The 214,194-nt window shown below is 34.3% G+C and overlaps 1 long non-coding RNA gene across 1 annotated transcript; it reads left to right on the forward strand.

Moving 5' to 3' along the window:
- On the forward strand, positions 8,443 to 136,925 carry LOC110262063. The gene is made up of 3 exons (XR_002346585.1): positions 8,443 to 9,290; positions 112,199 to 112,278; positions 136,616 to 136,925. It is a non-coding gene; the product is annotated as an uncharacterized LOC110262063 (long non-coding RNA).

Below are 214,194 nucleotides of genomic sequence, written 5' to 3' on the forward strand. Positions count from 1 at the left end.
CAATGAAAGTAATGTGAATTTTTAACACAAATTTTAATTATATTATATAGTTGGACTCATATGAAGTTATTTACTTTAGTACAGTTTAAAAATAAAAATTGCTCTTTTTCCCCTTTATTTGTTTTTTATTACTTGAAACTCCTTTTGAGGTCAACAATGCCATAATTTCCTATTTGTTTATTTTAAAACAAAAAAAGTAATGATAGTAAAAAAAAAATCCAGAATAATTCATATTGCATAATAACACTGATCATCTTATACTATTATCTTTTAATGTAAAGCTTATTTTGTACTTTTCAAAGTGAAAATTTGGCTTTCTTCTTCCTTCTTCAGATTACTTCTGATTGAAAAAAAACATTATGCTGGGAAGATCACCGAGATATCAAGAATTACAGTTTCAGTTCCATTGCTGACTTCTGGGAGATCAGAAAAGCCTGTTAGCATATGTATGCTTCAGTTTTTTCTGTTTCTTCTTTCTAAATGAGGTATTTAAAACATTGTGCCACTGGGGTGTTGCGATAATTTTTTCCAAAGCATTTTAGTCTTAAATCTGAAATTTTTTATAGACAAGAAAATGGTTTTGTATAACCATAGCTTTAATGTTTCTTTTTTTCTAGGAGAAATTACCAAATTATTATTCTTTCATCAGGAACTAAATATATTCTTTTACATTTCCAAAGCATGGTCCCTGTGGACAAGGACAATTGAACATAGTTAAAAAGGAAGCAGCTTTTAATTTATTTGCGGCTGGCAACCACAAGAATGGATTCTTCTCTTATTTATTTTTATTTAATCTATGAGGCTGATGGCTCCCTAGTGAGAGAATAATATGAATTCGGCAATCAGGACATTATTTTAACACCCCTTACATGCCATATTAAGTTTCAGCATAGCATTCCCTTGTGTCAGGCAGATGACAGAATGAATAAAAGTTTTCTGTAGCATGATTTTTGAATATTTGTTCATTTTGTAGATACATCAGAGGCTCCAGGTTGACCTGAAAAACAATGCAACCTGTCAGATTTTGTGTGTTGCAGGGAAGTTAAATGCTGTTACCTGGCTCTGTGTTGGATGCAGAATTATACAGATATATTTACTGCATGTCATGACATCAGATAATAACAAAAGAACTTTCAAATATGTTTCTAATATAATCAACTCAGGTGGACAGTAAATATAATGAAAAGACAATGTTTCTGATTCTTACCTTGCTTTCTCCTCATTGATATTATGCTTATTTCATTTATGATGAGTTAATTTAGGCATATTTTAGCAAATTAATGGTATTGCTCAATTAGCATTTGGTGTATCAATGTCATGTGCCTTTTAAAATTTAAAAAAAAATTTAACAATTTTTATGTTTTCCATTATAGATGATTTACAGTTTGTTCTGTAAATTTCTACTGTACAGCAAAGTGACCAGTCACACATACATATATACATTCTTTTTCTCACATTGTCCTCCATCATGCTCCATCATAAGTGACTAATTTATTTCTCAGTGCTATACAGCAGGATCTCATTGCTTTTCCATTCCAAAGGCAATAGTTTATATCCATTAACCCCAGATTCCCAGTCCATCCCACTCCCTCTCCCTCCCCTCTTGTGCTTTTTTCAACTGTACTGTCTATGAATGAATTACATCTTTCCAGACAACTTAGCAAAATAGGTTATTAGTATTTATCTATTATGAGATTGGGTGATAAAAATGGCTAATTACAGGGCAATCTGATAGTATTGATGACAATGCAAACTATTATCTTGTTACTAATCCAAGATATAGAGTCAGTAAGTAAGTTTCAAAATAATTATGATGGTCCATTTTTGATGCATATGTCATTTTTATTTATGCTTGATTGCATTAAATTTTAAATGAATTCAGCCAAAAATGATTTTGTACAAGATAAGGATTTTTTGGCCATGACAGACACTGAGATATTGTATTTGAGTTTTTGCAAAAGTGATTATTGTCTTAAAAAAGTCTAAGATTTAAAAATATCACCTGAATTTTTCAATGCAGATAGTATAATAAATATTGTGATGTTAGTAAAAGAAAAAAGTATAAAACCCTAAAAATCTGATTAGAGTGTATTAATAATTTCACGTAAGAAAAAGAGAGGTTAATTATATTCCATCAAATACTTTCCATTACTTAGAATCCTAGTTTAGGAATATTTTGTTAAATTAATAGCTTTGGATTTAGGGGGTTTGTTTGTTTGTTTCATTTTTACGGCTGTACCAGAGGCATATGGAAGTTCCTGGGCTAGGGGTTGAATCAAAGCTACACCTGCAGGTCTATACCACAGCCACAGCTATGCTGGATTTGATCTGCGAACTACACCACAGCTTGTAGGATGCTCGATCCTTAACCCACTGAGTGAGGCCAGGGATCAAACCTATATCCTTACAGACACTATATTGGGTTCTTAACCTGCTGAGCTACAGTGGGAACTCTGGATTTAGTTTTATTAAGCTAAATTACTTGTATAATAGCCACTTTACATAAAAGGAAATATGTAGTAGTATTTGGAATAAAACTTTTCACAAAGCTTAAAAATTATTTAAGACAAATCACACTGAAAGAAGGATGCAAATGGAGAAGATGAAAGGTATCTAGCCAGGTTATCTGTTGGTTGGTAAACAGAAGGGAGAGTTGCTACTAATATTTTATCTGAGTGGGACTTCATGAAATGAGTACAGCTGAAATAACTTGGCAAGTGTAATAAAACCTAGCACCTGATTCTGATTTTACCATGTTAAAATCAACTTTCACATTTTAACCATTTGTAAAGGCACTTTTAAGAGACTCACAGTTAGCTAGTTATTTATTTATTGATGATTTATTGAATGATTTTTTAATTGCAGATTGCATTATTTTGTTTTTGTTTTGTCTTTTGTGTTTTTAGGGCCGCATCCGTGGCATATGGAGATTCCCAGGCTAGAGGTCTAATCAGAGCTATTGCTGCCGGCCTACACCAGAGCCCCAGAATGCCAGATCTGAGCCGCATCTGCAGCCTACACCACTGCTCATGGAAACACCAGATCCTTAACCCACTGAGCGAGGCCAGGGATCGAACCCACAACTTCATGGTTCCTAGGCGGATTCGGATTCATTTCTGCTGCGCCACGTCGGAACTCTGCTATTTATTTCTATAGTCTGTTTTTAAGATGTCTCTTGTGACCAGTAAATGCAATACTGATTTGTGAAGCTGTTTTAAAATATGTGTTTATTAGATGTCATCTTTGGTCTAAACAGCAATTAAATTGAGTTGAGCAAATAGTTAATGATCAAGCTGCCATGATTTTATGGGCCTCCATTTACTGCAGAAACCGAATTTAAATAAATTTTGGGAGATGCTGAATTCATTTATAGAAATGTAAAATTAGACTTCAGAAGTCTGTCTCTATTTTACTAGTTTGAACTTTTACTGTAATAGAAATTTATATTTCTTAAAATAATTGCTTTTTGTATATGAAAAAGGAATTTTAGTGAATAATTTCTTAAATCAGAAAATAGTAACTTTCTGCAATAAAAATGTCATCATAAGTAATCAGACATGGGTTTAAATGCAGTCATATTAACATATATAATTTTGATACCCAAACCTTATCAATCTGTAACTTCAAAACAGAATTTCACTGACTTTCAGGTCAAAGCTATCATTCCATTTAGCAGCTGAAAAATCCAGTCTTTTTTCCAGATACATATACTTTTTGAAAAATATTTAGGAAATCTCTGGGACAGTGTTTCTCAAATTCAGTGTGCATCTACATCACCCAAAGAGCTAAGTTGCTGATCCATCCTCAGAGTTTCAGTTTGATAAATCTGGATGAAGTCTCAAGAATTCTCATTTCTTGAGCACAAGTTCCAAGTTGATGCTCATTCTCCTCTTTCAGGACCCACACTTTGAAAACCATTACCTTAAGCAATGCATCTAAATTCTATGACCTATTTTGTCTCTTCATCATTACGTTAGCATACCAGCTGACTATATAATATTCTAAATTCAGTTCCTTTCTTATTTGCTTCCCAGAAAGAGGGCACTTCAATCTCCAACTGTTTTCCCTGGGCTGATGTTGCTTTAGTTAGTACCACTTTGTCCTACTTATTACTCTATTTTCTTTATGTTCCTCAACACAGCCAAGGTCCTCTCCAAACCCACTTTAAACCCAAAGCTTCATTGACAAGGGAAAATGCCTTCCTATTTAATTCATTGTTTACTTGACAGTCAGGGACTAATTAAATTCCCCATGGATAAATTCTCTCTCTCTTGTGTGTGTGTTTAAGTGCACTAAGGTTCAGGTGTTCTACACACACACACACACACACACACACCCCTTTTGAAGTTACTCTTTCCCCAGTGGCACTGCTGGATCTCAGTCTCTCCATGCTTCTTGCCATCCAACACCAACACAGATTTTCTTTTTCTTTTCAGACATAGCCTCGACATCAATCATTGTCCACCTGAGTTCTTTTGCAAGAAGTAACTTGTCCTCATGTAAATCATCTGAGGCCAATAGATACAGTACATTAGAAGGAATCAGCCACCAAATTCATATTACCAGTTGCCACTTTACCCTAGTGCTGCCACTGTTGCATTTTAAAATAATCACTGTCATTTCTAGCAGTTTCACAAAAATCATGACTTGTTCAAAATACAATTTATTGCAGAAAGGCAAACTAGTAAAACATTGTATTTCAGAGTCTATTTTATAGGTGAGAGTCTTAAGTGTAAGAGAAAGTGAAATTAATAAAGTGAAATATTGCTAACATATTTTTCCCAGGTTATAATGCATCCTACCGCCAAAGTTACTTGGTTGTGATTGTGATGATGATGTAAACAATCACTCTAGTTCTGAATAGTGTGAGATGGACTGATGCTAAATTTAGAGAATTGGTAGGCACTTTAGTAGACTGCAATATTTATGCCCTCCAAGTGATCAACAGGTTCAGTGTAAACCCATGCATGTGTGGTCGATTAATTCTTAAAGGAGCTAAGAATATACAATAGAGAAAAGGATAGTTTCTTCAATAAATGCTACTAAGAAACCTGGACAGCCATTTGCAAAAGAATTAAATCTGGCCACTATCAGCACAGCAAAAAAAGTACAAAAAATGTACTTCAGGAATAAAGGAAATTAACCATAAATTAGGTCTGAGGTTGAGAAGAAATGATAATTAAAACATATTTTACAAATGTGCATGCAAATACAAATAAATATTAAGTTATAAAGCAATAATAAGATGTCTAATTTTTGGGCTTTAAAAAAAAACACCTAAAAAATAGATAGAATTAAAATGATAGCCAACCATAACCATAGCCTACATTAGAAGATGAGTATTAGATTTAATGTGTTTTAAGGTGCTGTTTTGGAGAGGAGTGTTATGATAGTAATTAAATATAAAATCTATTTATCATTATTAGAAATTGTGTTTGGCTTCCTGTAACAGAAATCCAAAAATGACTGCCTTAAACAGTTTAGGAATGTATTTTCTATCATATAAAATAAGAGAAAAGGCAGGCAGTCTACAGCAGAGAGGACTGCTCCATATTGCTTTAGATATCCAGACTCTCTGCCCTATGTTTTGCATTGGGTTGGAAATCAGTTACTGTACTTCTCCCGTGGTGGCCAATTTCTCCCATTGCCAGGCACCAAGACAAAGACATAGGTAGTAAGAATGTGTCAAAGGCGAATGGTCTCACGGATAACTCAGAAAGCTTTCACAGAAAGCCCAAACCAAAATTTCCACCTATATTATACTGGCTGTATACTTAATCACGTTTGCTGAAACTTCATAGGAAATTGAAGAGTAGAGCTTTCAAACACCCCCCAACTAGATGAAGTTACTTTTAGAAACAGAGATTGAAAAAAAAAAAATATATTGGTTAGAAATTAGCAGTCTTGGAGTTCCCGTCGTGGCTCAGTGGTTAAGGAATCCAACTAGGAACCATGAGGTTGCGGGTTCGGTCCCTGCCCTTGCTCAGTGGGTTAACGATCCAGCGTTGCCATGAGCTGTGGTGTAGGTTGCAGACGCGGCTTGGATCCAGCGTTGCTGTGGCTCTGGCGTAGGCCGGGAGCTACAGCTCCAATTTGACCCCTAGCCTAGGAACCTCCATATGCCGCGGGAGCGGCCCAATAAATAGCAAAAAGACAAAAAAAAAAAAAAAGAAATTAGCAGTCTTTGTGTCTGGCAAATATAGTAAACTATCTAGACCTGTCATGAAGATATAAACTAGAATTGACAACTTCCAAATCAGTAGAGAGATGGAAAGTTACCATTTGTTGAAAACTCCATGTTTTCCTCAATGAAATATTGGAAGCTTTGTCAAAAAATCAATTAACCATAAATGTAAGGGTTTGTTTCTGGAATATCAATTCTGTTCTATAGATTCATATATTTATATTTATATAATACTTGTATATTTAGGCCAGCACCACACAGTCTTGATTTCCATAGCTTAGTAGAAAGCTTGAAATAAAAGAATATAAATCATCCAACTTCTTTTTTTTTCCCAAGATTGTTTTGACTTTTCTGGGTCCTTTATCTCCCATATATATTTTAGTATTGGACTGTTAATTTTGGTAAAGATATCTGCAATGATTTTGAGAGGAATTGCATTGAATTATTTTGGGGAGAATTGCCATCTTAATAATATTGTCTTCCAATCCATGAAAATGGATTCTCCTTTCCTTTAGATCTGCCCCCTGCCCCACTCCTCAACAATGTTTTTAGTTTTCAGTGTAAAAATTGTCACTTCTTTTGTGGTATATTTTCTTGTATACTGAAACCTTGCTAGGCTTGTTTATTAGTCTTAGTGTGTGCATGCACCTGTGTGTACATTCCTTTGATATCCTGCATAATCATAACATCCATGAATAAATACATGTTTATTATGTACATTTTATATATATATATTATGTACATTTTATATATATATATATATATGGATATGTATTGCACTGGTAGAATCTCCAGTACAATACAGAATTAGAAGTAAAATTTGACATATTGCCTTATTCTCAGGGAGAAAATTTATTATTTCATGGTTGACTGGGATGTGGCATGTAGGATTTTTGTTGATTTTTTTATAGGTTGAAGGGTTTTTTTTGTTCCTAGTTTGTTGAGATCATTGCCCCTCCCCCCATTAAAAAATTAAGTATATGTATAGTTCTGCTTTTCTGACTCTATTCTCACTGATATAAGCAGATGACTCTTTTTTACTTTTTTGTCTTTAAGAATGAGTAAAACTTTCCAAGAACCACCCTAACCAGCGTACTTTTCCTAGTAATGTCTCAGGATATTATTTACAATTCCTCAAAATCCACTCTGTGGAATAGGATAAGTTTGGTCTGAACACAGTTTTCTGGAGTAAAGATGAATTCCTATTACCAGAGTGACTCTGAGATCCAGGAGTCGCCTCTTAAACATTCTGTCTGTCTGCTTATTTGCCGTCCTTATTTTTGGTTTTAGCCTAAGTCTAGCTTCATTTTGCAATTAAAAGATCATTGCCAGTGACAATTATGGCTCATGCTTCCTTTTTCTTATTTAATTTGTAAGAAAGGGGAAAAGGAAAAACAAGGAAAGAGAAATTGAGTTAATATCTCTTTAATAAATAGCTTTGCTACCTAAACTATTACAGAAGCGGATTCAACTTGCCTGGAGCACATCAAGCCAAATGCTGAGAAACTGGGGTTTGTAGCCAAAAGAGTATATTGCAAGTAGGCCAAGGGCAGAGATGGAAGAAAAATCTGAAATCCACCTCTCCATAGGCAGGGAGCTGGGGTATTGGTGGGATAATGAATAAAAAAGGATGGTTTGAGGCATGGGGAGCATGGGGAAAGGTGACTAGAAAAACATGTGATTCAATCATCCGGCGCAGGCATTAACTGAGCTGCAGGCCTCTGAAAGTTCAAAAGGTCACCAAACAGGACCCTCGCACATGCTCAGTTGAAGGGTCAGTGGTCCTATGCAGTCTTGACCAGCTTAACTCATACTAGACACAGCTGACTCTCAGCTCAGCTTAACTAAACTCAGATGATTTCTTGTTCCTGGAAAACAACTCAGGCAAACATCTCATCATTTAAGTTCTGTGCTGCTTGGAGGACACGCAAGTCTTAAAGCGACCTTGACTAGTGAAGGCAAGTGAAATGGATTTTGACTAATCGTTACTCCCAGTTTCAAAACTATTTTAAATGGATTGTTATTTTCAAACATTAATCTTGACACTCACTTGAATATAGAAATAATTGGGCGCAGTGGAAACAAATCTTGTTAGTATCGATGAGGATGCATGTTTGATCCCTGGGCTTGCTCAGTGTTTCAGGGATCTGGCATTGCCATGAGCTGTGGTGTAATAGGTCAGAGACCACTCGGATCGGCATTGCTGTGGCTATAGCATAGGCCAGTAGCTGTAGCTCCGATTCAACCCCTAGCCTGGGAACTTCCATATACCTCAGGTGTGACCCTAAAAAGCCAAAAAAATACAAAAATTTAAAAAAATAATTGGGTGGGATAAAGGGCCGGAAATCTAGGGTGTTCCTGATGTTATGTCTTTCCAGTAAAGTATGAGGTAAAATTGTGGAGAATTAAGGCTGCATACATGGAGGAAGGGAGAGGAAACTGAGTAAAGCTATGGCTTGGAGATAGATATTTTGATAAGTAAAAGAAAGAATGAACCTGCTAAATTGTTGTCAAGTTCTTTGAAAATGTTCTAATATCCTGATAGAAGTTTTCAAACTAATATCCACAATTTCATTGATTTTAAGGGAATATTCTGACCTAGAATTTTTATTCATTTCAGTTTTAGGATCAATAGTACAGACTGCTTGTTGAAAATAGTTGCTATGAGTAATGTGGTGTTGAACATGATAAAGTTCCTCAAACTGCTAGATTCTATCAAGTTTTGTGCCCTAAGGCTAAGGGCCAAAACCTTAAATTATTTTCAGAATTTGATCAGCATCAGTATAGGGCAGGAAGTACTGATGTGATGTGACCTCGGTGTTCTTGTCCTTTTAAAGAACTGTAATTGCCACAGAAACTTCTGCTTGTAGTAGAATTGGAAGTACATACAGTGATCTGAACTAGAGGGAATGGTAAATGCTGCAGTAAAAAACTGAAATTATAGTGGGAGTTAACAACGGACACTTTAAATCAGAGATTAAATATGGCACATTTTTTTAAAAATTAAGCATTCTTTCTATGTAGGAATTGAGAAGAAATTAATCTTTGAAAGGCCCAAGAATCTGCGTCACCTTGACCATCTGTGTGCTGCTTCCTTCAATCAAGGGTGAGGAAATATTTCTTGTCAGAATTTCAAATTCTGTTCCCTAGTCACTTAGCAACATTTTGGATTTTTATCATAATTGAGCATGAGCCAGCCAGATTTGTTAGATTGTTGAAATAGTTTGAAGACTGGTTATGGATAAGATGTCAGTTGGCTAGGGATCATTTCAGTTTCAGTAGGTTTGCCAAAAGTAGAATTTTGACATTCATAAGGAAAATCATTTATAATCTTTTTTTTAAGACCTCACATTTGTGAATTACCACTTAAGCACAGATACAGTTTGTGAAATCATGTTAAATGAAAAACTGTGCTGTTATCTGATTGTGTGAATGCTTTAAGAGACTATCTGAATGGAAGATTGAGATTTTTCTTTTTCTTTTTTTGTTTTGAATTGAGATTAACATGACTATAGAAAAGGTGTATCTCAAATATTCCACACTGCAATGATATAGGAATCAGCATGTGTTTTGCTGCATTTAGCCATGTTAATCCCCTTTCATAGACATTTTGCTATAAAATAAGGTGAATTTCCTCACTGTTGAACTCTCGTTCCTACTTATATCCCTTCCTTTCTGAGACGTCCACTCCCCACCCCAAATGCATGTCACTCTGGAAGAAACACTAATGCTATCTCTCTTCTCTCTCCTACTTTCACAAATACAGAGAGCTCTGAAATGGTCCCATGTTTCCTGGGACTGTATCACTTCAAAGGACAAGGTGGTTGCATTTTAAAATTTTGCTTTAGTTCTGTCACTATTATTAGGAAACTATTGCAATGGGGGTAAAACTTCATAAACAGTTTTTACTGAGTTAATATATCTTATAATTTTAAATGTCATAGATCTGGATTCTTTGAGAATTTGCTATTCTTTATTCAAAAAAATTTTCTTCACCTTATATTCAAAATATTATTGTGTTTTCTTTTTAGTCTTTGAAAATAGTATTTTTATTTTCATGAGTTACTGCCTGCACAAAAATTAAAAGAGGATACGGAAACCAGATTGAAAGTTGGATAATGGAAAGTAGACCAGTCTTCCTCTTTAGCTATGGGCCTCTATCCCTTATTAGCCTAATTATATATATATTTCACAGTTTTAGCAATATTAAACATCATTACATGTCATGGACTTTTGGAATAGTTTTCAAATTTCTAAATCCACCAATTCTTTAACTAAGTTTTCTTAAAGGTTTTTAGAGCCCCCAATACACATACTAATCTCTTCAACATTGTCAGCCGTAAAAATGAGACTCTTTAAATTCAAGGTTTTAGAACTCATCCTCACGCCTATTTCAATTTTTATTTAATTTGATCTAGACTTTAGAAACATATTACTCTATTACCATCTTTAGTCCTAAGGAAAACAACATGATAAAATGGAAAAAAATTATAATTTCTAGTTATGTGTATTTTAAATCATAGAGTCTTTACTTTTTAATTGCCTTTAAATATTACTTAGTTTGTCTTTTCCCTGTAAAATGTAGATAATGAAGCTTAAAAGTTACATATAGGATTAAATGAGATTTTTTGATTTATGGATGGTGTATTTTTTTGTCTGCTCATTCTAGGAAAGATGTCAGGTGGCTTATAATTCTATATAAAGTGTCTAGATAAATTAGAGTGAAAAGAAGAGTGAAAAACCAGGTTGCAGGGGAGTGGAGCTGGGATACTTTAAACATCACTAGGTACCATGATCCTTTAGCTTGGAACAGATGAAAGCATGGTATGATAATGACATCATGAATAAACAATCTTAATCATGTCTTTATAATTGACCCAATTAAAAATCTCATTTGATTATTTCTTACAAAAATCTTCAGTAGTAGCAGATGTCATCATTTAAAAGAATAGTTAGAGAACTCATTTTTCAAGGGACAAAAAAAATGCAGTTTGTATCTTGTACAAGTTTTTACTTTCTATAGGGAAAAGAAAGAAGGAATATTTTCTCTGTCCTTTTGGACACTCAATTCTCTGTGCATTTTTTCTTTTACATTTATATAAGTACATATTTATTTATTTATTCTTTTGTTTTGTTTTTGTTTTTAAATAATGATTTTTATTTTTTTCCATTATAGCTGGTTTACAGTGTTCTGTCAGTTTTCTGCTGTACAACATGGTGACCCAGTTACACATACATGTATAAATTCTTTTTTCTCACATTATCATGCTTCATCATAAGTGACCAGACATAATTCCCAGTGCTACACAGCAGAATCTCATTGCTAATCCATTCCAAAGGCAATAGTCTACATTTATTAACCCCAAACACCCCATCCATCCCACTCCCTCCCTCTACCCCTTGGCAACCACAAGTCTATTCTCCAAGTCCATGAGTTTCTTTTCTGTGGAAGGGTTCATTTGTGCCATATATTAGATTCCAGATATAAGTGATATCATATGGTATTTGTCTTTTTCTTTATGACTTACTTCATTCAGTATGAGAGTCTCTAGTTGCGTTCATGTTGCTGCAAATGGCATTATTTTGTTCTTTTTTATGGCTGGGTAGTATTCCGTTGTGTATATATGCCACGTATTCTTAATCCAATCATCTGTTGATGGACATTTGGGTTGTTTCCATGTCTTTGCTGTTGTGAATAGTGCTGCAGTGAACATGCAGGTGCATGTGTCTTTTTCAAGAAAAGTTTTGTCCGGTTATATGCCTAGGAGTGGGATTTCTGGGTCATATGGTAGTTCTAGTTTTCTAAGGTACCTCCATAGTGTTCTCCATAATGGTTGTACCAGCTTACATTCCTACCAAAAGCGCAAGAGGTTTCCCTTTTCTCCACACCCCCTCCGGCATGGACTTATTAATGATCTCCATATATTTCCTTCTGTGTCATCCCTTCTCTAAGGCAAAGTTTCATTCAGCTATTGTATCCAGCTTAAAGCCCATGATCTTTAGTAGATGTGTAATCTTTTCTCTTAAGTCTGATATAGTTAGTCTTAATTTTTAAAAGAAAAGGCATTTGCTCTTAGCATGCTCAGTATAAAATGATGACATGGACCAGGGGGTAGCAAACTTTCTTTGTAAAGGACAAGATGGTATGCATTTTCAGCTTTGCATACCATACTGTCTCTGTTACAAATTTTCAGCTGTCAGTGAAGGGTGAAAACAACCAAATATAAAAACAGATGGCCATGGCTGTGTTCCAATAAAATTTTACTTACACAAACAGGAAAACTGGATTTGGCCTGTGGGTCATTGTTTTCTCGCCCCAGCATATGCATAAAATAAGCATGAACTTCTCATTTGGAGAAAAGGAGAATGATAGATACATAGCAATTCTAAGTCTAGAGCAATAATCAAATTTTACTGTCTGTAAATTATAAAGTAAAAGTTCTTTGGCTAGATCACCTGGTAGTCCTTAATGCTCTGGGGAGCTCTTCTTTGACTGTCTTCTTCTTTGGTCATATCTCAAGTGAACGTTGTCAAGAATGTTCTTTTTAGGGACTACACAATATCATAGCCAGCATCCTGGTGATACAGCTGGTATGTGTGTGTATGAATTATGGAAAGAGGGATGGAAAGGTGTTGCTCTTGGAGTTGAACAATTACTATCTTTTGCAAGTCTAGATTGGTTCTCTGTCAAAGTAATTATCTGAAAACTTAGGTTTCAGACTATATGTAAATGAGCAAAGCTAGAGATGTTGCCTAGATAGCGTTCAAGTCTGAAAACTGTGATCTTTTTAAACTGATTGTACTCCATCCACTCTCCTCCATTCTAGCCTCTCCTCTAATCCAAAATTGTAGCAACTATTTGGACGTCATCTGGTAAAAAAAAAAAAAAAAAAAAAAAAGGCTTGGGTGATATGGCACCATGTTATTCCCATCTTTGACTCCTTGCTTGTATCTTTAGCTGCCAAGTTAACTGTTTTATTCTTCTCGGGCTACCACTAAGAAATCCTCTATCACAGAGTTCCCGCCATGGCTCAGCAGAAACAAATCTGACTAGCAACCATCAGGACGCAGGTTTGATCCTTTGCCTCACTCCGTGGGTTAAGGATCTGGTGTTGCCATGAGCTCTGGTGTAGGTTGCAGACGTGGCTCGGATCTGGCGTTGCTGTGGCTGTGGCGTAGGCTAGAGGCTAGGGCTCCAATTTGACCCCTAGCCTGGGAACATCCATATACTGCAGGTGTAGCCCTAAAAAGAAAAAAAAAAAGAAAAAAGAAATCCTCTATCACATAGGCACACTGAGGGCCATGGGAATAGAGCCTGCAGTGTGGATCCTGGCCAGAGTGATGTTTTCACTTAAAAATCAGGGGTTTTGTTTTGTTTTGCTTTGTGGTTGTATACAATAATAATAATAATAATACTGTCACAGTATTACATTCTTGGTGGGTGTGGCTGGATCTAGGATGTATTTTAAAATACCAAAAGACAGATATATAACATATGGTTTATATAATATAATCATTATTTCTATTAACTAAGATTTTCTGACTGTTAGCTTAAAAGCATATTCACTAACAGATACTGGTTAAGAGTTGTTCTGTGTTATTAGTTGCACAGATGTGTTTTCTTGAACAAACAGTCAGCTGAAAGTAGGTTAACATCATTGTTTTTTGTTTGTTTGTTTTTAAGGGCTGCACCTATGGTATCTGGAAGTTCTTGGCTAAGGGTCAAATCAGAGCTGCAGCTGCCAGCCTACACACCACAGCTACCAGCAATGCCAGATTGGAGCCACATTTGTGACTTATACCACAACTTGTAGCAATGTTGGATCCTTTTACCCACTGAGGTAAAAGGGATTGAACTCACATCCTCATGGACACTGTGTTGGGTTCTTAACTTGCTGAGCCACAATGGGAACTCCTCTTCTGCTTTTAATAGAAAAAAAGATGCCTTGCTACTATAGGTATTGGAATAGAATGTGTTTCTTCTTTTGGCCTTAGGTGAGCTTAGTATCAGAAAGAGTCTTGATTCTACTTAGATAATTGCTTTATTTTCTTTTGTTCCAGTTTATAAAAGAATGAGCAATTGATACTCTAAAGTTCCTTTTGCAACACAAGATGGCTATAAGTTTTTAAGTTCATGGTAATCCAATACCATCTCAACCTAAAAAAATCTGCATAAAGTATGCATGTAGAGAGAATGTCAATTTGGGCAATATTATTTTACAACAATTCTGGGTGTACTTTTGAGTAATACATACAAAGCAATGAGCTGTTTTATTAGAATGTAGTATTTATAAATTAATGACATATTTTAAAATATGTAGTAAGATTTATTTTGGTTTAGGAATAGTTGATCTATAGCCCTTTGTACCAATTGTTAGAAAATAAGTTGTTAGTTTTCTTTTCAGATTGCATCTACTTATAGAAACAGAATTCTTTATTATTACTCAAAAGTTAGCCAGACTTTGGGGTTAAGGACACAGTCCTCCAGACTGCCAAAGTCTACCCAAGATAGAAGTTCAGGAATTTCCTGAAACAACCCTCAGTTTCAATAATTTTCTAGAAGGTCTCACAGAACTCTGAAAATTATTGTACTCATGGAAAAGGATACATTAAAATCAGTTAAGGGAAGAGATGCATAGACATCTTTATCATCAGGATGGATTCCCATCAGTATTTGTAAGTGATAATAAATACAGAGTCAAGAAGCTGACTCTCACTGAGCTTCAGTGTCCAAAGTTTTTATAGAGGCTTCATTTCTGAGGAAGGCTTGACTGAGTAACTGCCCACATGGTTGAACTCAGTCTCTAGCCTCCTCAATCCCCAGAGGTGAGATGATGTCACAAAACCCAGATCAGCCATCCAATAGCATATGGTTGGTCACTCTGGCACGACCAGCTTCTATCCTAAGACTGTCACATGGGGCTAGCCTAGTCATCACAGCAGCATAAAATATCATGTATGATGTGAGGAGCCCACCATGGGGGGAAAAAAAAAAAGACACTCCTATTACTGGGGAAATTCCAAACATTTAGAGGTTACCTCTTAGGATTCAGGGGAAAAGCTTGACTTTACTGCTATACAGTTATCAGTATGTAATTACCTGCGTGTTAATGACTATAGATTGATCAGTTACCTATAACAGAAGAGCATTATACAAATTATGCAAAAGATGGTTAATAAATATTTTTTAAGGAAAAATAAAAACCTGTTTATACCTCTTGAAATTTCCATCTGTTCAATCTAAGAAATATTCCTATCAGGGAGTTCCTGTTGTGGCTCAGTGGTTAACGAATCTGACTAGCTACCATGAGGTTTCGGGTTCGATCCCTGGCCTTGCTCAGTGGGTTAAGGATCCGACATTGCCATGAGCTGTGATATAGGTTGCAGACGCTGCTCGGATCCTGCATTGCTGCGGCTCTGGCATAGGCCGGTAGCTACAGCTCCAATTGGCCCCCTAGCCTGGGAACCTCCATATGCCGCAGGAGCGGCCCAAGAAATGGTAAAAAGATAAATAAATAAATAAATAATAAAATAAAATAAAACTTGAAAAAAAAAAAGAAATATTCCTCTCAAATCTGAATCTGCGCTATAGTATATGCTGCAGTTTCTGAGTGTTAACAATAACCATGGCCTTTTTTGAGCTTGGGCGGATTAGGCAATAAATGTTATTTCTAGCCACATAGACAAGGGCTAGAAAAGGTCAATACGGAAGATCAAAATTGTTGTTCCTGGGGGAGTTCATAGGAAAATATAACCAGTAATCTTTGGAAAAACAATAACTAAAGCTATCCTGCTCTTCAGTCATAGTATTCAACTAGTAATTCCAGGTTACCCGCTGACCAGGAAAATGGCTGGTTTTCTATTTGATTGGAATATTCAGAAAAGAAGCATGTCAGTGCTTTATGAGGAGGAGAGGGTCACCATTTTGGATTTGGTCCAGTTTGTGGGAGATATGTGTGAAAACCATGACATCAATAAGTCAGAGCTTGCTTGCCTTTCTCAGGATACTTTAATGGGTTTAAGCTTTTAAAGAAACCGAATGCTAAATTTATTAGTAGCCCAAGCTCAAACTGTTCTTTGAAAACTACAATTGAATGGTTTCTAAACGTAGGGTAAGAGACCCTTTCTGGAATCAGTGGAGATCTGCACCTCCGTGGTTTCATTTACCAGATTTGTGCTTTGACTAGCTGATGTTTCAGCATCTGTACTCTGTGCCAAGACTAATTGCCTAGCTCAAGTTCCCAGTTCCCATGAATGTTCTTCTTCAAAGAGAATTTATAAATACACTTCAAATTTAATATATGAAGCTAGAAAGTATTTCAAATATCCCAAAACTTAGAAGCAGTTACACTTATTAGAGATTATAAAGACACCAACATTTTGCAACATTTATTTAAAATCTTTTTTCTATTAAAGATAAAATTAATACCCACATAAACATCTTTTTTCCCTTTCTTTCTCACAAAATGTAAAACTATTGTGATTTGGTAATACCATTCCTGTGTGTATTTTTACATTTTACTAAAACTAAATTTGGTCACCCCTCATTATACATGGTGTGAGTATTTGCAAATTTGTCTACACACTAAAGTGTACTTTAATGCCAAAATCAATACTCAAGTCACTTTCTTGGTTACTTACTGACTTGCACAGAGGCACAAACATTTTGAATTGCCTGATGCACTTTGTTCAACTCAGGTTGAACAGGGTGACACTCTGCCATACTGTAAACAAGTGTCATTTTAGTAGTTTGTGATACTTTTTAAAAAAAAGTTTGTTTTTTTCATTTCTGGAAGTGTGCCATTTAAAATAGCTCCCAGCATAGTACTGAGTTGCTGTCCAGTGTTACCAAGTGCAAGAAGACCATTATGTGGCTTATAGAAAAAATATGTATGTTTGATAGCTTTCACAGGCATGGGTTATAGTCCTGTGGACCATAAACCCAGAGTCAAAAATATGGTATATCAAGAAAAGGAAAGAGGAAATTTGCTGATTATACATGAGACCACTTTGGAAATTTCTTAGGTAACATCTACTGTGTGTTATGAAGCCACAGAAAAGGTAGAAACGTGGCTAAATTTATGGATTCATGAGATGGCAACCAGTTTTTAAAAAGCAGAGTGGACAGCATTGTTGCAAGGCTGAAAGCTAAAGAAATTTATGATCACATTACTCAGAGTCAGAAAAATGATAAGTCCTTGTTGACTAGTGCTGGCTGGCTCCCATGTTTCAAAAGGCAATACAGCATAAAGAATGTTAAACTGGGAGGTAAGGCAATTTCTGCAGAACAAATAGTACTTCTGTGAACATCATTTTACATAGTTCCTTATACACACGATTGGGAGTTTTTCTACAATAAACATAAATGGACTTTCCAGGCCAAAGTGTACATCTTCCACTTAAGAAGTTATATTAATCACTCATTTCCATCATAATGATGTGTAACAAATCACTGCAGAATTCAGTGCCATAAGGACAGCAGACATGTATTTTTTCACTCATGTGTCTGCAAACTGGGTGCTCTTTAGTTGATCTAGGTTATATTTGCCAGGGCTTTGCCCTGAGCTGAGTGTTGAGTCAAAGTCCTCCCCACATTTCTTTTTTTTCCTTGGATCAACAGCTACCTTATACATATTCTCGTTGTAATACAAGGAAAGACCTTAGAGATCAAGCGTATTCGTTGGTTTTTTTTTCTTTCTTCTTTTGCATTTTATACTTTATTATCTCATGTCATCTTTACAATGTCACTCATATATGTACTGCGGTTGAACGTGAGTTGTCTAGAGCCACCTAACAAAACAAGGATTTGAACCCAAGGCCTTTCAGTTACCAAACTGTAGTCTTTTCCTACTGCACTAGATGACAGCCTATACTAGTTAGCAGCAGGATTTGGGGATAAAAACAATACCTTCAAAATTTTTAAAAATTTTATCTTATTCTCAAAAAGGTTACAAAGCTCTGTAGAGGATAACAAAATTGCAAATAATTATGACAACAGCAAGTGGAAAATGAAGTTAACATTCATTTTTAACACATTACGGAATCTGCAATTCTTCTGAATGTGGAAGGTAATATAGCTACTTAATCCTACTCATTTCCCTTTAACAGATTATTAAACATATTTGAAGTCTCTGCTCACATGACACTTGCTAGCCTCTCACTGACAATAGCAAATCACTGGACAAGCCCAATAGCAAGGTCATGGTGAAACATGCTCCTTTTGTAAAGGTTGGAAAGGAAGGAGGAGTAAATATTTGCTGAACAATAATCTAATTTATCACTTCAGTCCCATGTTTCTATTCAAATGAATGTGAATAATATCAATCTACATTCTCAATATATAATTAATAATAGCAAGACATGCAAATTCGTTTTGCCTGTGTCTGTGCCGATAATAAATATCAGCAGTATTTTAATTTTCACTCATATTTTGTTATTAGATGATACCACATTATTTCAGTTTGCACATTTCATGTGAAGTGTGAGAGTGAGAGGGCCTCCTTGGCAGCATTCTGAGAGTCCCCTATCTGGTATCTGGATAGCAGATGAAGCGGAATGTTAATTTTAGGTGTGGCAGAATTTCAAAGAAGGCTTATCACTTAGCCATGATAAGTCAGGGACCTATGAGGAAAGTGGTCATATGTGACAGGAAAATCTCAGCAAAATTTAAATGGAATATTTCTGGGCTTATTGAAGAAAGAGAGGGGTCATGTGCTAAAGAAGCTGTAGGATCCAGCTCATGTTACCAGCAGGAACTGTGAGAATCTGCCTGAGAACTTGAGAATAGATCTTGAAAGGCCTGGATTGAATAGCAAAATAAATAATTTTTTTAAAAAGCTAGATAAAGGAGAGATAAAGGGAGGAGAGTTTGTTTATTTGTAAGCCCAGTTGGGTTATGTTGTGATTTTCCCCAAATTCTGAGATTGTTCATAGGGGAGCTCTTTCTTGTGACATAGGATTTAAATCCTAGAAAGGAGGCTATTCTAATCCACTGCTTGGATAGATTTTGGAGATTTTATAAAAGTAATAGCATACATGAAATGATGCCATAACTGCTGTGATAAGACTATAGGGGAGGAATTCCCAGCATGGTGCAATGGGTTAAGAATACGACTGCAGTGGCTCATGTCACTCTGGAAGTGTGGGTTCGATCTCCAGCCTGGCACAGTGGGTTAAAGGATCTGACATTGCTGCAGCTGTATCTCGGATTCAATCCCTGGCCTGGGAACTTCCATAGGCCACAGGCATGGCCAAAAAAAACAAACAAAAAAGGAGAATCTAGTATTTATAGGAGCAAATATATGGGCAGCCAGCAAGGATATCCATACCTATATCTACACATCTACATCCATATCTATCTATATCTACCTATACAACTGCATTTGTATGTATTTCCCTATATTTTTATATCTATATGCATGTATATACATATGTTCTTAATCTCATGTAGAAGTATACATATATAGATGTATATGTAGGCACATATGCAGAGAATGCTAACCTCAACTTTCAGATCATTCTTGCTTGATTTTTCCTTACCTATAGAATATATATGTTTGGCATATTTATCCCCTACATATGTGTTCTATAGAGAGAGATAAGATCAAGGATGGATGGAATAGAATACCCTGATTTTTTAAGGTTATTGGAAACAAGATCTGAGTTGATACTGATATATAGGAAATTAGTATAATTATAGTTCCATGTTAGGCTTGGGGTATTTGGAAGTCTTGTAATGCATGGAGTTCTAACAAGATAAGAATCCCACTAAACTTAAAGCCTTGGCTTCCATCTGTTTGTGTAGGACTTTTCATGGTGGTAGGCCATCAGGAACAGAAGGAGTTATCACTGTCAAAGGTAATTGACTCAGGTCATCATGAGAGATAAGATGCTACCTCTTAATTGAGCCAGGGAGGAATATTGTTGGTACTCAGGTGATCCACTGGGTCCTCTTCTGATAGTGTCCTATTTTAGTGGTCATTCTCGGTTAGGTACACAAGAAAATCGCCTTTATTTTGGGTTCGAATACATGCATACATCCACATACATGAACATACTCATACACATATATTTTTTCCACCATTTCCATGTGAGGGATTTAATGTTATCCTAATGATTTATAGATCAAAGGTTGTCATATATAAATCTTGTAATAACTCACTAAATTTACTGTGGACTTTTGGATATCTGATCTTGTAATAATAAAGAAATGGGACTATACCTATTATGACTGGCATTGTTATGTCTGATCTCTTGGGAGTGAGGGATATGCCCTGAAAGACACCTGCAACAAGGTGCTTAGCAGTTCTCAGTACTGATAATACAGTTTGGATGGACTTCAGTGCAGGTTAACTTTCACAGTTCCCTGTATTCTCCTGATTAGTTCTGTGTCATAAAACATATTATTGGGTTAAGTATGAAGAGCAATGAATTTCCATCAGATCTAGGACACTAATTCTAGAAATGGTTAAGTGCCTAGAGAAAAGAAGGTCATGGGTGACCACTGAAAATAGTATTGGCCCCCAGTTTGGACTGAGGAGTAGTTTATAAACATGCTAATAATCAATGTTACTGAGTTCAATTTCTTAGTTGTTTTCTTCAATATTTTTACTTCAGATGAAAATATTCCTCTGTGAAGGCCAGGCAGACTTCTATTTGTCAACAAACTGCAATTAGCTTTTGAATACATAACTACAATGTTTAGTTCTTCCATGAGATACATAGAATTAATGTATTTTAAATTTTCACAAAATGAAATGTATGTGTTTAAACGAAATAAATACTTCTTGCAGAGGAAAATGCATGCAATAAGTCAAACTAAATCATAGCTAGGGCTCCAAATCAAAATAACAAGAAAAAGATCCTTATTTGAGAAGAGGAGCAGGCTAAGAGAGATTAGGGAAGTCGAAAGAAATTTAATGGGACAGTGTATTTTGCCAAAGAGCTTGCACAGGTGGCCCCTATTATCTGTGGGTTCTGCATGATTCAACCAACTGCAGATCAAAAATGTTTGGGAAACAAACAAACAAACAAAAAACTTCCAGAAAGTTCCAAAAGCAAAACTTGAGTTTGCCACTCACTGGAACCTATGTACGTAGCATTTGCATTGTATTAGGTATTACAAGTGCTCTAGAGATGGTTTAAAGTACATGGGAAGATGTGCATACAAATACTATGACATTTTATATAAGGGACTTGAGCATTCGCAGACTTTGGTATCCGCATGTGTCGTGGAACCAATCCCTAGCAGTTACAGAGGAGCAAATCTACTCCTAAATTTCTGAAGAGGATGAGGTAGATACTTTATAACTCAGATCTTTTGTAGGAACATTCTATTTTAATCCTCTTGTGATTACTTAAAATGAAGAATACAAATATATATTTAGACCTACATTTTTCTAATTACCTGTATAAAGATTGAAACAGTTTTACATCAAAAACTTAGTACAATTTTCTCTCCTTCTTTTCTTCTTCACTTAATTTTCCTATTAAAAATATAATCTCAATTTTAGATGCAAAATAGTTTTATTAATATTAACTGAATTTTTCTCAAAGAAGTTACTTTGATATTTATATTAAAATTTAAGAACTATCATTTTAGAATTGATTCTGTGTTTTATGATTTTTAAAATATATACATTTTTGTTAATCATCACTGATTTGGTACCTTATTTCTACATTCTTTTATTTTATTTTTTTTTGAGTTTTTGGGGCCACATGTGTGGCATATTGAAGTTCCCAGGCTAGGGGTTGAATTGGTTGAATTGAATCCACAGCAGTGCAGGATCTGAGCCATGTCTGCCACCTACACTGCAGCTCACAGCAATGACTGACCACTAAATGAAGCCAGGTATTGAACCAGCATCCTTATGGATACTAGTTGGGTTTTTAACCTACTGAACCACAATGGGAACTCCCGATTTCTCTATTCTTGAATTGTTTATCTTACTTAAAGAGGTATACCTTTGAGCATTTTTCTCACACCTGCAAGTCTGTATGAAAAGTTTATTTTTAAAAATATGGATATGTGTAAATATATTTTCCTGTAATTTAATTGGAAGAACAATTTGCTGAAGATAGGATTTTGAGTTTCAACCTTTTTCACACAAAGCTCTGTAGAGGCACTAGTCAACAATCTTGGCTTTGAAGGCAGATATGGGCTTAATCTTGATTCTGCCATGCACAAACTGTAACTTTGGAAAATGTGTCCTACCTTTGAGTAACAGTTATTCCCAGAGATAAGAGAGACAAAGGATTATGAAGGTTGTTTTTATCATTATACACTTTAAAAAAATTATGACTCTCATACTTGTTGAGAAGAATGAAGGCAAAGTACTTTTTTGGTTTTTTTTGTTGTTGTTGTTGTTGTTGCTCTGGTTTTCATAGGCTATATTTTAAACCACGAGGATGTGAGTTCAATATATATGGCTTAAAAATATTTGATTCTTCCAGCAAGTGATTGCTACCCACCTCTGTTTCCTAGAATGAATGAAGATTTTTCCTAATTTCAATATTAAATTGCGATTTCAATAGAACTGTTAGATGGTATAAGATGAACATCTTTGCACAAATTTCCATTATACTCAGAATGTCACTTACAAAACTATCAGAATGAATGGTGGTATTTTTAGAAAGTGTCCTTGTGAAATACCTTTGTGCCAGGGAACTCATATACCTATGATAATTTTAGTTGAAGTAGAAGTCAGTAAGTAATTTCAACTACCAGCGAATTCACCCCAAAAGTTAAAATATGAGCTAATTAGCCTGTGGGGCTGAGCTCTAGATTATTGGGAAAGGATCTGTAGGATACAGACTAAAAGCAGTGAGATCCTACCGGTATAGCAGGGGAACTTTTGGTAGAACATAATGGAAAATGATATGAGAAAAATAATGTGTATGTATATATGTATGACTGGGTCACTTTTCTGTACAGCAGAAATTGACAGAACATTGTAAATAAACCACACTTTAATAAAAAAATTTTAAAAAGGAAGGGTTATCTCTCTGATACAGGTAAGAGCTTTGATTGAGTATGTTGATAGTGTTACAGCTAAATAAGTTCAAGCATAGTTAATAATGATGATTTTGTTTATAAATATGTTTATTTAAAATCAGGATTTATTCACACTTCCTCTTGTATGAAGTGCTTGTGTTTATCCTTTACCCATTTTTGAACTGGATTTATTATCTTTTGATTGATTGATTGGGGTTCTGAAAATTGATCTCAAATGGCAAGTATATTTTCCCAGACTGTTGCATATCCATTAACTTTTTTTTTAATGGAATTTTTTCTGTCCAGAGGTTTTAAATTTTCTCATAGCTCAGTTTACCTGTTATTTCCTTTTTGGTATATTCTTTCTTTTTCTTCATTAGGAAAGACTTTTCTACTTCAAGGTCATAAAGTTGTTTTACTTTACTTTTATTTGTTATAAAGTGTTGTTAATTCACATTAAGGTCTTTGATCCATTAGAATTTACTTTTAGTAGTAATTCTAGTTTTATTTGTTTTTTACTCCTATGGAAAGTCAATTTTTAAAAACATGATGTTCTTACATGTTTTCTCACAAATGATCCCAACCTTTCCTATATCAAATATCCATGGATACACAGGTTTGTAAAGTAAAGAATTCAACCTTAACTAAAGAGAGGTAAAGGAATAGTGATGGATGAGGAGCCTTTTTAGACATTATGCTTGGGAAGGATCTTTCTAATAAATTGATATTTAATTAGAGTTCTGAATAAAATCAGGGAAGAAGGTCATTCCATCTGGAAGAATAAGCAAAATCAAAGACTTTGAGGCAAAAAGGAGTCTTTTAATACTGGAGACACACAGGGCGGCTAGTGGGCTGAAGCCAGGTAAGTAAGTGGAGTGGAAGTGAACAAGATGGCATTCCTGTTGTGGCTCAGCGGGTTAAAAACACAACTAGTGTCCCTGAGGACTTGGGTTTGATCCCTGACCTTGCTCAGTGGGTTAAATATCCAGTTTTGCCTTAAGCTGCAGGGTAGGCTGCAGAGGTAGCTTGGATCTGGCATTGCTGTGGCTATGGTGTAGGCCAGTAGCTACAGCTCCAGTTTAGCCCCTAGCCTGGGAACTTCCATATTCCTCAGGAGCAGCCCTAAAAAGAAAAAGAAAAGTGAGTAAAAGATGAGTAGGAGTAGGGACTTTGTGGTGGAGGGTTAAAACTCAATGTAGCTTAACTATCATAAGATAACATTGGGGATTATTAAATGGGAGATGGGTGTGATCTGCATATTGTTTTAAAAAGAAGACATCTGAAACAGATGACAGGAAAAGAAGACATACAAACAAGTTCATTTTTATATGTGGGAATAAATTATTACAAATAAAAATATTTTATTTTTAATTAAATTATAAATATTTTCTTGGTATTTCTTAGCTTTTCCTAACCCATTTCTTTTTATCAATACATTCATTCTTTAACTTACTCATATATGTATTAAAACAATTGAGCTCTATTCTGGTCTTGCACTCTGCTGAATGCTAGAAAATCAATAAAAAGCAAGAGGTATGATTTACATGGAGAAAATGACAGGTTGTGATAGTAACAAAGAAAAGAACTATAGTGATGCATTTTCAAGGAAAGTTTTTTCTGGATATATGCCCAAGAGTGGGATTGCTGGGTAATATGGTAGTTCTGTGTATAATTAGCACTGGGAACTATGTCTTGTCACTTATGATGGTGCATGATAATGTGAGAAAAAAAAGAATGTATACATGTGTGTGTTAACTGGGTCACCATCCTGTAAAGTAGAAAATTGACAGAACACTGTAAACAAGCTATCATGGAAAAAAAATAAAAATCATTATATAAAGTAAAAAAAAAAAAAAAAAAACTTAAAAAAAAATACTATAGTGATGCAAATCAACAAATGGTATGGATCAAATACCCAAAGAAAGAATAGGTTACTAGATTTCTATTTTTATCAATTTCTATTTGTTCTACTCCACCTTCTTCATTTTCTCATTCTGGATGGACCTTTAACTTTCTTCCATTCAGTCTTAGGCCATCTATATTCCCAAGGCATTTTTGCCCCTATTTTGCATTTCCTGCTTTGTCTACTTCAATCTGTTTGGGATTGATCCAGCTGTTTTAGGGGGTTTGGGAGCATTATTAAAGGGACTTAACTGTGTGTTTACAGTTTATTAGAGAGAAAGTGTTAATTTGCTTCTTAGCATTTTTAATTAGCTCTGGAAACCTCTAAGCATCTTTGCAGTAATTCCAGGGAAAGCAGGGTTTGTAGTGAGTATAATGATCTTCTAACTACCTTTTCAGACTTTCTAGCCTGATCTGACTCCTATAGTAAAAGTAGAATCTTTTAAAAAAAATCAGATCATTTCTGACTGTTTGCTTTTACACGTTTATTCTATTCCAATCAAGAGATTATCCTCTTGATAGTAAGAATTATATCACCCTAACAGATGCCATCATCAATATGATCTTTGAGATTTGGTTTTGTTGCAAAAGTGATTGCTGTTTTTTATAATGATTTTTATTTTTTCCCTTATAGCTGATTTACAGTGTTCTGTCAGTTTTCTACTGCATAGCAAGATAACCCAGTTACCCATACATGTATACATTCTTTTTTTCTCATATTATCATGCTCCATCACAAGTAACCAGATATAATTCCCAATGCTGTACAGCAGGATCCCATTGTTTATCCATTCCAAAGGCAATAGTTTGCATCTATTAACCCCAAATTTCCAGTGCATCCCAGCCACTTCCCCTCCCTCTTGGCAAATCACAAAGTCTGTTCTCCATATCCATGACTTTCTTTTCTGTGGAAAGGTTCAATTATGCCCTATATTAGATTCCAGATATAAGTGAAATCATATGGTATTTGTCTTTTTCTTTCTGACTTACTTCACTCTAGTTTCATCCATATTGCCGCAAATGGCATTATTTTGTTCTTTTTTATGGCCGAGTAGTATTCCATTGTGTGTATATATCACATCTTCTTAATCCATTCATCTGCTGATGGGCATTTAGGTTGTTTCCATGTCTTGGCTATTGTGAATAGTGCTGCAATGAACATATGGGTGCATGGGTCTTTTTCAAGGAAACTTTTGTCCGGATATATGCCAAAGAGTGGGATTGCTGGGTCATGTGGTACTTCTATGTATAGTTTTCTCCATTGACTCTTACATTGTCTGTGGATTTGTCCTAAATGGCTTTTATTATGTTCTCCATAGTGGTTGTACCAAGTTACATTACCACCAACAGCGTAGAAGGGTTCCCTTTTCTCTACACCCCCTCCAACGTTTGTTATTTGTGGATGTATTAATGATGGCCATTCTGACTGGTATGAGGTGGTACCTCATAGTAGTTTTTTGCATTCCTCTAATAATCAGGGATGTTGAGCATTTTTTCATGTGCCTGTTGGCCATCTGTGTATCTTCCTTGAAGAAATGTCTATTCAGGTTTTTTGCCCATTTTTCAATTGGGACATTGACTTTTTTGCTGTTGAGTTATATAAGTCGTTTGTATATTTTAGAGATTAAGCCCTTGTCAGTTGTATCATTTGAAACTATGTTCTCCCATTATGTAAGTTGTCTTTTTGTTTTCTTTTTGGTTTCCTTTGCTATGCAAAAGCTTGTCCGTTTGAGTAGGTTCTATTGGTTTATTTTTGCTTTTATTTCTGTTGCTTTGGGACACTGACCTGAGAAAACATTTATCAGGTTGATATCAGAGAATGTTTTGCCTATGTTCTCTTCCAGGAGTTTGATGGTGTCTTTAAGTATTTAAGCCATTTTGAGTTTATATTTGTGCATGCTGTGAAAGTGTGTTCCAGTTTCATTGATTCACCTGCAGCTGCCCAGGTTTCCCAGCAACACTTACTGAAAAGACTGTCTTTTACCCATTTTTATATTCTTGCCTCCTTTGTTGAAGTTTAATTGACTGTAGGAATCTGGGTTTATTTCTGGGTTCTCTATTCTGTTCCATTGGTCTGTATGTCTGTTTTGGTACCAGTACCACACTGTCTTGATAACTGTGGCTTTGTAATAGTGCCTGAACTCTGTGAGAGTTATGCCTCCTGCTTGATTTTTGTTCTTCAGGATTGCTTTGGCAATTCTGGGTCTTTTGTGCTTCCATATACATTTTTGGATTTTCTGTGGTAGTTCTGTGAAAAAACGTCATGGGTGATTTGATAGAGATTGCATTGAATCTGTAGATTACTTTGGGTAGTATGGCCATGTTTACAATATTAGTTTTTCCAACCCAGGAGCATGGATTATCTTTACATTTCTTTGAATCCTCTTTAATTTCCTTGATTAATGTTTTATACTTCTTGGCATATAAGTCTTTCACCTCCTTGGTCAGGTGTATTCCCAGATATTTGATTTTTTGGGGTGCAATTTTAAAAGGTGTTGTATTTTTGTATTCCTTTTCTAATAGTTCACTGTTAGTATGCAGAAATGTCACTGACATCTGAATATTAATCTTATATCCTGCTACTTTGCTGAATTTGTTGATACGTTCAAGTAGTTTTGGGTTGAGACCTTAGGGTTTTCTATATATAGTATCATGTCATCTGCATACAGTGACAGTTTTACCTCTTCTCTTCCAATTTGGATGCTTTTTGTTTCTTTTGTTTGTCTGATTGCTGTGGCTAGGACTTCCAGTACATGTTGAATAACAGTGGTGAGAGTGGGCATCCTTGTCTTGTTCCAGATTTTAGTGGAAAGGCTTTCAGGTTTTCTCCATTGACTCTTACATTGTCTGTGGATTTGTCCTAAATGGCTTTTATTATGTAAGGTATATTCTCTATATACTCACTTTGATAAATGTTTTTGTCATGAATGGATGTTGGACTTTGTCAAATGTTTTTTCTGCATGTATTGGGATGATCATGTGGTTTTTTATTTTCTTTTGTTAATGTGGTGTATGACATTGATTGATTCGCTTATGTTGAACCATCCTTGTGAAACTGAGATGAATCCCACTTGGTCGTGGGGTATGATCTTTTTTTATAGGTTGTTGGATTCAGTTGGCTAAAATTTTGTTGAGAATTTTTGCATCTATATTCATTGGAGATATTGGCCTATAGTTTTCTTTGTTCATGTTATCTTTGTCTAGTTTTGGTATTAGGATGATGGTGGCATCATAGAATGTCTTTGGGAGTGTTCCTTCTTCTTCAACCTTTTGGAAAATTTAAGGAGGATGGGTATAAATTCCTCTTTGTATGTTGGTAGAATTCACTTGTGAAGCCATCTAATCCTATAGGGAGTGTTTTTATTACGTATTCAGTTTCTTTTCTAGTAATCAGACTGTTCATTTGATCTATTTCTTCTTGATTCAGTTTTTGGCAGGCTGTAAGTTTCTAGAAAGTTGTCCATTTCTTCTATGTTGTCAAATTTGTTGGAGTACAATTGTTCATAGTATTCTCTGTTTTTTGGTTTTTTTTTTTGTTGTTGTTGTTTTTTTGTATTTCTGCAGTATCCATTGTAATTTCTCCTTTTTCATTTCTTATTTTGTTTATTTGGATTTCTTCTCTCCTCTGCTTGGTGAGTCTGGCCAGTGATTTGTCAATTTTGTTTACCTTTTTAAAGAACCAGCTCTTGGTTTAATTGATAAAAGTGATTATTTTTGAAATGCAGAAGATTATTCATTAGGTGGGTTATACATTCTCAATAGTATATGAGCTTATTCTCTGCGCATTTGAGTAATAGAATTTTACAGTAAAGTTTTCATTAACTAAGTTATATTTAAAATATAATGTCTAATTTATAGTTTTCTTTGATATATTTATCACATTATATGAAAATTGTTAAAAGTGTATAATTGTAATTATTTTACCTGCTCAAAATGAACATACGCCAAAAATTTTATTTCGCTTATTTACAAAGAAGAGAACTGGTAATGTATTACATACCAATGTTACTGAACTCAGATTTGGCTGCTGGCACATTGCCTTTCAAAAGGCAGTACTTAAGAGGTAAGTATTAGTAGAAAGGAAAGTTACTTTAATCAGAAAAGCTGGCAACCAGGGGAGAAGGCAGAGCCATGTCCCCAGACCAACTCCAAAGATTTTGCTCAGCTTTGAAAAAATTTTGAAGGGAAAACGGGACATAACCTCAGTTAAATAATCATTGAAGCAGGAGGTCAAGCTCTGCATCATTTTCCTTTGCATGTAGGTTGGCTGACTCCTCATGATCTTTCTTTAGGTTCTATCTGTTCACACGGTTTGTTCATGATATTACTGAAGGGGAAACTAGGGAAGAGATCTAGTCATCTGCTAATTACTTATTCTTCATTTTTAGTTCTTTGTTCTACAGAAAGAATCAACATTTAGGCAAAGTGCTGTGTGATCAATGGATTTGAAAGTTGAACTTGGGCCTGAGATGAGTTAGAGCATGGGACTCCATGCAGAAAGCTCTTTCCTGGGAGTTCCCGTCGTGGCGCAGTGGTTAACGAATCCGACTAGGAACCATTAGGTTGCGGGTTCGGTCCCTGCCCTTGCTCAGTGGGTTAACGATCCAGCGTTGCCGTGAGCTGTGGTGTAGGTTGCAGACGCGGCTCGGATCCCGCGTTGCTGTGGCTCTGGCGTAGGCTGGCAGCTACAGCTCCAATTAGACCCCTAGCCTGGGAACCTCCATATGCCGCAGAAGCGGCCCAAAGAAATAGCAAAAAAAAAAAAAAAAAAAAAAAGAAAGCTCTTTCCTGTCAAAAGCTGCTTACACAGTTGATACCAACAAGAATTTGGAGAACAAAAACATATATTAGCAATCGGGAATTTTGAAATAAATTTACAAGAAGGTGCAGAATGGATAGCCACAGGGCAATAATCAGTTGCATTATCCAGGACACAATTAATTGGAAGTTCTATAATCAATAATACTTTGCACTTTTATCAATTTGCTGCATTATAGAGTTATAAAATAGCTTAATACAGTGAAATGGTCTGTACAGTACATCTACTAGTCTTATTTTACACATTTCAAAGTCCTTCACAAGCCATGCATCTCCAACTTGTGACGATAATAATCCCAAAGAAATGTGACTCTTAAACACAAAATGAGGCTGGTTACATTAAGTTTGCACTGATAATTACATAGGTATAAAAGAATGATAAGTTACTATTTAGATCTCCTTAAGTTTGCTTTGTAAAATCTAGAGCTGTACAGTATTGAACTATTTCTGAGACCACAAAGTTAAATTTTTAGAGGGAATCCAAGATTGGACTGTCAAAAACCTACATTATTTGATATCCTGGGGCTAGGAAACTTAAATCCAAAAGAATAATAGGCTATTTCATGAATTTAAAAAGAAAGGAAGGAAGGGAGGATAGTTCCTGGAAACCCTGCCTCAGCGTACTGGTATGGACTGAGTATCATCCCAATATCAACCCAAATCCCACATCCAGGTGTCTAATCTTTGATAAGTCAACAGTTTAAAGGATTTGGTCCAATTATTTTCCACAAGGAAATATTTTTCTTATTTGAGAGGAACTAGTCCACAAAAGAAGTGAAATAAATTGCTCATGTAACGATGTATTTATAACCCACTATTATACATTTTAGTTAACAGGAAAACATAGAACACAAAAATTAGTTAAGGGCCTCAGATTTTGCCAGTCAGATTTGCATTTAATCAGAGTTGTTAGATGTGGGTCAGCAAGTATTAAGTGCAATAATAATGCAGGTAAAATGCAACTACACTGGCTAGCATAGATATTTGTATCTTATAACACTTTAGTTCAGGATTGAACATATCATTGTGTAGCAGAAGTCAATACAGGGGAAACATAGAGGCTTCTAGAGAGCAGTTGAACATTGATGGTGGTATAATGTCCCAAACCATTCTTAACATAGTGGAAAATATCTTTAAATATCTACCTATACTAAAAATTTAGTAAGAATGACTATTTCTTTTTCAAGCTTTTTTTTTTTAAATGAGTGTAATTATTTTATCCATCAATATAAAGAAAGGGATAAAGCTAGCACTTAATTCCCTAGAAGTGGTTTTTGAAGCACTTTGGAAAGAATCTTGAGGTTAAAAAATGGTCTTTCCATGCCAGCTTAATCTACCATATTGAGTAAAGTCTAACCTGAACATATTTTAGAGGAGGTAAATAAAATTACCACATAGTAATAAAAAATTCCATCAGTATTTCCACTAAATACTCACATGCTCTGTAAACTTATCTTCCTCCGCTCTGCCCCTGCAAATTGCCAGATTCCCTCATTAGAAAGTCTATGAGGGTTGACCAGTTCTTTAAAGATGTCAATTTTTAAGTCAATTAAATTTTGGAAAATATATAGTAAAAACGATGATTTTGGTTTAAGAGTTAATGTTCTTATACGATTCCTGCTGACACAGTTTCAGAACAGGACCTAATTCTTTATTAAAGCCACTTTTAAATAAAACAATAAAATCATAACAAACTGTGATGTGTTCACCTTGATAATGTCTGTGGAAGGAAGATGGAATGAATCATCCTTTTTATCACAAAGCAGTTTAAAATCATTAATGGTTCAAAACTCAGCTTTATTCTGTATTTTTCTAATTTAACATGTGATAACATGTAGGGAAATAACTTCTGCTTAGACACTACAGTTAAGCTAAATATTTAAAGGACTAAGACAGAACATTTGAATTATTTTCACACTATAATGATATTCTGATTTTTACAGTTATAAATTATGTTTTTATTTTTTTAACAGACCTCTTAGAAAGCAGTAACTCAGATTCAATTTTTCTTTCATAACGGTCCAATTTCAAAAGAAATTTCACACTCTTAAAAGGAGCTACTTGCCATTCTTAAACTAGTATACACTATTATCTTTATCATTATTTCCATCATCATCATCATCATTACCACCATTTTTTGGTCTTGAGACTATAGCCGGCCCTATGTATCCACAGGTTCTGCATCCAGGGATGCAACCAATTGTGTGTTGAAAATATTAAAAATTTAAAAATCCAGAAAGTTCCCAAAAGCAAAACTTGTGTTTGCTGCTCTTTGACAATTATCTATGTAGTATTCATGTTGTAATTACAACTATCTATAGAGAATTTACATTGTGTTAGGTATTCTAAATAATCCAGAGATGATTTAAAATACAGGAGCATGTTTATAGGTTACAAACACAAATACTATGACATTTTATATAGGGGGCTTGAGCATTGTAAATTTTGTTATCCTCAGGGGCTTATGGACCCATCCCCCAAGGATACCAAGAGTTAACTTATTTCCTTCCTATCTAACTATAGGAAATTCTCTTAAATTTCATACACAACTTCTGATTCCAAGAAACAAAATATGAATCATGGGCACTTTGTATCACACTTTATATAATGGGTCTATATACAAAATCTTTTTAATAGGTGGTTTTATATACATATATATGTGTATATATGTAATATTTTAATCTTTTATTGAATTTATACTGACAGTTTTAAGTGTTGAAGAATATACTTTTCTATCAAATAATCTTCATCATGGCATTAGAATTCTACATGGTTTCAAATTCTCCCACAACAAATATGATATTTTATAAAATGAATGTATTTATGAAAACTAAATTAACTTTTAGAAATATGATATTTCAAATACTCTTTGAAGCTCACTAATTACATGTCTATTGGAATGAATCTAGAGTGATCAAAGAAATTTTAAACCAATGTTTGTTCTTTAAGAATTTATATTTTTATGTAAAGAAAAAGAACTACTTGTAATGAGGAACACCTATAAGCTTCTTGGTTAAGTTAGAAATATTTTAAGATTATTAAGGCTTTATAATAATTAATCATGTAAAAATGTTAATGTAACTTTTAAATAGTTGCAAAAATATACCTCTCTTAAGTACCTAACTTAAAATCATAAACTTATTTAGGCATTGATAGAAACATTTTATCAAGGCACAATAGTTTTAAAAAATTGATATATGCTATGATCTATTTTAAAATCTAAATTCATATCATTCATATCTGTGATGATATAGATAAATTTTTTTATTTATATATTTTTTGCTTTTTAGGGCCGTACCCACAGCATATGGAATTTCCCAGGCCAGAGGTCAAATCTGATCTGTAGCTGCTGGCCTGTGGCACAGCAGTGCCAGATCTGAGCCACATCTACGACCTATACCACAGCTTACAGCGACGCCAGATCTTTTTAACCCACTGAGCGGGGCCAGGGATCAAACCCACGTCCTCATGGATACTAGTTGGATTCTTTTCCACTGAGCCACAATGGGAACTCCTCGGTGATGATATAGTTTATATTTTTCAAAATATATATATATATATTTCAAAAAATATATATATATATTTTTTGTCTTTTCTAGGGCCACTCCTGTGGCATATGGAGGTTCCCAGGCTAGGGGTCTATTCAGAGCTGTAGCTCCTGGCCTGCGCCATCAAGATCTGAGCCACATCTGTGACCTACAGCACAGCTCACAGCAATGCCGGATCCTTAACCCACTGAGCAAGGCCAGGGATCGAACCCGCAACCTCATGGTCCCTAGTCAGATTTGTTAACCATTGAACCACGACGGGAACTCCAAAAACTTTAAAAACTTTTTGTTTTTAAAAAAGTGTTTGTGTGTGTAAATATACACACAGACATCTTGGAAATTCCAAATTCCAAAGTATACTAATTCTGAAACTGAGTTTTAATAATTAAAACTGTTAGGAAGAATTAAATTTAAATGATTATAGTATGGCATGTGACTTAATCTTTATTTTACATAAGCAACCTCTCAAATTCAAGAAATATTGGGGCAAAACAGGAAAACCAGTTTGATTATAGAACTCAAGCCTCAACTACTACACGATGATATTATTGTAACATTAACATACTTATCCCTTTCATGGGCCTTCAGGAAACTATGTCAGTATACTCGAGAAAAATGATATAACAAGGAGTTCCGGTCATGGAGCAGCAGAAATGAATTTGACTAGGAACCATGAGGTTGCTGGTTCGATCCCTGGCCTTGCTCAGTGGGTTAAGGATCTGGTGTATCCATGAGCAGTGGCGTAGGTCGCAGATGCGGCTCAGATCTGGTGTTGCTGTGGCTGTGGTGTAGGCCAGCCGCTACAGCTTTTCTCTGATTTGACCCCTAGCCTGGGAACCTCCATATGCCCTGGGTGTGGCCCTAAAAAGACAAAAAGATTAAAAAAAAAATACAATGAAAGCTACTCATTAAAGGCTTAATTTGCTGAGATAGTTGTAATAGTTTTCAATCTTAGCTGTCCTATGTCAATAACCTGTGTGTCTTTTTTAGAAACCTCAAGTGGCTCTTGCCTAGCTGGAGTGCTAGAGATTGATTAAGATAAGGATATTGTTAGACTAAACCACATGGTAATGAGGGTTATTTCTGCCTTTTAATTTCTTTTCTAAATAGATAGCCAACTAGAAATCAGTCCTGGTGGTAAGCTTTCTGTTTGCACTCACTCTTTCAAGTTGATCTTTAAACTATAGACAGACTGTAGCACAGTTAGATGTGCTGGCTCCACATTGTGGGTTCTCATCTAAGATTTTCCTTTTACCAACTGAACATCCCTGGAAAACTTACTTCTCTAAACCTTAATTTTCTAAACTGTAAATGCAAAATGATAATGATGATTCCTTATAAATTTGTTATGAAGATTAAATAACTCATGCACTTAAAATTGTCAGTTCAGAGCCTGGCATATGTTGGTACTCAATTAGCATTATCATTACTTTTATTATAATCTGATTCTCTTCTTATTGGTTGTTATATGAAGTTGGTAATACAAATTCACACTCATACTTTTCTAGTTATTTTTGAACAAAATGATGAGCATGTGGAAATATCATTATCTAATGTCAAAAAAATTCTCTCTAGAGTCTGAGAGTCACATTTGGGAGATCACTGTCAAAATTAAAGGTATAATCGATGGTCAGGGACAAGAGAATATTTATTAAAAATTATATTAACCCCCATAGAGAACATTTCTTGAATATATTACTTCCATTCTGACTTTATTTTCAGAAGTTTGTATTTCTAGAAAAACACAATAAATCGATTGTTTTCACTGACTTGATGGTTATAGCTATCCAAGCCTATGTCAAAGTAACTTGGCTAAACCTACATAGTTCTGCTCAAATGGCACAGTCAAGATAATATCTCAGAGACTATTATTTTAGTGTTTTATATAAATATAGAAGAACCAGCTTATGAATGAAAGAAAACAAGAAAAAGAAATACTGAGAAATTCTATCTTAAAATATATCCAGGGACAGAGACTAGTATTTACCTGGATTGACTACTAGTATCTTGTAGCTTAAGTTCCTTGTTTGCAGATAGACTGGAACCAGGGATATTAGAATCTGTCCATATTCTACAAGTAAGCATATTTCCTTGTGTGTACAATTTTCTATCTTATTTTATACTGAATATGGAAAGATACAGTGTCTTGTGACATTTGTAACCCAACATTACAATTTGTCTCTCATTTCCAAAAAGGGTGACCAGTCTTGAGCATTTGTTAGAATAAAGTCATACAATATATATCTATTTGTCTTTTTAGGGCTGCACCCATGGCATGTGGAAGTTCCCAGGCTAAGAGTTGAATAGGAGCTACAGCTGCTAGCCTACTCCACAGCCATGGCAATGCCTGTAACCTACACCACAACTCACAGCAATGCTGGATCCTTAACCCACTGAAGGGGCCCAGGGATTTAAAATTACATCCTCATGGATACCAGTCAGGTTCATTACTACTGAGCCACAATGGGAGCTCCCTAAAATCATATTCTTCCTTTTTTGTTCCTCACCAATTCTGTGTAAGTATGAAGACAAAATGGAAACTAGCTGTGGCGTGTCCTATGACAAATATGTAAATTTAATAATGATAATTGTGAAAAGTGTCATCGTCTAAGACTTTAACTTATGACAATAACAGTTCCTTTCATCTAAGAGTAACAGCAAATACAGGAGGTCAGTTTCTGACTGGCTAGTATTTAACTAAGAACACAGTGTAGTCTTTGTGGTAGGCTGAATAATGGTCCTCCAAAAAGGCCTGCGTCTTCATCTCTGAGACTTATGGATGTTACTTTGCATGAAAAATGGGACTTTTTAGATGTGATTAAGATCTTGAGAGGGGGAGTTTATTCTAGGTTATCTGAGTGGGGATCCAATATAATTGCAAGAGTCCTTATAAGGGAAAGAAGAAACAGGAGAATAAGTGGAAGAGATGTGATGATGGGAGCAGAGGTTGGAATGATGCAGTTATATCTGGAAGGAGGCCTTGAGCCAAGTAAATTTGGCAGCATATAGAAGCTGGAAAAGGCAAGGAAACCAGTTCTCCTGTAGATTCTCCACATGGAATATTAGCTGTGTTGACAGTTTACTTTTAGCCTAGAGAGACCCATTTTGGACTTCTGACCTCTAGAATATGTGGTAATAAATTTAAGTTGTTTTAGGTCACTAAATTTGTGGTAATTTGTTATAATAGCAAAAGTAAACTAATATAGTGTTCTTGATAGAACCATAATGTTTTTCATTCAGTGAGTAGTTGAATTGTGTCTGTCCCTGGATTTAACATAGCCTTTGCTCTACTAAGAAATATAGATGTCTTAACAGTCATATTTTTGAGTTACGTTTATTTCTCATCCTTTCTCATTTTCTATTTGATAATTCAAGGTATTTTTTAAAAATTAACACAGTATTTATCACTTAGTACTGATGAGATGTAATAAGAGTCATCACTTTCCCAGTTGATGAAAATCAGAATTATTTACATGTGCTTTCTGTTTTACATTTTACTAAAGCAAAGCCACTGCTAATTTAGGAGCCTGGGATTAGCATCACAGAAGGTGTCACTGACTCTTTAGGCTCTGCTCTTTATAAATTTACTTCTTCCACACTGTCTTTACTTTGTGATTTGCCAGAAATACAGTGTAGAATAAGATATGGTGAGGTCATGGTAATAGCAACTTACATTATTTGCTTCCAGTGTTCCTCCCTGCTCCAGTTTTAAATTCTGTATTAAAAGGAACTGAAAGAGGTATGCATAAAACATGGCCATTGTACAAATTATAGAGCAATTACTTTTGTTAAATTATGCAGGCATTTGAAGAAGGTTGAACATGAAAGAAGGTAACCAACAGGAAAGGCAAGTTGGCTGTGTCCTCTGGAGTCTCATTGATGTCATTACCTTATTGAACTCCCCATAGGAGGGATTCTGGTCATAAGCATTACCAGATGAATTAATTGGGCTGTTGTATAATTTCTCTAAAAGAGAACTTTTGAGGAGCAATCTCTACTGGACTACTGCTGGATTCTATAGAACTTATCTCGAAGCTGAGGTTTACTTTACATAACAGAAACACTGACTTTACTCGAATTTTATTTTTCTTTCTTTCTTTCTTTCTCCTTCCCTCCCACCCTCCTTTCCTTCCTTCCCTCCTTCCTTTCTTTTTTCTTTTTTTTTTTGTTTTTTTTGCACTTTTTTTGTTGTTCTTGTTGTTTTGTTTTGCTTTTTAGGGCCATACCTGTGACATGTGTAAATTCCTAGGCTAGGAGTAGAATCAGAGCTGATCTGCTGGCCTGCACTACAGTCACAGCAACACCAGATCTGAGCTGCCTCTGTGACTTATACCACCACTCACAGCAATGCCAGATCCTTTACCCAATGAGCAAGGCCAGGGATTGAACCCACATCCTCATGGATACTAGTTGGGATTGGTTTCCGCTGAGCCACAAAGGGAATTCCTTATGTTTCTTGGAGATGACAAAAAATGAAAAATGCTGAAGACTAAGCAAATAATAGAGCCAATCCTCCCTCAACTAACCTTTAGATGTGCACATGGATCAAACATCTCAAACTGCTAAATTGAGAATGGATTGTCAGCTCAGATGTAAATGCATACTTAGCAGCCTCAAACAACTGATTTTAAAACATAAACACAGATCTTTGTTACCAGAGTTGTACAGAAAAAAATACCAGTCTAGTTTCAGTCAAATTTGGTGGCTTGAGATACTTCTGTTTTTCAAAGTGACTTTGTCTCAGCACTTTTATGATAATTCTATATTTTAGCTCTCAGAGCAATTTTATTTCCTTTATTTGCTATTTCTTTGAAGGGAACACATGGTAGTTACTATAGGCCAACTGTAACTTTCTTTTGGGATCACTAAGATAATAAAGTAATGAATCCAGTAATTTGTCATCATCTAGTGTTTAAAGCCAGCAGAAGTTGGCTTGACTACCAGATGAAATTTCATCTCAGATATGTTTTTCCTTCAGGAATGACTCAGGGAAGATTTTCATACCAAGTAAATAAGGTAGCATCTAAAAAGTAAGCTGCTGGTGTTAGGTTTGATGTATCCAGTTACTGGAAACCCCTCGACATCTTTCCAAACTGTTCTCTCTCATCCCCACTGCCATGACATAATTCAGGCCTCATTATTTCTTGTCTGGATGAATGCAACAACTTCCTAATTGTCACTCACTGCCATCAATCTTGTCCCTCCTCCTCTAATTTGCCTTTATTGTGATCACCAGTGATCTTTCTACTCACTGGTGAGTATGCAACAGCATCACTTTGTTGCTTAAAATTCTGCAGTACCTCCCACAGCATTTAAGGTAAGAGTGCCGACTTTTGGTCAAGTTAAACCATCCCTAGCTCACAAAGTAACCCTAATGGATCATTCTCTGACCTCAGTAATGCTGTTCTTAAAGCTCTTTAACTATGTTCAGTGTTTGGAAAATACCATGCTCTCTGTCTCTGTCTCTCTTTTTTTTTTTTTTTTTTTTTTTTTAAACTTCACACTTGCATCACCCACTATCTGGAATGTCCTTTCCATCCAAGCCCTCCAGATTCATCTTTGATATCACTTCTCCCTTATTTTCAACTTTTATTTCCTCTAAGGTTTACTTTTCTTATCATAGAATTTTTCACAATGTATTGCATTGGCCTATTTAATTACCTCTCTACCTATTTAGTTTGACTGTGTGATCTTTGCTACAGTTTTATCTTCAGTCTCAAAAAAGTATGAGGCTCATTTTATTTATTTTGGGATTGATAAAAATATACATACAAAACTTCTGGAAATATGTCAAAACCTCCTATATATCACATATCTGTACTGATAACAGAGACAATGTAAACATTCCGCTTCCTCCTGTTCTTAACAAAGTGGAACTTAGGGTTGTTAGGAGAGATTAGACTCAGAAAGAAAAACACACCCCAATATTTCAGTAGCTTATATAATAATAAGTTTTTTTTCTAGTCCATAGTCTCAGTTGAGTGTACTCAAGATAGAGGCATGGGTTTTCTTCATGTGCTGACTTGGGAACTAATGCTCCTTATGTTTGGTGATGGTGTCCTCCCCTAGGAACACATAAATATTTGCATGCAGCTAGTGGAAGGAAAAAGATGATAAACTGTGTTTTAGATTTTGATGTGCCAGAATTTGACTTCACTACAAATCTCATTCCATTGGAAATAATTCCGTACCTAACTGTAAAGGAGGCTGGTAAAATTCCGTGTATGGCTAGAATTCTAGATCGATTTCTGCAGATGACATAGCTGTCTCTCATAAGAGGACCAACAGTACAATATGTTTGCTCAAAGCCCAGGATTCCTCTAATGGTTCTTAGAATTCACACATTTGTATTTTGTAAATGCTGACCCTCACTTGTTGGCCACCTATCTAATCTTGTTCTGAAAGTTTACGTCATGTTTATTTATCAGTCACCTTGAATTCTCTCTCTTGTCCCCTTTACCTGTGTATGAATAAGGACTCATCTTCCAACTCATCATTAAACAATGTGTTACATGGTACAAAATTTTTATGAAATGGTGGCTATAATAGAAAGAAATTAGAGCATAGAACAAGAACCAGTTTGAAGGAGCACTGCCATTACTTTTACCAAAATTTTGGGGGCATATCCATCTTTACTGGTGGTTAATTATCTAGGTCCCTACCTCCTTTTTCTGGTCCTGTGAAAAACTTACCAAGCACTTTCTTCATCCCCAAATCCATTTATCCATTCAGAACTCTTCAAGGCAGCAAACCAGAAAACATAGACATAAAGCTTCAAAATCCTTTCCTCTAATATGTAAATCAATCCAGTCCTCTTGAGATTGTTGTATAATGAGACAAAATCCTCCCCATTACAGAATGCTGAGTGGTTGTAGTTAGTAATTTTTTTAATACCAGTTACTTTTCCACACTTTTTTCTTTAGCTTTATTTTTTATTAAAGTATAGTTGATTTATAGTATTGTGTCAATTTCTGCTGTACAGCATAGTGACCCAGTCATATATATGTGTGTGTGTGTGTGTGTGTGTGTGTGTGTGTGTGTACTTGTTTTTCCCCACTTTCTCACTTTTCTTACAGTGCTGGGAGTTTATTGTGAACCTTTGTAGAGATTTGAGTTAGAAGTGGCATTTGCTCCACTGGCCATGCTGTTTTCCTAGTCTACTGTTTTTCCAATTCTGAGATAAGTAATGAACTCAATAAGTCAGTCAGATGCTTGAGAAGCATTAGTCAGCAGTTTGATCTGAGTGATTTGCACTTCTACTTGATTTTCTTTATATTATAAAAAAAGATTTAAACTGGTTTAATTGGCTGCTAATCTGAATGGTACGTCTGTATTTTTTCCAAGTTCTCATCTATTTCAGAATTCGGGAATCCCTCCTGAGCTGTACTTATGTATTTACTTTCCAGCTAGTGCAACATTCTCCAGGATAGACCTCTGTAGCTTTTTGAGGGAAAGGCTTGATTTGCCGAGAAAAACATACAGAATGAGAAATAGAAATGTAACGAAGTTGTGGAGAGGGGAAAAAAAAAAAGGTAACTAAAATAAAATTGTGAGCTGTTTTCCTCACAATTATATCTGGCAGGCATGGAGGATTCATGGTCCATCTATATATTTGACACATTCAGATAAAAGACTTCAAGACTGCACAACACAGGCTTTTTCTGTCATTTAATTTAATAATATTTGAGATTTCTGTGAGCTCCAGGAATGGATTATCATAGACATCTTTACCTCTTTGATCATCAAGATTAATTGTGCCATTCTTATAAGTCGTCCTATATGGCAGTAGAGAGAACACTTCATTGAGAGCATAAAGGTAGAAAAACACATGTTAGGAGTATTGTATACATTCAGAAAACAAGAGTCTACTGAAAACAGTAGAAGAGAACCTGAGCCATAGTCATGGATGCTTTCAGAAAAATTGTGTTTTAAGTTATTCTCTCATGTGCCCTTTTACCATCTTTTATCACATTCCTTTGCTTCTCTGCTTATGTCTGGAAGTATCTGTATATGTGCACATGTGTGCATGTGTACATATATGGATTTCTGAGCCTTTAGAGCTGCTGTATCAGTTACTAATATTCTATAATTTTAAGCATTCGGTTTTGCTAGACAATCTGCTGCGATACAGTGGTGCAAATGTAGGCCTCTTTTCCCCTCTAATTTAGTCTGTTTTTCCATACTTTTTTTCAAAAATTATATCTGTCATTTCCTTTATCCCAGCAGACTTCTTAATGTCCTCTTGCCTGTTTTCTTCTCCTTTTCTCTGTCTATCCACACCCTCTCAATTTTTCTTCTTGAGAGAGGGCAGATGATCAATATTAAGGTTTGCACAAAATACATAGTTGATTCAGTGATCATAGCCCTCACAGTATTTTTTTCTTTAATGTTTTCTGACTCTTTGGTCCAGTGGTAGATATAAAATATGATTTTAGTAACATCAGAATAAAGATGCCTATGTTCAAAAGTCCATAATTACATTTTTATTGCTATGTATCCATAAATGTGTGGAAACAAATATCTAATAACAGAGGCCAATATTTTAAACTTAATATTTATAATAATTTCATCTTAAGATAACTTTTATTTTTGCAATAAGTCAGTACTAAAGTATATCATGTAAAAGTCATTTATGAGGTTAACAACTAATTATTTCATTGTTTTAATGTGGCACTTTTAACAATGTTATAAATAATTAGCTGCTTTTTTGTAAAATAAACTATTGAAAAAGGAAATTAACTTTTTCTTTACAAAATGTTATAAACAAATATTGTACTCTTAGGATACTCCAAAGAGAATATTAAAAATCATTTTTTTTAAAAAAAGGCATACATAACAATATGTAAACATGAAGATTAAAATATTTTAGGTGTTACTAGGGAACAACACAATTTTCTTTTTAACACATGTGCAACAGATAAAGAATGGTAAAGGGCCATGATACCTTATATATGCCTGTTCTAGCAATGTAAATTTTGTGGATTTCAGGATTCTGAGTATGAGTGTTGTGTGTGAGGGTAGGGTAGCTGCTACATATGTGAGTGTGGTGGATAATATGGTTTGTGTTGTGTGTTATATGTGTGAGTATGTGGTATGTTGTGTGTGTGCTAGGTTTATATGTGGATGGTGTTAATGTGGTTAATGGTGTTAATGTGCCACTGCACTAACATGGGCATGCTGTGTTAGTGTGTACACACACACATATCCTTTATAGACTTTGCATCCTGTAGTTTACTTTATATCCTTGGCTATTTGTCACTTTTGATCAAGCATTACCATGTTACAATCATGTCTGTGATGGAAAGAAAATAATTACAGTCAAAGAAATGTTTGAATATTGGAGATAAAGATGAAATGTATATAGCACATTATAGCCTTCCTTTTGCATGGTAGAAGGGGGTTTATCTATGTCTCAATATCCCTTCATGGCCCAAGCCATTCTTCCCCCTGGATGCACTGTATTCACTTATTCCATCCTGTTCAGGCATCTCTCTCCTATGTCTAGTTTTCCCCACAATCAAGACTGCACACTATACTAACAGATGAGAATGGAACACTGAGGAATTGCAAGACATTTAATATTTACAAGCACAAAATTAATACGATCCCCTAAAGTACTGAATGAGTGATATACCATGCAGATAGGAGTGAAAGTGAGGCAAAAGACAGGTAGATAAAAATCATTAAAGACAAAAGTGAGTTGTGCTGATATCAGAAAGAATGTACTTCCACACCATTTTCAAAAATAAACATGAATAAGTTAAGTTACGTAATGCTTTCTGCAGATGACTTAATGAAATAGCTGGGTTAAAGTAACAACAGATTGAATTTTACAATGAGCTAATTATTAGTGGGAGAAAATAACAGCTGTGCAGAACAACTTTCATAAAATTTCCTCCTCAAAAGAGAAAAGAAGAATGATGATCGAAAAATAATTAGGAGACACATTTAAGTTAATAAATATGACTTGTTTAACAGTGTTGACACCAAGTGACTAAGGTAACCATACATAATTTGTTCTCATTTTTCAGTTCATATTGCCTTCTCTGTATTAATGAAAGTTGATACAAAGGTGAATCATAGTAGAATTATGATTGTTGGCTTATTCAATCAATTTTAAGTGATAATTATTAAAACTTTAAAAATTCTAAACTTAAGAAAAAGCTTTTTATCTGTTGGGGAGGGAAGTTATCCTCTAGAATCCAGTTATGACTTTTGCCAAAGAATCCACCACAGGTTAGCTCTAGTCATAAATATATTTTTATTTCTGCTAGAACGATGACTCCTAAGACAGTGGATATCAAATTGGAATCATTTGTGCTATAACCTCAAATGGTAAGAAATATTAATCTGCATGAACAGGAGAAGAGAGCCATTTAGTGGAGAAAGAACTCTGAGAGCAGGTGAATCATCTCTACTCCACTCCCACAAATCTCTTAATGTGGAAGATATACCTTCTAGTAGTATTTCTAAACTCTGCCACTCTGAGTACAAATTAGCTCCCATTTACAATATCTCATTCTTGATACTCTGCATTATAGACTTCCCACTGCTCACACATGATTTCTCATTGTAGTTAGATGGTGTCAGGTGATCAGAATTGGCAATGGCTTGGTAAGTGGAAGTGATGTGTTATTTCAGGGCCAAAGTCTTTAATTAATAGAGGGAAAGATTTCCACACTGACTCTTTCTTCCACATACACAGGGAGAACTACTCTCTCTAGAACACAGAGTGTCTACAGAGTGGTGGAGACTTCAGTAACCAGGATCTCTGAGTTGCTACAGAGAGCAGTTGCCCTGGAGAGTTGCTTAGAGCCTCAGCCAACTTTGCTTAAGCTAAGAATAAACTTTGATTACATTAACTCTTAAGATTTTAGGGTTGTTTACTATCTCAGCTCATCTTCTAGGTTATTCTAACTCGAATATTCTAAATCTCCCATATTGACTAGCTGGAACTCCAGATATTTTTCTAGGAATTCCTAGCATCCTAGAGTTTTATACATCTTTTGTATCCATTCTGATTGTATTTAACTACATTTGATGACCTGGGTATCCTCCAAGGCATATTCTGCAGCTTCTGCCCTTCTGCAAATCTTAAAAATGAGATTTCTCAATCTATTCATCCCCAGCTGTTGGTCTGGGTTTGTCAAGCACTCTGACACCTGTGGTTCAGGCAGAGAGTTTGAGATCAGGTGCCACTACTTCTTCTGCCACACAAAAATAGAGCAATGAATCTGGCAAGGTTAATACCATATGGTCTAAGATTTTATGGATTAAACCAGAAGAGACCTCAAAGAAAGCTATTTTTGGTCCCTTTCCTCATACATACTGGCTCTAATACAGCTGTAGATTTCAGCTGATTTACTAGGTACTAGCTGGCCCCCTGAAATGGGAAAGGATAGTCTCTTCCATCCCCAAATATCAGTTGAGGAATATCAATTGGCTGTGCCATACATTTTGCAGCTAGCAGTGGAAACAACTCTTTCAATTCACACTAAGAGCTATTTCCCCAAACCACTTTTTTTTTTTTTGAGTCCTATGGTATTTAATTCTCACTGTGCTTGGCATCACCGTAATCTATACAAACTTATCCTCAAATTTGTCTCAGAGTATCTCCAGAATCTCACCTGTGTGTAGAAAAGTTTCACTCAAGTTCTTTAGCTGCTGTTTGTGGGCTGCCTATGATAATCTGCTGTACCAATACTACCTTTCTTGGAGCTCTTAATAAGAATAATGTTCCTCTGGGTACTAGTTTGATAACCATCTTCATTATATCATTTGCCAGATTGTATGTAATAAAAAAATAACTCTTTCATATCTACTATTCACCTGTCTTCCAGAACATGAAGTGTAATTATTGTTCCTAAGGTATCACATAATTTTGGTGATCAGAACTTTCGTGAGTCTGGCTCCAGGCCAATATCCTATGTACAATCTTTCAGCTTGACCAAAGGTAATTACAGAGAGAGCCTGACAGGTGTCATGCGGGAGAACTGCCTTTCCCACAGCCACACTTGAAACATAGCAAATACATTGCTGTCTCTAGAGCAAATTACAGTCAAGGGCTCAGGCTCCGTCTTACTTTGGCCAAGTATGCTCGTGTGTATGTATGCATTTCTACCTCAAACACCTCATTTGAAGCCTCCTTCACCTGGAAGCCTTGACTAAGGCACTGATATATCAGCAACCCTTCCTACATCTCCTTATTGGATGGTCTTCAGCAATTTTTCTTCACTCTGACTTAGGCCTCTGCCTCTCCAGGTCCATTAAATATCAGGAAGCTTGTTTTTTCCTTTTGTGGCTTGATGATTTTCTTTTGTATTATATTTATGTTCTCGTCTTTTTGGTTTCTGTGAATCTATTGTATGTTTTTGATTTGTGGTTACCCTGTTTTTCAAGTATGTTAACCCTTCCTATCTCTACTGCCTTAGACTATTTGGTAATCATATAGACTCAAACATACTCAAGAGAAAAAAAAAAATCTAGAGTTTCATACTCTCCTCCCTCACATTTTATGGTTTTCATGCTCCCTTTTATATCTTCATCTTCATCCTTTTGTTGTTGCTTGAGGTTATGATCACTTTCACAGAAATTTTTTCATTGCATCTTCTTTTTCATCTGTGTACTGATTTCTTTAGCTGATTTACTTTCTAATTGTGATTTTCTCTTTCCTATAGATTCTTACTTCTTTTCTATGTAGAGAAGACCTTTCAATATTTCCACTAGAGTAGGTTTAGTGTTGCTGTATTTTAGTTTTTGCTTGTCTAAGAAATTCTGTATGTATTCTTAATATTAAGTGATAATTTTGCTGGGTAGAGTGTCCTAGGTTGAAAATGTTTTGCTTTCAGAACTTTGAGTATATCTTGTAACCCTTCTGTTCTGCACCATTTCTTTGTTTTTCTCTTGCTTCTTTTAGAATCCTCTCTTTGTCTAACTTTTTCTTTCTTTATTATAATATGTCTTGGTATACGTCTTCTTGAGTTCACCTTCTTTAAGACCCTCTATGCTACCCGTACACAATATCTGTTTCCTTCTTTAGATTTGACAAGATTTCAGCCATAATTTCTTCAAAATGCATTTTTCAAAAATATATTTTTTATTCTAAAAATAATTTTTAATCCCCCCTCTATTTTCCCTCTGTAATCCATATTATTTGTAGATTGGCATGTTTTATATTATCCCATAGATCTCTTATATTACTTTTATATTTTTTTCACTTACCTTTCTGTCTCCTGTCCTGATTGGGTTATTTCAGTTCTATCTTCCAGGTCACTTACTAATACCTCTGCATTATGCATTCTGCTGTTCTTTGGCTTTAGTTCTACTTTTGTCTCAACAAATGAAAAATTTTATAATTTTTCTTGGTTTCCCTTTATGGTTTCTAATTCCTTTTTACAGTACTCTGCATTTATACTGATAGCCTTTCTTACTTCCTTCAATATTTTCATTATCTCCTTTTTGAATTCAGTGTCTATTAGACTGAAAACATCAGTTTCATTGTTCTTTCAGGGGAATTCTCATGATCATTTAACTGGGAGTGATTCCTCTACTTCTTTTTATTTATATTTTTCTTATTCTGTGAGTTTAAGAGAAACAATTTTCTCTTTTGGTCTTGGAGGGCTAATTATATGTGGCAGTATCCCTGTATAGTTCATGTGGGTTCAATATTTTCAGTTCAAGGGCTCTTTTTAGTATGTCATCTTTTTCCTCAGCAAGTGATGACTTGTTATCCCCTTGACAGTAGATGTGCAGATGTGGTGGCTGCTGCCTAGTCCTGGGGTTTTTGGTGACAGTGGCAGCTCATGTGTTCCCCCTGAGCATGTGATGGAAGTGGAGTCAACTGGTAACAACTCCTGGAGTACAGGAGGGCTCTGGCAGCTCCCAACCACTCCTGAAGCTTGATGGCAACCCATGACTGCTCCTGTATCATGGCGGTGGCTTGTGACTGCTCCTGAAACCCAGGAGGGCAGAGGTGGTGGCTCATGACCACTTCTGGAGTCTGGGAGGGCAGCAGTCACGACCACTCCTGGAGCTTGCGTAGGCATTGTCCTGCTGCCTGAGAGTGTGCTTATGCAACAATACTGTAATGACAGGTCCCATCCCTTGTGCACAGCCAAACAATGGTACCTGACCTCTAAGGTGCCCTAGGCTTCCTCTACATACACCTTCAGATATGGTCACACTAGACTCCAGTCCCTTCAGGCTGTTTCTGTGCAGCCAACCCCAGCCTTTCCCCTAACCCCTCCATATGGGTCTGATCTGTAAAGCCCAAACTTCAGTACCCAGCCCTCACCCACACTGGTAGATGTGCATCTCAGCTCTCCCTCTGTCTCAGCTGATCTCCCCATCAAGAGTACCAGAGTACTTACCAGGGTATAGGAGGCTTTCTTCTTTCATAGCTCAATCCTAGGGGTACAGATTCTGTCCCAGTTCCTTTCTCACTTTCCTTTCTCTTTTTTCTTTTGTTCTGTCTGATTATGCAGAGTTTTTCTTGCACCTTCAGCAGTTTGAAGTATTCTTCCAGTGTTCAGTAGATTTCTGTGAGAATCATCCCATATGTAGGTGTGTTTTTGATTTATTTGGGGGAGGTGGTGAGCTACATGTCCTACTACTCTGCCACATTGATCGTTCCTCTGATTTCTGTTCTAGGGGATTTCGAGCCTGAATGGAGTAGGAGAAAAAAAGCCTCTGGTTCATGTTCTACTGACATGGAAACTAAGATTAATATAGTTGGAACTAGCATGACCCTAGAAAGTAACCCCTGTTCAGAAGATTTACTGATAGATTTTTTTTTTTCACTAGTATGGCAATTAGGATTTTATGTCTGATGATAAGTGGGGTGGTAATAATCCTTTGGATATAGTGGCATCACAGTTCCAAGGCTTTAACCTGTAGTTAATTGGAATAGTTTACAGGTGCAAGATGAAGTGTAAGGAAATGCTATGAACATGGTAAATAAGAGATATTGGAACAATGATAATCGTAACACTGGATCAGGATGGCTGCTATTGTAAATACTGGAAGTTTTAGAAAAATTAAGAAGTGGGCCCAGGGCAGCCAGTTCTCAACTCTAAAGTTCTAATCAAAGCCCTTCAACTATTCAGTTGCAGCTTTTATTAGATCTTTAGATCTAATTGTAAAGTTGGAAGAGCTACAAAGGAGACTAAATTTATATTTTCAAGATCTGAGGTAGGAAAAATTGGATACATGGACTTGAAAATCTAGTACCAAATGCTTCCTTTAAACCAATGGGAAGGAAGAAAAAGGAAGTAAGACTAAGTTAGGGAGAGTAAAGAAGAAAATCCTGAAATTGACCTTTTCCACTCCAGCCAATATGCTAATTAGGAACAGCATTGCAAGAAGAAGGAATTTAGAGGTTAGTGCTATCATAAAATACTTAAAGGTATAGTGGAGGCAGTCCTATTGCTGTTTAATCAGGCCAAAAAAACTAGATGGATATTGGAAAATGGAAGTAGATTGCCATAAACATAAGCCCCAGCTGCAGCAGCTACATGGAATTTGGTATTTTTATCAGAGTAGATAAAACACAAAACTTCCAGTTCTTGATAGGTATACCACCATTTATGTGGCAAGTAATTTCTTCTCTAATACCATCAGTAGAGAAGATCAAGCACAATCTGCCTTTGTATGTCAATGATAGCAATGTATAGTTAATATTATTCATAGATAATTTGCTCATATATTACCTAGCAAAGGATGGGGATAAGACTGAGTGCTAAATAAAGTAACTGTTTTCTTATTTTCTTTTTTTTTAATTTTTAATTTTTATTTTTTACAGAATAAAATACATACATTTAAACACAATTACATTCACACAGATTATTATATCATGGATCTTAAGAAAAAGATTAAGTGACTCCCACTGGAGAAGTGGAATGGAAAATATGCTGAGACAAATAGGAAATTTATTCTCTACTTTATCCCATTTTTATGGCTTTTATCTTTACTACTTAGTTTTATCTATTTTATTTTCCTTTTTAAATACAAAATTTTTAAATTATTTCATGATGTCATGAAGGGTTCTGGTTTGTTATTTCTTAAATGGAAAGTTTTCCATTAACAATTGTGGATTTCCACAAAACTTCCATAGTTAGAGCCATATATGAAACCTTTAGTAAAACTGAATTTTAATTAACTTTAAGAACTTTTGTGTTTTGCTTCAAAGATTTCTTCAGAGATTTCATTCTCATTCAGAAGCACTTTTCCTGTCAGAATTAATCAAAGACCTTTATATATATTTAAAACTCCATCTATCACTGTGATAAAACTGTCCTTTTTAAAACACCTATCTCTGCCAAAGATACGCTTGTGTTGGTAGATTAAAATGTTTTCTTCATCAGTTACACTTAGCACATTAGTGCAGTATCATATTAATTAATTAACTACAATATATTTATTTATTGTTATGTTTATTATTTTTAGCAACAATTAATGTATTGAGGTTTTCCAGGTTTATTTCCCAATGATTTCAAGCCTAAAACCAGTTTTACAATAAGCTACACCCTAAACTCTACATCTTTTTTAAAAGTTTGTTCTTGGTTGAAATGAACATCAATGTACCTTAGGAAGAAACAAAAAGCAAAATAGTTTAGCCTAAAGTTGTGAATGGACAGCAACGCATGGTAGATAGAAGAGAATTGTGAACTTTAAAATATCTGTGTTAAACTCTTGACCCTGATTTCTTGGGGAAATTACTTGAACTCTAGGAAAGTTGGCTTTCTAATCTATAAAAAAGATACGCCTATATCATAAATTACTCACATGGAATTTTAAAAAGACATGGAATGTATAACAAATTGAAAAATTCTTCAGACACCCAGCTTTAAATTTGCCCATGGCAATTTATTTTTTATTAAAAAAATTTTTTAGGTATTAATTGGCTTTAACTACCATCATTTTTTTATTATTTGTAATACCAAATGTGTCTAATGCCAATGTGGGAAAAAATTATAGGTGATATGTTTATGTCAATATAAGTAGTTGCTTATCCAGTTGACTCTGTCTCTTCCTTGACTAAAAAGAACTCTAATCTTCCTTGGGTAAAATATGATAATTAATAGTATTTATTTTCTCACATTAACCTGAGGCCATAGAAGGCCATTATAATGCAGTTATGGCCAATGCACTTCAAGAAGTTGCAGGGTTAGACTTCCAGGAAAGTGGAAATCCTTTATAAAAAGAAATGCAGCTTGTTTGCTCTATCTTTGTTTGGTATTTACCCTTTCCCTTTTTTCTCTTGTCTTTTTTGACATGGTAACTGGACACCTGGAAGGGTGACTGACATGTTGTGAACATTGGAATGAAAGTCACAACCAAAGGTGACAGAGTGGGACAATGGAAGGAGCATGGGTGCCTGGTGACATGGCTGTGGCTTCCACACCAATGTGTATTGTCTACCCATGGCCTTCTTGTTGTGTTAAGACAAATAAACTCATTTTTTCTAAGTCATTGTTTGTAATGTTTTCTGCTATTTGTGGCTGACATACCTTAATTAATAATAATGTTTATATAGTATAGCATCTGACTAGGTAATAACAATCATTGACCCTCTGAGAATAAGCATGTATAGGAAACTATTCTTTAAGGCAATTTATGGAAAGTTTATTAAATTTGTCCTTTAAGAACAAATGCATTTCAATTTGATTTTAGTTACATAAATAGATGTATTAAAAGAGTAATTTTGCTAATTTATAAACCATATACATATGTAAATGCATCAAGGGATATGGAGTTGTAAGGAAAAAAAGTCAAATTTGAATGTAAAAGTAAGTAAATCAATCTTATTTCTTTTCTGCCTTAACCCATCTTTACTTATTGCTTCTACTGTCTTTCCTTTCATGATCATCATTTCTATAAATTATGTTGTTTTTCACTATATATTATTTGAACATATCCCTTCACGATGAATAGGAATATATTCATTGATGAATATTAACATAAAATGGATTTTCACTTTATGCATTCATATTAATATATGCTAATATATACATAAAATACAACATTTTGTGCTCTTATTACAGTATATATTTTCTCTTATTTATTGGTACTAGTGCTTTATACTCCAGGGGAATGAATCTTTTTTAGGTAAAAATTTCTTCTATTGGGTGGAATGTGAAAAACAGATTTCTTTTTTTTTTTATTTTTTTATTTTTTATTTTTTTTGTCTTTTTGTTGTTGTTGTTGTTGCTATCTCTTGGGCCGCTTCCGCGGCATATGGAGGTTCCCAGGCTAGGGGTTGAATCGGAGCTGTAGCCACTGGCCTACGCCAGAGCCACAGCAACGCGGGATCCAAGCCGCGTATGCAACCTACACCACAGCTCTCGGCAACGCCGGATCGTTAACCCACTGAGCAAGGGCAGGGACCGAACCCGCAACCTCATGGTTCCTAGTCGGATTCGTTAACCACTGCGCCACAACGGGAACTCCGAAAAACAGATTTCTAATAACTGACAGTTAGAGTCAAATGATCCAAGTGTGGGACATTTCTGGTGTTTCAAACACTTGGTTTTAATAATTCTCCCATGGATGGTAAATTGACCTAATTCAGGGCAATTAGAAACTGTCCTTAGGAGTTTTAATACTGAAAGGCGGGATTTTCTCCTGTGCAATGTTGCTAGTATTTGATTCCAGAAATAAAACCTAGAACATGGTTTTATTTCTAGTTAGAAAACTGAATTTAAAATAGAAGATTGAGAACCCGAAAAATGTACAGATCACAAACAAAAACAGCAAGGGAGGCTTGACAATGTTCATCTCTATCTCTTAAGTGGTAGCTGCCACTAGACTATTTTGAAATAGTCAATTCCAAATTTACTTCAATTGGGTTTTTGTTGCTTCAGACAAAAACCAACTCTCCTTTCTTTACTTGGAATTGTTTCTTTTTTAGTTGTCTTTGATATCTTTCTTGGCTTTATGAGGATGAAATTGCTCTCAGTTTTACATGGGAAACATAACCTCTACATAAATATAAAAAGAAAAAAATTCCTCTCTACATGCACATAAGAAGCATTTTTATCCTGTCTTGAAGGAATGGTTTTCACTTAGGGAATAGACCATTTAGAAATCTCTCTACCCAGGATTACCAAAGTGTGTCTCTAAATGATTCTTTATGTAACTCTAAAATCAGTGAAGGCTCTTGGACAAGAGACTGGAATTGCTGTACTAGTCTCATTAATTTTATCATTTAAACTATCTTCATGTCCATTTTTATCATCAGATTTAAAAATCACCAGAAGTAACCTATGTATTTTATAAAAAAACAAAACACCTCTAATCGACCCAACAAGCTTACATGGTTTGAAGAATGATGAAACTAAAGAACAAGCAATATAAATTATAGCCACAGTGTCATATTGCTAGTAAGAAAGCAGCAGAGCACAAAACTGAACCCAGGGCAGTCCAATTTCAAGACTGAGCCTTTTCAGGTCACCCAAAAAATGAGAGATGAAGAGGGAATGACTCTGATTCTGTATCTCTGACACAGAATATTCACTTGGCAAACTGACTATGTTTCAAGACTAGTCTTTCAGTTTCCTTAGAGCATAATCTCTTAATAGTTCAACTAGTTTGTTCATCTGGTTTTTATGCAGTTTATAATCTTGTTGAACTTTCTTCATCAATTTCCCCCATTAAGTTACTCATAGTATCAGCTTACTCTGAAGGCATAAAATCCCACTGGCTTTATAAAACTATAAAGCAATGTTTTGATTCAGTTTTGATGTTGACTCACATGAGTTTTATCCTTGGTGTTTATTAATATTTTGAATAATTCAGCAAATGTACTTTTAAATGTGGGGTTCTTCTGAAGTATAATTACTTGATGTTATATATGTATATATCTTGTTATGTATCATTAGTCAGAACAGGCAGGCTTTAAATTTTTCCTGATAAATGAAATTTTGAACAGTGATATTCAGGCAATAGTAAGTGCTGATCATATAATAACCTTATGAGGTAACTGTAGGAAAATCACTCTTTCTGAGGTATTATGATAGATGTTGACAGGAAAATGATCATGAGCCAATGAAATGCAAGGTTCATCACAGTGCCCTTTTGAGCTTGACAAGAAGAGGACATGCTTTATAGTAGAGGAGACAATAAAAATTGGGTATTGGCAATATGACATAGAAAGGTGAAATATGAATCCGTCTTTGCTATAGCAAAAATGAAAAAATATTGACACCTTTCAGAGAGGAAAGTTAGCTTGAGTTCACTTTAGCACTTCAGTTAAGGCAAATCATACATGTGGAATTTGATACAGTTTCTTAACTTTTAGGACACTATAAAAAGTATTAACATGAAATATCATGATCTTGACTTACTAATTTTTATTTTGATGGTATTGCTACAATTATAAAGTTCATTAATATCTTAGACAGTGATAAAACCTATGTGATTTCATAAGCTCAAACTATAGTGAATTTGCTCAAATAGATGCTTTAGTAAATTGAAATAGTCAAATGTCCATTGATTGCTTAGTCCTAGAAATATATCTTTCAAAGAGATTAAATTTTGTCAGGATGTCTCAACTTTTCTATGATTAAACTCCATTTAAAAATGTTTTCTTGGAGTTCCCATTGGGGAGCAGCAGAAACAAATCTGACTATGAACCATGAGGTCGAGAGTTCGATCCCTGCCTTGCTCAGTGGGTTAAGGATCTGGCTTTGCCATGAGCTGTGGTGTAGGTCACGGACTTGCCTCGGATCCTGTGTCGCTGTCGCTGTGGCATAGGCTAGCAACTGTAGCTCCAATTTGACCCCTAGCCTAGGAACTTCCAAATCTTACGGGTGCAGCCCTAAAAAGCCAAAAAAAAAGAAAAACAACTTTTTTCTGGAGTTCCCGTCATGGCTCAGTGGTTAATGAACCTTACTAGTAACCATGAGGTTGTGGGTTCCATCCCTGGCCTTGCTCAGTGTGTTCAGGATCTGGCCTTGCCATGAGCTGTGGTGTAAGGATTCCCCATTGCTGTTGCTGTGGCGTAGGCCATCAGCTGCAGCTCTAATTTGACCCCTAGCCTGGGAACCTCCATATGCCATGAGTGTGGCTCTAAAAAGACCAAAAAAAAAAAAAAAAAAAAAAAAGTTTTCTAGGGAAAACAATTATTTTAATTATTTTGATAAAGATGATTTTTTTTTCTTTAACATATTTTTGGTTAAATAATACACAGGCATGCTCTCGCTTTCATTCTGTGGTTGGTTTGGCAGATAAATCAGGTTCTACTTTTACTATTGTCAGTGAAATTTTACTGCTTTGCCTTACCATTTAGCTTAATTTTATTAATTAGGATTAAAGTTTCCAGAGATTTTTTTCCCCTTATTGATATAGATGTGCTAAATTAGAAATCAGTAAGTTAAGGGAAATGAATGGACTGAGATATTACTGTGACTTTTTGGAAGGACATATAGAAGTGGCAGTGTTGAATAAGTTTCACTATACCTTTTCATTAGAACTGATCATCATTCATTTGGTAATCCATAACATTGTAATCTGGTCTAGGCAGCCACTGTTTTGGATTTGTGAAGGTCATTTTATAATGTATTATCAACTTATATCTTCAGATGTGAAGGGAGACATAAAAAGGAAAAGAATAATCACAATTTTCCTTATGTGTCAAAGACATTTACATTTCAATATTAGACCATTTTTACAGATAGTGCCCCATCAGTATTAACTCTGAGATGTTTTATTTGACTTTTAAACTGTGCCCCCCTGCTGGGTTAACTGTCCCTCCTACCAAGAATGGGGCTGATCCCAAGAGGCCCAGCTGTCCCATCAGAATTACACCCCTGGCTGGATTCTTGGTCACTGTTCTCAATACCACTGTGGTCAACTAGTTGTCTGAGTTGAGACAGAATTGCACCTTGTCTGTGTACTTGGTGAGGCATTTGACTCTAGGAACCCTTCTACAAAAACTCTGAGCAACGGTCATCCAGAACCCAGACCACTCCCAGGCACTGACCTGGAGAATGAGGTGGCCACTACCAGTCTTCTGGTGTTACTCAAGTGCCCATTAGGGAAGATGTGCTTGACTGTCCCTTGTTGTGCCCCCACCTGAACTCAACTGCAGAGTTTCAAATCTGCCCTTTATCTTGCAATAAACAATTTATCGCATAAATACTTGATCATTGCACTGAGAAATATTATAGAGGGATATATACTATATAATCTCTTTGAAGATATTTTAATATTCATTCTTCCTTTAAGTGGGACAAAAACCATCTTACCTACACAGTTATCCAATTAAACTCTGCTAAAATAGTTCCTCTTCATGAGAGACTCACTTCTGTATTTAAGCCAAAAAAATGTATTAGTAAATTTGAGAAAAAAAAAATTTTTTTCCAGGGCTACTAGCTTAAGGTAAGGCTGGATCTAGGCACCCAAATAAATTTTTAGTGTTGTTCTTTTACTTTCTCTAGTTCTTGGTTCTACCCTCTGTGTTTACTTCATTCTTCTTCATGTGAGGAGGAAAAACAGCTGCAGGCACCTGCTACCTCCATTCTCAATCTACCAACCCAGGGGAAACAGCTTTTCATTCTCTCTTTTTTTCTGAATTATAATTGACTTACAATGTTGTATTAGTTTCAGGTGTACAACGTAGTGATTCAATATTTTTATACATTACAAAATAATCACCACAATTAAGCCTAATTACTGTCACTGTCAAATTTATTACAATGTTGACAATATTCCCTATGCTGTGTATTATGTCCCCATGACACATTTGTTCTGTAATAAGAAGTCTGAACTTTTTAATCTCCTTCACCTATTTCAGTCATCCTCCCACCCCTTCCCTCTGACAACCACCAGTTTGTTCTCTGTATCTATTAGAAGACTTCCTTCTTGTTTGTATATGAAAGAATATCTATATAACACATTAGTGAGTTGAATGAGCAGTGATAAAATAAATATAGCCATTCTTTCAAGAAAAGGTAGAATCAAAGGGAGGATTTTTGTGTTGTTATTGGATTTTTTACCTTTTGAAAGAACTGAAGTTGTTTATAATCTGAATAAAAATAGCAAGCTGAATTGTAGAAGCTGATGTTACTTACATATATTCAAGACTACTAAAGGTCAGGGGTATCTTGTCTTCTGTGTTATCTGTCTGGACAAGTATCTTTGGAGATGCCTTCAAGACCCTATCTATGAGATTCTTTTAGGTCTAGCACAACATTGTACATGTTTTTGCTTGTTCCTGCATGCTCAGCAATCATGCTGCTGCTCTTCTGTCATACCAAAGCACCAAGGATCTCAGTAATGCTATCTTATAAACATACCAAAAAGCATCTTCTGTTTCTGGAATATTCATGCTTCCCTGGTTCTCTACCTAGGAAGTGGGGTTACCTTCCTTTATTTTGACAGTATGTAGAAAATAGCTTTCTGCTTGAATAAGGACAAAATATTGGGAGAAAGACATGAGGAAAATTGTTAACATTTTAAAATATTCTCTAGAAAACAGTCCCTCTTCTTAAGACACTACTATGATCCACATGGCAGAGTACACAATGCTTTTCATGACCTGGCTTCTGCCTACCTATTCAGCCTTGTCTTTCCTTCTGAAAGGACCCATTTAATTAGATTGATCCCACCTAAGTAATCTAGGATGATCTCCCTATTCTCAAGATCTTTAACCTAATCCAATATACAAAGTCTCCTCTGTATGAAATAACACATTTATTCTGAGGATTAGGATGTGGTTATCCTGAGGTAAGGGTTGGTACTATTCTGCAAATAATCTAAGTTCAGAGTATTGGTTTGCAAAAATCTTTTTAAAATTTCATCAGTTCTTATCAACTTTGTGTGCATATGTGTGTATCATAAACATATTGGGTTCAACCTAGGAATGCAAATGTAGTATGACATGAGAAAATCTATAATTGTAATGCATCATTTGATAAAGGAAATATACATAAATAATAATCTTAACTATCACAGAATTTTTAAAACCTTTCAAAAATCAATAATCATTTTTAAAAGAATGCCTTGTAAAACCAAGAATAGAAAGGAATTTTATTTTATATTGCATATTTATCAAACAACTTGTTACAGACACACCACACACTGCTGGTGCTCTGCCTACATTCCTGTGATTAAAACCGTAATGTCTACCAGAAATCGGGGTAGACAGTTCTGCAATGGTTTTGACTTTTTTATGCTCTTGTAGTATCATGCTTGAAGCACATGCCTGATGTCTTAATTTTCTGCTCAGGCTTCCTCTAAAATCACAGATGCTAGTGAGAATGTGTGCAGCAATTGTGCTGGTGCAGACTGATGACAGAATTAACACCCCTGGGGTGATCCATGACCAAAAGGAGATGAGGGTCAGACAACTACTGAGGGCATTCTGGAAGTTTCTGGAGGTCCTAGCAAAACTGAGTCTCATTGCCCACACTGGTGACCTCAAAAGTTAACCTGTATTTTGATTTAACTCCCTGTTTTACTCTCCACAGTCTCTTATTCTAGTTTCCTGGGGTCACCTCTCAAATGAAACAGCTGCAGAAGTCCTTGTCCTATGCTCTGCTTTTTAGGATCCAAGCTAAGATAACAAGCCAACAAGGTGCCTCTGAATCAGTCAAGGGTCAGTAGGAGAATAAACTCAACTATCTCTGTGATAACTCTATAGAGGACATTTTAAAAAGGTGAAATAGTCACAAACTTGTATAAAGCATTGAAAAGAGAAAAAATAAGCCAACAAACCAACCAAAAAATACCAAAAAAACCCCCCAAAAAACCCCAAAACATGGTGAAACAACACAGAGAGAGCCACTCCTAAGGCTAAGACTTGACAGACAAAGGGAAGGGATGGTTTTATTTGAGACAAAGATCTTGAGCCATCAAATGAAACTTAGACCCAAGGTGGCATCTGTGGGAACTGCCACCCCTGAGAGATGGCTCCCTGGTAGAAGCTGGAATTACAGAGGAGAAGCAGTTGTTCCCAGAGACACAATACAAACCAGAGATAAAGTTGTGTGTGTCCCTAGATTCTCTTAGTATTTAATCTCATCTCATCTCAGTGTCTCACTTTGGCTCAAGGAAGATAATAGCCAGTTGGCAGAGATGCCTGTGAAATGAAGTTTTCAGAGATTCCTGTGCATGGAGCAGAAAAGAAGAGCAACCAGCAAATTGATCTGAGAGCAAACAAGCAAATTGGACTTAGTCAAGCAAATAAGAGGTTAAGAGTGGGAAAGAAAGAATTAGTCTCATTTCAGATGATTTGAGTATCTATGTAGAAAATCCAAGGGAATTTGTAGATGAAAACAGCTGTTACAATTACTGAGCACATAGAAGTTTTGCCAATTAGAAGAACACAGTAAGAAAAGGAAGGATATTTTTTTATAAATTTACAGGGAATACAACAAAGAAAAGAGTCCATATGCAAGATAAATAGTAAAAAAAAAAACCCTATAGATTAATATAGCAAAGTTCTATAAGTACTCAATGGGAAAAAACTGCAGAATATTATTGAAGCATAATTATGCTAGGTAATAATATTTAACTTAGCATAACAATATTTTGTGTATATCTCAGCAAAGAATCTATTTCAAAAGTAAAAAAAGAAGTCTTTTAGTGCCACTGGTAGGAATAGATATTTGGGAAGAACTGGACAATAAATCCAACTCAGAAAGTTTTTTTTTCCCCCCACATTATTGCTGTTGGAGGGTCTAGAAAATATTAATCAACAGGATTCTCAGTGGGTAGTTTGGTAAGGAGAGGAGAACTCATTAGAAGTATAGGGTATAGGAATCGTTATTAAGTCTAGGACATGATTTTGAACATGGTTACAGAACTAAGATTATAGATGCATAGACAGATATTTCTTGTTGAATCTTATTTAATGTATCAGTATAAATGAATTTTAGTAATTTGTTGACTTCTGAAAATATTTAAACTTTTATCTTAATTATTGATTTGGAATGAAAAAATGCTTTTATTCTCTTACGTGGATTTTTTATTTTGGAACACAATTATAAGTACTACTCATAAAGCCAGTTAGAAAGATTACTGCAATTTTTTTTTGGTGGAATGTTGAGTTTTGTTTTTGTAAGTCTAAAAGTTGGTTAGGAGTTCCTGTCATGGCTCAGCAGAAACGAATCTGACTAGCGTCCTTGAGGACGCAGGTTCAATCCCCAGCCTTGCTTAGTGGGTTAAGGATCCAGTGTTGCCATGAGCTGTGGTGTAGGTTGTAGATGCGGCTTGGATCTGACATTGCTATGGCTGTGGTGGGCCAGCAGCTACAGCTTCCATTCGACCCCTAGCCTGGGAACCTCCATATGCTGCAGGTGCAACCCTAAAAAGACAAATAATAATAATAATAATAATAATAATAAAAGTTGGTCAAAGTGGACTAAAAGTAGTTAAAGGCACACACACAGTAGAGAAAGAGAGTCAGAAACTGAGAGAAACCTCGGGTTATCACTCTAGGATGTCAGAATAAAGAAACTAGAAGCAAGGAAAGAAGGAAAGAGGGGGAGAAAAGGAAAATAGAGAAAAGACAAACATGAAGGAAAAAGTGATGTCATGCAAACGTTTTTCTTTGCATGTATGTATGTGTGTATGTATGTATGTATGTATTTGCTTTTTAGGGCTGTACCCCAGGGTATATGAAAATTCCCAGGCTAGAGATCAAATCTGAGCTACAGCTGCCAGCCTACTCCATAGGCACAGCAACTCTGGATCCAAGCCGCATCTGTGACCTACACCACAGCTCATGGCAACACCGGATCCTTAACCCATTAAACAAGGTCAGGGATTGAACCCTGACAGATACCCTCACAGATACTAGTTGGGTTCGCTACTGCTTTGCCACAATGGGAACTCCAGGCAAAGTTTTTTCTGGTCCTTATAAAGTATAATCGTGCTCAAAGGCCATGCATTCTACCACAGTGAAAAATCTTACTGCATTGGAAAATCTTGTCTACTCCTAAAACTTCCCTCTACTAATTTATCTCCTCCTGTGAAGGAATTCAAAGCACAGTTCTTTAGTTGTGGATGATGGATGATGAAGTGCTTTCTATTCCTCAGTGAATGCATAAATTTCCTTCAGGTGGAAAAATTAAAAAAAAATAGATATTTCTGTTTTCCTCTTAAAAAGTTAAATGGTGACTGACTTGCCAAAGATTACTGAGAATGTGAGTAAATTTCCAGAGAGTGAAGCCAGAGTTACAATGTAGGAAGCATGAGACAATGAAGACCTGCTCAAAGGTGAAACAGAGTACCAAAATAGCAAGAGTGATCTTGGGAGAAAATTTTATATTACAGTAAGATTAGCTAAAGGGGATGAGTTAGAGAAGAAAAAAAAAAAAAAAGGTGGACACCACACCATCACGATTTCAGCTTTTAGATTCCTAGGACCTAGTAACCCTGGCTTTCTGATTGATAGAATATTTTAGATTCAATATACTGGATACTCACATACATTCTACAGATGTTTATTGAGCAGCACACTCTGTTCTGGGGCACAGGGAGTACACTGATGAAATAGAAAAGATAAGTTCTCATAGGCTTCAATTTAGCAACAGGCTTTATTCTTAAATAATAGAGAGGCAGTATAACATAGTAGTTAAGATAGATCCAACTTTGAATACCAAAGCTGTCATTTATTAGTTTTGTGACCTTAAGCAAGTTACCTGACTTCTCTAAGCCCTGTCTACTTATTTTTGAAACAGGTATAATAATATTTAGCTCACAGAGTTGTTATAAGTATTAACATTGAGTGATAAGTATGTAGCACCTCACACAGTGCCTAGAGCTTAATATTCATCAAATGTTAGCTTATTATTATTAAAATTTTCATTATCATGATTCAGTGCCTATTGTGATGACTTAACTGTATTGAACAATCCAAAAACAAATACAAAGGTAATAAGCTCTACTTGCATTTGTTGAGGGTGTGTGGAGGGAGGAAGGTACAGGAATATACGCTTTTGATTTCCAAGAGGAATGAAGGTTCTAGAATTTTTTTAAACAACTAGTCAAGTGACACCTTTTGTATAAATTTAACCAAATAGGAATTATAAGCCGGATATGTGAATATATTTCTCATTTTTAGCAGCTGGATGTTTCATGAGGTAATGAAATATCAATATATTCTTGCATTTTGGCTTAGAGAATTAACAAATAATTTGAGTTATAATTTTGAATTGCTGAAATATAATAAATAGTTGTGGTTGAATGTAAGTTTAGAATTATCCTGAATTCATTCAAATTCAGTAGTAACATAGTCACAGATTTGCTTTTATTATGGCTATTATTATTAATGAGACTTTAAAATATATAGGAACTATGACAACATATGAGATACAGTATGATTTGACTTAATTGAAGATACTGACAAATTTAAAATATTCAAATGGAAAGTAAACTTTAGGTGTAAAATTGCATTTACTATTTTCTATCCATGAGATAAAAATATGTACTTTCAAAGGACTAACTTGAAATATAGGGCACTAATTTCTCCCTCCCTAATGAGACTAGTGCCTCAGGGTAAGTATAGAAGCCTAAAACTCTGTTATCTACAGATAAATTACACTAACTACTTCCTTTAGACCTTTCATTTGATGTCATTCCATTTCTCCAATAGAATGCCTTATCTTCAAATTTTTCTTTTAGTTTATTTTTAAATTTTTGAATATTTATGTCTTGTTTAATGAGCAAATGCAAATATTTTAATAAATTAGTTAATTCCCAAAAGGTCATATCTATTTTCCAGAAATTTCACCATATGTGTGTATGTGTACAATTTAAATTAAATGTTTTTTTTATTACTCAAATGAATTTATCACATCTGTAGTTGTATAATGATCATAACAATCTGATTTCACAGGAATTTCCATCCCATAGCCCAAGCATATTCCCCCACCCCCCAAACTGTCTCCTCCGGAGACCATAAGTTTTTCAATGTCTGTGATAAATGTTTTAAGATTAGTTTTTTTCTTTAAAATAAGAATGGAGGACATTTTTAAAAAATAAATAAAAGAAAGGATTTATTTCCATCTGCCCCATTGCTGCTAAATATTTCAAAGCAGTTGCATGACATATTCTCTGTGAACCCCTGGGATAAGATGATAGAAGCAGTGTTGATTCAAGTACAGTTATTTTCATCATCAAATCAAGTCTTTCAAATTTAATTAATTCATTTAGTATGTGAGATGATACGCTATTTTAGATATGCATGTGGGGGAGTTCAGAACGGAGGGCATATTGTAACACAAATGATTCTTTGTCTTCCTTTGGAAATTTTTCCTCAAATAACCTCATTACAATGTCAACAATCGGGGAGTAAGTTTGGGTGCTTCCAAAGTATAAAATTTCTCTGCAGAGTATGGAGAAGTTCACACCTGGGGAGAGGTATAAATGAATGAAGCAGGGTGGTTAAGTTAATAATTCATTAAAGGAAACACAAGGAATATCCAGTTTTTGACTGTAACAAGAATGTTATAAAATATATTAAGACAATTTATTGTAATGCACCTAATTTATTTAGTTAATACATATTATGAACTTGTATGAGGTAATATAAAAAGAGAGAAGAGACTGGAAAGTAAATGCAACTGAATATATTTCTGGTAAGAAAGATCAGTGTATCCAAAACTTCTTGTATTCCCAATTCAGCTGAAGTAGGTATAATAATCTGTGACTTGGAGTTCCCATCATGGCACAGAGGAAACAAATCCCACTAGGAGTCTTGAGGTTGTGGGTTTGATCCCTGGACTTGCTCAGTGGGCTAAGGATCCAGCATTGCAGTGAATTGTGGTGTAGGTCGCAGACGCGGCTCAGATCCTGCGTTGCTTTGGCTATGGCGTAGGCTGGCAGCTGTAGCTCCAGTTTGACCCCTAGCTTGGGACCCTCCATATGCCATGGGTGTGGCCTTAAAAAGCAAAAAAAAAAAAATAATGATAATAATAATAATAATCTGTGACTCACTGTAGTTCAGGCATTGGAGACCTGATAACATCTTGGACTAGAATGGAGTCAGTGGAGATCATGAAAAGTAGAATTACTTAGAACTATATTTTAAAAGGGAAAAACCCCTCTTCATCAGAAGGTTAATAGAAAATATATATAAAAAACTCATGTTTGCATAATGTTCAGTTTTCCAGAGTTTATATATATATATGTATATATATTTTTTTTTTTTGGTTTTTTTTTTTTGCTATTTCTTTGGGCCGCTCCCGCGGAATATGGAGGTTCCCAGGCTAGGGGTCGAATCGTAGCTGTAGCCACCAGCCTACGCCAGAGCCACAGCAACGCAGGATCCGAGCCGTGTCTGCAACCTACACCACAGCTCACGGCAACGCCGGATCGTTAACCCACTGAGCAAGGGCAGGGACCGAACCCGCAACCTCATGGTTCCTAGTCGGATTCGTTAACCACTGCGCCGCGACGGGAACTCCATCAATGATAATCTTAATTACAGATAAATGTGAGATCTAACTTAAAGATCTAACTTCCAACCCCACTTCTTGATGATGGTCAACATTTCCTAACTACACAAAATTTCCACAGTAACTTTGAGCTTTCTGAAATTCTTAAAAATTTTGTGGCAGGTCAAATCTTGGGTTTTTATAAATGAAGGAAGACTGTGGAGAATGACCTTTCATCTGAACAACCTCCAGGAAATGGGAAGGATATTTTAAAAGGAAGTAATCAACCCAAATTTTTCCAATAGTAACCAAATACATATCAAAAAAAAAGATCAGGGCTCACCAATATGTTTTTTTTTTTTTTTTTTTTTTTTTGTCTTGTTGTTGTTGTTGCTATTTCTTGGGCCGCTCCCGCAGCATATGGAGGTTCCCAGGCTAGGGGTTGAATCGGAGCTGTAGCCACCGGCCTACGCCAGAGCCACAGCAACGCGGGATCCGAGCCGCGTCTGCAACCTACACCACAGCTCACGGCAACGCCGGATTGTTAACCCACTGAGCAAGGGCAGGGACCGAACCCGCAACCTCATGGTTCCTAGTCGGATTCGTTAACCACTGTGCCACGACGGGAACTCCTATATATATATACATATATATATACACACACACATACGTATATATATACCTCTTTTGTTCTGTATAACCATCATTTGAGACTTTCATTACTACTACTTTCTTTTTACATATGAAGGCTAAATAGCTATATAATATCTTCAGGAAAGTTTTTTATAACCTTATACTTTTTGATATCAAGTATCAATCTGATATCAAAATTGATATCAAAATGATATCAATTTATTTAACACTCTGTTTATGTTTTCATGCATTTATTCCTTCATTCAAAAATATCTTTTATGCACCACTCTCTATACTATGTGCTAAATACACAAAGTCAGTGGTAGATAAAAGAAGATCACTATTTAGGAATGTGAGATAGATATCTAAATAAACATAATGAAGTATTATAGATCCTTTGGTATAAACAAATATAGATTATAGTATGGGCAACATGTTATGATGGTTAGAGTTAATCTGAAGAAAAAAGAATGTTAGCTTTTGAAAGACATGATTTACTGGTAGTGTGAAATTAAAGAGGACCTCTGATGTATAGAATTAAACATTTTCAAATGAAGAAAGAGTTCTCATTTTGAATAGGGAATAAATCAGGTTGTGTCTTTGTCACCTGAAATGAGGTCTTGTTATTGATCTTTGTTTGATTTCCATTATGGAATGAAGACTATAAGAAGTTGTTTTAAAAGTGAATTTTACCAGAGTTCTCTTGTAACACAGAAGGTTAAGGATCCAGCATTATTACTACAACAGTTTGGATCACTGCTGTGGCACAGGTTCAATTCCTGGCCCAGGAATTTCCACATGCCATTGGTGCAGCCAAAAAAGAAAAAAAAATGAATTTAACTAATCATTGGGGTGTCTATTTTGGTGCTGTTTCAGCAAACAGTCTGGGTGTTACCTGCATCACGAGTAACAGAGGAAAATAATGGATGATTCAGGACATAAATGTATAAAAGTCCAATGCCGTAAATGCAGAAATGTATGTGTGTGGGGGAAAGTATTTGTGCTTGTGTACATGCATGTCTGTATGTATATATGTTTGTGTGCTGTCTGTCTTTTTATTGGACCTTAGTAAGGATGTGGGAGAGTTCAATAAAGAAGTCTGTAGTTAAATATAAGAAAAACTACAGAACTTTACATCAGAATATATATCTGGAACTCATTACACTTTCTGGATCTTAGTTTCCTCTTTCTGTGATCTCTGTGGTGATAAAATTACCCAAAGCCCTACTAGTACAAAGTCAAATAACTAAACATAACATGAGACTTGTCACTGTTTTTCATATATTAGTCTGTTTTCTCTAATTCTTAACATTTACTTTTTTGTTAATGGAAGCTCTTGTGAATAATTCATTCTAAAAAAAATTCAAGAAATGTTTAAGAAAAAAAAAGCATTATATATAATTAGTTTTAGCATAATCAGCCTAGGTTATAAACTCAAAATTGAATATTGTTTTTATTTATTTATTTCATTTTATTTTAATTTTTAATTAAGGTGTACTTGATTTACAATGTTCCTTCAACTTCTGCTGTACATCAAAGTGACCCAGCCACCCATACACAGGCATTCTTTTCTTTTTTTTCATTTTCCATCATGTTCTAACCCAAGAGACCAAACACAGTTCCCAATGCTATACAACAGGACGCCATCACCCATCTGTTCTAAATGTAATGGTCTGCATCTACCTACCCCAAACTCCCCTGTCCATTCCCTACTACCCCCCTCCCCGTCAAACACAAGTCTGCCCTCCATGTCCATGATCTGTTTCTTCTTTGTAGATAAATCATTGTGCCATATTTCAGACTCCACATACAAGTGATGTCATATGGTGTTTATCTTTCTCTTTCTGACTTCACTTATGAGAATATATAGTTCTATCTATGTTGCTGAAAAATGGCATTATTTTTGTCCTTTTATGGCTGAGTAGTATTCCATCTTATACGTGTACCATATCTTTTTAATCCATTCATCTGTCAATGGGCATTTGGGTTGTTTCCATGTCTTGGCTATTGTGAATAGTGCTGTAGTGAACATTTTGTCTGGATATATGGCTAGGAGTGGGATCTATATTTACTTTTCTAAGTGTTTTCCATAGTGGTTGTACTTGAATATTACTTTTAAACTATCTCATTCTTGGATAAATAACTTAGCTTATCTATTTCTTGGTTTTATCTTCAAAACATAGCTACACATTAATTTCTTACTATGTGCTAAGGATTACTCTAGGAAATTTACCTTTATCAATTAAATTACTTCTTAAAATTTTCCTAATAATAGATATCATTATCATTCTCACTTTATTAATGAGAAATTAAGACAGAGGTTTAGGAATTTGACCAGGGTTACAAACTATTTTATGGTGAAACTCTAGTGAAAGAAAACTAATAAAATGTAGACGTTAGTAACAGTAGCATATGTCATTTACACACTATTCAAGTTCCTTTTTTTAAATGAAATGAAAATTTCCTCAATGGTGAAAAATTTCTATTCATCATTTACCAGTGATATAAGATAATTTGGCATATATATATATATATATATATATATAATCAATGTAAGAGCTTCTTATAAAAATAAAAGTAGATAAACATTACATTGCATGACTGGCTCTATTACTTATTTTCAAACATGTCTTCCAGACAGTTTAAAAATTTGGTTTGTTGTGTTATAATTAAACATAATTGCTCATATATAGATGCAAAACAGACATGTAACTCCTGGACAGATAATTAAAGTTAAGATATTCTTCTTGAGGGTGGCCCCTAAATTATAATTATGATGATTTAATTGAGCATCAAATATACTCATGATGCTCATAAAACATGAAGCAGGTGTGCAGCTGTTTTTCCTTTGTAATGCATGCCCACTCAAATCCCATCCTTTGTACCACTGCTTCAGTGATTAAAAATCTGTTATTTTGTTGTTTTTTTTTTAACTGCTTTTCTTGTGTACTCCAGTTTACACCTGTGACCGATCTTTTTAATTATGGGACACACTGTGGTTGACATAAAAATTGGTTCCATATGACAATATCTATTACATCCCCATGAAAAATTCCTGGCAAATGGTATTACCACAGATGCCAGGCAACATGGATAGTTAAAGTTGTCTATTCTTTGCTTTCAATTATGGAAATTCATATTAGGCAAGGGAATCATTTTGGGAGACAATAACTGAGCTTTGATAAAAGGAAATCCTTAAGTTATTAAAATGCTTTGTTCATTCAATTCCAATTTCCATAAAATAAAATGCTTCTGTGTGGTGGAATTTGTTTCTTGTTTGTTAAAATGAGGAATTGCTGGACATAGGAGTCAAATTATGGGAACATAGGTGAACATCTAAAGTTTCAGAACTACCAAAAATGAAATCTATTGCAACCCACGTGGCATTTTCTTTTCTAGTTAGAGGATTATTCCAGGTAGATATTTAGATCAATGGGAATACAAGTGGGTCTTTGTTTGCTTGATGGATTATAGATGTTTGTTTTATCTTTAGAGGACTACTTTATTCCTTGTAGTAATTATGCTAGAATTCTCCTCTATATGGTACAATGAATAGTTTTAATTGAAAAACCAATATAGAGAATGGTCTTAAGTAAAATTATAAATGAACTTGCACAAAATCATTTTTCATGTACTTTCAAGGTCAAGAATAACATGTATGGCTGATGCAATTAGAGATCCTCATACTAAGTGAAGTAAGTCAGAAAGAGAAAGACAAATACCATATGGCATTACTTATATGTGGAATCTAAAATATAGCACAAATAAACCAATCTTCAAAACAGAAACAGACTCACAGACATAGAGAACAGACATGTGGTTGAAAAAGGGAGGAAGGAGGGAGTAGGATGGACTGGGAGTTTGGGGTTAATAGATGCAAACAGTTACATTTAGACTGGATAAGCAATGAGGTCCTACTCTATAACACAGGGACCTATAGCTAGTCTCTTGGGATAGACCATGATGGAAGATAATATAAGAAAGGAAATGTATGTATATGTATGACTGGGTCACTTTGGTGTACAGCAGAAAATAGCACAACATTATAAATCAACTATAATTTTTAAAAAGTCACGTAGTGTACATAGCTGAATGCTATTAATACATCATTAATAATGTAGGAGTTACATACCTGGGACACAAGAGGCTTTTGTTATTCCATGGTATATTTATTTATTTTATTTATTTATTTTTGTCTTTTGTCTTTTTAGGGCCATACCTGTGTCATATGGAGGTCCCCGGGCTAGGGGTTGAATTGGAGCTACAGCTGCTGGCCTACACCACAGCCACAGCAATACAGGATCCAAGCCATGTCTGCGACCTACACCACAGCTCCTGGCAATGCCATATCCTTAACCCAGTGAGCAAGGTCAGGGATCGACCCCGTGTCCTCACGGATACTCGTCAAGTTTGTTAACCACTGAGCCATGATGGGAACTCCTCATGGTATATTTAAAGTGAAGGTGATATAAAAGGAAAATAGAATAATTCCTTAATATGATCTACAATTTCTGTGCACTAAAAAGCCATATACTTTTAATAGTGAGGTTTAGATTTTACAAGTTTATATAACTAAATTTTAAAAGAATTAAAATTCTACATCCTATATATTTTTATTTCTAGACCAGAGTCCATTCCAACTGTGAAGATGTTGGGAGAAACATTATTTTTTCATTTGGCACAGATATTTTTATGTGTAATCTCCAGTTATCTGAGCATTTCCTGAAACATCTGGACACTTGGAAGCTTAATGAAGATGGGCCAAAAGCCAGCAGGGGTAGTATAATTATATAATGCACTTCATTTTGTGAAGTTATTGCATATGAATTTATGCACACATATCTCAGATTCTATGCTCAAACCAAACATACTCAAGATCTGAACAGTTAAATTGTGTTTGTGCAAACTCTTTAAATTATAATTTATCTCAAATACTTAATTAAGGTAAATTGTAAAATTGGAATAAAAACATTGGAATGAAAAAGACAGCTCATTAACTGATGTTATATTCAAGCCAATATAATTTTTAAATGTGTGATTATTATTCTCTTAACCATAACTTGAACATGAATGGTGTCTCATTAAATCTTATAGGATGCGTCCTTCAGTGAATAGTAGCAATCTACATTAAGTTAATTAGAACAGTGTTTTCTAATTAAAGAAAAAGAACACTTAATTTCCTTTATGCACTACACTGGACTTCAACTGTTATTCTTGGATACCTGAAAAATTTTCTTTGTAGAATGAATAGGACCCTCATTTACCAAAAATGGGAACATGGAGAAGCAAGTTTGCAAAGAGAGACATAGTAAATGTCACCAACTTTAAGGGTATAAAATTTTACACAACTTGCAAGGTAACAATTCAATCTGCCCCAGTGTGCAGATGGTGACAGAAGATATGAGACTCCTGAAACAAAAACAAAAGAGTCATTACCCACAGCAAAAGCAGTAAGCAGGGTCAGTTAATATTATCTTTGCTCTCTGACCCCCAGTTCTGGCTGAGCAACACAGAGAGACTATGACGGGAACTCCAACATTTTTATTGTTAAAATAATCAGCTAATATGATTTAAAGACAAAATATTTTTATATGTTTAGCTCTGTTTATAAAGTGTCTCTCATAGCTTCTCTTACATAGGTATCCAGTATCTATTCATTGACTAAATTAATAAATCTATGTACTTTTAGTTTTTTTCTTTTATTAAATTGATAAACTCATGGTTATCCACGTCAAGGATAAAGGACAATACTGTGGATAAACCAATTTTATGTTATACAAATAATTTTCTGTTTACTTACAGATTACTTATTAATATGACATTAAATAGTTTTCTTTGTGGATTTTTTTTTTTTTTTTTGCTTTGTGTATTTTCAAGTAACATTTGCCTATTTTAAGCAAGCATCTCCAGTTGGTTTTTGTATCAACTGTTGTATATATATATGGATATAATTGAAAAGTTTTCTTTATGGATTGATAAGTTGCAGCCATCAATGTAATGTTATTGTAATTAATAAAATTTGGAGATTTTAGAAGGCGTTTTCTCTTTCCCAAATTGTTAACCATGCCCCACTGATTTGTTGGGTCAGTGCTTTTTATTGCTTTGGGGATAAGGCAGATATAGTCTAGGAAACAGAAGTTAGTTCAAATTCACAATGGTTTTTAAAAACTCAAAGGCATAGTATTGGCTTGAAACCAATCTCAACCCACCGAAGTAGAAAGTAGTTTTACTTTGAAATCTGAAACATCTTGGAGTAGAATATCAAGCCAGAGCATGGACATCTAGAGCAGAGAATGTATCAATGATAATCTTTTTTTTTTTTTTTTTTTTTTGTCTTTTTTTTTACTATTTCTTTGGGCCGCTCCCGCGGCATATGGAGGTTCCCAGGCTAGGGGTCAAGTCGGAGCTGTAGCCACTGTCCTACTCCAGAGCCACAGCAACGCAGGATCCGAGCCGCGTCTGCAACCTATACCACAGCTCACCGCAACGCTGGATCGTTAACCCACTGAGCAAGGGCAGGGACCGAACCCGCAACCTCATGGTTCCTAGTCGGATTCGTTAACCACTGCGCCGCGACGGGAACTCCATCAATGATAATCTTAATTACAGATAAATGTGAGATCTAACTTAAAGATCTAACTTCCAACCCCATCAGGGAAAAAAGTCAGATCCTTACCTGTGCCGGGGAGGTGACTGAAGAATTTCAAAAATTGTTAATGAGTCCAAACTTGTTCTCCTTGCTGTACAGTAGGCCAATAAATTGGGAGATACAGTGTTGGGGCAAGGAATAATGACTTTATTGGAAAGCCAGCAGACCAAGAAGATGGTGGACTAATGTCCCAGAAAATCATCTTATCCAAACTCAGAATTCAAACTTCTTTTATACTAAAAGGGAAGGGAGTGTGGTCAGTTGTTGCAAATTTGTTGGTTTGGAATCTCTTGTTCTTGCAGCTATCCATGTAGGTTACATCAGGATGTTCCTGTAAACCTTTAACATGAGAAATGTCATTCTCCATTCTCTGTTATGAAACATTTTATCATTATGTGAATGGAAAAGTGTTATACCTTAAAGGTTGGAGCCTTGAGAATGGGTTGTCCTGTATATTTCAGGCTCTAGGCAACATTCTTAACTTGAAGTAAAAGCAATAGAATGCAAAGATTAAAAGAATTAGGTCCAATATGATGTCAGATTTGTTGTTCCCCATTACAAGATGAGATAGTTGTAAGGCTTACTCCTTTTTTATTATGTATGAATTGGAAAGCTGGGAATAAAATCTCTAAGGTAGTTTGGGGAATTTTGAAACAAAGGTGGTTTCTATCCTTTTACCCACTGGAAATTCTTTGACCAGGATAATTGGAAGAGTGCCCAGAACAACAAAGCATCTTCTCAATAAATAGAATTTAAAAGATGGCTTGAGATAGCTCTTCTGAGAGGCAGAACCTCTAGAGCCCTCCTTTGTCCCCACATCCACATAAACTGAGATGATATGAACATCCAAACAGTCCAATGGGCCCCAAAGGGCTGAGAGGCCAGTGGACTAGAAAAGATTAAGGATTTGAATGTGAAGGTTACAGAGTAAGTGGATCTTTTATTTAGAGGTCTTGTGTTGAACATAAATAATAACAACAGCAGATGTTGTATATGTCATAGAATGTGTGGGTTCGACCCCAGACTGAGACAGTGGGATAAAAGGATCCAGTGCTGCGACAACTGTGGCATAGGATCACAGGTGTGGTTCAGATTCAATCCCTGGCCCAGGAACTTCCATATGCCATGGGTGCAGCCATAAAATTAAAAAAAAAAATTATCATGCCAGAGGAAAGATTTTAGCCCTCATTGCATAGGAATTTGTGGGACATGGGGTAATGGTTCAAATTGAATGGAAAGGATTTGGGGCTCAGTGGTATTATAGTATGATCATCAGTTAGTGATTTTAGGTTTCAAGCAATATAAATGTAAAAGAAATAGTCTCTGACTAGTTTTAAGCCTGGAAAAGTGGGTTAGAAAACCAAATTCAGAAAGAGCACATGTGGAGCTGGTATTAGTGATAATGAGTGCTATTCATGTTGATTCCTTTAAAATCATGGCACTGATTGCTACTGAGTTTTTCTTATTTATTTTCATCTATTGTTCTTTCCACTTAATAGAAAATGAACACCATTGGTTAGGAATCTTAATGGATTGTTTATTGCTGCATCTGTGGCATCTAAAACAGTGGGTGTATTATATGTTGAATCGATACTTGAATATTTGATATGTTGAATGAAAGGATGAATGGATGAATGAAATCATTTTGCCAGGAGAATGTGCTATTTGTCTTTTATGTGTCCTGTCTAAGAGGATATATTCTTTACAAGAAAGATGAAGGCAAGATATTATAGGTAAGACAAATCCATTATGATATTAAAAATTTTAAGTAGTTTAAAGAAAAAAAGTGATCTACCCTTTAGTAAACTGAGTAAAACCATAAGTGCTTTGAGTGTTTATGTTTACTACTGTCTTGAATATATAATTATAAAGGTTGTTTTGTATGTGTATACATATATATACACACACAAAACAATAATACATACATATTATATTCAGGATAGTAAGGTGAAATATGATAAACATGAAATACTTTTTACTTACACTAATAAGAACTTAGCTCCAATTCTTTCTACCTTCTTGCTAAACCAAAATTGCCCAAGTAACAATTTATAAACATGACTCCTATCTTTCTCTACATCCCATCTCATGATGAATTTCATGAGATTCAATTGAATTGAATCATGAGATTCAACTTCAATTTCCCCATACTTTCATTTTAACAATTCCGTGTTAAAATTCTCAGAACAAGGTGGATTTTGAGTTACCATCCCCTATATATTCTGCTGGCTTTTTTCTTCCCCTGTAACTCATTTTAAAACTTTTTTTTGTTGTTGGTAGCCTTTTAGTAAAAGCTAATGACTTTTGGTTTTCTTCTTTTACAGAAGAGATATAATGACTGTTAATTGGGCATTATATTTTCAGAGTGTGTGTTCAAAGTCACACCCAGCATACTTTAACAGAACATCTTGATGTTTTTCCCATCCTTTGATTAAATACAGAAAACTATCAAAAAAAAAAGAAAGAAAGAAGAAAAAATCCAACTACTCTAATCCCATTCTTTCATTCCTTGAGACTGTCCCAGATGGGTTTTCAAATTCAATCCGCATTGATTTGATTGGGGCATCCTTCAGTGCCTGAAGAGTGAAAAGAGATATTATAAATGCTCTAAGAGCCTTTTTCATGCATCATATGTTGAATGTAAATGACACTTGACTTTCTCAAATTGACGACTTAGGGATCATTTTCAAAGACTTACTTTTAAAAATACTTTTACCAAATCCCTTAACAGACACTTTCCTCACGCTAGTGATAAAAAATTGGGAAAATGTAGAGGTGCATGGATTTCTGTTCTCTGAATAGATAGATACATAGTATCACTTTCAGCTACATGCTTAGGAAGCTCTAGAGCAATGCTGTTGAATAGATTTTCTACAATGATGTGTATATTCGATATCTGAACTATCTAATCTGATAGCATTGAGCTGTGTGTAGCTAAACACCTGAATTTTTTGGGAGGGGGCTGTGTAAATTATATTAAGTTTTTAAATAGTCGCATATACAGAAGAAAGGGTGGGGGAAAAACTGTAATTGTAATGTATACATGTAAGGATAACCTGACCCCCTTGCTGTACAGTGGGAAAATAAAAAAAAATAAACAAATAAATTAAAAAAAAAGAATAAATAGTCACATATATAGTATGGTGATCAGAATCACCAAAGCACATATTAAAAATGAGGAATTTCATAGTCCACTCCAGACCAGCATTATCAGAATCTATATTTTAACAGCATCTCCATGTGGCCCATATGCACTTTACTGTTTAAGAAGTACTGGTCAAACAATGGCTCTCAAGTTTAAGCATCATCAGAATCATATGAAGAGTTGTTGAAACAGAAGTTGCTGGGCTCTATTTATAGACATCAGATTCAATATGTTTTTGGGGTTTTTTTTGGTTTTAGTTTTTATTGTTTGTTTTTGTTTTGTTTTGTTTTTTGTTATTTTGTTTTTTTGTTTTGTTTTTTTTTAGGGCCACATCCATGACATGTGGAAATTACCAGGTTAGGGGTTGTATCAGAGCTACAGCTGCAGCTGCCTGCCTACCCCACAGCCATAGCAATGCTGGATCCAAGCCGCATTTGCGACCTAGAGGTTGAATCAGAGCTACAGCTACTGGCCTGCACCAAGCCACAGCAAAAAGCCAGATCCGAGCTACATCTGTGACCTACATCACAGCTCATGGCAACGCCAGATCCTTAACCCAGTGAGTGAGGCCAGGGATCGAATCCGCATCCTCATGGTTACTAGTTGGATTCTTTTCCACATTGCCACAATGAGAACTCCTGATTCAGCAGTTACAGAGTCCAAGTCCATAGATTATGCTTATATTGCTGGCCTGGAGATCACATTTTGATTATCGTTAAGGCTTTAGTTTTCTATCAATCCAATAAGATCAGTGCTGGGCTGTTTAGCTTCTTGTTAAAAAAACAATTTTAGGCCTTAAAGTTGTTTCAGATTCATTAGGTTTAGGATGGGACTTAGGAAATCTGTATTTTTGATAAAATATGTTTTAATGACATACAGGTAGATTTGGGAACCAAGAATCATAAAGATTCTTTTCTAGCAACAGTGCTTTTCAGTGCTGGATTTCAGAAGTGTCTCATATCAAATCCTTTTGGTTAGAGAGGAAAGAAAATATGACTTCCATATGTTAAGAGAATAGGCTGTCATTTGGAAAGGCTTCCCTATAGAGGCTAATGATCCTTCTGTCTTCAAAGAGTCCATAATTTTAAATATGTGCTCTTCAGAACGGTTACTTCATATAAATATTTTGAGTTCTATGAATGACTAACTCAAAATACTCGAGTCTGAAAATTTAGGCATAAATTGTTGCTTAGCAAATGCCTGTTCTGCTGAATCACTAAAATAACTGAAACATATAGTATCACAAATTGGGGGAAAACAGACGATTATAAAAGATATCAGAGTTCCCATGGTGGCTCAGTGGTTAACGAATCTGACTAGGAACCATGAGGTTGCAGGTTTGAACCCTGGCCTTGCTCAGTGGGCTAAGGATCCTGCATTGCCATGAGCTGTGGTGTAGGTTGCAGACACGGCTCAGATCCCACATTGCTGTGGCTGTGGCGTAGGCCTGCAGCTATAGCTCCGATTAGAATCCTAGCCTGGGAACCTCCATATGCTGCGGGTGTAGCCCTAGAAAAGATAAATAAATGAATAAATAAATAAAATAAAAAATAAAAAAGTAAAAGATACATGCTCTGTGTGAAATTAGGTGACTTAACCTGTTAGTGCCTCAAAAATCTTTGTCTGTAAAATAAGTATAATATTAGAACATTAGGTTTAATGTAGTTAAACGAGATAATACATTTTAAAGGTTTAGACCAATTACTTTTATTGTTATCATCATGATCGTTTTTATTACCACTGATTTAGCCAATTATGCCAGTTACAAAGACCTTATCTATTTGTTATGTTTTGATATATATTGGGAGTGATTTTTTAAAAATGAGTTGAGGAACCAAAATACCCTTTGTCCACTAAGTCTAGCATTATTTGGTCCAAACTAAGGCATAAACAAGAAGTCCATAGTGCCAAGATCACAGGGAGCAAGGACAGCCTGCTCTCTTGACTTCTTTCTCCATTTATGGTTCAGTGAGTTGCCTTTTAGGATTGTTTCAGATCTCTGGCCTACTAGAAAAATTTATTTATGCGTGGATGGCTGCTTAGAGGAACTTAGAAGCAATCTGATTGGTGCAGACCAGAAGTATTCTGAGTTATTACCAGAGAAGGGTGCCTGGTAGCAACATGCTTCTAGGCTTACTGTGCAACACCTCATGCCACAATGCTGAAGAAGCTTCTTGTAGTTTCTGGGAACTGTATTTTTTTTGTTTGTTTGTTTTACTTAACCTCTATGAGCATTAGTTTCCTTCTCTATAAAGATAATATCAGTACCTATATACTTGATCTGAGAAATGAAAGTCAAACTCTATAAATCAATTAGAGAAGTACCTGGAATATAACAAACAAAATTAACTGAATTGAATTAACTGACTTCAAATAACTGAAACAGAATTAACAATATTTATACTTTTTAAAACCTAGCAAGCTTCAGCAGTAGGAAAATGGTAAGATCTTTGTTATTTCTTTCTTAACTTGGCTGCATATTGGAAGGGGTTCTCCAAAACCACAGTTCCCTGAAGATTCTGAAAGTAATAGGCACTTGGAGTTTCTACCCAAACTTCCATTCTTAGTCACACAAATTCTACATAAATCAGAAATGGCAGCAGTGCTACACTGCCTCTTTTGCTCTTGTATTAGGGTTTTAACTATGTTAACTAAAATGGGATTGAATATCTTAGGTTGATGGAATCATTTGGGGGGTGGGGTTGCAGAAAGTGGTTTTAAACATTCTTCATGCCAGGGTAACAATGTGGAGAAAGTTTTATTTTCCCAGTAGCTTGAGTTTCCTCCATTCTTTCACTCCCATTCTCTTTACTAAGATCTGAGAGTTTTTATTTTCATTTTTTTTAAATTTTTATTTTTCAAGAAGCTTCTTCGAGTTGCACATATGGTGGCAGACAATGAGATTCATCAAGCATATACTTAAGTGTAATAGATGGTTCTTAGACTGATTCTAAGAGGGGTAGGAGGAGTAATTCCTGGACTTGGGGGTTTTATTAAAAATAAAGATTGTGGGTTAATAGTGGTGGTCTTAAAGATAAAAAAATAGAGATACACATAGAGTGGAGTGGCTGGCACTAAAATGAAGAAATTTGTGGGAAGGACAGTTTTTTTTGAAAGGAGATATGTGGATACATTGTTTCTTGGCATGTGATAAAATTCTCATCCCCATTTCTTTGTTAAAAATTAAATTTAAGCTAACCTCATAAGTACCTCCTAGAGCTAGAACGACTGAATTGGGGAGGTAGATTTGCCACATGTTGGGCTTTTTTAGATAGGAAATTATGTAATAAATATCTTTCAATGTCCATTTCTTGATTTTTAATGATTTCAGCAGAAACACTATATTTTTAGGAATTTCTCTTGATAACTCCTAGGCAAATGTGGAAAGCTCATGGTTCCAAAAGCAATGAAAATGTTCATTTTTATATGAAATATTAGTCACCGAATATTGAACTATCACATTCTAAGACATACAATCTTGTGTACTAACTTTATGTAATAGGTAAAATAATGGGGAATTTTTAAAAGTCCCAAAGTCTAGACTACATCCCAAAGGATCAAGTTAGATTTTCTGGGTGTTAGAAGGAGTTAGGTTTTTTTTTTAAAGCTCACTTGGTGATTCCAGTATGCAAAAATATTCAATATCACAGTGAAGCATTTTGTCACTGTCCATGGTTTTCAAAGAAGCTGAATATTTTGAAAGATTTCTAGGCAATAAAATTTATATGTCTCTTATTTGAACTTAATATCAGCCAAATTAGTCAAAAGCACAATTTTTCTTTAGTTGTACCAAGAAACTGATTTGAGAAACTGTTAAAGTGTTACTTTTCCTGCCGTTTACCTCCAAATAAATTAATCCAGAAGAAATCTATGATATATGAAATAACTGTTAAGTAAAAATCTACCAATTCAAATATTGAGAAATTTATACGTAAAATTTACATTATGATTTTTAATAAAAACTTTTCTCATATATTTATATTCAGAATCAGTTCTATTTAGTACAGTTTTATATTTTAAGAAGAGACACTTTATTGATTATAGTTATCTTTCATGGAGATATATAATCTACTTAATTTTTCTATAGCATTGATGATTGGAAATACAGGGACCATCAACATATCAGGTACTTATGGTACATCTGGAAGGAACAACCAGCCTCTGAAAATAACTTCTCAGTTATGAATTTTGCACATCATAATGAGCTGTAATTTTAGTGAAATGGAGATGTTTATTTTATTTTCACAAAATATAAGCTGAGTATGTGTGTATGTGAGAAAAGTTGTCTATCATCAATTATCTATTTATTTAATTTATTTATGAATGGTAATTATGCAGCCTTCCTGTGAATTGTACTTGAGTGCCCATGAAGAGCGCCTATCCTACATACACATAAACCTCTTCTTGTACTTCATCTCATCCCCTTCAGGCCTTCTAGTTCTCAATTTTGGTGGCACATTGGATGAGTTTTAACAAATACTGATGCCCAGGTCCCTTTCTCAGGGATTCATACTTAACTGGTCTGCCAGTAAGTCTGGGCATCAGGATTTTTAATATCTCCTAGATGATTGTATTGGGGTGCTAACTTGAGAACCACAGAAGAAGGCCAAAGATACTGCATTAACTATCAAACACTCAAGAAAATAAAAGCTTCTGGCAAGTGGATATCTTAAATTTCATACCTAAAGTATGTCTTCTTCGAGATAGTCTTCCCTGAGATTCCAAATAAGAGAGATTTTTCCAACAAAGTAGAAGGTTAAGACATTTTTTTCTTATAGCACTATAAAAATAGTTTAAAGTAGTTTTTAAAAATAACAAAGTACAAATGGGTATTACAAATAAGACTCCTATATAGAATAGTGTGTAAATATACATAGGTGTATATTTATATACACATATCTACATACTTGTTACATATATATGTGTACATGTATGCAATTATATGCACACATAAATATATATGCATATATATGTGTGTGTGTATATATAGGTACATACACCTGTGTATATATGTTTGTGTGTACACACATACAATAATACCCCCAGACACTATACTGAGCTTTTCAAATACTTGGCTCAGATAGAAATGATTTAAAAACAGGAAGACTTTACAATGTTGTGCTTGAAGCCTCTTAATTTGAAAAATATTAAGTTTTTATATTTATTTATTCTGTGAGTCTATCTAGTTAAGACCTCATCATACAAAAAAAAGAGAGAAGCTGCTGGAATGAAGACGTGGGTGGATAAGGGGAATTACTGAATGCAAGCTCATGTGTCAAAACTCAGGATGTTGTAAGTTTAGTCTTCTGAAGCCTAAAATAAATATGAATTGGTGTAGGTTTCCATTCATTTGTTACTAAGAAAAATAAAAGTCCTTCGGGTATGGGCAATTGATTTTGCTTATGATTATTCCTACACATTTTATGTTTTCTTCTGGAAATCCTAATAGTCACATATTGAACTTAGAATTATTTTCTATTTCCCTCTTTTTCTCCTTTCTCATCTTTTTTTTCTTTAATATCCTTAGTTTTATTTTCTTGCAGAATCTATCAATTTACCTTTCAATCCTTTTGTGCTTTGTTTAAGTTCTGACATACTTATTTCTCTTTTCCAAAGAAATATAAATTTCCAGCAGTTGAATTTTCTTATATTACAAAAGGAAAGGAAGTCCAAGTTTGGATTGGAAGCAGGGACAAGGCTACTTCTAGTCTAGTTCCTATCTCTAGTGTATTGCTTAAAGCTTACCATCCCACAGTTCTAATAGACCTGGTGCTCTGGGTATATTCCAGGCAGGAAAACATAGAGAATAGGGAAAAGACATGTAATGCTCCATAGGGTCTCTTCCTCTTTAAAATGCTTATCTCAAGTTCTGCTCCCATCATTGGTCAAAAGTGTGACATTGGTTCGTATATCTGTAAGGGAACTCATATATTTAGATACTTTCTATATACATGAGAGCCCTAAACAAAATACATTTTTTATCTTAATAAACAGGAAGGAGAAAGTAAATACACGGTAAATCATCAGCATTGGATACAATAGTCATTTAATTTGTACCTAAAGAAGCTGCCTTCACCATCAGAAATCCAAAGGTTCAGGGACAGTAAATTGATTGCAATAATGTGAAAATCAACAATAGTTAACTTAAGTATGATAGCATATTGACTCATTCAATGTCAGTCACTGAAAAGGATAGGTAAAAATCTCCATTTTCATGGAAAGTCAGTTCCAGCAAGAGGAAGACAAAAAGTAAATCAATCAACAAATAAATTATGCATAAGAATAGTATCAGATGGGACTGGAATGTATAGAAATTGAAAGGGTAAATTGAGTTTATTCTAATCGTGAACCTTTCCTGTTTGTGTTTAGATTTATTTGTATTCAGCATTCACATCATTTTTGTCAGCTGCATCTTCTACATTCATTTCCACTACTGTTTAATAATTCTTTGTTTAAGTAAACAATAGTTTATTTATTAATGCATAGACATTTGAATAGTTTCTATTCTTTTACTTTAAAGAACTATACTGCTAAGAATATTCTTGTACACATCATTTAGTTCGCATAGGGCAGAGATTTTATAGGGCATATATCTTGAAGTACAATGCAGAAGCATGTAGTTTCACATGATAATGTTGTATGGTTTCCAAAATTGTGCTCTCATTTTATTTTTCAGATAAGAATAAAGTCCAATTTTTTTCACAATCTTCACCAACATTAATTATTGTCAGTATTCTAAATTTTTGCCCAACATATACATGTAATTTGGCATTTCACTGGGAGTTTTAATTTTTGTCCCCTTATTACTAGTGAGGTTCAACAGTAATTTTTCTGTGTTTGTGATTTTAAAACAATTTACTTTCCTCTAAATATCTCTTTTATATTTTACTATTAGATCATGTCTTTTACCTATAGATTTGCAGGGGTATATATAATCTGGATATAAGTTATTGCCATTTATATGTACTGTTATTTGCATTTTGCTTTTTCTTATTAGTGCATATAAATTTTAAACATATTTTGTATAAAACTCCTTTTTTTAGGTATATTTGGGCCAAACATTTGCTCTGTGAACAAGTTTCTTTTCACATTTTAAATGAATTTTTGATAAACAAGTTTTAAATTTTTGTGGCCCAACTTATCAGTTCTTCTCTTTGTTACGAATGCTTTTGATGCCCTGTTTAGGAAAAGACTATAGGAAAGGTCATAAAGATATTCTATTAATACAAAATAGAATATATATAATATAATATATATTATATAGAATATTTATAATAGAACTTCTATACAATATATAATAGAATATATATAGAATAGGATATTATAATTATATAATAGAATATATTATATAGAATAAAATAGAATATATAACAGAATATATAATATATACCATATAGAATGTATAGAATAATGTAGAATGTATAGAATAGAATATTTAAAATACAACAATACTAGAATATTCTAATATATATTATATATTAAATATGTATTAAATAAATGTATAGGTATTCTATTATATGTAGAATAGAATAAGATATTATAATTATATAATAGAATATATTATATAGAATAAAATAGAATCTATAATAGAATCTATAATACATATTATATAGAATGTATAGAATAGAATATATAAAATACAACATACTAGAATATTTCAATATTTTATATATGTATATAATATATAGAATAGAATATATATAGAATAGAATTAATATAATATAATATATATATAGGATATTATAATTCATTATAATGGAACATATATAATAGAATATATTATATATAATAGAATAGAATATATAATATTCTATACAATATATTATATAGAATATATATAATATACTATATAACAGAATATATATAGAATAGAATAGAATAAAATATATGTATAATGGAATAAAAAATATATATTATATTTATTATATATAGAATAGAATAGAATATATATACTAGAATAGAATATATAGAATGTGTAGAATAGAATATTCTATATAGAATATATAGAATAGAATAATGATATACAATAGATATGTATAGAATATCTATATACTATAACATGTATATTACATAGAATATATAATAGAATAGAATACATATATATTATATAGATGTACAGAATATATATTTATTTAATTTATTATTATTTTATTTTTTAGTTATATAATTATTTATTCTATGATCCATATAATAGAATATATATTATATACATATTTTATTGTTTTATTTTATTTTTTTGTGTTTTTTGTCTTTTTAGGGCTGCACCCGTGGCATATGGAAGTTCCCAAGCTAGGGGTTGAATCGGAGCTACAGCTGCTGGCTTACACCAAAGCCACGGCAACTCCAGATCCAAGCCAAGTCTGTTACCTACACCACAGTTCATGGCAACGCCAGATCCTTAACCCACTGAGCAAGGCCAGGGATCAAACCTGCAATCTCATGGTTCCTGGTCAAATTCGTTAACCACTGCACCATGATGGGAACTCCATATATATGTATTTTTAAATATGTATTTTAAAATATTGTTGATTTAGCCTCTCACACACAGATTTATAATTCACCTGTATGTTTCTGTTTATGGTGAGTTTCATAATTAATTTTTTGCATGTGAGAATCTAGTTGATTTCACAACCTCTATTGAAATCCCACCCTTTTCCCATGATTATTGAAGCATAAATTTTGTTATAAATCACACAACTGGCTATTGATCTAGACTCTACTTTGTCCTATAGCTCAACTATTTGGGGGCCAATATCTCACCTTCTAACTTACTGTAGTGTTAATGAATCTTTACATCTTGTCATGCAGTCCTAGTGTTCTCTTTCAAGATTAGTTCACCTAGTCTCTAACTTTTGCAAGTCATGAACGTTTGGGGATCAGCTTATCAATTACTTTCCCAAAAACTTTATTAAATTTTGATTGTGGTTTCAAACAAATCTTTAGATCAGTTTGGAAAGAATTGACAGTTTTTAGTAATGCTTATAGTCTATTATTTCATAATTCCTCAATTTCTCTCAATCATACATTTTAGTTTTCTAAATAGAATTCTTATATACTGTTTGCTGCATTTCTCTTAGCTCTTTGATTTATTATGTTATTGAAAATGGCTCCTATGTTAAATTACATTTTCTATTGTTACTGGCATAGAGAAATGGAACTAATTTTTCTTTACTAACTATGCTTTCAGCAAACTCCATTAATTTATAAATTCTTATAGTGTCTGCAGATTTGTTATCTATATTCACAACATGTCTTTGGCAAATAATGATAGTTAAAAATTTCCAGTCCTTGAAATTTTTCCTCTTATTGCCCTGGCTAGAGCTTCCAGTTTTCTTATGCTATGCCTCTCTTACTACTTCCTTAACTCAGTTTCGGAAGTCTAGATACACTTACGGTTAAATGCACTGTATTTCCCAACACAGTTTATGCACATCAGCACATTTTACAATTTTATATTTGCAAGACAATTTGATGTCATTTCTCCTTTGATAGATTGATTATAAGCTCCAAGAAGACAATAATAGTATATTCCTTGTTTACTGTTATATATTTAGCTTTGTGTCTAGACAAAGTAGATAAAATAAATGTTTTATTATGGAGAATGAACACATAACTGAATAAATGTGATATATTATATGTAAATATTTTTATTAAAAATCATTGTAAAACATTTTAATGTGCCCATAGTACTCTGTGCAACAAATGAGCTCCTTCAAATTTGCTTTCTTTCATTTTTTAAAAAAAATTTTCACAGAGTAAATCTTTATTTATATTTCTTATTTCCAAAATCATACGGTAGTTTTCAGAAATTGACACTTCTTTGTTGGAAGGATAAACATCTCTTACTGCCCATTCTCAAATTGCTTTAAAATTTTTGCACTAATATGAACTTTCCTTTTATTATGTTGTGTGACAAGTAAAAAAAGTCTAAATTTTTGGAGAACATTGCATTTTTTATGATTTTGTTAAAGTATCTACTCTTATTTATTATGCTACCGTGTATTTTTTTTTAATTTTCAAGTAAGCTGGATACAATTGAATAATACTTCAAATAAAAATAAGGTAATGATAATGATAAGCAGCTACTATTTATCATGTGTGGTTTGATATACATCGGGGATTGCAAACTTTTTCTTTAGAAGGTCAGATAGCGCTTCATGAGACATATGGTCCTTGTTGCAACTACGTAAATCTAGTGTTACAAAAATAGACATAAACAATACAGAGAGGATAGGTGGGACTTTGATCCAATAACACTTAGATATATAAAATCCTTAGATCTAAGACTTAGATCTATAGATCTATAAATGTTAATGTCAGTAACTTTTACTTCTAAATCTCTTGATTATTGCTTTGTTCCTTTTTCTTTTAGAATCTGACAGTATACAGCTCTTTCTCATCTTGGTTCATTTTTCTCTATCCTTCTTAGTCTTTATTCATTGTTTACATCTAATTTTACTTTGTCTAATTCTGTGAGCACTTATCAAATTTACTTGTCATCTAATGTATTGAATTTAATGCAGTTTAGTTTTAATTTTTTTAGTGAGTTACAGGGATTTTTTTGGTAGTCCTTACCTTTTGATTTTTCCTGTTTTTATCTTGAAGATTTTGCTTACATTTCATATTTTTCTAACTTCTAATTTTTTAGCCATGTTGAGGAAAAATATGTCTCTAAATTCATTAAGGATCCTCTCCATATTTGAAGAGAATGTCAGTCTCTTGAATGAGTGACTTTTAATTATACAGCTGTTCTCGTCCTGTTTAGGATAATTATTTCTTTCTTTTTGTTTTAGTATTTTCTCATGGATTCCAATTTTTTTCTATTCACTTACTTTGTATTTCTCATATACTGTTTTATACCTTATCCTTCCATTCCCAGAACTTTAATAACTTCTTATTTTATTATTATATAGTGTTATTTTCTTTTTCATATTAACTTTTTATTGAGGTATAATTGACAAAGTTATATATAAAGTATACAACATGATGATTTGATATATGTATACCTTGTGAAATGATTACCACAAAAAGTTACATGACATATCCATCACCTCATTATCTTTTTTATGAGAATGCTTAAATTCTACTCTTAGTAAATTTCAAAAATACAATATGGTATTTTTAACTGTAGTTACAATGCAGTACATTAGACCCTCAGAACTTATTCACCTTCTAAGTAAAATTTTGTACACTTTGACCAATATCTCATTTTCCTCACCCTCCCGAGCCCATGGCAACTATCATTTTACTCTCTATTATTTTGCCTTATTTTTTGTTAGATTCTACATGTAAACAGTATCATATAGTGTTTGTCTTTCTGTGCCTGACTTACTTCACTTAGTATGCCCTCTAAATTCATTCAGTAACTAAAGAGCTTTTGCATAGCAAAGACAATAATCCAAAAAAGATGGAAGGCTACCAGAGTTCCCACTGTGAGGCAATGGGATTGGCAGCATCTCTGCAGTGCCAGGACACAGGTTCAATCCATGGCCCGGAACAGTGGGTTAAAAGATCCCATGTTGCTGTAGCTGCAGTGTTGTTGGCAACTGCCCCTTGGATCTGATCCCTGGCCAGGGAACTCCATATACTGTGGGGTGGCCAAAAAAAAAGAAAGAAAAGCAGCTTATAGACTGGGAGAAAATATTGGCAAACCATATATATGGTAAAGCATTAATATCTAAAATATTTAGGGTACTCATACAACTTATTAGCAGAAACAGGAATAACCTGATTAAAAATAAGCAAAAGACCTGAGTAGACATTTTTCTAAAAATATATTTATGACCTACTGGTACATGAAAAGATGCTCAACATCACTAATTCTCAAGGAAGTGCAAATCAAAACCCCAGTGAGATAACACTTCACACAATTTAGGATGGCTATTAACAAAAAGAAAAGAGATAATGTTGGCAAGGGTGAGTATATAAAAGAATTACTGTATACTATTGGTTAGTATATATGTTGGTATAGCTAGTTTGGAAGACAGTATGATAATTCTTCAAAAAATTAAAAATAGAACTACTGTATGTTCCATTAATCCTATCTCTGGGTATACTCAAGAAAGAAATGGAATCAGTATCTCAAAGAGATATTTGAACTCTCGTATTCATTGCACCATTATTCACAATACCAAGAAATGAAAACAACCTAAGTGTCTATCCTGGATGAGTGGACAAAAACTGTGTTTTTTTATATATTTATATTTAAAATAAATAAATATGTATAATGTAAATATATATGTGTGTTTTACATATATCTTTATACTATATAAGTATATAGTATAAATATATATTATTATAAATAATTATAATTATATTATATAAATATATAGTATAAATATACATATTATAAATATATAATACATATTATATATTTATATAAAATATATAAACATATGTTTATTTTAATATATAATATATAAAATATATAAAATGTGTTTTATATATCTTAATAAATATATAATATAAAATGTAAAATATTTATTATAATAAATATGTTAAAATATTTAATAAATGTATATATAAGTATATATGTTTATAATGTTATCACTCTAGCTATTTCCTAAATTTGATTTCTGCACACATTTCCGATACAAGTAAGCTTATATTCAATTGTTAATATTTCAACCTTTGTAAGTCTACTTCCAAAATTGTCTTTTTCTGGATTTCCCTTTCTATTTTATCAATAATTATGTAATTTCTAGGATGTTTCTCTATGTACAGCTCAAGTTAAATCATGTGGGGAAAGTTTTCTTTGAGGGCTTTAGCCATTATCACTGCTCTTGATTTCCTGAAGCTATTCTTTTTATTATCATCCTTCTAAGCCATGTATTTATCATAAACCTTCAAAAACCCAGGAATTAACCAAGATTCAAGGAACACAAGAGTAGAACCACATCTTTTGCCTTTCACCTCATACAGTGAGGTGCCATTATTGTTATGTATTGTGGCATGTTTTACATATATTATTTTATTATCATTTAACCTAATTTTACAAATGTGCAATTACAGAATTTGTGAAATTAAGGAAGTTATCCTTGTCAAGAAAAAATTCAACTAAAATTTCAGATTCCATATTCCTATGTTATCTGCTTATATAGATATTAATCATTTTCCTATCTATTCATACAGCCATCTAGTATCTGATTTTTTTCTATGATTTATCCTGTCCCAAACACAATTTTGAGAGTAGGGACTGTATTTTTGCATTACAATATCTAGCAGAATTTACAGCACATATCAAGACTTAGTAAATGTTTGCTGTTGGGAATGAAAATAATCTATGTTTATGGAAATATGTTTATTGAACACTTTACACACTTAAATTATGTAAACTTTTTGGAAACCAGGCAAAAGAACATCTGTTCTGGTATGGGGCTTATTTAGCATATTTTCTTTACATTTTCAGTTTGCTAAATTACAGGCCACTTCTTTGTGAGAGTGATAGCTATTGTTATCAAAAACACTGTTTATTCATAGTTCTTAGAAATTCATGTTTAAGCAATATATAACAAGGCATATCTGGCAGCTGCAAAGTAACGAATCCAGACATCTCCCAACAGTAATGCTTAGGAATATTCACAGTGAAGAGGTATATTTCAGCACATGTTATCCGTGCTGAATGATTAACTGAACCAGCTGTGATTTAAAAAAAGAGGACTTATCATTTATAACTCAAGCTCAGCAGTCTTTAAAAAGTGTATCTTCAATCAAAAAATGCTTATGAGGCCAATGTGAAAGAAATTCCTTCTCCAGATTCTACAAATGCTGGCTATGATAATTAATATTCTGCTGCATTTTAAGGAAATCTAAAAAACCAAATAGGCTTGAAAACACTTTAAATCCAAATGTCATGACCACACGTTGTGAGCAAGTGCTTCTTGAGAGTCATTGATCCTCAAGTTTATCAAAGTAAAATGGCTTGTTAGGTTTGGATACCATGAATAAAGTAACAGAATAATTTGGTTATTGGTTGGTTGGTTTCATAAATGCTAATTTTGTTTTTTTTTTGAGCAAAGCTCATTTTAATATTCAATAAATTACAATCAACAGTCAACTTTAAAAAACAGAAAAAATTTATATAGTCATTATAAATGAGAACATATCATAGTAGCTAATGGCACATATTCTAGAATCCCAGCTCTATCACTAAGAATATATGTACTTGGATAGGTTACTTAGTTATTTGGTGTCCTGTACCTCAGTTTTCCCATTAGTAAAACAGGAATAATAATATAGCTTGCCTCAGCAGGGTTGTTATTAAAATTAAATGAGCTAACAACATCACTAATTATTAGAGAAATGGAAATCAAAATTACAATGAGGTACCATTTCACACTGGTCAGAGTAGCCTTCATTAATAGGTCTATAAATAAATGCTGGAGAGGGTGTGGAGAAAAGGGAAACTTTCTACACTGTTGGAAAGTAACAAAAGTTTCATTCAAAAAGATAACAAGCCATCAGGGAGTGGCAAAATATATTTGAGGCAATGAAGAGGTGGAACCTAGAACAAAGAATACTATATCCAGCAAAGCTGTCATTCAGATTTGATGAAGAGATCAAAAGCTTCACAGACAAGCAAAAGCTAAGAGAATTCAGTACCTCCAAACCAGCTCTACATCAACTACTAAAGGAATTTCTCTAAGCAGAAAATAAAAAGCCATAATTAGAAATAAGAATATTAAAAATGAAAAAGGTCACTGGTAAGGGCAAAAATAATTCAAAAGTAGGAAATCACTCACTGACAAATATGACATCTAAACTAACAAACATAAGGAGAGGAAAAATGAAGAACATTGAAAATACATTTGAAATTAAGATACCAGCAAGCGTAAACAATTCTGCACACATACAGCTGTATTTATTAAAATATAAGTGAAACCACTAATCAAATAACTAATGGTCACACACATAAAAAAGAAAAACCCAGCCAAACATAATACTAAACATGGTCAGCAAATCACAAGAGAAGGTAACAAAAAGGCGAAGGGAAACAAAAAGACCCAAAATAGCAATCCCCCCAAAAAATTCAGTACATTACAATAAATACATACTTATCCACAATTACATTGAATGTAAATGGATTAAATGCTCTAACTAAAAGAAAAAGACTAGCTGAATGGATTCAAAAGCAAGACCCAAATATATGCTCTATGCAGGAGACCTCCCTCAGGCCTAAGGACACAATCAGACTTAAAGTGAGGGAATGGAAAAAAATGTTACATGCAAATGGAAATTATAGAAAAGGAGGAGAAGCAATACTCATATCAGACAAAATAGATTTTAAAATAAAGTAAAGAAGGTCACAAGAGACAAAGGAGGACATTACATAACAATCAACAGATCAATACAAGAAGAAATAACAATTGTAAACATATACACACCTGGCATAGGAGCAGCACAATATATAAGGCAACTACTAATAGCCATAAAATGGGACAGTAACACAATAACAGTGGGGACTTTAACACCCCACTTACAGCAATGGGCAGATCATCCAGACAGAAACACAGACCTTAAATGAACACTAGACCAAATAGACTTCACTGGTATCTATAGAACTTTTCACACCAAAGCAGCAGAATATACATTCTTCTCAAGTGTACAAGGAACATTCTCCAGGATAGATCACATCTTGGGCCACAGATCAAGCCTTGATAATTTTCTAAAAAATTGAAATTATTTCAAGCATTTTCTCTGTACACAATGCTATGAGAGTAGAAATCAACTACAAGAAGAAAAAAAAAACAGCAAAAAACACAAACTTTTGGACGCTAAACAATGTGCTACTAAACAACCAATGGATCATTGAAGAAATCAAAAAGGAAATTAAAAGATACATAGAGACAAATGACAATGAACATACAACAACCCAAAATCTATGGGACACAGCAAAAGCAGTTCTGAGAGGGAAGTTTATAGCAATATAATCTTATCTCAGGAAAGAAGAAAAAACTCAAACAACCTAACTTTACATCTTAAATATCTAAAGAAGAGAGACCAGACAAAGCTTGAAATTAGTAGAAGGAAAAAAAATCATAAAGATTAGAGCAGAAATTAATAACACGGAGACAAAGAAAATAGTTGCGAAGATCAATGAAAACAAAAGTTGATTCTTTGAAAAGATCAACAGAATTGATAAACCAATAGCCAAACTCATCAAAAAAATAAAAGGGAGAGGATTCAAATAAATAAAATTAGAAATGAAGAAGTTACAACTGACGCTGCAGAAGTACAAAGAATCATGAGAGTCTACTATGAGAAACTGTATGCCAATAAATGGACAACCTAGAAGAAATGGACAGATCCTTACAAAGGTATAACCTACCAAGACTGAACCATGAAGAAATTAGAAATATTAAGTAGACCACAAGTGCTGAAATTGAAAATGTGAATTAAAAACTTCCAAAATAGGAGTTCCCGTCGTGGAGCAGTGGTTAACGAATCCGACTAGGAACCATGAGGTTGCGGGTTCGGTCCCTGCCCTTGCTCAGTGGGTTAACGATCCGGCATTGCCGTGAGCTGTGGTGTAGGTTGCAGACACGGCTCGGATCCTGCGTTGCTGTGGCTCTGGCGTAGGCTGGTGGCTACAGCTCCGATTCAACCCCTAGCCTGGGAACCTCCATATGCCGCGGGAGCGGCCCAAGAAATAGCAACAACAACAACAACAACAAAAAGACAAAAAAAAAAAAAAAAAAAAAAAAAAACTTCCAAAATAACAAAATCCAGGACCTGATAGCTTCATAGCTGAGTTCTACCAAACACTCAGAGTTAACACTTCTTCTGAAACTTTTCCAGAAAATTGCAGAGAAAAGAACACTCCCAAGCTCACTCTATGAAGCTGCCATTACCTTGATACCAAAACCAGACGAAGACACCACAAAAAAAAGAAAATTACAGGCCACTATCACTTATGAACATAGATACAAAAATGCTCAACAAAATATTAACAAAACTGCATACAAATATATATTTAATAGATCATACACCATGAGCGAGTAGGATTTATTCCAGGGATGCAAGGATTCTTCAATATCTGCAAATCTGTCAATGTTATATACCACATCAGCAAACTGAAAAATAAAAACCATATGGTTGTCTCAATAGATACAGAGAAAGCTTTTGACAAAACTCAACACCCATTCCTGATAAAACTCTTCAGAGAGTAGGCATTGAGGGGAACTATCTCAATAAAATAAAAGTCATTTATGACACACCCACAGCTAACATAATTCTCAATGGTGAAAAAAACAAGACAAGGATGTCCTCTTTCACAAATGTTATTCAACATAGTCTTGGAAGTCCTAGCAATGGAAATCAGAGCAGTAAAAGAAATAAAGGAATCTAATTGGAAAAGAAGAAGTAAAACTATCACTGTTTGCAAATGACATGACTCTATATCTAGAAAATCCTAAAGACACTACCAGAAAACTCAAGGAGCTCATCAGTGAATTTGGTAAAGTCACAGGATACAAAATGAATACACAGAAATCAAGTGCATTTATATACACTAACAATGAAAGATTGGAAAGAGAAATTAGGGAAACAATCCCATTTATAATTTCATCAAAAAAAATAAAATACCTAGGAATAAACTTACTTAAAGAGACAAAAGACTTGTACTCTGAAAAATATGTCACTGATGAAAGAAATCAAAGACAAAAATATATAGAAAAGTATACAACGCTCTTGGATTGGAAGAATAAATATAGACAAAATGACAATACTACCTAAGGCAATCTACAGATTCAGTTTAATTCCTATTGAGTTACCAGTGATATTCTTTACAGAACTAGAACAAAATATTTTAAAATTTTTATGGAAATAGAAAAAACCTAGAATAGCCAAAGCAATATTGAAAAGGAAAAAGTATAACTAGAGAAATCAGGCTTCCTGACTTCAGACTATGCTGCAAAGCTATAGTGATAAAAACAGTATGGTACTTGCATAAAAACAGAAATATAGATCAATGGAACAGGATAGAAAGCACAGGAACTAAACCCAAACTCTATGGTCACTTAATCTGTGACAAAGAATAAAGACCATACAGTGGAGGAAAGCTAGTCTTTTCAAGTACTGGTTCTGAGAAAACTGGACAACTACATGTAAGAAAATGAAATTAGAATGTTTTCTAATACCAAATGCAAAAGTAAACTCAAAATGTATTAAAGACCTAAGTGTAAGGCCAGATACTACAAAACTCCTAGAGGAAAACATAGGCAGAATAGTCTTTGACATAAATCACAGCAAAATCTTATTTGATTCACCTACTAGAATAAAGACAATAAAGACACAAATAAACCAGTGGGACCTAATTAAACTCAAAAGCTCCTGCACAGCAAAGGAAACTATTAAAAAAACAAAATGACAACCCAAAGAATGGTAGAAAATTTTTGCAAATAACTCAACTGACAAAGGTTTAATCTCCAAAATATACAAACAACTCATACAACTCAACAGCAAAAAAAACAAACAACCCAATTAAAAAATGGTAAGAAAACCTGAATAGACATTTCTCCAAAGAAGACATATGGATGGCCAACAGGCACATGAAAAAATGTTCAACATCACTAATTGTTAGAGAAATGCAAATCAAAATTCCATTGAGATACCACCTCATGCCAGTCAGAATGGCCATCATTAGTAAGTCTACAGATAAGAAATGCTGGAGAGGATGTGAAGAAAAGCAAACCCTCCTACACTGTTGGTGGTAATGTAAATTGGTACAACCACTATGGAAAACAATATGGAGGTACCTTAGAAAACTAAATATAGAACTACTATATGACCCAGAACTCCCATTTCTGGGCATATAGCCAGACAAAACTGTCCTTGAAATAGATACATGCACCTGCATGTTCATCACAGCATTCACAGGAGCCAAGACATGGAAACAACCTAAATGCCCATTGGCAGATTAATGGATTAGGAAAATGTGGTACATATAAACAATGGAATACTACTCAGCCATAAAAAGGACAAAATGCCATTTACAGCAGCATGGATGGAACTAGAGAGTCTCATACTGAGCCAAATAAGTCAGAAAGATTAAAAACAAACATCATATAATATCACTTATATGTGGAGTTGAAAATACGGCACATATGATCTATCTACAAAACAGAAAAAATGTAGGACAGACTTGTGTTTGCTGGGGGAGAAGGAGGGAGTGGGATGGATTGGGAGTCTGGGGTTAGTAGATGAAAACTTGCATTTGGATTGGACAGACAATGAGATGCTGCTATACAGCACAGGGAACCATGTATCTAATCACTTGTGGTAGAACATGATGGAGGATAATGTGAGAAAAATAATATATGTATGTATGACTGGGTCACTTTGCTGTACAGCAGGAATTGACAGAACATTGTAAATTAATTACAATAAAATTTTTTAAACTATAAATTAAAAAAGATACCTGCACCCCTATATTTAAACATCACTATTCACGGTAGCCAAGACTTGGAAGCAGCTTAAATGTCTATCAATAAATGAATAGGTTAAGAAGATGTGGTACATATATACACTGTAATACTACTCAGACATAAAAAAAAAGAATGAAATAGTGACATTTGCAGCAACTAGAGATTCTCATTCTAGGTGAAGTAAGTCAAAAAGAAAAAGACCATATAATATCACTTATATGGGGTATCTAAAATACGGCACAAACAAACATATCTACAGAGCAGAAACAATATCATGGACATAGAGAACAGACTTGTGGTTGCCAAGGGGGAAGTGGGAGAGAGCGGGATGGACTGGAAATTTGGAGTTAGTAGATATAAACTAGTACATTTAGAATGCATAAACAGCGAGATCCTTCTACATACCACAGGGAACTACATCCAATCTTTTGGGATAGTACATGATGGATAATAATGAAACAATACAATGTATATAGATAGATAGATGACTGGGTCACTTTGCTGTACAGCACAATTAGGCACAACATTGTAAATCAACTATATGTTAATAAAAAATAAATGTAAAAGATTAAATGAGCTAATATTTTAAAACATATTATTCATATATATAATCTCTCCTCTAAAAAACACCACAAAATAATTTAAAAGATAAAAATTGGAGCATATTTCTGTTTGTTGGTGTCAAATATGATCTGAAATAATTTTTTTTCTAAATTTTTATTATAAAATTGATTTATGGTAAAAAAAATTAATAAAATGCAGAGCAATTCCACATAGGCAAAATAAATCATCAGTAATATCCTGATAGATATAATAAACACATAACATTGTTTTATTATTTTCTATGTTTCCTATGCAAATATAATCACTTATTTTATTTAGAGGTTGAACTGGAGCTACAGCTGCTGGCCTGTACCACAGCCATAGATAGCAATGTTGAGTCTGAGCCACATCTGCAACCTACGCCACAGCTTGTGGCAATGCCAGATCCTTGACCCACTGAGGCCAGGGATTGAACCAATGTCCTCATGGACACTATGTCAGATTCTTAACTCGCTGAGTCACAATGGGAACTTCGTGTTCTATTTTTCCTATGTAATGCTATTTCAAAGGCATTTAATGTTGTTTTGAATATCTTTTTATCTTTTAAAAAACAATATTTTAATGAAAGCATACATTTCAAATAAGAATGCATCACGATTTATTTGATTATTCCTATTTTGGGGTTTATAAAGTTTTATTCTAATCTATTACAGGTAATAAAAGCTTTGTGCCTTACACCTTAGTTCAAATATCAAACTATCCCTTTAGAATAGATTATGAATCAAATACTGATTTAAGCGGTCTTTTCTCAATATCTTAGTCATTAGTGTACTTATACTGAGGTAAGTACACTTTTACTGTTCAACCGGACTATGGCTGTGGTAGAAATCCTGAGTACCTGGGAGAATGAATTTCAGGAGGAAGCTGGTAAAATGACATGTGGTTCCTTGAATGTGCTTGGATCTTGGATAAACTGAAGTCTCAAATTTGATTTTCATTTCTCTAATAATCAGTGATGTTGAGCATTTTTTCATGAGCTTGTTGGCCATGTGTACATCTTCTTTGGAGACATGTCTGTTCAAGTCTTTTGCCCATTTTTCAATTGGGTTGTTGGGTTTTTTTGCTGTTGAGTTGTATAAGTTGTTTGTGTATTGTAAAGATTAAGCGATTAAGCCCTTGTCAGTTGCATCGTTTGAAACTATTTTCTCCCATTCTGTAAGTTGTCTTTTTTTTTTTTTTTATGGTTTCCTTTGCTGTGCAAAAGCTTGTCAGTTTGATTAGGCCCTATTGGTTTATTTTTGCTTTTATTTCCATTGCCTTGGAAGACTGACCTGTGAAAACATTTGTAAGGTTGATGTCAGAGAATGTTTTGCCTATGTTCTCTTCTAGGAGTTTGATGGTGTCTTGTCTTTCTCTTAAGTTTTTAAGACATTTTGAGTTTATTTTTGTGCATGGTGTGAGGGTGTGTTGTCATTGATTTACATGCGGCTGACCAGTTTTCCCAGCACCACAGGCTGAAAAGTTTTTATTTCTACTTTCTGATAACTTGTCATTTCACAAATTTATTTCCTATAATTAAAATAATTAAACAAAAATATTTTGAACAGGAATTCCTGTTGTGGCTCAGCAGGTTAAGAACCCAACCCAAAAGAGTGTCCATGATCATGCGGGTACGATCTGTGGCCTCACTCAATGGTTTAAGGATCTGACCTTGTCATAAGCTGCAGTGTAGATTGCAGGTATGGCTGGGATCCTGTGTTGCTGTGGCTGTAGCGTAGGGTAGCAGCTGCAGCTCTGTTTCAACCCCTAGCCTGGGAACTACAATGTGCTGCAGGTGAGGCCCTAAAAAAAAAAAAAAAAAAAACTTTTTTTTGAACAGAAAAGGACTACCTTTTTAAAAAATGACTCATTTTTAAATGGGGCTCCTTGGGAAATTCCATTGTTTTAAAAAAGATTTGAGGAATACAACATTTAAAAATGATATTTTAGGAGTTCCCGTTGTGGCGCAGTGGTTAACGAATCCGATGAGGAACCATGAGGTTGCAGGTTCGATCCCTGGCCTTGCTCAGTGGGTTAAAGATCCGGTGTTGCCGTGAGCTGTGGTGTAGGTTGCAGATGCGGCTTGGATCCCACGTTGCTGTGGCTCTGGCATAGGCTGGCAGCTACAGCTCCAATTAGACCCCTAGCCTGGGAACCTCCATATACCGTGAGAGCGGCCCAAGAAATAGCAAAAAGACAAAAAAAAAAAAAAAAAAAAAAAGATATTTTAAATTCTCCTAATTAAAAAAAATTCTTAATTTGAGATGAATATTTTTCTATTCATTTATAAGCATAATGAAATGCCTTAATTTTAGAAGTTACTGTTTCAATGTACCAGTATAATTGATGAAGGTTAACCTAGGATGCCATATGTGACCTGCACCATTCAAGGGGTGAGGATCCTATTAATTTATTCCATATATTATGGGACAAAAATCATGACCCCATAAAATGTGTAGTACGCTTTTTTCATTACTATCTGTAGTAATCCTAAAGTTTGTTTTAGACATTTGTAACACTAAAAGATTTTTTAGGAGTTCCCGTCGTGGCGCAGTGGTTAACGAATCCGACTAGGAACCATGAGGTTGCGGGTTCGGTCCCTGCCCTTGCTCAGTGGGTTAACGATCCGGCGTTGCCGTGAGCTGTGGTGTAGGTTGCAGACGCGGCTCGGATCCCGCGTTGCTGTGGCTCTGGCGTAGGCCGGTGGCTACAGCTCCGATTCAACCCCTAGCCTGGGAACCTCCATATGCTGTGGAAGCGGCCCAAGAAATAGCAACAACAACAACAACAACAAAAAAGACAAAAAAAAAAAAAAAAGATTTTTTAAAAGTTCAGTAAAAATGTTTTAATTGCCATTTCTAGTGAGGAATTTTTCTACTCTAGAAAGCACAAAGTCTGTACTGGATATTTTTCTGCTCCTTGGACCAACTTGGTCAAATCATATTTACTGAAACCATTAGGTAAAATGCTAATCTTCAGGGATACAAAGCTAAAATAGATGCGGTAATTTCATTGAGGAACTTATAATTTAATGGAATAATTTTGGTAGCATGATTAATGCAACAAAATCTTTATGAGTATAGGGAATTTCTTTGCTTGGAACAAGGAGCTTAGCAGTATTTCAGGAGGACGAATTTCTGAGAAATCTCAAAGAATAATCCTGGAAAAGCAAAAAAAAAAAAAAAAAAAAGTTGGGGGGGGGACATTTAAAGAAGAAACAGAATGGGGATGAGCAAGAATATACAACATTTCATGTAGTGCTATGACACTACAGTCTGATAGTAGTTGAACACAGATTGTGTAGTGGGGAATAGCAAGAGATGATACTCATTGTTAAGCAGGAGGACATTGGAGGACAAGGGCTGTGTTCAATCTTGCATGAAAAGTAAGCTTTGAAAAGATTTAGGAGATGAAAAAATGTGAAAAGAGTAATAATGGAAAGAGAGATCACAGTCAGGACTTAATAACCCAGAGAAAGATGATGAAGGCCAGACTGCTGATATGAGGGAATGTGAGTAGGAGATGTGTTTGAGAAATGCTTAGGAGGTAAAATCAACAAAGATTTTTTTTGATTGACACTGGATGTTTTATACGGCAGACACAAGTCAACAAAATGTAAATAAAATCATTTTTAAGGAATTAAAAATATTCTAGTCAGATGATAACATTTGAAGTGTTTCTAAATAAGTAGTTCTCAAACCTAGCTACCCATAAAAATCACCTTGGGAGATTAAAAACAAAAAAAATGAGACTTCATTCCCTCCCAAGACCAATTATATAAGAATCCCCAGTGATAGGATTCTGGCATCTGTATTTTTAAATAGCTTCCCTAGGGATTCTAATGTTATGCAGTATTGAGCACCACTGTTGTTTAAATCATTTTCCAGATGTGTTTTTGACTTATGAAACAAAAGAGAAGTATATTGGAAATGAAAATAGCATTAAGAACTAACTTGTATCCTACAGTCATTATGGTAGAATATGAAGCCCAGTGCATATTTTATATCATACTGTTCTTATGAGGCAAACTTTATTCACCAAATTGTGTAGTTAGAGAAACCAAAGTGAGGGATGATGAAGTGAATTTCTCAAGATTATCCAGATATTAGGCAGTACAGGCTTGACTTAAAACAGAATCTGACTCCGCATTCCATGTACTGAAATTGTTCCCTACTATATTTATAGCCAGATAATAATTGATTTACTCTACAGTTTATTCTTGTAATTATTTTTAAAAATTATGCACATTTGTAATGTTATTCTTTTCTCCCTATATGATTTCGGAAATTCAATGTAAATGTTTAATAATTTGTTCCAGCATATTTGCAATAAATAGAAAAGTGGTCTTGGGAGAAACAAAAGTTTGGGTGATAAGCGAGTCAGCAAAAACAAATACCAGTTCATGTTTTTTTGTTTTTGGTTTTGGTTTTTTGTTTTCCAGAAACTAGAAATACAGAGAAGTGCAAAGAAGAACAAGGAAATACCTTGCTCAATTTGTCTAAAACTGACATTGTCACTGACTTGACACATTTCATACCATATTTCCAAAAGAATGAAAGCTCTGTGAAATAAGGGATTTTTTTGGGGTCTGTTTTGCTCACTGATTTCTTTATAGTTGAAGAATAGTACTTTATGTATAACATATCATATACAAATGATAACATATCAGTGTCCCTGGAGCAGAGTGCTTTAATTATCAAAACTCCATTTTAATTACCCCCAATTTAATGGAAATTCTTTATTTTTCCCAGAAGCCAATTTCAATAGTCCAAATGTATATAGACTTTTGTCTAATTGATTTATCTGAAATTTTTGGCATATTTCTGAAACCTCACAGATTTAATTACATCAATAGTATGGATTCTGGGGAGTCCATGCATGTAAGGATGCAATCTTTCTCTGGTTCTTTGTGCCAATCTGATATCTTTTCCTTACCTCTTTGATCTCCAGTTTTTGAAGTTAAATAAATTATATTTGGCCTTTTTTTTCTTTTTAATTTGGTAGCTGTTGGCATAGACATTTTCTATTTCTTTTTAGTCTTCTTTTTAAACTATCTTTGTTTCATTTGAGAGGGATGGCTATTCTGAGATTTCCACTTTTTAAACTACTTTTTCTTTAGAGATATGAATGTATGTTACCAGTTTTAAGAGAACAAACTGAGAGGTTAAGCCATTGTTGAAGTCTACAGGAAGCTAAAAGAGCAGATCAGAATAAAAATATAGATGCATGTGGATGTAAGTGAATTTGTAGGGGGGTTAAGAACTATGAGGACGTTCATGATTAAGTACTACATTTTATAAAATGAGAAGAAATTTGGTGAGAAGAAAACTCAGGTTTTAGTAGGTGTTAGAATGAATTGAAGAAAAAAAAATCTGACAGAAGATAGGGGAAACCACTCTTTACAGAAACTTCTTGATATCGCTTTTATTCTTTTCTACTCCTATCTACACATACTGTACAAACTTTTTTCCTTTTAGTTTGTTTGTTTGATTGATTGCTTTTATTTCTCTCTCTTTCTTGCTCTCTGCAATATTAGCATGTTCAATGCTATCTGGGGATTCAGAGTCAACAGCCTCTTTGTAGGCTGAGGTAATCTTAAGTGACAGTGAGGTATTGCACCATAAACTTAATTATTCAACTGAATGGAGAAGAAGCATTAGTGCAGTTAAGAAAAAATAATGTTTGTTTTTGGCACATGTCTATAGTGTTGCTGAATGAAATAGTTATTCTCCAAAGTATGATTTTCCTAGACTTAGATAAAACTAAATCTTGTTACCTGGGCATAGATTCAATAATGGCAAGGGAAGAGTAAAAATTAATTTAATTGAGCTTAGGATTATTAAGAAAGTCAAGTATAAAATATTTCCCCTAAAATACCTATCCAGGACATGTTGGAAACCCGATAAATTTAGCTTTACATGTTATAAAAGGTAACAGTCAAAACTTTAAAAATGATATATTAATATAAGGTATATAGCTAAATGTGCTCTGACTTTGGAAAGTTTTAAAAATTTTTTGTGTTTTTCATCATAGGTAAAACTAATGTAATCATTGCTTTCAGTGTTAATGTGTGTGGGAAAGTAGGAATTGCATTTTTTCTAACAATATATCTCAGAAACCAGGAGATTGAAAAATGGCCATGTGTGTTCATTTATTTTCTTTTACTGTTGTGTGAATTCTGACTTTATCCTACTCTTAGGATGACTGAAATTATGATTAAGAAGAGTAAGGTATCCTTGCTTGGTCTAGTGACCCTGCATTTTTTTTAACACCCTGCAGGGGATCTTTGCACCTAGACTTGTAAGGGACTGATTTCCACAAGGGTATTTTTGTTTTCTACATTTCAATTCTAGAATATGGGTAAACTGCAAGGCATTTAATGTGATCTCAAAGCCATTCATCCATTGAACCCTCCTGCTGTGACAAACAATGAGAAGAGGGATCTGTTCCTTAAGCTTGAGGCATGTGTATAAACTACTTGTCCTAAATTTTTTATTTGAGCACAACTTGAACGATTCATTTTAAAATATTTTGTCAGTTTAAAGTAATTACCTGAATCAGATATGAGTGGAGTCTGCCCTAAAAACACTATGTTCTGCAAGCTGTCTGTGTACACACCGTGAAGTAAAAGCAACTCCTTTTTGTATCTGTATGGACACTAAGTAGAAATGTCAACTGAATGGAGAAGAAGCATTAGTGCAGTTAAGAAAAAATAAAATCTGAAATCTGCTTAGATATGCAGTGAGACTAGACTGATTATTTGTGATTGAGATGACTTTGCATAGTGTCAGGCACTATCAATATTTACCTTTGCATGGATATATGTATCAAAAGCATAAAAAAAAAACAAAGACCTAATTCAAATAGCTTTGCTGAAGTTTGGAAGTGAAAAGCTTTATTGAAGAAATACAGAGTGAATACCCCTTTATTTGAGTATTCCTTTACCATATTTCTGACATATTTACATGTGTGTTTTATGATAAAGGAATATCTTGCAAATCCAAGTGGTTAATAAGCTTTGTGTGTAGGTTGTATGAATAAAGTGACAGAAAATTTTTTCAGAGAAAAAAGAGAAGATTATGGAGAGCCTGGAATTATGTGCTACAAAATTTTATCCCTTTTTTTTAGCAAGTCAAGATTCACTGTCGAGTTTACAAACAGAAGAGGCACTTATATGGTCAAATTTATATTTTTGATAGCTCTGAGATGATAAAGTTGAGGACCTATATGCTTATAGTAAGCCACAAGGCAAAGAAACAATGACATGATGGTAACATTCTAGGTGAAATAATGAGGAGAATAGGCAAGAGGGACACTAAGAAAAGGAAAGTTAAAGAAATAGAAGTATCTAGAATAATTCCTAAATTTTTGGTCTGTGTAGTAAAGTTATTAGTTTTGTCCCAAATGAAAGATGGGAAGGTGCCTATGTACTATCTTCTGGAGATATTTCCTGGTTGGTTATGAGGTTCTGAAATGTAGAGGTAGATTTTAAGGTAGAAACCAGCTTTGAGAATTATTCACCACAGCAGTTAAATATCATGTGTTGTTGAAAAAGCATACAGAGCAAGAGAAAATAAAACTAAATGTAGATTCCACTCATTAATGAATCATATATTGGAACATACAATGGATTTATAAAAATCAGAGTTATGACTCCCGTTATTCTACATATCCTTCAATTTTGCCTGCCATATTGTGTGATTTCCTTCTTTGCCTTCTGTTAAGGAGCACCTAGCTTGAGTTTAATTTACAAAAGTTATTTGTTTCCTTTCCCTAAAAAGTGCTTTCCTTCGATCATCTTTATAACTTGGATAAGAAAGGATATTTGTCCAAATGCACTTATTAATATTTTCCCTAATATATTTCTCCTGTTCATAAGGGGAGCTATATGGAGTCTATGTCAGAACTTCTGGCAAAAAGCAATACACATTATCGCATAGGGTGAGTTATGTTGCTGTAACAAATAACATCTAAATCTTAGTGATTTAAAGAGAAAATGTTTCTTCCTTTCTCATGCTCTATGCTGATGCCCTGCCCCATATCATCTTCACAGCAGATGGCTCTTGCACATCATTTCTATTAATTTTTATTGTCTAAAGCTAGCCATATAGCTAAGCTTAATGTCAGTGAGCCAAGGAAAGGGGCAGCAAATATTTTAAACCACACAATATTAAAAATATCTCAACCACATCTCATTTTTTTCCTTTTTTTTTTTTATTTGTCTTTTTGCCTTTTCTAGGGCCTTTCTTGCGGGATATGGAGACTCTCAGGCTAGGGGTCTAATCGGAGCTATAGCCACTGACCTAGGCCAGAGCCACAGCAACACAGGATCCGAGCCGCGTCTGCAACCTACACCACAGCTCACAGCAACACCGGATCCTTAACCCACTGAGCAAGCCAGCGACCAAACCGGCAACCTCATGGTTCTTAGTCGGATTCGTCAACCACTGCACCATGAAGGGAACTCCCTTTTTTTACCTATTTTGTACCTGTCTGACCAACTTCCTCTCTTAGGAACGGCAACATCCAATGACTTTTTCTTTTGGAGGGGAGATTCTATTTATCTCCTCTCTATCTACAACTTTATTAATGGATTTGTATATTGGTAATTTTTTTCCTTTAGTATAATTGTAACAACATTTTAGAGACCGTGCTACCTGATGGACATAGCAAACACAGAATTGCATCATAAGTTAAGTCATTGGTCTGAGTTTCAGCAGTGATTCACTTTAGTTACAACTGCTTCCAATAAGGAATACAACTTCTTAAAGCTAGGGTCTGCCTAGCATTTTAAAAGATTATTGTCACAATGCTGGTTCTATTTTTCCACTATTTAGTTTCCCTGTGAGAGTGTTTTTACTATATATACACACACACACATATATATATTTGCTAAAATCCTCTGCCAGGTTTAGCATGGAAGTAAAGACTCATTACTGCTCTTTTCACATATAAATATATATATATTTCTTTTGTATATGAATGTAAATATCATTTCCATTTTACAGTTTCCTCTTAAGGATTAAATAAAAGTTCATATCCACTTATTAGATAACAAAGAATACCACTGATCAATCAATCCTGTTTCATCATACTAGGAAAATTTTGTGTAGACCAAGCATACTTACATTTATTTCTCAAGATTAAAAATTTTTTAATTTATTGAAATATTTTAAAAAATATATCATTAACCCTGTCTTTCACTACTCTTAATAAAGTATCTAACAAAGTAGGTATCTATCTGTATACTATCCCCCAAATGATATTTTTACATCATTAGTTTGAATCCAGTCACTTCTTTTTGGTCTAATTCAGACTCTTTCTCTGACTAGTACATGGTCCCTACTCTCCCTCCAGTTTACTTAAGATGGCTTTGCTATTACATCCCCAGATGATTTAGCCTTTTCTCCAACTTGTCTCTAAATGAAATTATCTCCAATTTAAGTAAAGTGTGGAAGTTCCCATTATGGCTCAGCAGTAATGAACCTGACTAGTATCCATAAGGACATGGGTTCAATTCTTGACCTCCCTATGTGGGTTAAGGATCTGGTGTTGCTATGAGCTGTGGTATAGGTCACAGATATGGCTCAGATCTGGCGTTCCTGTGGCTGTGGTGCAGGCTGGCAACTGCAGCTCCAGTGCTACCCCTAGCCTGGGAACTTCCATGTTCCTCGGGTGCAGCCCTATAAAGACAAAAAAATTAAAAAATTAAAAAGATAAATAAATAAAATGAGACCTACCTACTATTTCAGCACTACAATTTCTCTGTGTTTACATATAACCCCATTCCTTTCAGCCTCATGAGTCAAAGTATTCTTATTCTTTTCTAAAGTCTTTATTCTGAGCCATGGTATGAGCCCTTCTGATTCTTGGACCTACTCAGTCATGTTTCCTGCCCCAGAACATTTCTATAATTCTCCTTTTATTACCCTTATACTTTTCCAAATCCACTATTTCTGATGATCCATTGTTTTATATTCATATCTACTTTGTTAACTTCACTGCTAGATTTCAATGAATATGAATCAAATAATCAAAACTGGAAGTTGAAAATGTAATATATAAGTTAGAAAATTGCCAGCAGTCTTTTAATATAAAGATTTTTTAAAATTCTTAAATTATTTTAATTTTTCTCCATTATAGGTGGTTTACAGTGTTCTGTCAATTTCTACTGTGTAGCATAGTGACCCATTCACACACATATATATATTCCTTTTCTCACATTATCCTCCATTATGTTCCATCATAAGTGACTAGCTATAGTTCCCAGTGCTATAGAGAAGGATCTCATTGCTTATCCACAGCAAATACATTAGTTTGCATCTAGTAACCCCAGTCTCCCAGGCCATCCCACTCCCACTTGGCAATCACAAGTCTGTTTTCCAAGTCTATGAGTTTCTTTTATGTGGAAAGTTTCATTTGTGCCGTATATTAGATTCCAGATATAAGTGATATCATATGGTATTTGTCTTTCTCTTTCTGATGTACTTCACTTAGTATAAGCGTCTCTAGTTCCATCCATGTTGCTGTAAATGACATTATTTCATTCTTTTTATGGCTGAGTAGTATTCCATTGTGTTATGTATACCACATCTTCTTAATCCTTTTATCTGTTGATAGACATTTAGGTTGTTTCCATGTCTTGGCTATTGTGAATGGTGCTGCAGTGAACATACAGGTGCATGTATCTTTTTCAAGGAAAGTTTTGTTTGGATATATGCCCAAGAGTGGGATGGCTGGGGCATGTGGTAGTTCTATATTTAGTTTTCTGAGGTACCTCCATACTGTTTTCTGTAGTGATTGTACCAATTTACATTCCCACCAACAGTGTAGGAGGGTACATACCCTCTCCAACATTTATTATTTGTTGACTTGTTAATGATGGCCATTCTGACTAGTGGGAGGTGATACCTCATAGTAGTTTTGATTTGCATTTCTCTAATAGTTAATGCTGTTGAGCATTTTTTAATGTTCCTGTTGGCCATCCGTATATCTTCTTTGGAGAAGTGTCTCTTCAGATCTTTTGTCCATTTTTCAATTGGGATCTTGGGTTTTTTTGCTGTGGAGTTGTATAGGTTGTTAGTATATTTTAGAGATTAAGCCCTTGTCTGTTGCATAATTGAAACTATTTTCTCCCATTCTGTAGTTTTCCTTTTTTGTTTTTGTTTTGTTTTGTTGGTTTTTTGTTTGCTGTGCAAATTTGTCAGTTTGATTAAGTCTGATTGGTTTATTTTTGCTTTTATTTCTTTTGCCTTGGGAGTCTGACCTTACACATTTGTATGGTTAATGTCAGAGAATTTTCTGCCTATGTTCTCTGCTAGGAGTATGATGATGTCTTGTCTTGCATTTAAGTCTTTAAACCAATTTGAGTTTATTTTTAGGCATGGTGTGAGGGTGAGTTCCAGTTTCATTTATTGACATGTGGCTGTCCAGTTTTCCCAGCAACACTTGCTGAAAATATTGTCTTTTCCCCATTTTATATTCTTGCCACCTTTGTCGAAGATTAATTGACTGTAGATGTCTCAGTTTATTTTTGGGTTCTTTGTTCTGTTCCATTGGTCTGTATGTCTGTTTTGGTACCAGTACCACAGTCTTGATTACTGTGGCTTTGTAATATTGCCTGCAGTGTGGGAGTTATGCCTCCTGCTTGGTTTTTGTTCCTCATGATTGCTTTGGCAATTCAGGATCTTTTATGGTTCCATATAAAATTTTGGATTGTTTGTACTAATTCTATGAAAAATCATCAGTAATTTGCTAGGTATTGCATTGAATCTGAAGATTGCTTTGGGTATTCCAAATATTGTATATTTGGCCATTGTTATGATATTAATTCTTCTGTCCCAGGAGCATGGACTCTCTTTCCATTTCTTTGAATTCTCTTTAATTTCATGATTAATATTTAATAGTTCTCAGCATATAAGTCTTTCACCTCCTTGGTCAGGTTTATTCTAAGGTGTTTAATTTTGGGGGGTGCTATTTTAAAAGGTATTGTATATTTGTATGCCTTTTCTAATATTTTATTGTTAGTATACAAAAATGCAACCAATTTCTGAATGTTAATCTTGTATCCTGCTACTTTGCTGAATAGGTTGATCAGTTCAAGTAGTTTTTGGGTTGAGTCCTTAGGGTTTTCTATATAAAATATCATGTCATGTGCATAGAGAGACAGTTTTACCTCTTCTCTTCCAATTTGGATACATATTTCATTTGCTTGTCTCATTGCTGTGGTTAGGACTTCCAATACTATGTTGAATAACAGTGGTGAGAGTGGGCATCCTTGTATTGTTCCAGGTTTTAGTGGAAAGGCTTTCAGCTTTTCTCCATAGAGTATTATATTTGCTGTGGGTTTGTCATAAATGGCATTTATTATGTTAAGGTATGGTCCCTCTATACCCATTTTGGTAAGAGTTTTTATCATGAATGGATATTGGACTTTGTCAAATGTTTTTTTCTGCATCTATTAGGATGATCTTTTTGACTTTTCTTTTGTTAATGTGGTGCATGACATTGATTGATCTGCCTATGCTAAACCATCCTTGTGAAACTGGGATGAATCCCACTTGGTCGTGGTGTATGACTTTTGTTTATATGTTGTTGGATTCGATTGGCTAAAATTTTTTTGAGAAGTTTTGCATATATATTCATCAAAGATATTGGCCTATAATTTTCTTTTTTAGTAGTATTATTATGGCGGCTGCCAGCAGCCCAAGGCCGCAGTTTATCAGCTCCAGCGGCTCTGTGGCCGCAGTGTACCAGCTCCAGCGGCTCTGTGGCCACAGTGTACCAGCTCCAGCAGTTCTTTCACCTGGCGAGAAACCAAGCGAGCACTCGAGAGTTGGAGAACTCAGGTTTATTACGCCGGCGGGCTCAGAGGAGATCGCTCTCCGAAGTCTGAGCGCCAAAGAGGGGTTTCACAAGGCTTTTATGGGCTAGTTCTTCTGGGTCCATGCTTGGCAGACTGGAGTGAGAACTGGCGAAGTAATAGACGTAGGAGTGAGTTTTACAGAAGCAAATGTGTAGGGGAGGGGTGGTTAGAGGTAGTTGATTGGTTAGGGGCAGTTTGCCTGGATTTTGCCTAGTCATCATGGCTGGGGCGTCTCCTTTTGACCTTTTTGTCGGGTCATTTTCCCTTACAGTGTCCTTGTCTGGTTTTAGTGTTAGGGTGATAGTGGCTTCATAGATTGTCTTTGGGAGTGTTCCTTCTTCTTCAACCTTTGGAAAAGTTTAAGGAGGTTTGGTGCAAGTTCTTCTTTGTGTGTTTGGTATAATTCTCCTGTGAAGCCATCTGGCTCTGGACTTTTGTTTGTAGGGAGTACTATTTTAAAAGGTACTGTATTCCCATTAATTTATTACATATTCAATTTCATTTCTAGTGATCAATCTGTTCAATTTATCTTTTTCTTCTTGATTCAGTTTTGGTGGGCTATAAGTATCTAGAAAGTCATCCATTTCTTATAGGTTGTCAATTTTGTTGGCATACAATTGTTCACAGTATTCTTATTTTTTTTTTATTTTTATTTTTTTGTATTTCTGCAGTGTCTGTTGAGTGTTCTCCTTTTTCATTTCTAATTTTGCTTATTTGGGTTTTTTTCTCTCCTCGTCTTGGTGAGTCTGGCCAAAGGTTTGTGAATTTTGTTTACATTTTCAAAGACCAGCTCTTGGTTTTAATGATTTTTTACTACTGCTTTTTGAATCTCTATTTTCTTGATTTCCTCTATGATCTTTATGATTTCCTTCCTTCTGCTGACTTTAGGTTTTGTTTGTTTGTTTATAATTCATTTAGTTGGTGGGTTAAGTTGTTATTTTGAGATTTTTCTTTTTTTTGAAGAAGGCATGTATCACTATGAACTACCCTCCAAGATCTGCTTTTGAATCTTCCCAGATTTTGTATGGTTGTGTCTTCATTATTTTTTGTCTGGAGGTTTTTTTAATTTCCTTTTTGATTTCCTCATTGATTCACTGGTTTTTTTCAGTAGCATGTTGTTTAGTCTCCATGTAGTAGGTTTTTTCTCATTTCTTTTCCTGTGGTTGATTTATAGTTTCATGCCATTGTGGTCAGAGAAGATACTTGAAGTAATTTCTATACTATTAAATTTGTTGAGCTTAGTTTTGGGCTCTGGTTTGTGGTCAATCCTTGGGAATGTTCCATGTGCACTTGAAAATAATGTATGTTCTGATTTTTTTGGATGTAATGTTCTGAAAATGTCAATTAAGTCTAACTTTTCTACTGTGTCACTTAGGATCTCTGTTGCCTTATTGATTTTCTGTCTAAAGGACCTGTCCTTTGATGCGAGTGTGGTGTTAAAGTCTCCTACTATGATTGTATTCCCATCAAGTTTTCCTTTTATGTCTGTTAATATTTGTTGTATGTATCTGGGTGCTCCTGTATTGACAATTGTGATATCTTCTTATTGAATTAATCCTTTTACCATTAAATAGTGTCCTTCTTTGTCTTTCTATATGATCTTCATTTTAAAGTCTATTTTGTCTGATATGAGTATTGCAACTCCTGCTTTCCTGTCTTGTCCATTGGAATGAAATATCTTTTTCCCATCCTCTCACTTTCAATCTATATGTGTCCTTTGCCCTAATGTGAGTTTCTTGTAGACAGCATATTGTAGGTTTTTGGTTTTTTACCCAGTCTGCCACTCTTTGTCTTTTGATTAGAGCATTCAGTCCATTGACATTTAAGGTAATTATTGATAAATATGTATGTACTTAAGTTTAAACCTTGTTTTCTTGTTGATTTTATGTTTCTCCTTTGTTCCTTTATTTTTGGTTGGATGATTTCTTTTTATTTTATGCTTGTATACTTTTCTTTTTAGTTTTTGTGAATGTAATGTTTGGTTTTGATTTGTGGTTGCCCTGTTTTTCAAGTATATTAACCCATTCCTATATCTGCTTGCTGTAGCAGCCATATGGTCATATAGGCAAACACATTATTAAAAATGAGTCTAGATTTTCTTAACTTTCCTAACCCACACTCTATGATTTTGAAGTTTTTTTTTTTTTTAACATCTTCATATTTGTGCTTTTGCTGTTTCTTGTGTTTATTATCACTTTTACAGTAGGTTTTTTTTTTTTTTCCTTTTAGATCTGCATAATGGCTTATTTAAGTGATTTCCTCTATCTTATTTCTTCTTGCTTCTTTTTTATTTAGAGAAGCCCTTTCAGTATTTCTTTTAGAATGGGTTTAGTAATGCCCTACTCTTTTAGCTTTTGTTTGTTGGAGAAATTCTTTATTTCTCCTTCTATTTTAAATGATGTTCTTGCTGGGTAGAGTATTCTAGGCTGCTAATTTTCCCTTTTAGAACTTTGAATGTATCTTGCCACTCTCTTCTGGCCTGTAGTGTTTCTATAGAGAAATCAGCTGATGGCCTCATGGGGGTTCCCTTATAATTATGTTTTGTGTTTCTCTTGCTGCCTTTAGAATTCTCTCTTTAACTTTTGCCATTTTTATTATAATAAGTCTTGGTGTGGGCCTGTTTGGGTTCAACTTGTTTGAGGCCTTCTTTGCTTCCTATATCTTGATATCTATTTTCTTTAGATTTGAAAAGTTTTCAGACATAATTTCTTCAAATATATTTTCAATCTCCTTCTCTTTTTCTTCTCCTTCCTAAATCCCTATTATGTGTAGATTGACCTGCATTCTATTATCGTATAGATCTCTTCTATTGCTCTCATGTTTTTTCATTTGGTTTTCTGTCTGCTGTCCTGACTGGGTGATTTCAAACATTATTCTGTCTTTCAAGTCACTAATTCGTACCTCTGCATTATTCATTTTTCTTTTTAGTGCCTTTAACTCAGTTCATGTCTCTGCAAATGAATTTTCTAATTTTTCTTGTTTCCTCTTTATATTTTCTGTTTCCTTTCTAAAGAAATCTGCATTACTATTTATATCTGCTCTTAATTCCTTCATATTCACCCTTAATTCCTTCAGTATTTTCACTGTCTCTCTTTTGAACTCAGTATCTATCAGACTGCAGAGGTCTTTTTCATTGTTTGTTGCTGCAGGTGAATTCTCCTCTTCTTTTAACTGGGGATGGTTCCTGAACTTCTTCATTTCTCTTATATTTTTCTTTTTCTGTGAGTTTCAGAAAAACAACGACTATAGTGTTGGAAGGCTATTTCTATTTTTATATACTCCTTAGAAACTACAATCAACATGATTTCTAAAAATGCCTGTATTTCATTAAATAAATTTCATTTAAAAATACTCAGTTACAACTTGGCAATGAAATATTACCAAAAGCAATATAGAATCAGTATTTTGGAAAGCAATTTGGATAAAGCAATGACTCCATATATTCTCTAGTAATTTAAGGAATTATGAGTATTATAAAACTTAATAAATGTTCTCCAAGTCAAGAACAACTTATCTTCTAGCTTCAACAGGCAAAGTTTTTACATGATTTCTTATTTGAATTAATTTTTAACAAATATTTATAACTTGAGTATTTTATTATTAATGAATGATTATTTTGATTTTATAAAATACATTTTGTTAATAAAATTAAATCATTGTTTTATTTAACCGTATAAACCTAGCTTTTTCTCCAGATTCAATGAAAATATTAAAGCCAAAATACTCACTGGATTCTGAGTAGTGCAGATACTTGTTATTCATATATTTCAGATCTTAACTTTAAGAAACTCAGTCTGTTTGGATAAGCTGGCACATGAATATGGTCAAAATAGTAATAACTTTGATAAATACATGTAGATGAAGATGGTACAAGAGAGACAGGTTCAGTTTGTTTCTGGGAAGGCCAGAAGTTTTGGTGGGGACTGACTGCATTATTAGACAGACGTTGTAGAGAAAGTAATTCTTGAACAAAATTTTAGTGAAAAAAAAAAGAAAATGTCCACCAATCAGATGTTACTAGGGACAAGGGGATTTCAAATCAATGAAAAATTAAAGAAAAGGCTTTGGGGTCATGGCATTGTGTATCAGGACCATGGAATTGTTCATAAGTTTGAAAGAATATGCAACACAATTTTCCACTTTGGATTAGTTTTTGTTAGCAAGTAACAGTGCTGCTATTGTTTAATTCGGGGTAAATTCACTTGACAAATTTTTTGTCTATTTCATTTTTATTATATTTAAGTACAACAATGGTAAACAACATATCATTGGAATTTATTATTTCAACCTAATTGCATGATTTTTATCATGCAATTACTTACTGTTAAAATGTTTGGAAATATACATTGTATATTATGCATTCTAATAATTTCCACTTTTTATGTTTCATATAAACCAAGTTGATTTTTCTTTTGTATTTGCTAGTGATTTAAACAATATCGGTTATCTGTAAACAATTAAATTCATTTTATTTTATGTTTATAAATTATCAGAGGACAAAACAAAATTCTATCATTTAATTTTCCCTTATATGAGACATGTATTTCAGCTTCCCCCTTTTTTTATAACTTACAATTTAAGATTCAATAAATTAAGCTTAATGATTAGACATTTAGTTTGATTAGATATTTACTTTTACTATCAATATGATATTTTAAAGAATTTGACTTTTAAACTTAATTAAAATTTATGATTTTTATAAAATTTATTATACCTGCTTCCACATATTAGGGTATTCCATGTTCATTTCATTTCATATGTACTTTATTTTCTCATCCTCTTTTTTCTAACTGTTCTTTTCCATCTTTTATATTTTGTTTAGAATAGCAGTAACATTTTAAAATGTTTTGGGGGTAGAAACATAAAATTACATGTTAATATCCTGTCCCCATTCTGAAAATTTAGCAGTTTTTTAGATGGTATCTATTTTCCTTCATCTCTTAGTTTTTTTTTTTTTTTTCTTTTCACTTTTAGACTACTCTTGTTCAGTGCCTTCATCAAAATCTAAATCGCATTATATTAAAATAAAGAACTTTCTTTATCTGAATCATCACTCTCTTTCTTTTTGGATTGCAGCCACAGATTTATAAACATGGAGCAGAGAAAATCAGAGGGCAGTGCCTGGGATAGAGTAGGAAGAAACTCAATAATTACAGGTATGTTTCTTTTAAAACTAATTGTACCAGTCATTACCCAAAGCTTTATTTATTTATTTTTTATTCTGCTGATGCCTGAGCTTTTGCACATGAAATGATATGGTATTATTGGACAATTATTTTCTGCTATTAGCCACTTGTTATTTTGAACTGAATTTTGTCTCTTTGAGCATTCAGTCAAAAGTTTCTTTAGGAGACTTTCGTCTGAATATCAATAAACTCTGAGTTTTGTAAGCAAAACTGTAAGTGAAATTATGATCTGTACTTTGGCAAACTTCTGATGTGAAGGATTTAGCTATATCCTCAGGATCAAACACTCCCTGGTAAACTTTGTCTTCGGAGATATCCTTTTGAATTCAAAATGGCCTTAGCTCACTAGGTTTAAGTACAGATAAATTGGAATCTTTTGAAGACAAAGATACTGTAGAATTCTTTGAATTAGGGTTAAATTCTCCAATTGTAACATTTAACTTTGTACTCTATTGCAGTGCACAACTGGGCAGATTCCAAGAGCAATGTACACTACTTTCATTAGTACCAAGAAGATATGTACTCAGACACATTAATCTCCCAAGGCAAAGTTTCCTTATTTGAGCTGCTATTGACAGAATGTATATTTAAAACTATATCCCCCAAATTTGATAATGTTTTGCCCCCAAAACTTACAAGTAACCGTCTTCCAAGGAACGACAAACTGTTGCTTGGTATTTTGTGCTAACTGCCCATAAAGTCACAGTTCCCACTGACAGTGTTTTTGCATGTATGAGAATCATCTGTTAATATTCACATTTTTTTTTTAGGGCGGCACCTGTGGCATGTGGAAGTTCCCAGGCTAGAGGCTGAATTAAAGCTGCAGTTGCCAGCCTACACCACAGCCACACCAATACCAGATCCAAGCTATGTCTGTGACCAACACCACAGCTTATGGCAACAGTGGATCCTTAACCCACTGGTGAGGCCAGGCATCCAACTTACAATCCTCATGGACACTAGTTGAGTTCTTAACCTGCTGACCCACAATGGGAATTCCCAGTATTCACATTTTGAAGTAATAATTTTACTAACTGCAACAAAGGTGGGGCTTTAATATGTGAACATCAGAAGCAGAAGGATGTGTTATCATCTTTATGTAGCAAATCAAGCTTTGTGTTAATAAGGGACAGATCACTCATGTTTTCTTATTATGTGTCCTTGTTTTCACAGGCAATTCAAGCTGAATTTTGATTTCTTAATCTTGTTCCATCATTGCAAGGAAGTTACAATGTCATCCAAATAAAGTCTTTGTTAGCTTTATTTGGATCAGTCTAGAATAATCGATATATTTTACTATGCATCTATATTGTATGTAAGTAGTTTTCACTCTGGAGAGCAAAGAAAATCTATAGGAAATAGGTGTTTTTTTTTTTAATTGCCAAAGCTTTAATTATGGAATAAATTATAAAACTATTAAGGATTCATCTGTCTTCCACTATCAGAGTAAGATTTAGAACCGCTTCCTTGCAGTTAGACTAAGAGATGGTCAAGGACAAAGAGCATCCCTGAAGTGGGAGATGAGCTCTCTCTTTTCTATAGTGTCTTGCCAATCCCTGGGTACACATTGACAGTTGTCATGGATCAGACTGGTGATTGGAGCTGAAAAAGTCAGATTCATGATTGTATAATGGCATCAATATAAACATGTGCATGTGTACTTCTTATCAGCATCAAAAATCCTCCAATTATGACTGGCCATCCTATGACCCAATGCTTTGCAGTCTCCAGTAGTTTCTCATCAACGAAAGGGAAGATGGTATGACCTTTATGTTCAAAATGAAAATCTTTATCAGAATGTTATCTATATAGTCCCACAGTTTAATTTTGAAATCGAAGTAACAAGTGTACAGCTATAGATAGTTGTTGGTTTGAGCTGGAATTCAGCTACTAAATTGTTGTCTGTGCAAAATGTATACACATTCTTTATAGATTGATTTTGTTAAAAGGACCCAAGAGACATACTTGGATATTTACCTTAAGTGACAGAATATTGTCAAGCCACAGAAGCCTTAGTTTTCTCCTCTGATTAATTAGATAGAATCAACACAAACCCTTTTAATTATAATCTGGATATAAGGCCTACTTGGATATACAGCCGGAGGGCAGGAGTTCCCACCATGGCTCAGTGGTTAACCAACTCGACTGGTATCCATAAGGACGTGGGTTCGATCCCTGACCTCACTCAGGGGGTTAAGGATCCAGCATTGCCATGACCTGTGGTTTAGTTTGCAGATGCAGCATGGACCCCACGATGCTGTGGTTGTGGCATAGGCCAGCAGTTGTAGCTCCTGATTTGACCCCTAGCCTGGGAACCTCCATGTGCCACAGGTGTGGCCCTAAAAAGACAAAAGACAAAAATTAATAAGTGAATAAATAAAGCTGGAGGGCAAATTAATGGCCATACACGCTAGCTTTTATCCCAAAACCAACATCACAATTATCTTGTGCAACACCTTTTACTAGAGCCTTCAATTAAAGCTGCTTAGTTCTGGAGTTCCCTTTGTGGCTCAGTGGTTAACGAACCCAACTAGTAACCATGAGGTTGCAGGTTCTATCCCTGGCCTCACTCAGTGGGTTAAGGATCTGACATTGCGGTGAGCTGTGGTGTAAGTCTTAGATGCGGCTCGGATTCCGCACTGCTGTGGCTGTGGTGTAGGCCAGCTGCAACAGGTCTGATTTGACCCCTAGCCTGTGAACCTCCATATGCCATGGGTGCAGCCCTAAAAAGACAAAAGACAAAATAATAATAATAATAATAATAAAGCTGCTTAATTCTTTTGGAAATTCTGGAAAGAATACTTCTGCGCTTATACTTTGTCCAGAAGCAGTATATAAAAAAGGCAGTGCTCTCACACAGGATCTTACCCAATATGAACTTTTCTTAGCATCCTTCTTTTCTTTGCTGTAGCATATGCAGTGTTGTATCTTATCTTGCGATATTTTTCCTACCATCTCTTCTTTATCCTATCTATGCTGTATACTGAGAGTTGCAGTCTTTGAATACACATTAAATTAGAAGTTCCACCTGACAACAAGAAGGAAAGGTAATGGCTTTGGACACTAGGAGTAGACTCTGTATAAACAAAAGAAAGCTACCTAATTATCAATTCCTGGAAAATCTACACACCCTATCTCGAGATAGATGGTGCAGAAAAATCTGAATGTAATTTTTTTCTGCATTCTTCTTGCTTGGCAGAGTTATACTAAATCCAGAGGCCAGGACACAATAAGTGTTTCTCATTCAGCTCTCTAAGAGCAGTAGCTTAATGGACATTGTCCCTGGAGTGTCTGGATCTTAATTTTATATCGTCCTTAAGCCAAATGTTATTGTCTAAAAAAAAAAAAAAGTGAGTTTTTTTTAAAGAAAATTTGGACAATGATGATAATTTAATCGAGTAACTAGCTAGTATGATGTTGTGATTATACTTTATATTGAAGCATTTTATCCATTTAGTCTATTTTCTTTTGGGGAACTTAAAAAATAGGTTCTTTACAAGTTATTATAATCTCATTATTTACATATAATAGATACATGATTGTATTGATTGAATTTTTTCCTCAATGATTACTTTTTCATTGTCATAATCACAAATTACCTAAAATTTAAACTTTATTTTATCTAGTATATCTGTTAATATTTTTATCTCTACCTGTTTATTATTTGTTCTTTTTTAAATAAGTAAAATATTATTTTTATTTTACTGAGAATATAATGTTTTTTATGTATGTGTGGTTCATTTATTTCAGAACCCTGTTTCCTCCTAAAATTCAGGCCATTTTTCATCTTTTCTAGTACTTTGAATGATATTGATAAGCCATTCTAATTGTCTTGTTAAAAATTTGTATTTAGATGAAGAATATTTACAAGCTTAACTTAGAGGTGTCTGCATTTCTCATCTCTCCTTTCTATTACATAGGAATGCTTGCAGATATCCTTAGAACCTCTGATAAGACTGATGAATGCTGTGTCCAGCTAAGTTTCTGGTATTTAGCAGTATTGTTGGAGAAAAGAAATCAATTACTCTTTGTACAAGTAAAGATCTATTTAAATCTCAGAAGCAAATAAAAGAATACACTAAGGTTGAGTTTTGAGGAAAAGACATTGTGATTTAATTTCTGCTACACAGATCAAGATAAGTTAAATGTTTTTGCTACTTTAAGGCAAACTTTAAGCACCTCTTGCCCCCTGCTGAGCATTTTGCTTCCTTTTAGGTCAGTAATTGCTCTAAGGAATCTGCTCTTGTATCCTGACAAAGCCAGAAATTGGCTCTGTGTGGGCACCTGGCAATCAGTTATCAATGATAGTAGCTGGAAGGAGGCCAATTCCTCAAATATTCATCTCCTAAAAGTCAGTTTCCTGAATGGCTCCTTCATCTTTTGAAAAAACCAATTTGCTAAATTTAACTAACTTATAGATTCACCAATGTTATACCATTACCTATCTATATAGTAATCTGGATATATGACAACAGTTTCTCTCTCTGCCCTTTGGTCTTCAATCTTTTGGAATCAATACCTATTTACTTAGAAGGAAAAACAAAGTAAGGTCAACTAAAACTTCACCAAAACCTTTAGTATCCCGCCGAATCATTATATTAATTAATGTGAATCATGGTACACTTTATACTTAGTGTGAGTTACATAAAACTATATAAATAATTAAAAGTAACAAGTAAGTTAATTGAATAGGCTATTTTGCAATTGAGTTTCTATGGACTGACTTTTTTTTTAATTGAAGTATAGTTGATTTATAGTGTCGTGTTAGTGTCAAGTGTACAGAAAGTGATTCAATTATACTTACATATATATCTATTTTTTCATATTATTTTCCCTTCTAAGTTTATCACAAAATATTGAGTATAATTTGCTATGCTGTTAGGTCCTTGCTGGTTATCTATTTTATAGATAGTAGTGTGTATCTATTAATCCCAAACTCCTAATTTATCCTTCCTCTATTTCCCCTTTATTAATGATAGGTTTGTTTTCTATGTCAATGGCTTTATTTCTATTTTACATATAAGTTCATTTGTATAATTTCTTTAAGATTCCATGTGTAAGTGATGTCTTATATTTGTCTTTCTCTGTCTGGCATACTTTACTTAGTATGATAATCTCTAGGTCAATCTATGTTGCTTCAAATGGTATTGTTTCTTTTTTTTTTTTTTTGTAGCTGATTAATATTCCATTTTGTTTTTGTACTACATCTTCTTTATCGATTCCTCTGTCAATGGACTTTTAGTTTTCTTCCATGTCTTGGCTATTGTAAATAGTGCTGCAGTGAACATTGGAGTGCATATATCTTTTCAAATTTTGGTTTTCTCTGGATATATGCCCAGGAGTGGAATTGTAGGTTCATATGGTAGCACTAGTTAACATTCTCACCAACAGTGTACGAGGGTTCCTTTACTCCACACCTTCTCCAGGATTTATTATTTGTAGACTTTTTGATGATGGCCATTCTGACCAGTGTGAAGTGATACCTCATTGTAATTTTGATTTGCATATCTCTCATTATTAATGATGTCAAGAAATATAGATCATTCAAACAGGGTAGAGAGCCCAGAAATAAACCCATGGACCTATGGTCAATTAATCTACAACAAAGGAGGGAAGAATATTCAATGGAGAAAAGACAGTTTCTTAATAAGCCTTGCTGGGAAAACTGGACAGCTACAAGTAAAAGAATGAAATTAGAATATTTTTTAATACTACACATAAAAATAAACAAACTCAAAAAAGACCTAAATATAAAACCAGATACTTAAAACTCCTAGAAGAAAACATAAGTAGAACACTGTAACAAAAATCACAGCAATGTCTTTGGATCTGTCTCTTAGAGTAATGGAAATAAAAGCAAAGATAACGAATTGGACCTAATTAAACTTAAAAGCATTTTCATAGCAAAGGAAACCATAAACAAAATGAAAATACAACCTATGGAATGGGAGAAAATATTTGTAAACACTGCTACTGACAAATATACAAACAGCTCATATTCTTAATATCAAAATAAGAAACTCCATTAAAAAATGGGCAGAAGAGAGTTCCCTTCAGGGCTCAGCAGTTAATGATCCCAACTAGGATCCATGACAATGAAGGTTCAAACCCTGGCCTCACTCAATGGGTTAAGGATCCTACACTGCTGTGAGCTGTGGTATAGGTCACAGATGTGGCTTGGATCCCATGTTGCTGTGGCTGTGGTGTGGGCTGGCAGCTGCAGCTCTGATTCAAACCCTAGCCTGGGAACTTCCATATGGCTCTAAAAAGAAAGAAAAAAAAAAAAAAAAAGACCTAAATAGACATTTCTCCAAAGAAAACATACAGATGACCAAAAGGCACATGAATAACTGGGTTTTGCTAAGTTAACTAGATTTAAGAGTGATTCAGCTCAGCAGGCCTGAAATCTTCATGTTGTGCTGGTTTTTGCTTCTATAACAGGTAAGGCCACATCATCCTAACTGGAAAACATCTCCAACTTAGAGAGGTCATTGGATTTAACTTTACCAAACTGTAGTTATACACGTTATGGATTTTTTAATTTAAGGTGCAAATCTCATGGGCAGCTATTTGTTCTTTTTGTTCTTTTTCTAAATAGAACAAATAGTTCTTCAAGACCTTTGTGAAATCCTAGTTTGGATATGGGAAAGTCCAAAACTCTTAAAACTAACTAGAATTCTTTCATATTTTTTATTTAGATTTTACCAATGAGGAATAAAGAAAGGGAATACTTTCCATTTATAGTATTATTAATATTTAAAATATTTACCAATATTTTATATTAATTATATTAATAAATAGCATTAATATTAACAAAATTAACTAACATTAATATTTAAGATATTAACTCTCACATGTTACAATATTTGCATTTCTCTTACTTTTTTCTTCATGTTTTTCATAATGTTTTGTTAAAAGTAATGTATTCTTTTTTGAGGAATGTTTAGACAAAACAAAAATGCATATTCATATTTTGAACCTAAGGGCATGCCTAAAATTTAATGAAAATATAAAATTCATCCATGAGAAAATATAATATTTGACTAAGTATTACTTGGCAAAATTGTGGTACTAAAATATTAATTGACTAACATATTCTCAAATTGATGATTGCTGTTAGGTTAGACAAAAACATTATGATATTTTGAAAGGCTGCCTTATATTTCTTACTGTTACTAGGACAACTTCTTACAATTTATGGTCCCTGGAGTTGACAAGTTAATTAATGATGGAAAGATCAGAATGGCTTATTGTAACTTGGGAGATTTCATTATTTCCATAAGCTTATGAGCTTCATGGAAAACCTGCTTCCTGATTTCTCCTGCCATTCCAAAGAAGTATATTTATTTTTTAAGTTCATAATTAGTAAAATCATACAAATACATACAAACACATACATATGCATACATATAATTCCATCCGTATTTGATATATTTTAAGCTAAGTTTTAGAGATAGCCTTTGGAAATCCTCTTTGTCATCTAACATAAAAAGTTTCTTTACTGTCATGTATATGTGTTGTTCAGTATTGTATTAGTCATTATGGCAGTCAGAGCTAAAACAAATATCATAGACTGGGTGATGTAAACAAAAGATATTTATTTTCCCATAGTTTTGGACCATGAAATTATAACTTCAGAATGTCAACAAGGTCAGGTTATGGTGAGGGCATGCTTTCTGGCTTGTAGACTGCAACTTTTTCACTATCCTCACATAGCTAAGATAGAGAGCAAGTTCTCTGGTATCTCTTCTTATAAGAGCACTAACTCCACCACGAAGGCCCTATTCTCATAAAAAGCATATAACCCCAATTTACCTCCCAAAGACCCATCTCTAAATATTTGGGGTTAGGGCTTCAACTTGTAAATTTGGGGGGATACAAACATTCAGTCCATAACAAGTACCTCCTTTAATACAGTATCTAAGTAAATAGATATTCTAAGACCAAATTCTTATCTATATCATCACTGATCTGTAGAATTTATGTGATGATGGAAATGTTCTATAGCTACACTGTCCAAGGGGACAGACACCAGTCACAGATAGCTACTGAGCACTTGGAATTAGGTTAAGAAGTGAATTTCAATTTTGTATAATTTAAATTTAAGTAACTTTGTATCCTGCTAGTAGCTACCCTATTTGATAGCTTATTCTCCCCCTCCCCCCCGCCCGCTGTACAGCATGAGGATCAAGTTATTCTTACATGTATACATTTTTCCCCCCACCCTTTGTTCTGTTGCAACATGAGTATCTAGACATAGTTCTCAATGCTACTCAGCAGGATCTCCTTGTAAATCCATTCCAAGTTGTATCTGATAACCCCAGGCTCCCGATCCCTCCCACTCCCACCCTCTCCCATCAGGCAGCCACAAGTCTATTCTCCACGTCCATGATTATCTTTTCTGTGGAGATGTTCATTTGTGCTGGATATTAGATTCCAGTTATAAGTGATATCATATGGTATTTGTCTTTCTCTTTCTGACTCATTTCACTCAGTATGAGAGTCTCTAGTTCCATCCATGTTGCTGCAGAGGGCATTATGTCATTCTTTTTTATGGCTGAGTAGCATTCCATTGTGTATATATACCACATCTTCCGAATCCAATCATCTGTTGATGGACATTTGGGTTGTTTCCACGTCCTGGCTATTGTGAATAGTGCTGCAATGAACATGTGGGTGCATTTGTCTCTTTTAAGTAGAGTTTTGTCCAGATATATGTCCAAGAGTGGGATTGTGGGGTCATGTGGAAGTTCTATGTATAGATTTCTAAGGTATCTCCAGACTGTTCTCCATAGTGGCTGTAGCAGTTTACATTCCCACCAACAGTGCAGGAGGGTTCCCTTTTCTCCACAGCCCCTCCAGCATTTGTTATTTGTGGACTTCTTAATGATGGCCATTCTGACTGGGGTGAGGTGGTATCTCATGGTAGTTTTGATTTGCCTTTCTCTTATAATCAGCAATGTTGAGCATTTTTTCATGTGTTTGCTGCCCATCTGTATATCTTCCTTGGAGAACAGTCTATTCAGTTCTTTTGCCCATTTTTCCATTGGGTTGTTGGCTTTTTTGCTGTTGGGTTGTATAAGTTGCTTATATATTCTAGAGATTAAGCCCTTGTCTGTTGCATTGTTTGAAACTATTTTCTCCCATTCTGAAAGTCGTCTTTTTGTTTTCTTTTTGGTTTCCTTTGCTGTGCAAAAGCTTTTCAGTTTGATTAGGTCCCATTGGTTTATTTTTGCTCTTATTTCTGTTGCCTTGGGAGACTGACCTGAGAAAATATTCATGAGGTTGATGTCAGAGAGTGTTTTGCCTGTGTTCTCTTCTAGAAGTTTGATGGTGTCTTGACTTATATTTAAGTCTTGAAGCCATTTTGAGTTTATTTTTGTGCATGATGTGAGGGTGTGTTCTAATTTCATTGCTTTGCATGCAGCTGTCCAGGTTTCCCAGCAATGCTTGCTGAATAGACTTTCTTTTTCCCTGATAGTTTATTCTTAATCCATTCTCTGACCAACATCAACAAACAAGATACATATATATGGAATACAGACTAAATATGAAATGTAATATATACATAATATCAATATTACTTAATGAATTAAAAAAAGAAGAAAACAATACCTATGTGAGAAAAAAAGAGTATTATAAAAGTATATGTAACTGGGTCACCATGCTGTACAGTAGAAAAAAAATTTGCATTGGGGAAATAACTATCAAAAAAAATAATAAAAAAGAAAATTAAAACCAAAAAAAGTAGTAGGATAAATTAATGTAACTATTAATTTTGAAAATGTAATTTGAAGGAATTCCAATTTTGGCACAGTGGAAACAATCTGACTGGGAACCATGAGGTTGCAAGTTTGATCCCAGCCTCACTCGGTGGGTTAAGGATCCAGCATTGCCATGAGCAGTGGTGTAGGCTGCAGATGTGACTCGGATCTGGCATTGCTATGGGTGTGGCATAGGCTGACAGCTATAGCTCCAATTGGACTCCTATCCTGGGAACCTCCATATTCTGCAAGTGCAGCCCTAAAAAGCAAACAAAAAAGAAAATACAATTTTAAGTATTTATGGAATATCAAAAGAATGCAAATATAACCTACTAGATACCCTAAAATATATTTTGAAAACATAATAAAAATACCCTGTAATAGCAATTATTTTGACTGTTTATTACACATATGTATGCATATGTATATATAAATATTCATTTTGTAATTAAATGGTAAAGCAGAGATAAAATATCAACTCATTACACAAGCATGATGATATTTCTATCTTTTGGAAATAGAAATACTTGGGTTAACTTTAATTCATCCTTTAGTTGAATGATATCACAATTCTCATGGGTAAAAAACAAAGAAATTTATAATAATCCTAAAATTTGTAGTTATGCATGCATTTAATGCCAGTTAAATTATTTTGAAAATATGGAGCAATTTATAAATGTCAGGCATGGCCTTATCTCTTGAGGATATAACAATAAATAAAAATTACTTCTTGGATTCAAAAAATCATATAGCTCAATAATATATGTAATCAAAGAATTTACAAATATAGAATTGTGAGTGGAATTATAAGGCTATACCCAGGGTCCAGTGGTGGTACAAATAAGGAGGGTTAATATATTCTATGCTTGAGGTATGAGGATGATTTCCAGAGAAAGACTTGTATACTTGCTTATTTACCAGTCACTGATCACATATTCCTGCTGGCATTCCTAGACAAAATATTACCTCTATTTTCCCCCTACATTTTATTTATTTATTTACTTAATAATTTTATTACATTTATAGATGTACAATGATCATCACAACCAAATTTTACAGCATTTCCATCCCAAACCCCCAGCCTGCCCCCCACCTGTCTCATTTGGAGACCATAAGTTTTTCAAAGTGTGTGAGGCAGTATCTGTTCTGCAAAGAAGTTCATTGTGTCCTTTTTTTAGATTCCATATTTAAGTGATAACATATAATGTTGGTGTCTCATTGTCTGACTGACTTCACTTAGCAAGATAACTTCTAAGTCCATTCATGTTGCTGCAAATGCCATTATTTCTTTGATTTTAATGTCTGAGTAATATTCAATTGTGTATATGTACCACACCTTCTTTATCCACCTCTCTGTCAGTGGACATTTAGGTTGTTTCCATGTCTTGGCTATTGCATATAGTGCTGCAGTGAACATTGGAGTACATGTATCTTTCAGAGTCACGGTATTTTCTGGATAGATCCCCTGGAGTTGGATTGCTGGATCAAATGGTAATTATATTTTTAGTTTTCTGAAGAATCTCCATACCATTTTCCACAGTGGTTGCACCGATTTACATTCAAACCAACAGTGTAATAGGATTCCTTTTCTCTTCACCCTCTCCAGCATTTATTATTTGTAGACTTTTTGATGATGGCCATTTTGGCCAGTGTAAGGTGGTACCTCATAGTGGTTTTGATTTGCACTTCTCTAATAATCAGTGATGCTGAACTTCTTTTCATGTGTTTTTTGACATCTGTATGTCTTCTTTGGACATCTTCTGCCCATTTTTGATGGGGTTGTCTTTTTTTCGGTATTGAGCCGCAGAAGGTGTTTATAAATTTTGGAGATTAATCCCTTTTCATTTGCTTCATTTGCAAATATTGTTGTCTTTCTGTTTCAATTAGGGTTTCCTTTGCAGTGCAGAAACTTTTACGTTAAAGTAAGTACCATTTGTTTTTGTTTTTTTTTAATTGTCATTACTATAGGAGGTAGATCTGAGATGTTGTTGTGATTTATGTCAGAGAATGTTTGGCCTATGTTTTTCTCTAAGAGTTTTATAGTATCTGGTCTTATATTTAGGTGTTTAATCCATTTTGAGTTTATTTTTGTGTGTGGTGTTAGGAAGTATTCTAATTCCATTCTTTTGCATGTGGCTGTCCAGTTTTCTCGGCACCACCTATTGAAGGGGCTGTCTTTTCTCCATTGTATAGTCTTGCCTCCTTTGTCATAGATTAGTTGACTGTAGGTGTGTGTGTTTATTTTGGGCTTTCTATCCTGTTCCCCTGATCTATATGTCTGTCTTTGTGCTAGTACCATATGGTTTTGATGACTGTAGCTTTGTAGTATAGTCTTAAGTCAGGCCACCTGATTCCTCCAGCTCCATTTTTCTTTTTCAGGATGGCTTTGGCTATTCTGGGTCTTTTGTGCTTCCAAACAAACTTTAAAATATTTTGTTCAAGTTCTGTGAACAATGTCCTATGTAATTTGATAGGGATTGTATTCAATCTGTAGATTGCCTCTGGTAGTATAGTCATTTTGATAATATTGACTATTCCAGTCCAAGAACGTGGTATGTCTTTCCATCTATTTGTGTTGTCTTTGGTTTCTTTCATCATTGTCTTAAAGTTTTCAGAGTATGGATCTTTTGTCTCTTTAGGTAGGTTTACTCCTAGGTATTTTACTCTTTTGGATGTGATGGGAAACGGGATTTGCTTCCCTAATTTCTCTTTCTGATCTTTCATTGTTAGTATGTAGAAATGCTGTCAATTTATGTGTATTGATTTTGTATCCTGCAATTTTGCCAAATTCATGGATGAGCTCTAAAAGTTTTCTGGTAGAGTCTTTAGGATTCTCTAGGTGTAGTATCATGTCATCTGCAAATAGTGATAGTTTTACTTCTTCCTTTCCAATTTGGATTCCTTTTATCTCTTACTTCCCTGGTTGCTGTGGCTAGGACTTCCACTTCTCAACTCAGGAAGAGTAGTGGTGAGAGCCGACATCCTTGTCTTGGTCCTGACTTCCAGGGGAATTCTTTCAGCCTTTCATAATTGAGAATGATGTTAGCTGTGAGTTTGTCATTTATGGCCTTTATTATGTTGAAGTAGTTTCCCTCTATGTCCACTTTCTGAAGGGTTTTTTCAGAAATAGGTGTTGGATTTTGTCAACGGCTTTTTCTGCTTCTCTTGAGAGGATCATATGGTTTTTATTCTTCTGTTTGTTAATGTGGTGTATCACACTGATTGATCTGCAGATATTAAAGAACCCTTGCATCCCACTTGATTATGATGTACAATCCTTTTAATGTATTGTTGGACGAGGTTTGCTAGTATTTTGTTGAGCATTTTTGCATCAATGTTCATCAGTGAATTTGGCCTGTAGTTTTCTTTTCTGTGGAATCTTTGTCTGGTGTTGGTATCAGGGTGATGGTGGCCTCATAGAATGAGTTTGGGAGTGTCCCTTCCTCTGTAATTTTTTGGAATAGTTTCATAAGGATAGGTGTTAGCTCTTCTCTGAATGTTTGATAGAATTCACATGAGAAGCCATCTGGTCCTGGACTTTTGTTTGTTGGAAGTTTTTTAATCACCATTTCAATATCAGTACTTGTGATTGGTCCATTCATCTTTTATATTTCATCTTGCTTTAGTCTTGGAATTGGTCCATTTCTTCTAGGTTTTCCATTTTATTGGCAGATAGTCATATATAGTAGTTTCTTATGATCCTTTGTATTTCTGTGATATCCATTTTTACTTCTCCTTTTTCATTTCTAATTTCATTGATTTGATTCCTCTCTTTTTTCTTGATAAGTCTGGCTAAGGGTTTATCACTTTTGTTGATCTTTTAAAAGAACCAGCTTTTCGTTTCATTATTCTTTCCTATGGTTATGTTCATTTCTATTTCATTGATTTCTGCTCTGATCTTTATGATTACTTTCCTTCTACTAACTTTAGGTCTTGTCTGTTCTTCTCTCTCGAGCTGCTTTAGATATAAAGTTAGCTTGTTTATTTGAGCTTTTTCTTGTTTCCTGAGGTGGGCTTGTATTGCTATAAACTTTCCTCTTTGAATGGTTTTTGCTGCATCCCACAGGTTTTGGAGTATCATATCTTTGTTGTCATTTGCGCCTAGATATTTTTTAATTTCCCCTTTGATTTCTTCAGTGATCCATTGGTTGTCTAGTAGCATGCTGTTTAGTTTCCACGTGTTTCTGTTTTTTGCAGTTTTTTTCTTATTGTTGATTTCCAGTTGTATAGCATTGTGGTTGGAAAAGGTGCTTGATATGATTTCAGTATTCTTAAAATTACTTAGGCTTTGTTTTTGCCCAGAATGTGATCAATCATAGAGAATGTTCTGTGCACACTTGAGAAATATGTGTATACTGCTTCTTTTGGATGGAATGTCCTATAAATATCTATTAAGTCCATCTGGTCTAATGCTTCATTTAGGGCCTGTGTTTCCTTGCTGATTTTCTGTCTAGATGATCTGTCCATTGCTGTGAGTGGGGTGTTAAAATTCCCCACTCTTATTGTGTTATTGCCAATTTCTCCTTTTAAGGTTGTTAGCAGTTGCCTTATATATTGTGGTGATCCTATGTTGGGTGCATATATATTTACATGTTATACCTTCTTCTTGGATTGATCCTTTGATCATTATGTAGTGTCTTTCTTTGTCTCTTATAATATTCTTTATTTTAAGCTCTATTCTGTCTGAGATGAGTATTGCTACTCCAGCTTTCTTTGGATTCCCATTCACATGGAATATTTTTTCCATCCTCTCACTTTCAATTTGTATGTGTTCCTAGAAGTGAAGTGGGTCTCTTAAAGACAGCATATATATGGATCTTGTTTTTGTATCCATTCATCCAGTCTATGTCTTTTGGTTGGAGTATTTAGCCTATTTCCATTTAAGGTAATTATTGATGTGTATGTTCTTATTTCCATTTTATTAACTTTTTTTGTATTTGATTTGTTGCTCTTTTTTCTTCCCTTCTTTCGTGTTCTCTCCTCTTGTGGTCTGATGACTATCTTTACTGTTGTTTTTGAGTTGATTTTCCTTATTTGTGTATCAGTTGTAGATTTTTAGTTTGCAGTTACCCTGAAGTTTTGATATAGGAGTTTATATATATATATATAATCTATATATATATGAGATTGTTTTAAGTTGTTGTTCTCTTAATTGCAAGTACATCTCTGTGTCCTGCATGTGTACCCTCTTCTCACAATTTCTGATTTTGGTAGCATATTTGTGTGTGTATGACTTCCTATCTTTACTGTATATATAACTTTACTGGTGAGCCTTGTCATTTGTGGAATTTTTGTTTCCTGTTGCTGTCTTTTCCTTTCAGCCTAGAGAAGTTCCTTTAGTATTTGTCATAGAGCTAGTTTAGTGTTGCTGAATTCTCTTAGCTTTTGCTTGTGTGTAAAGCTTTTGATTTCTCCTTCAAAACTATATGAAAGCTTTACTGGGAAAAGTAACCTTGGTTGGAGTTTTTTTTTTCCTTTCATCACTTTAAGCATATCGTGACACTCCCTTCTGTCCTGCAGAGTCTGGTGAAAAATCTGCCAATAACTTTATCAGGGTTCCCTTGTATGTTATCTGTTTCTTTTCCCTAGCTGCTTTCAATATTTTCTTTTTGTCTTCAATTTTGTTCATTTTGATTAATATGTGTCTTGGGGTGTTCCTTTTTGGGTTTATTTTATCTGGTACATGTTGTGCTTCCTGGATTTGAGTGAGTGGTTCCTTTGCCATGTTAGGGAAGTTTTTGGCTATTACCTCTTCAAATATTTTTTGTGTCCCTTTCTCTCTCTCCTCTCCTTCTGGCACACTTATAAAAGGGATGTTGGTGCATTTAATGTTGTCCAGAGTTCTCTTAGACTGTCTTCATTTCTTTTCAATCTTTTTTCCTCCCTTCTGTTCCACATCAGTGATTTCCACTCGTATGTCTTCCACCTCACTTATTCATACTTCTGCCTCCTGTATTCTGCTGCTGGTTGCTTCTAATGAATTTTTTATTTCCGTTATTGTATTTTGCATCTCTGCTTGCTTATATTTTAAATCTTGTATTTCTTTGCTCAGTATTTGCTGTAAATTATCAATCTTTGCCTGCAATTTATTTCCAATGTTTCACACCATTTTCACTATCATCACTCTAAAGTCTTTTTCTTGGAGGCTGATAATCTCCAGATCACTTAGCTGTTTTCCTGGGTTTTTTTCTTGCTCCGTTATCTGAGTTATAGTTCTCTGCCTTTTCATTTTTATGAGTTTTTGCTGTGGCCTCCTTTCTACAGGCAACAAAGTTGTAGCCTGCCTTACTTCTGATGGCTGCCCACTTTGTGGCTGAAGTTAGTACAGGGCTTCCTATAAGCTTACTAATGGGAGGGACTGGTGCCTGCCCAGTGGTAGGTGGGGCTGATTCTTATCCCTCTGGTGGGCAGGATTTTGTCTCTGGGTGAGATTAGAGATGGTTGTATGCCTGGGTGTCCTTTAGGCAGCTTGTTTACTGATGGGTCAGGCTGCAATCCCACCTGGATTATTGTTTGGCCTGTCACTTCTCATTGCTGATGTGTGGGGCCAGATTTTCCCAAGATGGCCACCTTTAGAGGAACACAGGCTGATGAATATTCCCAAGATCTTTGCCTCCAATGGTCCTTCCCCCACAACAAGCCATAGTCACCCTCTGTTTACCCAGGAGATCCTCCAAGAACTGCATTCAGGTTAAACCCAGATTCCTTTGGAGTCTCTGCCTTGCCCTGGGACTCAGTACCCATGAAGGCCTGTGTGTCCCTTTCAAGAATGGAGTCTCTGTTTTGCCCAGTCCCATGGAGCTCCTGCACACAAACCCCACTGTCCTTCAATGCCAGATGCTCCAGGGTCTCTTTCTCCCAATGCCAGATCCCCAGGTGTGGGGACCTGATGGGCTCAGAACTCTCACTGCTGTAGGTGAATCTCTGTGATACAGTTACTTTCCAGTCTGTGGGCTGCCCACCTGGTGGGTATGAAGTTGGTCATTTCATGTAATTGCCCCTCCTACCATCTTGATGTGGCCTGCTCTTTGTCTTCTGGAGTAGGCTATCTTTTTCAAAGTTTCCAGTCCATTTGGTTGATGGTTATTCAGTATTTGGTTGTAATTTTGTTGTTTTTATGAGAGAAGTTGAGCTCCATTCTTTCTATTCCACCATACTTTCCCATCTCCTAGACCACAGTTTTTTAAAGTATGTAAAATGTGTCCCCCCCATATTTTACTCATACACTTAGTATATTTTTCATGCTAGTTTTATTCTGTGCTATATATTACTGATTTTCTGTTTCCTTATTTGACTAATAACTCCCTGAAGTGATATAACATATCCTTTTTCATTTGTGTACATCCAACACCTGCCTATATATATTCAACATTCAAATGAATTATATATATGAATATATTCAGCATGTATATACCACTAATTTAGAATAAAGAGAAAAAAACTAATAAAATATAACTCAAAAATAGTTCAATATATTTTAATTGCACTTTTAAATTTTATTATTACTTAAATATTTTGAAGCATTTTCTTATTATTTATGATGTTTACTATAGCATAAATTAATGAAATTTTTCTAAATGGCATTCCAAGGGAAATATGTTTTTATTTTTATTCTTCCTGGAAAATAAATGGCTTTTATCTTCATAAAATTAAATATGTAGATGGTCATTTCTTATCTCAAAATTATGTGAAATAAGGAAGAATTTCTTCCTCAAACATTATAAACATAACTAAGTTTTACCAATGAGAATATACTTATTAGAAACCTTGTATATAGAGATGGATCTACAGAAAAAAATAGAGCAATTATTCTATAAAAACAAAACAAATCTTTTTGAAAAATGCATGAAATAGCATAACATTGCATGTAAAATAAAGCTAAGTTTCATGTGCAGTAAATTATACTCAATGAAAGCATTATCATCTTCTCAAAATAGGCATATTAATATTAGCATAAAATATATGTTTAAACTTAGTACTAGGAATTTTTAAAATCATTCTACTGTGGCCTTGCTTATTTTTCAACTCTTACTTAATTCAATATGCAAATGTAGCAAGAGCAGTTGGAGGCCTTATTACTGAGGTGAAAAAATTGCAACAGTGATCCTTAAAATTACCTTTGAAAATAGAAATATTTGTAATCAAGAGTAAATATGAAGACTTGTTTTATTCAATAGCTAAAAATAAGGAATTTACTTTTTAAAAATCTCAATATCTCAGCCTTTTAATTTTTGTCTTTTTATAGTCCCACATTCTCCTGTCAACAGCTAATAGCCTGATCAGTTTGACCATTGTTCATTTTGAGTTATAGGCACATAAAATAAACATCAGAAAACACAGTGCAGGTATTCAAAATGTAAATACAAAAAGTCCCTTAAATATAAAATTAACACAGCAGACTATAAAAGCTTTTTTATACAACCTTTCTTCAAGGTAATCAGTTCTTCCTATGCAATGCCGTATGGCAATAAAAACCTTAACTGGAATCCCTTGTCTAGAATCCTAAGAAAACTGCAGCTGTTCATCAAGAGCATTTTAGATTTTACTAGAGCCGCAGCTGTGATGCACGTAATTTGTGTGGTACATTGGAGCTGTCCATCTGCTGGGTGCTGTATTCATGGTTGACTAATCATCTGTAATAGAATTCCTGTCTCGTTGTTTGTGCATAATACCATATTCTAATGTCTCCAGATCGTTTATCCTACATGGATTTAGAGCAAAATAGTACACAATTTCCTCTGGAGAAATACCCTGAAAATAATATTAGAAAGTGGTTTTATTACTTGCAGAAACAAAACCTTAGTCATTTCAAAAATTTTTTCTTGTATTAATAAATTATCAAACTACTAACATGAACTTATACAACTTTAGATCTGTATGAAGTTTTAGTGTTCCAGACATCTTCCAATGCAACGTAGTGTGATTGATAATTGATAATGGTAACCCCTAACTTTTATTGAGGGCTCACTATGGGTCAAGGATATTCCAAGGACATATAGGTGTCAACTTAGGTAAGACAACATTTTTTTCAGTAGTATTATTATATTATTATAATTATTAATTTAGTCCATTAATATGACCATCCTAATTTTATACTACTATTATTAAATTTGAAGAGGAACTAGCAACTGGAAAAGAGGAACAATTACATTTCCTAATTATTCACTTATCCAGCAAGCATTTAATTTTAATTCACAGATGCTATACTCTAGTCACTTAGATGTATGCTTAGATAAAAATAATGAACAAGTTTAAACTTGGGTTCTTTTGCTTTTATGTGGTAAGGCACATACAGTATATTGTACTAGCAAGAGTAGAGGATACTTTCTGTGCACCCAGCTGCACTGTATGGGAAATCATTTATTTGTTTTTACTGACTCGGTGTGTCTATTTCTCTTCTTTTGGTAACCATATCTTACTTGCTTAGGGGAACCACCTTTTCCTACTTTCAGGCTACATGGTTTGAAACACACCTAATCTTCTAGCATTAGGTATGAACAAGTAAACGGCATCTGGCCAATTAAAACATTCCATCCTTCTGGTCACAGTGATTAGCATAAACCAAGTCAGCCAACAGGGCACTCTTTGGATGGTGTGAAAATCAGAAGTAAAGGAAAGTTCGTATTTCTTTGGACGAAAAGCTGAGAGCACAAACCTAGATGAAACTGCTGGAATCTTTAATACTGCAAGAGCTGCGGAGAAGAACAGTCCGCACAGAAGGAAGATGTGAGCATAACAGGGACAGAGAGACTGCTTCCTAGTATTATTGAAGGATTGGATTCAGCTCTGCTTTAAGTCATCTCTGAAACTAAGACGTTAGTTGTATTACTAAAAAAAACAAAACAAAACTTTATTTTCTTTGCACCAGTTTAATTATCTGTTCCTTGCAACCAAAAATCCTGATAATTATGCATACATATAGCCAAGGCCTAGAGAATTGGGAAAGACATAGAATCTTATACCATAAAACACATGTAATTAAGCAGATAAAAAAGGCAGGAGGAGTTCAGAGGAAAGGAAGAGGGTACAAAAAAGAACTGTATTTTCAAAACCTCAGCTATGAGAAAGAGAATAAACTATGAACATGCATCAAATGTTTTATAACTATGCAGTGCCATTTAGGGTCTGAGTTTTCTGGGTGCTGTCTAAAGAATGCTAATCAGGCATTCCCATCATGGCTCAGTGGAAAGCATCCATCAGGATGCAGTTTCGATGCCTGACCTCGTTCAAAGGTTAAGGATACAGCGTTGCAGTGAGCTGTGGTACAGGTCACGGACATGGCTCCCATGTTGCTGTGGCTGTGGTGTAGCTGGCGGCTACAGCTCTGATTGGACCTGTAAGCCTGGTAACCTCTGTGTGCCATGGGTGTGGCCCTAAAAAGACAAAAAAAAAAAAAAAATGTTAATCAGGATAAAGGAAGTCCTTCTTACAAAGTTCAACATTTATCAGGTGAGCCTGAAATCACACAATACATCACAAGCTTTCAAATAATCTAAATTTCATTATTTACTCTCTCTTAAAATTTAAGAGAATGAAGAAAAGGAACTAAGCCAAATACAAATTTCAAATCCTGCAGTGACTGGTAAATTCTGTTTTGGTAGTTAATTGCATGGATCTCATCTTTGGAAGATAGTTACTGGCACTAAAACAATCAGCGACTCAGCTAGATGGAAAACAAGCCTCCTGACTTCCAGCTTTCTTTCTTCTTCCTCACAACATTCATGAGCATATAAGAATTAATAAACATTATTTACTCTTGCAAACTTTGGAAAATGCCAGCAATAGTTTACAACCTCAGATATTTCATTTTCCTGTTGACAATAACCTCAAAATCTCTTTGCACTAAATGAAAAAAATAATGTGGATCCACCTTTTTAGTGCCTATGTGTGCTCTCTCTCTCGTGTCTATCTCTATTTTTCTTTCTCTCTCCCACCTCACATATATATATTTCTCCTTTGCATTTCTCCTTTTCCCAATATTTATTCAACTAGCCTAACTTCTCACTTTAAGGTAAAATTTAAAATATTCATTTAAGCCATCCATGGGCTTGTGCAACTAGTGATAATAATGTAAAAATTGCATATCCTCCTCAGTTGATCTTGATTTTCTGATTATAATAGAGATATTGGTAGTATTACTTGATGACACATCATGTACAAATCCAAAATAAAATTTAGGAAACTGAGCAAACCTATACTACTACTAATATGTCATTAACTTATTAAACAAGAGGACAGTTTTGTCCCAGCTGACAAGAAACTGTATTGACTTTCAGAAAAATTATTAGTCTAGTTAAATTTGTGACAAACCAGTCCAAGAACATAGTTAATACTAAAATTAATCTTTATCTTATTTCTCAAAATGTACATAAATAAAATAAGCTAGACTGCCATTGCTAAATTGGAGGCATTTAATTTATTTTGTCTGTACTAGTAAAAAACAGAGAGCTGCATATTTCTTTATAATTAAATTTTAGTTTAACATAGTAGAAAAAAGTGGGTCAATTAAATGTTATTTGAACTGGCTAATTATATTCTGACATCAGAATTGTTGATATTATGTTGCTTTTGGACAAATGGGACAGGTAATTTTTCACTAATATTTAAAATGCTATTTTCTAACTTTGAACCAGGATGCTCAGATATTAGCCTAAGTATTTCACCAATGAAATTTCTCAAATCATCCATTTTAACCATATTAGAGTTCCTCTTCCTGGCTATCCCAGGACTTGCTTTTGTTTACCATTATATGCCTTAAGTCATCACCCCCTTAATCACTGACACCTTTTACTTTTTCAATCTCCTTGGCCACAACCTTTCTTCCTTTCTAAAGGCATTTATCATCTGTAGACAAACGTATTTTCTGATGATTAATAGTCATTTGTAAGGTTTCTAAGCCAATGAAAAAGTTAGTGATCTTTTTCTTATTATGAGCAGACTGAAGTTGTAAAGAAATGAGATAATCTGTGTTGGAAAAATCCCCAAAGTATGTCCAAATGGAATCAGTATTTCATAAAGATTTTGTCTGTTCTCCCAGTGTCAGAAAGGACTTTGCTACCTCTTAAGTTTTCTTAGGTTAGTATTAGGTATCAGTCTGAAGAAAAGCCTCTAGCTAAGAACCCACAGCAACACACTCAATTGCCTTTCTCATAACGTGTTTCCTGGGAGGGAAAGTAGAGGTAAACTGTTTTTCACTTGATTCTTAATTTTTTTCTCTCTGTCACCATGCTTCTGCTTCTACTTTTCCCTCTCCCACATCCTCCTCCTTAATTCTCATCTTTTCTTCATCTATCTGCTCCTTAATCTGTAATATTTTCAGCTTAACAGCAAAATCTCACTGATGCTTTGCAGAAAAATATTTCATGGTTGAAAATCATTTGGGAAACAGTTAATTTTATGACATCCCTGAGAAAACTTTTAATTCATTAAAATTGTAAAGGCTTTGAGTTGCATTTTATTTTGGGGTAACTCATTAAAAATATTTTTACTGGTACCTCATTTTTCACATAATGTATCCTGAATATGTTCATGCATACAAAGTAACACATATCTGTGCTAATTAAAATATACAGTAGAAATTAGAACATTCTGTGCATACTTTTATTTTGTGCTTTTTGCTCAACATTATTACTTTTCAGTGCTGATACATATAATATAATCATGATTTTAATTGATTTTCATTATCTACTTAATGTTTCAGGATGATTTGAACACAAGTTAGTTTTAAGTTATCTATGTAATATTTACCTATATGAAAAGGTGATATCATATACAAATATTATTATTAATACTTTTCTGTGCATTTTTCAAATCATTCCCCAAGGATATATTTATAGTAAATGAATTGATACATATTGTCAGCTAATGTATAACTCAGGAAATAATGAAGATATAATCCTGAAAATAATTTTCTTTGACAAAGGGAAATATTCTAACTTAATTTCTTATTATATAAAACAAAACTTATGAAAAATAGTCTTATATTTACCATAAATTAGAATTTGGTGTTAAGGCATCCATGAATTCCAATAATACAACCTGTACAATTAATAGCACATGAACAAGACATCAATCTAGATTGATGATATTAAATATACCCTAAAAAAACAGTGGTGTTATAGTGGAACAAGAAGAGGTATAAAATAGAGCAATTGACATTGTCATGCATTTGAAGTTAAAATTTGTAACCAATACAAGAAAATTTGTATGGCTGTAATAATGTTATGTTAGGGTTAAAAATTATTTAGTTTTTTGCATTACCTCAGAAAATGTACTATTCTAAAGAAAGATATTCTAGACAAAATATAAACTAATAAGTGAGAATTTGGCCATAATGTGCCAATAATAAATCCAATCCCTTGCAGTAATCTTTCAAAAGCCAAGGATCTTTTACAACAAATTACCACAGATATTTTTCTGTACTTGCAAGGCATCTATCAACTTGATTCAAAGATTTTTTTTGTGAAAAAGAATGAGTCAGTTATCTTCCACTTTTTATCTTACACTCTATTGTATCTTAACTTCTGTTTCATTTCACTCTGAAATACTTCACCAGAAATAATTCATTCTAGCCGTAACTCATTTGGCAGTCTCTGAGTCTCTACTCTGGATGTGTAATATCAATGAAGACCAGAACATACCCATATGAATGAAATATGTTAATTGGTTTATAGATCGACAGTCCCCAAGTGTATATCACAAATCTGTATATTCCTGGACCTACTTTTACATTTAGAATTCAGAATTGGATGAAAGATGGGTATAATTACATGGAGCCAGATGGCTCTCTTGTGACTACACATTTATGGAAGCTTTTACAGGTTGTTTATTCCAACAAAATTTGGAATAATTCAACCTCACTTGAAGTTTTTCTGATTTTCTAACTGAAAAACACGGGAAGTAATTTTGTTTCCTTGAAATAAGTCATCTTTAAGCACAGAATGTGTATATTTATGGTTTTTACACATCCAAGGCTTTTTGGAAAAATTTAAATAGGACTATAGTTTTCTTTACTTATTGTTTCCATTTTTAATGATCATTGTTCAGTACATATGAGTCTGTACTATGCAATTAAACTGAAATATTGATTGTTAAGTGGTATAAAATTATATTGTTTATGAGTGCGGGGTTAAACATTAAAAAAAGCATTCATGGTAAAACCAACTTATGAATATTATGGTCACATCTCAAATGCATTTGCTATTGAAATACATAATTAAAATCAAAATAATCTAAATTGTTTATATTTTATTCTGAGATGTATCATCTGATAGTAAGAGTTTAGGATTCAGTTTTATTTCCTGATTATTTTTGGATTATGCTTACAAGTAATCATCTTTTAATCATTATGTTTGATTACATATGTACCAGTGGTTTCTTTAGCTTTCATGTTACCAGGAAGCGAAGGAGATGTGAGCTGGAATTATAAAATATGTGCATGAAAAATATCTTCCTCTAAATCTAATACTGTTCACTCTCCTTAAGGATTTAACATTTTACCATTTTTTAAGAAAATACTAAATTTTGTATCACTTTTTTTGTAGGTCCTGGACTTTAATTTTCCATGTATAAGAATTTGTATATAAGGTTTCTCACTGATAAGGAAAATGACTGGAAGACATACTGATCTAAAGACTGAATGACATTTCTTCAGTCATTCTTTTGATTATATTCACTTAATCTACATTCTCTTGCCATTTTAGTTTTCAATGGGAGAAAACACTGACTTTGTGAAAGGTGGGATGAAATATGAAGGTTTATGTTAATCTCAGTGTTAATTGTTGGTGATTCCTATTTCTCTTTTATGCCAGCTGTATGAAATTTCCTTGTTTGCCAATAAAAATCTAACTCAGAAAAGACGAATTACTTTGGTCACTGTTGATTTTCTTATCTGTTTTCTTGAAACAGTTTTCTCTATTTTTTTCATTATTTCCTTTCATTTCTGTAACTTGGGCAACTATTTCTCCACTGGTACCATGTCCACTCTCTCTACATATGCAAGTTCTTCACACATCTAATATATAGAATATCCTCTGTTGCTTCCGAGTCCGTATAATTTTACTTACACGGTAAATGGAATGGAAGAGGTATTCTTGTAATACCTCTTAATGGGTTTTCCAACACTGGGGTGGGGACAAATTCCCCTTTCTTACTACTCCATCTTTATTGTACCAGGGATGAGAACAGGATTAAAGCTACCTCATTAAAGAAAAGAAAGCAATACCAATTAAATAAAACTTCTGCCACAGGGGAAAAAAAATGTATTTTCTACTCACTCACACTAAATAAATTTTTGGCAGATGTGGCAAGTTCTTAAATCTGTATTTTATCTCATTCCCTTCCTTAGACTTTAATCCTGGTAGTGGTAGAGGTTAGGTAGTTTTGGAGGAAGATATCAGAAGGACTTTCCCTTTCTTTCCTTTAAAATCTTGGTTTGAGAACCACACAAAAATTATCAGCAGTAGTTAGTTAAGCAGTGATGTAGCATGCCGGAATAGAATAGTCTAAGGCTGTTCTCCTGGGAACCTACAACCTGGACATAATGTGGAAGGGACACAGAAGTTTCTCTATATTCCAATGAAGTATGTGTATAGTAGCTAAGAGTCTGACTGACTACCTTTACTGTTAGTGTAATATAAGAACTGCACTGGGACAAAATGGCTTTGAAGTTTGTGTGCTAGCTAATATGGTTGGTCCTGGAGGAAGTGAACTACCATGAAGCTAAAGGAACTGAAACATAAGAGCCCCTCAGTGCCTGGACTTCTTCAGAAGCCCTAGATCTAATTTTGCATCCAAAAGCATTTTGTTCTTTTTCTGAAAAAAAGTAACCTAAAATTACACAAGCTCTGCAAGCACAAAACCTGCATCCAACTCTGGATCCAGAGATTAAATGTGAATCATTACCAGATATTAAGTGTAGCATTAGGGAGGAAATCCAGTTTCTGTGAGATACCAAAGCTAGACCACCAAGACCTGGTTAAGAGAACATATCATTGACTAAACATGGACTACAACAATAGGCATCAGAGTGTTGCATAGGATCAATCAAACTTAGGAACTTAGTGGATACCTATGAGCTTAGGACTAAAACAAGATACCCTGGTACAAGTATCTTGCAGCATAATAGCAGGTCTTCTCTTCATCCCAAATGCCATGATGACTATAAACTTCCCTTTATACTCACATGTAATCTCTGAGAAGGGGAGAAGTAGATTTGATAATGGAGTTGACATTTGAATTAACTGAATATACATTCAAGGTATTGAACCTACCTATCAAATCTTCATAGATCTAAGTGTTTATTGGGGAAAAAATGGAATTGCAGTAAAATAAACTGACCAGAGAATTTAAGTGAGTTCATTCCAAAATAGGACCAAAATATAAAATAGAAGAGTGCAAATAATAAAAAGTATTTACAAAAAAGCCTCTTTTTTGGAAAATGACCAGAAATGCACATAATAAAATTTTCTTTTTTTCTAACCAAACCCTCAAATGACTTGGTAATCTATTAATGGGTCAGAAAAAGCCTACCCCAAATCATATCTTGTTTTCTACCCCTTTTTGTCTCTCTCTAAGTACAATTATTATATTCCTTCTCCAAGAAGGAACTGATTTTAAAGTATACAAACTCTTTTATTTTTTTTTCTACAGAGTAAATTTTTTAACATGATTTTTATGGGTGAATATTTTAAAATATAGCTTCTATTAATAGTATATTTAATCTTTCACCAAATTTTGGAAGTTTATGTCATTTCCATAAATTGTTATTATAGTATTCAGACCCATATAAAAATTATATTTTGTGAAGTTATTTGCTAAGTATATCTGGATTATCTTCAGTCATTCATAAATCACTGTTAAGAAGGTCTCTTCTTTCTCCTAGTTTCTGCTAGTGCAAAAGAATTGATCTCCCAAATAACAGAATGTCAGAATTTTATATTTATGCATAAATATATAAAAGTTTCATGTAGCGAATGAACATGTCTTTTTAAAAGTCCAAATTTGTAATATTTTGTATTTTTAAATTCAATTGCAGGTAGACTGTGGTAGGAATAGAGAGTATTTGAATTGTTTTCTTACTATTTTTATGAAAAAATAAGTGGAATTTTATTTTAATCATTCTAGAAAGGTATTTAAGCTTTGTGTTCTGAGTCCATGTAAGCTTGGTAAATGACTCAGAGGTTTTATGTTTTGTTTTCTTTTAAATTTTAGGACCCCAAAATAGAAATTGCCAAATACTCAAAGGAAAGTTTCCACACTTTTTGTTGATTTGTTTTGGATGAGTATTTACCAATAAAAATAAAGTTTCACTATTGTGTTCAGAATTTTTATGGACATGGTTCTGAGGAAACAGAAGACTGGAAATGAGAATATCTGCAAGGTATGACTAGGGAAGCTTGAAAGTAGAGTCAGAATCCACCTAGGCAAAGACCCTGGAGATTTGAAACAACAACCTTATCAAAAAGTATTTGCACAGCATAATGGCTGTGACCAAGGTGGATTAAGACCAGGGTACCTTTTCTGAAAAAGTAAGACTGCTTAAGGGACCTGAGACTATTGAACAATCCTAGGTGGGTAGAGGGCACACAGTCTCTCGAACAATGAGATGGGAAGAGCTCACTGGGAACATATGACTTTAAAGTAATATTATGCAATTGAGGTAGGTAAAGACATGTACACTTGTGTGGTAAACACTTGTGACTCATCTTCTGATATGTTTTGTTTGTGATAACAATGGAAATGGTATCCCAGAAAAAGTTAATTTTCAATGTCATACTTGCTGTCCCTATCCAGGGAAGTTATAGGAGACCTCCTTCTTAGACTTTTTACTCCAAACATGAAAGCTTATCTTTAATATAGCAATAATCTCCCTTCACAGAAAATTCTGTAAGGAAAATTTCAAGGATTTATTAGTAGATCTGTAAATTTCCTCGTCCGACGTAAGTATGAGTTTCCGTTGAACCTCTGATGTCTAGTCTTTTGTTGATAGGTATCTTTTTATTCAGTACTATAATAGAGGACTTCCTGAGTCTCCTAGTGTTTGAGGAAATAATGCTCTAGCTTACTTTTTCTAGAAGCAAAAAATTCCTAGTCAATCTCCAGAACCATAAATATGTTTTTCTAGCTTTCCTGTTTCACTATATCAAAAGTTTTCTTCATTTTTATCTAAAAAAAAAAATCTATCCAACTTTTAAAACTTACTCTGTTATTGTCTCTGCCTTGATTAGATTCCCTCAATTCTGTTCTGCCCTTATCACCATAGATATCTTTGTAGTCAACTCTGTGGGACAGCTGGCTTTCATTCTCTTATTGCTCTATTCATTTTGTTGCCATTCAGTGAATATCTTTGTGAAGCAACCTGCTTTCCCATTAAATATACATAAGGAGCATTCATGTGGATTCAGCATAAGTCTCTGTCAGCTGGAAAGGGTTGCATATAATTCACATATATTTGGAGAATGGATTATTCATCACATTTCCTAGCACATAATGGTCTTCATTAATAAATTATGTCTTTATTTTTTAAGTTTATGGGCTGAGCTTTTCCTCAATACAAATTCACAATATCTGGCACCAAGTTATAAAGAAAAGCTTCTGTTAGTGATATTACTGAATCACTCACCTCAACAAATCTCTTGTAGTCATGGATGTTATGTTTGAAAATTTTGAGGTTTGGGGGGTTTCTTCTATGGTCATTTAACTTCTAAAAAAATTTTTTTCCAGCAGCAGATGAGACACATACTTTGTAGAAACTTTATAGCTAGTACTTTACTTAGCTTTGCTTAATGTTAATAAAAGTTTGAAGTAATTCAGTGATAGAGTGATATATGACACATGAAGCATAAATATACTCAGAAAATACTTTCTGTTTTAGAAATGAGACTCTTGGGTCTTAACAAATAGGAAAGAGGAAAAACATTTTGTTCTTTGACTTCATTGTTATGGATTCTAAATAAGGAGAAATTGAGAGGTGGGTGTTAGGGTAAAGGAATTTGAGGACTCACTCTATGAAGATATAATGGGAAGGAATAAGTAAGTACTAGTCTACCATATATAGTGGAATGTTTTGACTTTATTAGACTGTTTCCTAATGGATTTTATATTTCAGTCCTCTCCATAAGCTGCGTAGTTTAATTTATTTTGATAAGGAGTTCTATTTTGATTAATTTTTTTTTCTAATTTACCACATCTTCATTCTGCAGTGACCTCATCTCAGGCGGTCTATGTTATTGGGAACACAATGTCAACTCTGCCTGGCTCTTAAAGTTGTTTCCCATGAAATAAAGGAAAATAACCCTTTATAACATATTGTGTGTGCTGTGACCAAGGAATGCACAGTTTTATTATAGTATTATAGTTTTATTATAGTGAGCATGCCAATCCAAATTTTAGCTTGTAGAATACTTCCTGGATGATGTGATATTTGCGCTGAATTTTGAAGGATGACAATATTTTAATTCAACAAATATCTTATGTATGCAGTATAAGTAAAGCACCACCATATCATTATTCTAACTTGGATTTATTCCAATAACTTCAGTCTGAAGTTACCTTGTCTCCTTTGTGTGCCATAATAAGGCACCATTGCCCTTGGTGGAATCTATTTCACATTGTTGGCATGAGGGACATGGAGAAAGTAATTTCAGAGCCTGTGATTCATTGATTTAACTTCATTTCAGTTCTCAAATTCTCAACTTGTTTCATTTATACAAAATGTATTTTTTGGTTTGCCCTATATGTTTTATATTCTGACAAATTAATTTTTCCTATTGTTCTTAAATTTGACCATACAAGGACCTAACCAACAGTAGTTTCAGTTTACCTTTGATAATAGCTCAAATGTTCTCATTAAACAGGCATGCCTAAGATCAATGGGTGAATAAATGTCAAATGATGGCCTCCTGATTATGTTACAATTCCCAATATAAGGAAGATAATTAGCTGGTTTATTTACCAATGGGTTATATAAATTCCAATATAATGGACAAACAGCAATGTCTTTATTTCCATGTCTCCAAACATATGCAGTGGTTCTCAACTGAGGTGTGGGTTTCTTCCCCTTCGCTTCCCCCTCCAACGCACTGGTGGATGCTTGTTAATATATTAAGCTGTTGTTGGTTGTCACAACTGGGAGTGGGCGCGCTACTGTCATCCAGTGGGTAGAGACTAGGGATGCTGCTAATCGTCAAGCAGTACATAAGATGACCCCCTCAAAAACAGGCTTTTCTAGCCCCAAACTGAGATAGTGCTAAATTTGAGTAAACCTTCAACCAAGTAATACAATTTTTCTTTTGTATTTCTAGTAGATTCTCTGCATTTTATTTTGTTCATGTTGTATCATTAGCATAAAGATGAAAAAGGAAGTTTACAAGAGGAGAAAACTACAGTGTGAATTTTTATGCTTATGAGAGATGAGGTAATCTTAAAGATTCTGATTTTTCCAAAAGCCAAAGTTTTTTGCAAGATAGTTTGTAAAATCATGAGTCTCTTTGCTGATTGCCTAATATGAGCTGTAGGTTCTGCTTTCTAAGCATTTATGTGAGTTCAGATTGTGTTGATAACAGTACAATATTTGGCACTATCAGACACAAGTAATCTTTACTGATGTGGGGTTTTTATAGGGTATTCCGTGTATACATAATGTGTCTTTTTCTGGTATCAAAAAACCCAAAAAAATAGTCATTTGAGATCTATCTTGTACAGTAACAATAATTTGTATGGTTATTTAACTTGAGATTTGTCAAAAGAAATCACACTGGACACTTTCTTTAAATGTCAAGGAAGCCTTTATTCAAGACTACTGCAATGAGAGTAACAGCTATTGAAATGTGGGAGAGAGATTGAACTTGATTCTCCTGAAATAAAAATTTGAAGAAATTCTAAATATCTGTGATAAGTTGATGGAAAAATACTAAGGAAGTTAGGAAGGAGGTTGTTATATGTGATTAAGCCATCTGTGTTTGCTAATTATCACTTATTGAAGTTAACTTCCTGCACTGTCTCAGAAACTGGGAAAAGGAGTGATGATTACCCTTTCAAAGGGATTGCTTCTAGGTTCTCAAGAAAGACATTTACTGCATGTTAGAAGATTTACATTACAAAGGGGGTGAGAAAGAATTTACAATTGCAAGTTTTCTAAAGTAAATATCCTAAGAAAAGGGAAGTGAGGGAAGGTCCTATGATCAGGAGATAACTTGTCTTAAATTTAGTTAATCTGAGGGGAACATGAAGACTATCTTGGTTAGACTTTAGGAAAACAAAACTATTAGGGGAGATTAAACTAACAATATGGAATTATACTAATTATTATAAATGATATATTCAAAATTTTATATAAAGAATTTTAATATGAATAACAGTACCTATTTTTGAATTTTTAATGGTTTAGTATAGTTTGAATTTTAAAGTAAGAAGTATGCATTCTTTATAAAATAAAAAGACATTTGAGAAATAAAATATTGCCTGCCATATCAGTTAACAAAAGACGTCACAGTCCCCTCAGCAATTGCAGCCTAGGCTGGTGAGCCCTGAGGAACTCAGGAAGGAAACAAAGAATCCCTGCCTTCTAACAGTCATCAGACTGTAGCCACTGCCTACAGTGAACCCTCAACATATGAAAACACAGGATGCTGGCCCCAGATAACTGAGGCGCACTTGGCCTTTTGTTGCAAAACTCCTATATATCCAAGCTCCCCCTTCACCTCCTCCAAGCAGTCTCACAAAATTATCTGAGATGCTCTGTCCCAGGCTTAAAGCCTCATTTTTTTCCTACTGAATAAAACATAATTCTTGACTTTTAGGTTGTGCATATTTTTTAGTTGATGCATCTATGGAAGGAAATACTAAGTCTTTGATGAAAGAGGAAATAAACCTAGTTTGAAAATCTGTATCTTTTATTATCTGCATTTGGATATCTGAATTAGTTTCATTCTGGTTTTGTGTTGTTTCACAGATATTACTGAACCTTTCTATGTTCCCAGGCTTTTCTTCTTCCCACCTGTTGTAAAATATAAGGTTGTTCACTAGTGTGACTGACAAAATTTTAAGATGGTCCCCAAGAATCCTAGACCTGATGCACTCCTGCTATGCATTTTTCTCCCCATGAGGCTGGACAGGACTTATGAAATAATGGAACAGTTGCTCCCTTGGTTAGGTTCCATCATATAGCAAAGATAATGGACTATCCCATGAATACATTATATTTTATATGACCCTTGTCATAGTGAACTGAAGAGAGATATTCCTGTTGGCTCTAATGAAGTTAATTACTTAAAAGTTACAGAGCTGAGATATAAGGGGTGGCCTCTAGGAGCTGAGAACTACCCATAGCCAGCATCCAGCATAAAATCAGGGATCTCACTCCTATAACAAGAGGACTGAATTCTGCCAACAATGAATTCCAACTCCAGTTATTTTCTCCAATGATGTTCATGAAATATACCTTGAAGTAGTTATTGCAAAAGGGAGGGCCTTCTTTTCTCTTTTCAGAACCATAGTTAATTGGTATTTCTCTGTGTGTGTCTTTGGCCCAGATGATTCTCTTAGGTGTTCTAGCCACACTAGTCTGTTGATTGAAGCCTTTGTAGGTGTGTTTCTCAGACAAGAATAACTTAGAAATTGTGGACCAAAAGAAAAATGGATTTTCCCCTTTGGATAGAAATACAGTCCAATTATAATTCATATGAAATACTATTAAAAGTTTGGTCAGGCATCTCAGTAACTCAAGAATTCCTCATTCAAATATTTTATTCTAAAATCATTATTAAAAATAATACGTTTCATAAGAAAAGTATGATATAATATTAAACGTTTCATATTTCACATTAGAAAACTGTATTTGTATTATTAAAATACTTTATCTTTCTATCAAAAGAGAATGAGAAAGTGAGACTGACATTTTCTTTTTTGCAAAGACAATCTTCTATTCTCCTGCAATTGTGTGGATTACACTAAATTTTCTAGGAAAATAAGGGCAGATACAAACAAGAATGATTTGAGAATGGACCAAGGGAAATAACTTTACATAATATACAGAACCACTTGCTGAATAATGCTGAATTTGGTTACTAAACTAAACAGGAATGTCATTGTCTTAGCCATATGTCACCTTCTTTGTTCCACCTCCATTCTGTTTACTATCCTTTAAGTTTAGGATTAATATCTGATACATTGAAAGAATCAGTATTGATGACTTTGTCCTCAAGGTTTTAATGATATAAACCAGCTCACTCCAGAGAAGCTATTTCTATACTCTGGAGAGCTATGTGATTTTCCTGCTAGATTGCATCCAAATGTAATGTATTTAAAATGATACTCATACCTAGGGTTATTTGCATACATGCCGATTTTCTTTCTCAGTTCCTGCTAAGGAATTAATAAATAAGTAAATGTAAATAACCAGGTACATACACATTTAATACTCATAGTGACATAAATATATACATAAATAAATATACATACATAAGTATACATATATAGAATATTTTAATCTGTGAATAAATATACACATACGTAGTTTACCTTTAAAAGTAACTGTAACAGCATTTAGATATTCTTCAAATCCCTAATGTTGGGGGATAGGACATTCATTCCAAAAATGAAAAATGCAGTGTGAGATAGTAGAAAATGAAGTAGTTGGGAATAATTGGATTTAAATTTTTGTCTCATTTTGGTCACTAGCTTGCTTTGTGATTTGGGATAATTATCTAACTGATCTGGGGTTATCTAACTGATCTAACTTATCTGGGTCCTAAATATCCCAAATAATAAAATGAGAAGATTGACTAAGTCCGGTATGTTTCCCTGATGGTTCTTGTGAAACACTTATTCTCCTTTAAATAGTAATAGTGTTCTTCAGAGAAGAAAAAAGTGTCCTGTTGTCAAATAAGTTTGGAAATGCTGAGTTAAACAAAGGAAAAGAGTTCTTCCTGCAAGACAGCTTAGAGTCTTTAAAATGCTAATGAGTATTGAAACTCTGTGAATGAATTTTACTATTCAGTGATTCTCCAACTCATTTTGCCAACTTATTTTAATACTTTAAAAAAAAATTTGGCATGAAACCAGATAAAATCTAGGGGGTCAGTGTTCTCTGGGACAAATTTTGGGAGAAATTGCTCCAGAAATCTTATTAATAAAGAATAAAAGAAGTACTACACTAATACATACACTAGTATACACTATATTAATATACACTAAAATAACCATAATACTAATATATTCCCTACACCATGAATGAATTCTTGCATGTAAAATGAATGATTGTGTGTATGCAGAAAACGTTTTAATGTTATTTAGTATAAAATATATCTGTCATGAATACTCTAACTTACTTTTCATTATGTAAATATATCCCTTCGAATATATCCCTTTATATTGAGGTGGGACCTGAGCCATTAAAGTCGTTAGTTAAAGTAGGATTCTCTATTTTTGAGTTCTTTAAATCATCAATTTATCAGCTAAGCTGTATACTTTAATTCCTCTCTCACTCATATACATATGTATGTATGTATATAGTTATATACATCTTTTTCGTTTAACAAGCACAAGTCAACACACTGATTTTCAATCAAGGGTTTTTTAAATCACAGTTCATATTAAGGGACTCGTTAGTCTGAAAATTATGTAATTCTACAAAAATATGTCTCTTTTAGTATAGACCTACCTAATTACCTAAGAAATATTATCTGATGAAGCAAAAATAAATAAAGAATATTTACATTAACTTATTTTTTTAAATTAGTAGACTTTACTTTTTCAAACAATTTCCAGATTTATGGGAGTACATTTTTGTATCTAGAGTTTGACAATAATTTCTTAGATATGACACCAAAAACAAGCTGATAAAAAAATCAAATCAAAATAGAAAAAAATCCCAAAACTTGTGCTGCAAATGATGCCAATAATGTCATCAAATATGAAACTAAAAAGACAATAGAATGGAAGAAATATTTTCAGATCATATATCTTATTAGGAACTTTTATCCAGAATATATACAAATTCTTTATAGTGAATGATCCAATTAAAAGACTGCCCCACTGGAATGGAAGCGTTATTAAGGGACAAGGTATTTTTGCTTTTTTTATTTTAATTTTTGTGTATCCAAAATCTGGAACAATGACAATGTCTGACACATAGTTATCATTTGCTCAGTGAATGTATTTTTTACTTTGGTCTTATTAGGACTGTGCCCATTGCATATGGAGGTTCCCAGGCTAGGATGAAATTGGTGCTGTAGCCACTGGCCTGTGCCACAGCCACAGCAATGTCAATTCTGAGCCACGTCTACAACCTGTCAATTCTGAGCCACGTCTACATCCTACACCACATCTCACAGCAACACCAGATCCTTAACCCAGTGAGCAAAGCCAAGGAGCAGACCTGCATCCTCATGGATACTAATCAGATTCATTTCTACTGAGCCACAATAAGGACTCCCAGTATTTCCTTCTTTTTTAATAATGGGAAAACGAATGAATCTTGAGTGGTCATTTTAAATAACTAAACAAACATGGGGAGGTAATGACGTGAATATGATCACTCTTAACTGATCATAGTTCTATCTGTTAGGTAGAGGAGTCTATGCAGAATGAAAATGCTTCATTCCCATCATCTCCAATGGGAGCAGTAAGCTTCTACAGATTAGAGCTTCCAGCAGAACTGATTCTCCCCTAGCAGTCAGAAAACTTGCACTCATTTTTATCCCAACATTTTCCCTTGATTGATGTGTGTTACTCAGCTTTTTATCCTCTTACCTACAGAATTAGGATGTAGCTACCTGGTGTTGAATTGGGCATGGAGCACAGCCAAGCTAACTAACTTTGGGAGGATCAAACCCTACATTGGTATTGATATCATGATAGTTCTACCACAATTAAACAATGAAATTACCAGTCAGGAACAAATTTTATTCTTCAAAAAGTAACCACAAATATGGATACCAAATGGTAAGATATTTTTATTTATGATGTGAGTTAATCTTCAATGAAGCTATGTTCATGTAAAAGATATGCAGACATTTCCTAATGTTGAAACCCTTATGTATACTATTTTGCACAACCAAAATTTTTCATCACAAGCTATTATTAGACAATGAGCCTCAGTAGTTGTTAATTTATCAAGTTACATTCAGACGGCAGACACTAAAAGAGATTTTTGTGTTGTAGGCAGATAACTAGGAAAAATGGATATTTTAGAAGAGAGCAAGGAAATATTTTAAAAAAACAAAGTGTGATTATAGAGAAGACATATAGTAGAATCAGGTTTCAGAAGAGTAATATCAATGAATGTACAATGCACTCCATTTAGAATAAGGTTGGTTACAGTAAGGATTTTATCTAAAGGTTTTCATGGTATCTTTTATGAAGGTTCTTGATACAAATTAGTTGAAGTGACCCACCCAGGGCTGTTTGATGCACAGATACAAACTTGGCTTTATTTATTCCCTCTAACTTCACATTTTGTTATACTTCAGTGTATACTGTTTGTAGTGAACTCTGAAAATAAAAAATGTCCTGAAGGCAGACAAAATCTAATATGGTAGAAAAATATATGTACATAACCATAGTCCAGGACAGACTATGTTAAATGCCTTAAGAGACAAAGTACTATGGTTTTACAAAGAGAATTTTGAGAGAAATTGATCCCACCATTGAAAAATATAGTGTGCCTCTGGGCATCACATGGAAACTTTTGCTGAGAATAACATATGTTTATAGGCTAGTGATATTATATTTATTGCTAATAATAAGTTTTATGGTTATAAAACTACAGTAACTTTTTGAGATTATATTTTAATACTATGATTTTTAAAATAACAAGCAAGAATGGCTCCATTAATCATTGAAAATGGAACTAATGCTGCTAATAAATTTTACTGCTTTAAATTTAGAAGAAATTGAAGGAAACAAATCTGAAGTAGTTCTAATGGGAATACATATATAACAAAAATACAAATCAAAATAATCCTTAAAAATATTAAGGAAATCTTGATTTGTATCCACCATGGTTGTTCTCATCTAAAGAAACTGCTTAATTTAAAGGCTTTTAGCTGAGTTTCTTAAACCGTTCTATTTGTAATTCTTGTAACAACCTTCCTACTTGTGGAGGTAGTTCAGAGACCAACCTATAAAGGCATTCTGGGGATTATAACTATAGGGCACTGAGGGGCACCAGTATTTCTCTAGGCAGCAGAGTTTACCTAACAGTGTGAAAATGTGTGTCCATATACATTCTGGAGCTGTTACACACATTATAGACTGCCCTTAGAATGGCTTTAAATTTTCAAGTAAAGGAACTGAAAACAAGTAGAACTTTATTATTGATGAGTACAGAGGCAAAGGCTCCTTAGGGTTTCCATCACCCCTGAGAAGAGAATCAGACAAGAAGCACTGTAGGAGCTAAACCAGGCTGGTACAGGGAAGTTAACAGAAGATGGAAACCCTGTTATTTGAAGGTTCTAAAAGCCTAGCTGTATAATCAGGCAAAAATAAATTTGCAATGAAGATAAAACCTCGAGGATGATCCTTAGGATTTACATGTATTATTTTGTTTCTTTTTCTAATCTACCATGTTTCCCACTTGATTGTAAGAATAACTTTTTTCTTTCTTTTCTTTTTTTTTTTTTTGTCTTTTCTAGGGCTGCACCTGCAGTATATGTAGAGTCCCAGGCTGGGGGTTCAATAATCAAACCTGTAGCCGCCAGCCTACACCACAGCCACAACAACGCGGGATCCGAGCCACATCTTCAACGTACACCACAGCTTACAGCAACGCCAGATCCTTAACCCACTGAGCAAGGCCAGGGATCGAACACACAACCTCATGGTTCCTAGTCGGATTCATTAACCACTGAGCCACAATGGGAACTCCAATTTTATTTTCTAATTCATTAGGTATGGAGGTCCATAAGTGCAGAAATGAGTTTATGTCTACTTTGGACAGATTCAAAGGTAAACTGACCATAATACTTAACCCGCGAAGTGTTTGCTTGACATAACTATCTAACATAATATTAATATATAGAAAATTTATTTATAATTCAAAATGGAAGTATTCCATCAGATGTTTTTACTAATTATAGTATGAGAGGTAACCAACTAATGGAAATTACAGCAAAATCAATGTTGTTCTAAGTCCACACTTTATCTCGCTTCAACTAGTTCTTTGGTGGAAATGTTTAGATGATGATATCAATGTCCATACTCATGATATTTTATTTTATAATATATTTTATTTTATAATAGATAAAATTATATAATATATAATAATTATATATAAGATATATATAATTATATAATATTTTATATAATATATAAAATTATTTTATATGATATTTTATTTTATAATATATAAAATTATATTATTAAATGATGGATATAAAAATATATAAAATTATATTATTAAATGATGGGCCGTGGACCTAGGCCATACTTAAAATGTCTGTTGAACTGGTAAATATTTTTGAATGGCCTTCTCTTTTAATGCTCTGATTGCAAAGTTGAGAAATATTTGTTCCTTCTTTCAGTTTGTAGCTTGGAGGAGAAGGCAAAGATATAAACACATAATTTACAATTTAATGTGATAAATACAATATGAGAATGCAAATATAGGGAGATTTTGGACCAGAGAAGAGGGAATGACTCTATCTGAACTTTGCAGAGGAAGAATTTTTTGATAGAGAAGCAATTATTTCTGGCCTTAAGAAATAAGTAGAATGTTCAACTAAAGGAAAAAGGTTTTGTAAGAAATGTCCACAGCATTTTTGAAAATAAGAGGGAATAAGAATGACTATAGCATATCATTTGCAATTCTAATTTTAATTCAGTGGCTTTAATTATACTCACAATGTTATGCAACTTTTCACCACTATTTCCAAAATTATTTTACCACTCAAAAATAATATTATACTCATTAAGCAAAATTTCCCCATTTCTCCCTCCTATGAGGTTTCTGTACCAATGAATTTTCCTAGTCTAGATGCTTAATATGAATGGAATTATACAATATTTGCAATTTTATGTCTGGTTTATTTCACTTAGCATAATGTTTTCAGGGTTATTTCATGTTACAGCATGTTTCAGAATTTCATTCCTTTTTAGGCTAAATACTATTCTGTTGTTTAAATGTACCATATTTCTTTATTCATTTATCTGTTGGATTGCTTTCACCTTTGGCTACTCTGAAAAATGCTGCTGTGAACTTTGGTGTACAAATACCTATTTGAATCCCTGCTTTAAATTCTTTTGGTTTTGCCTAGGAGTGGACTTGCTGGGTCACATGGTAATTCTATGTTAAACATTTTGAGGTACTCTCAAATTATTTTCACAGTGGCTGAACCATTTTACATCCCACTAGCAATATATGAAATTTCTGTTTTCAACACATCCTTGTCAACCTTATTTTTTTTCTTTGTTTTTGTTTTTGTTGTTGTTGTTATAGTCATCCTACTAGGTCTAACACGGTATCTTATGGTGGTTTTTATTTGTATTTATCTAATACTAATACTGTTGAGTATTTATATATGCTTATTGGTTGTTTCATAACTTTTTTGAAGAAATGTCACAAGTGATACTAGTCTGTACATTTATTTTGGAAAACTTTTTAAATTAGATTTGCATTAAACACTATATAGTAATTCACAAACAAAAATCTTGTAGTTTTCCTTCTTTTTCCTGATTAAATAGCCTTAGAGTTATATGCTTTTAAAAGTCTTATCAGAATAAACGCATGCCATATAATTTCTTGGAGGGAGTATATGTTTTGTTTGTTTGTTTGTTCTTGGCCACACTGAGGCATGTGGAAGGTCCCTAGCCAGAGATAAAACCCATGCCTCAGTAGCAAACCAAGCATCTACAGTGACAAAACAGGTTCTTAACCGGCTTAGCCACATGGAACTCCATGAGAGAGTATATTTTTGACAACTTACTCTACTTATTCTATAAAAATTGTTTGTATAGGAGTTCCCATTGTGGCTCAGTGGGTTAAGCCCCCAACATAGTCTATAAGGATGTGAGTTCAATTCCTGGCCTTGCTTAGTGGGTTAAGGATCCAGCATTGCCACTAGCAGTTGTGTTGCTGTGGTTGTGGTGTGGGTAAATTTGACCCCTAGCCTAGGAACTTGCATATCCCACAAGTGTGAATGTGAAAAGAAAAAAAAAAAAATCTCTGTTTAGACTATTAGTTTTTGGTGAACTTTATTAAGTTACTTTTCCAAGACAACTGTTATTTATATAGTTTTGTATTTATTTGCCTAGTTATGATCATAGTGTAGATGAGATACATATGCTAGCCATCACTGAATATGTTTTGTTTTATGTATTTGAATTTGGAATTATATAAATATTTTACATTATTCAAAAGAAAAACTAAAATGGATTTTTTAAAAGAAAACCTTCCTTAAGAATTGAAAGTAAACTAAAATAGGAGTTCCCATTGTGGCTCAGCAATAATGAACCCAACTAGTATGCATGAGGACTCAGGTTTGATCCCTGGACCTGCTCAGTGGGCTAAGGATCCAGCATTGCTATGCGCTGTGGTGTAGGTCGCAGATGCAGCTCAGATTCAGCATTGCTGTGGCTGTGGTACTCAGGTTTGATCCCTGGACCTGCTCAGTGGGCTAAGGATCCAGCATTGCTATGAGCTGTGGTGTAGGTCGCAGATGCAGCTCAGATTCAGCATTGCTGTGGCTGTGGTATAGGCCAGCAGCTGCAGCTCCAATTCCACTCCTAGCTTGGGAACTTCCATATGCCATGAATGTGGCCCTAAAAAGCCCCCCCCCCAAAAAAAAAGTGAACTAAAATGAAAGAATCTTACCTCATATTGAGCTGGTGGCACATGACTTCAAAAAAAACTATTCCCAGAGATTTAAAATAGATTTTTGACAAAGAAGTCTAACTCTAAAGCTAAAAGCATCCTTGAAATCATGCTTGAATATTGCTTTGATAGCTGCTGTCACAATCCCTTTTAAGACAATTTCACTCTTTCATAGTTGTGTCTCAGTTAATGACTGGGAAGTATATAGTAAGACAAATTAAATTCTTATTTTCAATTTAAAAAATATTATTTTAGTCATAGGAGTAAACAGTGCATTAAAGCCTAATTTTACCTTAGATATGGTGCTCACAAAACAAAGAATTTTTTTGCTTTTATTAAAAAAGAATATCCCTTTCATAGTTTGTGCCTTCTATGAGCAAACCTTTTTAGTATGTGTGTATGTCCCTTTGGTAATTACATGTTTGTGTTAGGGATTCCCTACATCTTTCTCTTTCAGGTTTTAAATTTCTAAACCATTAAGTGAATTTGTGGACCAAATTCTCAAGGAATATTGGGCAGTTCTTATACAATGTGTTTGGTAAACAAAGTCATAAAACAAGTTCCTAGAACTCCTTTAGTATTTACCAAATAACTGACCATTTCTTATTGAAAAGTAATAAAACTTAGACTTTATTTTAAGACAATTTGTACGAAGCTGTGTGACAGGGTATAGTCTTTGCTTCCAGGGACTGGGATGGGGGGCCTACGGGTTCAGAGTCTGGCAGAATTGTCAGCTTTATTCTGATGTAAATCTGAAGATAAGGGGCAAGGATCCCATCTAATAACATGTGCTCCTTATGCTCTATTATAAAATGTTATTAACAATTACACTGATCTTAGCAAAATTCTAATAGAGGAAACTTGAAATGCATGTATTTATTAGATTTATGGTAAAATGCTTCAGTTAGTGTTTTAGTAATACTACAAAGTTTTGTTTGTTTGTTTTCTAAACCTGGCATAGGTTAGTACAAAGCAGAAGAAATGTAATAGTTAAATTTCCCCATTTGTATTTTATTTTCTTGAATTTTTTTCATGGTTGTTTAGAAGATTTAAAAATCATTGTACTTTAGTCAGAAAATAATAAATTTATATTATTAAAAGTAAAGTATACTGTTAAACTGTATACAGTTATTAGTGGGATATTACTAGAAACAAAAAAATTGAAAAATAATCCTCCCATATTTAATAAAAATCTTGTTTGTGAGAATGTTGATACTGTTATTTTGAGACTGTAGTGTATATATTTTGTAATAAAGATAATGACTAGTTAGGTTAGTGTTATTGAGAATAGCATTTTCAACATTTTTGAGAGGAGATAGGAATTCAAGATTAATGAAGTTAAATAAACACTTTATATAATCCTACTTGTGTATTATAAGTCTTGATATAAACTCATGGTATATTTCATCTTTAACAATATTTCATAGCTCTTCCCAAAAAAGACCTAGAAACAGTGATGAACCTGATAACATTGAGTGCTCAGAATAGAGTCTCAAAATACTAGTTTCCACTGATAGAACCAGGCTCCTTGAATAAATTGCTACTTGCAAATACAGGATGGGAAATAAAAAAGACGAGCTTGGAATATAATGTGATATCAAAAAATCATAAAACTATAAAAACTGACATTTCAAAAGGATTCAGGAGTCGACTTCCAAAAATTAAGCAATAAATATCCCTATTTATTTATATATATTTATATATAAATATAAAATATTAGTTATATGTAAATATATACAGTTATACATGTATACATATACATACTCTATATAAGTACATGTAAGTGCTGGAAACACGTAAAATGAATACACAATTTAATAATGACACTCTAAAAAGAAGAAAAAGTAAAGACATGAAATTTCATTTGGCAGATTCTAAGGAAACTTTAAATAATTCTGAAACTTGTTAAAAAGAAAAAAGAAAAATCAAATCTCTACAATTTCTGTATGAGTGCTACCTGAGATAAAAAAAGAAAAAAATCATAAAGAGGATTTTTTAATAAAAATAACAAAGCATATATATGAAGAAGAAATAATAAAACTAGAATATTGTCATATCAAAACTTCCAATGATTTAATGTGTCTGGCAGTATTATATACAGATGGCAATAGCATGAAATGAGAGAGACCACCAGACATAATGGGACTCCTAACAGAAACACATAAGATAGTAAAAAAACAAACTCATGGAAAAGAGATCAGATTTGTGGTTATCAGAAACAGGCATTGGGGAGGGGGGATTTGGATGAAGGTGGTTAAAAAAAGACAAACTTACAGTTATAAACTATTAAAAATATAATGTACAACCTGTTTGATGTAATTAATATTTCTGGGTTATAAGTGGTTAGCAGAGTAAATTCTAAGAGTTCTCATCACAAGGAAAACATTTTTCTTTTTCCTTTATTTTGTATGTGTATGAGATGATGCATATTAAGCAAACTTTTTGTGATAATCATTTCATGAAGTATACAAGTCAAATCATTATGCTGTATACTAACTTATGTAATTATGTATGGCAATTACATCTCAATAAAACTGGAAGAAGGGGAAAAAAAAGAATTTCACCTAAAGAAAAAAAAAGAAAACTTAGATCTGATCAAGACTTTAAATTTAATTACCTTACCAGGCAGCCATCTGCAAATCTACACTTGCACCTCAGTTCTCCTTGCTAATGCATATCCTGCTAATGACCCCTCATAAACCCCTTGGGGCCATGAGGCTCCTCTTTCTTTTATTCTTAGGAGGACGTATCATGCTGTGCAAATGACATGCCAATCCGCACAGGTCCAGAGTGCCTAGACCAACACATTAGGTCTTCATTCAGCTGACCATATGAATAACTTACACCTTTAGGTCTTTGTGCTTAAGCTTAAATCATTCACCAGCACTGTGACTGTTTTTCAAGCAGGAAGATGGGGTAAAGTAAAGCAGGACAAGACAGAGTTTTCAGCAAAGAGGCTAAGAAAATATTGTAGAAACATGTCTCGTGACAAGTATAAAAAACACCTTTAAAATTTAATGATAATCAGTTCGCTTAGACAATTGAAATCATTTAAATATTCTTTTAGATAAACAGTATCTTCATGCTTAGATTTCTAGTGTTGGGCTGAGGTTAATGTGTATATAAGACACAATGGGGTTACTTTTGTAGCCTTCTGAGGGAAAGTGTAAACCAATTCTTCTTTTTCTTGGTACAGGTCCCTTTTTCTACTTATAGGTATTATTTTTGTAATCTTGTGGTGAGGTAGGAGGGAGAGGGATGGGACTTTTCTGGAAAAGGAGGAAATCTGTGGGTCTTCTTTAAATACTAAAATCTTCTATGTCTGGACATGAAGGTTGACTTGGGAGGTGCAGTACTGTAGTCTTACCCAGAGGTCGAGGTAGAAGAATTGGGTATTGAATGACTGATTCAAATTCCTTCTGGGTGTGCAACAACATATTAAGTAATCTCTTTTTAAGTACCTGATGAACAGCTCTCTAGTTACATCAGATGTACAGATGGACTAGGGAAAAATGAAATATGTTATCTAAAATTACCCAAACTGGGGAGTTCCAACTGTGGCTCAGCAGGTTGACCCCCAACTAGTATCCATAAGGATGCAGTTTCAATCCTTGGCTTTGCTCACTGGGTCAAGGATCCAGCATCGCCATAAGCTGTGGTGTGGGTCACAGCATGGCTGAGCTGTGGCATAGGTCTCAGGCTCAGCTAGGATCCGGTGTTGCTATGGCTGTGGTGTAGGCCAGCAGGTGCAGCTCGATTTAACCCCTAGCTGGGTGTCACCCTAAAAAAAAATTAAATTACTAGAGCTAACATAGAATTCACTCTGCCATAGCAACAAATACAGAATGCCAAGCCAAGTCGGCCAGTCTTTGTGAGCAACTGTTTGGTTTTTGTTTTTGTTTTTGTTGTTCAGGAGACTATGAAAGATGTGAACTAATATTACTAGTTAATATTACCAACAATATTCACATAAACTTTTAGACAATTTGCAATGTGTTTTTATATTTTATTTTTATTTTATTTTATTTTATTATTATTATTTTTTTTTTTTGCTTTTTAGGGCTGCACCTGCAGCATGTGGAGATTCCCAGGCTAGGGGTCCGATTGGAGCTATAGCTGCCGGCCTACACCACAGCCACAGCAAGGCCAGATCCTAGCCGAGCCTGAGACCTATGCCACAGCTCAGGGCAACGCTGGATCCTTAACCCACTGAGCAAGGCCAGGGATCAAACCTGCAACCTCATGGTTCCTAGTTGGATTCGTTTCTACTGTGCCACGACAGGAGCTCCAGCAATAACACTGTTTTTAATGTTCATGATATGTGATAAAAATGTCAATGTTAATATGTAAGATATCCAGCTCTATTACAAATAAATGAAACCATGACGCACTTTTTAAAAATCTAGACCCCCAAGTGAAACTACTCCAAATTTTCCCCTCCTACCTGCTTCCCTCAGAACATATTACATGGATATCTATGACTCTAATTTGTTGAAATTGACATAAGATTTTTTTGAAACTAGTGGAGTATGCAAAGAGTGTGTATACAGATTTGTGTACATGTTTGTGGAACATGCATGCATATATGTGCATATATATGTGCACAATAGCATACGTGCTTTTGTGCATTTTTGTATACATGTGTGATTGTGTATATTACTTCAAATCCAGTATCAACTTGGGTGCCTTCAGTGGATATTGTAAACCAAAAGAAGCATCTGATTGCTGTAATCTGCTGTAGAGAAACTGAGGCCAATTTAACAGGTGCTAAAACCAAAGTGCCTCACAGTTATATGCAAAAATCAATGGACAAATGATATTGAAACCTTAATGGGGCTTATACACTTTCATCAGCTGCACATGGATAATGTATTTTCAATGTGAAACTTCTAGCATATGAAAACAATCTCACAAAAATCACTTGGTAGATAATCACTAGAAAATAACAAGAGAAATAAAATTTTTATTGTTAAAGCATGTTAATATTATGTCAATCGACACTTTAATATTTAACTGAAAAAATTTTAACTATTGTTCTGAGACTGAACTGCTAATATCACAGACTGGTTGCAGAGCTTTATTTTTACCCGTATGTCTCATTATATTATGTGGATAAATACCAATAAGAAAATCTGTCCTATGGAAATTATGTTCACTCTGTACAAGATTTTTCTATTTTAGGAGTTGCTGTTGTGGCTCAGCGGAATCAAATCTGACTAGTATTCATGAGGATGTAGGTTTGATCCCTGGCCTTGCTCAGTGGGTTAAGGATCTGGCATTGCTGTGAGCTGTGATGTAGGACATAGACAGATCCCTCATTGCTGTGGCTGTGGTTGTGGCCAGTAGTTACAACTCTGATTCGACCCCTAGCCTGGGAACCTCCATATGCCATGAGTGTGGCCCTAAAAAGAAAAAAAAATTTTTTTCCATTTTAGCATCTTTAAAGTTTTCCTAGTTTTTGTAGTACAGAAATAATCAACTTCACCTGTAGTTCCACCAAAATGATTTTGCACAAATTTAAAGTTTTACTTATACTTTCATAAGCATAAATATTTGTCTAATATTGCTTTTACAAAAGTAGTTAGATAAATCCTGCTATACATCTGATGAGAGGTTCAGAAGACAGAGCTCAAAATGAGCTGCCAGTAACTTAATGTGTAAATTTATCCTTAGAATACTAAAAGACAGAAGTAGGTGTTGTTTCACTGCATAATTATTGATAGCTGTCTTTAGCGTAGGGAAAAATGCAAACTTCAAATATTGACTAAAATCTGCTTTGCCTAAAATATTAGAACATTAGAATACATTGATATTTTAAAGATATTTTAGGGGCATTTTATGAATTCTAAGCTCAGATTTCAAAGTATTATAGAAAAAAGTCTAGTGAATTTGTGTAAGCTTTATGTAAGGAGGGGGACAAGAGTAGAAGAAAGAGGTGTCTAAGTGTTAAATCAGGGATGCAGTTGCCTCTACCTACCAGTGCTTGGTAGTTGCTCCCTCTGTCGTGACGTTTATGGCAGTATAGGTTCAGATACATATGTTGAAAGAGATAGAACATGTTCTTGCACAGTTGTAGGAAACTGAAAGCATTTACACTTAAAAATTATTTGCCTAAGTTCAGTATAAGTCAAGTATTTACTTCCCATTCTCTACAAAAAGCAAGAAAGTCTCTATGGAAACTGGTCTAACAAGAGCCCTGGTCAGTGTTTTCTTGCAACGGTAAAAAGCAGCCAATAAAAGTGTTATCCACAATATCAATCAGACAGAAATTTGAGTAAACACCCACCATTGCAACATGTACATCTATTACACAGCCAGCTTAAGTAATGGATAGCAGCCACTTCAGGGAAGAATGTGGTTCCTTGCCCCTGGCTAGAGCCAACCCTAGGCTCCTGGCTAATATTCTGTAGCTAAAGAGCTCAAGGGAGACTTGAGATGATCTACCAAATTATAACTAGCATTTCTCTGCATTTTGTTATTAGTAGCCTTGAAACTATTCTTTATATCCTTTACTAATACATATGTGATGTGTTAGAGCTTCTATAGAATGCCTTGTTTAAACAGTCTGCATAAGGTGATCACATACATACAAATTTGTGTCTATGAACAATAATAGCACATTGAAAATTATACATGAAATCACGTCTCACCATGTCCTCAAGTCATTTAATTCTACAGTTTGTGACATCCTATTAAGAAGAAAAAAAAATGTATGAAGCTTCCATGTCTCATGTGCTTTTTTTTTCATTTTTATATTTATGAAATGGACCCCTTGAGTTCATACTTTCATTGCTATGTGACCAAGTCTATGTGGTAATTAAGAATACATTTATAATTCCATATTGTCCTGGCTTGTAGGAATTACTTTCTGGTGGAACCAACAGTGGATTTCAATAGAATGTGTTCAATGTAGAGGTGGTACAGGATTAGAGGGGAGAGAAACATTTGATGAAGTATCTGTGTGGGAGGAGGTTTGAGAGAATGGAGGCCTGGAGGGCTAAGAAAGTACATACATGAAGTTTTGTTCAACTTGAGTTTCCTTGGATAAGCACAAGAGTTGCAGATTGTAGCTGTGGGTGGTAGTCAGATTAGACACTAATAAAATGCCAGACTCTTTTTATAGGCCATCCTGTCATGCCTCTTAATGTTATCTAAAGACACTGATAAAAATGTTCATTTTTACATGTTTGTAATTCAATTCTACTCCTATTATTAGCACTATACTGTAGATATTGTATTTATTTTGAAGATTGTTGGGCCATTTTCACTGCAATCCAACAGCTTCTCCAAAAAATGTATTGGAAGTGTGGATTATTTAGTTTGTCACATTATCTCTTAAATTCTTCCCTAATTTACATGTCATTTTCATAAGGAAAGCATTGTATATCTATTGTGTTTTAATTTAAGTCATTGATACAAGACATAATGCTATTTAATTATTAAAATTTTACATACACAAAATTCTTTAAACATATATGGACAGGAATTTATTTGAAAAGAAAAATATTATAGGGGAAAAAGGAATTCTTAAAAGAAACTTCATTTTCATTTCAAATCTAAATTAGTAATATTTAAAATTTCAATAAGTGTATATATTATTGATGTTATGCTATTGATGTTGATGTCATTTATATTGATTATATTCATGTGCAGAAATATGATATTTCTTGTAAAATACTCAAAGTTATTTTAATTACTAGGTTTTATATTTTGTATTAAATATGCATTTAATATCAAATGATGCAATTAACAGAATTGCCTTAAAGAAACTGCATTAGAAGGAAAGAGATGGATTGTTTTTAGTATATGTAGATTATAAATGCAGATTTTAATTAACAATATTTGAGGCATATTTGATTAACTTCTGTATAACTATTTAGTTATTATATAGAGGGAGCTATATGTTTTTAGTGAATGGGGAACAATATAAAAACTGAAGAGAACACTCATTTTGTTTTAATTTACACATAATATTTCCCTGAGGTGTCTGGAAATGTCTGTCTTTAATTTGGGTCTCCTCTTAATCTCTGTCAGCAATGATTTGTAGTTTTCACTGTATAGTCTTTCAGCACTAGTCCTTCAAGTTAGTTTAGTTTCCTAATTATTTTATTATTATTTTATTATTTTTGATGCTATTGTAAATGGAATTGTAGTTGTCATTTCTTTTTCAGACTGCTCACTTTCCCATGCAAGTACATATGTGGATAACATTCTTTGAATTGTTTTCATGTATTTGTTGCTGAAAAGATATTTGGAATTTTTTAAAAGTGTAATTGTGGTAAAATACACATAACATAAAATTTACCTTCTTAGCCATTTTTAAATGTACTGTATTATATACAGTCTCAGTGCTGTACAACCATCACCCCTGTCCATCTCTGTAACTATTTTCATCTTACAAAACAAACTTACACTGATTAAACAATAATTCTCCATTTTACCTTCCCCTTAGTCCCTGGCAACCTCCATAGTACTTTTTGTCTCTGTAATTTTGACTAAGTTCTTCATATCTGTGGAATCATAAAGTATTATCTTTTTGTTACTGACAACTCCATTTAGCATAATGTCTTCAGGTTTCATCTACGTTATAACATATTGCAGAATATCCTTCATTTTTAGAGCTCAATAATATTCCATTGTATTTAAATACCATATTTTGCTTATTCATTCATCAGTCAATGGACAGTTGGGTTACTTCTGTGTTTTAGTTATTGTGAATGATGCTGATATAAACATGAGTGTACAAATGTCGGTTCAAGACCCTATTTTCGAATCTTTTGTATGTATATCTAGAAGGGGAATTGCTAGATCATATGGTAATTCTACTTTTAATTTTTTGAAAAATTATCACACTTTTTTAGTTTTACATTCACACCAACCATGTAGCATGAGTTCCAGTTTCCCCAGGTCCATCCTAAAGCTTGCTGTTTTCTGTTTGTCTGTTCAATATTAACCATCCTGTTGGACATGAGACAGTTTTGATTTGCGTTTCTTTAACAGTGAGTGATATTGAGCATCTTTTCATATGTTTGTGGCCATATATCCTCTTTAGAGAAATGCCTATTCAAGATCTTTTCATATTTTTTAATTAGGTTTTTTGTTGTTCTTATTGAGCTTTGGGAGATCTGTATATCTTATGGATATTAATTCTTTATCAGATATATGTTTTGCAAATATTTTCTCCCATTTCTTCAGTTAACTCTTTACTCTGCTGATCATCTTTTGAGGCACAAATATTTTAATTTTATGAAGTCCAATTTGTCGGTTTTTTCTTTTGTTACCTCTACATTTGTTTTCATATCCAAAAATTCATTGCCAAATCCAATGATCTGAAGCTTTGCCCTATGTTTTCTTCTAAGAGTTTTATTGTTTTAGTTATTATATTTGAGTCTTTGATTCATTTTGAATTAATTTTTATATATGATGTTAGTTAGGTCCAACTTCTTTCTTTTGTATATGGATATTCTGTTTTCCTAGTACCATTTATTGAAAAGATTGTCCTTTCCCCATTGAACAGTGTTGGCTTTGAATTGCTCTTGTGCATTTTTTGTTTAAGTTACCATACATTTCAACTCCAGAATTTCTCTTTTGGTATCTTTTTAGATTTTCTCTCTTTATTGATATTTCCATTTCATTCATACAATGTCTTCTTTATTTCTCTACATCTTCCAGTAGTTCTTTGAGCACCTTTAAGATGGTTGTTTTAAAATTTTGTTTGGGGAGTTCCTGTCATGGCACAGTGGAAACAAATCCGACTAGGAACCATGAGGTTGTGGGTTCAATTCCTGGCCTCGCTCAGTCAGTTAAGGATCTGGTGTTGCCATGAACTGTGGTGTAGGTTGCAGACGCGGCTTGCATCTGGTGTTGCTGTGGCTCTGGTGTAGTCTGGCAGCAACAGTTCCGACTAGATGCCTAACCTGGGAACCTCCATATGCCATAGGTGTGGCCCTAAAAAGACAAAAAAGAATTTGTTTGGTAAATTGGCCATCAGTTTTTTTTCAGAAATGATTTGAATCAACCATATTATATTGTTTCTTTTTCTGCCTTATGATTTTTATTGTTGAAAGCTGAATGTGATTACTCTGGAAATCATCGCCCCCCCAGAGTTTTCTGGGTTTTGTTATTGTTTTGTCTTGCTTCATTTGATTATTTTGGGCTCTCTGTACCAAGGGTCAACCTGAGATATACCTTTTCTGAGCTTTTCCCTATGAACGCACAGTCAATTTTCTAATTTTCCTCATATGTGCAGATGTTTTTAAGTGTCCTTTCAAAACATAAGACTCCTAAAACAGGGAAAAGAGAAAAATAAAGTGAAGAAAGCCACCAGCCCCTTGAATCTCCTGGAAGTCTTTCAGCTGGAGTGGGAGATATTTGCAACAATAGAGGAGGTTCAACAATAATGGTCTTCAGCTTCATTGTCTCAATCTCTGCAATCAGCAGCAGAAATCAGCTATACAGAGCTCAGGTCTCTGTTATTTGGAGGACAGGGTTATTTTTGCCCACTTTGGCTCCTGAAAGTTGCATGCAGGCTGTACCAGGAACCTAGTCTCGGCTCCCTGCCTGGGGGCTGGTGGTAGGTGCTTCTGCTAAGAGCTGAAATTGAACAAAGTTAACTGCAACTGTCAAAGTCTTCCCCTGGAAGTTGCAAGCCTTTAATAGATTCCAGAGTTCCAAAATAGTTGCATTAGACAAATTTTGTCACTGCAATTTTTGTCAAGGTAGGGAGACAGATTCCCATTGCTTCCTACGCCATCATCATCCCAGAATCAACTCTTTCTTCCAAAATTCTTTTGAATTTTAATTTGAAATTTGTTGAAAAATCTATCATGTTACTGGAATTGTGATAGGTACTAAGATTAAGGCCTATCTTATTCTCAAGTAGCTCAGGATATAGTGATACATGGCAAGAGGATGGATTCCACATCGTTTATTCACTAAGATGGTATAGTTTAAATTTAGGATAGACAGAATTGTTACATCTGTTTAGAAAAGGTAGAAGTAATTTGCAGGTGAAAGTAGCATGGTACTCAGAAATAAGGTAGATATCTGAGCTGCACCTTCATCCACCTAACGTGTACAGAATATCCAAAATATTACAGGTGTTGTGCTAGGTGCTAGGTTTACACAGTCTCTTAAGATATGAACTAAACACTTACCAAGCCTCTATAGTCTAATAAGTACCTTGAAGGGTAAATTTCTGTACCCCGTCCCACTTTTAAACACCAATTCCAATTCTGACACCAATTAATGATCTGACACACATTCTAATGTGGAGGGAGGGAGTTTTTTTTCCCATATCACCAATAATTCTGCAATAATAGCTGGGTGTCTCACCATTTAACTCAATGTTGACACTATCTCCCTGGAGATAACATCAAATCCTAGAAGTTGAGGACTCAGTCCTAAAAGACTGCCCCTTCCCCTTCCACTTCCAATGCCAATTCCAAGTCCAAATTATTACCTGTAATTCTGACCCCAATGGCTATAAATTGGAGATTCCAAGACCCCCTCCTTTTGTTCTATTAATTTGCTAAAGCAGCTCATGGAATTTGAAGAAACATTTTACTTAGCAAATTATCACTTTACTATAAAAGGTTATAACTAAGGAGGGGAGAGACAAGATGGCGGAAGAGTAGGTGGACACACTTGCTCTCTCCCACAAACACAACAAAAACAAAACACATCTACAGGTGAAAGGACTTGCACAGAACAGCAATAATCGCTGGTGGAAGAACCTAAACTCCAATAATGGCAAGACATAACTGGGTAAAACAAGAGAAAAGAGGAGAGTGAGAGAAGGGGAATTAGGGCTGGACAGGCACTCCTGAAAGGGAACTGTGAAGGAGAAAGGGATCCCACACCCTGGAAAGTCACCTACTCGACGGAAAGATCAACCGAATCAGAGGGATCTCCAGATGTAGAGAAGAGTACAGCAATAAGTCTGAGATCTGAAGAGCAGAGTGAGAACCAAACAGATCATCTGAACTACTGGCATAGTCACTAAAAACGGAGGTGCTTGCGTGAGGACTGGGCACCGAGACCTCAGCTCCAGAGGTTAGTCTCCAGGAATGGGCTGGGGTGGGCAGTGCTGAGACTGCTTGGGGAACTAGGAACCGGTCAGTTGGGTTTGCAGGGAAGAGACCTCCCCGGGGGTCTAGGAAGCAGTCTGTCAGATTGGCAGGACAGAGACTGCCTGGGAGTCTAGAAAACGTAGCATCGCGGGTGGAGGGAGCAATACACTAAGGGCTGGGGAGCAGAAATCCACATCAGAGGGAACCTGACAGAAGAGCTGGATCTGCAGGAGAGACAAGGCGCCAGTGTTGGGGAGGGTAGAGGAGAAGGGGTGGGTTGCCATAGAATACTCCCCACACCACAGCAAGCTCACTTGCCTGCCAGCTATCAGAAAGCTGTGCTTCCCAGTGCAGTCCTCCCTCCCCCTACCCCATGCTTGCATGCCAGACCTGAGACTGCCTGCCATCCCAGAGAGATGGCCTCACCATTTTCAGGAAGCCAACCACTGCAGGGGCTTTCCCTTCCCTGGCCTGCCTGCCCCCTGGAGGGACTACACCCCTGTGGAGCAGCACCCAGCACCGCCAGTCCCCTGGAAAAGCTAGAACAAGCTCGGCCTGGCCATGCAACATCTGCCTCCATTCCAAGGTGGTCCTCCCAATTCAGCTGCCCTGGGGAAAAGCCCCTTGGATTCTCAGCAGCCTAGATAGCCGCTTCCGCCCTCAGGGGGTGCTGCACTCCTGTGGAACAGCTGCCCACCACTGCCAGCCCCCTGCAAGAGCCCCCCACAGTCCAGAAAAACTAGAACAAGCTTGGCCCGGCTGGGCAACATCTGCCTCCATCCCAAGGCAGTCCTCCCAATTCAGCTGCCCTGGAGAAGAGCTCCTTGGGTTCTCAGTAGCCCAGTTATCTGATCACACCCTTGGCGGGGGTGGGGGGAGTTCTGCATTCCTGTGGAACAGCTGCCCAGCACCACCAGCCACCTGGAAGAGCCCCACAGCCCAAAAACACCAGAGCAAGCTCTGCCTGGCCACATGAAATTTGCTTCCAACTCGGTGCAGACCTCCCAGTCCTGTCTGCCCTCAAGAAGTCCTCCTTTGCTTCAAAGAGACCCTGTCAGCCCTGCCCAACCTCATAAAAAGCCACACTGCCTCAAAGAAGACCAACCAACAATGCCAGCCCTCAGGAAACATTCCATAGCAGTGCCCAGGCAAACCCTGCCCAGCCATGGGGAGTACAACTCCACCAAGAAAAAGAAAACAACAAGCAAGATGAAGAAGCTGAGAAACCACCCCCAGTCAAACCAACAGGAGAACTCACCTAAAACAGTCAACAATGAAACAGACCTCTGCAGTCTGACAGACCTGGAGTTCAAAAGAGAAATAGTGAAAATACTGAAGGAATTACGAGAAGATATGAACAGTAATGCAGACACCCTCAGAAAAGAACTAGAAAATATAAGGAGGAGCCAAGAAAAACTAGACCATTCGTTGGCAGAGATACAAACTGAACTAAGGGCAGTAAAAATCAGAATAAATAATGCAGAAGAACAAATTAGTGATGTGGAAGATAGAATAATGGAAATCACCCAAACAGGACAGCAGACAGAAAACCAAATGAAAAACCAGGAAAGCAATATAAGAGACCTATGGGATAATATAAAGCAGGCCAATCTATGCATAATAGGAATTCCAGAAGGAGTAGAAAAAGATAAGGGGATGGAAAATATATTTGAAGAAATTATCATGGGAAACATCCCAAATCTAAAGGATACTGAGTTCAAGATACAGGAAGCACAGAGGACCCCAAACAAGTTGAACCCAAATAGACCCACACCAAGACACATTGTAATAAAAATGGCAAAAGTTAGTGATAAAGAGAGGATCCTAAAGGCAGCAAGAGAAAAGCAGAATGTTACCTTCGAGGGAACCCCCATAAGGTTATCAGCTGATTTCTCTACAGAAACACTACAGGCCAGGAGGGAATGGTAAGAGATATTTAAAGTGTTAAAGGAAAAAATATGCAACCTGGAATACTCTATCCAGCAAGAACATCATTTAAAATAGAAGGGGAGATAAAAATATTTTCCAACAAACAAAAGCTCAAAGAATACAGCAATACAAAACCCAGGCTAAAAGAAATATTGAAAGGGCTTCTCTAAACCAAAAGGAAAGGGTTGAGGAAACCGCAATCAGAGAGCAGTCACTCAAATAAGCCAGCATACAGATTTAATAATGAATATGTTTCAAACAAAATAAAATTAAAAAGAAAAAAAAGTCATCAAAATCATAAAATGTGGGCAAGGGAAATAAGGAAATTAATAGACTCTTTGTTAAAAAAATTTTTTTTTGTTTGTTTCTCTTCTTAATTTTAATATAGTAATGAAGTGTTTGAACTTACAGGACCATCAGGCTAAAACACACAATTATAGGAAGGGGTTAGCATACTTAAAAAACAGGGCACCCACAAATGTAACCAAACATTACATTCTCAAAAAATGAAAAAAAAACAAAAAGAAAAACAAACAAAAAAAACCACTCAAGCTGAAAATAACTAGAGACCATCCAACCAAAAAAAGAAAGGAAGAATGGAGAACACAAGGTTTGAAATGACAATAAATAATCCTCTATCAATTATCACCTTAAATATCAATGGACTGAATGCTCCAATCAAAAGACATAGAGTGGCTGAGTGGATAAAAAGGCAAAAACCTTCAATATGCTGCCTACAAGAAACTCACCTTAGGACAAAGGATACAAATAGATTGAAAGTGAAGGGGTGGGAAAAAATATTTCATGCCAATAGACATGACAGGAAAGCAGGAGTTGCAATACTCATATCAGACAAAATAGACTTTAAAACAAAAGACATAAAGACAAAGAAGGACACTAATTAATAATTAAGGGATCCATCCAAGAAGAGGATATTACCATCATCAACATATATGCCCCAAACACAGGAACACCCAGATACATACAACAAATATTATTAGACAAAAAAGGAGAAATTGATGTGAATACAATCATAGCAGGAGACTTTAATACCCCACTCACACCAATGGACAGATCCTCTAGACAGAAAACCAATAAAGCAACAGAGATCCTAAAGGAAACAATAGAAAAGTTAAACTTAATTGACATCTTCAGGACACTACATCGAAAAAAATCAGAATACACATTCTTCTCAAGTGCGCATGGGACAATCTCAAGAATTGACCACATATTGGGACACAAAGTTAACCTCAACAAATTTAAAAGTATAGAAATTATTTCAAGTATCTTCTCTGTCTACAATGGTATGAAACTAGAAATCAACCACAGGAAAAGAAATGAGAAAAAACCTACTACATGGAGACTAAACAACAGGCTACTAAAAAACCAATGGGTCAATGAGGAAATTAAGAAGGAATTTAAAAAATACCTTGAAACAAACGATAATGACAAAAGCAGTGCTCAGAGGGAAATTCATAGCAATACAGGCCTCCCTCAAAAAAGAAGAAAGATCTCAAATTGACAACTTAACCCTCCACCTAAACAAATTAGAAAAAGAAGAACAAAAAAGACCTAAAGTCAGCAGAAGGAAGGAAATCATAAAGATCAGAGAGGAAATCAATAAAATAGAGAGTCAAAAAACAATAGAGAAAGTTAATAAAACTAAGATCTGGTTCTTTGAAAAGGTAAATAAAATTGACAAACCTCTGGCTAGACTCACTAAGAAGAGGAGAGAAAGAACCCAAATAAACAAAATCAGAAATGAAAAAGGTTTCACAATGGATACTGCAGAAATAAAAAAAACCATAAGAGAATACTATGAACAACTATATGCCAACAAATTTGACAATCTGGAAGAAATGGACAATTTTCTAGAATCTTACAGCCTGTCGAAACTGAATCAAGAAGAAACAAACCAGGGAGTTCCCGTCGTGGCGCAGTGGTTAATGAATCTGACTAGGAACCATGAGGTTGTGGGTTCGGTCCCTGCCCTTGCTCAGTGGGTTAAGGATCTGGCATTGCCGTGAGCTGTGGTGTAGGTTGCAGACGGCGCTTGGATCCCACGTTGCTGTGGCTCTGGCATAGGCTGGCGGCTACAGCTCCGATTGGACCCCTAGCCTGGAAACTTCCAAATGCCACAGGAGCAGCCCAAGAAATAGCAAAAAGCCAAAAAAAAAAAAGAAAAAAAAAAAGAAACAAACCAACTGAACAGAACGATCACTAGAAATGAATTTGAAGATGGTATAAAAACACTCCCTACAAATAAAAATCCATGACCAGATGGCTTCACAGGTGAATTCTACCAAACATATAAAGAGGATCTGGTGCCCATCCTCCTTAAACGCTTGCAAAAGGTTGAAGAAGAAGAAATACTCCCAAAGACATTCTATGATGCCACCATCACCCTAATTCCAAAACCAGACAGAGATAACACCAAAAAAGAAAACTATCAGCCAACATCTTTGATGAATGAATACAGATGCAAAAATCCTCAACAGAATCTTAGCCAACCAAATCCAACAGCATATCAAAAAGATCATACACCTTGACCAGGTAGGGTTCATCCCAGGTTCACAAGGATGGTTCAACATACGCAAATCAATCAATGTCATACACCACATTAACAAAAGAAAAGTCAAAAATCATATGATCATCTCAATAGACGCAGAAAAAGCATTTGACAAAGTCCAACATCCATTCATGATCAAGACCCTCGCCAAAGTGGGTATAGAGGGAACATTCCTGAACATAATCAAAGCCATTTATGCTAAACCCACAGCAAATATAATACTCAATGGGGAAAAACTGAAAGCCTTCTCCCTCAAATCTGGAACAAGACAGGGATGCCCACTCTCACCACTGCTCTTCAACATAGTTTTGGAAGTCCTAGCCACAGCAATTAGACACACAAAAGAAGTAAAAGGCATCCATCTAGGAAGAGAAGAGATCAAACTGTCACTGTATGCAGATGACATGATACTATACATAGAAAACCCTAAGGACTCAACCCCAAAACTACTTGAACTGATTAATAAATTCAGCAAAGTAGCAGGATATAAGATTAACATTCAGAAGTCAGTTGCATTTCTGTATACCAGCAATGAAATATTAGAAAAGGAATACAAAAATACGATACCTTTTAAAATTGCACCTCAAAAAATCAAATACCTCGGAATTCACCTGACCAAGGAGGTAAAGGACTTATATGCCAAGAACTATAGAACTTTAATCAAAGAAATCAAAGAAGATGTAAAGAAATGGAAAGATATTCCATGTTCCTGGATTGGAAAAATCAATATTGTAAAAATGGCCATGCTACCCAAAGCAATCTACAGATTCAATGCAATCCCTATCCAATTACCCATGACATTTTTCACAGAACTAGAACAAACAATCCAAACATTTATATGGAACAACAAAAGACCCAGAATCGCCAAAGCAATCCTGAGAAACAAAAACCAAGCAGGGGCCATAACTCTCCCAGACTTCAAGAAATACTACAAAGCCACAGTCATCAAAACAGCGCTGTACAGGTATCAAACAGACGTACAGACAAATGGAATAGAATAGAGAACTCAGAAATAAACCCTGACACCTATGGTCAATTAATCTTTGACAAGGGAGGCAAGAACATCAAATGGGAAAAGGAAAGTCTATTCAGCAAGCATTGCTGGGAAATCTGGACAGCTGCATGCAAAGCAATGAAATTAGAACACACCCTCACGCCATGCACAAAAATACACTCAAAATGGCTGAAAGACTTAAATATATGACAGGACACCATCAAACTCCTAGAAGACAGCATAAGCAAAACACTCTCTGACATCCACCTCATGAGTATTTTCTCAGGTCAGTGTCCCAAAGCAATAGAAATAAGAGCAAAAATAAGCCAATTGGAACTAATGAAACTGACAAGCTTTTGCACACCAAAGGAAACCAAAAAGAAAACAAGACAACTTTCAGAATGGGAGAAAATAGTTTCAAACAATGCAACAGACAAGGGCTTAATCTCTAGAATATATAAGCAACTTATACAACTCAACAGCACTAAAGCCAACAACCCAAAGGAAAAATGGGCAAAAGACCTGAATAGACTGTTCTCCAAGGAAGATATACAGATGGGCAGCAAACACATGAAAAAATGCTCAACATTGCTGATTATAAGAGAAAGGCAAATCAAAACTACCATGAGATACCACCTCACACCAGTCAGAATGGCCCTCATTAAGAAGTCCACAAATAACAAATGCTGGAGGGGCTGTGGAGAAAAGGGAACCCTCCTGCATTGCTGGTGGGAATGTAAACTGGTACAGCCACTATGGAGAACAGTCTGGAGATACCTTAGAAATCTATGCATAGAACTTCCATATGACCCCACAATTCCACTCTTGGGCATCTATCCGGACAAAACTCTACTTAAAAGAGACACATGCACCCGCATGTTCATTGCAGCACTATTCACAATAGCCAAGATATGGAAACAATCCAAATGTCCATCAACAGAGGATTGGATTAGGAAGATGTAGTATATATACACAATGGAATACTACTCAGCCATAAAACAGAACGGCATAACGCCATTTGCAGCAACATAGATGGAACTAGAGACTCTCATACTGAGTGAAATGAGTCAGAAAGAGAAAGACAAATACCATATGATATCACTTATAACTGGAATCTAATATACAACACAAATGAACTTTCCCCCAGAAAAGAAAATCATGAGCATAGTGAATAGACTTGTGGCCACCCCGGGGGGAGAGGGGAGGGATCGGGACCTTGGGGTTATTGGATACAACTTGGAATGGATTTACAAGGAGATCCTGCTGAGTAGCATTGAGAACTTTGTCTTGATACTTATATTGCAACAGAACAAACAGTGGGGGAAAAAAATGTATACATGTAAGAGGAACTTGGTCCCCATGCTGTATAGCGGAAAAACATTAAATAATAAAACAAGAAAGAAAAAATAACTAAGGAACAGCCCAATGGAAGATATGCATGGGGCAAGCAATAGCAAAAGGGATGTGGAGCTTTCATACCTTCTCCAAGCATGCCATACTCCCAGTACCTCCTTATGTTCATCACCCTAGAAGCTCTCTCTGAACCCAGTCCTTTGGGTCTTTAATGGAGGCTTTAGTACGTAGGTATGACTGATAAAATCACTGGCGACTGGTGATGAATTAATTCTCCATAATCTCCAATTCTTCTCCCTTCTCAGCAAGCCAGGGGGAAGGAGCTGGAGCAGGGCACTGAGAGTTCCAAATCGCTAATCACCTGGTTGATTCTCCTGGCAACTAGCCCATCCTTTGCTTACCTGGGGGATTTCTAAAAGTCACCTCACATAAGAAATTCCAAGGGTTTTAGGACCAGGAGAGTTTTCTGTGCCATATAGGAGAGGAAGACCAAATATATATTTATTATACATCACAGCATCACAAAGGGTGAGTAAAATTTTATCAAGATTGTTACAAATAAAAGAAATGAAAAACATGTCTGGTAATGAACACTGCTAGTGTAAAGGCATGACGGCTCCAAGTGTCCACTTTTCTGTTATTTATTAACTGACCAATGTTGATGATACTGAGGGCTGCAAGGCATTAAACTTTCCACTTAACATCTATAACCTTAGGAAAAAATTTCTAATTTAGGGAAGAGTGGTTGGATGTGTATTTATATTTCATTCTGCAGTAAGGAGCATTGCTTTTAAGTCTCTGTGCAGGCCTTCTTAATTTTTCTTAATGAATTCAGATCATTTGAACCAAATTAAAGACACTCACTTTTATTCAATAAAGAGTTGGATTGCCTAAGAGTTTTCTTTTTTCTTATTTGCTTCTCCCAAATGTCTTCCCATTTCCATGACTCCAAATCTTTGCAGTAACCTGGTGGACTTTTTTTTTCTTTCTACCATGTCATAATGTTTTGGAGCAACTGAAGGAGAGATTCACAAAACAATCTTGTGCACTAGTAATTCTGAAATTAGATAGAAATAAATGAGAAATTAGTAATTTAGAAAAATACATTTAAAGAATTAAAATTACTCATCCCTGAACCATCAGAGAATTCTTCTGTAACTACTGGGAAACTTCTTACACTTTACCTATCTTTGGCATGTATGTTTTAGAAGTAATTTGCATCAGCAAAAGCTAGGGATTTTACAGATGACTGATGCCTGTGAAAATGAGATTTCTCCCCTGAACTTGCTTTAATTAAAATGCTGTAAGTAAGGGAACATTTTAATGTGCCAATCTCCATGTTTGCTTAGTGCTGGCTTTCTAGAAATATGGCTTTAGTTTGCATATCAAAGAGCTGTGGTGCACAGGTTCTGCACTGTTTATACGCTGGCTATTTAACACTCCAGGTAATTTCTTATTGAATTGTATTGTGTAAACAATGGCCAAAATACATGAGGTCTTTTGTTAATTACACACCTTTTGTTTTTGTTTTGTTGCCTCATTTTTGATATTATGTGGCATACTTAAGTTGGTAATAATAAACTTCTATACCAGGGAACTTTAGGATGAATATAGCTTGGACTTGAAGATGCAGAAAAGCTGTATTTGAAATCACTCTTCCTCTTTTTTCACAGAAATGAGAACTATGATAAGCAGAATGTCCTCTTCCTCATAGTATCAGAATAATTTAACCAAGAGAGAATAATTTTATCACTTTGTGGTAATTACTTGCAAACAAAACTAACATTGTGTAGTCTACCCACATGTAGTCTTAGCTCATTATATATATAAGTATGTATACCTTTTATTGGCAAAAATCTATATTCATATCCATCACAATAAAATTATAACTATATATGTTATATATGCTAAATATATATGCCAATATATATTAATATATATTTTAATATACATGTTAAATATGTTATATATTTTATAATATAAATTTTAAAATTATTATATTGAGATCAACCACTGATCTCAAATAATTTCATAAAGAGTAGCTTAAATTTCCTGAAATATGAAAATAAAGAGATACAAATATGTCTGTAGCACTATGAGCTTCAGTTTCTGTTTTTCATTTCTATAATTAGAGAGAGATTTCCACAGAATATCTGTGCACATTATTGTTTAAAAGGCAGGTAATTTTTATCTGTCTCTAGGACTGTTATAAATGCATCGGTATGCTAGTTTTTGGAACCCACAGAATGAACCTTTGAGGTAGGTATTTTAATTATTTTTATTTTGAAAATAAGAAAAACGAGACACTTACTAGTTATGTAACTTCTCTATGGACATGATCAATCAGTAGTTAAGCCAAGATATGAATCCAGGCAGACTGGCTCCAGAGCCTCTTATTGCCTTAATCTTATGATTCATGAATCAATTTTTTTTCTATTTATGTATTTATTTATTTTTCTACCCCCACAAATAAATAAATATCAGAGATATCGGAGGCAGGAAATCCTCAAGAGTTCATGCTCTTTGTCATCCTGCTCTAGTGCCTGTCAGATCTGAGAGTGAAATGTAGGCTATAATGGGAAAGGTCACAATTAGAATGGGAACAGAGCCTGCACTGTGTGGAGTGGAGCACCTGCAGGCAGATTCTTCCCTCCCTTCCTCTTTCTCTCTCTCTGTATTTATCGTACAATAGAAAACACAAGAGATATGCATACTCTTTCCATATATATATGCAAATATGTGTGTATATGAATAATTATATTGTGAATAATAGCACAGGTCAATTAATTTCATCTTTATGAAACTGCAGAGATGTTCTGCTTCTCATTTTCTAGGTTTTCTTTGTACTTTTATTAGCTGTATATGCATTCCTAAACCATATAGTTTAATTTTGATTGTTTTAAACTTTATGTGGATAGATTTATTATTTTACTATGTGTATGATTTAAAAATTTTTATTTTAGTTATAATTTATATATATGTATATTCAATTTTTATAAGCTTAGAATTTTTATGCTGTTTTCATTCAGGGTTGAATCAGGATTCTATTATATATTCAAAATTGATAGAACAAAATTCCACTTTATTTGATCTAGAAAGCATAAATAGTACAATCTATGTTTCTTAAATATTTCAAAAGAATTTGTGCGTTGAATATTACAGGAAACAGTTCAATAAAATTATTATTATTATTTTTTTTTGTCTTTTTGCTATTTCTTTGGGTCACTCCCGCGGCATATGGAGGTTCCCAGGCTAGGGGTCGAATCGGAGCTATAGCCACTGGCCTACACCAGAGCCACAGCAGCGCGGGAACCGAGCCGCATCTGCAACCTACACCACAGCTCACAGCAACGCCAGATCATTAACCCACTGAGCAAGGGCAGGGAACGAACCCGCAACCTCATGGTTCCTAGTCAGATTCGTTAACCACTGCGCAACGACGGGAACTCCCAATAAAATTATTTACGTCTTTTTCTTTTGTTTGTATAGATTATTTTGTACCTAGATTTGATGTCAATCAGTTTCTATTTTTATAATGTTACCATTTGCTTTCATATTCATACAAAATTTTTAATACTAACATATAAAAATGTATTCATCTACTCCTTATTTGAGAATTACACGCTTTTTCTAGGGGTTGAATTGGAGCTACAGCTGCCAGCCTATGCCGCAGCCACAGCAACATCAGATCCGAGCCGCATCTGTGAACTACACCATAGCTCACAGCAATGCTGGATCCTTAACCCACTGAGAAAGGCCAGGGATCAAACCAGCAACCTCATGGTTCCTAGTCAGATTCATTTCCGCTGCGCCACAATGGGAACTCCATATTTTTCTTTCGTAATTTGCTATCTTGTGGCTGAAATATCTTCTGTTTTAAACTCTGAATTGTCTGTGATTCAGGTTTTAGATATATCATTTTAACAATATTTTATGCTCTTATTTAGCTGATTTTAGTTCCTTTTACTTTCCAAACTGAATATTACCATTTTGTTAATAATAATATCCTTTAAATTTATTGATAATATTGCTTAATAAGAAAGGTATGTAAGCTTTGATTAACTGGTGAACAAATTTATATTACTTTAAAACAGAACTGTCTTATTTTAGAGGAGTAATGCTCTTGATCAATATGACCAATATATAAATCATGAAGATTTTTGTGGCTTTCCAGAATACACTAAAATTTGCAATATAATATTAAAATTAAAACATTATTTGAAGAGATTATTTTAATATGAAACTAATTCTAAGCCATTTCTACCAAGTAATTCTCTTTCTCTTTTCACAATGTCGAAAACCTAGAATGAACAGGAAATCTGATATTACAAATAATTTTATACTTGATCTGTTTATTAACTTATTACCAAAATTACCTCTTTTCAGAACTATTTTTTATTTTAAAAAGTATGTATTTATCTTCAGGGAAAAAGTTAACCTCTAATGCATTTTAAAATAAGGGGAAAAGGGCCTCTGTCTTATAAAATATTATAGAATTCTACTTAAAATGCTCTTAACTGACAAGAGTATCAGAGGACATATATTTTTCTCAAATGTTTAATAACATGACATCAGGAAGAGTAAGATAAGCAACTATAAACTGTGTTTTATAAGTTCTGCTTAGTGGGCACATTCTATCAAAAGAAATGCAAAGCAGGTGTTCCCTGGTGGCCTACTAGTTAAGCATCTGATGTCAGAACTGCTGTGATGTGAGTTCTGTCCCTGGCCCAGGATTTCTCCATGGCACAGGTGTGGCCAAAAAAAAAAAGTAAAAACCAAACTCAAAACATCCTTTTATTTTATTTTCTGTCATAGGATTTGTTAAGTGATGCAGGAAAAGTGGATTTGCTTTCACTCTGGGCCATTTGGTGAGCAAGTTAGCAAGTCAAAGTCCCTATGATACAATGACTATCTTTTAAGGTATGTATTTCATTAGCAATATTCTTATTAAATATATTCTCTGGTTCTCTTTAAGAACATGGAATAAAATTCATTTGTTGAGTAAACATTTAGTCAATACAAAGTATGTGCTTGACTTTGAGTCAAGAAAGGAGATAAAAAAAAGTTAATACATTTGAATCAAATTTATGAGTGAAGAGTTTTTTAAATATGATGACAAGACTTGGAACAATAGTGGAACAACAAATGTATAAATGAGAATAGAATAGAAAAGAATAAAAATAAATAAATAGAACAGAAATTTATGTTTATTCTTTGTAGGGAAGACTTTCTATTTTTACATTTTAATTGTTTATTTTAGATGGAAAATAAAGGCAGGAATTTTCCAAGGCATCATGTTTTAAAGGCTTAACTGTCATTACTATTAAAGAACTTAATTTCATAAAATCTTCTCACAAATATAGAACCATTAAGACATTAAATGCATAGACTATTTTGCATCTTAAACCTTTACAGAAAATGAAATATTTATATTCAGTATTAATAATTAATGACATACAATTTTCTAAAAATTAGCAATGATGAGTTACAAGTTTAAAAGATGATTTTAGAGCATTATTTTTTTAAAATTTAATATTTTATTCTTTAATTTTTTAAAAAGAAAAGTTACTACTTTTTTGTTTGTTTGTTTTTGGTGTGGAGTAACTTGATGTGGGATCTCAGTTCCTGGAACAGGAATTGAACCCAGGCTGCAGTGGTGAAAGCACCAGATCCTTATGACTAGGCTGCCAGGGAACTCCCAGAAAAAGTACTGCTTTTATTGTAAATACTTTTTAAAAATGAGTGTAATAAGCATATAACACAGCCTATAATTCCAATATTAAGAATGTACATTAGTGTGTTAGTGTTTATGGAAGAAAGAGAGAGATTTGAATTTGTTAATTCACAACCTAGGAGGTACAATAGTAGTGAGAATACTAGATTATGTCTGGAAACTAAGGAGAGAAGAGATTAAAATATAAGAACTTTAATAAGTTTTTCATCTATTTGAGATACATGGGATAAAATTAGTAAAGAATGAACAAGAGGGAGTTCCCGTCGTGGCACAGTGATTAACGAATCCGACTAGGAACCATGAGGTTGCGGGTTCGTTCCCTGCCCTTGCTCAGTGGGTTAACGATCTGGCGTTGCTGTGAGCTGTGGTGTAGGTTGCAGATGCGGCTAGGATCCCGCGTTGCTGTGGCTCTGGTGTAGGCTGGCGGCTACAGCTCCGACTGGACCCCTAGCCTGGGAACCTCCCATATGCCGCAAGAGCGGCCCAAGAAATGGCAAAAAGACAAAAAGACAAAAAAAAAAAAAAAAAAGGATGAACAAGAGTGATTAAAATTTATACTGACCAATGAACAAGGCCTTGAGAAAAATATGTGCAAAGGTAATTCTGTATCATTGAAACACCATGCTTAAAAGGACAAAGATTGACACAGAAATTACCATTTGAAGGTGTTTAATTGCTGTTATCAGGACAAATTGTGAAGGACTTGAAATGCACTGAGAGATTATTATCTTCCTCCTTGTTTATCTGATTCTACAGGGGCTTTGCACCTTTCATTGTCATTGAGGTATTTTACAACTCTGTAAATTGTAGATAACCTGAAGCAGTGAAGATTATTTTATCTATTCATGTGTAAATTGTGTAGCCAATGCAATTGCTTATTATCTTGTGGATAGAAAAAGTTTTTAACAGTTTCTACTTTTTTTTTTCAAATTTATTTCAGCATTTCTTATTTAATTATATAATTATACTGGTTGTAAGTTCTTACTTACAGGCCCCCTTATTAATTAATGAGTAACAAAATATTTGTCATGTGAGCCATTTAGATTCCTGTGAGAGTTACAGAATTGTTATAGCTGTGTTGTCTTTCCAGTTCTTGTCGGAGCACAGCGAAGAATTGAAGAGGCGGTGTGTTAGAAAGCAAGTTCATCAAAGTGAAAGTGTTACAGCAAGTATATTAAAGTGAAAGTACACTCTAAGAGGGAGGGCAGGCCACCCCAAGAGTAGGGACTGACCCTGCTTTACAATTGGGTTTCCCTTTATATCCCCATTTTGCAGACTGAAGACCTGATTTTTCCCAGCTCAGGCTCATTGTACATGCATGAGGGCTGAGTGTTGATTAGTCTCTGCATGGGGCATATTCGATCTTCTTATTGGTCTCAGGCAGGATACCTCATCTGCACCAGGGACAGCCTGGTTATGGGAAAGATCCTCCCCACTCCCACCCAGAGTCCCTTTACAAGCTTGCTTGTTTTCTTATTGTTTAACTGCAGGCATCCTGTTTTCAGTGATACTTAATGGCTTGTTCAGTCTCACCCAGGTCTGGCTCCCTATCCTATCCTATCCTACGTAACAGTGTTACCTCCTTTAAAAAAAATCCTTTAATATTTTGGGATATCATTTATTGAGATGCCTAGTGGATCCACTTGAAGCTAGGTAATCCATCTTGCTGGAGAAAAGTACTACATGTGCTGCTTAAGCTCACTACTTTTCTACTTTTCTTGGCTTCCACAGGTGTTTCAAGCACGAATAGAATTTTAGCTCTGCTGATTTGTTGTTTCTCTAGCACTTTTTACCTTCCTCTACTGATTTTGTTTTGTTTCTGTTCCTGCTTTGCTTACATCTGATAAGTGACTCCCCAGTTGTGACAAAATGATTGTGAATTTGGTTTTATCATCTGATCGTTTGGTGATCTGTGAATGGACCAATACATTTATAGAGATCCATTCTCTGTTGGATTAGAGATAGCAGTGAATTTTGTTTATTAGCTTGTCATTATTTGTTTTTTGTATGTCTATTTTCAGCACATCAACCCACTGGAAAGAAGAATTACTCATGATATTAGCATTGATGAATTTGACCTGTGGCCAAAACTATATAATTTGTACTATCTTGGTGTCTATATGTCTGTGATTCAGAAAAGCCTTTCTGTCCCATTATGTGATTATATAATATTGTCCTATTTACAGAGAATATTAATAAATTAGATTATAAAGGGATAATTTTCTGGCTGGCTAACAGAAAAATACTCTTAAAAATATCAGAAAATAAGGAAATTCAACATATAATACTTTAAATATATACACACACACATATATATATATATATATATTTTTTTTTTTTTGTCTTTTTGCCATTTCTTAGGCCACTCCCGCGGCATAGGGAGGTTCCCAGGCTAGGGGTTGAATCGGAGCCATAGCCACTGGCCTACGCCAGAGCCACAGCAACGCAGGTTCCAAGCCGCATCTGCAACCTACACCACAGCTCACAGCAACGCCGGATCCTTAACCCACTGAGCAAGGCCAGCGACCAAACCGGCAACCTCATGGTTCTTAGTCGGATTCGTTAACCACTGTGCCACGACGGGAACTCCAAATATGTTTTTAATTTTATTTTTATTAGAGTAGAATTGATTTAGAGTGTAGTATCAATTTCTGCTGTACAGTATAGTGACCCAGTCATACATCTATGTATACATTCTTCTTCTCATACTATCTTCCATCATGTTCTACCCCAAGAGATTGGATATAGTTCCCTGTGCTATACAGTAGGATCTCTGCTCATCCATTCTAAATGTAATAGTTTTCATCTATCACCCCCAAATTCCCCATTCATCCTCCTGGTTCCTCCACCCTCCCTGTTGGCAACCACAAGTTTCTTCTCTATGTCCATGAGTCTGTTTCTGTATGCAAATAGGTTTATTTGTGTCATACTTTAGATTCCACATATAAGTGATATCAAATGGTATTTCTCTTTCTGGCTTACTTCACTTAGTATGAGAATCTCTAATTGCATCCATGTTGCTGCAAATGGCATTATTTCATTCTTTTTATGGCTAAGTAGTATTCAGTTTTTTATATGTACTACATCTTAAACCATACATCTGTCAGTGGACATTTAGGTTGTTTCCATGTCTTGGCTATTGTGAATAGTGCTGAAATGAACATAGGGGTGCATGTATCTTTTTTAATATGCCCAGGAGTGGGATTGCTGGATCATATATATTTAGTTTTCTGAGGAGCCTCCATTACTGTTTTCCATAGTGGTTGTACCAATTTACATTCACTGTTGGTGGGAATATAAATATATTTGAAAAATTATTCTTACAGAAACTCTAAATTGTTCTAAGAATTTAAGTATATATGATTTTAGGTAAATCTGAAGTAAATAAGACTAGTTATTTTAGCTTAATAAAAATGTTTATGTCTCTCTGATTTATCAATGTTAATTATAATACAAGTTAAAAAGTTGAAACATTACATTTTATTCTACTTTAATTTACTGTTCCAAAACATGTAGAAGTTTGTTAATGAAATAGCTAAAATAAATGCCTGTTCAAATAAATAAAATAATTATTTTGACAACTTTTTTATTTCAAGGTAACTATGTTTTAGAGTATATCAGATTGAAGATAATTTTAAAGATCTTTGGGCAACTTAAATCTTTGAACTGATATGGAGTGATTATTATTGATAGTCATCAGATTCCTATATATATATATATATATATACTAGTTAATACATAATAATGACATTAATTACAAGCATAATTTTAAAGTTATATAATTCCTTCACATATTTATATAATATAGGGGATCTTTAACTTTTATTCATGTCAATGAATATTATCTTTTACCACTTTAAGAGCCGCACATGGAAGTTTTAGGCAATATAAAGTTATTTTGTGTATATTTATGAATTCTACTAAACAACCAAAGTGCCTGGAATGATGAAAGATCCAATTTATCCAACCCTTAGTTTTATCTGTGAAATAAAATTTACTCATTGGATTAAAAGTTATAAGCTATTTTTAGTGGTTGATAGTCTGCTGGGAATAATAATGAGAGAAAAATACAACTATTAATGTGGAATTAAACTACTCTTTAATTTTTAAGAAAAAAAGTAGTTTTTTCTTAAGGCTTGGTTTTCTATGCCTTGTTTTTTAGTTTTAGTTTTTGTTTTTTTGTTCTTAAAAACCTTTTAAAACTCTTAATTATTGAGAATTGAGGACCCCAAAGAATTTTTGTTGTTGTTTTCCTTAATATGAGTGTGGATTTTATCTACTTATATTTACTATATTAAAAATGAAAGCTGAGAAATGTTTAAATGTACTTATTTGTAGATTCACTTAGAGATAGGAATAATTAACACATTGCATGTCCACAGGATGAGCATCACATTATTAATATAAATTTAATTTTGCTCTCACAGATCCCTTGAGGTCTGTGATCAAATAGTGTCAGATTTCTCCAGAATGTGAAAAGCTTGGTAATGAAGGACAAACCATGGAAAGGGATACTTTGCTTTTGTTTATAATACCTGAGTCTGAAAAGAAACTGTGAAATATGTTCAAATATTAGCAATTTTTCTTTATTCCCATGAGCTTGTTTCCTTGGTTCATTTACTGATGTCTTTGCTTATAATAGGTGGAAGAGTTCCTATGTCCTCTTAGAATAATATTCTGTGCTTTACGTTGATAGTATTTCAGCATTAATTATTTCATGAGAAAAAATCGAAGAACCAATGTTTCCTCACTTATGAAAGAGCTGAGATTCTTTACAATCAGCTTATTTTCTGTATTTGTCACTTAAAGGGATTATCAAGTATTATTTCCCAGTCACTCATGAGTCATCTTTTGAGATTTTTGATTTCTGCCTATCTAAATGGTAATCTTAATTTTGAAAAGAAAAAAAAACAAAAACAAAAACCTACAGAACTTTCAGGATAACTTTTATATGTAAAATTATCCTTGAAATATTTCTCTGTGGGGTCTCTGGAAAAATGACAATTTTTCCCAACTTAGAAAAGGAGGTTATCAGAAATAATTAGATTTGCTGGATTATTTGTATAGAAAGAGTTGTTAAGTAAGGAGAATGGCACTGACATCCCAAATTTATTTGAATAGGTAAAATGTTGTTAATATGCATATTTCAGATATTACTGTTATTAATATGCATATTTCAGAATTTCAGGTGGAAAGTTTCTAGAAGTTTGCTAGTGCTCTTACTGTCCATACTATGATTTCATCTTCAAGGAAAATATTGATTAAGATTTGATATTATAATTATGCTGAGTTTTCCTTTACTTATTAGAGCACTGGCAACAGAGCTCAGGCAGTTTGCCTATAAATAATCAGTCCCAATTAGATGAGACCAACCTGATTTGTGGCCAAAAAAAAAAAAAATCTATTTGAGATTATTATAATCACAGGGAGGAGTTTGTGCTCTAAAGAAAAAAAAATTGTTAAGATTTTGAAACAAAGGAAAAAAATTCCTGACTTGGTTTCTACTGATTCCAAGGAGGCTATGTACTTTACTTTATTTGAGGGCTATTCCATTGTCAGTTGTTTTATTAGCTGAACTATTACCAGTTATAGACAACTGACGGTAATGTAAATTCTTTCTTCCTCACTGGAGTCAAGATTTTTTGTTATTGTCTTTTTAAAATTCTCTGAAGTTGGGGTGGTTTCAGAGGACAAAAAAAGCACTATATGTAAGAAAGCTGTGAGACAGCACATGTATTAAACATTATTGGAATAGCAAGAAGGAGAAAATTAAACTCAGAGTATAAAGATTAGAGACAAACTATTCAAGACTGTGAAACAGTCTTAGGTGACTTATTGAGTTCACTTCAAATGTCTTTGAATATTTTATCTCTTTATGATTAACATGAATCATTGTAGAACAGCTCTGCAAATTTATCTCATTAATATTCAGGAATAACTACACTAACATATTGTTTGCTCTTCTGTGTTTTTACACATGTATGGGTTTGCGTTTATAATACCAGGAGTAATTTTTTAGTCAGAAAATAGTTAATACAAGGTACTAGATAATTCTGACTGCCAATGCTTGCATATTTCCTTTCTGCCCACTGAAAGTCAGTATTGTTGTCCAAGTGGTCAGTTTTTCTGGCTTCTCTTCACCTTTCACTTTGCATTATCATGGCTTAACATCTCCTTTCCAACACAGCACTAATATGGGCATCCCTTTTGGTAACTAACCCCTAGCCTGGCCTTAAGTCTTGTTTAAGGAGATTGTTAATGATTGCATCTTCTCTGAGTTCAGAGCAACACTGATTTGCTCACTAAGTATTTGTGGAATTAATAAAACTGTTTCATGCTCCTGCATCTTGCTTGCAGACACAGTAGCAGCAAGGCACTTTTATCTTCCCTAATCTCTCTTTCTCGTCCAACATGCCCTTTGTCATTAGAGCCTATCAGCTCACAGGGTAGAGAGACAAAGCTTGTGCAACCACAAAATTGGAAGTGTCTGAGAGCGTTTTCTAAATCATCTAATTATTTTTGCTCCAAAATATCTTGCTGACTTCTTGGACTTTGTTGATAGTTGTTTTCTTTTTTTTAATAATGTGATTTTTGAATATACGAATGATTTTAATAATAAATGATTGATCTTCCTCTTATCTACCCTAATGATATATATTCCTTACCATCCTTACCTTAAGAATGAGGTTTGTGAGTCCCAAGGAAGGACAGGAGGCCTGCTTCTTGATTACAGGAATTGCAGGTCTTGTGATGATTTGCAGAGTATGGCAGGATAGATGAATGTTTGTTCATTGTGTCTGGGTCTTTTTGGACATAGAGGCCGTTAAGAATTATATCAAACTTTATGCAATGTTTGAAACAATTCTTTTCTATCTAATTAAATGCACAAAGTCTCAAAGAAATCTATATAATTTATGATTTCTTTTTTCTTGACTTTTTATTACAACTTTGTTACAAAATATGATTTGGCAGAAGTTCTGGCATTGTTTCAGAAAAAAGGATCAGAGCATTAAGATTTGTTTTTGTGGTAAATAAAAGTTGGAACTGAAAGAAGAATCCTAAAAAAAATTTCATCCTCCAGGGATAGTTTTCTCAGCTAAGGGATCAAGGAACATTGATGCATAACAGCAGGGATTGTAATTTTACTTTTTCTTTTTTTTCTTTTCTTTTCTTTTCTTTTCTTTTTTAGGGCCACAGGCACTGCACATGGAAGTTACCTGCCTAGGGTTTGAATAGGAGCTACAGATGCTGACCTACACCACAGCCACAGCAATGCCAGATCCTAATCACGTCTGTGATCCTCACCACAACTCCCAGCAACGCCGGATCCTCAACCCACTGAGTGGGGCCAGATATTGAACCCGAATGCTTATGTATACTAGTCAGGTTTGTTTCTGCTGAGCCACAACGAGAAGTACAGTTTTTTTCAATTTGTTTAATCTATACCACTTTCCACATCCCTCCCGATTACTTTGAATCATGTCCAATGAATCATCACTTTAGTTGAACATATTTAGTGGGTAACCCTAATAATATTCACTTTTAAAAAACAATCACAACATCACTATAAATCTAAAAAATTAATGCTACTTTTAATGCCTTCAAATATTAAATTTTCATGTTTCTTTATATTTTTAAGTATTTAAAAATATGGTCAAAACTACATGAAATGAAATCTACCATTTTAAACATTTTACAGTGTTTGGTTCAGGGTTTTTCTGTGGCACAGTGGGTTAAGAATCAACTGCAGTGGCTCTCCAGATTGCTGCAGAGGTGTGGCTTCAATCCTTGGTCTGGCACAGTGTGTTAAAGGATCTGGTGTTGCCACAGCAACAACCTACACAGCTCTGATTCAGTCCCTGGCCCAGGAACTTCCATATGCTGCTAGTGCAGCCATAAAAAAATATAATATAATATAGTATAATATAATATAATATGATATAATATAATGCAAACTTTCAGTGATAAGAAAAAAAGGGCATATATAAGAATAGCTTTTATTACCCTTTACTACTTTCCTTTTCTCTCATGGAAAACATTTAAACACATCTATGCTTCATTTTTCTATTTGTAATATAATATATTTAGTAATATGCTATATATTGTCTTATTTTTTTCACTGAAGTACATTGTGAAGGACATTGCATAGAATTATAAAAATATATAACTCAGCTGGAAAATGAATCTGCATAGAAAGGTTTTTGAGGAAGTAATATACTTGAAATTGGTCTTTAGACCTGAAAATCGTGCAGGGGAAAAATGGAAGGTCAAGGGCTAGGAATCTGGAAATCAATTAGAAAGTTACTAAATTTGTCTAGATAAAAAGATAAATTTAAATGCATAGAAATGGCTATAAATGAAAAGCATGAAGTCAGAGTAGATAGTTTTGGAAACTCAGATGTAGGTAGTAAAAGAGGGACATCACCTAAAATAATTTCAAGTTTGCAAAACAAGATAACTGAAAGAATTATAGTGAAATGAAGATGAGTGAGAAATGCATCAAACAGTCTAATTGCAATGTATATATTATACATTCAACATGGAACTTCAAATCTGTTTTATTTAGTGATTCATCAACCATGTTGTCTAGTGGTTTGTGAAAATGAAAGATAATACTGGAGGAAACTTTAGACCTAGAGACATAATAATTCATTTTATTTACATAGCAGGAAAGATCAGTACAAGAGACTGAAGAGAATGACAATGAAAAGAATTTAGGGGAGTTCTCATTGTGGCTCAGCAGTTATGAACCAGACTAGTATTCATGAGGTTGCAGGTTTGGTGCCTGGCTCTCTCAGTGTTTTAAGCATCTGGTTGGTGTGGTGTAGGTCACAGGTGCAACTCAGATCTGGCATTGCTGTGGCTGTGGCATAGGCCGGCAGCTGCAGCTCCAATTTGACCCCAAGCCTGGGAATTTCCATATGCTGCAGGTGTGGCCCTAAAAAGAAAAAAAAAATTTAGAGCCTCTTTTAAAATTTGTACTTCTACTATAAAGCATGAAGAGATAGAAATGTGAGAAAGAAAGGAAAAACTGACAGAAAACATTATCGAATGCAAATATGGACAAAGAAGGAAAAAGTATTGAATGATTAAAATACATTTTGATCAAAATTTGAAGGTAATTAATAATAAATTAATTTGAGTAACCAATTGATATTAGTAGTGTTCATATCCATATGGTAGAAAAATCAGAATACATATTCTAATTATTGATGTGAACATAGAATTTACTTGTCAGTTAAATAATCTTTATCTTTAATGAACTTAAAATCTGTGATGCTATGGAACATATTTTACAGTGAATATCTCATTTTAATTTTGTTCTAAATGAGCTTTATATGGATGACAAGTTGTGCCTTTCCACATATGAAAAAACTTGGTAATATATATCATAATAATTGGAGAAAGCTAATATGAAAGAGAAGGAACATTAACTAAATGTTGCGAGACATGTTTTTATAATATTTTCTTAGCCTCTTTGCTGAAAACTCCATCTTGTCCTTCCTTACTTTGTTCCGTCTTCCTGCTTAAGAAACAGTCACGGTGATGGTAAATGACTTAAGCTTAAGAACAAAGACCTAAAGGCATGGGTTATTCGCGGGGTCAGCTGAATGAGGACATTGGTCTAGGCACACCGGACCTGTGCAGATTGGCACATCATTTGCACAAGCATGATATGTCCTCTAAAGAATAAGAGAAAGAGGAACCTCATGGCCAAGTGGTTTATGAGTGGTCATTAGCAGAATATGCATTAGCAAAGAGAACCAAGGTGCAAACCTAGGCACACAGGGTTTCAGCAAATAGGCATGCCTTTTGCGGAAGCACAGTGAGGATTCTCTGAAATTCTATGCAGAGATAGCTAACTCAAATGCTAATGCTTCTTAAATGCCTAAAGTTTAGAGTAAAAGTTTAACCATCTACCAGCTAAGTGACTTTTAAAATAATAAAAGAACTTATCCTATATCCTGCCCCTACAACCCCTTTTTCAAGTTTTCACTTGACATAATCCTCAAGAACACAATAAAAGCAGTGTGGTTTCTTGAGGCAGGGCTCTTGGTCCCTGAGACCTTGAGTCCCCAGTTCCTGCCTTTACTTAAGATAAATGTCTCTGTGTCTTGTTTTATGTTAACTTTTTCCTTAAGTTCCACAGCACCCGTTCTTCAGCCCCATCCTGCTGAGCTGGTCTCGGCAACTAAAAGTTTTTTTTTAACCTGTGTTCCACAGGGAGTCTAAAGTTGTGACTGAGTCAATTAGAAATTTGTTACCTTGACATAAAATGTGCAACAACTAAAAAGTACCTTTTAGGAGTTCCCGTCATGGCGCAGTGGTTAACGAATCCGACTAGGATCCATGAGGTTGCGGGTTCGGTCCCTGCCCTTGCTCAGTGGGTTAAGGATCCAGCGTTGCCGTGAGCTGTGGTGTAGGTTGCAGACGCGGCTCAGATCCCGTGTTGCTGTGGCTCTGGCGTAGGCCAGTGGCTACAGCTCCGATTCAACCCCTAGCCTGGGAACCTCCATATGCCGCGGGAGCAGCCCAAGAAATAGCAAAAAGACAAAAAAAAAAAAAAAAAGTACCTTTTAAGTATAAATGTTGCGTAGAAATTTTCAGTTAAATATATTACTAGTGTTTTCCTTAAATTTAATTCGAGAACTATAGTTTCTTGCAGGTTAGTATAATATGTCTAGAATAAATTACAGTTGTGTTACAAATATGTTCTGAGTATTTAACTTGATACTTTAAAATATTTTATTTTTATGCTAATATATTTATGATAATTCCATTTTATCAATAAAATAATAATGCCCGGGAGTTCCTGTTGTGGCGCAGTGGTTAACGAATCCAACTAGGAACGATGAGGTTGCAGGTTAGATCCCTGGCCTTGCTCAGTGGGTTAAGGATCTGGCATCGCCATGAGCTGTGGTGTAGGTTATAGATGCGGCTCGGATCCCGCGTTGCTGTGGCTCTGGCATAGGCCGATGGCTACAGCTCCGATTAGACCCCTAGCCTGGGAACCTCCATATGCAGCAGAAGTGGCCCTAGAAAAGTCAAAAAGACAAAAAAAATTAAAAATAAAATAATAATGCCCTATCATAATTTAAGTGTAGTATATCTTTATGTCCAGGACATTAAATACATTTCTATGACTGAGTCAATTAGAAATTTGTTACCTTGACATAAAATGTACAACAACTAAAAAGTACCTTTTAGGCTAAAATAACTTTCTAATTTACTATCTTTAATTCCTCATGTTTCATTTTAATAACTATTTCATAATTAGAATGAATGTTTTCTAGAGCATTGAGAATATTTTACCCAAATGATTTTTCCTTATATGTCTTTGTTCTAATTATGAGGTTTGTTCCAGTGAATGCTATATTTTAAAATTTGTAGTTCTATTATAAAGCATGAAAATCGCAAAACCCTTATTTGTTAAAATAAAGGAATGGTATTATAAAAAAGGTTGAATTAACTATGTATTTCACATTAGTTGCATCTGTTTTATTTAAGTATCCACTCACTAATTCAAAATTTTCAGTGTAAACTAAAGTTGTTAAATGAAAAATACTCAGTAGCCTTTCTTAATGAAGGAAAAATAAGTAGTTGGTGAGGCTTAAAAATATAATGTAGAAAAATGAAGCAGAACTAGTAGCTTGGAGAGCCAAAAAGTCCCTGGGCTGATAGCCAGTATGAGACGAGTAAACCAGTCTCTTTGCAGATTTGTTAGGTTGTTTGTATAATATTCACTGTATTGAAGCTGAATCTCTAAAAGAAGGAGTAAAATTTTCTCATACATCTGCTGATGCACTAAAACTGAATAAGTTTTAATTTCTAAAAGTCAAATAAAGTGTATCTAGATTAGGAGTAAATTGTCAGAAACAAAGAAACATGCATGAATATTACATAGAACCAATAAGAAATATATATTTTTTTCATAGATTTTAAAATAAGTGTTCATGAAATGCCTAATAAAACAGGTCTCCCCAAATCAGACCATAATAGAATAATAGAATAAAAATATGCTATATGGTTGCATTAGAATCTTAGTCACATTGGTAGTTTCTTTGTATTTCTATTTCCTTATATTCAAAATTAAGTAAATAATATCTGCTTCTACTATTCTGCAATGTGTTTGTCAACAATTAATGAGATATATAATCAGAAATAATGTTAGAGAATAATGTCTGTATACAAAAATAGTTATTATGACTCATAATGGATTGAAGACTAGTATGATTGAAATGGGTTAAAAAACAATATAAAGAACAATAACATTTTGATATTAGTCATAAATTAAGAATTTAATCTACTTTCATTTTTTTATTATGACATTGTGACTTATATGCTATAAATGGGCATTCTTATGCAATTACACAATAAAAAAAGACTTTGGTATTATAAATAATGAAACTGGTTGTCAAACAGTTTCATCCATCACTAATTATTTTCTCAGTAACTCATTTTATTTGCTCCAATATAAAACACACAAAACTATTTTAAATTAAGGTTGGAGCATCTCCCCCAAGTTATGTGTTGTTGAACTCCTGCCCCATTGATGATTTAAGGTCAAATAATTTTAATATTTTTCCTACAGTAGCCCCCATTTAGAAATTTTCTATGTATGATACTTCATATGAAAGGTCGGAGATTCTCTCTATATTAAAAATTCTTTTGAAAATATTGTTTAAACAGAATATATAAAAGTATTTTACACACAGAACCTCTATAAATGTTTCAAGAACTAATTCTTTGAATATAATTTAGAAAACATTCAAGTAGAAAATCACCCATGTTTTTAATTATCTTCTTAATGTGTATGCCAAAACTATATAAAATTTTTGGTAAATTCTAGCTAGGACTTTCCTGTACTTCAGAATGAACTTAGACCATCTCCCTTGCAGTGCTTTCCAAAAACACATGTTCTTTCTTACTCTGTCATTTCCATTGTTCTAATTATCTTTTCAAGATTTTTTTTTATAGTCATTGACCTCAACTGGCCAATTATTAATATTTTATGCAATTTGTTCTAGTGGCTCTCCTCTCAATTGCATATATCTAGTTCCAGAAAATTCATCTCTCAACTAGTCAGTTCAAAATTTTATTGTATACCACATAAGCTTATGTGAATATTTTATATTCTAATTTTATCATAATGAGTAGAAATATTTATCTATATTGTAAATTCTCAAAACACTAATACATATTTGCTTTTTGATTTTGCTTTCCTGATATGTGTACTGAATAAATATCCATAAGGAACTTAAAGCATTTTAGGAAAAAGAGACATTATAAGCAGTAATACCTGAGATAAAACACCTCACCTGTAGACTGTCAGGAAATATATTATGATCTATAATGTATTTATAAAAGATACATATTATGATTTATAATGTATTTATAAAAGACACATTTTCTCCATAAAATTTACCTACTAATATTTATTTATTTATTTATTTATTTATTTATTTATTTTTGTCTTTTTTTTGTTGTTGTTGTTGTTGTTGCTATTTCTTGGGCCGCTCCCGCGGCATATGGAGGTTCCCAGGCTAGGGGTCGAATCGGAGCTGTAGCCACTGGCCTACGCCAGAACCACAGCAACGCGGGATCCGAGCCGCGTCTGCAACCTACACCACAGCTCACGGCAACGCCGGATTGTTAACCCACTGAGCAAGGGCAGGGACCGAACCCGCAACCTCATGGTTCCTAGTCGGATTCGTTAACCACTGCGCCACGACGGGAACTCCCCCTACTAATATTTATAAAAATATACTTCAACAGATAAAACTTTCTCATGACCAGGACATCTTACAATCGAAGACAATCATAATGTGAGGGTGGAAAAGGTTCTAATATAAATGAACAAAGGGAAAGGAATACTACAGTAAGAAATACTCTGAAATATAAATTTCATTTAAAATCTAGTATTTTCAATATATGAAAAAGTAAATTTCACTTACAGTGCTTAACATAGTGATTGGTTATTTTAAATTTAAAACTTTTTATTATCTCTAGTTATATTTTTAATATTCCCCAAATTATAACAATTTTAAATATATGCACACACAAATTGGGGGGGGGTACCTATGATAGTAGATCCTCCAGTTTGAAGGAAATTTCCCTTCAAATATTTCTTTGTAGATGTACTTTTTCCATTTATCTTAAAACTCCCAGTGGTAAAATTTTCACATGCTTCAGCTACCAATATAGTTACTGAAAAAGATGTGTAAAACATTTATCCTTAATGGGCTATGGATGGTACATTGATCTTAAAGTCTCTGAGGAAAACATATAATGAGGTTCATGTAATTTAATTGGTTCTAAAGTTGAAATCAGAATGTATAATCCATGTTTTTAATAAATGCTATGTGAATTTGAGTTTTAAAAGAAACTTATTTTATCTTTTAAAAATTTATTCTACTGAGCAACATACTCTTTTTCTTTTCCCCTTTCTCTCTCTGAACTTAAACTGCTGCTTCTCATGGAAGAATATTAAACTGTATGAAATTATATTGCACAGTTGCCCCTCAGTATCTGCAGGGGTTTAGTTTCAGGACCTCTCATGGATACCAAAAAACTAGCTCAAGTCTCTTATATAAAATGTCATAATATATGCAAATAAACTATGCATATTAACTCATATACTTTAAATCATCTCAGTTTGCCTTTTGGAACATTCTGAAATTTAAGAAAAAATTCATCCACGGTTGAATCTACAGTTGCACAACCTGCAGATACAGAAGGCTGACTGTGTTATGTTAAACTATTATGAACTCTATATTATATATATTTTTGTTTTCAATACTGAGAAAAATTTGCAGTTGATTTATCAGATTTTTTCTAATAATAAATGGTACTTAAATATAAAATAACAAAAATTCAGAGAATTTGTCATATAAATAAAATATACTTGATAAATCTCTTAAGCATAAACAATAAAAATATGTAAACTTTTGTTTATGAAGCCAAGTGTATGTAATCAATTTGGCTAGAAAGATCAGACGCTAGAATAATGAAGTATCTTTTAATTTTGGCATTGCTATCAGCAGTATACCATAAAGAAAACCTCGTGCCTCTGATATTACTAATCATTTTTAAAAGAAGAGACCAATTCCTCAGTAAGATAATTAGTGATAATCAATTACAGCAGCTATGGATGAGGTCCATCTTTTTCAATTAGAAATGTCATTCCAAAATAATTACTTATGAATTTTGGGTAATTTATTTTTGAAAGATGAGTAACAAAAGTAATTTTAGAAATATAAAAACCTTGACAAATATTTTTACATCAAAATAGCTTATTTAAAATTATACAAACATTCATATATAAAATTTTTTTTTTTTTTTTTTTTTTTTTTGCTTTTTAGGGCCACACCCACAGCATATGGAAGTTCCCAGGCTAGGGGTCGAATCAGAGCTAGAGTTGCCGGCCTCCACCACAGCCACAGTAAGGTGTGGACCAAGCCATGTCTATGACCTAGATCAGACCCTTTACCCACTGAACGAGGCCAGGGATCAAACCCGCATCCTCATGGATCCTAGCTGGGTTCATTAACTGCCGAGCAGTGAGGGGAACTCCTGTATACAGAATTCTTTTTTTTTTTGCTGGTTGAAAATAGTTTCTTTCTTTTTTTTTTTTTTTTATTTTCCCACTGTACAGCAAGGGGGTCAGGTTACAGAATTCTTAATTATTCATGAAAGATAATCACTGACATGTTCTTTAGAATCCACTAGATTCTTACTGACTCAGCTTTGGGAAACATCATTCATTTTTCTAGTTCTCTCTCTATATATATAGTCACTAATCTTAAATAACTCACTACATAGTGGGAGAGCCAGGCTTTGCAATACACATGTGAATGCCGTGAATGAATGAAACATTAGAGGAACATTTAAATTATAGGAAATAATTAAGACTGGTTGGGAACCAGGACATTGTTACAACTTTGTAAAGTTTTCTGACCTTAAAGTAGAATTTCATTTCTAGAAAAAGGATTAAACCTAAAGGATATATATTTTCCTTTGATGAATAATGACTGTAATGGCCTTAACATTCCCCTCAGCTTGACAAAACTTTAGACAATCTTCTTTCTGACTCTAGAACCATGGTTCCACTTTTTCTAGATCCTTAGTTTAGAAAACTTTCAATTGTAAATTCTTTCTCTGCCCTTAGAAACTTTAACTCCTTTTATTTATATTATTTATTTTTTTGTTTGCTTTTACCAGGTGTTTGCCATGTGGAAGTTTCTGGGCCAAGGATCAAATCTGTTCCACAGCAGGGACTCAGGCCACTGCAGTGACAACACCAGATCCTTAACTTGCTGCACCACAAAAGAACTCTTAAGAGATTTAACTCTTTTAAAAAGCTTCTTGCCAGTTTTATAATCCAGGACTGTCTTTTTCAAGACCCTAGGGCCATCCCTTTGAAATGTAATCCTCAAGGAAAATAGTGCTCTATGTTTCAGGCTCTGTGGAAGAATAGAAACCTAGCTTCAAGGCAGCCTAGCCTTACTCTATGCTGTAAAACTATCTCCTTCTTCAGGTACCTATCCTGAAGATTGGAGTTTTAGGATAAATTTTTTATTGCTGTTAATAATAATTTTTATTATTATTTCAGTACTACTGAGCCAATATAAAAGTTCATCTAGATCAAAATTTTTCTGGATTGTGTTTGATTATTTTGTGAGTGGAATTAATCAAATGTAGGATATAAGTAACTTACTAAGTCCTCCACTATTTTAATGTTATGGTAACATAATTCATAATATTTTCAGATCTCCATAATATAACCTGTTTCTTCCCCCTATTATATTATCTTAAGAGACAGAAAACAAAATATGAATCAAGACTAAAATGGGTTACAAATCAAGAACATTTTAAGAAAAAAAGAAATATCTTTTCATTCCAGTTAGTATAGCATTAAGAAGCTACTTTGTTGAAGCAGACTGCATATTTTTTAATATTCTGAAATAGGAATAATAATACACCCTAAGAAATCTGAAGAGTATATGATTTACAATATAAGTACTTTAGGGAAAGCATAAAATATTAAATATTATTACTATTCTTAATTCTTCAAACACAATGTCTTCCTAATTTATTAATGAAATGATATATCATTATAATGATTTTGTTTTTAACATTGCCTCACAAAATATGAATGTCTTTGCTTTCATTTGGGTGACTATTCAAATGCTCAGGCACAACTACTCCAAGATGAATGACCAAGCAGGGATCTGATTCCATTTTTGGATCTTTACCTGCTAACAACTTTTGAACATCATCCCTCCCCCCTCCTTCCCCTACATCTGGGCAAGCTAATAAGAGAGCCTCAGTGCTCTCTCTTTTGACATTATAGGAAATTCAAACCACAAGAGCTCCCACCTCACTCCTACCCCACCTCCAACCATAGTAAAACACCCTGAGCCAGTCTCCTTTGTTGGCTCTCTTTTCTGACACCTGAGAGCCCTGCCCTGTGTGGTGTCATCACTCTCAACATCTGAACCAAATATTAGTAAAAGCTCCCCCCTGCTTTTTCAGGGTGACCTAACAGGTCTTGACTCAAGCAGGACAAAATCTACTGAGGAAGACAACACAACAGCTATATGGTTGGTAAATAACCAGAAAATTTATTGTTTTTCCTCTTCCATTACCTGGATCTCATATAATGTTTAAAAAGTAGTTTACACAATACCCAATGTCACTTTTAATATGTTATGTAGAAGTAAATATGTTGCAATAAAGTAAACTAAGAATGAAAAGTTCTGTACAGCTTAGGAAATATGAAGATGTTATTTTCTACAAATTTCAATTATAGAATATACTAAAATATGAATGTATACATATACCCTAATTTATTTAAATAACTTTAAACTGATGTTAAATGTTTCTTAAAAAATTACTTCAAACAATACATATCTAATAATCAAACTTTCATTTACAGATTGATTTCCTTCACATGCTATTATGTGTTTTTATCTTCATAATGCAAAATAAGTTACGATTATTTCTTTTATATATCTCTGGCTGTAAGAAAATTTACTATATGTAATGGCCTCTTTTTTATGGAAATATTCCTTTCTGAGATTTATGGAATGATAATAATAGTTACTAGGATACAATGTTCTTTTACAAAACTTTCAGTATCTTTGAAAAAGCCAACATCTTTATCTGTTTAAGTATTGAAATAATAATTTGGTCCCTTTACACTTAAAAAGCTGTAAATTGCTGCTCTCAGAATATTTTTGGACTTTTTTATAGATAGAATATGTCTTTATGTCTTAAAAATTTCTTCTTATGAAAATGTTACTTGCAGCCTGTATTAGATAACAAGGTTTGGAATAATAAACCATTCAAGTTGAGTAATAAGTGTCTAGAAAGATGTGTGTACTCTAGGGGAAAGGATTTTTAACTTAAATGACTTTCTTTTAAATATTATATTTCAATGTCACTCATATATAACATTTTAAATATTATAAATTTTTGTTGTTGTTGTTTTAAAAGACAGATACAGAAAATCAAGAGTTGGAAAGTTTATTTGAAAAAATTCTTAAACTTCAAAGGACAAAACAATATGTGTTTTGACCTTGCTGGGGAAAAATCTTCCTTTTAATGTTTTTACTTTAAGAAAGTTCAGAATTCTTAAAATCTCTATGAATAGATAGCTTCTAGTTCTGGTATCACTGCACCATTTTCAAAACTTAAGTTATAGAAATATTCTGTGTTCTCATCCCAAGCAGCAGAAAGACAGATCGGTATAATAGTTTAAAAAAGAAGATTTGAAGTTCTTTTACATGTTTGTTTAGCAGATGGCAGTTGTTATAGACAAAATTTTTGTGTCCCCTTCAAATTTATATTTTAAAACCCTACAATCTGACTTAATAGCAATTGCCAGAGGCCAGCTCCAGCGGCCAGGGAGTATACTTTCCCAAAGAAGATGGACGGCATCGGCGAATGTACAAATACGGAGACAGCCTCTTTGTCCCTTCTTTCAGGGCGCTGGACTGCTCAAACTTTACTGGCAACAGTGGTTGATTATATAGACAGTTTTTCACTACAGATTACATCACAGTGTTAAAAGTACATTGGTTAACTATTATGTGGTATAGCAGCTATGCATCCTGTTTTAAGATCTCTATCTTAACTAAACTTAGTGAGTACTTTGAAGAGGCCATAAAACACAAGAATTTGGCATTCACAAATCTTGTTTGTAGACTGGTGCTTATCTTCAAAGTGTTATGTCAGGGAGATAGTGTAAGTAAATATAAACCAACTTAACTAAACTAGCTATCACTTAAAAGCTTTTAAAATCAAGGACAAAACTCACAGCTAGGTTTCTTGGATAATATATGTCTAACTTTTATGAATCTCATTAAAATCCTACTCCAAAATTTACTATATAACTAGTTAATAGATAAACACTATGTTTTAACTAAGTTGGATTTAAATAGGGGGAAGTCCTTCAGGATGAAATTCTTATTATATTATTGTTATAACTTTGTTAAATCACAAATCACCACAGGAAAATAAGAATGGAAAATAAGAATAATAAGTAAATAATCAGGAAAGACTGAGGAAAACTGAATAACAAATAAAACAACAGGAAAGACTAGGTCACCCGAGAAACAATCCATGTTCTCCAGTGCAAACATGGAAAATTTTTTCCCAGGAAAGCCCCAATTCTTTCCCATAAACATCAAAATGAGAGCCATATAACCTGAGGCCTGCCCTCAGCTTGTACCATACAGGCAGGCTTTCATCCTGACCAGAAGCCCACCTTTAGCATGTACCGTTCAGGTCAGCTTCCTTCCTTGGTTAGGAACCTGCCTTCAGGTTTTTCTGCCGTCAGGCAAGGTCCTTTTTTCAAGTCTCTGTATCTCCTCGGCTCCCTGCAAGCAACTGAATTTATTTGAGAACCTTTCACTCTTTTCTTCTTTGCAATTTACATTTTGAAATGAGAATGTTTATCTTATGCGTGTCCTGCCATTGCCACTGTATTTTGGAAGTGCATAACATGTTTTGTTTTACAAAGAAATTTTTTGTTATAAACCACCCAGAATATAGCGTTTTTGTTGTAGCAGCTCAAATGGATTAAGGCAGTAGAATTAATTTATATGTCTAATATTCCACTGTCCATTCTGGTCTATCAAACCCCAAATGGAATCAATTACATTATTTACTACTGAGTGCTTCTTTTCTGGAGAGCTAGCTCTCAAACTATTTTCCATTATGCTAATTACACATATGTACACACTGATACACAAGTTCTTATGCTGACTCTTCTCAAATAAAGTCTTATAAAAGGTAGGAGTATTTCCCAAAAGCTGGGCTCATAATTTCTAAATATTATCTAAATATTTGAGGTAAAAATTCAAATGTTTTATATATATTATATCATATATAAAAATATATCAGATATAATTGATATTATATACTTAATGTGTTACTAATGTGGTTTAAGAAATAGCTTTTTGTTTTACTTTGTTTAAATTAGAATCATATTATATTATAGGTGGACATGATTTCTACTTAAGTTAGAATTAAGAAAAAAAGGGAAAAAGAAGAAAATAAATAAAAATAAGGGGCTAAATAATACATAAATAAAATTTCTTCTTTTGTTTATGTTTTCTATTGTAACCCTAAGGACACCATAATTGAGAACTGCAATGTACATTTACTAATTCAACTTAATGTAATTGTAGTGAGACTAGATTTAAGAGGAAAAAAAATAAGTCAAATATCTGAATTATCTTAAAAATATAATTATATTTATAAAAAGTTATTTCTCATATTCATAAAATGTTACTCTTCTCATAAAACATATTTTATTTTTTAACTTATTTTTACTTTTTGTCTGGAGTTTGGAAGTTCTCTGGCCAGGGATCAAACCTGCACCACATCAGCAACTCAAGCCTCTGCAGTGACAATTTTGCTGCTTCTCTTCAATTTGGATAACTTTTATTTCTTTGGTTTGTCTGATTGCTGCAGCTAGGACTTCCAGTATTACACTGAATAATAGTGACAAGAGTGGGCATCCTTGTCTTGTTCCAGATTTTCATGGGAAGGCTTTCAGCTTTTCTCCATTGATTATTATATTTGCTGTGGGTTTGTCATAAATGGTTTTTATTAAGTTACGTTCCCTACCCACTTTGGTAAGAGCTTTTATCATGAATGGATGTTGGATTTTGTCAAAGGCTTTTTCTGCATCTATTGAGATGATCATGTGGTTTTGAATTTTCTTTTGTTACTATGGTGTATTATGTTGATTGATTTGCATATTTTGAACAATCCTTGTGAGTTTGGGATGAATCTCACTTGGTTGTGGGGTATGATCTTTTTATATGTAATTGGAGTGGTTGGCTAAAAATTTTTTGAGAATCTTTGCATCTCTTTTCACCAAAGATACCAGCCTATAATTTTCCTTTTTTGGTAGTATCTTTGTTTGGTTTTGGTATTAGGGTGATGGTGGCTTCATAGATTGTCTTTGAGATTATTCTTTCTTCTTCAACATATTGGAAAAGTTTAAGAAGGATGGGTACAAGTTCTTCTTTGTATGTTTTATGGTAGAATTCACCTGTGAAGCCACCTGGTCCTGGACTTTTGCTCATAGGGAGTGTTTTTATTACATATTCAACTTCATTTGTAGTGATGGGTCTGTTCAGTTGATCTATTCTTGATTCAGTTTTTGGGGGCTGTAAGTCTCTAGAAAGTTGTTCATTTCTTCTAGGTTGTCAGATTTGTTGGCATATTATTGTTCATAGTATTTTCTTATGGTTTCTTGTATTTCTGCAGTATCTATTGAGATTTCTCCTTTTTCATTTCTTATTTTGTATGAGTTCTTTCTCTCCTCTTGGTGAGTCTGGCCAGAGGTTTGTCAATTTTGTTTATCCTTTCAAAGAACCAGTCTTGGCCTTACTGATTTTTTTCTGCTGTGTTTTTGAATCTCTATTTTATTGATTTCCTCTCTGATCTTTATTATTTCCTTCCTTCTGCTGACTATAGGTTTTGTTCTTTTTTTAAGTCTTTTAGGTGGCAGGTTAAGTCGTTGATTTGAGACTTTTCTTCTTTTCTGAAGAAGGCTCTGCTCCCAAGCCCCTCCGGCTGTATCCACACAGTCAACCCTAGTCATCTCCCTGGAACTAACCCTATGAACCTGAGTCTCAGTGCCCAACCCCAACCCAACTCAGGCTATGGTATCTGGGGCAGTGGCACTGATGGTTTGTGTGGCTCTGGCTCTGCTTTGCTCTCCTCAATCCAGCTGCTGCACTTTTCTCTGAGGCTTTGTGGTCCCTCTGTCTCAGCTCATCTCCCTGTCAGTCAGTTAGGTGTCTTTGCAGAGTGTGGGTTCCTTTACTCTTTCACAGCTCCCTCTCAGGAGTGTCTTATTTTTTTTTTCCTCTTCTTCTCCCTCTCTTTTTTTTTTTTTTTCCTTTTGTTCTACCCAGTTATGTGAAGGGTTTCTTGTCCTCTTTGGAGATTTAAGGTCTTCTTCCAATGTTCAGCAGATGTTCTGTGTGAATTGTTCTACATGTAGATGGTTTATTTTTTATGTGAGTGTAGGAGAAGGTGAGCGCCATGTCTTATGACTCCACTGTCTTGATCCCACCTCCTCAAGACTTTTCTTACAATACCAAGTGCTGAACAAATAATTTTCAGTTAAAAGATATTTTAAAATAAAGCTTCAGGACTTATGAGAGGAAGACACAATTATGACATATCTTGTTTCTCAGATACCCAGTGAAATAATCCAACATATTTAATTCAGAAAAATCCATTAGAATGAAGTATTCCTATGATATTCCCATAATTTTTAAGAATTTTGTCACAAGAGTCTAGTCACTAGATCCTGGAGAAAAGAACTGAGCTTCATTCATAGTTTTTGTTTTGGAGCAATATCTGGCTCTAAGGATAGAGTATGAAGCATTCTTGAGAGATAAATCTTTCTCCTGCTTTTCAATGCTATGCTTCATCTTTTTATACAGACTGCAGAGTACAGAAATGTCCCTCTTTATTTGCAAGCAGAAGGGAGTGCACTGCTAATGTGGGCATTTATTAAGCAATTGGTTGGAAAGATTGGTTTCTTTCATCACAAAATGTGGACTTAAGAAATGAGAATGGGAGGTGACTTGTATTAATTAGTCTGCTAGGGCTCTCATAACCACATACTGCAGGCTGGGTGGATTAAAGAGGAATTTATTTTCTCAGTTCTGGAAGTTTGAAGTCTGAGATCAACATGTCAGCAGGGTTGACATTTTTCATAGGCCTCTCTCTCTGCCTTGTAGGTGGTCGTCTTCTCCCTATAGCTTCACATGATCTTCCCTTTATCCTTAACTGTATACAAATTTCCTCTTCTTATAAGAAGAGTCCTATTGGATTAGGGTCCAGCTCATGGACTTGCTTTTAACTTAATTACAACGTTAAAAACCCTCTCTTCAAACACACTCATATTCCAAATTCCTGGGGGTTAAAACTTCAGCATAGGAATTTTAGGGAGGGAGCAATTCAGCCTAACAGGACTCACCTTAAACAAATAAAGCCCTTGCTGCTTTAGCCATCTCCTTCTTACCAAGTCACTCTTCTGAACAACTGAATGCACTGAACTTCTAAACTGCCGGTTAAATGGCAACAAAATTCCTTCTCCACTTACCTAGAGAATAATTGAAATAAACAATTTTAGATAAAATTTGTGTAATCTACCAATATTGTTATAACTTCTTTACTAAATATTAATTTCTGCATATTTGTTTAACCACAAATTATTTGCTTCTGGCATCTTTTCAGACCAGTAGGCCTCTGTATTGGTCATGGCACCTTTGCGATAGCTCAAACCTGACTTTTTACTTTAAACTTAAATTCAAAACAAAATCTGAACTCACTCTTTTTTTTTTTTTCCTATAGTCTTCCAATCAAAACTCTTAAATTTTCTAGAAATGTGCTTTACAGTTTGCAAATTCTGAACATTTTAGCTCTTTTTTTCAACCCACTCTGTATTCCTTTCTATTATATTGTTTAGGTTTACCAGTAACTAGTTCAATGTTAGTGATGGTAGAAATATTGCTATCATCATCTTGCATCATGAAGGAATGGTTATAAATATCTTAGCTTTAGTTATAAACTTGGAAAATAAACTTGAAAAATATCACTATTTCCCTAGATGAATGCATATTGAATATTATCAAGTGCTTTGTCTGAATGCATGTATTTTATTTTCTTTAATCTGTTAGTTGGGTGACATTAATTCAGTTGCTAAAGTTCAAATAGATACTGTTTTTATTCCAAAACATGTAACAGTGTATTGACCAGTATATTTACTACTTCTTCTGGCTTCTTTGTTTCTTCCTTAACTATAAAATATGTTGTTCTACTTTAGTTTTTCTTGCTTTGTTAGCTTAAGTTATTTTTTAATATAATATTCTTTTCTTAGTATTTGCTGATATGTCTCCATAGAGCTTACAATATGAAATCATGTTTTCTCCTGCGTGTCATTTAGTCAACCTACCTCATGATTTGATACAGATTGCTTTTATCATGGCTTACCTTAAAGTCATTCTAATTTCAGTTTTGCTTTAACTTCAGTGTTATTAAGAAGGGTTCTCAGTAAATATTCTGACTAAATATGTTTTATTTCCAATTATTTTTTCAATTCCTAAATTTATTGCTTTGTTGGCAGTGCACATGAAGAAGCTTCATTTTTTGGAATTTGTTGAGTTTAAATGGCATTTTGGCAATTCTGTGATATGTGTTTGATACAAATATGCATTATATCTTTAGTAGGTTACATATAGTTTTATTATATATTCTTGGTCATTTGTATTTTTGAGCTATCAAAATTTGATCTTATGGTTATGTATTTATCATTTTCTTTGCATATCATTTAAATAATATTTTGGTTGGATATAGGAGTATGGGCTCCAACAGCTTTATTTTTAAACATTCATGTTACCAAATTGTTTTCTAGCATCCATCATTGATGCCTGTGATCAAACAAATTTATCTCGTTTGTAGAGAATCTATAAGTATGTGTGTTTCTCTGGAAGATTCTAATAAGTCCTTTGGCAGTGTCAAAGATGTTGATTGATTTAATTTGTACTTTTATTTGCTCAGCTAGTTATTAAATAAGCTCTTTCAGTCCAATCATTTCTGAGTTTATTTAGCCATTAAAGAAAGTTTCTCTTATTTTATACATTTTATTGGCTTCTAATCACTAGTCTCCTTGTTTTCTTTGAACCAAAATTAATGAGGTAAACTCTAATGTTGCAAATTTTAATTTTCCCAGTTTTCTCTCTCCATTGGAGTATAGACTGAATGAATTTGTCAAATCACTTTGTTTTCAGCTGTATATCCTGTTATTTAGCATTTCAATTAAAAGTTTTTACTTTGAAGATCAAGTTTTAATTTCCAAGATTTAAAATTAATTATTTGTGGATACCATGATGTCATATTACTTCGTTAAAATCTTATTCTGTATTCTCAAAGGACTCTAATTTCTGTACATCCATGCCATGCTTTTCTCAAAGTTTTCACAAACTGCCATATTGGGATCTTCTTGGTGCTTGGGAGAATGAGATCTTTCTCATTGTATGCTGATTTGTGATTCCATATATGGAATATGACTTTTTTAAAAAACTGTTTCAGGTGACTTACGTCAGGAAAGTTTGGAAAACATGTTTGTGTTCTCTAAGCCACAGTTGGAAATTTTTATTTTTAATTTTATTTTTTTGTTTGTTTTTTTGTTTTTGTTTTTTTTGCGTTTTAGGGCCACACCCATGGCATATGGAAATTTCCAGGCTAGGGGTCAAATTGAAGCTGCAGCTGCCGGCCTTTGCCACAGCCACAGCAATGCCAGACTTGAGACATTCTGCAACCTCTACCACAGATCATAGGAACTCTAGATACTTCATCCACTGAGCGAGGCCAGAGATCAAACCCACATCCTCATGGATACGCATTGGGTCCATAGCCTGCTGAGCCACAATGGGAACTCCAAGGAAATGTTATTTTTAATTGCTAGATTAAATATCTTGGTTTGGCATCTGTAATTTTTATCAGAACTATACAGTTCTGTCATTATACTGAAAAGCAGCCTCTGATAATAAGTTAATGATATTCATGGCTGTATTCCAATAATTTACTTATTGAAATTTAAATACTGTCCCTGATATATGAAAGTTATATAAATTTCACATCATAAAATGTTACCTTTTTCAAATGTTTTAATTATATCAAATTGTTTTATCTGTGGACCATGTAAAAACTGGTGGCTAGCCAGATTTGGCACCAAGACTATGCTGACTCCAGCTGTAAGTCATAGTTCTCAACACTGTGTCACATTGCAGTCAGCCAGGGACTTCCAAAATAGGTAGATACCTGGCTCTCAAACATGATTTTAAAACTCTCCAGAGTTTTGAGCCAGGGCATTGACAGAAAAGTGACATATAAACTGAGGTATTCTTTTTTGCCATTATCCAAACATTTGCCCTAACCATCACTCTTTTGGTGTCATTCATTGCTCATTCTTATTCCTCATATTTGGCTTTCCCTGAATAGAGAAGTTCTGTAGAAATGAAGGTTTTTTTTTTTTCATTTTTTAAGTTCAGAATTATGTTTTTGATATATGCACTTGATTCATATAGCAGATATTTATTTTTTTACAGCTCTTTTGAAATATACTTGATGTATAAAAACACCTGCACATATTTAATGCATACAGTTTGATGAGTTTGGACATATGGATACACCTGTGAAACCATCACACAATCAAGGTAAAAGACATATTCATCACCTCCAGAAGGTTCCCTGTGCCTCTTGTGCATGAGAGAGAGATAAGACACATTTGACATGAGATCCACCCTCAAGTTTTTAAGTGGACAAAACCATATTGTTGACTTTAGGGACTGTGTTGTACAGTAGTACTCTATAATGTATTCATCTTGCAGAACTGAAAAGCTATACCCGTTGAATCACAATTCCCAATTTTCACTACATCTGAAAACAACCGTTCTATTCTCTGCTTTAATGAGTTTGATTACTTTAGAGACCTCATAGAAGTGGAATTGTGCAGTAAGTGTGCTTCTAGGACTGGTCAATTCAAAAGGACTGAAGATAAATGTAAGACCTGCAGTAATTGTGACCTGTGTTTTTGTGAATTTCATTATATTATCATGTTCTTTCCAGTGTATATATGTAATATATACATATACATATATATGCATGTAATATATGTATGTACACATATGCAGGGTTTTTTGTCTTGTTTTTCTTTGTAAATTTATCCCAATATTTTTTATTTTTGAAGAATTTCTCAAGGTTTTGATTCTGCTCATATTTGTTTATCTTTGTTGTTTTTGATCCATCATTTTTTTATAACACCCTGTTTGTCATTTCTTTAGATTAGAGGTATAGGTGTTATATAGACTGTGTTCAGTTCATATTCTATGTTCAGTCTTCACTTTTTATCCAGTTGTCATTACTTTTTGTAAGATAAAAGGCAATAGTAGGGAGAAATATTAAATAAAATAGTTGTTAAATACCTGTTTTACTTGTTTAGCAAGCTACTTATTCTTTTTGTTTTATTTTTGAAAATTAATCTAAAGGAATTTTTCTAACAAATATTGGAAATATACAACAAAACAGAGAGCAGAAAACACAACAGAAAATATTTTTAGATTACAATTATAAAAGAATACACTGGGTTTCAAAATATGAAGTTATTTTGAGAACACCAAAATAGTTACTTCCTAAAGTTTGCTCTGGTCTCTCTTGGTAAATCACTTTTCAAAGTGAAGTTTCTCTGACATCTTTCCTGTTATTGTCATGCTGTAAAATATTTTTAAAAAGTATGTTTGTAGAGGAGACTTTTATCCTGGGATTTGCCAGTACAGAAGGAAAAATAATCCCGTCTCCTTCTCCTCAGTATACATTTGTATGCAGTCAGAATTTGCATCTTAACAGGCATCAGCCTAGGAAAATCCATTAGGGATTTATCTTGTGAGTGTCTTCTAATGGAGGGGAAGTTTTATTTTTGTTTCTGTTGATTGTCCTAGAGCTGAAGCTGTAGATAAGAATGCTTTTCTAGGAGGAGTGCTCTGTAATATTTACCACAATAAAATGAGCATATAAAAATGAAAACAAAACTGAACAACAATAACAAAACCAAAAAATGCAAGTATTGCCTCTTTAGATATTATTTCATTCCCACTGTGATAATACACACAGTCACCTGAGACTCATGCCAGTGTCTTTTTTCCATTTCTTTATTTTTCAGTATTTTATTTTCTCAAGCATCATTTTTTTTTCATTGGGTAGATATAGGCTTTTTTCTAACAATTGCTCCAGAATCGACAAATGCAGTGCATGGTATGTGGGGGTACAGCGTACAAGACTATGTGAGTATCAATTATTTTCTACATAAGCCTTTTTGTTTGGCTTTATGATTCTGTTCGATATTGGATAATGGTAATTTTTCTATATTTATGGAAATCTTGATTGATACCTGATTTCTCTAAAGTGGTCATCTAGTATTACTTTATGTGATTTTATGAATATTTCAAGGGAGATAGGGTGAAGAAGAAAGGAAAGGAAAGAACATAAACTGTTAGTAGCTACTTAATATTTTATTTTTATTATGGTTGATTTACAATATTCTTTCAATTTCTGCTATACGGAAGAGTGATCCAGTTATATATATATATGTTCCTTTTCTCACATTATCCTCCATCACGTTCCGCATATAGTTCCCTGTGCTCTACAGCAGGATCTCATTGCTTATCCACTCCAAATGCAATGGTTTGCATCTACTAACTCCGGACTCCCAGTCCATCCCACTCCCTTCCCTTTCCCCTTGGCAACCAAAAGTCTGTTTTTTATGTCCATGAGTTTGTTTCTGTTCTATGGATAGGTTCATTTGTGCCATATTTTAGATTCCACATGTAAGTGATATGTTATGGCATTTGTCTTTCTCTTTCTGACTTACTTCACTTAGTATGAGGATCTCTAGTTCCATCCATCTTGCTGCAAAAGGCATTATTATGTTTTTTTATGGCTGAGTAGTATACCACTGTGTATATGTACCACATCTTGTTAATCCATTCATCTGTTGATGGAAATTTAGGTTGTGTCCATGTCTTGGCTATTGTGAAGAATGTTGCAGTGAACACGGGGGTACATGCATCTTTTTGAATGAAAGTTTTGTCTAGTTATATGCCCAGGAGTGGGATTGCTAGGTCATACGGTAGTTCTATATTTAGTTTTCTGAGATACCTCCATACTGTTTTCCATTGTGATTGTACACCGGTCAGAATGGCTTATTAATGATAGCCATTCTGACCGGTGTGAGGTGGTACCTCATTGTAGTTTTGATTTGCATTTCTCTAATAATTAGTGCTGTTGAGCATTTTTTCATGTGCCTGTTGGCCATCTGTACGTCTTCTTTGGAGAAATATCCATTTAGGTCTTCTGCCCATTTTTAATATGATACAGTCATTTTATTTCTTACCTAATATCAATGATGATTGTTTCTAAGATAACAGATTACATAGGGAAAGAGAAAACTCAGAGCTTAAGAGTATGCTATTCCTCTTCAATAATAATGCAAACTGATAGAAATATTCTACTCTTACAACAAGCTGAATTTTTTAAAAAAAGCAATATTATTCAGTGGTACATCACATTACGTTTAAATCACGTATAAACGTGGTCCTGAGTTTGCCTAGGCAGTTTTCCTGGAATAATCATCATCATCCAAGAAATTTAAAGTAAGTCATTTTATTGATTTCCTGGTTGTACTTATTTCTTAAATAAAGCTGAAATTCTTTTACTAAAGATTATACTGTGAATTCATGTTTGAAAGTACAACTATATTCTCTGCCATGGTCAGCCCCTTTGCTTATCCAGAACACTCATCCGTGTTTATCTTGCTTCTTATTAAAAGAATATACTCAGCCAGTTCTCAAACAAGGCAAACCTGAAATTTCTCCTTGTTTCTGCATTCAGGTCTGTATCTCTGTGTAATGTACAGTCCTCTCCATCAGCAACTGTTCTGAGATTCTGGGGCCTATAAACACTGGACAGAACTGCCTGCTGTTCTCTCTGGGCCCTGGTTCTGCTTTCCAAAAGCATTTTCTTTGTCACTATTCATTTGAAATAGGTGATAGAACACATACTCACCTGGAGATTGTGGACTTTCCACAATTTTCTCCTTGGGGTACAGTTTCAGAAAAATATGGGTTGCTTTACAGGAAAACAATCACGAGCTTTAATCCGTATTTCAGTATTAACACTTTCGTTCCTTTCTAAGAAAAGAATAGCTATTAGTTATTCATTAAATTGAGTGTAATAAACCCTCTTTCTAAAATAACTTGTCTCAGTCATTTGCTTCCCGAGACCCCTGGGGTTGTTTATTAGTGTATATTGAATTGGCTGTGTGCTCAAGCCTCTTACTGGATTTGTGTATGTGTGTATGTGTCTACACAAAATACAAACATGTATGAATGCTCTGTTATCTATAAGTATCTGTACGTCTGTGTAAGTGTATAGTGATACAGATAGATACAGACGTTAATACTGGGGAAAGTTAGAAATTTTTATCTTGAGATTTAACTGTAATTAAAATGTCCTTTTTTCTTCTTTTGCTTTTATTGAGTACTAGCAAAAGTGTAAAGTGCCTATGTAATGAAAGGTGTTTAGCTTTTGACTAAGAGATTAAAGCTAATATTTTTAAGGTATCCTTTATCAATATAAAGTGAGAAGCTGAAAAACTTTCTTTTAGTAACTTCCAGTTGCTTCCTTTAATTGAAAGTAAGCAAATAACATGTTGTATAGTTCTGAATTCCTATGTATTATTACATTCCGAAAAGAAAAATATTCTGAAGACAGAGGTACATTTTGAACTCTGAAGAGTTTTGACCAATCTAATTAAGATTTTCAATGAAAGCCTAAGAGCATAAAATGGAATTATTAGTGAACCTAAATAATAGTTAAAGCTTTCTTTCTAATTTATGGACTAATGTATCATGTTCATGTGTCATCTTACATGAATTATAAGGAATTTTAATGTATAAAGTATAATTTCTACCTAAAAATTCAGAGCTAAAGCAGCCACAAATATATATAAGCAATTGATAGATGAATGTATTGCTCTTACACATTATTCAAAAGAACAATACCAACATGTGCTAAATAAATCAGTGAGACAGAGATGGCTAGGTATTCCATTGTGTTCATTCTGTGTTTCTCACGTGACCATCCAAGAACTACACATTTCACAGCCTTCCCTGAAGCTGATGTGGCCACGTGACTAAGTGATGGCAAGTGAAACACTGGCCAAAAGTGAGGTGTGCAATTCTGGTTTGTACTCTTAAATGGAAGAAGTGTATATTTTCATTACTTTGAACCATTTCTTGTCAACTGGAATGTCAGTGAAGTGATGAGCAATTCTCATATTTTAAATAAGGGGGGAAGAGCCAAAGGATGGAAAAAAGTTTTGTCTCTTTTATAAGTTAACTTATTTAACTCCATATATATTTAATTTAAATAACAATCAAAATGTCCATGATTTTTTCTGTGGAAAGGTTCATTTGTGCTGTAAATTAGATTCCAGATATTAGTGATATCATGTGGTATTTGTCTTTATCTTTCTGACTTAATGTGTAAAATAAGTAATTTAATAAATTTTATAAAGTGCATTTATACTATGATTTCCATTAAATTGAAACAGTTTAAAGGCCATGGCAACATGCTTAACCAGTTTTATGAAAGTTAGAGAGAAAAGTGCATCTTTACCTATTATTTACAATATTTCATATTAGAGATAACATTTTCTAATATTTTTTTCTGCTGATGTTTTCACTTTTTTCTATATGCAATAATATCATGCAGTAGATTGCAAATATGGAAACTAAATGAAATGAAAATAAAAATATGCCTGTGGTTATGGACCAGAGAAACAAAGTGAAATATTCATGAAACAGTGGAAATACTTTCAATAGGATACTCTTCATACATACTTTAAAGTCCTTTGGAAGTTTGGAAACAATTCCATTCAGAATTTTTGTTTTGTTTTCTTTTGACTACTGATTAAGTCATCAGACAGATGGGAAAGCATTCAACTGAGTTTTAATCAAGAAAACAAGTAAAGATAGAGAAAAAATGTATTTAAATAGTGAAAGTGATTCTGGACTCAAGTAATCATGGAGTAGAAAAACACTAAATTAAAGGCATAGGCAAAAATAAAGTTCAAAGCACATTTTTTTTTTTTTTTGTCTTTTTTTTTTTTTGCTATTTCTTGGGCTGCTCCCGCGGCATATGGAGGTTCCCAGGCTAGGGGTTGAATCGGAGCTGTAGCCACCGGCCTACACCAGAACCACAGCAACGCGGGATCCGAGCCGCGTCTGCAACCTACACCACAGCTCACGGCAACGCCGGATCCTTAACCCAGTGAGCAAGGGCAGGGACCGAACCCGCAACCTCATGGATCCTAGTCGGATTCGTTAACCACTGCGCCACGACGGGAACTCCACATTTTAAGCAGATTTTATTGCATAAAACTCATTTACAAAACAATTTATACTTTTAAGCATTTAAAACTGCTATTCTACTTACCTCAGTAGAGAACTATCCCTTTAGAACACATTGTTACTCTGGCTCACCAATTTTATGAGCCCAAAACTTCTCTTTTCCCTTCACACACTCTTGTTTGCGTTATTAGTTAAGTTTATGAATAAGATGGAAAATAGGAAGAAGTTATTCTTATCAAATATTTCATTTAGAATTCTTATAGGAAAAAGAAACAGCATTTCCCATTAAACCATTTGATCTAAACGTCCAGATACTGTATTAACCAAAGACTGATTGCTATCAGGTATTCATTAGACCTCTACTTCATATTTAATTGTCATATATTCAGTTGGGTAAAGCTATATTCACTTACTGATAAATTGGTAAATAACTTTTTTTCTGTAATTTCTTTATTTCAGATGCTTTTAGGTTAATACGAGAAGACTGTATTGACAGACTGTAATTTACAAGTAATAATGTGAAAAATTCAAGAAGATATAGAGACATCAAAGTTGACAAATGGGAATAAGGTAAAAGGAACATCCTGATTTGTGTTATATTTTTACATTTATGCATGTATCACATAATGTTATTTATAAAATATAACTTAATGAAACTAGAATATAGGTTTCAGTAAAGATAGGATAAAACATTTTAAATAACAAGGCATTGTACAAGTTTAATTGACAACAGTCTTTTCTTTCCTTGGAAATACATGATAGTTTTAATGAAGAATATTTTGAAATAGATGAACTAAAGCATATCTTGGATACACTAATTATATTAAGCAGATATTAAGTACCTGTGCTTATTTTCAATCTACTTGAGGTATCACTTGTTTTAGGACCCTCCAGAAGTTTTTTAATTTATCTTTTTCATATGAAATATGTTTTCCATTTATAGAATACAGCTTTATTAATATGTCTATTCATTTCTGTATGTTGACCATTCATTTCCCTTCAATGATTTTTCTCTACCAAATCAGTTAGATTCTGAAAATTACATCAATATTGCTACTCATGCTTACTCTATTCTTTAATTTGCTTTAGTATGTATTATCTTATGCATTTTCAATGTATGGTACTGTTTTAAGAGTGTTTCCTGTATGTAATGCTTAGAAAATTTGATTTTGACCCAATGTTAAAAACTTAAAAAAAATACACATACAGATATGTAATACATGTATACTTATGTAGTTTTACTTCATTCATATTTTAAAATTTGATTTTTATTTTGTTTCATACTCTTACTTTTTTTTTCTTTTCATTTCTTTTTTTTTTTTTTTTTTTGACTGCCCCGCTGTATATGGAGTTCCCAGGCCAGGGATCAGATTCAAGCCACAGTTGCAACCTATGCCACAGTTGACCCAGATCCTGACCCACTCTGCTGGGGAGGGGATTGAACCTGTGTCCCAGCACTGCAGAGACAAAACTAACTGATCCCATTGTGCCATAGTGGGAACTCTACTTCTTATTTATTATTACTGTTTTTTATTCATCCTCACCTTTACTCCAATTAGTATGGAAGACCCTTTTCAGCTTTCCCATTTGTCAATTTTTTTCTCACATTTTCAGTGTCAATGATCAATTTAATGTTTCCATCATACCTAAAAATATTATCTCTATCTTGCAACTGAAGCACTCCAAGGTGCATGCATTCCCTACCCGAAATATCACAATGTATAGATCTTTACTCACTCAACCTCCAGTGCTTGAAAACCTTTACAATGCTTTTATTTTTTTTCTCCTCAGTCCAACACCCAAATCCTAGATTTTGTCAAAATAGTTCGGTAATTTCAGTTACAGGCTATTATTATTTTTCCCTTACATTTTGAATCGTTTATTTCAGGGAAATATTTTTCAAATATCAATTCAAGTTTTCAATCCAGGAGAAATAAATACATTATTTTATCATTTACATTCTTTGTTTTGTTCCTCAGGCAGAGTACCTGGACTCTGAAATCTCAGCTTTAGAAATCTCTTATCCTTGCCCACCTTGTGGAAACACTGTCATTTTCTGATATCAGGAAGATCTGGCAGATGGTCTTAGGTAAGCCCTCCAAATGGAAGGTGCTATCCTATCCCATTCAATGGGATGAAATGCTTTCTGAAGATTTACTTTTTCTGGCAATAAAAAACACGTTTTTACCTTAAGCTCCTTCCTTCTGTTTCTTTCTTAGACTTTGACTCATAGGAGAACAAAATCCTTTCAATGTGAGCTCCTTTGCAAATAATGACTTAACGCCTTTACAAGTCTTATCTTCTTTCACATACATTTTTCATGATTTGGAAGGACAAATATGTGTGAGAGAGTGTAAATAAATTGGAAGCCTCAGTAGACAATGATCTTGTTAATGAAGTTGCATTCAATTATTTTTTTAATATTAGGAAATAAATTTTATTTAACATCTGTATTTGACACTTGCACTCTTGCTCAAAGTATAACTAGAAGGTTGGGGGAGAAATTTTTTAAAATCTAGCTAAAGATTTAGCAATATGCCATACAGATGCATTAATTTTGCACATTAATTTACAGCAAAAACATCAGTGCAATGTAAGTAGATTTTAATATTTTGTAACAAGTTAAAAAATACCAGTGACTTTCACAGCATGAAAATACAGCCTCTCTATCAAAAGCTATTCTTTATTTTCCACTGGAAGTAAATAATGTATATTTTCTGAATGCTAATTTCCCGATGTTATGTGAAATTCAGAAAAAATATTATACTTTAATATATCTATATGCTATTATTGAAAGTCTTAAGAATTAAAATGTACCTTCTCTTATTGACTCTACTCTCTTTGATTGTTATTTCAGTGAACCCACTGTGCACTCATAGTAATAGCAGTGAATTTCCAGTATTAATACTACCTTAGCCTGAATGATTTTTTCCCATGGACATATGTGGAAAATAGGTGATTTTTTAAAAATCTAAAATGAACCAGATTCTGGATATTTAATTGCTCTATGAATTATTTTTAAGATTCTATATTGTAAAACTCTATTAGGATGAATAAGATTGCTAATATATGTACACAAGGATTAGTTAACTCAAAATTTTCATTTTACCTGTCATAAATACTTTTTGGACTGTTTTAAATAATGCATTATGGAAACTATATCTTAAATAATGCTTTAAATAGAGTGATTTTTAAATGCATATGATAAATTCAACTCTGAAATCCCACAACAGTTTCATTCTAAATGTATATTGTTAGCAATAAGTCCACACTATCAATGCTGACATATAATGCCAAATATAATAAAAAAGCAAGTTAAAAAAGGTAAAGATATTCTCACCTTCTTGTTTGTCAGTGTGAAGATTCATGATATAAAAGTCGAAATTACATGGCTGATGAGAGGTGACAGAACACAATAATTTTATTTTCCCTTATTTAAAAAACAGTTTACATTTTAAAATGTAAATATTATAAAATTCAAGTGTGTTCATTAAATATATATGTTAGAATTTCAATCTGCATTGTGCTTTTAAATGGAAGTGTTGATAACAGGGTAGTTGAGAATTTGCAGTTGATATGAAGCTATCGGTTCTGTTTCAATTGATTTTATTCTTAGTAAAATCAATATTTGTTTCTTGTTTTTATTCTGTACAAAAAAACAGACAGTGATGAATCACATGAATGTCTTTCTGATTTATTTATATAACCACAGTCAGTACAACCTGGTCAGTTGTCTCTGCTGACCTATTTGTCATCTAAATGTTTATGTTCTCTTTTCCAAAGGATTAAACCATACAGGTGAGAAATTGCCTTTTACTCTGAAATCAAGCAGCTGTAAAAAATCCAGAATTCTGAGGCTGTGTCAAGGGACTGAAGTCAATGGGTTGATACTGCAGAAATCTGTCCTGCCACTTTACTCAGACATCTACCAGGAGAGTGTTGCTTTTTAAGCATATACTCTCTAGCCAGACTGAGCAACTCTGAAGGCAGAGTCCTGACAGGCTTTAACTGGATTTCCTCACTATCTGTATACCATGAAAAATGACATTTCTTATGGAAAGGACTTCCTTCTTAGTGATTTGGGTCCTGGACTTTTGGGAGCTGCTATTCACAGAGGACTGAGTAAAACTCAGTCTTTGTTAAATGCATTAGCA

Source organism: Sus scrofa, chromosome 1 (assembly GCF_000003025.6).
Source record: "Sus scrofa isolate TJ Tabasco breed Duroc chromosome 1, Sscrofa11.1, whole genome shotgun sequence".
Classification (NCBI taxonomy): Eukaryota; Metazoa; Chordata; class Mammalia; order Artiodactyla; family Suidae; genus Sus; species Sus scrofa.